Source organism: Eleutherodactylus coqui, chromosome 1 (genome assembly GCF_035609145.1).
Source record: "Eleutherodactylus coqui strain aEleCoq1 chromosome 1, aEleCoq1.hap1, whole genome shotgun sequence".
NCBI classification, from domain to species: Eukaryota; Metazoa; Chordata; class Amphibia; order Anura; family Eleutherodactylidae; genus Eleutherodactylus; species Eleutherodactylus coqui.
Window position 1 is genome coordinate 521,775,055 of NC_089837.1, and position 205,088 is coordinate 521,980,142.

General features: G+C 46.1%; 1 protein-coding gene across 1 annotated transcript; it reads right to left on the bottom strand.

Annotated features, from left to right (window-relative positions):
- Positions 1-1,104: 1,104 nt before the first annotated feature.
- Positions 1,105-164,521, bottom strand: MYO7A (myosin VIIA). Its single transcript, XM_066588272.1, has 49 exons — positions 164,477-164,521; positions 135,861-135,974; positions 133,669-133,821; positions 130,482-130,499; positions 128,862-129,046; positions 125,815-125,936; positions 125,105-125,247; positions 123,221-123,334; positions 122,666-122,819; positions 107,952-108,028; positions 106,249-106,368; positions 105,681-105,823; positions 105,357-105,567; positions 100,412-100,547; positions 99,341-99,447; positions 73,018-73,155; positions 68,342-68,500; positions 65,880-65,972; positions 60,113-60,207; positions 53,750-53,834; positions 52,457-52,675; positions 51,992-52,099; positions 49,734-49,943; positions 49,417-49,620; positions 49,124-49,300; positions 46,076-46,165; positions 44,965-45,092; positions 43,240-43,366; positions 37,700-37,819; positions 35,398-35,571; positions 33,220-33,447; positions 32,967-33,137; positions 31,567-31,684; positions 31,132-31,258; positions 25,130-25,299; positions 23,508-23,698; positions 21,767-21,891; positions 20,402-20,559; positions 19,018-19,171; positions 16,859-17,014; positions 14,402-14,507; positions 11,759-11,872; positions 10,841-10,928; positions 6,808-6,914; positions 6,456-6,641; positions 6,234-6,350; positions 4,858-4,941; positions 3,001-3,120; positions 1,105-1,757 (listed from the first exon to the last, which is right to left on the bottom strand). Exons 1-49 carry the CDS (start codon positions 164,492-164,494, stop codon positions 1,668-1,670), a joined length of 6,552 nt encoding a protein of 2,183 aa, XP_066444369.1. The 5' UTR covers positions 164,495-164,521; the 3' UTR covers positions 1,105-1,667.
- Positions 164,522-205,088: the final 40,567 nt, after the last annotated feature.

Sequence of the window (205,088 nt, forward strand, 5' to 3'; positions counted from 1 at the left end):
TGAGTGCAGCTCTGGAGTATAATACAGGATGTAACTCAGGAGCAGTACAGGATAAGTAATGTATGTACACAGTGACTCCACCAGCAGAATAGTGAGTGCAGCTCTGGAGTATAATACATGATAAGTAATGTATGTACACAGTGACTCCACCAGCAGAATAGTGAGTGCAGCTCTGGAGTATAATACAGGATGTAACTCAGGATCAGTACAGGATGAGTAATGTATGTACACAATGACTCCATCAGCAGAATAGTGAGTGCAGCTCTGGAGTATAATACAGGACGGAACTCAGGATCAGTACAGGATAAGTAATGTATGTACACAGTGACCCCACCAGCAGAATAGTGAGTGCAGCTCCGGGGTATAATACAAGATGTAACTCAGGGTCAGTACAGGATAAGTAATGTATGTACACAGTGACTCCACCAGCAGAAAACGGAGTGCAGCTCTGGAGTATAATACAGGATGTAACTCAGGATCAGTACAGGATAAGTAATGTATGTACACAGAGACTCCACCAGCAGAATAATGAGTGCAGCTCTGGAGTATAATACAAGATGTAACTCAGGATCAGTACATGATAAGTAATGTATGTACACAGTGACTCCACCAGCAGAATAGTGAGTGCAGCTCTGGAGTATAATACAGGATGTAACTCAGGATCAGTACAGGATAAGTAATGTATGTACACAGTGACTCCACCAGCAGAATAGTGAGTGCAACTCTGGGGTATAATACAGGATGTAACTCAGGATCAGTACAGGATGAGTAATGTATGTACACAGTGACTCCACCAGCAGAATAGCGAGTGCAGCTCTGGAGTATAATACAGGATGTAACTCAGGATCAGTACAGGATGAGTAATGTATGTACACAGTTACTATCATCCAAAATAATCAAATTTTCAGGTACTTATGAGCGTTCCTGTTCGAACTGGGGCTCACAAGCTAATCAATTATGGTAAGCCCTTCAATTATGGTCAGGTAGAGCAATTATGGGGAAGGAAGATTTTGATCCGATTCTTCTGTGACACCCCATGCTTCACATCTCGCAGGTATCAGCTGACCCAATTAGGTTTATGCCACCATCATTATAACAACAGAATTTGAACTTCTGAACTTTTCTGTTTTTATATATTTTTTTTTCAAATTCAAAATTTCAGAACACAAATTTGGACGTTGTCATTTTAAGTTAAATAAATAAAGCAATTAAATTTCCTCTTAAATAGGAGACGGTTTCTCTAAGACTCTGGGATCGGGAATATATTAGCTGTTTCATAGGTTTTATATAAAAAGTCCACTTTGTGTTCTCCGGGAGTATTTCAGGCCTCTCATATCTTGTGCTGCTGCTGTTGGTCGTCTTGCTCGGTGACATCAGATACACGATGGGGGTCACCGCGGAAGGTCTTTTCCTGCACAATACAAAAGGGTCCATCCAAATACAGCGCCCCCTATCGTGTTATAAACGGGACTCTGCCCTCACAGGTAGTCATCCTCGCTGGACAGTGAGTTTGAACCTTCAGTCTCCGAATCAGATGAGATTTGGGATTCAGCCCTGCTCATGTTCCAGACTTGGGGGGAGAACGTCTTGCCCCAGCTACACGGATACCCCACAGAATGCAGGCAGTGAATTAAGTTGACCACAAGATGCCAATGTTGTTTCTCAGTTCACTTGCTGCCTTTAGCTCCTCGCTGTTTGCTCATGGAGGTCAGCATCTGGCTGATGTAGGAGGTCAGCAGGTCGTCCATCTTGTAGCCCTGGCAGATAAAAGACCATGAAATTTATTATTTTTGTCATCCTGATTGGTGACCACTAGGGGCGCTCTAAAGGCCCTTATAGACGGAACGATTACTATCCATTCAATAGCCAACAAAAGAATGATGAAAGATAATTCATTCACTTATCGTTCATTTTATGCAAGCATGAAAATCATTGTACATCACGGGAAGTTGGAGGTTAAAGTGAAATGCTACACATCTACAGCATGTAGAAGGCGCAGGCTCAGAAGTAGATGACAATTGTGACTGACAGTCGGACTCCTGCTGCAACAGCAGGGATCAGTGAGCATTCCCATCCTCACTGTTAACCTCATACACGTCGCAATCAACATTGATCGTGGCATGAAAGGGTTAACCGAGGGAGGGCACTCAATCTGGGATGTCATTGCCATGAAATTGCAGACAGCAGATGGGTCTCAGTGCAACCGGACACCAGTCAATGGTCTCTGGGTCTGCCATGGCTTTTCATAGCAGAAATACTGATAATTCACTGCAGTATTTCTGTACTGCAGTGTATTATCATCTGAATAATCTTGAGATTGCAGGTTCAAGTCCCCTACAGAGACATAAAAAATATATATTTTTTTTAACAAATAAAAGGACTTTTTGTATTGCTGCATTTGTGATTACCCTATAATCAATTTAATACACTTTTATTGCGCACAAAAAGCATTTTTTTTCTTGTAAATTTTGTCTTCCAAAAAAATGCAATAAATCTGATAAAAAAAAGTTGTGTATACCCCAAAACGGTACAAATAAAAACCACATCTCATCATATGAAAGAAAAAATTATACAATTTTGGTATCATCACGATTGTACCAACTTGCAGAAAAAAAAGTTGTGTGTCGTTTATACCAGACGAAGACCGCTGTAAAAACAAAATGCCAAAATTGATGTTCCCTCAAAAAAGTAATCAGTTACACCGCCAAAATGGTAAAATGGAAAAATAAAACTATGGCTTCTGAAAAATGCTGAAAGTACCAAAACATCATATCTTTAGGACTAAACTAGGTTGAAGCCTTAAGGGATAAAGACTCTAGTAGTGTGAAACACGTCAGACCAACTAGTAAAGATTTGACATAAAGATAAGATCTGCTTAGCCTTGGTTCATTCATGAAAGGTTCCTACTTGCCCGCTGCGCCCGGCGAGTAATGGCCATGGTGAGCTGAAAGGTGTTGGGTTACTTGGAGCTCCCAAGATGTAGAGCGGTCGTTCACTTACCAGCGAGGTCTCACACAGCAGTTTGCTGCCTCTCACCAGATTCCCGATGGTTATATGGAAGTACGTGTTCCCACTGCTCCAGTTAGAGATCTTTGTGAATGGATGTGTGGCCAGAATGTCCTGCAAGAGAACCCAGAGGCTGAGATTAGAGGAGCGGTACTGCGAGATACAGTAGGGACACTATGGGTTTGGTAGGAAGCTGGAGAAGCCCATGAAATGCATGGAGAACACATACGATTGTAGATGTTAACATATGCTAAAGTGCCTGCTAGAGGCCGAAGGGTTCGAAGCCCTGATGCTAACTTTTTGCATTCTATCGCATACACTGTAGTTCTTTTGGTTTTTGCATTGGCACCTAGTAAGATTTTTATTCTCACTTTTCCAGTAGCTAAGAGTCCCTAAAATAAGGGATGTAGAAAACAAAGAATTGTGTGGGAACCACAGCTGTAAGTGTTAGGGGCGCTGCGAGTGTGTCATATGGGAACGACAAAAGGAAAAGCTACACCATGCATAAAGCCCACACCCAAATATGAAGAAGAGGGTATTTTATTATGAAGCACACAAAGACAGAGTTATGATACAATTAAAATGAGGGATGGGCTGAGTGAGGTGTTAGATAAATATCTGATGGGAGCAAATGTTTGTGTATAGAGGAAGGGCAAGCAGGGAGAAGGTGCCAACAACTGAACTGTTAGTGAACAAGAAGGTGACTGTGGGATTGGCCCAGGAGTCATAGAAAAGGCCTGAAGGGGGAATCAAACACCTGACCCTTCTGTCCCGGCTAGCAAAACCTAGAAGCATAATGGCGCTTTATACCTCAGGTTCAGGCTAGGGCACAACCTGCAGCTATCACTGTGGAGATGGGACATCATCGTGATTGCAAGGGGAGGAAGAGAAAGTGGTGCTGTGCAAAAATATTGTGCTTTATGGCCACCCATTTATATAGGACACACCCCAACATAAGATATATGAATCACAAATACATATAAACCAATAAGAATCAATAAAGACCACATACTAGACCCTCTAGACAAATACAGACCCCAAACCAGGCAGTATAAATAAATACAGACCCCAGACCAGACCCCCTAAACTAATAGACTCCAGAACCCTAAACTAATACAGACCCCAGAACCCTATATTAATACAAATACCAAACTAGACCCCCTAAACAAATACAGGCTCCGAATCAGACCTTCTAAAAAAATCAGATGCTAGACCAGACCCCCCCTAATTAAGTAGTCTCCCTAAAAAATATAGACTCCAGACCAGACTCCCTAAACTAATACAGACTCCAGACCAGACCCGCTTAATAAGTAGTCTCTCTAAAAAATAGAGACCCCAGACAAGACCCCTAAACTAACAGACTACAGACCAGACCTCCTAAACGAATACAGCTGCCAAACCAGACCCCATCAACTAACACAGACACATAAGTAAATACAAACCTCCGACCAGACTCCTAAATAAATGTCTTCCAGACCAGACCCCCTAAACAAACACATACACCCACCCATACCAGAAATACAGACCCCTAGATCAAATGCCCAACATGTAGATGTTCCGAGACTTCCTAATTAAACATGGACCCCAGACCCGCTAAAGATTACAGAGCCCAAACTAGACCCCCTGTTTACAGACCCCAGAGCAGAGATTCACATATTCACCTCTCCCCATTCCTGTGTCACTCCACAACCAGGCACTGCTCAGGAGTAAAGAGAAGTGCAGGAAAGGGGTATTTGAGGCACCCCAAAAATATGCCAGCTCTTCTGGGCAATTCCCCCTTATTTTGTGAGTTTCCTGGACCTTCAGAGCGCTGGCAGGTATAATATAAGGGTACCTGACTATATACCGTACCTTTGTTTTCGGATCTATCAAGCTGACGCCATATTTGTTGATCGCTATCAGGAGGATTTCAGGGAAGTGCGGCTCAGTGGTTTGCTGAAGAAACAGAAGGAAAAATAAAGTTATTCCTGGATGCGAACTAGAATTTCTCCTGTGAAGCCCTTTATCGGACACCCAGCCCTACAGCAAACCCAATGCTGACTTTCCTTTTAAAGAGTACCTGTCATGGCCTCATGTGCTGCAGTCTGTCCTCTGTACAGGCTCTTCTTATATTCAGCTCTCAGCACTGTGAATGTGTCAAGTGGGCGGTCCCTACCATGTACTGTCAATGGGTGACGGTCAGTGGTTGGGATCATCCTTTTGACACATTCTCAGTACCAAAAGCCAAATCTAGAGAGACCCTGTGCGGAGGAAGAGGAGTATGAAGAAAATAAAGATGCAGTTGGTGTCAGCAGGGCGACGGCTGCAGAAATATACAGCCAGCTCCGCTGACATGAGATTTTGTTTTACTGTTTTCGTTAACCCTTTGCAATCCAATTTTGGTTTCAAGGTTTCCTAGGGAGCTTTCTCTTTCTGCCATTATACAATGGTGCCATCTGCTGGCTAGACCAGTACTGCGGTATGGAACATGCTGGAGAGGCCCGTGACAACAGAGCGGCCAGTAATATACAGTAAGAATACCCTGCCGCACGTCTTCCGCATCGGAGCTGTACAGCCTTCAATCAGAATGTCTTCAGACATCAGACAGTGGATTGGAAAGGGCTAAAGGGGTTTTCTAAAACTGAACTAACTGTCCTTAGGATAGGTCATCGATAGTTGATGGACGGGGGTGTGCTGCTCAGGATCTCCACCGATCAGCTGACTGAAGAGATCGTGGTGCTCAGGTGAGTTCTTAGGCCTGTGACATCATGTCCTAGCAGCTTAGTCCCATTCAAGTGATTGGAATTGAGCTGCTATAGTAGGCAAAGCCACTATGCAATGTACAGTACTGTGCCTGGTATGGACTTAAGTGACAGGAGCACTCACCCAAACGCGACTGTCACTTCAATCAGTTGATCAGCAGGGATCTCACCCACCAATCAACTATTGATTATCTATCCTGAGGGCAGTTTTCAGTATACAGAGCAGGAAGCACACACTGCAGTGGCTGGGCACAATTACCATTGAAGTGAATGGGAGCTGTGACTGCAATACTATGCTGGGCCACTGTAAAGTGTACAGAGCTGTCTGCTTCCTGCCCTGTACACCAAAACAGGGGCCCAACAAAAGCTTATTGCCCGCTGTACCAGACAGCTCTCCCATACCAATCAACTATTGATGATCTATCCTGAGTATAGGTCATCAGCCTTTCAGAGATGGAAAATAATTTAAACTGTGTCTTAGAGTACCTTGACCTCAAAGAAAGCTGAACCAAATGTTGGCCACTTAAAGATGATCTTCAGAAAGGCAACCTTGGCTTCCTCCCGCGTCTTGCCAGCGTGTTTATTGAAATAGGCAATAATGGACTGTAGGGTGGAAACAAAGAAGGATCTTCGTATCATTGAGTAACGTGACCTCCTGTCTCTCGTTTACTTGGACGAGGTTTAGTCCAGATTAAACCTCCTACTCACTCTCTTCCAGTCATCTGGATTTAATTGCCGGATTAAGTCTTGTGGAACCAACTCCTTCAGCATCTTGGGAATGTTTGGGAAATAGGATTTGTCATCTTCGTACTTAACTCTGTAGATGAGAGCAGCGAGCTGTAGGACGTCTTCCCGGGTGCACTTGTGGTAACCACGCAGGTACTTTGGAAGCTCCTAAGGAGGACAATTGTGGAAGGCATTAAATCAAGGCCATGTTTTCTTCCTACATTGCATTAGTTTACAGGGCTACAAGTTTGGAAGAACATCGTCTTGTGTCCAGCTGCCCACTCACTACTCCATATTCCATAAGCCAGGACAAACATATAGCAAGAATCAATACCTGGTAGTAATGGAAGATGGAATCCGCCATCGAGTCCTTCCCAGGAATAGTATTAGTCCATAATTTCTTCATAAAGAACACTTGATAGGTGAGAGAAGGCACAATACCTGCAGTACACAACACAGAATGACAAGTAATAACCGGAAATGTGCTCAGACTGCTGGAGCACTCATTCCAAACCTTATATATAGGGGGCAGTATTATACCAGCTATATTCTTGTACATTAAGGCCGCCTGCACACGAGCGGAAATCCCGCCGCGGGATTTCCCGCGGGATTTCCGCCGCTGAAAGTTTGCATAGGAGTGCATTAAAATACGCACTCCTATGCAGACGGCTGCGGTTTGGCCGCGCGAAATCTCGCGCGGCAAACAAACCGCGGCATGTTCTAATTTTCTGCGGGGCACGCACTCACCCAGCCGCCGGCTCCGGTCTGCGCATGCGCCGGCTGCGCGGCAGCCGGCACATGAAAGAGCCGGGGCCGCCAGGCGCGGGTGAGTACGCGCTCGTCCCTGCAGGCGCTCGGGTCGGATCGCGCGGCGAGAATTCTCGCTGCCGGATCCGACCCGCTCGTCTGCAGGCGGCCTAAGGCAGTATTATAGTAGTTATATTCTTGTACATAGGGGGCAGTATTATAGTAGTTATATTCTTGTACATAGGGGGCAGTATTATAGTAGTTATATTCTTGTACATAGGGGGCAGTATTATAGTAGTTATATTCTTGTACATAGGGGGCAGTATTATAGTAGTTATATTCTTGTACATAGGGGGCAGTATTATAGTAGTTATATTCTTGTACATAGGGGGCAGTATTATAGTAGTTATATTCTTGTACATAGGGGGCAGTATTATAGTGGTTATATTCTTGTACATAGGAGGCAGTATTATAGTAGTTATATTCTTGTACATAGGGAGCAGTATTATAGTAGTTATATTCTTGTACATAGGGGGCAGTATTATAGTAGTTATATTCTTGTACATAGGGGGCAGTATTATAGTAGTTATATTCTTGTACATAGGGGGGCAGTATTATAGTAGTTATATTCTTGTACATAGGAGGCATTATTATAGTAGTTATATTCTTGTACATAGGGGAGCAGTATTATAGTAGTTATATTCTTGTACACAGGGAGCAGTATTATAGTAGTTATATTCATGTACATAGGGGCAGTATTATAGTAGTTATATTCTTGTACATAGTGAGCAGTATTATAGTAGTTATATTCCTGTACATAGGGGGCAACATTATAGTAGTTATATTCTTGCACATAGGAGGCAGTATTATAGTAGTTATATTCTTGTACATAGGAGCAGTATTATAGTAGTTAAATTCTTGTACATAGGGGGCAGTATTATAGTAGTTATATTCTTGTACATAGGGGGCAGTATTATAGTAGTTATATTCTTGTACATAGGGGGCAGTATTATAGTAGTTATATTCCTGTACATAGGGGGCAATATTATAGTAGTTATATTCTTGCACATAGGAGGCAGTATTATAGTAGTTATATTCTTGTACATGGGGGGCAGTATTATAGTAGTTATATTCTTGTACATAGGGGGCAATATTATAGTAGTTATATTCTTGCACATAGGAGGCAGTATTATAGTAGTTATATTCTTGTACATAGGAGGCAGTATTATAGTAGTTATATTCTTGTACATAGGGGGCAGTATTATAGTAGTTATATTCTTGTACATAGGAGCAGTATTATAGTAGTTATACTCTTGTACATAGGGGGCAGTATTATAGTAGTTATATTCTTGTACATAGGGGGCAGTATTACAGTAGTTATATTCTTGTACATAGGGGGCAGTATTATAGTAGTTATATTCCTGTACATAGGGGGCAACATTATAGTAGTTATATTCTTGCACATAGGAGGCAGTATTATAGTAGTTATATTCTTGTACATGGGGGGCAGTATTATAGTAGTTATATTCTTGTACATAGGGGGCAGTATTATAGTAGTTATATTCTTGTACATAGGGGCAGTATTATAGTAGTTATATTCTTGTACATAGGAGCAGTATTATAGTAGTTATATTCTTGTACATAGAGGGCAGTATTATAGTAGTTATATTCTTGTACATAGGGGGCAGTATTATAGTAGTTATATTCTTGTACATAGGGGGCAGTATTATAGTAGTTATATTCCTGTACATAGGGGGCAATATTATAGTAGTTATATTCTTGCACATAGGAGGCAGTATTATAGTAGTTATATTCTTGTACATGGGGGGCAGTATTATAGTAGTTATATTCTTGTACATAGGGGGCAATATTATAGTAGTTATATTCTTGCACATAGGAGGCAGTATTATAGTAGTTATATTCTTGTACATGGGGGGCAGTATTATAGTAGTTATATTCTTGCACATAGGAGCAGTATTATAGTAGTTATATTCTTGTACATACAGGGCAGTATTATAGTAGTTATATTCTTGTACATAGGGGCAGTATTATAGTAGTTATATTCTTGTACATAGGGGGGCAATATTATAGTAGTTATATTCTTGTACATAGTGGGCAGAATTATAGTAGTTATATTACTGTACATAGGGAGCAGTATTATAGTAGTTATATTCTTGTACATAGGGGGCAGTATTATAGTAGTTATATTCTTGTACATAGGGGGCAGTATTATAGTAGTTATATTCTTGTACATAGGGGCAGTATTATAGTAGTTATATTCTTGTACATAGTGGACATTATTATAGTAGTTATATTCTTGTACATAGGGGGCAGTATTATAGTAGTTATATTCTTGTACATAGGGGCAGTATTATAGTAGTTATATTCTTGTACATAGGGTCAGTATTATAGTAGTTATATTCTTGTACATAGGGGGGCAGTAATATAGTAGTTATATTCTTGTACATACAGGGCAGTATTATAGTAGTTATATTCTTGTACATAGGAGCAGTATTATAGTAGTTATATTCTTGTACATAGGGGACAGTATTATAGTAGTTATATTCTTGTACATAGGAGGCAGTATTATAGTAGTTATATTCTTGTACATAGGAGGCAGTATTATAGCAGTTATATTCTTGTACATAGGAGCAGTATTATAGTAGTTATATTCTTGTACATAGGGGACAGTATTATAGTAGTTATATTCTTGTACATAGGAGGCAGTATTATAGTAGTTATATTCTTGTACATGGGGGGCAGTATTATAGTAGTTATATTCTTGTACATAGGAGCAGTATTATAGTAGTTATATTCTTGTACATAGGGGGCAGTATTATAGTAGTTATATTCTTGCACATAGGGGCAGTATTATTGTAGTTATAGTCTTGTACATAGGGGGCAGTATTATAGTAGTTATATTCTTGTACATAGGAGCAGTATTATAGTAGTTATATTCTTGTACATGGGGACAGTATTATTGTAGTTATATTCTTGTACATAGGAGCAGTATTATAGTAGTTATATTCTTGTACATAGGGGCAGTATTATTGTAGTTATATTCTTGTACATAGGGGGCAGTATTATAGTAGTTATATTCTTGTACATAGGGGGCAGTATTATAGTAGTTATATTCTTGTAAATAGGAGGCAGTATTATAGTAGTTATATTCTTGTACATAGGAGGCAGTATTATAGCAGTTATATTCTTGCACATAGGGGGCAGTATTATAGTAGTTATATTCTTGTACATAGGGGGCAGTATTATAGTAGTTATATTCTTGTACATAGGGGGCAGTATTATAGTAGTTATATTCTTGTACATAGGGGCAGTATTATAGTAGTTATATTCTTGTACATATGGAGCAGTATTATAGTAGTTATATTCTTGTACATAGGGGGCAGTATTATAGTAGTTATATTCTTGAACATAGGGGGCAGTATTATAGTAGTTATATTCTTGTACATAGGGGGCAGTATTATAGTAGTTATATTCTTGTACATAGGTGGCAGTACTACAATATTCCTATTCATAAGACGCATAATATAGTATATATTATTAGAGTATTATTGTCACATTTTCTTTTCATTTCCAGGACATGTTTTTGGAGGTCTTCTTACCATCCTTTGATGGTCGGGCTTTCTTTATCCAGTCTGTCAAATGTCGGACAAAATCAAAGAAAAAGTCTCCTTCTGGGACACTTATTACCTGCAAAAAAATATGTAAATATAGAAAAATGTATCTGTGCTAAATACTATTTTAAAGTGTAACTAGACTTTAGAAAAACTTATGACCATAGTAACATGTCAAAATATTGATCAGTGGAAGTCCAGGTGCTACAATAAATAGGCAGAAGGACACAGATGAGTGCCATGCCTATTCAGCTGCTGTGAGTGGTGTACGGACTCTATAGATTTTCTGTACCGCTCTGAGCAGGGACACAAACTGCCACAAGGGCACTCTGGTCAGCTGAGCACTTCTGATTTCATTCTAGTGATTGTTGTGGGTCTCATCGCCTGGGACCTACCAATCAATACTTCGGGCATTTCAGAGCGACATGTCAGTCGTTTTTCTAAAGTTTACGTACTCTAAAAATTCATGCTTAAATTCATGCTACAGTGGTAGAGTATATGTGAGTACTGCCCAATGTAATATACAAATTACTCTCATTTAACGTATCTTTATTGCCTCCTGTGGCCATAACTGGTATTGGAACTTTTTTTTTATTTGGTCAATAATGCTGGCATTACTTTTATAGTAGTCAGAAGTAGAGACTCTACAGCAAACCAAAATCAATAAGTATCCAATTTTCGGGGTCATAGCCGCTTCAAAAGGACTTAACATTAATCCCAACATATGCAATTGATCTGATCACTTTCGGCTTGTTGATGTCCTTCTTTTAAGGGCTCTTCCATGATTACACGCTCTCCTAATGTTAGCTCCTCAATACCTTAAGACGACCAGCCAAAGAGTTAACACTGAGAGACCCACACAACCTCATTTCATTCGTGACCCCCTCCCGCTCGCTCAGTTCTTACCTTATCAGAGATCTTCACAAACAGACTGAAGCCTTCTGGGGATTTCAGAAGCAACCGGTTAGCAATATCTTGGCAGAAGTCCTTGGCTTTGGTGCTCGACTCCACTTCAAACGCCTGTAAGAGAAGAAGCGGTGTGAACGTCCGTGGTGATACGTTGGGATAATATTCTATCTTGCAATGTCTTGGGAGTACAAAGCCAGGAAAGAAACCAGTTGGATCCCATCACCAGCATTACAGTGAGGCTTTGTAGTCCATGCAAGATGCTGGAAATGGGTCGGGAGGGGGCGAAATATGACCGATACGAAAAAGCTAAGATCTCATGGATCGTCTTGTGGTGACGCGTTTCGCACCAATATTTTCTTGCTGTTCTTCAGACTGGGCTCATGTTCCATGCTCTGATTGGCTACATGTTGGCCTTTGCAAACTGTACTGCTACAGATCGATTGGCACGTTTACCACTCACATCGCCTCGCAAGGCATTAATAGCAAATGTACATTATGTAGCCACAATTGCAATGTGTCTCAGATACAAGAAAGTACAATATTTTTTATATTAATTGTTATGAAACAAACAAAAAAGTGACCAGTACAGAATGTGCATACAAGGCAGATGATAGAAAGGTCTTAAAGGGGTTGTAACGCAATTACAAGTTATTCCCTATCAACAGGATATCCACAGCATAGGGGATAACTTGCTGACCGTTGGGGTCTCGCCATTATGATCCCTGCCAATCTCAACAATGGAAGTCCCGTATCCAGAGGCGTAACTTGAAGCTTCTGGGCCCCAATGCAAAATCTGTAACAGGGCCCCCAACTATAATGCTTTATTCATAGTACTGGGCTCCCTATATGGAGAGGAGAGGCCTTATGGGCCCCCTAAGGCTCCTGGGCCCGGGTGCAACCACATCCCCTGCATCCTCTATAGTTACGCCAGTGCCCGTATCCCCCATCCCCCTCACTGTGGGCTTACTACACCCCCGAAGTAAGGAGGAGACTGAATGGAGTGCTGGTTGTGTAAGCGCGCCAACGCTCCATTCACTTTCAATGTGCTTGCCGAGATACCAGAGTGGCATGTGTTCGGGTATTTCCGTCGGCCACATTGAAATGAATTGAGCGCCAACCTTGCATGCTCAACCAGCCCTCCAGTCATAGTGACATCACTGTGCGGGAAAAAGTGAGCCCCACAATGACAGGCAGAGCGGGACATGGGAGACCCCCACCGATCAGAAATGTATCCCCTATCCTGTGGGCATCCTGTGGGGGGTAACTTGTGATTGTGGTACAACCCCTTCAATTCAATGCAATTGCTCAAATTTCCTGGGCAAAGTAACAAATTGGAGTCCCGTAAAGAGAGAGAAACAACAACAGCAACCAAAAAATAACAACTTAAAAAATCAGATATCCAGAAACTTCTATGAACGTCTCATATTGTGGAGGCCGTTACCAGAACAAAGAATAGGCAGACAGGTAAGGTCGCTGCAGACATCTTTTTGCTTTCACTTTCATTTCTCATTCCCATTTTCGAAAAAAGTCTTAACTTTTTTTAAAATTCTTCCGGCAACAAAGCTCCATGGGGGAAGGGGCGTAACTATAGGGGATGCTGTTGCACCCGGGCCCAGGAGCTTCACGTTACGCCTCTGCCATCAGGGCTTGTTCCTTGTGGGACGGGTTGTATATTTTGTTGGTATCATTTAGCCCACCTTATAATGTATTAGGAAATGTAAAAAAAAACACTAAAAAAGTGGAGTGAAATGAAAATACAATTTTGTCATTTTTTGTTTTTATTGTGTTAAAATGTTTACAGTTTTTTATAATGTACTACTTTAAAAAATATTATATCTTAAAAAAAATAGCTTTCTGTCGTCATCTTTTGACCCCCCGAATTTTTTTATTTTTCTAACAATGGTGCAGTGGGAAGGGAAGGGGTTAAAGTACTGCAGGACGGTGTGCATTTTGTTGTGTTTTTAACTGCAGAGTGCCTTCTGTGAAACGTTTTGCAGAATTTTTTGCATTTTTTCTGCAAACTTTAACTACAGAATTGTATCTCATGTATGATAGAAATCCGCAACAACCATTCTGCAAGATGCCCTTATTTCTGCAGCAAAAAGCTTTTTCACAGAGGAATTTAATCTTACAGTCTTGAAGTAAAGACGGACGGATTTTAACCCTTTCCACAAGGGCTTACTCTTTTTCTGCCGTTATACAATGGTGCTATCTGCTGGCTAAAGCCAGTACTGCATGAGGTGACCCGCAGGATAGGCTCTGACAGCCGAGAGGCTGGCAATATACAGTAAGAGAACCCCGACGGACGTCTTCCAACATCGGAGCTGTACAGCCTTAAATCATAATGTCTTAAGACGTCAGACAGTGGATTGGAAAGGGTTAACAGCTGCAGAATTCAAGGTCCGAAGGGTCAACATTGTAAATGTCCGCATGGACTAAATCTGCCCTGTGTGAAAACACCATGAAAGTCAATGGTTTTGTTCAAGGTTCTGTCTGAATACTGTATTCGTCCACTCAGACAGAACCCCGAGACACAAAGCCATGACGACTACATAAACGCTGCGAGCCCGCGGCCCGGGTTATGTCATGTACTGCATATGCTCCAGTAGGGCCGGCTCTTTTACTCTTCCCTCTTCTTACCTCATCCGTGTCATCGGGGAAGTACACTTTGTGGAATATTTGGGTAGTTTTATGTTGAATAGCCTCCACTTCAACCAAATGCGGAGGATATTTTCTGGAGCCGTTCCTGACATAGAAAGAAATAAACAGAACCTTGAAGGTCAGATATTAGTAGCCGCTAACGAACATATTGCAGTCTACAAACAGAAATGACTAAACCTGCCTAACCTCTTAGTGAGGGGGCCTATGGTGGCCATAAGGACGCAACCATTTTGCGGGGATTTTTATTGTGTCTTTATTGTGTCTCCAGTAGTAATAGTGACCCTCATTGTAGCCCTAGTAGTACCAAGGACTCACACAGTGGCCCCAGTAGTAATAGTGACCCTCATTGTAGCCCTAGTAGTACCAAGGACTCACACAGTGGCCCCAGTAGTAATAGTGACCCTCATTGTAGCCCTAGTAGTACCAAGGACTCACACAGTGGCCCCAGTAGTAATAGTGACCCTCATTGTAGCCCTAGTAGTACCAAGGACTCACACAGTAGCCCCAGTAGTAATAGTGACCCTCATTGTAGCCCTAGTAGTACCAAGGACTCACACAGTGGCCCCAGTAGTAATAGTGACCCTCATTGTAGCCCTAGTAGTACCAAGGACTCACACAGTGGCCCCGGTAGTAATAGTGACCCTCATTGTAGCCCCAGTTGTAACAAGGACTCGCACAGTGGCCCCAGTAGTAATAGTGACCCTTATTGTAGCCCCAGTTGTAACAAGGACTCACACAGTGGCCCCAGTAGTAATAGTGACCCTCATTGTAGCCCCAGTAGTAACAAGGACTCACACAGTGGCCCCAGTAGTAATAGTGACCCTCATTGTAGCCCCAGTAGTAACAAGGACTCACACAGTGGCCCCAGTAGTAATAGTGACCCTCATTGTAGCCCCAGTAGTAACAAGGACTCACACAGTGGCCCCAGTAGTAATAGTAACCGTCATTGTAGCCCCAGTAGTAACCAGGACTCACACAGTGGCCCCAGTAGTAATAGTGACCCTCATTGTAGCCCCAGTAGTACCAAGGACTCACACAGTGGCCCCAGTAGTAATAGTGACCCTCATTGTAGCCCCAGTAGTAACAAGGACTCACACAGTGGCCCCAGTAGTAATAGTGACCCTCATTGTAGCCCCAGTAGTAACAAGGACTCACACAGTGGCCCCAGTAGTAATAGTGACCCTCATTGTAGCCCCAGTAGTAACCAGGACTCACACAGTGGCCCCAGTAGTAATAGTGACCCTCATTGTAGCCCCAGTAGTAACAAGGACTCACACAGTGGCCCCAGTAGTAATAGTGACCCTCATTGTAGCCCCAGTAGTAACAAGGACTCACACAGTGGCCCCAGTAGTAATAGTGACCCTCATTGTAGCCCCAGTAGTAACAAGGACTCACACAGTGGCCCCAGTAGTAATAGTAACCCTCATTGTAGCCCCAGTAGTAACCAGGACTCACACAGTGGCCCCAGTAGTAATAGTGACCCTCATTGTAGCCCCAGTAGTAACAAGGACTCACACAGTGGCCCCAGTAGTAATAGTGACCCTCATTGTAGCTCCAGTAGTAACAAGGACTCACACAGTGGAACCAGTAGTAATAGTGACCCTCATTGTAGCCCCAGTAGTAACAATGACTCACACAGTGGCCCCAGTAGTAATAGTGACCTCACTAGTATCTGCACTGCATACAGACCAGTGTCCGCGTGCAGGAACGCAGATACTGGGGGGAGAGGTCAGAGACTGATGATAGCGCAGGAGCCGTCTGACCTGAGCTGCGGACTGAGTGAGCGCACTGCTTGTAGGGTTGCTACCCAGCCAGCTTGCAGCTGTGAATTACTTTTTACTGGTAATTAATATAGTCGGTAAAAAATAAATCAAATAAACCTCATGGAAGGGGCGCAGCGGCCCCAAGCCGTTTTGAGCAAGGGGCAGGGCCTAATATAAATGCCAAATTACAACTTGTGTATGCCAGAGGACTGGTATAAAGCTCATAATACATATTCTGTAATTAAGCTTTGTAAATACTTTGAATAGTCATCCTGAAATACGTCGCATTTTCTACCCCAGTTACATCCAGAGCTGCATTCAAAATTCTACCGAATGCAATCCTTAACTGCATACATTAAATCCTATAATGATCTGCACATTGGTGAACTGCATTATAGAAGTAGAGTAGTGAGGAGAATGGAGGGTAATGTACTCTAGTCTATTGCATGGTGACGGTAGACCATTCTTGGCACAGACACTGAACCAGCAGGGGGCAGCAGGGGGATGTAAGCTATAGTTATGTTTGTGTTGTGATTTTCGTTTATAATTGAAGCCACACCACTCTGCCCATCTATCCCACGAGGGACATCGGTGACTTATAATGGAGTCTGTCCGGTTCTGCTGAAGTGTCCATCGTAGGAGTAGAATGAGAAGATCTGGGAAAGGCACTTACCGGAGGGCTCTCTGCAGCCGGTGCATGCAGTCTGACGCCAAGGCGTGCTGCTTCCGGGACTGGATGAACCTCTGTACATGGGGTAGCAGCACATTACTGGGTGGAAAGAGGCCGGTAGCCAACCACAGCAGCTCCCAGCCCTTCTCTTCACTGTACCTAAAACGACATGTTCAGCATTAAAGGGGTGGTCCAATATAGAAATCCCTTTTCCATACACCCTATTAGAAAACTCTAAGCTAATAGAAAGGAATCCTTTGTTCCGGACCCTCATCTTTTGGCCAAAGTGGTTATAAAGAGCATCTCTCTTGCTCTATTCTGTCCTGCATTACACAAACAATACATTGATGTTAATGGGTACTGTGCAATGCTTCATTTCACCTGTGGAGGCACTGCAGGGAAATTGAACATTTACTATCAGATTACAGTTGATCATTGGGGTCCAAGTAGCAGGAAACGGTGCGATCAGCTTATATTTGGAGGCCTTTTCTAACAAAAAAAAGGATTGCCGTATGCTCATTTAGCCTCTCACTAACGTCATTGGCCCTTCGCCATGAAATAACGGAGGGCCAATGGATTGCCATAGCAACTGGATGCCAGTCTCTAGCTTCCAGGACAGCTACGACTAGTATTGACAAGGAAACCCGATGATACACTGCAGTACAAAAGTACTATTGTGTAGTCTATTATCTAAGTGATAAGATCACAGGTTCAAGTTCCCTACAAGGAGCATAAAAAAGTAAAAACAAACAGCAAAAAAAATCCGCCTCATTAAAAAAAATGGGTTTTTTTGTTCATTTTGCCTTTCAAAAAACACGATAAAAGTGATTTAAAAAAAATCATATGTACCCCAAAATGGCACCAATTAAAACTACAGCTCATCACACAAGAAATAAGCCCACATACAGTTCAGTCCATAGAAAAATAAAAACGTTCAGGGTCTTTGAATGCAACAATGCCAAAAATAAATTATTTTCCAAAAAAAGGGTTTATACTGTGCAAAAGTAGAAAAACAAAAATGATATAATTTTGCTATCATTGTAATTGTACCGATCTGCAGCAAAAAGTCATCATCTCATTTACATCACATAATGAACACCGTAAAAGAGAACCCAAAAAACACAATTCATTCATCCCCTCCCCCCCAGAAATGGATAGAAGCCATACCTCCAAATGTCACCAATAAACTACGGCTCGCCATGCAGCGCACAAACCCTCATATGGGAATGGAAACATAAAAAAGTTGTCACTTTTGAAAAGTTGAGATGTAAATCCCCCAAAATGTTTGCGTCCTTAAAGGGGTATTTCAGGCAATTTCAACTATCCTTTGGAGATATCATCAGTAGTTAATGGATGGGGAATAGAGATGAGCGAGTATACTCGCTAAAGGCAATTGCTCGAGCGAGCATTGCCTTTAGCGAGTACCTGCCCGCTCGAGACAAAAGATTCGGGTGACGGCAGCGGGCAGGGAGCGGCGGGGGAGAGCAGGGCGGAACGGAGGGGAGATCTCTCTCTCCCTCTCTCCCCCCGCTCCCTCCTGCTGACTGTCGCTACTCACTGCTCCCCCGCGCCGGCACCCGAACCTTTCGTCTCGAGCGGGCAGGTACTCGCTAAGGGCAATGCTCGAGCAATTGTCTTTAGCTCATCTCTAATGGGGAACTGTCAATCCGCAGATGGGTGCACCCTTATCATCAGCAGTCAGGGCAGGAAGTGAGAACACTGGCCTCACTCCCATGGAAATCAATGGCAGCGCCACACTCTTATGTAGTTCCTGCTTTTCTTTATGGTCAGGACAAGACATCCAGTTGTGCCCCTAAAAGGAGCAGGAAGACTAATAGAAGCGTAGCGCCCCCATTGATTTCAATAGGAGTAAAGCTGGCGCTCCCACTTCTTGCCCCGACCACTGATGACAACATCTGGCCCATTTCACTGACAGGGAGTTGGATGATCAGTAGATGGACAGAGATCCTGGGTGGCGAACCCCCGTCCATCAACTACTATCCTACCTATCCTATGGATAGATCACCATTTGAAAATGCCTGGATTATCCCTTTAAGTATCAAACTAGGCCCCATTTTTAATGGTCAACTAGAATGAAGGTAAAGACTGTCACCAAGACCTCCGACCTGATGAAGGAGACATCACCGGTTGTAGACACTCACTTGATGTGGTTGTCTGTCAGCTGCTTGAGAATCTGACAGTATATCTCGTCCTTCAGGGGTTCTGCTTTTAAGGCACCTTCAAAGATTTGATCTGTCAGCTCATTGACTGAGCGCATGCGCTTGGATGGATAGTCCCCCATATACTTCAATATGGGTGAACGGGACAAGTCAAGGAATATAAGGACATACATAGTAACATAGCATGTGAGGCCGAATGAAGACAATGTCCATCTAGTCCAGCCTGTTTATCCTCCTATGTTGTTGATCCAGAGGAAGGCAAAAAACCCCAAGAGGCAGGAGCCAATTAGTCCTTTTGGGGGAAAAATTCCTTCCCGACTCCCTAATGGCAATCAGACTGTTCCCTGGATCAACCCATAATAGTTCCTACCTGCCTGTATACCCGTATTAACAATTAACCTAAGATTTATATCCTGTAATATCCTTCCGCTCTAGTAAGACATCAGGTCCCCTTTTAAACTCCTCTATGGATTTTGCCATCACCACATCCTCAGGCAGAGAGTTCCACAGTCTAACTGCTCTTACAGTAAAGAACCCCTTCTGTGTTGGTGATGAAAGCTGCTTTCTTCTAGACGTAGCGGATGCCCTCTCATTACCGTCGCAGTCCTGGATATTAACAGATCATGGGAGAGATCCTTGTATTGTCCCCTCATGTACTTACATAGTTAGGACATGTTGGGATATGACGTCATCTCACTGGTTTTAGCCTTCGCAGGTCTGCATAGGATTAGCCCTCCCGGTGGAGTACAAAGAAGAGAGGGGTCTCATAGCAAAGATCAAAATGGGTCTTCCAATATGGTGCTGGGTTTTTGCCAGTAGAGACAGGGGAGTCTGGTGCTTTACTCCATTTCCTGTGGCCCTTGGGTCAATGCCCGGCGCTCTTGTTTGCTAACAATGCAGTTCCTCTGTATAGGAGAGTCCTGCACAGGTTGTCACCACCTAATAGGATGGGACCAATCTGAACCCTTATCAGATAGATAGTCTGTCCAGATGGTATATACGGTATGTCCTTGAGCCCCCTTTAACCCTTTGCAATCCAATTTTGGATTCAGGGTTTCCTAGGGAGTTTTCTCTTTCTGCCATTATACAATGGTGCCATCTGCTGGCTACAGCCAGTACTGCGGTATGGGACATGCTGGAGAAGCCCTGACAACAGAGCCACCAGTAATATACAGTAAGAATACCCTGCCGCACGTCTTCCGACATTGGGGCTGTACAGCCTTCAATCAGAATGTCATCAGACAGTGGATTGGAAAGGGTTAAAAGAAGATGTCCATTGTTAAACACACTTCATTGTTCCTCTGACTAGTACACTCATTTTTTAACTTTGGGCAAAGAGGAAGAGATGAATATTAGTAAAGGATATCAATGAAAGACATGCAGGCTTCTTGTGAGATCTCGTCACTCATCAGCACCTTCCTCAGGAGGGCTTGTTTGATGGGCTCCCGGGTGTAACACCAGAGCTTGTCCTTCCCTCGGTTCTTGGTGATCATGACCCGACTCAGGGTGTGCTTTGGTGGTGGCCTGAGGAGAAGATCAGAGAATTGATTACTGAGAGCATGGATCGCAAATGATTTGTTAGAGCATACTCTTGTTACAGTCAGTGCATCTATGTGCTCAATGGCCCCTTTATTAGAGCCCCGACCCTGTATGCTAATTCTCCCCGTCACCCCGGAGTGCAGAATAAAATCAGGTGACCAGTTTTCTGTGGATCAGTTTCAGTGTGAATCCACATGAAATGTGAAAATCCAGCGATTTGAGCGACTTCCAACGAGGCCGGTCATCTGTGCTAGACTAGCCGAGGTCTCACTGCCAACCGCAGGGGTTTTCTCTCATGCAACAGTGTGGAGAGTATACAGAGAATGGCGTGATTGAGGAAAACATCCAGGAAGAGGAGATCCTGTGCACAGAAACAAATGGTCCACAAAAGGGGTCAGAGGAGGATGTCAGGAATCATTCTAACCAACTGCACAGTCAAGAGCACCCGAATACAACACTAGAGCTCCAACTAATGTGTCCAAACGCACAATTCTCCATTCCTCAGCACGGATGAGCTATAACAGCAAATGACTAGCGCCATTGTGTCTAAAAGAAACGGAAAGATGAGACTCCAGCAGCAAAAGAGCACATAAATTGTATCACTGAGCAGCGGAGAAACATCTCCTGGTCAGATGGATCCAGATTACTGTTGCTGATGGGAGGGCAGAATTTGGCAGAAGCAGCATGAATCGCTGACCCCTTCCTGTCAGCTGGTCAGAACATGTCAGCACCGCCATCTAATCTGCAGCAACCACAAGAAGCTTCCTGTCCGCAGGGGCCGATATTCCTGCAGAACGATTTTATTACCCAGTCGAATCCACACCACAAGAAATTGTAATAGTTCCCAAGTCCAACGTGCTACTAGATGGGGGTCTGTAATAAAGGGGCCATTCAGCGTGTATATATTTTCAGTTGCACCTTCACTCCATCACAGGAGAAGATATCAGTGATAGATTGCTTCTGCCTTGCATCAGAAGAGCGCAGTGAACGTACATTTATCATGCAATTGCAGCGGGGACACAAAATCCCAGATGCAGCAGAGCTGAAGTTGTCATTTAAGTGCACGACAATAACTTTGTGAGCTGATTTACCTGCAATCCCATGTAAAACCTCATAGGAGTTGTGCCAAATACAATCTACCTCTATAAAGAGACCCATTACATGTTCCATGACTGTGCCGTGACTTCCTAACCTGAAGTAATCATAGGAGAATTCCTCCAGGGTGTACGGCTTCAGCTTCTCCTCGTGCTCCGATGTGGTCATCTGGACAGTCCGCACCACATCCTGCTTCTGGTCCGGGGTCATCGTCACCAGCGTCTGGACAAGAGAGAAATGGTTTTAACGGCCGACGACCCTTCACATTCCTGATCTATAATCTGAGATATCCATCCCTTGATTGTTATCGCATCTCCTTGAAGTCAACGAGGCGCCTTTATCAAAGGAATGCATCAAAAGTTGATGCAATTGACGTCAAACTAACACAAATGGGTGTTCCCAAAATTTGCGCCACATATATTATGGCTATATGCCAATTTTTGGCGCAAAATACTAGGGGGAGATTAGGAGTTTACTAATCCTGTCTAATAGACCGTGCAAACGTAGACTAGAGAGTCTTAAAACGCACCAGGTTTGTGGCAGTGACACGCTGGTGCATCTTCAGACTTCTTCTATTAGTTGGCTTCAATTATGGCAGTTTTTGCACCAAAATGCCTGATACTGCATTTAGGCCATGCCCCTTCTCAATAAGCCACGCCTCTTCTGCAAAGCCAGGTCCCTTTTTTTTTATAGGTAAGATGAGAATAATGCCTAAGAGTCATAATAAATGTCGTCCAAGGCATGTAAGAGAATTTTTTGGCGCAGTTTGTGAGGCAGATTTACTATTGCAAATGTGCCAGTTTTCTGTGCCAAATTGTGCCAAAAAACTGCTATTTCATGCGCTGCACCACATCCATTATATGTTTTAGACACTTTTAGGCACGGGGGTGTGGTTTTATGGAAATGGGAGGAGTTTAGATTGAAAGCAGGCGTGGCCGAATGTTGTGCGCCAAAAATGCACCAAAGTTTTGCAACAAAAAATTGCTGTAAACTAAGCTAATTAATGATGTAAAGTCTGACTGAGGAGTCTAATGACGTACCAGCTTTACCATCCAGCCGAGCCACAGTGATAAAGCTGGTACATTTTAAGACTGTCTATCATGAGACAAGATTAGTAAATCTGCCCAGTCTATTTATTAAATGTTGTAGAAGTTTATTATTTGGAACATCCTGACAAGCAGCCATATTTGAGATTGGACTTCCTTCCTGTATTGTCTGGACAATGGGAGCTAATGGACAGAAAAAGGTCATAGATGCAGTCTCTAAACTGTGACTAAGTACTGCCTCAACCCCCGAGAGTGACAAGGGACCTGGACATAGGGCCTTATCTGTGTGTATAGTGCGACTATCCTGCCTGATCTAGGCCTCCAGCAATACACCAGAGCTGTCATTAACATGATGACCCTCTAATGATAATGAGAGGACTCTGCTCATCCAGTTCCAGTCTATACAGCAAAGCTGACACATAAACCACAGAAATCTGGAAGCTTCACCTTATTGTGACCTTTTGAGGAGTCGGAATGACAAGTACAATATTTCAGGATTTGTGTATAATAACAAAAAATAAAATAGGCCCAAAATGTGAAAAAATAGGTCTGTAATACTAAACGGTCTTAAATAATGCCACTTTCTGATGATGCTCCCTACAGTCTTTCTTTTTCATAAGGAAATTATGGCATGTTAAGAGAACCATAATGGGAACCCAACATGTTCCAAGTCCCCAACGCCAACAGTATTATAAAAGTCTACTAAATTATTAGAGCTTAGTAACTTTGGGCTTCAATACGCTTCTGCACAATTTTAGCACATTTGAACACAAGCTTATGCCAAAAACCTACCACAATCTCTGAGGGCGGTTTGGTGACGCTTGGCATGACGTACACAATCTCAGTTGGAAAGTCTCCTTTTTGCTTTGACCTTTCATTATAGCCATGGGCCCATCCGGCATTCATGATGGATTCCCCGGTGTCCTGGTCCAGGATTATCAGATCTCCCTTCAGAAAACTGAGGAAACCTGAATCTTCTCCGGCTGTGAGGTCAAATAATAGGAACACATGTACTTATTGGATGAATATTGAATATTCTGTATATTTTTGGGGTTCAAGGTGCAAACTTTTGTCTCTGTTTGACCTGGTTACCCTTTGTTTCTGGAAGATGCAGTTACATACTCTTTGTACCTCTCATCTCCTTTTGCCTCATTAAATTCAATGGTTCTCTTCGGGTTCTGTGTGAAGACCGTTTTAGGCTATACCATCAGAACCCCGAGACAGAAAGGGTGGCCTAAACCAGATCTGAACCCAGCCTAGTACCTATCAGTCTGGTCTGAATATAAACGTTGTTATTGTTGTAGCCATTTTCAATGTTTGCAGTTCATTTTTACACCGATGTGCCAGAAGACCTAGGATAGCGGTATGTAAATTGATGATGAAGTGGCGTTACCTTAGGGGACAACTTGGGAACGCCTTGTATAGGTTGTAAATTTTTATCTGGTGAGTGAGGTTGAACACCGGCCATTGTGCTCATGGGAAGGCGATGCAAATTATGGGAGTTCAAACTAAGCATAATACCGGTAGTGTCAGACAGATGGGACATCTCATTTCCAAAGTTGTGTGGACATTTAACATTCCTCGGTCCACAGTGTCACGTGTCTACCGGGAATATATCATGGAAGGCATTGCCACATACAGTGGACAGCGCAGTAGCTGCCCACGCGTGCTCAATGATCCCAACCGGTGGGAACAGACTAGCGACTTCGGCAGAAATCACATCCACATTCAATGCCGGTCAGTGCAGAGCTCTTTAGCTCCCATGGGATGTGTTCTCTTAATGGGTTGTGCATCTCATTGGCTCCTTAACATTGTGAAATGCCCCCCTCCACACACATGGACACAGAGACAGACATACAGTACAATATACAGCGTACATGAAAAAACATCACGAAGATTTATTATAAAGATCCTGGATGTAACAACTTCTGATTATCTATCTAATGCTGGCCTAAATTGCTTCCCAAACTTTTCAGCCTTGGGGCACCCCTGGGGAAAAAAAATGTTACCATGGTGCAATCCTACCAAAAATGGTGAATGGTGCAGATTTTGACTCTAGATCAGCTGTGTATCCGCTGCTGATTTCTTTAGATACAGCGCTCACCTACAAAGTCTTTGGCTGTCAGCGTACTCTTTCGCCCAGTACCAGGCGGGCTGTGTGCAGTGTCTCTAGTCAGGTAATACGGAGGTGCCATCAACTGACCAAGCGACACTGCGCTCACTAGAAGCTGCCAGGTACTGGGCGAAGGAGCCTGGGAGCCACGTCACTCCAATTGGGAATCACTGCTTTATGCAGTTGCGGAAGAACCACATTTAAAAACTGCAACAAAAACGCTCTGTGTGAACGTAGCCTAACATGTAAGCTGCATCACTCTGATGGTGGAGAAACCGGAGGACTTGGGAAAAGACCTTACCAGGGTTTGAATTGTCCTGAAGAGCCACCACGAACTTGGATCTTTTTCTCAGTCCTTCCAGGAAGGTGACCACAAGATCTCGGATATCTTCTGCATTGTTGGATGTGAAGGTGTACTCATCTCCCTTAATGGTGGCCAAGGTGAAGCTCTGCCCCTGCAGCTTTCCTCCCCTTTAAGAGGCCACAACAACAAGAGGTAACCGGAGAACATATTTAGATGCAGCTTAATCTTGTGTCATTGAAAACAGTCCAACTGTCCTAACCAAGACCTTAAAGTTGTTCTGTCCAGTCTCTATTGGAGGGCAGTGGATTCTAGAGAAGGACAGGCTGAGGGATATATTGTTTTCTAAGATTTCATTCATTATTTTCATGTAAAAAACTTTTTCACTGCTGCCGGGGCTCATAGAGGAAGCCTATGAGTTTTGTTTCCTTCTCACAGGCTTTCTCTACGAGTGGGTAAGGGATGCAGGACCCACAGGCTTTCTTTACGAGTGGGAGGAGGAAGGAGGACTCACAGGCTTTCTCTATGAATGGGAGTAAGACTCACAGGCTTGCTCTACGAGTTTGGGGGAGGAAGCAGTGAGACTGTGGAACTCTTTGCCTGAGGATGTGGTGATGACAAAATCCATAGAGATGTTTAAAAGGGGACTTGATGTCTTTCTAGAGCGGAAGGATATTACAGGATATAAATCTTAGGTTAATTGTTAATCCGGGTATACAGGCAGGTAGGAACTATTAGGGGTTGATCCAGGGAACAGTCTGATTGCCATTAGGGAGTCGGGAAGGAATTTTTCCCCCAAAAGGGCTAATTAGCTCCTGCCTCTTGGGTTTTTTTTGCCTTCCTCTGGATCAACAACATAAGAGGATACTGTTACTATGTAAGCAGGGCTCACAGGCTTTCTCTATGAGTGCGTGGAGAAAGCAGGACTCACAGGCTTTCTCTATGAGTGGGAGGAGAACTTACAGGTTTTCTCCATGAGTGGGAGTAGGACTCACAGGCTTGCTCTACGAGTTTGGAGCAGGAAGCAGGGCTCACAGGCTTTCTGTATAAGTGGGAGGATGAAGGAGGACTCACAGGCTTTCTCTACGAGTGGGGAAGGAAACAAGAATCACAGGCTTTCTGTATTATTGGGAGGAGGAAGGAGGACTCACAGGCTTTCTCTACGAGTGGGAGGAAGAAGCAGGTTCATAGATTCTCTTTATGAGTGGGAGGAGGAAGGAGGACTCACAGGCTTTCTCTACGAGTGGGGAAGGAAACAAGAATCACAGGCTTTCTGTATTATTGGGAGGAGGAAGGAGGACTCACAGGCTTTCTTGATAAGTGGGAGGAGGAAGGAGGACTCACAGGCTTTCTTGATAAGTGGGAGGAGGAAGCAGGACTAACAGCTTTCTCTATGAGTAGAAGGATCCAAAAGGTATATCCGCGCTAATGCCGGCATTAGCGCGGATATACCTTTTGGATCTTTTCATTCCCCTTTTGGCAATTTTTTCCTCTTGGGGATTTATTTTCTCCTGCTGCTTACCGGATTTTAGAGGACTCCAAGTACCCGCTATAGGCAAACCAGGACGTTTGGTGCAGGCGGGCTAGCCCATTACCTACATAGGGCTCCCGCCAAGCACCAGGTGAGTCTAGACAATTTTTTTCAATCTTTTTCTTTCATGTTGGGTGGCGCGGATCATTTTGTTTCTTCCCTATGAGTAGAAGGAGGAGGGAAGACTCACAGGCTTTCTTTATGAGTGAGAGGAGAACTCACAGGCTTTCTTCACGAGTGGGGGGAAGAAGGAGGACTCACAGGCTTTCTCTATGAGTGTGTGGAGGAAGCAGGACTCACAGGCTTTCTCTATGAGTGGGAGGATGAAGCAGGACTTACAGGCTTTCTGTACGAGTGGGAGTATAAAGCAGGACTCACAGGCTTTCTCTACGAGTGGGAGGAGGACTTACAGATTTTCTCCATGAGTGGGAGTAGGACTCACAGGCTTGCTCTACGAGTTTGGAGGAGGAAGCAGGGCTCACAGGCTTTCTCTATGAGTGGGAGAATGAAGCTGGACTTACAGGCTTTCTCTCCGAGTGGGAGGAAGAAGCAGATTCATAGGCTCTCTTTATGAGTGGGAAGAGGAATGACGACTCATAGGCTTTTTCTACGAGTGGGAGGAAGCAAGACTCAAAGGCTTTCTGTATTATTGGGAGGAGGAAGGAGGGCTCACAGGCTTTCTCTATGAGTGAGAGGAGGAAGCAGGACTCACAGCTTTCTCTATGAGTAGGAGAAGGAAGGAGGACTCACAGGCTTTCTTTATGAGTGGGAGGAGGACTCACAGGTTTTCTCTACGAGTGGGAGGAGGAAGCAGGACTCACAGGCTTTCTTTACGAGTGGGAGGAGAAAGGAGGACTCACAGGCTTTCTCTATGAGTGGTTGGAGGAAGCAGGACTCACAGGTTTTCTCCATGAGTGGGAGGAGGACTTACAGGCTTTCTTTACAATTGGATGTGGGAAACAGGACTCACAGGCTTTCTCTATGAGTGGGTAGGGGAAGCAGGACTCACAGGCTTTCTCTACGAGTGGGTAGGGGAAGCAGGACTCACAGGCTTTCTCTATGAGTGGGTGGGGGAAGCAGGACTCACAGGCTTTCTCTATGAGTGGGTGGGGGAAGCAGGACTCAGAAGCTTTCTCTATGAGTGGGAGGATGAAGCAGGACTCTCAGGCTTTCTCTATGAGTGGGAGGAGGAAGCAGGACTCACAGGTTTTCTCTATGAGTGGGAGGGGAAAGCAGGACTCACAGGATTTCTCTATGAGTGTGTGGAAGAAGCAGGACTCACAGGCTTTCTCTATGAGTGTGAGGATGAAGCTGGACTCACAGGCTTTCTCTACGAGTGGGAGGAAGAAGCAGGTTCATAGGCCTTCTTTATGAGTGGGAGGAGGAAGGAGGACTCACAGGCTTTCTCTATGAGTGTGTGGAGGAAGCAGGACTCACAGGCTTTCTCTATGAGTGGGAGGATGAAGCAGGACTTACAGGCTTTCTTTACGAGTGGGAGTATAAAGCAGGACTCACAGGCTTTCTCTACGAGTGGGAGGAGGACATACAGATTTTCTTCATGAGTGGGAGTAGGACTCACAGGCTTGCTCTACGAGTTTGGAGGAGGAAGCAGGGCTCACAGGCTTTCTCTATGAGTGGGAGAATGAAGCTGGACTTACAGGCTTTCTCTCCGAGTGGGAGGAAGAAGCAGATTCATAGGCTCTCTTTATGAGTGGGAAGAGGAATGAGGACTCACAGGCTTTTTCTACGAGTGGGAGGAAGCAAGACTCAAAGGCTTTCTGTATTATTCGGAGGAGGAAGGAGGACTCACAGGCTTTCTCTGTGAGTGAGAGGAGGAAGCAGGACTCACAGCTTTCTCTATGAGTAGGAGAAGGAAGGAGGACTCACAGGCTTTCTTTATGAGTGGGAGGAGGACTCACAGGTTTTCTCTACGAGTGGGAGGAGGAAGCAGGACTCACAGGCTTTCTTTACGAGTGGGAGGAGAAAGGAGGACTCACAGGCTTTCTCTATGAGTGTTTGGGGGAAGCAGGACTCACAGGCTTTCTCTACGAGTGGGTAGGGGAAGCAGGACTCACAGGCTTTCTCTATGAGTGGGTGGAGGATGCAGGACTCACAGGCTTTCTCTATGAGTGGGAGGATGAAGCAGGACTCTCAGGCTTTCTCTATGAGTGGGAGGAGGAAGCAGGACTCACAGGTTTTCTCTATGAGTGGCAGGGGAAAGCAGGACTGACAGGCTTTCTCTATGAGTGTGTGGAGGAAGCAGGACTCACAGGCATTCTCTATGAGTGTGAGGATGAAACTGGACTCACAGGCTTTCTCTACGAGTGGGAGGAAGAAGCAGGTTCATAGGCCTTCTTTATGAGTGGGAGTAGGAAGGAGGACTCACAGACTTTCTCTATGAGTAGGAGGAGGAAGCAAGACTCACAGGCTTTCTGTATTATTGGGAGGAGGAAGGAGGACTCACAGGCTTTCTCTATGAGTGGTTGGGGGAAGCAGGACTCACAGCTTTCTCTATGAGTAGGAGAAGGAAGGAGGACTCACAGGCTTTCTTTATGAGTGGGAGGAGGACTCACAGGTTTTCTCGACGAGTGGGAGGAGAAAGCAGGACTCACAGGCTTTCTTTACGAGTGGGAGGAGAAAGGAGGACTCACAGGCTTTCTCTATGAGTGGTTGGGGGAAGCAGGACTCACAGGCTTTCTCTACGAGTGGGTAGGGGAAGCAGGACTCACAGGCTTTCTCTATGAGTGGGTGGAGGATGCAGGACTCACAGGCTTTCTCTATGAGTGTGAGGATGAAGCTGGACTCACAGGCTTTCTCTACGAGTGGGAGGAAGAAGCAGGTTCATAGGCCTTCTTTATGAGTGGGAGGAGGAAGGAGGACTCACAGGCTTTCTCTATGAGTGTGTGGAGGAAGCAGGACTCACAGGTTTTCTCTATGAGTGGCAGGGGAAAGCAGGACTCACAGGCTTTCTCTATGAGTGTGAGGATGAAACTGGACTCACAGGCTTTCTCTACGAGTGTGAGGAAGAAGCTGGTTCATAGGCCTTCTTTATGAGTGGGAGGAGGAAGGAGGACTCACAGACTTTCTCTATGAGTAGGAGGAGGAAGCAAGACTCACAGGCTTTCTGTATTATTGGGAGGAGGAAGGAGGACTCACAGGCTTTCTCGATGAGTGGGAGGAGGAAGGAGGACTCACAGGCTTTCTCTATGAGTGAGAGGAGGAAGCAGGACTCACAACTTTCTCTATGAGTAGGAGGAGGAGGAGGGAGGACTCACAGGCTTTCTTTATGAGTGGGAGGAGGACTCACAGGCTTTCTCTATGAGTGGGAGGAGGAAGGAGGACTCACAGGCTTTCTCTACGAGTGGGAGGGGAAAGCAGGACTCACAGGTTTTCTCTATGAGTGGGAGGGGAAAGCAGGACTCACAGGCTTTCTCTATGAGTGTGTGGAGGAAGCAGGACTCACAGGCTTTCTCTATGAGTGTGAGGATGAAGCTGGACTCACAGGCTTTCTCTACGAGTGGGAGGAAGAAGCAGGTTCATAGGCCTTCTTTATGAGTGGGAGGAGGAAGGAGGACTCACAGACTTTCTCTATGAGTAGGAGGAGGAAGCAAGTCTCACAGGCTTTCTGTATTATTGGGAGGAGGAAGGAGGACTCACAGGCTTTCTCTACGAGTAGGAGGAGGAAGCAAGATTCACAGGCTTTCTGTATTATTGGGAGGAGGAAGGAGGACTCACAGGCTTTCTCCATGAGTGGGAGGAGGAAGGAGGACTCACAGGCTTTCTCTATGAGTGAGAGGAGGAAGCAGGACTCACAACTTTCTCTATGAGTAGGAGGAGGGAGGACTCACAGGCTTTCTTTATGAGTGAGAGGAGGACTCACAAGCTTTCTCTATGAGTGGGAGGAGGAAGGAGGACGGAGGACTCACAGGCTTTCTCGATGAGTGGGAGGAAGAAGGACTCACAGGCTTTCTCCATGAGTGGGTGGAGGAAGCAGGACTCACAACTTTCTCTAATGGTAGGAGGAGGAGGGAGGACTCACAGGCTTTCTTTATGAGCGGGAGGAGGACTCACAGGCTTTCTCTATGAGTGGGACGGGGAAGGAGGACTCGCAGGCTTTCTCTATGAGTGGGTCGGGGAAGGAGGACTCACAGGCTTTCTTTTTGAGTGGGTCGGGGAAGGAGGACTCACAGGCTTTCTCTATGAGTGGGTGGGGGAAGCAGGACTTATTAGCAGACTCCTATCAGTAGTTAAACATCTATTTATATGAAAACACTGAGAGAAATCCTAGGAAAGTATATAATCCTGAGCTCCATTCCTCCCGATCTATCCTGATCCTCAGATTGAGACGCTACAGGTCCACTTTAATTCAAAGGTCTGCAATTACCTTTAGTACACGTTATGATTACAAATATGTCTATGGAGATTCTGTGATACAAATACTTCTGTGGAGAAGTTACAGTTTTGCATGTACCTGCTGCTGGACACAGCGGTGATCTCGGGGAAGGACAGCTCCAGGAGGACCTGCTCCTGCTCATCTACAAAGTACACCCCAGTCCAGTTCACAGCCACGATCACGTCGTTCTTTGGAAGGCTCGGCCCTGAAAATGACACGTCACATGATAAGAGTTCTGACAAAATGAGTTAAAGATAATACATAATATATGCCTGGGCCCCGACCATCGCTCTCCATTTACAGTCCATGTAGTAGAGAGGACAGTAAACCCGATCAGACACCTCTGCGCCTCGTATAAGGTAGGTCCCTGCCCCAATAATACACTGTAACAACCTATCAGGACAGTGAAGAGATTTGTGCAGCTGATGCGTTTGCCTCACAGAGGATTGTCTGCACTGGATACAATCTTTCAACCTGTGGATGGAAACATTTTTGGGCGGACATTCACTTTACCTGAGAACTTGAAGGCCTCATAAAATCTGGAAAACAGCAAAGGCCACTTAAACCGCGCAAAATCCACCACGTTCTCTTTGACCTTCTGTGCGTCCGATCTCCTCTGGGCGTATATACCCTGCAGGGGCGAAAGGCATTCAGTGGTCAGTAAGAGGTTCCTTATACTGGATGTGACACAGAGCCGCCGTATGGATACATTAGTGTAACAGCTCCATCATATCATGGTATTAGTCACATTCATGTATGAATATATAGGGAATCACTGGATCTCTCGTGCCGCAAACCAGAGCGACTCTAGTAATTACATTATATTAGGAGATTGCTTGTACAGCAAATTCCTAACACTAAATGGTCTCTTTTTAGAGCTTCCAGCCCTCTCACGATTGGCGCTTCCCTCTATGGTAATCCTCTCCGTGACCCCGGAGCATAAAATCACGTGACAAGTTTTCTGTGGATCAGTTTCAGTGTGAATCCACGTTAGATGGGAAAATCCAGCGATCTGAGCGACTTCCAACGAGGTCGGGTCGTCGATGCTAGACTAGCCGGGGCCTCACTGCTAACCGCGCGCACGCGCGGGGGGGGGGGGGGGGGGGGTCTTGTATAATGGTTTGGAGAGTATACAGAGAATGAGAAATATCCAGCAAAAGGGAAAAAAACCTATCTACGAAAGGGGTCAGAGGAGAACATACGTGTACACCATATGGATGGCACAGGCTCAAAAGCTGAGCCCATGCCATCTGCAGTGGGAGCTGGCTGTGACTTACAGCAGGACTCAGTGAGAAAACTGGTCCCCACTGTTAACCCCTTACATGGCTCGACCGATGTTGATTGCAGAATGTAAAAGGGTTCCTAGAGGGAGGGCGCCCCATCTGTGATGTCATTGCCTCCCAAAAAAGTAATAACATTGATCGAAAAGCCAAAAAACAAATGACAGATAATTTTTTTTGTCAATCCCCCTAAAACAACATAATAAAAGTGATAAAGTACATTATATGGACTAAAAAAAGATGCCATTAGACAATACAATGTCTTGCATAAATTATTTTGAAATTAAAAAAAAAAGTTTTAGCTTTTGAAAAGTGGGGATGAAAATTCCTCTAAATTTGTCATGTCCTCAGGCCCAAAATAGGCCATCACTAAGGGGTTAAATGGCTTTGCAAAGAACGTAATATTGCTGGCCTGTCCTTGGGGTGGTGGGAGTTGATCCCCCACACCCTCCACTGACCAGGTATTGATAACCTATCCTAAGATAGACCATCAATATGGCCGTCCCAGAAGCAGCCCCATGTACATTTCCCCTTTGAGTCGGGTCTTCAGAGGACCTGTGTGATGAGAGGAGCTGTTCTCTTAGTGAGGTCCATACGTCTACATAGATACATAGTCAACGGAGGCCATCATACCTTTTTGTGTGCAGCAATTATGAACTGCGCCCATTTCTCCACGTTTTTGGATGGCGTGATCTCACGGTCCGGAATGTAAGACGGTATGAGATTTAGGAGTCGTTCCATTATCAGCTCCGAGCCATAATCCACATAGTACTGCTGAGACGCCAGCTCTGCCAGGTCTTCCTCCTAGAAGCAGGACAAGAATCATGTACCCTAAAGGGCCCTAATTTGACTGACCCCATAACAGGTGTACTGGGATGGTGCTCACCTTATCACACCGGTACTCGCCAAACTTCACTCCCCTTACAATTTGTTGATAGATGAGATTGGTCGCCACGTTGTCTTCTGTAGGATTGTGCCATGGGGTGAAAATTTCCTTTCTGAAAAAGAGCCTCCAGGGGGCGTTCCTTTCCTGCGCACCCTGCTCCTTGGCATATTGCTCACATTGAGATACGGCATCCATCACATGATCATTCCCGCTGCCCAACGAGGACACCTAGCGCAAAATGCAAAGCAAGGGTGTAAAGTGATGGAAAGATATAGGCATAGTCAGCACATGATCTACTATTATAGCACTATGTAGCAGTATTATATTTGTGCTGTAAGGCACTGCTATGCGCTCATGGTGCGGCACTATTAAATAGGAACTGTATGGTAGCATTATTCAGTTATTGTATGGTACTATTATTTAGCACTGCATTGTGGCATTTTTTAGGCATTGTATGATAGTACGTATTATGTGAGCACTGTATGCTTCTATTATATAGTACTGTATAAAAGTATTATTTAATGCTACTCTTGCACTAAATGGCAGTATTATATTGGTTATTATATGGTACAGCAGAATAGCTCTGTATGGTGGCACTATTTGGCATGGTATGGTGGCATTTTCTAGGCATTGTATGATATTATATGGACATTGCACTGTTTTATATTACTGTCTAGGAGTATTATTTTAGAACAGGTTATTCTTGCATTGCATGGCCATATTATAATAATAATAGTATGGTACTGTTTAGCAGCATTATTTGGTTATTGTATGGCACTATTATTTGGCTTGGTATAGTGGCATTTTTTAGGCATTGTATAAGATGTGAGCAATGTATGGTACCGTGTTGTACTTTATAGGTGAATTATTGGAGCACTTTTAACCTTGCACTATATGGCAATATTATATTGGTCACTGTATGATGCTACTGTTTAGGACTGGATGGCGACATTTTTAGGCACAATACTTTTATATAGCATTGTGAAGAGGTATTCTGTAGCACTGTAATTATTGCACTATATGGCCTCAGTCACACGGGCGTTTTTTCACGCGATTTGCGGATGCGCATCCGCAAATCGCGTGACTGAGGCCGACGATTCACCGAAAAATCTGCACCTAGCCACGTTTATCATCGTAGCAAAACGGCAGTCTGACCTGAGGAAAATCGCCGTGCGCATCAAAATGCGCATGAATCTTGGATCGTCCGGAACTTTTTCGTCATGCATGTAATGATGCTGCAGCCCACTACCAGGTGTAATAAATAGCTGCTAATGAGGCGTGTTCTTCATTCTGCTTCTGGTTCGACCTGGATGTGCGTGGCATTACTGGAGATTGGATAAGATAACCTGTTGCCCCCATATTACGACCACCTTGTCAGCCTTTCATTTCATTCAAGTAATCACTTCCTAGAAGACTATGCACTCGCGCAGATGACGGAAGTACAGTGCGGCGTGCTCGCCAGCAAAAAAATCGCAGCTAGTTGCAGTACATGCCTTTTGTGCGCACAATTAAAAGCAGAACGCAGATAGGCGCGTTCTGCAAATCGTTGTGTCCTATAATTTATCGCACATCCACATAAAAAACGGACATGTGACCGATCCCATTGCGAAGCATTGGGTCTATATATACGCGGATCGCATACGCAAATCGCGCAAAAAAACGCCCGTGTGACTGAGGCCTATGGCAGTGTTATATTGGTCATTGTATGGTATTGTATTTTAGCATTGTATAGGCGCATTTTAGTTATTGTATGATAATATTATGCAGGCAGAGACAGCTCAAGCAGACATTAAGGGGTAATGCCCACGGACTGATTTCTGCCGATTTGTGATCCTAAGTGCCTTTAGTCGAGCATAAACTATTAATCAAATGTGCTTTTATATACTGATAATATCAAACCTCAGCGTACGGTATATATAATACTGTGTTCTACAGGAGTTGTAGGTTCAAATGTGATCAAAGCCCCATGGACAGTAGGGAAAAAAGTTCCTTCAGGACATGAGAATGCAACCTATGTCTGTCCAGATCGCCAGGACTTGATGGGAGTTATGGTTGTAAAACAATTCACCCTTACTGGTTGATAAACAGAATAACAGAACAGCAGTGCAGACTGACACGTGGACAGATGAGAGCGATAGCAAAAGGAGTACAGATCACAAGTACAATGGCAGCAGGTACCTTATCAAACAGAGCGATGTATAAGGAGAACCCAAATCTGTCCTTCAGGTTGACTTTGTCGGCCAGTGAGTTGCAGAGTTCCTTTGCTGTGGTGGCTGAATCCGTGAGAAGGGTCTTAGTTGTTCCATCCATGAACGTCACAGGAAGCATAATCGGCTTCTTGGATTTGGTGGCCTGCGAGATCAGTGGGAAATGTCAGTAAAACAGTTGCTGAAGCAAAATGTCCTCTCATCTCCAAGCAGCTGGGCCAATTCCCCAATATGACCGAAACATCACAATACCAATTATAGGATAACCTGACCCCCCCAGGCTGCCGATTCCCAACCCTTTAACCCTTTGCAATCTAATTTTGGATTCAGGGTTTCCTAGGGGTTTTTCTCTTTCTGCCATTATACAATGGCGCCATCTGCTGGCTAGAGCCAGTACTGCAGTATGGGACATGCTGGAGAGGCCCATGACAACACCGTGGCCAGTAATATACAGTAAGAATACCCTGACGGACATCTTTTGACATCGGAGCTGTACAGCCTTCAATCAGAATGTCTTGAGACATCAGACAGTGGATTGGAAAGGGTTAAGGATGAGAGGGAACCCTGAAATAAGTTTTATGACTTCCAGGATTTCAAAATAATGCATACTGCGCCAAATTTACCAAAATGACACATATACGATACATAAAGTGCAACTACGGTAGTTAGCAAAGTTAGACACTGTTGTTTTCCCTAGAGACCTTTCACACGGGACAGAATTAATGCGCACGAACATTTATGTTGCTTGAACTCCGCACCTGTTACAATCTGCGCATTCTTATTTCAAAAACACAAGATTAAATTCCGCCGTGGCAAAACTTTCTGCTGCGGAATTAAGGAAGTCTTGTGGAATTGTTGCAGATTTCTAATATACAGGGCTAATTAAAAATACAAATTAGATATTAGAAAAAGCTTTCTGACAGTGAGAGGAATCAGTGAGTGGAACAGGTTGCCACGGTAGGGAGGTGGTGAGTTCTCCCTCAATGAAATTGTTTAAACAAAGGCTGGGCAGACATCTGTCTGGGATGATTTAGTGATCCTGCACTGAGCAGGGGGTTGGACCCGATGACCCTGGAGGACCTGATGACCCTGGAGGTCCTGATGACCCCGGAGGTCCCTTCCAAATCTACCATTCTATGAATTAAAGTCTTCATAAAAAAACGCAAGAAATTCCACAAGACGTTCTATAGAACACATTCTGTAATTAAAAACACCACAAAACCTGCACTAATTGACAAAAAATGCGTCTGCGCTGCTTCCTGCAGACCATTAGGGACCTTTCGCATGGGATGGAATTACGCTGCAGGACGCAGCCAAATCTGCAGCTGCAGAGTTCCACACTAAAATCCACAAGTCCTAACTTTTTGATGCAGAATTGCAGGCAAGGCTTTAAGTCATTTTCAATTCCGCATCAAAATCCGCAGGCAGGTACAGCCCCGAAGTGCTGCAAGGGAATTCACATTGTGGGGAGCGCAATATGGGGCCGCGATTCATGGCCCCATATCATGCTCGCCCTTGTAAAGTTAGCCTAAGGATAACTTCACAAGGGGCAAGTGCGATATCGGATATTGTTTTCAATGGGGAACCTCTGTTCGCACTCACGTGCACCTAGCATGCAGTGCGATGGTGCGGCCGGCCCCATTGAAAACAATGGCAGATGTGATGCAAGGGCACGCCCAAAGATAGGATTCGAGAGAATGGGGTTCATATTCGTGCGTCTCCCAACACACAAATCTGGTGAGGTTTTCTTGCCCAAATGAAGCCGGCCCAAGGTTGGTTTCACATGAGCGCTAATCTTGCGTGATTTTTGTGCATTGCGGGACGCACAACACTTGCCTGAGTATTGGGGTGTGTTCTATTTTTTCACATTCCTTGGAACGCATCGCCCATTGATTTCCAGGAAATATTAAATACATCGCAAGGCTGTCGCATCTCACAAAACGCAAGCGAGAATCGCACTCACCAGTGTGAATAGGGCCTAAGAATGGGGCGAGATGCGGGGTCACCTACAAGACTCTGGAAAGAACTGTACATAGTCTAATAGCAGGCAGATAACATGTAACCATTCTGCTTGGCATCAAGGACAGTTACTATATACTTACAACCCATACTGGCATTATCATACATTCAACGCCAATCGTGGCACTGCCATAACTGGCACATTACATGGGGCACCAGCAGAAGGGTTTGTCTATGATAGTCCAATAAAGCGCCCATTCTGTGAATATTCAATGGAAAAAGTAACATGAAGGATGAATATCACTCTGATATACCTGAAGCTCCAACCAGCTGGGGGGTTGCGTCCTGGTGCCGTTAGCAAACGTCCTTCTCAACCGTTCCTCACAGTACGGAGCGTATCCTGGGGGCCCCCCGCTAATAAAGTTTCTCAGATACTAAAATGAAGACAGAAAAAAAATACATGCAGTGTAATTACTATACAGCAAGGTGCAGGCACTGTGGGATAAGGATGTATATACCAGAGATGGCCTCTAGAGGTGCTATGTGCCCTAGGGAGAGACAGGCAGCCGCTCTGTGCTCTCTTTCCCCATAATCCTCTATGGGGGAATCCTGCCATCTTTAATGGAGTATTTTGGCCCTGGGGACATTGTGGCATTATTAATGGAGGCACTTAGTTTATACAGATTTGTAGTGGCCCCCACCTATAGGCCCCTTCAGAATGTCTTTTTTATATTTGTCTTATGCCTTTGTATTGTCTGCAACTTCTGTGTGCGTGAAGTATGTATGGTGCATCTCTGCAGAACTGAAAGAGTTAGGCCTCCTGCACACGGGCGGAAATTTCCGCCGGTGCCCGCTGCCATAGGATTGCAGTAGACGGCCGCGATTTGACCGCGTGAAAACTCGCGTGGTAAACAAATCGCGGCACGTCCTATTTCTGTGCGAGCCTCGCAGAGGCCCACACAGAAAAGTCACCGCTGACGCGCCGTCTCTGCACCGCGCATGTGTGGCTGTGCGCCTGATGGCACATCGCAGTGCAGAGAGAGAAGACACCAAACGGGTGAGTATAAGGTCAATACTGGGGCGCGGGTCAAGAATTCTCGCAGCGGAATCCTACCCGGCCGTGTGCAGGCGGCCTTAATGTCTGCATGAGCTTTCTCTGTTTGGAAGTGTAGCCTTTTTGCGTTGCGAGTCTGTGGTCACCTGGCCATGCTTTATATTAATGTTTGCTGAGTGTGAGTGCAGAGCAGTCTGCAAGGAGTCTAGTCTGAGTCTGGTCTAGTCAGTGAGTCAGCAGAGAATGTCCATGCGAGCGAGTCAACTAGTCTAGCCAGTCCATCTGCAAGTAGTCTGGCCTGAGCTACTAAGAATGGAGGAGGCCGAAAGGTATCACCCATCTCCCTTGGACTTATCTGATCTCAGGAGACGGCAGGATAACCACAAGCCCCTGTGAGCAGGAGGAGTTTGCCATGCAGCATTGAGAAGCGTCTGATAATGTGAGTGTTGACAGGTTGAGAGTCTGGAGAGGAAAGAGTGTGTGATTTTCCAGGAGTGGAGCTGCACAGATAACTAGGACTGTGGGCCCGATATTCATCATGTGTTCTGCCTCCATGTCTCACTACTAATTCCGTCTATAGCTGTGCTGTATTGGACTTAAAGTAAAGCAACAATGCCAACTGTTCCCGGTTTTGTTTTCAACTACTCTGTGTGTGGACTATCTTTCCGTAACACCGCAGAGGAAGGAACTGTGGCGTCACCCGTGACAATCTAGCAGAAGAAGCCAGGTAGCCAAGTCCCCAATTGCCCACACTTTAATAGCCTGCCCGCAGCTCTGTTGGACGGGCTCCTGGCTATCTTCCGGGTGGGAGACAGTAGAGCCACCGTGGCAAAGGCCTACAACTAATGCCCACTGTCTCCTAGGCTAGGGCTTGATCCTCGGATGTTGCAGATTTGAATCACTTTATTATGACCACCAGCTAATACCTAGAGAGACCGCCATGTGCCGCACAGACAGTAGACGGGCTGGGAGTGACTCAGTGAGGTGCAGGTAGGTGGTCTCAGGTATATGGAGACATGCTGACTGCATCCCACAGTTGCTGGAGGATGTGGGTGGGGGGGATTCATAGAGCGAACATGACCATCGAGGTGGTCCAATAGATGCTCAATTGGATTGAAGTCTAGGAAGTTAGGGGGCAGGGAAGTACTTGGAAGTCTTGGTCGTGCTCTTCGAACCCCTATAGGACATTTCTAGCTGTGTGAAGTTGCATAGTCTTGCTCTAAGATCCCATCGGCCTCGGGGAAGATTAGCAGGTGTGGGAATACATGATCTGCAAGGATGGAATCATAACCTGATCTACTCAGTGAACGCCATGAAAAAGCTCCCCACACCATAATGTTGCTGCCCCCAGCTTATGTTCTTCCAGCAATGGTTGCCCGGTACTTGTTCTCTGATGTTGCCCACCCGGCTCGCCAACGTCCCTCCATTCGATGAAGCAGAAAACGTGACTCATCAGAGAAGGCGACTCTCTGCCAATCAGCGGTTGTCCAATTCCCATACTGCCGTGCAAACTGAAGCCTATTCTTCTGACACCCCTTTGCTTGCAGTGACCATCCGTCTGCTTCGGAACCCCATACGCAGTCAGGTTCATTGAATTGCTGTGCTAGACACATCTGGTGGCCGGCCGGTTTATGGTAATGGTGAGCTGCACCACTGTAGACCATCGGTGGTCCCTCACGCACCTTCATAGCCAACATACACCTCTTACATGAGTGGCAGGTGATGTTCCGCATCTTCCATGTCGGTTATTCCCAATGGTGCTATGTGTCCACTCATGATACACTATCACCACATCAGATCGCAAACTGCACCGTTGGAGAAATACCGCCTCCCTCGGCCCGAAAGCCAATAATCATCCCTTTTTGCCTCTATGGTTAATGGCACACGTTATATACCCACCCAGCCACCCACGACACGTCACCTGCTGATGCCAATAATAATGTGTATTACAGGAGACCTAAAGTCTACATTTTCATATTAGGGAATTTTGAATTGACCTGAGCGGTATGAAGATGGAAAAAAAATGCTGCTGCTACGGAGTTCATGGTGCAGTAAAGATGACATCTTAGGCCACGGTCACACGGGGCGGATTCCCGACGGAAATGTTGCGGTTAGGCCACTGCAAAACCGGCGGCGTAGAGAAGAGCGCGGCCGCAGTAGAAAAAAAAAAATGAACATGCTGCGGCCGGCAAATCCGCACCACAGCAGCGGCTTCTGCCGGCTTAGCCGCGGCGAAATTCTGCACTGAATTTCTGTGGCAAATCCGCCCCTTGTGAACCCAGCCTTAGAGTTATTCTGTAGGTCTATACGATTATGGAAATACTACATTTCTATGGTTTTCATTGTTTTACTACAGTTTTCAGTGGTGGGGTGACAAAATAACCGACAATTCTGGCATTGTGTTCTCTTTTCTTACATCATTCGCTGCTTGTGATAAATAATGCAGTATTTCCATATTTTCCAAATATGGTTGTCTTTTGGTATTACTGGCAGCCTATTTAGCCTTGCCACAGGTGAGTGGAGATCAGGTGTCTCTCCTCCCAGAGGAGATAAATGACATTTCTATTTGGCCAATTGGATAGTCCTTGAATTAGCACAGAGGAGTCCCGTATTCAGGATCCTCGTCTCTTGGACAAGCGGATCTTACTCTGGAGGATCCCTCCTTTCCTGCATTACACAGATAACCCATAGATATGAACTGACCCTGTGATGTGTTTCCTTTCCCCCATAGTAAGGCTGTGAGCACTTTTACACGGCTACTTTGACGCAATAACACGTGGTCTGCGGATGGCGACTACTTGAAGCATTGGATTCCAATGCATTCATTCATAGGAGCGATTTTCAGGCTCGTGAAAAAATAGCAGCGTCAAAACATCAAAAATCAGCGGCCGTTTCCTGTCGCCGATTTTTCACGTCTTGTCCTATCGTTTGACGAAAATCGACGGAAGCTCCCAGAAATTCCTATGGGAGCTGAAAAAAAGAAAGGGGTAGTGAGAGGAAAGAAGACAGCAAACTCTAAGCTATTCAAAGGATTTCTGCTGACGAAATACCGGGCTTTAGCGTACTTTTCACACGATATGTGATGGACGACAAAGCGCTAATAATCGCGGGACTCGAATGCAGCTGTTCTACCTTGCTGCGATTTAAGCCCGCGATGCGGCCGGCGTAAACTAGCAACACTTGTGTGTAAAAGGCCTAATGCTTCACATGGGCGATAAAATCATGCATTGAGAGACGCACAATTCTCGCACAAATATGGATCCTATTCTTTTGAATGGGGTCATACACACGAGCGATGGTTTTCCGGCATGGCACCGCGATGTGATGTGGGAAACAAATCGTAGCATGTTCTATCTTGTGCGTGACACCGCCCATTGTTTCCAATGGGGTCGGCGGCAGCATTGCACCACGTGCTAGGTGCACGCAATGCGAGGGCTTCCATTGAACACCATGGGAGAAACTCTGCTATCCTCCGCAGCGCTAATAGAACATGAAAAGGCCTCACATCCGCTGGGAATTCACATGGTGGGCAGCGCGATATACAGGAGGGATATACAGCCCCATACCAAGCTCACCCGTGTGAAGAAGCCTTTACGGTCAGGTTTCCCTAACGATCACAGCTAATCACGTGAGGTCCCATTATTATTGGTGTAATTTGTGCTTTTGGGGGCACTCTAGTTTTATCATTAGGGGCACTCTAACATTATTACTGTGGGCACTCTGGCACTATTTGTAGGGGCACTGGCATTATTGATGGGGGCACTCTGCCATTATTATTGTGAGCATTCTGGAAATATTGATGGGGCGCTCTGGCATTATTTATATGGGCACTCTGGCAATGTTGATGGATGTATTGTGGTGTTATTATAGGTGGCACTCTTGCAATGTTGATGGGGGCACTCTGGCATTATTAGTATGGGCACTCTGGCAATGTTGATGCTTGCAGTATGGCATTATTATAATGGGCACTCTTGCGATGCTGATGGGCACTCTGGCAATGTTGATGCTTGCAGTATGGCATTATTATAATGGGCACTCTTGCGATGCTGATGGGCACTCTGGCATTATTAGTATGGGCACTCTGGCAATGTTGATGGTTGCAGTATGGCATTATTATAATGGGCACTCTTGCGATGCTGATGGGCACTCTGGCATTATTAGTATGGGCACTCTGGCAATGTTGATGGTTGCAGTATGGCATTATTATAATGGGCACTCTTGCGATGCTGATGGGCACTCTGGCATTATTAGTATGGGCACTCTGGCAGTGTTGATGGTTGCAGTATGGCATTATTATAATGGGCACTCTTGCGATGCTGATGGGCACTCTGGCATTATTAGTATGGGCACTCTGGCAGTGTTGATGGTTGCAGTATGGCATTATTATAATGGGCACTCTTGCGATGCTGATGGGCACTCTGGCATTATTAGTATGGGCACTCTGGCAGTGTTGATGGTTGCAGTATGGCATTATTATAATGGGCACTCTTGCGATGCTGATGGGCACTCTGGCATTATTAGTATGGGCACTCTGGCAGTGTTGATGGTTGCAGTATGGCATTATTATAATGGGCACTCTTGCGATGCTGATGGGCACTCTGGCAATGTTGATGCTTGCAGTATGGCATTATTATAATGGGCACTCTTGCGATGCTGATGGGCACTCTGGCAATGTTGATGGTTGCAGTATGGCATTATTATAATGGGCACTCTTGCGATGCTGATGGGCACTCTGGCATTATTAATATGAACACTTCTAACCATTTCCTTAGATGAAACGGATGGATAGGCCACACTGACCTTGACAAACTTCTCAGAGGGGGCAAAGCATCCCACACACAGAGACATAAGGATCCAGCCGCGGGCATGGCTGCTTTTGGAGGGGTTCTGGGTAAGCTGCTTGGAGATTTGGCAGTAGATTTCATCCCTGCAGGACACAATGTAGACAGAAGATCACAACGTGGTTAGGGCAAAAGACAAATGACAGGATGAGCGGACCTTTAAATACTGTCTAACATAAGAATAAGGGCCCGGTTACACCTGACATGCCAGGCACAATCGTGCCAGCGATGATCGCTCGGTGAATGGATGTGGAGTGGACTGGGGATCGTTCCGGCCCGCCTGTCTCCATTTACAGCAAACAGGCAGTTGTTCACATATGGGGGATTATTGTGATTATCAGCCTTGTAAAAGGGGGCAAAAACACATCGTGAGATGGAATACAAAGTCCATTGGACAGTCATTAACTCATTCTACAGATTGCACACTGAAATAAGAGAGTAACATTGTATCTTATACTCCAGTCACACCCAAAGCTGTATTCACAATTCTCCTTTTGCCCACTTGGAACCCAACAGACATACCCCAAACCGCTTAACTGGTTTTCTACGGTGTATTCTGTTGCACTGCATCCTGGTAGTTGTAGTTTTCGCCTCCCATATCACCGTACTGTGAAGTGCCGGGTATAAACACATTTACTTAGACTGACGGATATAAACCGCAGATGTAAGTAAAGTTTGTGCTGGTGCCAAATGTATTAAGAGGCGCAAATTCTTAATGTATTTGTCACATTCTTCGTGCCAACCTTGCGCCAAATATGATCTGTATAGATCTCAGCTATGACATAAATTAGAGTAAATGTAATGACCACACCCTCTATTTCTAAGCCCCACCCATTGTTAGAAAATTGCCGAACCCAGCATCACCTTCAAAAAGTTTGGTACTTGCACAAAACTTATGCCACAAGCAAAATAATAAATGTGCCCCTACATGTCCCACATCTTATACAGGCACTGAACCAGCAGGGGGCAACAGTGAAAAGTGAGGTCTTGAAAACTTGCAGAAAAGCTAGAAATATATTAAATGCAGATCTGGGTGTGACTGGAGTTTAAAGACACAATCAAGGTAAGAGGTATAAAGCAAAAATAAATGCAATGTTATATTGGGACATTAATTTAATGGTGACTGAAGATGAACTGGCCCTTTAAATTATGTTCTAAAGCAAAACTAGGCGTCTGTAAGCTGCAGTTAAAGGCTTCCATTATTAATTGATGTCATTGCGCTGACAGTGATACTGCGATCACACAGGTGGTCGGTGCACACAGCAGCTGCTGCAGCAACAAACACGCATCCATTATTAATTGTCAGGGATATTGTAAATTAAAGAGCCCATTATGTGGGGGACGCGGTGAACCCAGCGCCTCTATGCAGGGGATTCATCACGACTCAAGGGAAGCATCAGAAAATCTACATATAAGCTTGGACAACTTCTGGGAGACTTTGCTTTCTTTATCTCATGCTCAACTAGAATTATTTCATGTCTTGTGCTCTAGTCACATCCAGAGCTTCTTTGGAAATTGTACTTTTCTGCTAAAGGGACCTGCATGCTGTGGCATCTGCTTGATGCTGTGCTGTTTTGCGTTATAGAATAGGTTTGTATTGCAGCTTTATGTGCGACTGGAGTAGATGAGAAGATGTAACTCAAGATAAGTAGCATCAGGGACAGAATAAGAAGAGGGATCTGACCGTAGCGTAGGCCTCAGGATGCCATTCCCGATAATGAAATGGAGCTTCTCCAGGTTGGAGGTGGGCCGATCTTCCAGCATGCTGTTCCCCTGTAGTGTGGACTCTCCATCATGGAGTCTTTTAGTGACCTGTTCAATATCAAAGATGAAGGAAAGATGAGAGAAGGGTGAAGGGTCTGGATCTCAATACCATTCAGGGACATCTCTAGAGGGCATGGCAGTGCCTATAGTAAGGGGCTCCTGTGTACTGACAGCCTACAACGCTGCCTCCTCTCTGTGCAAGTCACTGCATTAATCCCTCCACCCTGTGTCAATCACTGCACGCGATGCCTCTACCCTACACCGTTGCCTTCACCTTGTGCTGATCACTACACTGATGCCTCCACTGTGTGCCGGTCACTGTACCGATGCCTCCACCCTGTTTCGGTCCCTAATCTGATGCCTCCACCCTGTCTCGGGCACTGCACTGATGCCTCCACCCTGTCTCGGGCACTGCACTGATGCCTCTACTCTGTGCCTGTCACTATATCGGTGCCTTCACCCTGTGCCTGTCACTACATCGTTGCCTCCACCCTGTGCCTGTCACTACATCGATTCCTGCACGCTGTCCCATTCACTGCACTGGTTGCCCGTCCACTATAGAATACAATCTAAAATCATCACTCTCATCCATAAAGCTCTCCACGGCGCTACACCTCCCTATATCTTCCCATCATCACAGTCTAACACCCTACCCGTGCTCTCTGCTCTGCTAATAACCTTATACTAAATTCCTCTTTAGTGCAAACCTCTTACTTCCATATCCAAGACTTTCCTCGAGCTGCACCAGTTCTCTAGAATGTGCTACCTCAGATGATCAAGTTAATCTTCAACACCCATAATTTTAAACACGCCCTAAAAACTCATCTCTTTAGGGAGGTTTATCACATCCCCTAATCTAACTTCTCCATTTGCCCCTCTTCTACATTCTCCCTCAAAACCCGACTCCTTGTATACCCCATATCCAATACACCCTAATACACGTCATATCTGTACATACACAGATACAGCTGGCAACAGTCTCATGATTACTCATTACGGCTATGTTAGGCTATAGATATAAAAAGTGGCACCTCCTCGGTTAACTTGGACTTCTTCTTCAAGGTCAGTGACACCAGCTTGTGTCGCACACTGTTCTTCTTCAGGCCATCAATGTGAGCGCTCTACATAGAGTAGAAGAGATGTCAAGAGTTAATATTAATGTAGTCTGTAGGGTGAGGGAGTCAAGGTTTCCCAGGGACCTTCTACTTCTTGCTTGGGTGACCACCATTTGAGTACATGTAGATACTAATAGCTATACAGTGTACTGCCTCTACATATGGCACAGGAGTGTCTGATATGTCGCTCCTACAGACAAGAGGCAACATGATAAAGAATACATTTGAGCAAGACAAAGGAAAAAAAGTGCAGGAACAAGAGTATTTGTAGAATATTTACATGAGTGCGAAATGGAGTCCTAGGTGAGAAAGTATGTAGCAAATGGAGATAAACTTTAAAGGAAGTTTGTGTTTTTCCCCAAGCTCCACATGGCCCCAAAAGCACCTTTTACTAATTAGGACTAAACTGTCCAATGGACGGTTCACTGCTGGCACTGGTCCAGGATCCCTCAACATACATCTGCACTAACCTCATCCATTGCCAATTGATTGAACCTCTAGCCCCTTTGAGCTTGAGATTCCATATATTCCAGGCACTGTGCACGCACCGCAGTTTCAGGATGGGCGCATGTACAGAGGATTGCCAGACTGTGCGCTGGGCTTGCCGCGGTCATGTGCATGCGCCTATCCCTGAAATGTCCTGAGGTCCAGGGAGCTGGAGATATTAAATCGATTGACAATGGGCATCATTAGCACAGAAAGAGGGGTAGAGAGCCTGGACCAGTGCCAAGGAGTGCACTACGGTACCCTTCGAAGGTTTCGTCCTAACTCGTCACGTAATTATACAAAATGTCTATTTTTGAGGCCATGGAGGTGTGGATAAAAAAAACCCCAAAGTAATGGACAGGACTCATAGATGGGAAAAAGCTGTTACAGATTTCCTTTATAAAAATGCGCCACCTACATGTAGTTATGTAATAACATGGTTAACTAGACTACTAGAGGGTAATATAAGTAGATTATTTACGTCATTCCTTTTTCTTAATTTCCCTAAATGAGGAGAAATTCTACCTTGAGCTATAGATTTTAATAATGTGAGACAGACTGGTTACTAACGACATGCTGTCTGACAACTTCATTGACAACACTGTGGTTGTTAGTCTGCGTGACCCTAGCAATCGGTTGTCAGACAAAGACTACAATGTTCAGATCAGAGTTGGATTGGCATTGTGCTCATGGCCAGCCTTTGCTACATATAATGTGTGCAGCTGCACAGGGCACCGGCTGCCAGTTTGTAGAGGAGCATAGGTGGATGTAAATCAGGGGTGATCTGCTCCCCCATGTTCCCCTAACCAGATGATCTTCTTCCTCTGTGCTGCAGCGTCTTGTGGAGCTATGTGAATCATCCTCCTGACTCTGTCTCCTCCCCTTTGATGTTTTATGGTAACAATGTAAGCCCATCGGCACCCTCGCAACAAAATCACTTAGATTTGCTACTGCATTAATGTTACAAGCTTGGTTCTGGTGCTGTATCAATGTTCTGAGTTTGGTTCTAGTGTTATAGTTAAGTTATATTATTGGTTCTGGTGTTGTATCTACGTACTGATTTAGGTTTAGTCTGAATTTATGTTATCAGCTTTCTTTGGTGAATCATGAAATGGTAGAGTTGGAAGGGACCTCCAGGGTGATCAGGTCCAACTCCCTGCAGGATTCACTAAATCATCCCAGAAAAATGTCTGTCTAGCCTCTGGAGACTTCCATTGAGGAGAACTCTCCACTTCCCGTGGCAACCTGTTCCACTCATTGTCTAATATCTAAGCTGTGTCTTCTCCCTTTCAGTTTCATCCCATTGCTTCTAGTCTTTCCTTGTGCAGATGAGAATAGGGCTGATCCCTCTGCACTGTGACAGCCCTTCAGATATTTGTAGGCAGCTATTAAGTCTCCTCTCAGCCTTCTCTTCTGCAAGCTAAACATTCCCAGATCATTTAACTGTTCCTCTTAGGACATGGTGCTGTAGTTACATTATTATCAGCTTGGTTATGGTGCTCTATTTATGTGTTGAGCTTGGTTCTGGTGATGTATTTATGGTATGAGCTTTGTTCTGGTACTGTAGTTATGTTATGAGCTTGGTTCTGGTGATATTTTTATGTTATGGGTTTGGTTCTAGTGCTATAGTTATAGTATGAGCTTGGTTTTGGCGCTGTAGTCATGTTATGAGTTTAGTTCTGGCACTGTATTTATGTACTGAGATTGATTCTGGTGCTGTAATTGTGTTATAAGCATGGTTCTGGTACCATCTTGCTGCTTTCTGATGCACAAGCAGAATACAGGCAGACCCTTATCATTAAATATCTTTTTCTCTTATAACTGGTGGGCACCAACCGAAATTTTGCACTGGGCACCATCTAACCTAAGGTCGGCACTGATTGCACATACAGGAAAAAATACAATTTAGCACCAGTTAAAGCGACCCTCCAGGACCCTCCAACATTTGTCCTGGGACTGGAGGGTGGGGACTTCTGTCCTTTATTCCTGTTCAGCTGATGATTTCTGGGGCCCTGCTTCAGTGCTCCAAGATGACTGCGCCATTTCTTAGACGACTCAATGCGCACTGAGCATCAGTACACTGCTCTAATTGACCAGCACTGCTCATGTAAGCAGCTTCGGCTAATCATAAAGCAACATGCAGGGGCTAATTACTGCTACAGACCGCGAATCAGGCAGTCTAAGAAGCATTGTATCCATCTTGGATCACTGAAATGGGGCCCCAGGAACCAGCGGCAGTACATGAATAAAGGAGGGCACCAAGTAATGTTACCCCCTCCAGTTCCAGGAGACATTTTTCTCCTGAGACCAGAGGATTGTTTCGAGGCATGACACTAGTCATTTCAAATGGTGGTAGCAATAAAATAGAGCTACGGCCATAGCAGAAGAATAACAAATTACTTCATGCTCCTTATATGTTGTTTATGTCAGGAGTCTTCAATGCTATATCAGGCCCGTTCTTGGGTCACCAGGTCTTACCTCCCCTTCTCCTTGCAGAGCCTGAAGCTCTCTCTTATAAGTCTTTTTCCCCAGGGTTTCATAGATCTTTGTCATGACCGGGATCTTCTCACTTCCATCACTCATGGCCGTGTGGTACTTTGGTTCAGGTAGGTCACCCATAAATCGTAGAACAGTGATCCAAACAGCAAGAGCGGCCTGGGAAATAAACTCACAAATGGTCATTTTTTGGAAAAAAAAATGGTGGTGACAACTATAACCATCATCCACAGTCTGGGACTGATTATCCCAAATTATGTGTGAATATTACGTACCAGCTGGTCGCCTTCATCGTCATGGTAGAGCAGAGGCTGCTTTAAGGGTCTTCGGATGTAGGTGTTAGTGGTGGTCCCTTGGAAGTAAGTGGCTGCAAACTTTGCAAACTTGTACTCGGAGAGATCTTCTTCTTCCTCTTCGGGCATTGGCAGAGCCTCATCTAAATCCTCCTCCACCATATCTCCTCGGACTCTCTCCAGATCCTGGGAGATGGGAACACAGGGAAATCCTAATTATCCCACATCTCGCTACCTATCAAAATATATATGAGGGACCCTCATTAGCCACAATTATGGAGAAAAAAAACACACTGTACCTCAAAACCACTTGGTGCCTGTCCCTCCTGCCCTGGCATTGACGATGTGGTACCAAGGAAGCCGAACATTTTGTCCACCATCTCAGAGTCATTGACCGGTTCGTTTCTGGCCTTTTCCATCTTATCCAGCAGTTCCTTCTTCCTTCGAGCCTCTTCCTTCTCCCTCACCTCCCTCTCTGCATCTTCACGGGCCAACTGGGCCAGACGCTCCTAGTAAAAGAGAAAGGTTCAACAAGATCCAAGAACCATTCCAGCATGGCAATGTTGTATATGTATACTGAATGGCCCCTTTATTAGAGCCCCCATCTAGCAGCGTCTTGGACTTCCTTTGGCCGTCAGAACCCCAGCAATTCGTCACCACGTAGATCCCACCAGGTGATGAAATTGTTCTGCAGAAATATTGGCCCCTGCGGACAGGAAGCCTCTTTTAGTTGATGAAGATTAGATGGAGGTGCTAAGCTGTCAGGAAGGAGACATTCATTCATGCTGCCTGTGCCAAATTCTGACCTCCACCCCATCAGCACGGGGCAACAGAAATCTGGATTCATCTGACAGGGAGATGTTTTTCCACTGCTCAGTGATACAAGTTTTGCGCTCTTTTGCCCGCTGGAGTCTCATCTTTCTGTTTCTCTTAGACACAATGGCGCTGGAACTGGTCGTCTGCGGTTATATCGCATCTGTGCAGGGGAACGTCGAGTTGTGCGTTTGGACACAAATTGTTGGAACACCAGCATTGTATTCGCCTGCTCTTGACTGTATAGTGCCTGTTGACCAGAACGATTCCAGACATCCTCCTCTGACCCCTTCTGGTGACGAGTTGTTCCTTTCCACAGGATCCCTTTTCATATTTTTCATTGATCATGCCATTCTCCATATACTCTCCACACCATTACACTACACAATCACACACGGTTGGCAATAAAGTCTAGCACCGATGATCGCCCTCGTTGGAAGTTGCTCCGATCACTGGATTTTCCCATCTAATGTGGATTCACACTGAAACTGATCCACGGAAAACTTGTCACGTGATTTTCTGCTGCCCTCCGGGATAATTTCCGTAAGAAAAGCTCCAATTGTGAGAGGGACAAAAGTTCTAATAAAGGGACTGTTCAGTGTATAGCCACCATGACACCCTAAGGGCGCCCACCCACTGGCGATTTTTTTTCCCTGCGAAATTCGCAGCATTTTTTTCTCTGCAGGGGTCTATGGGACTTGTAATGTTAAAATCGTGATCGCGCAAAATCGCGATTTACCGCGATATCGTGATTTTGCGCAATCGCAATTTTAGCTTTACATGTCCCATAGCCCAAAGACCCCTGCAGAAAAAAAAAATGCTGCGAATTTCGCAGTAAAAAAAACGCTAGTGGGTAGTCACCCTTAAAGGGGTTCTGTCATAAAAAAAAAAAAATCTATACTCACCTATTCCTCCCCAGGCAGTCTACATATCTTATCCTCTCCTTGCCGATCTTCTCCTGCAGTCTCCCGCGGATCACCTCACCCCCAGTTGGCTAATTCTTCTGCTTCGCGTGACGAAGCGTGCATTCCTCGCATTCTTCTTCCTGCCCGGCAATGTACGCTACGTCACTTGTGATGCAGTGTTTACAGCCTAGCAAGGAGTGCTGAGCTATTGTAGAGAATGCGCATGTGCACTGTCTCTGCAATAGATCAGCTTTCCTTTCTAGCCAATGAATGTTATGTCACTAGTGATGTAACATACACTGACCTGCAGGACGAAAAATGCAAGGAATGCACACTTCATTACAAGAAGAGGATCCGGCTGGCTGGAGGTGAGGTGACCCGTGGGGACTGGAGAGGATCAGCGACGAGAAGATGTGATAAGGAGTCTGCCTGGGGAGGAATAGGTAAGTATAGAATTTTTTTTAATGACGAAACCCCTTTAAAGGGAACCTGCCAGGTCTTTTTGATTGACATTTGGCCAGTGGAGGCTGCTGGGGTTGAACAGGAAGATATCAATCAATTCATGAAGGACGGGGTAGAGCGACGACCACAGGACTGTTCCCGATATGGACATCTCCCAGATGACTATTCTGTGGTAATTTACATATAACGCACAGCATTTGATAAAGTGATCTCTGGGATTTGGGTACACTGGATTTAGTATTCAGGGGCATGGTAAGTCGTGTAATGAGACATGATGGCGGTTTAGGGGCAAAAAAAAGAGCAGACAGGTTCCCTTTAAGTATGACACCATCTGCTACATTCACCCTCATTCTACATGAATCCTTGTGACACTTTACTTGATGTTTCTTTTCTGCTTCCTGTTTGGCCTTTTTCGCACTCATCTCCTTCTTGAGACGTTCTTCTTCAGCAAGACGAAGCTTCTCGGCTTCCAGCCGCCGGTGATACTAATGAGTGAATGAGAACGATATTAGAATTAGTTCTGAGAGGTTCTCCTTAATGCGCACACTACTCATGGGAGGACACCATTGCTATTGTACAGAGCGAGAGCCTCTGCTCTGCAGGTACTCGCTGCGCTGGATACTAACGCCATATAACATAACGGGTTTATAGGGAGGGCTGACTAGGTAGGATAAGCCCTGTAAGTTATTACATTACTTGGTGACAGAATCATTAAGGGCCTTGTACTGATGGTAGTATGAAACCTCGGGGCCGACTAACTAAATAACTGACCACTCGATGATTTTCCTCTCACCCTCCTGCTTTCTTAAATAATCCCTCTACTCCGGCGCACAATCTCCTACCTCTCCTTTAAGGCGTTTGTAAAGTCTTCGGGCGATCATCCCCCTGGAATAAGCCTGAAGGGTATAAACTGCCCACAGTCGGTGTCGGAAAGCCTTTCGGACCAGGTATCCTCGGCATTGTGCCTGGAAATGGCTGATCCGTATGCGGACGATATGGTACTGCTGGTAAAGTCTCCTGGAGCGGTAGAGGGCCTGCAGCCTCAGGAAACCGATTTTCATCTGGTCAAGAGAAAAAGACTTAAGATTTTGAGATTTTGGCACAAGTCAACAATAAATTCTGAATGACCCTCCAATTTTGAGACAAAATTCTGTCCCAGGACCAGAGTAGAAGGAGGGCACATAACCTGCAGTTGTTCTTCTCAGCCGTCCTGCCTATGCACCAATTCCGGGTACTGTTTTTGGGCATCCAAAATGGCCAACACAATCTTCAGACTACCTAATCTATACAATGCATTGGTAATGTAAAACTGCCAATGCACTATACATGTTCTCTCATTAGCCAGAGCGGCTCATGTGATCAGCATTGGCCAATTAGAGAACAGTGCACATTAGGCAGTTAGAACATTGCTGCAACCATCTTGGAAGGGTGAAAATAAGACCAGAAACTAGTGGAATGGAGGGGTGGCAGAGAAGAATAAGTACCGGTACTATACCTCCTGTCCCAGGGCAAAATTTTGTCCCAAAACTGGTGGGTCCCTTTAAGGCAATCTCTGGTTTTGTGAAACTAAAGCTTAAAGGGTATTTAGATTAGCTGATGTGTTTTCAAGCTTTCACCCATCCACTGGGTCCCCCCCTCCCTGATTGCCATAATTGGCTTTGTTTATTCAAGGAACTTTAAAGGGGTTGTACAAGATCCAAAGGTATTTCCTATCCACAATATAGGACATAACTGTATGATCAGTGGGGGTATGACCCCCACCGATCACGAGAATGGGGGCACTGATGGTCCTTCCATGACTGGAGTGGAGGACAAACATGCGCTCCACCCCTCCATTGGCTTCAATGACAGTGCTTATACTTTTATACTTGGAAATTTTGGCACTGTTACTGAAACAATCGAGCAGCGTGTGCATGCACGACCTCCGCTCCATTCATGGAGGGACAGCCAGGACCTCCGTTCTCAGGATCGTGGGGGTCCCAGCAGTCATACCCCCACCAATCATAAAGTTATGCCCTATTCTGTGGATAGGGAATACCTTAAGATCTTGGAACAGCTGATTGGTCGGGACCCCAATCAACTATTGATGACCTATGCTTTCAGGATTCTTCTCGTCCGTGTAAGGGTAATCTTACCACAGTGTAGTTCCTTCTACAGTTGTATCCTCTCCAGTATCTCTGGATCAGTAGAACCGATTTTCTAACTTTTACGAAGTTGGACCTAGAAATGTAAACAGATGCATAAAGTCTGGGGTATTAATGGTCTAATGGGTCGTACAGGAATGTAGCAATTGGGGATGCATAGGTAGCAGTCACACCTGGATCCTGGTGGCAGATGGGACCCAAAGGAGCCTCTGCTACATAGGATGACACTGGTATTATAAATGGTACATGATAGGTAGGGGGTAGAGATGAGCGAGCACCAAAATGCTCGGGTGCTCGTTACTCGAGACGAACTTTTCGCGATGCTCGAGGGTTCGTTTCGAGTAACGAACCCCATTGAAGTCAATGGGCCACCCGAGCATTTTTGTATATCGCCGATGCTCGCTAAGGTTTTCATTTGTGAAAATCTGGGCAATTCAAGAAAGTGATGGGAACGACACAGAAACGGATAGGGCAGGCGAGGGGCTACATGTTGGGCTGCATCTCAAGTTCCCAGGTCCCACTATTAAGCCACAATAGCGGCAAGAGTGGGCCCCCCCCCCCCAAGAACTTTAACATCTGAAAAGCCCTCATTAGCAATGGATACCTTAGCTAAGCACCACACTACCTCCAACAAAGCACAATCACTGCCTGCATGACACTCCGCTGCCACTTCTCCTGGGTTACATGCTGCCCAACCCCCCCTGCACGACCCAGTGTCCACAGCGCACACCAAACTGTCCCTGCCCAGCCTTCAGCTGCCCTCATGCCACGCCACCCTCATGTCTATTTATAAGTGCATCTGCCACAGGAAAAGCAGGCACACACTGCAGAGGGTTGGCACGGCTAGGCAGCGACCCTCTTTAAAAGGGGCGGGATGATAGCCCACAATGCTGTACAGAAGCAATGAGAAATCCAATCCTGTGCCACCTCCATCTGGAGCTGCACACGTGGGCATAGCAATGGGGAACCTATGTGCCACACACTATTCATTCTGTCAAGGTGTCTGCACGCCCCAGTCAGACCGCGTTTTTTTTATAAATAGTCACAGGCAGGTACAACTCCGCAATGGGAATTCCATGTGCACCCACAGCATGGGTGGCTCCCTGGAACCCACCGGCGGTACATAAAAATATCCCATTGCATTGCCCAACACAGCTGAGGTAGTAATGTCGTGCTTAATGCAGGTGGGCTTCGGCCCACACTGCATGCCCCAGTCAGACTGGGGTTCTTTAGAAGTGGAAACAGATGCATTTACAACTCCCTGTGGACCGACAGCATGGGTGGGTGCCAGGAAGCCACCGGCGGTACATAAATATATCCCATTGCAGTGCCCATCACAGCTGAGGTAGTAATGTCATGTTTAATGCAGGTGGGCTTCGGCCCACACTGCATGCCCCAGAAGTGGAAACAGATGCATTTACAACTCCCTGTGGACCCACAGCATGGGTGGCTCCCTGGAACCCACCGGCGGTACATAAATATATCCCATTGCAGTGCCCAACACAGCTGATGTAACGTCAGCTGTAATGCAGGTGGGCTAAAAATTAATTTGATTACACTGTAGGCGAGGGCCCACAAAAATTGCTGTATCAACAGTACTAATGTACATCAGAAAAATTGGCCATGGCCAACCAAGAGGGCAGGTGAAACCCATTAATCGCTTTGGTTAATGTGGCTTAATTGGTAACTAGGCCTGGAGGCAGCCCAGTAAAATAAAAATTGTTGGAGGTGAAAGTTTCAACGCTTTAATGAGCATTGAAACGTATAAAAATTGTTTAGAAAAATTATATGAGTGAGCCTTGTGGCCCTAAGAAAAATTGCCCGTTCGGCGTGATTACGTGAGGTTTCAGGAGGAGGAGCAGGAGGAGGAGGATGAATATTATACACAGATTGATGAAGCAAAAAGGTCCCCGTTTTTGATGGTGATAGAGAACGATGCTTCCATCCGCGGGTGCAGCCTACGTATTGCTTACGTATCGCTGCTGTCCGCTGGTGGAGAAGAGAAGTCTGGGGAAATCCAGCCTTTGTTCATCTTGATGAGTGTTAGCCTGTCGGCACTGTCGGTTGACAGGCGGGTACGCTTATCTGTGATGATTCCCCCAGCCGCACTAAACACCCTCTCTGACAAGACGCTAGCCGCAGGACAAGCAAGCACCTCCAGGGCATAGAGCGTGAGTTCAGGCCACGTGTCCAGCTTCGACACCCAGTAGTTGTAGGGGGCAGAGGCGTCACGGAGGATGGTCGTGCGATCGGCTACGTACTCCCTCACCATCCTTTTACAGTGCTCCCGCCGACTCAGCCGTGACTGGGGAGCAGTGACACAGTCTTGCTGGGGAGCCATAAAGCTGTCAAGGGCCTTAAAGAGTGTTGGCCTGCCTATGCTGTACATGCTGCCTGATCTCCGCGCCTCCCCTGCTACCTGGCCCTCGGAACTGCGCCTTCTGCCACTAGCGCTGTCGGATGGGAAGTTTACCATCAGTTTGTCCACCAGCGCCCTGTGGTATAGCAACACTCTCGAACCCCTTTCCTCTTCAGGTATGAGAGTGGAAAGGTTCTCCTTATACCGTGGGTCGCGCAGTGTGTACACCCAGTAATCCGTAGTGGCCAGAATGCGTGTAATGCGAGGGTCACGAGAAAGGCATCCTAACATGAAGTCAGCCATGTGTGCCAGGGTACCTGTACGCAACACATGGCTGTCCTCACTAGGAAGATCACTTTCAGGATCCTCCTCCTCCTCCTCCTCCTCAGGCCATACACGCTGAAAGGATGACAGGCCAGCAGCATGTCTACCCTCACCAGTGGGCCAAGCTGTGTCTTCCCCCTCCTCCTCATCTTCCTCCTCCTCCTCCTCCTCCTCACCGCGCTGAGATATAGACAGGAGGGTGCTCTGACTATCCAGCGACATACTGTCTTCCCCCGGCTCTGTTTCCGAGCGCAAAGCATCTGCCTTTATGCTTTGCAGGGAATTTCTCAAGATGCATAGCAGAGGAATGGTGACGCTAATGATTGCAGCATCGCCACTCACCACCTGGGTAGACTCCTCAAAGTTTCGAAGGACCTGGCAGATGTCTGCCAACCAGGCCCACTCTTCTGAAAATAATTGAGGAGGCTGACTCCCACTGCGCCGCCCATGTTGGAGTTGGTATTCCACTATAGCTCTACGCTGCTCATAGAGCCTGGCCAACATGTGGAGCGTAGAGTTCCACCGTGTGGGCACGTCGCACAGCAGTCGGTGCACTGGCAGATTAAACCGATGTTGCAGGGTGCGCAGGGTGGCAGCGTCCTTGTGGGACTTGCGGAAATGTGCGCAGAGCCGGCGCACCTTTCCGAGCAGGTCTGACAAGCGAGGGTAGCTTTTCAGAAAGCGCTGAACCACCAAATTAAAGACGTGGGCCAGGCATGGCACGTGCGTGAGGCTGCCGAGCTGCAGAGCCGCCACCAGGTTACGGCCGTTGTCACACACGACCATGCCCGGTTGGAGGCTCAGCGGCGCAAGCCAGCGGTCGGTCTGCTCTGTCAGACCCTGCAGCAGTTCGTGGGCCGTGTGCCTCTTATCTCCTAAGCTGAGTAGTTTCAGCACGGCTTGCTGACGCTTGCCCACCGCTGTGCTGCCACGCCGCGCGACACTGACTGCTGGCGACGTGCTGCTGCTGCTGACACATCTTGATTGCGAGACAGAGGTTGCGGAGGAGGAGGAGGGTGGTTTAGTGGAGGAAGCATACACCGCCGCAGATACCAGCACCGAGCTGGGGCCCGCAATTCTGGGGGTGGGTAGGACGTGAGCGGTCCCAGGCTCTGACTCTGTCCCAGCCTCCACTAAATTCATCCAATGTGCCGTCAGGGAGATATAGTGGCCCTGCCCGCCTGTGCTTGTCCACGTATCCGTTGTTAAGTGGACCTTGGCAGTAACCGCATTGGTGAGGGCGCGTACAATGTTGCGGGAGACGTGGTCGTGCAGGGCTGGGACGGCACATCGGGAAAAGTAGTGGCGACTGGGAACTGAGTAGCGCGGGGCCGCCGCCGCCATCATACTTTTGAAGGACTCCGTTTCCACAACCCTATACGGCAGCATCTCCAGGCTGATAAATTTTGCTATGTGCACGTTTAACGCTTGAGCGTGCGGGTGCGTGGCGGAGTACTTGCGCTCAAACACTTGCGCTAGCGACGGCTGGACGGTGCGCTGAGAGACATTGGTGGATGGGGCCGAGGACAGCGGAGGTGAGGGTGTGGGTGCAGGCCAGGAGACGGTAGTGCCTGTGTCCTCAGAGCGGGGTTGGATCTCAGTGGCAGGTTGAGGCACAGGGGGAGAGGCAGCGGTGCAAACCGGAGGTGGTGAACGGCCTTCGTCCCACCTTGTGGGGTGCTTGGCCATCATATGTCTGCGCATGCTGGTGGTGGTGAGGCTGCTGGTGTTGGCTCCCGGCTGATCTTGGCGCGACAAAGGTTGCACACCACTGTTCGTCGGTCGTCTGCACTCTCAGTGAAAAACTGCCAGACCTTAGAGCACCTCGGCCTCTGCAGGGTGGCATGGCGCGAGGGGGCGCTTTGGGAAACAGTTGGTGGATTATTCGGTCTGGCCCTGCCTCTACCCCTGGCCACCGCACTGCCTCTTGCAACCTGCCCTGCTGCTGCCCTTGCCTCCCCCTCTGAAGACCTGTCCTCAGTAGGCGTAGCAAACCAGGTGGGGTCAGTCACCTCATCGTCCTGCTGCTCTTCCTCTGAATCCTCGGTGCGCTCCTCCCTCGGACTTAATGCCCTTACTACTACCTCACTGATAGACAACTGTGTCTCATCGTCATCAGCCTCCTCACCCACTGAAAGGTCTTGAGACAGTTGCCGGAAGTCCCCAGCCTCATCCCCCGGACCCCAGGAGCTTTGCAATGGTTGGGCATCAGTCACGATAAACTCCTCTGGTGGGAGAGGAACCACTGCTGCCCAATCTGAGCAGGGGCCCGAGAACAGTTCCTGGGAGTCTGCCCGCTCCTCAGAATGTCTAATTTTCATGGAGTGAAGAGGCTGGGAGGAAGGAGGAGCAGCAGCCAGAGGATTCTGAGTTGCAGCAGTGGACGGCGCAGAACTCTGGGTGGACGATAGGTTGCTCGAAGCACTTTCTGCCATCCACGACAGGACCTGCTCACACTGCTCATTTTCTAATAAGGGTCTACCGCGTGGACCCATTAAATGTGCTATGAATGTGGGGACGCCAGAAACGTGCCTCTCTTCTAATCCCGCAGCAGTCGGCTGCGATACACCTGGATCAGGAGCTCGGCCTGTGCCCACACCCTCACTTGGGCCTACGCGTCCTCGGCCGCGTCCACGTCCTCTAGGCCTACCCCTACCCCTCAGCATGCTGTATTACCAGTGATTTGATTTCCCAGCCAGGAAATAAATTGGCGCAAGCCTGCAGGCCAAATAGAATTTTTGCCCTTTTTTTTTAAAGGAAAGGCCCACTGACTATATTCAGCATGCTGTATTACCAGGAATGCAGAAACACAACACTGTAATTTAATGTGCCGCTTATTGGCCTGTGGTTGTAGGCTGAGTTCGCTTACGGAACGCCAGGAAATAATTTGGCGCACGCCTGCTGTAACACTTAGCTGGCTGCGTATTTATTTGGAGAACTACAACCCGCAGCAGACACAGACCCAGAACACTGAGCAGAGTGACAGGCAGGCCAAATATTTGTTTTTCAAAGATTTTTTTCTAAAGGACCACTGCGTATATTCAATCTATAATATATGTCTTCTGGCCCTGCCTACACAATTCTGTCCCTGGAGTATTACTGCAAGGCGCAATGCTCTGCACGGCCGATATAGCAAAAAAAAAAAATGTGCAACACTGCTAAAAGCAGCCTCCACACTACTGCACACTGTTAGATGTGACCCTAAGAAGGACCGTTGGGGTTCTTGAAGCCTACACTAACTCCTAACACTCTCCCTACAGCAGCTCCAACACTATAGCACTGTCCCTCAGCTATGTCACAACGCATCTGTGGCGAGCCGCGGGAGGGGCCGATTTTTATACTCGGGTGACACCTGATCTCCCCAGCCACTCACTGCAGGGGGGTGGTATAGGGCTTGAACGACGCAGGGGGAAGTTGTAGTGCTTTCCCTGTCTTTCAATTGGCCAGAAAAGCGCGCTAACGTCTCAGAGATGAAAGTGAAAGTAACCCGAACATCGCGTGGTACTCGTTACGAGTAACGAGCATCTCGAACACGCTAATACTCGAACGAGTATCAAGCTCGGACGAGTACGTTCGCTCATCTCTAGTAGGGGGTCCTGTTATAAACTAGACATTGTGGCCCCAGAGATACCAGCACGGTCCCTACACCTCTGGGGTTCAAGTATGCTTACCTGTCCTTGAAGCCCCGCACCACCTTCTGGATGAGAATGACCTTGTCAGTAATGGCTTTGTCTCTTTCGATTTCCAGCAGCATATCATGGTGGTCCTGTAATACAAACCAAAAATTATCTTAGACTTCACCAACACTGAATGATGTGACAATATTACCCCCCCCCCCCCCCAAAAGGATGGAAAATACTGTCTATCCCACCGATTCTCTAAGCTACCCCATCAGCATAAATATACACCTCCAGCACCAAGTTGGTGTACGAAAACGTATATGGGCCATGCAATATTCCCTGGGGAAAAATATGCAAATAGGCCCCTCGCCCGGCCAAACGTTACTAATAGCCCCCCAACATGATGGAAAATGCTGCTCACCTCACTGAGTCTCTAATCTACCCTCATCATCATAAATAAACACCCCTAGCATCACGTTGGTGTAGGGAGGCTTACATAGGCCATCCATTGTTTCCTAGGAAAAGGGTATGCAAATAGGCTTCTCAACCACCCAACTTGCACCCTGTTTTGCACTGACAAGGGGGGACAAACACCCCAAAACAGCCGGTCTGTAGATGGGTGTCTTTTCCTTTTAGAGAACACTCTCCTTTGGCTTATATCCTTAGTCATGGTGTAAGGTAAGATGATCAGACGCTCCGATTTGAGACACTATGTCCCGTCTTCCGCCGGGACCCCAGGGTGACAGCCATTTGTCCTGCTTGTGGGACGTCTGGTGACCATTAAAGTGATTATCGGCCGTGGTGCCGCAGCTCCTCGGCCGACAATCACTCTGCAAGGCTGTGGCCGGATACACACACTGATGGCAGTGTGTGCATACGGGATCTTCCTTCCCTGACCTGAGAGGAGAGGGGAGGAGGCACTGCTGCGGCCGCACACACGTCCGCCGGCAGCACCACTGAGGGAAGCAGCGACACTGTGAAGACCAGGACGAGGGTAAGTATATGGGTCTTAGGGGAGCTAAGGCTAGGTTCACACAGGGCAGATTTGCCGCGGAAATTCCGCGCGGAATTTCGCCGCGGCAAATCCGCCCACGGCCGATAATCTCGGGATTAGCCAGCCATGTGGACGAGATTTCTCAGAAATCTCGTCCACACGGGACGGCCAATCCGCTGCAGTAAGTCAGGCCGGAACCGCGGTTTCAGGATATGCAGCATGTCTATTTATCTTTTCTTTCCGCCGTGGCCGCGCTCTCCTCTATGGGAGCACCGGCCGCAGCGGGAAAGCGCGGCCGAGCCGCTTCAAACCTGCCGCGGGTTTCTCCGCGGCGGTTCTCCCGGCGGAAATCTTGCGGTTTTTGCTGCGGCCAAACCGCGGTATTTCTGCCGGGAATACGCCCAGTGTGAACCCAGCCTAATACTACTGGACCACTGGGGGGGGGGTCACTATTATTCCTGGGGCTGGTGTAGGGAAGCGCTATTACTACTGGGGCCACTGGAGGGGTCACTATTACTACTGAGGCTACTCTGCATGTGGCAGCATACCTTAAGCTGACTTACTGTATGTTTACACATGGTGGAAGTGCTGTGGAATGTCCGCAGCAGAAATCTTCGCAGTAAATTCTGCATCTAAAAAAACAGTCAAGGAGAGTAGATAAGAGCAGCACTCAGGGGTTGATTCCAGAAAAACTTTATTGCCCACAACGTTTCAACTCAGAAGAGTCTTTGTCAAGTGCACTTGACAAAGACTCTTCTGAGTTGAAACGTTGTGGGCAATAAAGTTTTTCTGGAATCAACCCCTGAGTGCTGCTCTTATCTACTCTCCTTTGCTATTTGGAATACGGTCCAGGATCCAGGACTTTTGAGAGCGAGCACCTTCTGGAGTGGAATATCTTCCCTGGAGATACACAGGATTTACGTGTGCTGTGATCCAATCATTATTTGGGATTGCTAAAAAAACAGTCAAAATATGTACCATGGTGCAGATTTAGACTGGAAATTAGCCGCGTATCTGCAGCTGATTTTATGCTATGCGGCGCTCCCCTTCACCTCCTCCAAGGGCTTCCCGCTGTCAGCGCTCCCCGACTTCTGGTTCACAGTGCCCGGTCAGGTGCTGCACCGCTGGTCAGGTGAAGCCATTACAGGCCTCTGGGGGGAGTGCTGACAGTGAAAAGCCTTAGGAAGGAGGTTAGGGGGAGCACCACATAGTATGAAATCAACTTCGGATAGGCAGCTGACTTCCAGTCAAAATCCGCAGCTATGGTACGTATTTTGACTTCTTTTTGGATGCAGAAATGCTGCACAATTTACTCCCTGCCTTATTAAACTGGCCATGTACTTTTTATAACGACGGAGGTAAAATCATACGTTGTGATAAGCCCCGCCCCTGACCACACCCATTTGCCCCGCTTTCACCCTGGTAAAATCTGGTCACCTTATGTAAGGCCTGTTGAAAGGTTGGATACTGCCTTATAGGGAAGTTACCTTCCAATAGGTGGCACCGTGGAGGTACTTTTTCAACCCCCTATTTGTATACCCTTTTTCAAGGCAGCATTGCATGGCCCATATAAGAATTCCTATGCCAACTTGGCGATTTCCAAGAAACTTTTTTCTTCCACTCTAATCCTCCTAACTTTTGACTGTCTTTGACCAATTACTATTGACTCATGCCCCCAAATACCATTTGTCTAGCCCCCCATCAACAGTTACCTGTGATGAGTGTAGAAACATAGCCCCCCACTTCTAAAATTGTAATCGATAAGCCATACAGAAGTATAAACATACTCTCCCATAGTGCATTCTACGTGCCCTCATCAAAACCAATCAGTCCACTATTTGTCTATAACATTTGCAGTATTAACACCCCTTTTTACTGCTTATCAAATCGCTTCTAAATGATCAATGCAAAACTACTGACCCCCTATCAATACTCCTCATCCACGGGCGTAACTATAGGGGATGCGGTGGCACCGAGGCCCAGGAGCCTTAGGGGGCCCATAAGGCCTCTTTTCTCCATATAGGGAGACCAGTACTATGAATAAAGCATTATAGTTAGGGGCCCTGTTACAGGTTTTGCATTGGGGCCCGGAAGCTTCAAGTTACACCACTGTGTTGGGGGGCCCCAAGAGAAACTTTTGCATCCGGCCCATGAGCCTTTACCTACACCCCTGTCCTCATCTATGGCAAAGAAACACACTGACCCCCTCCAACAGTAGTGCTCATCTATAACTAATGGACAGATACTGACGCCTCCATCCGAAACCCTTGTCTATGACCAGTGCATAAATCCTGGCACCCCTTCACTCGCTCTCCATTGTTTTTCTAAGACTAATGAGAACTCTCCCCAGCATGACTACAGAACATTCTTCCATAGAGACACGTGTGATGCTCTCAGATTGACCCAACCCTGGGCGCTTGTCATGTTTTTTTCTGCATGTTATGGATCCCAGCTGTTCTCTCCATTTCCTGCTGGGGAAACCTCCATTTCCTAAAACATTTCCTCCAGGACTGAGAGCTGCAAAGTCGGGATAACAGACATTAGAGGCGACTCTGACCTGAGTAGGATGTCATAAAACGTTTTCATTGGGGGTCGGACAGCTGGCAGATGGGAAAGTGACCAGAACTTTCTAAGAAAGAAAACTTAGAAGTTCTCTTCTTGAGATCAGGAAGGTTGAAGGAGAACTCACTTCTAAGAAAGGTCTAACAAAGTTCAGCACAATGGTGAGCCCGATGCCAATTAGTGCCACTGCTGCCCTCGTAACCTATTCATGCCCTCCAACATTTAGGAATAAAGAAGAGGCACAACCCCTTCCTCCTCTACAGATGACCTCAAAGTGCCTGATAGGGATATTCCTGAGTGTCAGAAACAGATCCTTTCCACTGTCCCATGCTGTGCCCCAAACTCAGATGCTCCTGAGGGTGATGACCATTAATGCCCCTTCTTAGCCTCAGATGTCTTACCAAAGTACCAACCATAAATCCTCAAGAGTTTCTGCCGTAAATGCCCCGGAGTGGCAAACACGGGTGTCCTCCCAAGTGTCAGACACAAATGCCCCATCGGATGTCCCCTTAGGATGCTCTTCGGCTGGACTGAGCTTCTTCATCAAGTCGGACCCCCCAACTAGCCAATGGCTTACCTGTCAGGGGGGGGGGGGCAATTCCCACCCGACTCATGTTACTTGGCACAGTATGACGACACTTAAGAGCTTTACCCCTGATACGATCATTCTTTCCTTATAATCCCTCATTGCGCAGCTCTATTACTCCACTACGCTGGTTTTAGTCTGTTATGTATATGCTGGTGATCCGCCATATTATTATTACCCCTTTGTTCTTTGTATAGGCATATAGTTACCACCCTATGACAACAGTAACTGCTTTTAGAACTCATTGATAAGTACATTTGCCGGTTTTACTTCTATTGCCTCTATGATACAAACCATGAAAGGTTCTCTTTTAACCCTTTGACGCCCAAGGGACATATTTGTCCCATAGTTTTAAACTGTTTCAGATTTGATTGCATCAACTACAGTCCTGAAAGGGTTAAACCTGGTCTCAACATCGACTTCTTATGTCTCCATTTAACCCTCAGTGCCAGACTTGGCTCAGCATGTGGTAGTTGTACCAGATACAGACCTTTATGTTACACATGGTTACAGACATGATGTACCATAAACAAAATCTGGTGCCAAATTGTTATGGTGGCTAGTCACAGCTGACAGCATTCCCTACCTTCTGCTGCCATCGGTGATGGCCAGCACTGTGTCCCTGGGTTCATCTGCAGCAGACTGCATACTGTCACCTTCTTCCCGTAGGGTGCGCATGTGTGGCCTCTTAAATAGCCAGTGCACTCACCCAGCTTTTCTATCGCCAATTAATCCCAACATGCCTCTGGCTATTTAAAGGGGTTATTCCAAAATTGACTTTTATCACCTATCCAGATAAACGATAAAAGTCTGATCGGTGGGGGTCTCACTGTCCCCGTCTCCACCTCGCTGCAGGTTCACTGTACCCACCCACAGTGAGGAGAAGATTGAATGGAGTGGTGGTCACACATGTGTAGTGCTTCTATTCCTCTTCATTGAAGAAATAGTTGAGTACAAACACTTGGCTCTCTCTGGCAGTCCCATTGGAAGTAATGGAATGGCACCTCACAGCTCAATTGCCACTCCATTCAGTCTCCTCCTCACTGTGGGAGGTGCAGCGGGGGACATGGGACCGCTGTTTTCAGAATCCTGGGGGTCTCAGTGGTATCCTTCCCAACTGGAGAGTGCCTCAGCACTTAGTTCTGTCTGGTATTGATTCTGACTGACTCCTGGTTTGACCTGAGATTTTTCCACCCAACTTTCCCATCTTCTCTATTCCTGATCTCGACTTGTTTCTGGTTCATGTTTCCTATGTCTGCTGCCTGCCGTGACCCTCAGGTAGTCTTATCATTCCGCGAAAAAATCCGCCTTTCCTGACCTTTGTACCTCTACCACATCTCTGCCCTCTCCTCCACTACTGTGCTACAGTTATCGGAACCACTTTGCATCAGTTGCCACTTTTACTGAGATTACTCCTGGGGTAACGGTCTGGGCATCTCAGCAGTGAACACTAGATTCCAATTGGTGGGTTAAAGGGTGAAAAATGGATATCCCATGTGCTGCCATGAGAAGTGGCCCTAAACCAAACCGGCTTGCAGGATAGTGGGGGGCTTTGTGGGGCTCGTTGTGCTTGAGCCTCCTGTCCCTTGACCTGCAGCCTCCTGACGGTCCCTTGGAGGACAGGTCACCTCTGTACCGACCCAACATTCATACTACCTGAACACAGCCAATAATACCTTTAAAAAAATCTTAGTTTTGCCTATCTGCCAGTCGTCATCCCTGCCCAGCACACACTCGGCTATGCGCTGACATGTTCCTCGCAGATCCCCCTAGGAGAAAAAAAAAATGATAAAAATTATCTTTTTGTTATGAAAATAGCTACCATTTTTCAGGGGAAAAAAAAATTTTGTTTTTTGAATTTTTTTTTCTAATTTTTGGATTTTGAATTAAGAGCCTTGCAGAAAGTGGAAATTCTAGGTGAAAAATGGGCCGGTCAGATGGGACAATGTTTTTTCTGCAAAAAGCAGATTCCGTCTGCTATAAAACAGGGTGCGGAATCATGGCAAAGTGGGTGGATGGTTGCCGTCACATGGCAGTTAACTCTTTAGATGCCGCAATCAAGGTTGACAGCATGTCTAAACAGCCAGCAGGAGAGGTGACCCCTTCCCAAACTCCATCAGCACCCCCGATAGCACAGCCTACTGAGGGCTCCCAGTAGTAGATGCCAGTAGGACCAGGTGTAGATGCCTATCAAGCCCTGACTGCGGGTGGCTTCAGACGAGCATGTATTTTGTGCATGCGTACGCACGCACAAAAACACACGTCTATTAGCCCTAATGCATTCCCTATGGTGTGTGCACATGTCTATGCTTTACGGGCGTGTGCCTGCAAAGATAGGACATGCGTGCACCAATGCATAGGGAATTGTTTTCAATGGAGCTTTACATATAATTTTAGTGTAAAAAAAAGTAAATAAAATAAACGTAACATCCCCCGCAGGGATGAAGAACACGTCTGACGCATCAGCTTTTTCAGCAGGCGGGGAATTTAAATCCCCGCCTGCTGATAGATCAGCACCACAGTGCAGGGGACAGCAGGAGAAGACGCAGCTGAGCCCCGCAGCTGAAGGGAGGTGAGTATCTATTTTTTTTGCTTTTTACAGCAATTTTACAGGATTTTCAGGGAAGGGCTTATATTTAAAGCCCTTCCCTGAAATCAGTTGCTGGCAGCAGAATCCTCTACCACAGTTGACATGTGTGACAGCTGCGGTAGAGAATTGAAGAATTCCTCTGCTGCATCTGTCATAGATGTGGCAGGTGTAGCAGCAGGGAATTCTTTTTACTAGCAGGGATGAAGTAATGCGGCAGATGTGTTCTTCATCCCCGCGGGGGACACGGCAGCGGCGGAGGGTAAGTTTTATGTTTATTTATTTATTTTTTACACTAAAATTTTTATTTTTCAGGGAAGAGCTTATATGTAAAGCCCTTCCCCGAAAAACAATGCAATGTAAAAACGCTCAGGTGAAGCCACCCTGTGGCAGGATTACATAGGCAACATCAAAAACCGCTATATACTAGTGTTCAAATGGTTGAATCACCTGTGGGGAGTAAATGAAAGTGTAAAAAAAATAATAAAGTTTACTTAAGTGTAAAAAAAATGTTCTCAACTATAAAAATTTCACCCCCTCCCTTTTCTACACAGTTAAAGAAAAAACAACACATATTTGGCGTTGCCGTGTACATAGTCAGAACTATTAAAATATCTCCGTAATCGTACTGACCCACAGGACAAATCTCATATTTAATTTTCACTGCACCGTGAACGCTGTAAAAACATTTTAAAAACTAATCCTTTAAAAAAAAATGTCGCAATTGCGATTTTTTTAATGTGTCCCCCACTTCAAAAATGTTTAACATTTTCCCGTACATTAAATGGTAAACTAAATGGTACCGTTAAAAAAACACAACTCGTCCTGCAAAAAACAACAGCCGCGTCGATGGAAAAATTAAATAGCTATGGCTCTTGGAAAGTGGGGACGAAAAAACGAAAATAAAATATGAAAAAAGGCTAAATTGACTGCTTCTGCTGCTGCTCTTTCCCAGGGAAACCATCGATTAGGTTCTATTCATATGGTTCTGCATACACTGTCTGGGAGCTGCCATAAAACCATTTAAAATAAACGGTGGGCCTTGGAAAAGTAGCAACCAATCACAGCGCAGCTTTTACTTCTTATACTGCTGAGGTGAAATGAAAGCTGTGGTGTGATTGGTTGCTTTGGGTACCACACTCTTATAGCAGCTGTGTGAAAGAAAATCATTGTTGCCCACAGCAACCAATCACAGCACAGCTTTCATTTTACCTCAGAAGTGAAAGCTGCGCTGTGATTGGTTGCTAGTTCTTATACTACTGAGGTAAAATGAAAGCTGCGCCGTGATTGGTTGCTATGGGCAACAAAGTCAGATTTTCTTTTAGACCGCTTTCAAAACAGTGTGGAATTAGAGGTGGGCTACTTTTGCATAGCCCACCCTATAAAAAGAGCGAAATAGAAGGGACTGAAGTTCTGTCAACTCCATTAAAAACAAAAAAATTCTAGCTGACCCCAAGTAACCCTGATAGCCCTTCTGTCACACCACGAGGCCCGGAAGCTGCGGCGTGTGGCGCTGTTTGTTGGGGGCAGAACAATGCGGGTGAGTGATACCTGTTTGTACGCAGGCTTCACCCCTGGCATCAGCACCCTGTATCGGTCCACGAACTCCACGAAGGTGTAGCGTATGGGGTATCCAGCTCTGCGGATCCGGATGGTCTCCATCATTCCCGAATACCTCAGCTGACGAATGCACAGCTCTCGGTCAAACAGCTGCCACCAGAGAACAATGACATGATTAACACAAGAAATGGAAGACGGGAACGCTGGGTGGAAAACAATATGGCTGCCATTGCAGTCCCCGAGTGTGTTGTCACCCAGCTCTCCCAGGGCCCTGAATGCACCCCAACATGGCGGTCTTACTGCGGCTGGTGCGTCGCTGGGCATGCAGGTAAATAACAAATGGACAGAAATGTAGGAAGAGTCCAGGAGATTCCTGTTGTGTTATTACTGAGGTACGCGGCGCTCCGTCATGGAGGGCGACGCCGCACCTATTATTACACCGAGAGGAAATCTAGAGGCGGTAAACAGCGGCTGATGGCGACTTCCTCAGGGAAGACTTCCAAGTACTTCCTACAGACATCAACACACACTTCTCTCAGACTGCGCTGCGTGTACCGACGGCGATGTAGCAGAGCTGAGCTTGTCACTTGTCTGATGTCACAAGGCGTTAGCTATAGCTTTACATAGGACTGCAGATAAACCAAATGTATCACCTTAAGGTCTCATTCACACACTCATGAATACCCAGCGCATTAATGGACTCAATACGCCGAATCCTGCAGAGTTCGGCAGGTCAATGTTTTTTTTTATGCAGGTACATAAGCAGCATATATAACCATGTGAATACAGCGCAAGAAACCCCGTAGAGTGTACAGGGAATATACTGGTACCTGCAAATTTTTACAAGCCCACTGATTTCAAAAGAGGACATACCCCGCTTTTTTTAGGGGAACTAAAGTCGCGTGAAAAGTACTGAGCTAAAAACAATGGGTGGTATTCACTGCATATGTACGACCGTCTGAATAAGCCCTAAAGAGGACTTGTGTCATTGTCCTGTCCCTCAAGTATCAGCCTGTCATTATCCCATCCCCGAAGTATCACTGTGTCATTATCCCATCCCCCTAGTGTCAGCGTGTCATTATCCCGTCCCCCAAGTATCAGCGTGTCATTATCCCGTCCCCCAAGTATCAGCGTGTCATTATCCCGTCCCCCAAGTATCAGCATTTCATTATCCCGTCCCCCAAGTATAAGCCTGTCATTATCCCATCCCCGAAGTATCAGTGTGTCATTATCCCATCCCCCTAGTGTCAGCGTGTCATTATCCTGTCCCCAAATATCAGCGTGTCATTATCCTGTCCCCAAGTATCAGCATGTCATTATCCCATCCCCCTAGTGTCAGCGTGTCATTATCCTGTACCTCAAATATCAGCGTGTCATTATTCTGTCCCCCAAATATCAGCGTGTCATTATCCTGTCCCCCAAGTATCAGTGTGTCATTATCCTGTCCCCCAAGTGTCAGCGTGTCATTATCCTGTCCCCCAAGTATCAGCGTGTCATTATCCTGTCCCCCAAGTGTCAGCGTGTCATTATCCCACCCCCCTAGTGTCAGCGTGTCATTATCCTGTACCCCAAATATCAGCGTGTCATTATTCTGTCCCCCAAATATCAGCGTGTCATTATCCTGTCCCCCAAGTATCAGCGTGTCATTATCCTGTCCCCCAAGTGTCAGCGTGTCATTATCCCGTCCCCCAAGTGTCAGCGTGTCATTATCCTGTCCCCCAAGTGTCAGTGTGTCATTATCCTGTCCCCCAAGTGTCAGCGTGTCATTATCCTGTCCCCCAAGTATCAGCGTGTCATTATCCTGTCCCCCACGTGTCAGCGTGTCATTATCCTGTCCCCCAAGTGTTAGTGTGTCATTATCCTGTCCCCCAAGTGTCATCGTGTCATTATCCCGTCCCCCAAGTAGCAGCGTGTCATTATCCAATCCCCCAAGTGTCAGCGTGTCATTATCCCGTCCCCCAAGTGTCAGGGTGTCATTATCCTGTACCCCAAGTATCAGCGTATCATTATCCCGTCCCCCAAGTGTCAGGGTGTCATTATCCTGCCCCCCAAGTATCAGCGTGTCATTATCCCATTCCCCAAGTGTCAACGTGTCATTATCCTGTTCCCCAAGTATCAGCATGTCATTATCCCACCTCCCCAAGTATCAGCGTGTCATTATCCCGTCCCCCAAGTGTCAGCGTGTCATTATCCCGCCCCCCAAGTATCAGCGTGTCATTATCCGTCCCCTAAATATCAGCTTGTCATTATCCCATCCCCCAAGTGTCAGCGTGTCATTATCCTGTCCCCCAAGTATCAGTGTGTCATTATCCTGTTCCCCAAGTATCAGCGTGTCATTATCCCATCCCCCAAGTGTCAGCGTGTCATTATCCCGTCCCCCAAGTGTCAGCGTGTCATTATCCCATCCCCCAAGTATCAGCATGTCATTATCCCGCCCCCCAAGTATCAGCGTGTCATTATCCGTCCCCTAAATATCAGCGTGTCATTATCCTGTCCCCCAAGTATCAGCGTGTCATTATCCTGTCCCCCAAGTTTCAGCGTGTCATTATCCTGTCCCCCAAGTATCAGCATGTCATTATCCTGTCCCCTAAGTATCAGCGTGTCATTATCCCGTCCCCCAAGTGTCAGCGTGTCATTATCCTGTTCCCCAAGTATCAGCATGTCATTATCCCGTCCCCAAGTATCAGCGCGTCATTATCCTGTCCCCCAAGTATCATTGTGTCATTATCCTGTCCCCCAAGTATCAGCATGTCATTATCCCATCCCCCAAGTGTCAGCGCGTCATTATCCTGTCCCCCAAGTATCAGCATGTCATTATCCCATCCCCCAAGTGTCAGCGTGTCATTATCCCGTCCCCCAAGTATCAGCATGTCATTATCCCATCCCCCTAGTGTCAGCGTGTCATTATCCTGTCCCCCAAGTGTCAGCGTGTCATTATCCTGTCCCCCAAGTATCAGTGTGTCATTATTCTGTCCCCCAAGTATCAGTGTGTCATTATCCTGTCCCCCAAGTATCAGCGTGTCATTATCCCGTCCCCCAAGTATCAGCGTGTCATTATCCTGTCCTCTATGTATCAGCGTGTCATTATCCTGTCCCCCAAGTGTCAGCGTGTCATTATCCTGTTCCCCAAGTATCAGCATGTCATTATCCCGTCCCCCAAGTATCAGCGTGTCATTATCCCGTCCCCCAAGTGTCAGCGTGTCATTATCCTGTCCCCCAAGTATCAGTGTGTCATTTTCCTGTCCCCCAAGTATCAGTGGGTCATTATCCCGTCCCCCAAGTATCAGCGTGTCATGATCTTGTCCCCCAAGTATCAGCGTGTCATTATCCCGTCCCCCAGGTGTCATCGTGTCATTATCCTGTCCCCCAAGTGTCAGCGTGTCATTATCCCGTCCCCCAAGTATCAGCGTGTCATTATCCCGTCCCCCAAGTATCAGCGTGTCATTATCCTATGCCCCATGTGTCAGCGTGTCATTATCCTGTCCCCCAAGTGTCAGTGTGTCATTATCCTGTCCCCCAAGTGTCAGCGTGTCGTTATCCTGTCCCCCAAGTGTCAGCGTGTCATTATCCCGTCCCCCAAGTATCAGCATGTCATTATCCTGTCCCCCAAGTGTCAGTGTGTCATTATCCCGTCCCTCAAGTGTCAGTGTGTCATTATCCTGTCCCCCAAGTGTCAGCGTGTCATTATCCTGTCCCCCAAGTATCAGCATGTCATTATCCTGTCCCCCAAGTGTCAGTGTGTCATTATCCCGTCCCTCAAGTGTCAGAGTGTCATTATCCTGTCCCCCTAGTGTCAGCGTGTCATTATCCTGTCCCCCAAGTATCAGCGTGTCATTATCCTGTCCCCCAAGTATCAGCGTGTCATTATCCTGTCCCCCAAGTATCAGCGTGTCATTATCCTGTCCCCCAAGTGTCAGCGTGTCATTATCCTGTCCCCCAAGTATCAGTGTGTCATTATCCTGTCCCCCAAGTGTCAGCGTGTCATTATCCTGTCCCCCATGTGTCAGCGTGTCATTATCCCGTCCCCCAAGTATCAACGTATCATTATCCTGTCCCCCAAGTGTCAGCGTGTTATTATCCTGTCCCCCTAGTGTCAGCGTGTCATTATCCTGTCCCCCAAGTATCAGTGTGTCATTGTCTAGAACCCTGAAGGGATTGTAAAGTGTTGGGGCTGACGGCAAAACTGACGACGATAACCATAACTTTTGATTAGAAGTCAATATGGTTGACCCAATAACACTTCATGGGTAGCGGATGTAAAGAGGTTCCAGTCTGTGACGCTATACTCTACATATATTGTGCGTCTGTTACTCACATGTCATATTTTTATAGTTCTTAGGATGAGGTGTAAAACTGAGGTGCCAGGAGGAACTACGTGAGCATAAGAAGCGAACAAACTCAAACTGGATTCCCCTTTAGATGCAATATACAACTGGGTTTGTGGGGCCTGCTGTGATCAGTAGTCCCTCAGATCATAGTAAGCCCCACCAGCCAGGTAGGGCTTGTGTTAGCGTGTACGAAGAACATGCCAACCCAGTAAAGAGTTAGGGTGTTCTTCATACACACTAACCCTTCCCATAAGCCTGCTGTATGGCTTAGGACCAATGTGGGTACATAACAGCATGTATTAATTATCTGCCCCCTGTGGTGCCCAAAGGTAGACTTACCATCGGCTTCTTGTATTCATTGGGCTTGATGCAGCGAACGAAGAACGGCTGGCACACGCTGAGAGTTCTCATGAGCAGCTCCAGCGAGCGCTTGAACTGGCTGCTCAGGGTGGGCGAGCGCTTCCTGGTCTCTGCCCCCTGCGAAAATACATCGAAATTAGCTGTGCCAGGAAATGAAAGGATGATAATAAGCTCTTCCTCCAGTGTCACCCAGAGGAAAACTCTGCGGAGGGGGCAGAGTAACCCCTGCACTGCCAGAACCATAGGGAATATTGCTGGGGGGCAGAGGTGCAAATCTACAGCGCCGCGTAACCCCTGCACCACCAGGACCATAGGCAATACTGCTGAGGGTGTGGAGGTGCAAATCAACAGCGCCAGAGTAACCCCTGCACCACCAGGACCATAGGCAATACTGCTGAGGGTGTGGAGGTGCAAATCAACAGCGTTGAGTAACCCTTACGCCGTCAGGACCATAGGGAATACTGCTGGGGGTGTAGAGGTGTAAATCGACAGCGTCTAGTAACCCTTACTTACACCGCCAGGACCATAAGGAATACTGCTGGTGGGCAGAGGTGCAAATTCACAGCGCCGAGTAACCCTTACACCGCCAGGACCAAAGGGAATACTGCTGGGGGGCAGAGGTGCAAATCAACAGTGCCGAGTAACTCTTAGACCGCCAGGACCATAGGGAATACTGCTGGGGGTGTAGAGGTGTAAATCAACAGCGCCAGAGTAACCCCTGCACCACTAGGACTATAGGAAATACTGCCGGGGGGCAGAGGTGCAAATCTTTGTCGCCGAGTAACCACTGAACCACCAGGACCAAAGGAAATGCTGCTGGGGGGCAGAGGTGCAAATCAACAGCGCCAGAGTAACCCCTGCACCACCAGGACCATAGGGAATACTGCTGGGGAAGGGGGAGGGGCAGAGGTGCAAATCAACAGTGCCAGAGTAACCCCTGCACCATCAGGACCATACGGAATACTGCTGGGGAAGGGGGGGGGGGCAGAGGTGCAAATCAACAGTGCCAGAGTAACCCCTGCACCACCAGGACCATAGGGAATATGGCTGGGGGGCAGAGGTGCCAATCAACAGCGCCAGAGTAACCCCCACACCACCAGGACCATAGGGAATACTGCTGGGGGCAGAGGTACAAATCTTTGTTGCAGAGTAACCCCTGCACCACCAGAACTATAGGAAATACTGCTGGGTGTGTAGAGGTGCAAATCTACAGTGCCGGAGTAACCACTGGACCACCAGGACCAAAGAGAATGCTGCTGGGGAGCAGAGGTGCAAATCAACAGCACCAGAGTAACCCCTGCACCACCAGAACTATAGGAAATACTGCTGGGTGTGTAGAGGTGCAAATCTACAGTGCCGGAGTAACCCCTGCATTGTCAGGATCATAGAAAACACTGAACAGAAATGAGAGGCGCAAATGTACGGTGCTGGAATAACCCCTGCACTGCCAGACTCATAGGAAACACTGAGGAGGGAGCAGATGTGCAAAACTACAGCTCTGGGGTAACCCCTGCACTGCCAGGACCACAGGGAACAAAATAGCAGCCACCATTTGCAGTGGATCAGGGATGGTCCAATCACTTCTCTTTAATCATGAAGCTCCATTTTATAAAAAAAACCCAAAAAACAGCTTGTAAGGGCAAAACGTGCTCTACTAAGTACCGCAGACGTTCGTCATAACGCGGGTGAGTAATTCTTAGGCTGGGTTCACACGGGGCGGAATACCCGCAGCAGACATCCCACTGCAGATCAGCCGCGGATTAACTGCCTCCATTGTGCGGGCTGTGCAGAATCACAGAGAGGGGGTGATTTCCGCAGCGGAGATACAATTGACACGTGGTGGATCTGAATTCCGCGCCGCAAGGCAGTTTGCGCACAGGGTTTCCGCGGGTTATTTCCACAACATGTGGGCAAGATTTTCAAAATCTCATCCACTTTACTGCGGAGGGTCCGCACTGAAATTCTACAGCAATTCCGCCCAGTGCGATCCTAGACTGGAGGAACCGCTTCTTATATTAGTGTTGTTGAACTATTTAAATTGTTTGAATGTTTTTGTTTACAAACAGATGAAGGTTTGTAAATTAGGCAAATAAACCACATTTCTAGGGGGGGGGGGGGGATAATTTTGACTGTAAGTGAGTATTTACCGTTTTAAGCTAGATGGATTTTTGGTGACGGTTGTGGATTGTGAATATTCATAGGAGGAGAAGAACTACAGGCGGCTGCCAGGTGAGGAAGATGTAATAAGTTATATCACAGCTGGGCGCTGCTCATGTACCATGGAAGCTCAATACGACAGTGGGCACCAACATACCAATCTGCCTTATTAGACACTGGATAAGGGTGGCACCCGATGCATAAACGCTATGATTCTGTATTACAACGTCTCATACGGTAACATGTACCACTAATTTATGCAAAAAAAATCATAGGTTCCCTTTAAGCCCACAAGTTGCATCCTCCGAGGAGTAAGAATAGTCATTATTGTATCACAGAGATGATATAAAGCTGAATTCCGGAGAAGGGAAACAGGAAAAAACAGCAGCAGCAGCGAGGACAGCCGGGCCTTCCAGTAACTTTCACTCTGTCAGTAATGAATGGGACGTACAGAAATAGTCGGCTTTCTCTGCAGCACACTGACTCCTCATCATATGCATGATCTATTATCTGCCGGGGTGCGGGGTCTACTCCTGCATGATGATTATAAGCTATACCCATTACATCGAGGATGAGGAAAACCTGCAATGAGCCCCCTCTCCATCCAGGGGTCCAATACATGTATATACCCTTGGGTTGGTGTAAATTTACGTACATGAGACTATATCTCCTCTTTCGCTACAAATGGCATGTATGTGAGGCTCATGGCTTCCAATGGGTTCTATCAGGCTACAAAACATCTCATGTGAAAGAACCTGTTGGAAACATAAGCTTCACATACATGTGTTTTGTAGCGAGATTTTGTAGCCCGTGTGCAAGAGGCCTATATATAATATACTGGGTCATTACAGATGCTCTTCCCCATGTGACACCCTCATAATGTCGTTAAATGGCACTCAGATACAGAAATCTGATATAAATAGAAACCCAAAAAGTTTCATTTAGTAAAACTTGTCTACTATAAGATGTTCTTGTTGCCCGTAGCAACCAATCACAGCGCAGTTTTACTTTCTCAAGCTGCTAGGCTAATCTGAAAGCTGCACTGTGATTGGTTGCTATGGGCCACAAGGACGTCTCACCCTAGACAGTTTTTTGCAAAATGAGGCAGAAAAATTTTTATTCTGCCGTCATTGTCTCTAGAGGGATATGAGAAAAAATGGCTGCCAACGGAGACAGGAGAGCGCTTTGTGTCCTTGATACTCACGTCTACCAGTCTGTTATTAGTGTACAACGTCATTTTCAAACAATTCGTAAGTGGCACTCCGATTTTAAGGAAAAAGGCCGCTTCTGTAAACATAAATCATTCATCCGTCCACCAGTAAGAATAGAAACAGCGGAGCGCGTCCATGCAAGGTTCACCGCAGTCCTCAGAAGTCCAACATCAGAGCGAGCAGAGAATGGAACGTCCTGCCACCGACTGTGTGGGAGATTCTGCGTGAATGTTTGCGATGTTATCCCTACTGTTTGCAGTTGTTACAGAACTGGAACCGGACGACAAAGCGCGGCGCCGTTCTTTCTGCGAGAGGATGCAGACGCTGATGGAAAGCGATGGTTTCATGGAGTCTAGTGTTTGAAGCCGCCTTCCACCTTTCAAGCAGTAATGGTAATGTTAATGTGTGGGGGAGGGGAAACCACTGGTCTACGTGGAGCGTACGGGTGACTTCCCTGTGATGAATGTGTTTGGCGCCATAACCTGTAGGAAAGTGTTCAGCCCCCTCTTTTTGCCGGGGATTTTGCACCTGGACGTCCTGCAGATATGGCACCTGCCGAAGCCGGAACTGGAAATCCCAACCATGCGAACCCCCCCTTCATCATCACAATGGAGTCAGAAGTGAGCGGCGACCACCACACAGATGGAACGGCCGTGCAGGTGGTGACGATAGTGAACTTCTTCCTTGCCCTCTACATTCCCCGGAACTTATGTCTTGTGATATCCTTTTCTGGGGGTGTTAGAGTCTACATGCCGCACTCACCACACGCCATGATCTGAGGCATCCCAGAAGTTATTGCATCCGTTAGTCGGGATCTGCTACCACGTGTATGGCAGGAACCTGACTGCAGGCTCCCTCTGATGGGCAAAACATTTTTGATGTTGTGCAACAAATCTTTTTGAGTTTCGGTTTCCATTTACCGGTATATCAGATTTCTGTATCTGAGTGTCCTTAAATGGGAGTTCTGAGGTGTCACATTGGGGGAATCATCTGTAAAAACCCGGTATATCTAACAGGGGATTTATTTGGCAGTGGAGGTGCTACTACTGGCTTATGTAACACTTTGTATCATGATATAAGATGTAATGTTCTGATGTATTATGTTATTGCATGATTATTGTTGTGTCATGCTATGATGGGTTATTGTGCTGTATTGTGTTATGGTGTTTTATGTTCCATGTGATTATTAGGTTACATTGTATCTTTATGTTGCCCCATATTCTCTTAGGTTCTATTATATTTTATATACACACCTAGTGCTGAACCTCTTTAACCCCTTAGTGACGGGGCCCTAATGCACAACTAATTTATCTTTTTTTCCGTCACTGTAGTCCTAGATCCATAATGGTTTAGTTTTATATCTTGTTTTCTGCAGGAAATTTTGCAATTTTATCGCTTTCTATTCTGTTTTTTGTGCAGCGAGATATACCAAATTAGCGGGCTTTGCCAGGTTTTTAATATGCAAACATTTTTCTATGGTTCATTATAAACGTGGTGATACCAGATTTTTTATGATTTTTTATTACATTTTTTACATAGTAAAGGGGGAAGGACAAGCCATCAATAGTTTACAACTGGACATCCCCTTTGAAACCCAGCCACCTCCTAGGGCCTGGATAGGGTGGCAGCAAAGAGAGAGTGGCGGGACATGGTCAGGGGCCAAAATGGAAATACACCTTTAGGGCAGCTTCACACAAGCGTGTTTTTGTGCGTACATAAGTGCGCACCCATGTACGTGCAAAAACACGTGTGAATGCAGGTCCGTGCATTGTTTTCAATTGAGCCGCGGCTGCTGCCAGTGGCTCCATTGAAAACAATGGCCTACCGGCACCCCTGCATTCTTTTTCAGGGAAGGGCTTTACATATAAGCCCTTCCCTGAAAAAGAAACATTTTAGTGTAAAAAAAATTGCTCAGCCAATCATAGGCAGCTCTCCGCGAATGAATGGCGGGCGAAAGCTGCCTGTGATTGGCTGAGCAAGTCAGCCAATCACAAACAGCTCTTTCAGCAGGCAGAGATTTGAAATCCCTGTCTGCTGATAGATCAGCACCAGAGAGCAGGGGACAGCGAGGAGAACATGCAGCTGAGCCCCGTCAGCTGAAGGGAGGTAAGTATGTATTTTTTTTTTTTTTTAAACCACTTATGTTTAAAGCCCTTCCCTGAAATCCAATGACGGGGATGCTGGTAGCAGGATTCTCTACCGCAGCTGACATGTGTGACAGCTGGGGTTGAGAATTGAAGAATTCCTCTGCTGCATCTGTCACAGATGTGGCAGATATAGCAGCAGGGAATTCTTTTAACTAGCGCAGATGAAGGAAACATCTGCCGAATGCAGCAGATGTGTTCTTCATCCCCGCGGGGGTCACGGCATTGGCGGAGAGGTAAGTATATATATATATTTTTTTTTTTTACACTTAACTTTTTCTTCTTCAGGGAAGAGCTTATATGTAAAGCTCTTCCCTGAAAAAGAATGCAGGGAGCAGGCAGACCATTGTTTTCAATGGAGCCGCCGGCAGCAGCCTCGTCTCTATTGAAAACAATTCGTGCATTCCCTATGGTGCACGCATGTCCTATCTTTGCAGGCACACTCCTGGAAAAGACAGACATGTGCACACACCATAGGGAATGCATTGGGGCTAAAAGACGCGTGTTTTTGTGCGGGCGTATGCTCGCACAAAATACACGCTCGTCTGAAGCCACCTTTAAACTTAAAAGGCGTTGACTCAATAAGCTACCTCAGTCCATTTACTCAAGACTGCCTATATAAGCCAGAGTAGAGAGCTGCAAACAAAGAACTTCTCTCACACTGGTACAACTTTTGATACCTTTCATTTTTTTTAAAATAATTAATAAAGCTTTTTTTAAAATGATTTTTACATATATTTTTAGTCCCCATAGGGAACTTGAACTTGTGATCGCTTAAATGTTCCGGAGGTAGCATGCCAGTCCATACTATTACATTATACCACGATTTGACAGGTTGTTTATCAAGCCATGTCACAGGCATGGCTTCATACGCATTTTGCAATGTCAGTCGAGGAGCATTCAGAAGGCCCCCGGCTGCCATGGCAACGGAAGGACAACCTGCAATCTTCTCGCAGAAGGCAGTTTGGCCCCTCTGAACTCCAATCGGGGCATTTAAATGCTGAGGTCAGAATTAAGAATCAAAGACAGCTGGCATGCACATTATATGGAGCAGGATTGACCCCGAACCCCCAGAACGTAACTGTGTGACATGGTACATTAAGTGGTTAATGTTATATTATGCTGTGTGGTATTTCACTATGTTGTATTGCATATTATGTGTATTGTATTATATTGTGTTTATTATATATGCTGTATTGTGTAACATTGTATTGCTTTATGTTATATTATGCTGTATTTTATTCTATTATGCTGTAGTATGCGTATTATATTGTGTTATGTAACATTGGATTGTTTTATTTTATGTTGCATTGTAATATATTGTTCTTTGTGACTGCGGTTTATAACATTGATGCTCTCACAATCTCAACCACTTGGATTCAATAACATTCATACAGAGGAAAGAAGGCTTCACAGCACAAGTGACCGAGGGATGAAGAGCAGACACCTTTCTTTACCTTTGCAGGAGGGGTGGATGGTTGGCCAAAAGCACTGCTGATATAGCCACAGAGATACTACGGGGCAGAGGCAAAGCGGAGGAGACAGAGAAACAGACAGAACAGTCAGTATAAGACGATTAGCAGCTATGAAGATATAATGTCACCCAGCGGGAGACGCGGAGACGCCGAGGACATCGCTATCTAATCACCGGATTATTCTTACGTAATGTCCCTGATGGGCACAAATGTGATACAGAGCAAAAATGTCCCCGACATGCAGAGAGAAACTGACCACTATCCCAACAATGGTGCTCCACAATATACTGTCGCCCAAGTATCAGCGTGTCATTATCCTGTCCCCCAAGTGTCAGCGTGTCATTATCCTGTCCCCCAAGAATCAGCCTGTCATTATTCTGTCCCCCAAGTATCAGCATGTCATTATCCTGTCCCCCAATATCAGCGTGTCATTATCCCGTCCCCCAAGTGTCAGCGTGTCAATATCCTGTCCCCCAAGTTTCAGCGTGTCATTATCCCGTCCCCCAAGTGTCAGCGTGTCATTATCCTGTCCCCCAAGTATCAGCGTGTCATTATCCCGTCCCCCAAGTGTCAGCGTGTCATTATCCCATCCCCCAAGTGTCAGCGTGTCATTATCCTGTCCCCCAAGTATCAGCATGTCATTCCCCTGTCCCCCAAGTATCAGCGTGTCATTATCCCCTCCCCCAGGTGTCAGCGTGTCATTATCCTGTCCCCCCAAGTATCAGCGTGTCATTACCCCGTCCCCCAAGTATCAGCGTGTCATTACCCCGTCCCCCAAGTATCAGTGTGTCATTACCCCGTCCCCCAACTATCAGCGTGTCATTATCCCGTCCCCCAAGTATCAGCGTGTCATTATCCTGTCCCCCAAGTGTCAGCGTGTCATTATCCTGTCCCCCAAGTACCACCGTGTCATTATCCTGTCCCCCAAGTATCAGTGTATCATTATCCTGTCCCCCAAGTATCAGCGTGTCATTATCCTGTCCCCTAAGTATCAACGTGTCATTATCATGTACCCCAAGTATCAGTGTCATTATCCTGTCCCCCAAGTGTCAGTGTATTATTATCCTGTCCCCCAAGTATCAGCGTGTCATTATCCTCTCCCCTAAGTATCAACGTGTCATTATCATGTACCCCAAGTATCAGTGTCATTATCCTGTCCCCCAAGTATCAGTGTGTCATTATCCTGTCCCCCAAGTACCAGTGTGTCATTATCCTATCCCCCAAGTACCAGTGTGTCATTATCCTGTCCCCCAAGTAGCAGCGTGTCATTATCCCGTCCCCCAAGTAGCAGCGTGTCATTATCCTGTCCCCCAAGTGTCAGCGTGTCATTATCCCGTCCCCCAAGTATCAGCGTGTCATTATCCTGTCCCCCAAGTGTCACCGTGTCATTATCCTGTCGCCCAAGTGTCAGCGTGTCATTATCCTGTCCCCCTAGTGTCAGCGTCTCATTATCCCGTCCCCCAAGTGTCAGCGTGTCATTATCCTGTCCCCTAAGTATCAGGGTGTCATTATCCTGTCCCCCAAGTGTCAGCGTGTCATTATCCTGTCCCCTAAGTATCAGTGTGTCATTATCCTGTCCCCCAAGTGTCAGTGTGTCATTATCCCGTTCCCCAAGTATCAGCGTGTCCTTATCCTGTCCCCCAAGTGTCAGCGTGTCATTATCCCATCCCCCAAGTATCAGTGTGTCATTATCCTGTACCCCAAGTATCAGTGTGTAATTATCCCGTCCCCCAAGTATCAGCGTGTCATTATCCTGTCCCCCAAGTATTACCGTGTCATTATCCTGTCGTCCAAGTATCACCGTGTGATTATCCTGTCCCCCAAGTATCAGCGTGTCATTATCGGGTCCCCCAAGTATCAGTGTGCCATTCTCCGGTCCCCCAAGTAGTAGTGTGTCATTATACTGTCCCCCAAGTGTCAGCGTGTCATTCTCCGGTCCCCCAAGTATCAGCGTGTCATTATCGGGTCCCCCAAGTATCAGTGTGTCATTCTCCGGTCCCCCAAGTAGTAGTGTGTCATTATACTGTCCCCCAAGTATCAGTGTGTCATTCTCCGGTCCCCCCAGTATCAGCGTGTCATTATACTGTCCCCCAAGTGTAAGCGTGTCATTATACTGTCCCCCAAGTATCAGCGTGTCATTCTGCTGTTCCCGAAGTATCACTGTGTCATTATCCTGTCTTCCAAGTGTCAGTGTGTCATTATCCTGTCCCCCAAGTGTCAGCGTGTCATTATCCTGTCCCCCAAGTGTCAGCGTGTCATTATCCCGTCCCCCAAATATCAGCGTATTATCCTGTCCCCAAAGTGTCAGCTTGCCATTATCCTGTCCCCCAAGTATCAGCGTGTCATTATCGGGTCCCCCAAGGGTCAGCGTGTCATGATCCTGTCCCCTAAGTGTCAGCGTGTCATTATCCTGTCCCCCAAGTATCAGCGTGTCATTATCCTGTCCCCCAAGTATCAGCGTGTCATTATCCCGTCCCCCAAGTATCAGCGTGTCATTATCCTGTCCCCCAAGTGTCAGCGTGTCATTATCCTGTCTTCCAAGTGTCAGTGTGTCATTATCCCGTCCCCCAAGTGTCAGCGTGTCATTATCCGGTCCCCCAAGTGTCAGCGTGTCATTATCCGGTCCCCCAAGTATCAGTGTGTCATTATCCTGTCCCCCCAGTATCAGCATGTCATTATCCTGTCCCCCCAGTATCAGCATGTCATTATCCTGTCGTCCAAGTATCACCGTGTCATTATCCTGTCCCCCAAGTATCAGCCTGTCATTATCCTGTCCCCCAAGTGTCAGGGTGTCATTATCCTGTCCCCAAAGTATCAGTGTGTCAATATCCAGTCCCCCAAGTGTCAGCGTGTCATTATCCCGTCCCCCAAGTGTCAGCGTGTCATTATCGTGTCCCCCAAGTGTCAGCGTGTCATTATCCTGTCCCCCAAGTGTCAGCGTGTCATTATCCCGTCCCCCAAGTGTCAGCGTGTCATTATCCCGTCCCCCAAGTGTCAGCGTGTCATTATCGTGTCCCCCAAGTATCAGCGTATTATCCTGTCCCCAAAGTGTCAGCCTGCCATTATCCCGTCCCCCAAGTATCAGCGTGTCAGTATCGGGTCCCCCAAGTATCAGGGTGTCATTATCCTGTCCCCCAAGGGTCAGCGTGTCCTTATTCCGTCCCCCAAGTGTCAGCGTGTCATTATCCTGTCCCCCAAGTATCAGCGTGTCATTATCCTGTCCCCTAAGTATCAGCGTGTCAATATCCTGTCCCCCAAGTATCAGCGTGTCATTATCCTTTCCCTCAAGTGTCAGCGTGTCATTATCCTGTCTTCCAAGTGTCAGGGTGTCATTATCCTGTCCCCCAAGTATCAGTGTGTCATTATACTGTCCCCCAAGTGTCAGCGAGTCATTATCCCATCCCCCAAGTATCAGCGTGTCATTATGCTGTCCCCGAAGTATCACTGTGTCATTATCATGTCCCCCAAGTGTCAGCGTGTCATTATCCTGTCCCCCAAGTGTCAGCGTGTCATTATCATGTCCCCCAAGTGTTAGTGTGTCATTATCCCGTCCCCCCCAAGTATTAGCGTGTCATTATCCTGTCCCCGAAGTATCAGCGTGTCATTATCCTGTCCCCCAAGTATCAGTGTGTCATTATCCCATCCCTCAAGTATCAGTGTGTCATTATCCCGTCCCCCCAAGTATCAGCCTGTCATTATCCTGTCCCCCAAGTATCAGTGTGTCATTATCCTGTCCCCCAAGTGTCAGCGTGTCACTATCCTGTCCCCCTAAGTATCAGCGTGTCATTATCCTGTCCCCCAAGTATCAGCGTGTTATTATCCCGTCCCCCCAAGTATCAGCCTGTCATTATCCTGTCCCCCAAGTATCAGCATGTCATTATCCTGTCGTCCAAGTATCACCGTGTCATTATCCTGTCCCCCAAGTATCAGCCTGTCATTATCCTGTCCCCCAAGTGTCAGGGTGTCATTATCCTGTCCCCAAAGTATCAGTGTGTCAATATCCAGTCCCCCAAGTGTCAGCGTGTCATTATCCCGTCCCCCAAGTGTCAGCGTGTCATTATCGTGTCCCCCAAGTGTCAGCGTGTCATTATCCTGTCCCCCAAGTGTCAGCGTGTCATTATCCCGTCCCCCAAGTGTCAGCGTGTCATTATCCCGTCCCCCAAGTGTCAGCGTGTCATTATCGTGTCCCCCAAGTATCAGCGTATTATCCTGTCCCCAAAGTGTCAGCCTGCCATTATCCCGTCCCCCAAGTATCAGCGTGTCAGTATCGGGTCCCCCAAGTATCAGGGTGTCATTATCCTGTCCCCCAAGGGTCAGCGTGTCCTTATTCCGTCCCCCAAGTGTCAGCGTGTCATTATCCTGTCCCCCAAGTATCAGCGTGTCATTATCCTGTCCCCTAAGTATCAGCGTGTCAATATCCTGTCCCCCAAGTATCAGCGTGTCATTATCCTTTCCCTCAAGTGTCAGCGTGTCATTATCCTGTCTTCCAAGTGTCAGGGTGTCATTATCCTGTCCCCCAAGTATCAGTGTGTCATTATACTGTCCCCCAAGTGTCAGCGAGTCATTATCCCATCCCCCAAGTATCAGCGTGTCATTATGCTGTCCCAGAAGTATCACTGTGTCATTATCATGTCCCCCAAGTGTCAGCGTGTCATTATCCTGTCCCCCAAGTGTCAGCGTGTCATTATCATGTCCCCCAAGTGTCAGTGTGTCATTATCCCGTCCCCCCCAAGTATTAGCGTGTCATTATCCTGTCCCCGAAGTATCAGCGTGTCATTATCCTGTCCCCCAAGTATCAGTGTGTCATTATCCCATCCCTCAAGTATCAGTGTGTCATTATCCCGTCCCCCCAAGTATCAGCCTGTCATTATCCTGTCCCCCAAGTATCAGTGTGTCATTATCCTGTCCCCCAAGTGTCAGCGTGTCACTATCCTGTCCCCCTAAGTATCAGCGTGTCATTATCCTGTCCCCCAAGTATCAGCGTGTTATTATCCCGTCCCCCCAAGTATCAGCCTGTCATTATCCTGTCCCCCAAGTATCAGCGTGTCATTATCCTGTCCCCCAAGTATCAGCGTGTCATTATGCTGTCCCCCAAGTCTCAGCCTGTCATTATCCTGTCCCCCAAGTGTCAGCGTGTCATTATACTGTCCCCCAAGTGTCAGCGTGTCATTATCCTGTCCCCCAATTATCAGCGTGTCATTATCCTGTCCCCCAAGTATCAGCGTGTCATTATCCTGTCCCCTAAGTATCAGCGTGTCATTATCCTGTCCCCCAAGTATCAGTGTGCCATTATCCTGTCGCCCAAGTATCAGCGTGTCATTATCCTGTCCCCCAAGTATCAGCATGTTATTATCCTGTCCCCTAAGTATCAGCGTGTCATTATCCCGTCCCCCAAGTATCAGCGTGTCATTATGTTGTCCCCCCAAGGGTCAGCGTGTCATTATCCCGTCCCCCAAGTGTCAGCGTGTCATTATCCTGTCGCCCAAGTATTACTGTGTCATTATCCTGTCCCCCAAGTATCAGCGTGTCATTATCCTGTCCCCCAAGTATCAGCGTGTCATTATCCCGTCCCCCAAGTATCAGCGTGTCATTATGTTGTCCCCCCAAGGGTCAGCGTGTCATTATCCCGTCCCCCAAGTGTCAGCGTGTCATTATCCTGTCGCCCAAGTATTACTGTGTCATTATCCTGTCCCCCAAGTATCAGCGTGTCATTATCCTGTCCCCCAAGTATCAGTGTGTCATTATCCTGTCCCCCAAGTATCAGCGTGTCATTATCCTGCCCCCCAAGTATCAGCGTGTCATTATCCTGTCCCCCAAGTATCAGTGTGTCATTATCCTGCCCCCCAAGTGTCAGCGTGTCATTATCCTGTCCCCCAAGTATCAGTGTGTCATTATCCTGTCCCCCAAGTATCAGTGTGTCATTATCCTGTCCCCCAAGTATCAGTGTGTCATTATCCTGTCCCCCAAGTATCAGTGTGTCATTATCCTGTCCCCCAAGTATCAGCGTGTCATTATCCTGTCCCCCAAGTGTCAGTGTGTCATTATCCTGTCTTCCAAGTGTCAGTGTGTCATTATCCTGTCCCCCAAGTGTCAGCGTGTCATTATCCCGTCCCCCAAGTATCAGCGTATTATCCTGTCCCCAAAGTGTCAGCTTGCCATTATCCTGTCCCCCAAGTATCAGCGTGTCATTATCGGGTCCCCCAAGGGTCAGCGTGTCATGATCCTGTCCCCTAAGTGTCAGCGTGTCATTATCCTGTCCCCCAAGTATCAGCGTGTCATTATCCTGTCCCCCAAGTATCAGCGTGTCATTATCCCGTCCCCCAAGTATCAGCGTGTCATTATCCTGTCCCCCAAGTGTCAGCGTGTCATTATCCTGTCTTCCAAGTGTCAGTGTGTCATTATCCCGTCCCCCAAGTGTCAGCGTGTCATTATCCGGTCCCCCAAGTGTCAGCGTGTCATTATCCGGTCCCCCAAGTATCAGTGTGTCCTTATCCTGTCCCCCCAGTATCAGCATGTCATTATCCTGTCGTCCAAGTATCACCGTGTCATTATCCTGTCCCCCAAGTATCAGCCTGTCATTATCCTGTCGTCCAAGTATCACCGTGTCATTATCCTGTCCCCCAAGTGTCAGGGTGTCATTATCCTGTCCCCAAAGTATCAGTGTGTCATTATCCAGTCCCCCAAGTGTCAGCGTGTCATTATCCCGTCCCCCAAGTGTCAGCGTGTCATTATCGTGTCCCCCAAGTGTCAGCGTGTCATTATCCTGTCCCCCAAGTGTCAGCGTGTCATTATCCCGTCCCCCAAGTGTCAGCGTGTCATTATCGTGTCCCCCAAGTATCAGCGTATTATCCTGTCCCCAAAGTGTAAGCTTGCCATTATCCCGTCCCCCAAGTATCACCGTGTCAGTATCGGGTCCCCCAAGTATCAGGGTGTCATTATCCTGTCCCCCAAGTATCAGCGTGTCATTATCCTGTCCCCTAAGTATCAGCGTGTCATTATCCTGTCCCCCAAGTATCAGCGTGTCATTATCGGGTTCCCCAAGTATCAGCGTGTCATTATCCTGTCCCCCAAGTGTCAGCGTGTCATTATCCTGTCCCCCAAGTATCAGCGTGTCATTATCCTGTCCCCTAAGTATCAGCGTGTCATTATCCTGTCCCCCAAGTATCAGCGTGTCATTATCGGGTTCCCCAAGTATCAGCGTGTCATTATCCTCTCCCTCAAGTGTCAGCGTGTCATTATCCTGTCTTCCAAGTGTCAGGGTGTCATTATCCTGTCCCCCAAGTATCAGTGTGTCATTATACTGTCCCCCAAGTATCAGCGAGTCATTATCCCATCCCCCAAGTATCAGCGTGTCATTATGCTGTCCCCGAAGTATCACTGTGTCATTATCCTGTCCACCAAGTATCAGTGTGCCATTATCCTGTCCCCCAAGTATCACCATGTCATTATCATGTCCCCCAAGTATCAGCCTGTCATTATCCTGTCCCCCAAGTATCAGTGTGTCATTATCCTGTCCCCCAAGTGTCAGCGTGTCACTATCCTGTCCCCCTAAGTATCAGCGTGTCATTATCCTGTCCCCCAAGTATCAGCGTGTTATTATCCCGTCCCCCCAAGTATCAGCCTGTCATTATCCTGTCCCCCAAGTTTCAGCGTGTCATTATCCTGTCCCCCAAGTATCAGCGTGTCATTATGCTGTCCCCCATGTCTCAGCCTGTCATTATCCTGTCCCCCAATTATCAGCGTGTCATTATCCTGTCCCCCAAGTATCAGCGTGTCATTATCCTGTCCCCCAAGTATCAGCATGTTATTATCCTGTCCCCTAAGTATCAGCGTGTCATTATCCCGTCCCCCAAGTATCAGCGTGTCATTATCTTGTCCCCCCAAGGGTCAGCGTGTCATTATCCCGTCCCCCAAGTGTCAGCGTGTCATTATCCTGTCGCCCAAGTATTACTGTGTCATTATCCTGTCCCCCAAGTATCAGCGTGTCATTATCCTGTCCCCCAAGTATCAGTGTGTCATTATCCTGTCCCCCAAGTATCAGCGTGTCATTATCCTGTCCCCCAAGTATCAGTGTGTCATTATCCTGCCCCCCAAGTGTCAGCGTGTCATTATCCTGTCCCCCAAGTATCAGTGTGTCATTATCCTGTCCCCCAAGTATCAGTGTGTCATTATCCTGTCCCCCAAGTATCAGTGTGTCATTATCCTGTCCCCCAAGTATCAGCGTGTCATTATCCTGTCCCCCAAGTGTCAGCGTGTCATTATCCTGTTCTCCAAGTGTCAGTGTGTCATTATCCTGTCTTCCAAGTGTCAGTGTGTCATTATCCTGTCCCCCAAGTGTCAGCGTGTCATTATCCCGTCCCCCAAGTATCAGCGTATTATCCTGTCCCCAAAGTGTCAGCTTGCCATTATCCTGTCCCCCAAGTATCAGCGTGTCATTATCCCGTCCCCCAAGTGTCAGCCTGTCATTATCCCATCCCCCAAGTGTCAGCGTGTCATTATCCCTTCCCCTAAGTATCAGCCTGTCATTATCCCGTCCCCCAAGTGTCAGCGTGTCATTATCCCTTCCCCTAAGTATCAGCCTGTCATTATCCCGTCCCCCAAGTGTCAGCGTGTCATAATCCCGTCCCCCAAGTGTCAGCGTGTCATTATCCCATCCCCCAAGTATCAGCCTGTCATTATCCCGTCCCCCAAGTATCAGCATGTCATTATCCTGTCCCCCAAGTGTCAGCGTGTCATTATCCTGTCCCCCAAGTGTCAGCGTGTCATTATCCCGTCCCCCAAGTGTCAGCCGGTCATTATCCTGTCCTCCAAGTATCAGCGTGTCATTATCCTGTCCCCCAAGTGTCAGCGTGTCTTTATCCTGTCCCCATGTATCAGTGTGTCATTATCCCGTCCCCCAAGTGTCAGCCGGTCATTATCCCGTCCCCTAAGTATCAGCCTGTCATTATCCCCTCCCCCAAGTGTCAGTGTGTCATTATCCCGTCCCCCAAGTGTCAACGTGTCATTATCCCGTCCCCCAAGTATCAGCGTGTCATTATCCTGCCCCCCAAGTGTCAGCGTGTCATTATCCTGTCCCCCAAGTGTCAGTGTGTCATTATCCTGTCCCCCAAGTCTCAGCGTGTCATTATCCCGTCCCCCAAGTGTCAGTGTGTCATTATCCTGTCCCCCAAGTATCAGCGTGTCATTATCGGGTCCCCCAAGTATCAGTGTGCCATTCTCCGGTCCCCCAAGTAGTAGTGTGTCATTATACTGTCCCCCAAGTGTCAGCGTGTCATTCTCCGGTCCCCCAAGTATCAGCGTGTCATTATCGGGTCCCCCAAGTATCAGTGTGTCATTCTCCGGTCCCCCAAGTAGTAGTGTGTCATTATACTGTCCCCCCAGTATCAGCGTGTCATTATACTGTCCCCCAAGTGTCAGCGTGTCATTCTCCGGTCCCCCAAGTATCAGCGTGTCATTATAGGGTCCCCCAAGTATCAGTGTGTCATTCTCCGGTCCCCCCAGTATCAGCATGTCATTATCCTGTCCCCCAAGTATCAGCGTGTCATTATACTGTCCCCCAAGTATCAGCGTGTCATTCTGCTGTTCCCGAAGTATCACTGTGTCATTATCCTGTCTTCCAAGTGTCAGTGTGTCATTATCCTGTCCCCCAAGTGTCAGCGTGTCATTATCCTGTCCCCCAAGTGTCAGCGTGTCATTATCCCGTCCCCCAAGTATCAGCGTATTATCCTGTCCCCAAAGTGTCAGCTTGCCATTATCCTGTCCCCCAAGTATCAGCGTGTCATTATCGGGTCCCCCAAGGGTCAGCGTGTCATGATCCTGTCCCCTAAGTGTCAGCGTGTCATTATCCTGTCCCCCAAGTATCAGCGTGTCATTATCCTGTCCCCCAAGTATCAGAGTGTCATTATCCCGTCCCCCAAGTATCAGCGTGTCATTATCCTGTCCCCCAAGTGTCAGCGTGTCATTATCCGGTCCCCCAAGTGTCAGCGTGTCATTATCCCGTCCCCCAAGTGTCAGCGTGTCATTATCCGGTCCCCCAAGTGTCAGCATGTCATTATCCCGTCCCCCAAGTGTCAGCGTGTCATTATCCCATCCCCCAAGTGTCAGCGTGTCATTATCCCGTCCCCCAAGTGTCAGCGTGTCATTATCCGGTCCCCCAAGTATCAGCGTGTCATTATCCTGTCCCCCCAGTATCAGCATGTCATTATCCTGTCCCCCCAGTATCAGCATGTCATTATCCTGTCGTCCAAGTATCACCGTGTCATTATCCTGTCCCCCAAGTGTCAGGGTGTCATTATCCTGTCCCCAAAGTATCAGTGTGTCATTATCCAGTCCCCCAAGTGTCAGCGTGTCATTATCCCGTCCCCCAAGTGTCAGCGTGTCATTATCCTGTCCCTCAAGTGTCAGTGTGTCATTATCGTGTCCCCCAAGTGTCAGCGTGTCATTATCCTGTCCCCCAAGTGTCAGCGTGTCATTATCCCGTCCCCCAAGTGTCAGCGTGTCATTATCGTGTCCCCCAAGTATCAGAGTATTATCCTGTCCCTAAAGTGTCAGCTTGCCATTATCGCGTCCCCCAAGTATCAGCGTGTCAGTATCGGGTCCCCCAAGTATCAGGGTGTCATTATCCTGTCCCCCAAGAGTCAGCGTGTCATTATCCTGTCGCCCAAGTGTCAGCGTGTCATTATCCTGTCCCCCAAGTATCAGCGTGTCATTATCCTGTCCCCTAAGTATCAGCGTGTCATTATCCCGTCCCCCAAGTGTCAGTGTGTCATTATCCCGTCCCCCAAGTGTCAGCGTGTCATTATCCTGTCCCCCAAGTGTCAGCGTGTCCTTATCCTGTCCCCCAAGTGTCAGCGTGTCATTATCCTGTCCCCCATGTGTCAGCGTGTCATTATCCTGTCCCCTAAGTATCAGCGTGTCATTATCCCGTCCCCCAAGTATCAGCGTGTCATTATCTTGTCCCCCCAAGGGTCAGCGTGTCATTATCCCGTCCCCCAAGTATCAGCGTGTCATTATCTTGTCCCCCCAAGGGTCAGCGTGTCATTATCCCGTCCCCAAAGTGTCAGTGTGTCATTATCCTGTCCCCCAAGTATCAGTGTGTCATTATCCTGTCCCCCAAGTGCCAGTGTGTCATTATCCTGTCCCCCAAGTATCAGTGTGTCATTATCCTTTCCCCCAAGTATCAGTGTGTCATTATCCTGTCCCCCAAGTATCAGTGTGTCATTATCCTGTCCCCCAAATGTCAGCGTAAAGGATGTGAAAAGAACTGGTATGGAGGCGCAACACTCTAAGCTACTAGAAGATGTAGATCAAAGTCCAATGTGTGATGGTGAAAGCACTTCTTTTTTATTATTTTTTCAGAAATTAAAAACCAGCAATGGAATACGCGTTTCGGGGAAGAACCCCTTCGTCAGTTCGGCTGGATAGGACAACAGGATGCCTAGGGGTGACACGATTCCAAAGATGTATAGGATGTGTCGGAGGTCCTGTGTGCAGGAGGACAGGGGAGAAAAAAGTGCTTGGTTAAAGCTATCCAGCCGAACTGACGAAGGGGTTCTTCCCCGAAACGCGTATTCCATTGCTGGTTTTTAATTTCTGAAAAAATAATAAAAAAGAAGTGCTTTCACCATCACACATTGGACTTTGATCTACATCTTCTAGTAGCTTAGAGTGTTGCGCCTCCATACCAGTTCTTTTCACATCCTTTTCGCTACACTTATGCCCACACTGGTGGAGCGTCATCTGGTTGGCAGCACCTCCACCATTCAAAATACTCAATCATTGAAAACTCTGTGTACTCCATAAATATTCCACTACCCTCACTGGGTCTTGCTCCACCCTCCTTTTTCATTTCTTTTACTCCCAAATGTCAGCGTGTCATTATCCTGTCCCCCAAGTGTCAGCGTGTCATTATCCTGTCGCCCAAGTATCACCGTGTCATTATCATGTCCCCCAAGTGTCAGCGTGTCATTATCCCGTCCCCCAAGTATCAGCGTGTCATTATCCCGTCCCCCAAGTATTAGCGTGTCATTATCCTGTCCCCCAAGTATCAGCGTGTCATTATCCCGTCCCCCAAGTATTAGCGTGTCATTATCCTGTCCCCCAAGTGTCAGTGTGTCATTATCCTGTCCCCCAAGTATCAGTGTGTCATTATCCTGTCCCCCAAGTGCCAGTGTGTCATTATCCTGTCCCCCAAGTATCAGTGTGTCATTATCCCGTCCCCCAAGTATCAGCGTGTCATTATCCTGTCCCCAAGTATCAGAGTGTCATTATCCTGTCCCCCAAGTGTCAGCGTGTCATTATCCTGTCCCCCAAGTGTCAGCGTGTCATTATCCCGTCCCCCAAGTGTCAGCGTGTCTTTATCCTGTCCCCATGTATCAGTGTGTCATTATCCCGTCCCCCAAGTGTCAGCCGGTCATTATCCCGTCCCCTAAATATCAGCCTGTCATTATCCCCTCCCCCAAGTGTCAGTGTGTCATTATCCCGTCCCCCAAGTGTCAACGTGTCATTATCCCGTCCCCCAAGTATCAGCGTGTCATTATCCTGCCCCCCAAGTGTCAGCGTGTCATTATCCTGTCCCCCAAGTGTCAGTGTGTCATTATCCTGTCCCCCAAGTCTCAGCGTGTCATTATCCCGTCCCCCAAGTGTCAGTGTGTCATTATCCTGTCCCCCAAGTATCAGCGTGTCATTATCGGGTCCCCCAAGTATCAGTGTGCCATTCTCCGGTCCCCCAAGTAGTAGTGTGTCATTATACTGTCCCCCAAGTGTCAGCGTGTCATTCTCCGGTCCCCCAAGTATCAGCGTGTCATTATCGGGTCCCCCAAGTATCAGTGTGTCATTCTCCGGTCCCCCAAGTAGTAGTGTGTCATTATACTGTCCCCCCAGTATCAGCGTGTCATTATACTGTCCCCCAAGTGTCAGCGTGTCATTCTCCGGTCCCCCAAGTATCAGCGTGTCATTATCGGGTCCCCCAAGTATCAGTGTGTCATTCTCCGGTCCCCCCAGTATCAGCATGTCATTATCCTGTCCCCCAAGTATCAGCGTGTCATTATACTGTCCCCCAAGTATCAGCATGTCATTCTGCTGTTCCCGAAGTATCACTGTGTCATTATCCTGTCTTCCAAGTGTCAGTGTGTCATTATCCTGTCCCCCAAGTGTCAGCGTGTCATTATCCTGTCCCCCAAGTGTCAGCGTGTCATTATCCTGTCCCCCAAGTGTCAGCGTGTCATTATCCCGTCCCCCAAGTATCAGCGTATTATCCTGTCCCCAAAGTGTCAGCTTGCCATTATCCTGTCCCCCAAGTATCAGCGTGTCATTATCGGGTCCCCCAAGGGTCAGCGTGTCATGATCCTGTCCCCTAAGTGTCAGCGTGTCATTATCCTGTCCCCCAAGTATCAGCGTGTCATTATCCGGTCCCCCAAGTGTCAGCGTGTCATTATCCGGTCCCCCAAGTATCAGTGTGTCATTATCCTGTCCCCCCAGTATCAGCATGTCATTATCCTGTCCCCCCAGTATCAGCATGTCATTATCCTGTCGTCCAAGTATCACCGTGTCATTATCCTGTCCCCCAAGTGTCAGGGTGTCATTATCCTGTCCCCAAAGTATCAGTGTGTCATTATCCAGTCCCCCAAGTGTCAGCGTGTCATTATCCCGTCCCCCAAGTGTCAGCGTGTCATTATCGTGTCCCCCAACTGTCAGCGTGTCATTATCCTGTCCCCCAAGTGTCAGCGTGTCATTATCCCGTCCCCCAAGTGTCAGCGTGTCATTATCGTGTCCCCCAAGTATCAGAGTATTATCCTGTCCCTAAAGTGTCAGCTTGCCATTATCGCGTCCCCCAAGTATCAGCGTGTCAGTATCGGGTCCCCCAAGTATCAGGGTGTCATTATCCTGTCCCCCAAGAGTCAGCGTGTCCTTATTTCGTCCCCCAAGTGTCAGCGTGTCATTATCCTGTCCCCCAAGTATCAGCGTGTCATTATCCTGTCCCCTAAGTATCAGCCTGTCATTATCCCGTCCCCCAAGTGTCAGTGTGTCATTATCCCGTCCCCCAAGTATCAGCGTGTCATTATCGGGTCCCCCAAGTATCAGCGTGTCATTATCATGTACCCCAAGTATCAGCGTGTCATTATCCCGTCCCCCAAGTATCAGCCTGTCATTATCCTGTCCCCCAAGTATCAGCGTGTCATTATCCTGTCCCCCAAGTATCAGCGTGTCATTATCCTGTCCCCCAAGTATCAGAGTGTCATTATCCCATCCCCCAAGTGTCATTGTGTCATTATCCCGTCCCCCAAGTCTCAGCGTGTCATTATCCTGTCCCCCAAGTATCAGCGTGTCATTATCCTGTCCCCCAAGTATCAGCGTGTCATTATCCTGTCCCCTAAGTATCAGCGTGTCATTATCCTGTCCCCCAAGTATCAGCGTGTCATTATCCTGTCCCCCAAGTATCAGCGTGTCATTATCCTGTCCCCCAAGTGTCAGCGTGTCATTATCCTGTCCCCCAAGTGTCAGCGTGTCATTATCCTGTCCCCCAAGTATCAGTGTGTCATTATCCTGTCCCCCAAGTGTCAGCGTGTCATTATCCTGTCCCCCATGTGTCAGCGTGTCATTATCCTGTCCCCTAAGTATCAGCGTGTCATTATCCCGTCCCCCAAGTATCAGCGTGTCATTATCTTGTCCCCCCAAGGGTCAGCGTGTCATTATCCCGTCCCCCAAGTATCAGCGTGTCATTATCTTGTCCCCCCAAGGGTCAGCGTGTCATTATCCCGTCCCCCAAGTGTCAGTGTGTCATTATCCTGTCCCCCAAGTATCAGTGTGTCATTATCCTGTCCCCCAAGTGCCAGTGTGTCATTATCCTGTCCCCCAAGTATCAGTGTGTCATTATCCTTTCCCCCAAGTATCAGCCTGTCATTATCCTGTCCCCCAAGTGTCAGTGTGTCATTATCCTGTCCCCCAAGTATCAGTGTGTCATTATCCTGTCTCCCAAGTATCATTGTGTCATTATCCTGTCCCCCAAATGTCAGCGTAAAGGATGTGAAAAGAACTGGTATGGAGGCGCAACACTCTAAGCTACTAGAAGATGTAGATCAAAGTCCAATGTGTGATGGTGAAAGCACTTCTTTTTTATTATTTTTTCAGAAATTAAAAACCAGCAATGGAATACGCGTTTCGGGGAAGAACCCCTTCGTCAGTTCGGCTGGATAGGACAACAGGATGCCTAGGGGTGACACGATTCCAAAGATGTATAGGATGTGTCGGAGGTCCTGTGTGCAGGAGGACAGGGGAGAAAAAAGTGCTTGGTTAAAGCTATCCAGCCGAACTGACGAAGGGGTTCTTCCCCGAAACGCGTATTCCATTGCTGGTTTTTAATTTCTGAAAAAATAATAAAAAAGAAGTGCTTTCACCATCACACATTGGACTTTGATCTACATCTTCTAGTAGCTTAGAGTGTTGCACCTCCATACCAGTTCTTTTCACATCCTTTTCGCTACACTTATGCCCACACTGGTGGAGCGTCATCTGGTTGGCAGCACCTCCACCATTCAAAATACTCAATCATTGAAAACTCTGTGTACTCCATAAATATTCCACTACCCTCACTGGGTCTTGCTCCACCCTCCTTTTTCATTTCTTTTACTCCCAAATGTCAGCGTGTCATTATCCTGTCCCCCAAGTGTCAGCGTGTCATTATCCCGTCCCCCAAGTGTCAGCGTGTCATTATCCTGTCCCCCAAGTATCAGTGTGCCATTATCCTGTCGCCCAAGTATCACCATGTCATTATCATGTCCCCCAAGTGTCAGCGTGTCATTATGCTGTCCCCGAAGTATCAGCGTGTCATTATCCTGTCCCCCAAGTGTCAGCGTGTCATTATCCTGTCGCCCAAGTATCACCGTGTCATTATCATGTCCCCCAAGTGTCAGCGTGTCATTATGCTGTCCCCGAAGTATCAGCGTGTCATTATCCTGTCCCCCAAGTGTCAGCGTGTCATTATCCCGTCCCCCAAGTATCAGCGTGTCATTATCCCGTCCCCCCAAGTATCAGTGTGCCATTATCCCGTCCCCCAAGTATCAGCATGTCATTATCCCGTCCCCCCAAGTGTCAGATTGTCATTATCCCATCCCCCAAGTATCAGCGTGTCATTATCCCGTCCCCCAAGTGTCAGCCTGTCATTATCCCATCCCCCAAGTGTCAGCGTGTCATTATCCCGTCCCCTAAGTATCAGCCTGTCATTATCCCATCCCCCAAGTATCAGCCTGTCATTATCCCGTCCCCCAAGTATCAGCATGTCATTATCCTGTCCCCAAGTATCAGAGTGTCATTATCCCGTCCCCCAAGTGTCAGCGTGTCTTTATCCTGTCCCCATGTATCAGTGTGTCATTATCCCGTCCCCTAAGTATCAGCCTGTCATTATCCCGTCCCCCAAGTGTCAGTGTGTCATTATCCCGTCCCCCAAGTATCAGCGTGTCATTATCCCGTCCCCCAAGTATCAGCGTGTCATTATCCCGTCCCCCAAGTATCAGCGTGCCATTATCCCGTCCCCCAAGTCTCAGCGTGTCATTATCCTGTCCCCCAAGTGTCAGTGTGTCATTATCCCGTCCCCCAAGTATCAGCGTGTCATTATCCCGTCCCCCAAGTGTCAGCGTGTCATTATCCCGTCCCCCAAGTATCAGCGTGTCATTATCCCGTCCCCCAAGTGTCAGCGTGACATTATCCCGTCCCCCAAGTATCAGTGTGCCATTATCCTGTCCCCCAAGTGTCATTGTGTCATTATCCTGTCGCCCAAGTATCACCGTGTCATTATCATGTCCCCCAAGTGTCAGCGTGTCATTATCCCGTCCCCCAAGTATTAGCGTGTCATTATCCTGTCCCCCAAGTATCAGTGTGCCATTATCCTGTCGCCCAAGTATCACCATGTCATTATCATGTCCCCCAAGTGTCAGCGTGTCATTATGCTGTCCCCGAAGTATCAGCGTGTCATTATCCTGTCCCCCAAGTGTCAGCGTGTCATTATCCCGTCCCCCAAGTATCAGCGTGTCATTATCCTGTCCCCCAAGTATCAGTGTGCCATTATCCCGTCCCCCAAGTATCAGCATGTCATTATCCCGTCCCCCCAAGTGTCAGATTGTCATTATCCCATCCCCCAAGTATCAGCGTGTCATTATCCCGTCCCCCAAGTGTCAGCCTGTCATTATCCCATCCCCCAAGTGTCAGCGTGTCATTATCCCGTCCCCTAAGTATCAGCCTGTCATTATCCCGTCCCCCAAGTGTCAGCGTGTCATAATCCCGTCCCCCAAGTGTCAGCGTGTCATTATCCCATCCCCCAAGTATCAGCCTGTCATTATCCCGTCCCCCAAGTATCAGCATGTCATTATCCTGTCCCCAAGTATCAGAGTGTCATTATCCCGTCCCCCAAGTGTCAGCGTGTCTTTATCCTGTCCCCATGTATCAGTGTGTCATTATCCCGTCCCCCAAGTGTCAGCCGGTCATTATCCCGTCCCCTAAGTATCAGCCTGTCATTATCCCGTCCCCCAAGTGTCAGTGTGTCATTATCCCGTCCCCCAAGTGTCAGCGTGTCATTATCCCGTCCCCCAAGTATCAGCGTGTCATTATCCTGCCCCCCAAGTGTCAGCGTGTCATTATCCTGTCCCCCAAGTGTCAGTGTGTCATTATCCTGTCCCCCAAGTCTCAGCGTGTCATTATCCTGTCCCCCAAGTGTCAGTGTGTCATTATCCCGTCCCCCAAGTATCAGCGTGTCATTATCCCGTCCCCCAAGTGTCAGTGTGTCATTATCCTGTCCCCCAAGTATCAGCGTGTCATTATCCTGCCCCCCAAGTGTCAGCGTGTCATTATCCTGTCCCCCAAGTGTCAGCGTGTCATTATCCTGTCCCCCAAGTGTCAGTGTGTTATTATCCTGTCCCCCAAGTGTCAGCGTGTCATTATCCTGTCCCCCAAGTATCAGCGTGTCATTATTCTGTCCCCCAAGTGTCAGCGTGTCATTATCCTGTCCCCCAAGTGTCAGTGTGTCATTATCCTGTTCCCCAAGTCTCAGTGTGTGTCATTATCCCGTCCCCCAAGTATCAGCGTGTCATTATCCCGTCCCCCAAGTGTCAGCGTGTCATTATCCCGTCCCCCAAGTATCAGCGTGTCATTATCCTGCCCCCCAAGTATCAGTGTGTCATTATCCCGTCCCCCAAGTGTCAGCGTGTCATTATCCTGTCCCCCAAGTATCAGCGTGTCATTATCCTGCCCCCCAAGTGTCAGCGTGTCATTATCCTGTCCCCCAAGTGTCAGCGTGTCATTATCCTGTCCCCCAAGTGTCAGCGTGTCATTATCCTGTCGCCCAAGTGTCAGTGTGTCATTATCCTGTCCCCCAAGTCTCAGCGTGTCATTATCCTGTCCCCCAAGTATCAGCGTGTCATTATCCTGTCCCCCAAGTTGTCGGCCTGTCATTATCCCGTCCCCCAAGTATCAGCGTGTCATTATCCTGTCCCCCAAGTATCAGCGTGTCATTATCCCGTCCCCCAAGTATCAGTGTGTCATTATCCCGTCCCCCAAGTATCAGCGTGTCATTATCCCGTCCCCCAAGTATCAGCGTGTCATTATCCCGTCCCCCAAGTATCAGCGTGTCATTATCCTGTCCCCCAAGTTGTCGGCCTGTCATTATCCCGTCCCCCAAGTATCAGCGTGTCATTATCCTGTCCCCCAAGTATCAGCGTGTCATTATCCCGTCCCCCAAGTATCAGCGTGTCATTATCCCGTCCCCCAAGTATCAGCGTGTCATTATCCCGTCCCCCAAGTATCAGCGTGTCATTATCCTGTCCCCCAAGTTGTCGGCCTGTCATTATCCCGTCCCCCAAGTATCAGCGTGTCATTATCCTGTCCCCCAAGTATCAGCGTGTCATTATCCCGTCCCCCAAGTATCAGTGTGTCATTATCCTGTCCCCCAAGTATCAGTGTGTCATTATCCTGTCCCCCAAGTATCAGCGTGTCATTATCCCATCCCCCAAGTGTCAGCGTGTCATTATCCCGTCCCCCAAGTGTCAGCGTGTCATTATCCTGTCCCCCAAGTTTCAGTGTGTCCTATAGACAATTATATGACCCTCAGGCTGTCCCTCTTCCCCTGGGTGTATTCTCTGATCTCTCTGTGTATACCTATAATACTTTAGTGTAACACAGTTCTTCTATGCAGTACTCGCTGTTCACTTCTTCCTTCCCATCATGCACTTGTCTTGGCAGTCATTGACTAAACAATTGCTTCTAGACCTGCAGGACGACATCTCACATTCTACGTTTCCACCTAATGTACAAGTTGATGGATATTTACCATCGCCACGTCAGCCTGAAATATCTGCTTGATGAATTTGTTCTTGGAGGAGTGAACCAGCTGTATAATATCTCCATGAAGAGTGTCCCGGTTCTTCTCCAGGAACCCTGCGGTAAGGAGAACCGGAAATGTGATCCTGACCAACACATTAACAGGGGGCAGTGGGATACATTATGTTCAACTACATACAATACATAGGGTTAACGTATGCAGCCCTACTATGTTATACTGCATTATTTTATATTCTCATGTACTATGCTATATTGTGTTATGCAAATGTAAAATGATACAATGCCTCTGCAGCGCCACCTATTGGAAGGCAGCTTCACTATAAATCAATGTCTTACCTTCTAGCACGCCTCGTAACATGACTGAGATTATAAGCCAATGGGAGATGGTGCAATGTGTGTCATGTCACCTACTGATTTGCAGAAGCTGCGTTCCAACAGGTGGCGCTACAGAGACATTATACTCTAACTATCTTACATTTGCATTCCAAATTTCCCAGAGGAGCATTGCATAGCCCTATAGGTCTCCTCACAGCTACCTAGCAGTCTCCACAAGCAGAAACTTTTCCCCCTCCTAGTATTGTGTTATATTATGCCGCTCAGCCAATCAGAGGCAGCGCTTCCTGGAGGCGAGGATTTTCAAATCCCTGGACAACTGTCGGGGAGCGGGAAGAAAACGCGGCAGAGCTGACAGTACTTCTTAGGTGATATATGTGTTTTGGCTTTTTTTATGCAGCTAGGGCTTATTTTTGGGGTAGGGCTTATATTTTTGTACGGCCAAAATTACACTCACCCATGCGAATAAGGGCTCAGTCACACGGGCGCATCGGCACCCGTACACAGGCGCCGATGCGCCCATGTGACTGAGCCATTACTGCAGAAAGAACACGGCCGTACCTGCAGACGGACGATCTCTCTGCAGCACTGATGAAAGAACACATGACCGGCAATGAAGCGCCCCCGTGTGACTGAGCCCTAAGGCCTACAGGGCCAATAATTCAGGTTATATCCATTGTACACTAAATAAACCCGCACAGTACAGGGACACAGCAGATTTGCTCACCTCTTGTTTCATAGTAGACGATCCCAGCAAAGTGATTGATCCCAAATTGCGTCTCGTAGTTGTTTTTCGGGGGGATGTAGTAGGTGTTGAGCTTGTGCTGGTTGTTGAGTTTGTTCAGCATCGTGGTGTCGGTACCCTGAGAGCCACAAACATCCATTATCATATCATTCATACCACATGATCTGTGCGACTAATCACAGCGCGGCTTCATCTTACTATAGCAGTTTAAGAAATGAAAGCTGAGCTCTGATTGGTTACTTGGGGCAACAAGGGCAAGATTCCTTTTGGAGTATTTTGATAAATGGGGTCCTAATTATGGACCATAGTGAAAAGGAAAACGTCTCTTGGGTACACAAAGTTCAATGCAATAAGCTGATTTCTTTTGCTTGCGGAGAGCCACTTCATTAACCATTTAAAGAGTAGCAATTGTTCACCATATCATGTACTGGGTAGGGTGAAATAGAAAAAAAAACATAATTGAGCCATTGTTTTTACGGTGTTCACAAAGCATCAACAATGTGTTAACTTTAATTTATGTGCTGGTCCAAATGTGGTGATACTAGATTTATACTGTTTTTTTAATGTGACCCATAAATGATTCTGATCTGCGACAATGGGACTGCGTGAGGGCTCGATTTTTGTGGGGCAACCTCTAGTTTTTATTGGTAGCATTTTGGAATATGTAAGGCTTTTTGATCATTTTTTTTAGGAGATGGGGTGCCCAAAAACCCAACTCAGCCATTATGTTTTTTTTCTCTTATGACATTCACTATGTAGATAAATAATAAGATATTTTAAGAGTTCAAACTATCTATTTTTATAATATTTTTAAAAACTTTATTAAACTTATTTTAACTTTTTTTTTTTTTAGTCCCCATAGAGGACTTGAAGTTACATCCACTTAACCACTACTACAATATAGTGCAATACTTCTGTATAGCAGTATATTGTGCATTTCAATGTTAGTCTATCCTTAGGCTCCAGGCTGTTATGTAAATCCATTCAGACCCCACAACTTAATGGGGGTGGGGCTCTGGAAGGGCATGCCCCCTTCTGCTGACTGCTTCGATGTGCTGTCAACTTTAATAGCAGCATGTAAACAGGTAACAGCCGCAATTGGAGCTAGCTCCAATCACGGACATTGAAGTTGGGTGTCAGTTATCAGAAACAGACGGCGCCCACTGGGTATGGAGTGGGCTATTCCCATTTTGGTCAAGTGAGACAGTTGACTGCCCAGATGCAGGTTCCTCTCTCCAGGGTCTCCGTAGCAGTTGTGTGGGCTGCCTCTAGAGTACATACGCCCTTGAGTTAACCATTTACGTAGCTAGGTTCAAGCAAGGAAATCAGCATCGGATTTCTACGGAAAACTGTAGCAGATGTTCACAAGTCTACATGCGGGTGTCTCCTGTGGATTTGCATATCGGTTGCTGTGGATCAGCTTCATTTGATGGAGCAAATATGCATGTGGAAAACTTGAAGCATATTCCACGTCAAGAAGGGACATGTCACTTTCCTTTGCAGTTTATAGATATTTAATTTCCCATGCAGATATAGGGGAACACTTTTAACTTTACGACTTTTCTTCCTCCTGCACTGGCTTCTCCACTTTTCTGCAAAGTAGACGGGGCTTGTAGGAAGGGAGCGTGGCTCCCCGGACCGACAGATTTATATGAGATAGATAGATAGATAGATATGAGACAGACAGATAGATAGATAGATAGATAGATAGATAGATAGGAGATAGATAGATAGATATGAGACAGATAGATATGAGATAGATATATAGACAGATAGATAGATATGAGACAGATAGATATGAGATAGATATATAGACAGATAGATAGATATGAGACAGATAGATAGATATTAGATAGATAGATAGATAGATAGATAGGAGATAGATAGATATGAGATAGATAGATAGGAGATAGATAGATAGGAGATAGATAGATATGAGATAGATATATAGATAGATAGATAGATAGATAGATAGATAGATAGATAGATAGATAGATAGATATGAGACAGATAGATAGATAGATAGATAGATATGAGACAGATAGATAGATAGATAGATAGATAGATAGATAGATAGATAGATAGAAAGGAGATAGATAGATAGGAGATAGGTAGATAGATAGATAGATAGATAGATAGATAGATAGATAGATAGATAGATATGAGACAGATAGATAGATAGATAGATAGATAGATAGATAGATATGAGATAGATAGATAGATAGATATGAGACAGATAGATAGATAGATATGAGACAGATAGATAGATAGATATGAGACAGATAGATAGATAGATAGATAGATAGATAGATATGAGACAGATAGATAGATAGATAGATATGAGACAGATAGATAGATAGATATGAGACAGATAGATAGATAGATAGATATGAGACAGATAGATAGATAGATAGATATGAGACAGATAGACAGATAGATAGATAGATAGATAGATAGATAGATAGATAGATAGATAGATATGAGACAGACAGATAGATAGATAGATAGATAGATAGATAGATAGGAGATAGATAGATAGATAGATAGATAGATAGATAGATAGATATGAGACAGATAGATATGAGATAGATATATAGACAGATAGATAGATATGAGACAGATAGATATGAGATAGATATATAGACAGATAGATAGATATGAGACAGATAGATAGATAGATAGATAGATAGGAGATAGATAGATATGAGATAGATAGATATGAGATAGATATATAGATAGATAGATAGATAGATAGATATGAGACAGATAGATAGATAGATAGATAGATAGGAGATAGATAGATAGGAGATAGGTAGATAGATAGATAGATAGATAGATAGATAGATATGAGACAGATAGATAGATAGATAGATAGATAGGAGATAGATAGATAGATAGATAGATAGATAGATAGATAGATATGAGATAGATAGATAGATATGAGACAGATAGATAGATAGATATGAGACAGATAGATAGATAGATAGATAGATATGAGACAGATAGATAGATAGATAGATAGATAGATAGATAGATATGAGACAGATAGATAGATAGATATGAGACAGATAGATAGATAGATATGAGACAGATAGATAGATAGATAGATATGAGACAGATAGATAGATAGATAGATAGATAGATAGATATGAGATAGATAGATAGGAGATAGGTAGATAGATAGATAGATAGATAGATAGATAGATAGATATGAGACAGATAGATAGATAGATAGATAGATAGATAGATATGAGACAGATAGATAGATATGAGACAGATAGATAGATAGATAGATAGATAGATAGATAGATAGATAGATATGAGACAGATAGATAGATAGATAGATAGATAGATATGAGACAGATAGACAGATAGATAGATATGAGACAGATAGATAGATATGAGACAGATAGATAGATAGATAGATAGATAGATATGAGACAGATAGATAGATAGATAGATAGATAGATAGATAGATAGATAGATAGATAGATATGAGATAGATAGATAGGAGATAGGTAGATAGATAGATAGATAGATAGATAGATAGATATGAGACAGATAGATAGATAGATAGATAGATAGATATGAGACAGATAGATAGATATGAGACAGATAGATAGATAGATAGATAGATAGATATGAGACAGATAGATAGATAGATAGATAGATAGATATGAGACAGATAGACAGATAGATAGATATGAGACAGATAGATAGATAGATATGAGACAGATAGATAGATAGATAGATAGATAGATATGAGACAGATAGATAGATAGATAGATATGAGACAGATAGACAGATAGATAGATAGATAGATAGATAGATAGATAGATAGATAGATATGAGACAGATAGATAGATAGATAGATATGAGACAGATAGATAGATATGAGACAGATAGATAGATAGATAGATAGATAGATAGATAGATAGATAGATAGATAGGAGATAGATAGATAGGAGATAGATATGAGATAGATAGATAGATAGATAGATATGAGATAGATAGATAGATAGATAGATATGAGACAGATAGATATGAGATAGATAGATAGATATGAGATAGATAGATAGATAGATATGAGACAGATAGATAGATATGAGACAGATAGATAGATAGATAGATAGATAGATAGATATGAGACAGATAGATAGATAGATAGATATGAGATAGATAATAGATATGAGATAGATAGATAGATAGATATGAGACAGATAGATAGATAGATATGAGACAGATAGATAGATATGAGATAGATAGATAGATAGATAGATAGGAGACAGATAGATAGATAGATATGAGACAGATAGATAGATATGAGACAGATAGATAGATAGGAGATAGATAGATAGATAGATAGATATGAGACAGATAGATAGATAGATAGATATGAGACAGATAGATAGATAGATATGAGACAGATAGATAGATAGATAGATAGATAGATAGATAGGAGATAGATAGATAGGAGATAGGTAGATAGATAGAGAGATATGAGATGAATAGATAGATAGATAGATATGAGATAGATAGATATGAGAGAGATAGATATGAGAGATATATGAGATAGAGATAGATAGAAATAGATAGATGAATAGATATGAAATAAATAGATAGATAGATATGAGATAGAGATAGATAGATAGATAGATATGAGATAGATAGATAGATAGATATGAGATAGATAGATAGATAGATAGATAGATATGAGATAGATAGATAGATAGATATGAGATAGATAGATAGATAGATAGATAGATAGATAGATATGAGATAGATAGATAGATAGATGATAGATAGATGAATAGATATGAGATAGATAAGATATTGCGAATGGATCCTGGAACTGGCCTTCCCATTTAGCAATGCCAACCATCTGAGAGGCAAAGGATGAATATTTTTTTGGTGTCAGACTGTGCACCTTTGGGAATTTGCTTTCTTCATCAATAAGCGAGATGATATTCATGGGTTTGATAGCGATCATGTCTAGGGCGTCCTGGTTGTCCGTAAACTCAATGTGCTGCCAATTGATGTTCTCCAAGTTGTATTCCTCCTGCTCCAGCTTAAAGACGTGGCGCACGAAGAACTGCTGCAGGTTCTCATTGGCAAAATTGATGCAGAGCTGTTCGAAACTGAAGAAAAAAACAAGCTGTAATATTATTATACACTGGAGATAAACAGATACACTGATAACATTCCAAATAAATGGGAGATGAGGTCACCTATATAGTCCCTCTATAACTACCTGTTTACAGTGAAGTTCTCAAACCCAAATATATCTAGCAGGCCGATGCATCTTCTGACCACTTTTGGTTCATGGGAAAGTGGCCTGTAAATGGCGGCGTTGATTTTCTCCACAATCCATACAAAGAGTCGTCCGTATATTCCCTGTTAGATATGAAATAACCTAATTAGTAGAAGTTCAGTATTAAATTGCACCAAATCTATGAAATTGGCACATACGGCTTAGCATAATGTAGGGCAAGTCAATAGGCATATTCCTATTTCTTAGGCCACTTCATGACTGGCTTAAATGGGTGGTCTCCGAAAGATGAGCTGATCACAGGAAGCCCTGCAAAGTATTCAGTTTCTGTATAGCAAGGAAAAAATGGAGCATTAAACAGCTCTCATTTTCAGCAGTGGGCTACCTATCTAATTTATGGACGTACTGAGATCCCCAAATAGAGATACTTGTAACCATTCAACTCTCATTAATGAGAATCTTCAACGCCTGGTTTCTCCTCTATTATCTCAAAATTCTCAAAAGAGTATTTAAAAAAAGGTTTTCAAAACTGGAAAACCACTATAAGTACCTTAACAAATGCATCCCTGACGTCCAAAGCTTGTTCCATGCTCAAGGGCGTGGACACAGTCTCTCCTCTGGTGATAATGGTACGACTGGTAAGACAATTCATCAGGTCTTGAGGTTCAACCTGTTATGTTAGGGGGAAATATTGTCAGTAAAATAATACTGCCCCCTATGTACAAGAATATAACTACCTAATACTGCTCCTATGTACAAGAATATAACTACTATAATACTGCTCACTATGTACAAGAATATAACTACTATAATACTGCCCCCTATGTACAAGAATATAACTACTATAATACTGCTCCCTATGTACAAGAATATAACTACTATAATACTGCTCCCTATGTACGAGAATATAACTACTATAATACTGCTCCCTATGTACAAGAATATAACTACTATAATACTGCCCCCTATGTACAAGAATATAACTACTATAATACTGCCTCCTATGTACAAGAATATAACTACTATAATACTGCCTCCAATGTAGAAGAATATAACTACTATAATACTGCTCCTATGTACAAGAATATAACTACTATAATACTGCCTCCTATGTACAAGTATATAACTACTATAATACAGCCCCCTATGTACAAGAATATAACAACTATAATACTGTCCTCTATGTACAAGAATATAACTACTATAATACTGCCCCCTATGTACAAGAATATAACTACTATAATACTGCCTCCTATGTACAAGAATATAACTACTATAATACTGCTCCCCTATGTACAAGAATATAACTACTATAATACTGCCTCCAATGTAGAAGAATATCACTACTATAATACAGCCCCCTATGTACAAGAATATAACAACTATAATACTGCTCCCCTATGTACAAGAATATAACTACTATAATACTGCCCCCTATGTACAAGAATATAACTACTATAATACTGCCTCCTATGTACAAGAATATAACTACTATAATACTGCCCTCTATGTACAAGAATATAACTACTATAATACTGTCCCCTATGTACAAGAATATAACTACTATAATACTGCCTCCTATGTACAAGAATATAACTACTATAATACTGCTCCTATGTACAAGAATATAACTACTATAATACTGCCTCCTATGTACAAGAATATAACTACAATAATACTGCTCCTATGTACAAGAATATAACTACCATAATACTGCCCCCTATGTACAAGAATATAACTACTATAATACTGCCCCCTATGTACAAGAATATAACTACTATAATACTGCCCCCTATGTACAAGAATATAACTACTATAATACTGCCCCCTATGTACAAGAATATAACTACTATAATACTGCCCCCTATGTACAAGACTGTAACTACTATAATAATGCCCCCTATGTACAAGAATATAACTACTATAATACGACTCCTATGTACAAGAATATAACTACTATAATACTGCTCCTATGTACAAGAATATAACTACTATAATACTGCCCCCTATGTACAAGAATATAACTACTATAATACGACTCCTATGTACAAGAATATAACTACTATAATACTGCCCCCTATGTACAAGAATATAACTACTATAATACTGCCCCAATGTACAAGACTATAACTACTATAATACTGACCCCTATGTACAAGAATATAACTACTATAATACTGCTCCTATGTACAAGACTGTAACTACTATAATAATGCCCTCTATGTACAAAATCGACAACTAAGAAAATCTCACCTCCAGTAGATTGGCTGCAGTGGTTAATGACGTGGAATAAATCACTTCGCAGGCATCCAGGTTATCATACATACGAGCTGCAGACATAACATATGGTGTGTGCTTACATGTATGAATATTGCAGTTGGTGCTTGTACAATCAAGGCAAACATTTTCTAATAGTGTATTTTTAATGAAGGAATCATATAAATTCTCCTACAGAAAATACCGCAGTGACATGTTTTGCCTACGGAGTGCAGGAGTTCGGGCCTCGGGAGGTTCAGAATCGTATGCTGTGAGCTGCTTAAGAAAACAGCAGGTGACTGGGGACAAGAGGTAGGAGAGTGGGAGGGAAAGTAGGTGAGCGAGCCAAGGGGGGGCGGAGCTTAGGACAGGATGTAGAAAGGAGGGAGCGGAAGAAGGGAAGCAGAAGAAGAAAGTCACGAGGAGAAGAGGTGATCGGTGAACGGAGAAGACGGCAGTGAAAGAAGATAAAGAAAGATTAGAAGCAGAGCAGCTGAACGAGAGCGGGGAAGAGTCCAGGTGAAGAGGCAAGCAGCACAGCAGAAGTCAAGCGGTCGCAGCATCGGACGTGCAGCGGTGAAGAAGAAAGAAAGGCGATCGGAGGGCTGTGAGTTGGCAAAAGAGCGAGAAGTCCCAAGAGAGATGGAAGATTTGCAGAGGATGATCCGGGAGGCTATCGACCGCGATGGAGCCGGGTGGCTGGAGGAACTCCTAGGCAGCTGCAGGTCGGGATCGGAATCCGGAAGGCGGGGGGAGCCAGCAGTTCAGGAGCCGGCAGCAGGAGAAAAATCAGCGCAAGAGGGGGATGCCGGGCGAGGACGCCCGAAGAGAAGGAAGAACCCTCCCGCGAGGCTCAGCCCGAGCCCCGCGGCAAAGAGGAGCGGCCGGAGGAGCAGCCGAGGCGGCGAGAAGACAGCGGGGACAGTTCGCGCCAAACAGAAAAAGGCGCCAAAGTCAAATCGCGCGGCGGGAGGAGCGCCCGTCGCCGACCAGCGGTCACTGCCGAGTGGCAGTCCGCTGGGAGCGGGATTACAAACGGCGGCATCGTCGGGGTGCCCCGGCCCGAGGGACCAGCGCGTGGCAGGGCGCACGGCAGTGGAGCATAACTCGGGACAGAGTCAGCAAGGAAGGAGAGCGGCGCGCGGCGGTGCCCCGCAGGAGCGCAGGAGAAGACAAGATGGCGGCGCGAGCGTTCAGCAGGCGCAGGTAGGACAGACAGGGACGGGTATGAGAGGTGCAAGGGAACGAGGGGGGGGAGGCAACGAGGTAGCAGGCCACAGCAGGAGCAGAGTAGAGGGGAGGGGGAGGGAGAGTTATAGCACGTCTTCTAGTGTAGTTAGCAGCTTGGATAGCAGGAGAGGCAGCAGGCAGGGTAGCGGGGGCAGGGGTTGTGAAACAGATGGTAGCGCTAGTTTGTTCTCGGACAGCCCACCACAGGGCCCTACGCCTGGGGGCTACACAGATATCCCACCCTCACAAGGCTACGGCAGACAGCTCTCGCGGCATCAAGTTGCGGCCACTGCGCTCCCACGCGGTGCCGCGGCGTGCAGTCGTGACAGTTACGTCGCCCTTAGTAACCCTCCCCCACAGCAGCAGCATGATGGCGCACGCTCAACGTCGCAAAGGTTCTGCTACGTTAACCCACGTTTCGTGGAGGCTCTCTCTTCAGGTGGAGGAGAGTCATCATATAGCTACGTTAGTCGCGCTAGCAAGAACAGGCAAGGCCAGGGCGCTAAGCGGAGGCAGAGGGAGAGAGCTAGAAGGGAGAGGTATCAGCGCAGGCGCGATAGCGAGCAGGCCAGGCTAGCTGCGGAGGCCAGCGGCATCAGGGCAAGAGCAGGTAGAGAGACTGTAGGCGAAGGGTTCCGCGGTCCTGAGCAGCGGCACCAGACGGGAACTTACCGCCAGACGGACATCTTGCCGGAGACGCAGAACACCAGGGATTGCACACGCCACAGGAGGCGGGATGTTACGCAGGAGCGGCCGGAGCTGGGCCACCTTGGTACAACACAGGAAACGAGGGCTCGCAGGGCTCCGCACGTGAATTCGCGGCAATCAGCAGCCCTCGGGGGCAGAAGCCCAGGAGGAAGCCCGGCAAGGTCCACCCCCTTGGCGACGCCGGAGGACAGGCATGCCGGTGAGTCCAACTACTTAAATGCTTGGAATAATGTGTTGGATCCCGCCAGGGTGGCGGAGAAATGTGATTTAGTCACGGTATTGAGATCGCTGTTGAGCAGAGTGGATAATAAGGATGGTGTGTCAGAGTCCTGTGGTTCCCCAGGGGGCGCGGGCCCGCCGGTGGGGCAGGAGGGTGGTAGCTCAACAGCCGGTGGTGATGTGGACCCTATGGAGGGCTTGAAATATGCGGACTCGCTGTTTTGTGGTGTCGCCCCTTTGGGGGTCGGTTTGTCCGATGATGTGGTGGAAAAAATACGGAAAGGTATATACGTGGATATATGGTCCTTGCTGTCGGCGGACCATGTGATGGTTGACAAGGAAAGGGTTACGGAGCGTGGTGCGGACAGGAAGCCGAAAGTGGCTAAAACGTTCGCCAACTGGTTACAGGCTTATACAGTGTTGGCGTACGTAGTATGCCAACAACAGCCTAAAAAAGGCCCTGAGATGTTGGTGTACCTAAACACAATTTTTAGTGCATATAAGCTACATGGCGGCGCTGCGTGGTGGCGTTACGACGAGGATTTTCGTCGGAGGATTTCGGGCGTTAACCACATAAGTTGGGCGTCAAAAGCGACGGACGTCTGGATACAACTCATCCTGGCACAGCGCCCGCAAAAAATGACATTTCAGGGAGGAGCCGTGGGGGGCGGGCAACAGCCTCCTGCGGCCTCCTCAAGACCCAATGGCACCTGTTGGCTCTACAATGAGGGCCATTGCAGGTTCTATGCCACCTGCAAGTTCAGACACGAGTGTTCTGTCTGTGGGGGTCAACACGCGGCGGTGCGATGCTTTAGGAAGCAAAGAGCAGCAGGCGCCGGAGCTGGCGCCAGCGGAGCTCCGAACGCCGGTGAAAAGCCAGTACCTCTCCCTGTGGCTAGACAAATATCACAGGAAGGAGGAAGCAAGAATCCTTAGACAGGGTTTTGCAGAAGGCTTCGGTATACCGTTTACGTTTCAGCCCGCGTCCACGTGGTGTCCGAACCTAAAATCAGCGACGGATAATTTAGAGCTAGTCAAAGAAAAAGTACTGAAAGAAGTAGCAGCGGGCCGCATGGCAGGCCCCTTTGCTGAACCGCCTTTCCCCAATTTGCGGGTCTCCCCATTGGGGCTTGTCCCCAAGAAGGAACCCGGAAATTTTCGTTTGATACATCATTTATCCTTCCCAAAAGGGGAGTCGGTAAATGATGGGATATCGAAGGAGGAAGCGTCGGTAGTTTACGCTTCTTTTGACCAAGCAGTAGCGCTGGTAAGAAAAGCGGGAAGGCGGGCGCAATTAGCAAAAGCTGATATCGAATCCGCCTTCCGCCTCCTCCCGATACATCCAGATTGTTTTCATTTACTCGGATGCAAAGTGGACAATCAATTTTTCTTTGACATGTGTTTGCCGATGGGCTGCTCAATTTCATGTTACTACTTCGAGCTGTTCAGCTCCTTCTTGGAGTGGATGCTTAAGTATGAAACGGGCATCTCATCGGTGACGCATTACCTTGATGATTTTTTATTCATAGGTACGGAAACATCCGGCGCGTGCTCCTTGTTGTTAAACACGTTCCGAAAATTGATGTCGCGCGCGGGGGTCCCATTGTCTGAAGAGAAGACAATGGGCCCAGTTAACAGATTGATTTTCCTGGGGATCGAGATCGATACCGAGGAAATGGTTTTCAGGTTACCTCTGGAAAAAATCGCGCGGCTTCGGCAGACGGTAAACGAGATTGCGAGCTGTAAGAAGGCCACGTTACGCCAAGTGCAGGTCTTATTGGGTTTATTGAACTTTGCTTGCAAAGTGATTCCCATGGGCCGCGTTTTTTCCAGGCGTCTTTCCCTTGCGACGGTAGGCATAAAAGAGCCACATCACTTCATAAGGATATCGCAAGGAATCAAAAGGGATCTCCATATTTGGAGAGTTTTCCTGGAATCCTTTAACGGGCAAGTGGTGTGCCCTAAGGAGGAGTGGTTGGGCCCCGACCTCTGCTTGTTTGCGGATGCAGCAGGATCGGTGGGTTTCGGGGTGATTTTCCGGAACCACTGGTGCAGGGAACCCTGGCCAGTATCCTGGCTGGAAAGAAGTTGGAACAGAAATATTACGCTCTTGGAGTTTTTTCCGCTGGTGGTAGCGTTGGAATTATGGGGCGAAGAGCTCCAGGATCATAAGTTGTGTTTTTGGTCCGACAATGCGGCGGTGGTGGAGATAATTAACAGGCAGTCCGCAGCTTCCCTGCCGGTACTGGTACTGTTGAGACACGTGGTTTTGAGGTGTTTGCAGCGGAACATATATCTACGCGCAAAGCATGTACCGGGTTACAAGAACATGGCAGCTGACGCACTCTCTCGTTCGCAGATGGAGCGTTTCAGGGAGCGGCATCCACAGGCGGACGCCGAGGGCGTACGCTGCCCGCCTTTCTTGTGGAAGCTGGCCGAGCAGAGTTGCTGAAGCTAGTTGAGACATCCGTAGCGGCGGGAACGTGGAAGCAGTACAATGCGGTTTGGCAGAAGTGGGTGAATTGTGCGGGGGGCCGCATGGTACAGGGCGAAAGGGCGCGCGCGGTGACGCTGGACATGTTAGCGGCATTGCGAAAAAGCAAGGCGTCAGTCGACGTGGTCAAGAAACATCTTGCTGGCGTTGCCTTTTTATTAAAACTCCACAGCTTGGTAGACGTTACAAAGGAATTCGTTTTCCGGCAGATCGTCCGGGGATGGAAAAAAGAAAAGGCCCAGGTGGACACCCGCCGTCCAATAACTTACCCAGTTTTGTGTAGGTTATTGGAGGTGTTGGAAGGCATTTGCACGGACTCGGCGGAAGCGTTGCTATTCAGATCTGCATTTTTGCTGGCGTTTTTTGCAGCCTTGAGAGTAGGCGAGCTCGTGCCCGCCAGTAGATGCAAGGCGGGAGGGCTACACGACAACGACGTGATGATAGTAGAAGGGGCGCTACGAGTACGGATAAGAAAGTCGAAAACGGACGTGTACGGCAGAGGTGAGTGGGTATCCATCAGCCCGCTGGGCGCCCGTTGGTGCCCAGTCGCGACAGTAACACGATATATGGCGTCCAGGCCTCAGGGCGATCGGTTTTTGGTCCACGCGTCGGGTTTTCCCCTCACACGTTTTCAGGTTGCGGCTGTCTTGCGCAGGTCCCTACGGGCAGCAGGTTTCGACGCGTCTGATTTCGGTACCCACTCGTTTAGAATTGGCGCAGCCACATCGGCCGATGCGGGCGGTATGAGTGAAGAAGGGTTAAAGAGACTGGGGAGGTGGAAGTCTCAGGCTTATAAGTCCTACGTTAGGCCGGATCTAATGGTAGGGAACTTCCATGGTTAGTCGTGTTAGCGTTTTTAAAAATAATTTTTGTTTGTGCTCAAGAAGAGATCGTTGCCCTTGGAACTGTTTTTTGTTTTCTCAGTTATGGAGCCATGGAAGGTGCACATCGTGGGCCACTCATATATATATTGGGCCCAGAAGAGGGCGGCGGTACGGCCAATGGGATTGGACTTGGGCCTTACCGGAACGTCCGTAACCTGGCACGGCGTCCGGGGGCTAAAATGGCCGGACATGCTAAGACTCGTAGCGGACATTGGGAGGCGTAACCCCGGGAGAGTGGTTTTGGTCGTCCACGCAGGGGGTAACGACCTCGGCAGTTTGAAGACCAGGGACCTTCTGGTCTTAATGAAGCAGGACATTTTGCGTTTCCAGGAATGTTTCCACATGGTGACTATTGTTTGGTCGGACATCGTTGCCCGCAGGCATTGGAGAGGAGCAAAGAACATGGAGGCGATAGAGAAAAGCAGGAGATTTATCAACATGAAAATGTCTCAGTTTGTGCATTCCCTTGGGGGGGTGGCCGTGCGGCATTGGGAATTGGAGGATCAGGAAAAAGGTGCATTGAGGGAGGACGGTGTACACCTCAATGAGCTAGGCTTAGACACGTTTCTATCAGGGATACAGGACGGAGTGGAAGTTGCACTGGCCAAGGTCGGTGGGGTGGGACGGAATGAGCCGAAGTAATTCGCCACATCCCGTGTGGCCCGGAAGTAGTCCATGCTGGGTTAGGGTTAGAGAGGAAGGTTCGCAAGCCCAAGGACCGGGGCTTACGAACGTCCTTGGCAGACGGTTATGGACTGTAATATACCAGCTTTGCAGCATGGATAGGGTTTTTCAGAAAAGTTATGAACATTAATGTTATTTACAAGTTATTCAATAAAGCTGTGGCCTACCCCACGTTTTACAGCAAGAAGTGGTAGATGGTTATTTTGTAATTAGGTAAGCGAGCGGTTTAAGTAAGTTATTTGTCCCCAGTCTCGTATGCTGTGAGCTGCTTAAGAAAACAGCAGGTGACTGGGGACAAGAGGTAGGAGAGTGGGAGGGAAAGTAGGTGAGCGAGCCAAGGGGGGGCGGAGCTTAGGACAGGATGTAGAAAGGAGGGAGCGGAAGAAGGGAAGCAGAAGAAGAAAGTCACGAGGAGAAGAGGTGATCGGTGAACGGAGAAGACGCCCGCCCGCCCGCCCGGTAAGTAGGGTAGAGAGGTGGAGGGTGCAGAGTAGGTGGTTAGTTAGGAAGTCGTCACAGCTAGTGGTTGGCCCGGAAGTAGTCCATGCTGGGTTAGGGTTAGAGAGGAAGGTTCGCAAGCCCAAGGACCGGGGCTTACGAACGTCCTTGGCAGACGGTTATGGACTGTAATATACCAGCTTTGCAGCATGGATAGGGTTTTTCAGAAAAGTTATGAACATTAATGTTATTTACAAGTTATTCAATAAAGCTGTGGCCTACCCCACGTTTTACAGCAAGAAGTGGTAGATGGTTATTTTGTAATTAGGTAAGCGAGCGGTTTAAGTAAGTTATTTGTCCCCAGTCTTGAATTTGGCCTAAGCAGCAGGAATGAACCTCTGCAGTCCGCAGGGGCCAATATTCCAGAACCGCCGGAGCCGGAAGCCCGCAGAGCGGTAGGCGGGAGGCGGCATGAAAGGGTAAACGGGGAGGAGTGACGTCACCGGGCGCAGTGGATTATGGGAGGGGGCGGGGCCTCCGTCGGGAGGCCCTATATAAGGGGGAGCAAGCAAGGGAGAGGTCAGAGCGGCGAAAAGAAGAAGAGGAGAACAAACAAAAGAGTGAAGTCAAGAGAGCGAAGACAGGAGAAGCACAGCGGAGTTCGGAGAGCGGAGAGCGGAGAAGCGGAGAACGAAGATAGGGAGTGCGGCAGCGGAGCGACGAGCGCTGAAGAAGAGTGCGGCAGCGGAGCGGCGAGCACAGGAGAAGTCCGAGGGGCGCTGAAGTTGGAAGTGTCGGGCGAACGGGCGGAAGAAGGCTGAGCGCTGAAGTTACAGTCAGTAGCGGCGATCAGAAGGCGGCAAGCAACAAAAGGCAAGACCGGCCAGGTGGGCATTGATCCAACAACGGAAGGAGTCCGGAGGAGGCGGAGCTACAGCGATTAACCGGAAGTCACTGAAGAAAGAAGTAAGCGTCCGAAGATATCAGCAGCTGTAGGAATGGAGGCGGTTCTGGAACGAATTCGGGCGGCAGCGGAGGAAAGAGGCCTGGAATGGCTACTACAGCTATCAAACCAAGGACTCAGCACAGGGGATGGATCAACTCCAAGGTCTGCCGACATGAGGAACGCTGCAACACAGGACATGACGGCAGGGAGCGTAGAGCCTTCAGGAGCAAGGCCGATGGAGGGAAGCAGTTTGGCAAAGGGTGCGGGGCCGGCGGCGGCAGCACCAGCGGGGCACACGAAAGAGCTAAGACCGCGGAGGGCCAGTGCACCAGAAAGGTTTAGCCCCGAGCACGGACCCTCGCGGGGAAAAAGGAGGCGGAGTGGCTCCCCGGCCCCCCCACATAGCACGCTTCCCCTGGCAACACCAACAGGCAGGGTAAGCAAGGCGGGGAGAACTCCCGCGAGGCAAAGGAGGACGGCAGGCAGCGTGGGGTCCCGTGCTGAGAGGGGGACGGGACCTACCGCTAGTCGGCAGGCAAAGAGCAGAAGGAGAGAAGGAGGCGGCGCTGCAGAGCAGGAACAAGCCTGCAGCGAGTCAGGAGCACAGCGGCCCGGGACATCTACGGGTCTGACGGCAAGAAGAAAGGAGGCGTTTGCAGGGCCAGCAGAGCGGTCGCAGCACAGCGGGGGTCAGGAAGAAGCTCGATCTGGAGGTCCGGCGGCTGGTGGGCCCACAGCTCCCACGCGGCCAGGTGAATCACACTCCATGTACAGTATGTCTTGTAATATTAGTAATACAGAAAATGTGGGTAATAGGTATACGAGCTTTAGTAATGTTAACCGTGCAGATAATGTAGGGGATATGTATACCATGCCTAGTAATGTTAACATGACTGAAAATGCAGGGGATATGTTTACCATGTCTAGTAATGTTAATCTCGCTGAAAATGTGGGGGATATGTGCGGGATGCCCAGTAATGTTAATCGGGGGGTACTGGCTGGGAGCAATTTTGGTCAACGATCGGGGAGTAGTGCAGCTACACCAAGCGTGTGCAACGATGCATCGGCACTGCTGGGTATCATGGTAGAATTTTTGAGACGTCAGGGGGGGGTTGGTAATCCATCGCCTGTCACAGCATGGAGCTCACCATGCACTGCGTCATCCAGCATAGAGGAAGGTCGGATGGGACCCCTAGCTGGGGGGACTGGGGCAGGACAGGCGATAGGAAGTACACAAACCCCCATTACAGTAGAGAGAGTAGCCACGGCGACATCATTTGTCGCCGGGGAAAACCTACAGACGGGGGCAATAATGGGGGCTTCAGAGGCAGGGGCAGCAGCAGGCGTTACGGTGGCAGTACAGACAGAAAAAGATGGGGAGGGAGTAAGGTTAGACGACAAAGCGAAGGGCGAAGTATACGTCTGCTTTGAGGGACCTCTGGGGGCGCATCTCAAAAAAGAGGTGAGGGAGAAGATTTGGAAGGACGAATATGTTGAGATATTCTCCCTCCTCCCCTTGGAAAAATTTAATTTGGACAAGGGAAAGAGAACGGACTTTAAAAAAGAGGAGGAAGAGAAGAGGAGATGGTGCTTGATTCCCCAGACGTTTGCTAATTGGCTACAAGCGTTCGCCATTTTAGCCAGCGTGATAGGAGAAAAAGCACCGGAAAATTGTTCCGGCCTTTTTTGCTACATGGACTCAATAGGGGAGGCTTATAGGGTATACGGGGGCCAGACATGGCTACGCTACGATGAGCAATTTAGGCAGCGTAAGGCGGTGCGCCCATCTATCAGATGGGAGCACAAAGATATAGGCCTATGTTTGAGGGTAATGGCCCCCGCACGATTTGGACAGCCCTTTCAGGGAAGTGCCGGGTCATTCGGCCTGGCCACTAGTTCAGCAGGGGGCCAAGGCAGCACAGCGGGGGGGAGCAGGCTCGGGTACTGTTGGCAATACAATGAGGGACAGTGTAAGTATGGGGCAACATGCAAATTTCGTCATGCCTGCTCCCATTGCAGTGCAGGTTCCCACGGAGCGGCACGGTGCTTTAAGAAAGGAAAGGGAAAAGGGCCCGGCGGTTTTACGAAAAGGGACGACCCCGGTGATTTTGGAAGAGATGGTACCTCATCTAAGTAGGTACCCTGATAGAGAGAAGGCGGAATTGCTGTTTAAGGGTTTTAGGGATGGGTTTCACATCCCTGCCCCGTTGCATGCGGTCCCCTTTTCGTTAAAAAACTTGCGATCAGCATTAGAGTACCCGGAGGTGGTGTCAGAGAAGATAAGAAAGGAGGTAAGGTTGGGGCGCATGGTAGGGCCGTTTAAAGAACCGCCGGTGCCAGATTTCGTGGTGTCTCCTTTGGGGGTGGTCCCAAAGAAGGAGCCGAAAAAATTTCGGCTTATACACCACTTATCTTATCCAAAGGGCGCATCGGTGAACGACGGAATAGACCAGGAGCTTTGTTCGGTGGTGTATACCTCGTTCGATGCGGCATTGCAATGGATACGAAGGTACGGGAAGGGAGCATTGATGGCAAAGGCGGACGTAGAATCGGCTTTTCGCCTGCTCCCGGTTTCACAAGAAAGCGTGAGGTTGTTGGGGTGCTATTGGGAAGGGGATTACTTTGCGGATCGTTGTTTACCCATGGGATGTTCCATCTCGTGTGCATACTTCGAGGCGTTCAGTTCCTTTTTAGAATGGGTGGTGAAGGATGCGGCTGCGGTGCAGTCGATCATTCATTACTTAGATGATTTTCTGTGTGTGGGGCCTGGGGGATCGCCCGTGTGTGCGAGCCTGCTGGGCACTTTACAATGTGTGACAAGGCGGTTCGGGGTGCCGTTAGCTCCCGATAAGACGGAGGGGCCCACTACGTGTTTAAGCTTTCTGGGCATCACCATCGATTCAATTGCGATGGTCTGTCGCTTACCTAAGAATAAATTGGATGACTTACGGGAGGAGGTGCGCGCGGCGCTAGGAAGTAAGAAAATTACGCTAAGAGGGCTGTAGTCACTGTTAGGCAAACTGAACTTTGCCTGCAGGATTATGCCCATGGGTCGGGTGTTTTGCAGACGGTTGGCGTCAGCAACAGCGGGCATTCGGGCACCCCACCATTTCATTCGTTTGCTGGCCAGCCACAAGGCAGACCTGACGATATGGTCTACCTTCCTGGAAAAATATAATGGCAGGTCGGTAATCATGGGCGAGGTTAGTAACAATGTGGACTGGGAGCTATATACTGACGCGGCAGGCAGCGCTGGGTTCGGGGCCTATTTCCAAGGGAAATGGTGCGCGGGGGAGTGGCCGGAGAAGTGGAAGCAGGAAGGCTTGATACGGAACTTAGTGCTACTGGAGTTATTTCCAATAGTGATGGCCATCATGCTGTGGGGGGACCACTTTCGGGATAAAAAAGTGAAATTTCACTGTGACAACTTGGGGGTGGTGCAAGTGATTAACACCCTTTCGGCATCATCCCCCCCGGTGGTAAACTTGCTGCGTCACTTAGTGCTCGAAGCATTGTCGCTAAACATGTGGATAGTGGCGGCTCATGTTCCCGGTGTTGACAATTCAATTGCGGATGCTCTCTCTCGGTTTCAGTGGGAGCGGTTCCGGACACTGGCGCCGGGTGCAGAGAGGAAAGGAAGAGAGTGCCCGGATCTAATTTGGAGCGTGGTAAGCGAGCAGTGAGGGGCCTGTTAGAGCGGTCATTAGCTCGGCGAACCAGGGTAGCGTATAGCGCAGCGTGGAACGAGTGGGAAGAATGGGTGAGAAAGGAGGGGGGCGCGGACTCAGAGGAAGACAGAGTAGGTATGCTGCTGAGTTGGTTGGGTAGAAGTGCGGAAGGGGGTAGGTCAGTGGCGCAAGTAAACCAATTTATAGCAGGGCTAGCATTTGGGTTCAAGTTAAGGGGGATGGGGGATGTGACTAAAAAGTTTTTAGTAACACAGGCGCTGAAGGGGTTCAGGAGAGGTAGGGAGAGTGTAGACACTAGGCGACCAGTTTCCTTTGACATATTAGAAAAATTGGGTAGAGCATTGGATACGGTGTGCGGAAGTGAATTTGAGAGACGGTTGTTCAGGACGGCGTTTTCTCTGGCATTCTTTGGAGCATTCAGGATAAATGAATTGGTGTCTCCAAGCAAAAAGACCGGGGGGGGGGGGGGGGGGGTTGCAGGCAGAGAACGTAAGGTTAGTTGAAGGGAGGCTGGAGTTGCGGATCCGCCGGTCTAAGACGGATCAGCAAGGTCGGGGAAAGATTATTAAATTGGGCGAGGTGCCAGGGGCCCTCATGTGCCCTAAGAGGACATGGGAGCAGTATAGGGGAGGGTTAGAGTCTAGAACAGGCCCCCTGCTGTGCCATGAGAATGGCCAATTTTTATCTCGCTTCCAATTTATAACTATATTTAAGCGGACACTGGAAACGGCAGGGTTTGATAAAGAACAATTTGGGTCACACTCATTTAGGGTGGGAGCAGCGACAGAGGCATCAGTGAGAGGTATGGGGGTGGAAGCTATAAAAAGAATAGGTCGATGGGAGTCCAGACGTTTTGGATCCTATGTACGCCCTCACCTACTTTAAGGCTAAGGATCAGGGTGAGGGGGGGGGGGGGGGGGGGAGTAAAAAAGTAGGAGCGACTGTTACTAAATTATGCCGGTAATTTTGTTTTACAGATGAGCATCCAGCGTTAGTGTGGATCTTAGGCCATTCTTATGTCTTCTGGGGGGCGGAGAGAGCGGGAGCACGACCCAACGGCAGGCAATTACGGTTCCCTAAGAACGAAGCACGGATAAAGTGGATGGGCATTAGAGGCATGTCCTGGGGCGCGGTCTTGGAGGAGGTAGAAAGGAGGGTGATATGGGATAGAGCGCCGGACGTATTAGTCATTCATGCAGGGGGGAATGACCTGGGGAAGAGGAGATTTAGGGACCTATCGAGGGACATTCGGTATGACTTCCTTAGGTTACAGGAGTCATACCCGGGAATAGTCGTGGTTTGGTCGGAGCTAGTGCCGAGAAAAGTATGGAGGGGAGCGCGGTCAGAAAAGGGGCTGAACAGGGCGAGAGTAAAGCTAAACAAAGAAGTCTCTCGTTTTGTGGGCGGAAAAGGGGGCATAGCAGTGCGGCACATAGACCTGGAAAAAGGCACGGGTAACTATTGGAGGTCAGACGGCGTTCATCTGAACGACATAGGGATGGACCTATGGATGGAAGGTTTACAAGAAGGCATCGAGCGAGCGCTGGCAGTGTGGAGGGCGGCGCAGGCTCAAGGGGGTCGAGCCTCGCTTGCGGTGGCGGGGGATGGAGAGGGACCCTTGGAGCCCGTATAGAAGGTAGTGAGAGGAATGGTGGGGGCTACCTAGCCCCCCCCCCCCGTTCCTCTCCTTTTTCGAGTTTGGGACCTGTCGCCTCCAGGGTATAGGGCGGACCCCTGATAGGCGGTAGGAGAGGCTAGCCAGGCCTGGCTAGCCGGCCTCGGGGTCGGTAAAAGATGGCGGCCGGAGGTTAATGGGGAGTGTCGTTGGGCTCCCGAGTCTGCCGACCTGCGGCGGGAGGAAATAGTTAAAAAGTTCGTGGGGATAGCGTCGCCTGAGTCGGCCAAGTTGCGGCAGGTGACCGGGACAGCTATCTCCTTGTAGGGGTGAGGCGGCAGTAGGTGGCAGACACAGGGGTGCGGCTCCAAGGTCCTTTCCATGTATCGGGATATGGTCATCATTAAGGTTGATGTTGAAATAAGTTAAAAATGTATTTTTATGTTGTTTGTGTTAATAAATGGCTGCTGTGGCCAAATTTATCCAACAGAAGGTGTCGGTGGTTTGTTCGACGAATGGTGGGGGGGGGGGGGGGGGAGGGGAGGTAAGGTCATTAGCAGCAACGACTCCGTTATACCCGGGTCATGCAAAAGGATTTAATCGCCTATTGCTATCTACACCATGACAAATTGTTGTAGTTGTAAAGGCCAAAACAGGACCAATGGGCTATTTGATGGGGCTCTCTAATAAAGTGTCCATTCAGTGTACGGTATAATGGCGTCTGGCGAGTTTTTTTGCGCTATTGTAGCATCTTGATAGAAAGAAAAGATCTGAATGCCAGAATGCCCAATAGAGGCCCTGCTTCCAGTCTTAGGCCGCCTGCAGACGAGCGGAAATCCCGCCGCGGGATTTCCCGCGGGATTTCCGCCGCTGAAAGTCTGCATAGGAGTGCATTACAATACGCACTCCTATGCAGACGGCCGCGGTTTGGCCGCGCGAAATCTCGCGCGGCAAACAAACCGCGGCATGTTCTAATTTTGTGCGGAGCACGCACTCACCTGGCCGCCGGCTCCGGTCTGCGCATGCGCCGGCTGCGCGGCAGCCGGCACATCAAAGAGCCGGGGCCGCCAGGCGCGGGTGAGTACGCGCTCGCCCCTGCAGGCTCTGGGGTCGGATCGCGCGGCGAGATTTCTCGCTGCCGGATCCGACCCGCTCGTCTGCAGGCGGCCTTAGTTGTAGATATATAATGGGCTTACGGTTGGTTAAGAGGCGACCAAATAACCATGTATAAGTACATGAGGGGACAATACAAGGATCTCTCCCAGGATCTGTTTATACCCAGGACTGCGACGGTAACAAGAGGACATCCGCTACGTCTAGAGGAAAGCAGGTTTCATCACCAACACAGAAGGGGGTTCTTTACTGTAAGAGCAGTGAGACTGTGGAACTCTCTGCCTGAGGACATGGTGATGGCAAAATCCATAGAGGAGTTTAAAAGGGGACTAGATGTCTTTCTGGAGTGGAAGGATATTACAGGATATAAATCTAAGGTTATTTGTTAATCCGGGTATATGGGGAGGTAGGAACTATTAGGGGTTGATCCAGGGAACAGTCTGATTGCCATTAGGGAGTCGGGAAGGAATTTTTTTCCCCAAAAGGGCTATTTGGCTTCTGCTCTTGGTTTTTTTTTTGCCTTCCTCTGGATCAACAAAACAGGAGGCTAGACAGGCTGGCCTAGATGGACATTGTCTTCATTCAGCCTTACGAACTATGTTACTATGTTACTATGGTTCTACCATTTATCGATGCTGTGCAGCGCAGTACCCAAGGACCCAAAGGCATAAAGCAATGTATGGGCCGTTACCTTCATAACGCAGGTTTCCCAAGTGCAATATGGCAGCCAGAAGCCGGGTGATCTCCCAGTTCTCAGTATCAGTAAACATCAGAACTTTCATGGCTGAACGAATGTTGGCATATTCCTTACTGTCATCTCTGCCGTCACACGTGATGCAATTCCCCTGCAAGAAAAGTGAAGCGACTATTATATAGGAAAAGTGACTCTGGAGAGACTTGTAGCAAGGGAGCAGGCAAGCTGGACAAACGCCGGGCCCACTGGGCTTTGTGGTCCACAGCCATCTAGGTCACCATGCTCTAAGCTTGACCAGCTCTGGGTAAAGTAAGGTGGTGGCCTACTAAGATCCTGGTTCAAGGGCCCATATATACCTAGGGCACATTCAAGGCCATAGTCACGCCTGGTAGGGGAGCCTGAAGGGCGCTAAAAACACTCTACCACATAAGGAAACACCAGTATTATGAATGGTACATTGCTGGTGGGCACTATTATAGATTTTGCACTAAAGTCCAGACCTCTGGTCATACTTTTGACCAGAGGTCACTCTCATATGGAATATCCGCTCACCATACAGAGGTAGTTGTAGTCTCTTGCTTGGCCCAAGCTCAGTTTCTTCTTCTGATCTGGAGGCATCCCTTTCAGCATACAGTAGAACACGTGGTAGTTCCGCTCATCTGAAGCCTGAGGTCAACACAAAAAAAAATTCACTTCTTTAAGAACTGCGTTCTAAGAGACATACACTTACCGTGGGATCTCCACCTCTGAACCCCTCATTAAAGTTTATGGTAACTTATGGTAGCTTTGAATCCCAATGTCACATCCTATATTATACTCCAGAGCTGCACTCACTATTCTGCTGGTGGAGTCACTGTGTATATACATTACTTATCCTGTACTGATCCTGAGTTACATCTTGTATTATACTCCAGAGCTGCACTCACTATTCTGCTGGTGGAGTCACTGTGTACATACATTACTTATCCTGTACTGATCCTCAGTTACATCCAGTATTATACCCCAGAGCTGCACTCACTATTCTGCTGGTGGGGTCACTGTGTACATACATTACTTATCCTGTACTGATCCTCAGTTACATCCAGTATTATACCCCAGAGCTGCACTCACTATTCTGCTGGTGGAGTCACTGTGTACATACATTACTTATCCTGTACTGATCCTGAGTTACATCCTGTATGATACTCCAGAGCTGCACTCACTATCCTGCTGGTGGAGTCACTGTGTATATACATTATTTATCCTGTACTGATCCTGAGTAACATCCTGTATTATACTCCAGAGCTGTGCTTACTATTCTGCTGCTGGAGTCACTGTATACATACATTACTTATCCTGTACTGATCCTGAGTTACATCTAGTATTATACCCCATAGCTGCACTCACTATTCTGCTGCTGGAGTCACTGTGTACATACATTACTTATCCTGTACTGATCCTGAGTTACATCCTGTATTATACTCCAGAGCTGCACTCACTATTCTGCTGGTGGAGTCATTGTGTACATACATTACTTATCCTGTACTGATCCTATCCTGTATTATACTCCAGAGCTGCCCTCACTATTCTGCTGGTGGAGTCATTGTGTACATACATTACTTATCCTGTACTGATCCTCAGTTACATCAAGTATTATACCCCAGAGCTGCACTCAATATTCTGCTGGTGGAGTCACTGTGTACATACATTACTTATCCTGCACTGATCCTGAGTTATATCCTGTATTATCCTCCAGAGCTGTGCTCACTATACTGCTGGTGGAGTCACTGTATACATATATCACGTATCCTGTAATAATCCTGAGTTACATCCTGTATTATACTCTAGAGCTGCACTCACTATTCTGCCTGTGGAGTCACTGTGTACATACATCACTTATCCTGTACTGCTCCAGAGTTACATCCTGTATTATACTCCAGAGCTGCACTCACTATTCTGCTGGTGGAGTCACTGTGTACATACATTACTTATCCTGTACTACTCCTGAGTTACATCCTGTATTATACTCCAGAACTGCACTCACTATTCTGCTGATGGAGTCACTGTGTACATACATTACTTATCCTGTACTGATCCTGAGTTACATCCTGTATTATACTCCAGAGCTGCACTCACTATTCTGCTGGTGGAGTCACTGTGTACATACATTACTTATCCTGTACTGATCCAGAGTTACATCCTGTATTATACTCCAGAGCTGCACTCACTATTCTGCTGGTGGAGTCACTGTGTACATACATTACTTATCCTGTACTGATCCTGAGTTACATCCTGTATTATACTCCAGAGCTGCACTCACTATTCTGCTGGTGGAGTCACTGTGTACATACATTACTTATCCTGTCCTGGTCCTGAGTTACATGCTGTATTATACTCCAGAGCTGCACTCACTATTCTGCTGGTGGATTCCCTGTGTACATACATTACTTATCTTACCTGTCTGCAGACACGGGACTTCTCCAGAAGATATTGCTCTATCTTGGCGCCCTCGATGGCTCCTTTCTTATTGAAGTGTATATCAATGTATTTCCCAAACCGGCTGGAATTGTCATTGCGAATCGTCTTGGCATTGCCGAACGCTAAAAGGGCATTAAGAACACTGGCAACGTCAAGATGTATAGAGTATCACATACAGGGTACAGTGTCAGATACTTCAAGAGATAATTGGGGTCAATTATCAATAGTGTAACTTAAGAAAATGATACATTGTAACTTATATCTCTATAACCCCGCCTCTTTTTTGACACATCCTTTTCTAAAACCATTAGAACTATTCAGTGTGCCTTTTTTTCTAAGCCTATTTAAGTATGAGTTTTTTGAAGAAACGTTCTTCACCTTCGACATATACTTTATCCTTTAGTTTAGCAATTTTCAACATCTATGCTTGTTGTCAGTGAATTGGAACATTTAAATTATCATTCACAGTTTTAAAAGCTATTGTTAGCTCAGACAAATGGCTTCTGACTGTGTGCTGGAGCTCCCTACATGCACAAGCCCTGCAGCTCTGTGAGCAGGACTGGGTTAGGGAACATTTCCATTCATTGGCAGCAAGCAGGATTGGTGAAGAACAGAATATAAGAAATCTGTATTATTCTATGACAATAGGTACAGGAGGCTTTGTGTGACACTGACTATTCCCGACTGACCCTCTAGGATGGGGTTGGCTTCCAGGACTTGTTGCTCTATCCAGGAGTGCTGACCACTGATGGCTGCCAGGAACTGCAGAATTAGTTTGGTGCTCTCAGTTTTTCCTGCACCAGATTCTCCGCTGTAATAGATCACACATCAATGAGACGAGCTCGATAATACACAGAAGCAATGAAAAGACGGATATGTTTTCAAACCACATCAATTTTTTAATGCTACGCCCCTTTTATGCTAAGCTACTCTGTGTACCCTCACAGTCATAGTGCCCCCCTATGGGCCCTTACAATGATAGTGCCTTCGTATGTCCCCTCTCAGTAATAGCATGGGTATGCCCACCTCAGTAATACTGTCCCCATGTGCCCCCCAGTAAAATTGTCTTTGCATGCCCCCCAGTAATAATGTTCCCGCATGTTGCCCTTAGTAATTTCGCTGCATGCCCCTGTAATAAATGGCCCGGCATGCCCCTTTCAGTCAGAATGCCCCCACATGTCCCTTCTCAGTAATATTGTCGCTACATTCTTCTCCCTTAGTAATAATATCCTCGCATATACGACCTTACTGATAATGTCCCTGCATTCTCTCCTCAGTAATAATGCCTCCACATGCCCCAGTAATGTGTCTGCATGCCAGTCTCAATAGTAATGCCTCCACATGCCCCAGTAATGTGCCTGCATGCCAGTCTCAGTAATAATGTCGCCGTATGATTCCTTTTAGAAATAATGCCCCAGCATGCTCTGTCCTATTAATAATGCCCCCGCAGACTTCCCCTTAGAAATAATGCCCTGCATACTTGCCCTTACTAATAATGCCCCTGCATACTCCCTTTTAGTAATGATGCCCCTGCATGCTTACCCTTAGAAATAGTGCCCCTACATGCCCTCCTTAGTAATAATTCCCCTGCATGCTCCCCGTCAGTAACAATGCCCCCCATGCCTAGCCCCCAGTGACAATGCCCCTGCTCGGTAATAATGCCCCCATTCAATAATAATTCCTACCATGCTGCCCCCAGTAATAATGCCCCTGTCCAGTGATAATGCCGTTTTAAACAGTAAAATAAAAAAAATGCCTATATTCACCTCTTTTGCTCCCTGGCTCCTCCCCACCACTCCAGACCCCTGATCACTTTTGCTGCCCCGCCCCTCCCCACCACTCCAGACCCCTGATCACTTTTTCTCCCTTGCCCCTCCCCACCACTCCAGACCCCTGATCACTTTTTCTCCCTCGCCCCTCCCCACCACTCCAGACCCCTGATCACTTTTGCTCCCCCGCCCTCCCCACCACTCCAGACCCCTGATCACTTTTGCTCCCCCGCCCCTCCCCACCACTCCAGACCCCTGATCACTTTTGCTCCCCTGCCCCTCCCCACCACTCCAGTCCCCTGATCACTTTTGCTCCCCTGCCCCTCCCTACCACTCCAGACCCCTGATCACTTTTGCTCCCCTGCCCCTCCCCACCACTCCAGACCCCTGATCACTTTTGCTCCCCTGCCCCTTCCCACCACTCCAGACCCCTGATCACTTTTGCTCCCCTGCCCCTCCCCACCACTCCAGTCCCCTGATCACTTTTGCTCCCCTGTCCCTCCCCGCCACTCCAGACCCCTGATCACTTTTGCTGCCCCGCCCCTCCCCACCACTCCAGACCCCTGATCACTTTTTCTCCCTTGCCCCTCCCCACCACTCCAGACCCCTGATCACTTTTTCTCCCTCGCCCCTCCCCACCACTCCAGACCCCTGATCACTTTTGCTCCCCCGCCCTCCCCACCACTCCAGACCCCTGATCACTTTTGCTCCCCCGCCCCTCCCCACCACTCCAGACCCCTGATCACTTTTGCTCCCCTGCCCCTCCCCACCACTCCAGTCCCCTGATCACTTTTGCTCCCCTGCCCCTCCCTACCACTCCAGACCCCTGATCACTTTTGCTCCCCTGCCCCTCCCCACCACTCCAGACCCCTGATCACTTTTGCTCCCCTGCCCCTTCCCACCACTCCAGACCCCTGATCACTTTTGCTCCCCTGCCCCTCCCCACCACTCCAGTCCCCTGATCACTTTTGCTCCCCTGTCCCTCCCCGCCACTCTAGACCCCTGATCACTTTTGCTTCCCCGCCATCCCACTAGCCCGGCCCCCTGATCATTTCATTGTATGATTGCTGTGGCCATTCCCTGGCCTGAGTGCTGGTACGGCTGAGGCCAGTGATCAGGCGCTGCAATCATGTGATAGATAACATGTGTCCGCGCTCCCCAGAGCTGAGCGGGGTTCAGAACGGCACGGACCAAAGTGGCAGAGGGAGCAAAATAAATGAGAATAGCCTGTTTGCTATTTCCCTCCATTCCTGCCTGCACATATGGCGGTGTGTCCACTTCTGCTTACCAGGAGAGCAGGACAGCACCCAAAATCTGGGACTGTCCGACTGAACCTGGGAGGGCTGGGAGACGTGATAGCAGCAACAATAAAGATAGTTACAATACAAAAAAAAAACTAAAACCAGATAGGTACAACATTTACATTTAGTTTTTAACTATTTTTCTGCTGCCCTGCTGTTTGCGATCCCATTACAAGTGTGGGGGGAAGGGGTGCCCTAGGCCAGTCATTCTGCCAGTACTGTATTGGCCATGACTTCCTCTCCCACGCTTCCCATGCTGCCTTGCACAGCCCCACTCCAATCCCATGCAAGGGCAACATCTGAATGCCCTCCCCTCTGGTGTATGCAGTAACTAGCAGTATCCCCATGTCCCTGTTACTAGAGAAGTCAAATGTCTAATGACAGGCAGTGGATTGCAAAGGTGCTGGAAGGGAGACCTCTAGTGGCAGGCATTTGCAACTTGAATTTCAGTAATAAAACGAGAAGAAAAAAAAGTAATAATAGAGCTTGTGATTTCACTGCAGTTTTTTTCTGGGAACAGTATGCAGAACCCCCTAGTGGTAACATCAGGAAGTATCTTGCTATGCTCTGGAAGGGTTATAGCATTTTAACTGTTAATGTGACCCAGCAGCCTATTACCTCGCGCAGAGAGAGCCTGGATTGGGGTCCTGGGGGTATTTCTCTCACCTAATGATACAACACTGGTCCTTACTGTTTCGCTGCATGTTGAAGTAACAGTTGTCGGCTATGGCAAAGATGTGTGGGGGCATTTCTCCGATCTTTCTGTTGGTGTACAGGCGGATTTGGTCCGGCGTGTAGATGGGGAGCAGCTGGTAGGGGTTCACTGCCACTAATATGGATCCGGTGTATGTCTGCAAGATGAAAATGAGAGTCACAAATGTCATTGAGGAAGGTTTTATGGGCTTCCCCTAGTGTTGGCTGTATAAGTCTGTATAAAGTGAGTTCCCCCAAGTTGTAGCTGTATAAATCCATATCTAGTTATGCAGTATAAAACTGTATATGGTAAGCTCCCTCTAGTGGTGGCTTTATATACTGTGTCTGTATACACTGACCTCCCTCTAGTGGGGGCTGCATAGCTCTGTATACAGTGAGTTCCCCCAAGTTGTAGCTGTATAAATCCATATGTGGCAGTATAAAGCTGTATATGGTAAGCTCCCTCTTGTGGTGGCTGTGTATATCTGTACACACTGAGCTCCCTCTAGTGGGGACTACATAGCTCTGTGCTTACCCTATTGGTGGCTGTATACATCTGTATTCAGGGAGCTCCCTCTAGTGGTGGCTGTAAGAAGTCATTATTTTATCATTAATTTCTATGACTGTATAAAGAGAAGTGGGTGATTTGAAGCTTTATGAAATGACTCAGCACAGAGCAGGACATCTGTTGGAGTTCTCCATGGAGGATTGGGTCTTGCTTTGGAACCCTATGGTTACTATGTGTGTCCCTTGGCCAGTTATAGACTCTGAATATACCCCAAATCCTTTGCATGATTAGATATCAGGAATACCATACATACAAGACACAAATAATATCCACAGCTTCTTATACCATGCCATGTAATGCAGGCTGATATAACATGCACATGAGATGTTTATATGGATTAGGATATAATGGGAAGTGAATGCGCAGCCGGTGAACAAACAACATGCCATGAGATGCAGCTGGTGAGATGTCTGCATGGCGCTTACTAATAATGACCCCTTGTTGGTTCCCATAAACCTTGCAAGCACCCCGGGCTATCATGAAGAACCCCAATATTGTGCAGGTCCAGGCTGCTGAGGGTTCCAGGCAAAAGACAGTTAGGAAGCAGAAGGGGTGATGCAATGTTCTTACCATCCTGGGGCCAGCTGAATACTTCGACCCTAAGCCAAGCCATGGGAAAGGTGAATTGTGCCATCTGGTTGGCCTTGGTGCTTCTTATTGGTCCAAGAATAGGTATGGAATCCTTAATGGTATGTCCACACGGGACGGATTTGCTGCAGATTTTCCATGTGGACTTTTACAGTAGCAGCAATGTGAATGAGGTTGTTAAAATCTTGTTCACATGGTGCAAGCAAAATCTGCCCCAAATCTGTGCGGAAACTGACATGCGGTGAGGAGTTGTGGTATAACCCCTTAAAGGTGGTAACGACTATGTCCAGTACACAGGATGGACTAATATGAATGCAATGATTGCTGGGTTACATGGCATCATATATAACACGCAGGATGGAAGATGAGGCCTTGGCCTAAGGCGTAATGCTGAAGTGAAGCCTTGATGGAGTGAGGCTCCGCTGACATATACTCACCCTCCCTCCACAGCTCGTCTTAGAAAAGAAGAATGGATTATGGAATATCAGTCATGCTATATACACATCTGATCAGATATATCATATCGTCGTTATTGCGCAGTTCATTTCTTCTGCCCCCTAGTTACCATAAACTGTCAGCAAACTGCTGTTGACGGATCCTCAATGCTTTGCATTTCTTTCATTTCAGTATAAAGGGGTTTTCTTAGGTTTGAAAGTCATCTTCTATATAGGGCTGCCTGATCGGTGGGGTGCAATACTGAGAGCAATCATGACAATGGGGTCCCGTGCGTCCCAAATGAATGGAGCAGCGGCGTGCATGCTCAACCGCCATTACATACATCTGGAGGTACATAGGAACCCCATTCTAGTGGTTGGCCCCCCACCAATCAGATACTTGTCTCCTGTCCTGCGGAGAAGGATAAAGGTCAGTTGGTCTTTGTTATCACCTGCACTGCCCACCATTCATATTAGAAGCCATACCGGTCCGCCAGATTCGTCATATAACAGAAACAAGCAGCGAAGATGAACCCCATTGGTTTATAATGGTGAAAACTGGGGGAGTCTATCAAGATTTTTTTTGCTCTGATTACAAGAGTAGAGCGGCATGCTGCGCCATTCTTGCTGTCACAAAGTGATAGGAACCTTGTCGGAATCCCTAAACAGAAGCCCATGACCTTAGGACCCATTCGGAGGGGCAAATATCTCACCTGTGTGCTGTCTGAATGGGTCCTTAGTGAAATGAATCACCCATTGTTTTTGCAATAGGACAGTCAGACACATTGCATGCCGTGTAGAGATGAGCGAGCATACTCGAGCGAGTAGTGCCTTAATCGAGTACCTGCCCGCTCGTCTCTAAAGATTCGGGGGTCGGCGCGGGTGACAGGTGAGTTGCCACGGTGAGCAGGCGGGGTGGGGGGGGGACAGGGAGAGAGAGATCTCCCCTCCGTTCCTCCCCACTCTCCCCCGCCGCTCCCCGCCCCCTGCCGGCACCTGAATCTTTAGAGACGAGCGGGCAGGTACTCGAATAAGGCACTGCTCGCTCAAGTATGCTCGCTCATCTTTAATGCTGTGTGATGTGCATGAAGGTGCGATGTGATGTTTCCCATTGAAATCACAGGGAAACACTTACCAATCCTCTGACACGGGAAACAAGCGCTAAAGAGTGAAACGCCACAATGAGGACGGATCTGTCAACAGCAGCTGCTCGGTGTTTCGGCTTTTTCCTAAACTTGGGTAACACTTATATACCGGGTGTTTCACTTTCTAGAGTAACCTTTATTTTGGCTCATTATTTATGGCAAAAAAAAGTCACACATTTTTAAGCAAAAGCATTTTGGCGTAAAAATTTGTAACTTTTCTTCTTTCTGCACTTTTTCAAAAAGTTGGCGGGGCTTGGCAGAGGACGCGTGACCTCCTGGACCGACAGATTTATGTACGATTTACGCCAAAAACTGGCATAAATTATTCTACAAACATACAATAAGTTGGACCTGGCGTCCATTCCTGTCCGGGCGCACAGAGCTGACGGGGATGCGCCGAATACAAGAGGAAGTGTTCTGCTCTTCATGTATTCAGTGCGCCTGGGGAACTTGTACTGAGCCCGGCGCTTATCAAAACTGCGTAGCAGGAAGAGCCCTTCTACAGCGGATGAGATTCCCACAATCAGAGAGAATCTGAACGATTGTCGTTCGGCCTACATGCATGACGGAATGAGGAATGATGAATGAGTTCGCTGTTCTGTTCCTGCATGCATAAAAACTGAATGAAGATTGTAAACAGGCAGTCCTACAAAAGGCGACCTGTTTACTGTGAATGCGGGCGGGTATCTGGAATGATCCCCGGCCCACTCCACCTCCATTCACTGAGCGATGAGCGTTCCTACAGAAGAGCCTGTATTTCTGGTACTGGGTGACGGGTTTGTTCACGGAATGTCATCAGGAATATTGGGAAGGAAGAATTATGGCAGCATAAGTTGGTGCAAAGCAGAACAGCAAACTTTACTCCTCCGTGGCAAGAAATACAAGCTACGTTTCGACCCAGCTTGACGAAGACCCGGAGTTCGCGAACCAGCTGGATGACCAGGGGCCGCAGAATAGTTGCTTCCAGCAAGACGGAGCGACTTCTTACAGTCCAACCAGAGCATGGCGGATATTCATTCCTTCTTCCAGGACAGGATCATCTCGAAGGGTCCGTGGCCACAGAGATCACCGGATCTTACACCGGAAGACAAGGCACATTTCACGCGCTTAATCAGATCGCAAGTGATTCCCAGTGACATCAATGGGAAACACTGCATCGCACTCGCATCGCACGGCAGGTGAGAGCCCTATGATGTCCTTCAAGGTCCCAATGGGTGAGGCAAACGCCCAAAGATAGAACATGATGCGGTTGCTTGTGTGAATGAAAGCATTCAAAATAATGGATTTCGTGCGAGTTTTGCACGCATCGCACTCCTGTGAATAAGCCCTAAAGGGGAACTCTAGCAAAAATTTCCCAGTGTCATTTTGTGAATGCACTTTTTGGTCCCGTGTGAATGGAGCCTAAGGGTCAAATTAATAATGACCCTGAGACCCGGAGCGCCAGGCCCTCTGTAACCCCCATGAGTAATACAAGGTCACACACCAGAGTCTCTTCTTCTTATCATCAATTATTCAGGGCAGTGATAGGGTTAAATCCGTTGACACAATGGCAGCGGCGACGCGCCTTAATTATTAACGCTGATCATGTAGACAGAAGACCTGCGATCGGCCATAATTATCTGTCTCATATCTCATCCTCGTATCTGAGTGACACGTTCCTGCGTGCCGCTGCCAGATCGCTCTTTAATGCATAACTCCATGTTGTAACATCATGTCAGGAGTTTAGTAACTTTGCAAATATTTGTCGCATACTGCACTCACATCCAGAGCTGCACTGCAAATTCTGCCGGCTCTCACTGGGACTCTGCAACACGCCAACAGATTACTGCAACAGGCTTCCAATAATGGACTGCTGCTACTAAATAGCGGCAATGAGCTGCCTGATACACTGACGCTACAAGGAAGTCGGGGAAAATGTCCAAATGCAGCTCTGGATGTGACTAGAGTATATGAAATTCACCATGTAGCTCCACGGCAACTTCTTTATACTCCTGCTACTCCAAACCCCTCCAGGCATATAATAAGTATGAGATGCGCAGACTCACATATATGAGATGATCTCTGTATCTAATGAGCAGATTCCGGAGGATCCCGGCCTCGTTGAGATCTCCCAGGCGGATCATGTCCTCCACTCCATGGATTGAGGTCGGGTGCATCGGTTTAATGTTTGTTGCATTTTGGGGAGATATCCAGTTTTCCTGGAAGTGAAGCACATCAATATAATAGACGCTGCTCTTAAAGGGGTACTCCGGGCACATTGTAAAATCTAATGTACATCATCACAATAAGTCGTTCTGTAAGGTCCCCATCACATGTACGTATGCGCATCTGTGTTCGCATGAGCGTAGCTTTATTTGCGGAATGGACGACACTTTTTTTGCGTGTAACCAGCGGCAGATCATAGGCTGCACGGGATGAAGAAGAGGGGCCAGAGTGGCACACAAAAGTTACTTAGCTGTAACTGCTAGATTTCAGCAATTTCCATTTTGTGCCCAGAATACCCCTTTAAGTAGCCATTTAAAGGGGTCTTCCTCCTACACACTGTAGAAGAAAAGCTGGGTGACAACTAATATGGCCGCTGTCATGGCTGAGATGCATTCAGAGCCAGAGCTCTATACTTCGAATTCCGGATTGTGGGATGAGCCCCTGCAGTAATGACCCCTAATATACTAATATAAGCCCCATCCCTTTTGTGGTCTAGACCTCAAGACGGACCCTTGGAAAGTGGGGCTTCTGGTATGTGACTCTAGAAATAAAGTTTTTTAATGGACTGTAATGTGGGGCCAGTGTCATGGAGGGTGCACCGCGGTCACTGACAAAATAGAGTTTTTTAACTACTTGAGTCTCAATTTTGTTAGTCGGGGAAGGAAAATCCTCAGTGACCTCAGTAATATCTGCCATTAGAGAGATAAACTAAGAGGGCAGAAATCCTTAGGGCGCCCCAGCCCATTCACATTAGCATGTTTTTCAACTAGATAGCTTAGGGCACTTTCACACGGCTATATGTATGGCGCGCTAAAAATCTGCAGTGAATAGAACCCATGGGTTCATTCATAGCGGAGTATCGAAAATTGCGTGAAAAAAAAACGCATGTCCTATTCTCCTATTCTGGTGCATATCACACACCGAAATAGCCCGTTGAAGTCAATGTCCTTGCATTAATCCGCAGTAAATGTGCAGGAGATCTGTGTATTTGCTGCGTATTTATGAAGAAATCAATGGGATTCCATGGATTTCTTTTACACGTGATGCGATGGATATTTACTTGCGTAAAAAACACAGATAGGCAGAAATACGCAGGGATTTAGTGGATTTCGGTCTTTGAAGCTGATGTCTGCTTTTCTTGTAGTCTAGAGTGGTGGCCGTGGGGGGGGGGGTTACTACCCATTTTCATTTGGCCTATGGGAGTGGAGAGATTAATGAATACTTTTCTGGTGGTCTAGGCTAGCGAAGAGGTTCATGTCTACTTTCCTGGCAGCCTAGAGTAAGGGAGAGGTTATTGCTCATTTTTCTCATGGTCTAGGGTTATGGAGGGGTTAATTCGTGCTTTTCTATTAATCTACACTAGTAAAGGGGTTATTGCCTACTTTTCTAGTAGTCTAGAGTATAGGAGGCATCACTGCCCACTTTCTTGGTGGTCAAGGGAAAGGAAGGGATTAATGACTGCCCACCCCAAGAGATGACTCTGGCCACAATGCTCTATTAATGTCACAATCATTGTTATAAAGACCTCTATAAAGGGTCGAACACTGATTTGCAGGAATGCTGACATCCAAAAGGTGGCGCTGCAGAGGTATTGTTCCATCTTCCTTATTTACAGGCAGCAAAAGCACAGCTAAGGCTGGTCTGCAGTGTGAAAACTTTACAAATAACTTCTATCTAAGCTCCCTGGAAATTACTGCTAATTAAAGGGAATCGCCACATTGTATTAATTTATTGGGATCCCAAATAATAAAAATTTTATGCCAGATGGTTTTGCTACGGAGTGACCAAAATAGATTAAGCAACATGGGTCACGATAGGTGGGTGACATCACTAGATCTCCACCAAACTGATGGTTGCTGCGATTTATTTACTGCTTTTAGTGGTACAAAATACAGTCCAACCCATAAAGGCATCACTTTTGTGGCATTTACTCTGTTAACGCCCTATGCCTGAGAGTCAAAAATATCAATTATTAGTTGGGTAAATATGAGCTATGGATGGCTGGATTAAGTCTTCATTAACACACACTTACATTTCCTTCATCATCCAACACTTGTATCTGACCGGAGTCACACAGCTTAACCACGGCTCCAACCGGAACATCAAACTCTCGACCCGTCTTGAGGTCCAGCCAGACATAATCACCCTGAAAGACAGCGGAACAATTAAGATAATATGTTGTTTTTCAATACGAATGAGTTCCTTTTATATTGGCCATGAGGAGGACCATGTGAGGAACCCAATATGGGCTGTTGGTGGCTCTCGGCCTCAAGTGTATTGTCTATCTTGGCTTACCATGGTCCACTTAACTTTGGGAAGACCACAGTATACTCACTTTGATCTCAAGACAGATTTTCATTACTGAACGCAGGATTAAGTAAATTAAAGGGCTTTTCTGACTTCTCAATCATCCAAGGCACTACTTACTCTGATGATCAACTGAAAAAATCAGACTGCCAAGGTAGAAAAGTTTTGGGGAGGAAAGGCAGGTGATGCAACTTGGTCAGGTTTACCATAAAGTAGTAGGGGACAGTGTAGACAGAGACATGCTCATTGAACAAAGCAGAGATCAGGATAGGAGGAATACTTTTGGAACATTAAAATCAGGTCAAGAGTCAGGGCAGGCTGCAGATAGAGTAAAAGTGGTCAAAAAACAAGCTGAGGTCAGAAATGTAGAAGCTGGGAAAGCTGAGTAGAACAGACACTAAACAAATCCAGGCGAGCAGACAAAAAAACTATAACACCTTTGCACACTAAGAGGCTCATTGCTTGGGCCCCCTCCAGTGGCAGAAGGTGCATTAAACACACAAGACCTTGTCCAGATTGTCTGGGGATGAGAAGCTGAATTCGCTTTGGCCCTTTAAGAGTTGGGCTGTTCACACACGTGTATGAGCACCCACCCCTTGGGCAGCAGTTACAGCAGTCCTAGGATGAAGAATGATGTTACATTGGTTGCAGATCACAGGACATAAGTTGGAGCCACTGGAGAGAAGAGGCGAGGCAAGTTAAAGAGTCAGTGTGGAGATAGAATGGGATAGACAGGAAGTGCGGGGGGAGGATGTTAGCAGCCAGGTGAAGCCATGTTGCTAGCTTCCCTCCCCCTGTCCTGTAACTAGAGAAGATTACGTTATGAAATGTTAAGAAACCCTGTGTACAGTTGATCAATAACCCATTGGGCTGAGAGAAGCCTGGGCTTGTCTTCAAGACCTCAAATCCTTCCAAGCCATGCCTTCCATCCCTGCTTCCACCGAACAGCCTAAACAGACACAGCATCGTGCGCTGCAAAGATTACAGAAGCTTCATACTGTCCTATAGAGGGAGTACTGGAGAAGTTTAGCTTGTGTTTCAGGAATGGCAAATTACTGTTAGTCGTATGATAGGTGTTTGTTTCAGTCTTAGTCAGTCTCTCTATAGCTTTCTTTTATCTTATGTGCTGCTTCGCCAGGGCTTGTTTTTTTCAGTGTTTCAAGGTTTAAACTGTGCATATGCAAGTTCTATTGTGTAATATTCTTGTAGATTGCCATGTTCAACAGTAAATGGTGGGCCGACAATTTACTCAAATACGTGTGTTAGTCTTATTTCTCTAGCAAGACCTTTTAAGTCAGGCACTGGCGTCACGTTCACCTAATTCCATTAGTCATCCATATCCTGTTGTCTACCTTTATCTGTACGCAAGATTACATAAAGCATGCTGCACTCGTTGCCCCATGACACGGCTCCTCAGCTACTCCTTAGAAACTGCTCAAAGAGTGCAGGCCTCTTCTCGCTTGTCGCACGTTGCAGCAACATATCTCACAAAAGTTGGGACAGGGTTAACAAAAGGCTGGAAAAGTAAGTGGTACTAAGAAAAAATAGCTGGAGGGTCAATTTTCTATTAAGTCACATGACTGTGTATAGAAAGAGCATGTTAGAGAGGCAGATTCTGTCAGGAGCAAAGATGGTTAGAAGTTCACCAATCTGTAAAAAACTGTGTCTAAATATTGTTGAACAATTTCAGAAAAATGTTCCTTAATGTAAAATTGTGAAGACTTTGAATATCCCACCATCTACAGTACCTAATATCATCAAAAGACTCAGAGAACCTGGAGAAATTTATGTGCACAAGGGACAAGGCCGATAATCAATATTGGATGCTGGAGATCTACAGACCCTCAGGCGTCACTGCATTAAAAACAGGTATGATTCCGTAATGCAAATCACTGCATGGGCTCAAGGATGCTTCTGAAAATCATTGTCTGTGAACACAGTTCACAAGTGCAATCCATACATGCAAGTTAAAACTGTATCATACAAAAGAAGAAGTCATATATTAACACAATCTAGAAACGCCAGCATGTTCTCTGGGGCAAAGCTCATTGAAAATGAAGTGAGGCAAAATGGAAAACTGTTCTGTGGTCAGATGAATCACAATTTGAAATTCCTTTTGGAAAGCACGGACATCATGTCCTGTGAAAGAGGAGAGGGACCATCCAGCTTGTATTAGCCAACAGTCCTGCATCTCTGATGGTATGGGGTTGCATTAGTGCCTATGACACGGGCAGCTTACACATCCTGAAAGGCACTATGAATGCTTAGAAATATATAGAGGTTAGAACAACATATGCTCCAACCAGACAACATCTCTTGCAGGACAGGCCTTGTATATTTTACTAAGACAATGCTAAACCGCATACTGCATCCATCACAACAGCATGGCTCCCAGAAGAAGAGTCCTAGTGGTAAACCGGCTGTGTGCAGTCCAGACTTTTCACCAATAGAAAGCATTTGGCGCATTATTGCAGAATCTGAGAAGCAGGCCCACAGCCGTGGAAATAGCGGGGTAGATTGAGGCCTTGTCATGGGGCTCTATCATCTCCTCCCCTGGGGGTAGCATGGGACCCAACCAAGTTACTGGTGAGGGAGTTTTACAGGGCAACACAGTATGCGGTTTACCTTAAGCCCTTGATTGCAATACATATCAAATTCATGCTCATAGAAGACACTGACAATACATAGGCACAAGACAAACACATTTCAAACTAATGTTAAGTCTAGGCCACTACATTATGAAATGAAAAATCCGGCAAAGATGACCAAGGACTGTGGAGCAACCAGAATCCAACATCAGACAAGAACAGGACAACGGTACTGTTGTATCTTGTCTCCACCAGTGGAGACAAGCTGTACGCCTACAACCAATGCCCACAACTTCATTGGCTGAGCCAGAGAATCCACTGGTCAGTGCTCCTGGCTCTGCTGTCATAATTCCCCCGGTGACTTTCTTCCCTTCCAGCTTTGACCCCCTCCTCCTCATTCATTGCATTTCCCTGCTGTCAATATCCACGGGTGGCAACCCCTCAAGTTGGCACCGCTGTTAGCTCGTACGTCCGCAGTGATACTTTCCCTGGCGACGGTGCTGTAATTTCCCCCCCCCCCCCCTCTGTTGCATTCCCCCGCTGTCACTGCCCCCGGCGCTCTTCCTTCTTTTTCCTGCTCTTCTTGTCCCTGCTCTGGCGAAGTCGGTAAGTCTCCTCACCGGCGTTACCGGTGCTTGCAATATGTGACAGCACCAAGGAGACCAACAGCGCATGAGCCGGGAAGAGGACAAGGAAGAGTGGCAGAGTGTCACTGGCCCCTGGCGCTCTGACTTCTTCTTATCCCATTCCTGCTCCGGCGCAGTCTAGTGCAGAAGCCGGTAAGGGAACAAGGGAGAGCGGCCGTGGAGTCAGTGGCACGACGAGGCGGGAGGGGACATAATGGAAACTGATTCTTCGTCCGAGCCAATCAAGTTGTAGGCGTTGCTTGTTGGCATGCAGCTTGTCTCCACCCATTCTTCTGGTGGAGACAAGATACAACAGTACCCGGGACAACATTCCTCTCGCAAAACTCCAGCGATTGGTCTCGTCCCTTCCCAGATGTTTACAGACTGTTGTGTAAAGAAGAGGGGATACTACATAATGGTAGACATGGCCCCGCTCAACTTTTGTGAAATGCATTGCTGCCATCAATTTCTAAATGAGTTAATTTCTTAAAATAAAATGGGAAAGTGTCTCCCTTCTCCCTCTATGTTCTATTGTGGATCAAATATGGTTAGATGAGATTTCCAAATTATTATATTCTTTTTTTCTTTACATTTCTTTTAAATTAGGGTTCTAAATTACTAGTTTGCCAGTGACAAGATTCTAATCCACTTATTTGCCAAGGAAGGATCATTAGAGGAAGGATTGTGGATCAAAAATCACTGAATCAGCAGGGAATAGACACTAAACCACTAAATCATCAGGGATAGTCATCTAAAAAACTAGATCACTAGGAAGCAGGACAATACATCACTGGATTACCAGAAACAGTAGTGCAAACAATTGGATCACATTGTAGAGAGGAGACTTGTTCCTCAGGAGTAGTACTCAAAAGAACTGGATCACCATGGACATTACTCTAAATGACTAGATCACCAGAGAAATTACTTTAAAATCACTAGGTCACCAGGGACAGTACTCTGAACAACTAGACCACTAGGAAAATGACTGCATATTACTAGTGTTAGGTTGTGCTGCTGGAGTTTGTTGTTCTACGGGGTACCAGGAGCACACCTGCACAGGTGAGAGTTAATTGAGTTGTTCAGGTCAGCCAATCCCCTGGGTCTGGGTGTGGATATATACCCCAGCCCCTCTGCAATGAGGAAGCTGTATTTCCTCAGTCTTGTCTGCTGTGTGAGTAGTGTCTGGTCAGCTTGCAGCTTGCTATGTGTGTAGTGTCTGGTCAGCTTGCAGCTTGCTGTGTGTGTTTGGTGTCCTGTGCTGCCTGTTTAGTGTCTTGCTAGAGTAGGGACTGCAAGACACGAGGAGCCTTGTCGCAGCCTTGCAGCTTACGTTCAGTGGCCAATGTACGAGCTAATCCCTTGCTTTTATATTCAGTTTTACTATCTGCTTTAGTGTGGTAGGTTGTGTGGTAAGTGAGTTTCTGCATTTAATGTGTCAGTTCCGCCTGGTTGCGACTGTCACCCTTTCAGGGAGAGCAGGGCCGAGGTTCCAGCGTGGGGCCGCCTTTATAGAGGCGATCGCTCCGCTTGTTAGGTAGGGCAAAGTCATCTTCCCTGCAGCTCAGGGTCAGTTTCCCCTAACCTGTGTTTTCGGGTCATATTTGTATGGGCCTGGTGCTTATTTGCCCACACGAACGTAACAACTAGATCACCAGGGAGAGAGCCCGGAACAACTGAATAAGTACTGGTAGATAAATTACTCTAAATGACTACATCACCAAAGAAATGACTTTAAAATCAATACATTACCACCAGGGATCGTATTCTGAACAACCGGATCACTAGAGAACTTACTCTAAATCACTAGATCATGGGGGAAAGTAATCTGAACAACTAGGTCACTAGTGAAATAACTCTAAATGAGTAGATGATGAGGGGTAGTGGTATGAACAACTGGATCACTTGAGAAATGAATGTAAATCACTAGATCACCAAAGAATTTACTTTACATCACTAGATCACCTGAAACAGTACTCTGAACAACTGGATCGCTAAAGAAATGACTAAATCACTAGATTACTAGGGGCAATACTCTGAACAACTAGATCACTAGAGAAATGATTCTATATGCCTAGATCACCAGAAGCAGTACCGTAAATTACAACTGTATCACTAGGGAAATTATCCTAAATCACTAGATCACCAGAGAAATGACTTTAAACCACTAGATCACCAGGGGCAATACTCTGAACAACTGGAGAAATTACTCCAAATGGCTAGATCACTGGGGAAAGTAATCTGAATTTTTTGGATCACTAGAGAAATGACTCTAAATCAAGAGATCACCAGGGATAGTGCTATGAACTGGATCACTCGAGAAATTAATGTAAATCATTAGATCACCAGATAATTGACTCAAAATCGCTAGATCACCAGGGACAGTATTCTAAACAACTGGATCACTAAAGAAATGACTCTATATGCCTAGATCACCAGTAACAGTACCATAAATTAGAACTACCCCGTTTCCCCAAAAATAAGACCTACCCTCAAAACATTTGCACGCCCATCAGCGCAGTTTACCGTACTGTTTGCACGCAAGTCTTGCGCATTTGCATGCACAAAAAAAATACTCGCAGCCATTATAATGGCCAATTAGTGTAATGAGTTCAATATGTACTCTTTCCACGCACAAATACGCAGGAAAATAGAGAATGCTGAATTGTGCATACTGAAATGCGCATTCAAAATACACGCATGTGAATTAACCCATTGAAGTCAGTGGGTCCTATTCTCTGCGTATTGTGAGCAAATTTTTTGTCCACAAATGCGTGCGCAAATCCGCTCTTGTGAATCCGGCCTCAATTACTAGATCCCTAGAGAAAGGACTCTAGATCACCAGATCAGCAGGTATCGCCCTGTCAATCACTGTATCACAAGGGAGGCAAAACTGTAAGCTCACCATGGGCAAGGATACTAAGCAGACTGAGGCCTGGGCATTATACCATAGAACTAGCAGGCACAGGACATCACAGCGCAGGGTCACCCGCTATCTGATCGCCGAGATCCGGGCACGATGCCAGCGAGTTACCAGGGAGTCTGTTGGCGGCGTTGCTGGGTACAGGCGGGGGGGGGGGGGGGGCAGCCGTTCTCCTGCGTTGTGTTATTTCAAAGTGACTTCTAAATATGTGTGTATGGCTTACTGCTTGCGAGTCACACATCTAGAATGTAAGCGTGCCCATGGGACAAGTTGTACAATGAAGCGTCCAACTACAACTCCCATCATGCATTGAGGCTGGGAGCTGCAGTTTCGTAACACGTGTACATCCACATATTTGCACTTTCCTCAGGAACTGAAGGCCATGGTTATTGCTATTTTTCCCCAGTTTGCACTGTTCTCTGTTATCAGCCATTCCCTATAGTTTTCCGCAATGAATCATTTACTACTTTAGAAGACTGCTTAAGCACCAGATGCTGGATTAAAGAAATTTTACTGTTAATTCCATCTAAAACCTGGAAGGAATCTAAACTTTCCTGCAAATACTGCATGTGGATCTTTAAGGCATGCAGCAGAGGAAGGTGCCGCTTGCCCTCTCCAAACCTGGTGGCAGCCATGTACCCCAGGCAGTGGCATACCCACAAGCTGCTCAAGGGATGGCAGTTCACATAGGAAGGCGCACTTCCTCCATTGGTTTGGTGGTATATTATGTCCTCCTGCAGAGGTGGCGGTTGCACCCAGGCTCTGGCCCAAAGTCCCCTCTGTCACATAGGAAGCCACCAGTATTATACATGGCACAGGGTAGATGGGGGTCTGGTACAGATTTTGCATTGGGGTTTGTGTTAAATCTATGAGTATGTGCTTATGGGTTATATGGGGATGCTAGAGTTTATATGGACCCAACCTCCTTATATATAGATATACACATAAATATACAACTGTGCCATACACTGCCAAGATAATCGTGCCATGCTTTAGATATATAACAGTGCAAAACAGTGCCATATAATAAATATACAACTGTGCCATACAGTGCCTACATAATACTGTCACACTATACATACATAACACTTCCACATAGAACATATACAACCATGCCATATAGTGCCTACATAAGTGTCACACTTTACATACATAACAGTGCCATACAGTGCCACATAATAAATATTCAACCATGCCATATAGTGCCTACATAATAGTGCCACACTTTAGATACCTAACAGTACCATACAGTGCCACATAGTGAATAGACAACCGTAGAATACAGTCCCTACATAATAGTGTCCCACTTTTGGTAGACATAACAGTGCCAGAAAAGCAATGTACAACTGTGCCCTACAAGGCATACATAATACTGTCACACTATACATACATAACACTTTCCCATAGAACATATACTACCATGCCATCTAGTGCCTACATAAGTGTCACACTTTACATACATAATAGCGCCATACAGAGCTACATAATAAAAATACAACCATACCATATAGTGCCTACATAATAGTGCCACACCTTTGATAGACATAATAGTGCCATACTGTGTCGAAAAAGCAATGTATAACCGTGCCATACAGTGCCTACATAATAGTGCCACAGTTTAGATATATAACAGTGCCATACAGTGCCACATAGTAAATATACAACCATGCCATACAGTCCCTACATAATAGATACGCAACAGTGCCACATAATAAATACACAACTGTGCCATGCGGCACCTGCATTATAGTATCTCACTTTAGATACATAACAGGTCTATACAGTGCCACATAATAAATATACAAGTGTGCCATACAGTGCCCACATAACAGTGCCACAGTTTAGATACATAATAGTACCATACAGTGCCACATAGTCAATATAAAACCATGCAATACACAATAGTGTCACACGTTACAGACATAGCAATGCCATACAGTCCCTACATAATAGGATCACCCGTTACATACATAACAGTGCCATATATTACCTACATAATAGTGTCACACATCAGATACATAAAAGAGTGCTTTTTTAATAGTGCCACATATTAAGTACAAAACAATGCTAACATATCAGTGTGTCATATGAAATACATACAGTGCCTGCTTAATAGTACCATGCATTAAGTATATACAGTATTTAATGTATGATATTATTAAGTAGGCAGGGTATGTATTTCATGTGCCTACATAATGGTGTCACACTTTAGATACATAACAGTATCCTACTGTGCCTACATAATAGTACAAGGTATGCAATACACAGAAGATCTATACAATAATGCTACACAATAAATACACAACAGTGCCTACATAAAGCACCAGATGTGTATAACATTGCCATATAATGCCAAAATACCAGTGCTATATAGTGCACAAGTTATAACACTACATAGGCTTTAATCATCTCACAGCTGGTCCCAAACATGGTGGAGCCATCTGGGAACTTGCCCTTCTTGCCCATGTTATTACCTGGACTTTCAGATACAGTAGCAAACTCAATGTAAATATTTCAGATGGTTTATTGTGCAGTACATAGGAAACTTTTTTAATCCCAAGGCCAATTATACAAGATACTACTACAGCCGCCCACTCCCACACATGGCACCCCACTGTTATGGCAACAATAGATCTCTCTCACCGGTAGTAGTGTGCTGGGTTTCAGAGCCTGGTTAATGTTACGTAGCAGAGCCCATTTGCCCTGGTCTTTTTCCAAGACGTCCTCCACTCCTCTACGTTGGTACATCCCAACTTTTGCAGTCAATAATTCAAAAACGTCAATGCAAATATACAGATGAAATTCTCGGCCTCATGCTCACCGCCACTGTATGATGCAACGTCAAAAGCAGTCCAATGATCCACAGTAATCATTCATTTTGTCTGAAAACGTCACCAAAAATCCAAAAGCATCCCTCTAAGAGTCTCCAAGAGTTGAAACCATGTATCAATCCTCTACATGGACCATCGAAAAGCAAAAAGTTTCAAGAACACTTAGAACTTGTGTGGAGCTGAGGCACCTTTGTTGGCTGAGACCTGGTGAACTCTGAGACTGATCATTCCCCTTGGAAGAGTCCGTCTAGGTACTTATTAATCTGTGGATGGTCCCGGTTGTATGTAACACATGGCTTTTCATTAACCTAATACCTGAAGAACCACAAGTAAAGGCAAAGCACTAAGGGAACCGAAAACCAAGAGCCACCTGCAGCTCCTCAGCGTCTACACAGATAACCTACTTCCATAGCAACTACTTCTTAAATAATTCATGGATTCGTCACCTTCCTTAAGCAGTCTGCGCTCCTCTGACTATTAACTTCTATGCAGGGCTCCTGTTAATCAATTCTTACACACAAGCAGTTGTACCATTCATGTCTTCTATTGATCACACTGAGTAATAATCCACAGCACAGGGAGAAAAAAAATAAGTGAATGTCTTTGTGAATGACTTTTCAAAGAGCTAATTGGCAAAGGTTTTGTAAATGAAGGAGATAAAACTTTAAATTATGGACTTCGTGAGTGCTTTGCCCATTAAACAAATGCACACAAAGCCTAGTTACTGGCAAATCTGTTCTCTCTAAAGTAGAATACTTATTGTGAACCATGCCTGGATGCAAACAACTGTAAAAAGATCCCAGAAGACGTGTTATAGAGATGGATAAAGCTCGAAAAAGCTAAAGACCTGGGTGTACATCAAACCATGGTAATTATCTACTGACAGAGAAGATTCATGGTTATTCTACTCTCCTTAGGAGTGGGCATCCTGTTATATCAGTACATCCAATAGGATCCTAAATATATCAATGCCCAATCAAGTGCGTATGATCAAAGTACATATAAATCCAACAGCAGAAGACCTAGAGAAGACTGTACAGACTGCAGAAACCTCTGCTCATGTCTCCTCCATTAGAGAAACGCCGACCAAGAATGGTGATCATGTAAGAACACCATGAAGGAAGCTGCTACTGGCCAGGAAAAAAAACCCTATGGCCCATCTCAAGTTTGCCTGAAACTACTTAGATGTTCTACAGTGCTTCTGAGAAACGTTCTATGGATGGACAAGACAAGAGTAGAACCTTTTATCACAAAAGCATAATACTGTGTTTGGAGAAAGAATTATACTGCACACCAAAACCTCATCCTATTGTAAAACTTGGTAGAGGGACCATCATAGTTTGCAGTTATGGTGGAAGGACCATCATGGTTTGCAGTTATGGTGGAGAGGGCAACATGGTTTGATCTGACTTAGATCATGGAAGCCCTGTGATCACTGAGGGAATAATGAATTCTGAGGTGCATCAGAACATCTTACAGACGACTAGCTGTTCATGACCTCAAGTTGAAGAGACGGGTAAATGCAACAAGAGAATGACCCAAAGAAGACAAGTAATCAACTAGAGAAAAAGAAGATTGTGTTTTAGAATGGCCAAGTCAGAGTGCTGACACTAACCCTATGGAGATGCTGTGGCATGCCCTAAAGAGGGCTGTGCGCACAAGGCATCCCAGAAATATTTAATGAACAAGCTTATTTGCATGGAGGAACGGTCCAAAATTCCTCCTCAATGTGCTATGGTAGATAGAAAGATCTGCAACAGGTCTGATGTATCATCTATGCCTGAATAAAGGAGATATTTCCAAACTGCACACATAGAGACATATTATGGAAATGTCTGGGGGATTATATGATGCTCTTTGAGTACAGGCATGCCATACATCTCAGTGACATATGGTGTTCTATAGGTTCTTACTGATATAGGTGTCAGCAGCCCTTCTCTCTCCTCCTTGGAGGTAACCTCATTTGTCTTCTATTCTGATGCTAATCATGAACTTTGAGGAATTATTGTCTCCTTATTCATTACTATGTAGAAGCGTCAGCTGTAAGGCCAGGACTGCATGGTCATATCCTCAGGGGAACAGCACTGAGAACACTGTCAATAATGTATGAATGAGAGCGGGTAACCTCATGTGTCACGGCTGACATTGTAATGCATTCGCATGAGTACAGGAATTGTACATCACAACTCTAGAAATATACCACAACCTTATAAAATATACAACAAACCTATAATTGTATGAGAAACCTGAAGAAAATAACATAACCCTATAAATATAAAAGAATCCAAGAGATATACCAGAACTCTAGGAATATGCCGCAACCCTAGAAAATACAACCACCCTAGAAATTAACAAAAAATACAGAAATCTATTAGAATCCTATAAATATACCATATTCCCTAGAAATGATCACAACCCTAAAAATATATCACAACTCTAGAAATAGATCACAACCTTAAAAAATACCAGAACAGTGGAATATGAAACAACCCTAGAAATTATCACAACTTTAGAAATATATCACAACTCTAGAAATACACAAAAAGCCTAGAAATATACTGCCAGATATATTTGGAATAGTCATCAACCAGAGACCACAGATCACCTCCCAGTAGAGAAATAAAGAGAACATACATCTTGTAATTTGTCCCATGAAACCTTTAATGCTGAAATTGAGATAATTTGATCAAGTGACTGCTGGGAGCTCGGAAGTTGGGTCATAAATGCCACCACACTATCAAAATAGACCGCACCGTCTTAATTGTCTCTATAAATTGTCTCGACTTCCCGTGATTGTAGAAACCATTAAAATGTCATCGCTTCCAAAAACACTGAAGCTGGTGGAGGATACTGGTGGTTTATACAGCAATCTATATGCTAATGTGATCTTCCAGCGGACGTCAAATAAACCTCCGCAGATCGGATTCAAGCCATCGACTTATTCTTGTGTCTTCAGTTCTTAAACGGCGGCATCCATTTTATCGGTCAGTAATTATGAAAACTTTGTGGGTACTTTATAAATAAACAGGAATATTTGTTTTTGTATAGTAACATGTCCTCGGGGCGTCTTGAGCCCGGTCCCAACACCTCCTAACAGTCTGGTCAGACGCTCTTCTCTACTCGTGGTCTGTAGGCAGGTCCTGAGCCAGGTCACCTTGTGTGCCCCCATCCACTGGTCCCAACACCTCCTAACAGTCTGGTCAGATGCTCCTCTCTACTGGTGGTCTGTGGAGGGCGTCCTCAGCCCGGTCACCTTGTGTGCCCCCATCCACTGGTCCCAACACCCCCTAACAGTCTGGTCAGATGCTCCTCTCTACTGGTGGTCTGTCGGGGGTCCTGAGCCCGGTCACCTTGTGTGTCCTCACACATCCACTGGTCCCAACACCTCCTAACAGACTGGTCAGATGCTCCTCTCTACTGGTGGTCTGTCGGGAGTCGTGAGCCCGGTCACCTTGTGTGTCCTCACTAGAGATGAGCGAGCACCAAAATGCTCAGGTGCTCGTTGCTTGAGTTGAACTTTTCGTAATGCTCGAGAGCTCGTTTCGAGTGATGAACCCCATTGAAGTCAATGGGGGACTCGAGCATTTTTGTATGGGACCAATGCTCCGCATAGGTGATGACTTGTGAAGCGCCAGAAAACATCAGAAAGAAATGGAAACACCACAGAAACGGATAGGGAAGGGCAAGGGCAGCATGCATGTCTGCATGTGAGGCTCCCAGGTCCCACTACTAAGCCAAAATGGGGGCAAGAGTCTGGCGTCACCCCCTCTAACAATTTACTGCGGACAAACCATCATTAGCAAGGCACACGTGCTGGCACATCTTAGCCAAGCAACACTCTACCTGCAACCAAGGACAATCACTGCCTGTGGTGACATTGCTGCCTCTTCTCCTGGGTGACATGCTGGCATTGCAGTCCAACCCCCCCCCCCCCCTCCCGCATGACCCTGCGTCCACAGCGCACACAAAAGTTTCCCTGCGCAGCGTTCAGCTGCCCTCATGCCACATGCTTGCTTTATAGCCACACCACCCTCATGTCTAATTATAAGTGTGTACTGGATGAGGAGGAACTGGAGGCACACATTGCAGAGGGTTGGCAGGGCCAGGCAGCGACCCTCTTTGAAAGTGTGGGCGATAGCCCACAATGCTGTTGAGAATTGATGATAAATTGACGTAAGATCATCATTCCAATCCCGTGCCACCTCCGTCACAAAATTGTCAGGAGCCGCAAACGTGGGCATAAAGGGGACTCAGGTGCCAGCACTTCTACACATCTCCACAATGCAGCAATACTCTGTGTGAGAAGCACGTGAGCGGGCCCAGGGTCAGGCTCAGTCCCAGCCTCCACCTTGTGTGACCCAAGGTACCGCAAGTTACATAGCAATGGGAAATCCATGTGTCCCCACACAATTCATTCTGTGTAGGTGTCAGGTAGCTCAACACCGTGATGGGAAGTCTTTGAGTTCCTTGGGCTTGCCTATGCTGTCGGTGCACAAAGATGGTATTACACAAGAAGAAATCAGAATGCCCAAACATGGCAGAGTTTCACCCCGCCAGGGACCTCAGCCCATATTTCTACCCTAGTCAGTCAGTGTATTTGTGCCAGACAGATAAAACACTGCAATGGGAAGTCTTGGTGCGCCCACAGCATAGGCAAGCCCAAGGAACTGAAACATGGTATTACACTTAAAGAAATCAGAGTGCCTAAACATGGCAGAGTTTCACACCGCCAAGGACCTCAGCCCACATTTCTACCCTAGTCAGTCAGTGTATTTGTGCCAGACAGGTAAAACAGAGCAATGGGAAGTCTTTGTGCACCCACAGCATAGACGAGTCCCTGGAACCCAAGGAAAGTATTACACAAAAAGAAATCAGAGTGCCCAAACAAGGCAGTTTCACCCTGCCAAGGACCTCAACCTCGGCTCACACCCTCAGTAATCGTGGGCACAGAGCGGACGCAGATGCTAGTGCAGCTGGGAACGTCTCATTAATGCAGTAATGCTCCTTTTGTTTGGCCCAAACTAGTGTCTCAGATAACTGTGGTAACACGAGAGAAAATACATGTTGCCCACCGCTGATCCCCAGACCCCAAGCAGGAGGAGGTGGCATAATAAGGCCGAGAAACCATGACCGAGGTAGGACCCGCAATACTCTGTGTGGGAAGTACGTGAGTGGGCCCTGGGTCAGGCTCAGTTCCAGCCTCCACCTTGTGTGACCCAAGGTGCCGTGAGTTAAATAGCTATGGGAAATCAATGGGTCCCCACACACTTCATTCTGTGTAGGTGTCAGATAGGAAGTCAGAGTTTCATGGCAGAGTTTTACCCCGCCGAGAACATTTCTGTAGCAAAAGTATAGGCGAACCCCTCAAACCATTCAGTGGAAACTGCATAGGCGGACCCCTGTAAAATTTCTGTAGCAAGAGTGCAGGCGAACCCCTGAAACATTGGTGTACCAAGAGTATAGGCGAACACCTGAAAAAATTTGGTTACCAAGAGTGTAGGCGAAGGCCGGAAAAATTAGATAACAGTATAGGCGAGAGCCAGAAAAATTGCTCAACCGCGAGGGCAGGTGAAACCCATAAACATATTTTAAAGATACAGCTTGCTGTTGCTTAATTTGTAACAAAGCCTGTTTTGAAAAGCCTACTTTTGAAACTTTGAAAAATTGTAAAAAACTTTTAAACAGAGCTTTTTGGGCCGCAGAAAAATTGGCAGTTCAGCGTGATGACATGCTGTTTTAGGAGGAGGAGTAGTAATAATATCCAAGAGAGATTGACAAAGCTAATTCCCCCTTTTTTGTGGTGATAGATGATGCATTTTTCTCCTGTTGCAGCGAAAAGAATCATTGGGTTCTGCTGCTTTCTACCGGTGGAGAAGAGAAGTCTGGGGAAATCCAGCCTTTGTTTATCTTTATGAGTGTAAGCATGTCGGCACTGGCAGTTGACAGGCGGGTACGCTTATCCGTGATGATTCCCCCCGCTGCACTAAACACCCTCTCTGACAAGACGCTAGCGGCAGGGCAGGCAAGCACCTCCAGGGCATACAGCGCAAGTTCGTGCCATGTGTCCAGCTTTGATACCCAATAGTTGTATGGAGCAGAGGCATCACGGAGGATGGTGGTACGATCGGCTACGTACTCCCTCACCATCTTGACTGGGGGGTGGTGACACAGTCTTGCTGGGGAGCCATTAAGCTGGCAAAGGCCTTGGAGAGTGTTCCCCTGCCTGCGCTGGACATGCTGCCTGATCTCCGCGCCTCTCCTGCTACTTGGCCCTCTGAACTGCGCCTTCTGCCACTAGCGCTGTCAGATGGGAACTTTAGCATCACTTTTTCCGCAGGGCCCTGTGGTATTGCATCACTCTCGTACCCCATTCCTCTTCGGGAATGAGAGTGGAAAGGTTCTCCTTATACCGTGGGTTGAAAAGGGTGTACACCCAGCAATCCGTGTTGGCCAGAATGCATCTAACGCGAGGGTCACAGGAAAGGCAGCCTAACATGAAGTCAGCCATGTCTGCCAGGGTCCCAGTACGCAACACATCGCTGTCCTCACTAGGAAGATGACTTTTTAGGATCCTCCTCCTCCTCTTCAGCACATACACGCTGAACAGATGAGAGGCAAGCAGCATGGGTACCCTCTGCAGTATGGCCAGCTGTCTCTTCCCCCTCCTCCTCCTCTCCCTCCCCCTCCTCCAAAACACACTGAGATATAGACATGATGGTAGTCCACTATTGCTCTACGCTGCTCTTACAGCCTGGCCAACATGTGCAGCGTAGAATTCCAGCGTGTGGGCACATCCCACAGCAGTCGGTGCTCTGGTAGCTGAAACCGACATTGCAGGGTCCCCAGGGTGGCAGCGTCCGTGGTGGACTTGCAGAAATGTGCGCAGACGCGGCGCACCTTGCCGAGCAGGTCAGACAAGTGGGGGTAGTTTTTCAGAAACCGCTGAACCACCAGATTGAAGATGTGGGCCAGGCATGGCACGTGTGTGAGGCTGCCGAGCTGCAGAGCCGCCACCAGGTTACGGCCATTGTCACACACGACCATGCCTGGTTGGAGGCTCAGCGGCGAAAGCTAGAGGCCGGTCTGCTCTGTCAGACCCTGCAACAGCTCGTGTGCCTCTTGTCACCTAAGGTGATTAGTTTCAGCACGGCTTGCTGAAACTTGCCCACCACCGTGCACCGTGGAACGTTGGGGTTCTTGCACGGAGGATCAGGACTGTATAACTTTCCCTATAGAAGTCGCTGTGTCCCTAAACTCTACTTATGCACTGCAGACACAGAACGGTATAACTGAAGTAGTTTGCAGTAGGCTAGGAAATGTTAGAGTGCAGTTTCACGGTGGGAGCTGGTTGAACGGCACTGCAGGCTGAGAACGCTATTACTGAAAGGCTGGGAACAGGCCTAGATGTGTAATACAAAAGTTGATGCACTACTGCTCCCAGCCGGCCACAACTATAATGCACACGGTGAGATGCAGCCCTAAGAAGGACCATTGGGGTTCTTGTACAGAGGATTAGGAGGACTGTAAAACTTTCCCTATATAAGTAGCTGTGTCCCTACACTCTGCCTTATGCACTGCACACACAGAAGAGTATAGCTGAAATGGCCTGCACAGCCCTAGATGCTTAAAAAAAAACATGCTTAAGGCCGCCTGCAGACGGGCGGGTCAGATCCGGCGGCGAGAATTCTCACCGCGGGACCTGACCCGAGCGCCTGCAGGGAGGAGCGCGTACTCACCCGCGCCCGGCGGCCCCGGCTCTTTCATGTGCCGGCTGACGGGCAGCCAGCGCATGCGCACACTGGAGCCGGCGGCCGGGTGAGTGACGTTTCTGTGCGGGGCATAGGACATGCCGCGGTTTGTTTGCCGCGCGACATTTCGCACAGCCAAACCGCGGCTGTCTGCATAGGAGTGCATATTGTAATGCACTCCTATGCAGGCTTTCAGTGGCGGAAATCCCGCGGGAAATCCCGCCGCGGAATTTCCGCCCATGTGCAGGCGGCCTAAAAAAAAAAAAATTGGTGCACTACTGCTCTCAGCCAGCCACAACAGCAATGCACACTATGAGGAGCAGCCCTAAGTAGGACCGTTGGGGTTCTCGACGACAGGATCCTACTCTAACACTGTCCCTATATCAGCAGCAGCACTATCCCTAACCTCTGCCAGCATGCGTCTGAGGCGAGCCGCAGCAGGGACCACTTTAAGTACTCGGCAGTCACCTGATCGGTCCAGCCACTCACAACTGTGGGGGGGAGAGGGCTGGCACGCCACAGCAGGAAGTGGTAATGCCTTCCCTGCATATCTATTGGCTAGAAAAAGGTGCTAAACATGCGGGGAAGGAAATGGAATTGACTCGAGTACCGCGTGGTGTTCAACTCGAGTAACGAGCATCTTGAGTACCCTAATACTCGAACGAACATCAAGCTCAGACGAGTGTGCTCGCTCATCTCTAGTCCTCACACATCCACTGGTCCCAACACCCCCTAACAGTCTGGTTAGACGCTCCTCTCTACTGGTGGTCTGTATTGGGCATCCTGAGCCCGGTCACTTTTTGCCCTCACACATCCACTGGTCCCAACACCTCCTAACAGTCTGGTCAGACGCTCCTCTCTACTGGTGGTCTGTAGGGGGCGTCCTGAGCCCGGTCACCTTGTGTGCCCTCACACATCCACTGGTCCCAACACCTCCTAACAGTCTGGTCAGAACGGCCCGGTGGGGGACAATTCATGGATACGACCATCCAGCTTCTCACATCCCAATAATGCGCCCCCTCTGGTAACGGGGTGAAATCTCTTCTCTGCGTCGTAGAGACGTCTAGTGGCCAGCAAGCTCTACAAGAAGAGGTCACTACACACAAGGGGCCTCCGAGAGCCTCTTATAGGCCAAGGGGGGAACCACTTTTAGGGCCTCCGGTGACAAGACCGTCCATCTAATCAGCACAACTCTCATCATTTACAGATCTGCCGGAGATGGAACCGCAGGAAGAGTTTTACAGCTTACTTTTTTTTTACAAATAGTGTAATTATTATTCCTAATGCCACTGAATAATTTTTCTGAGCACGGACACTTATACCTACAGATGGCAGTCACTGTCCTCGGACGGACTAATAGTTCAGCATATTATACAGTGTGATATGCATCATATAGAGAACACATTATACAATACAATACATGCAGCATATACAGAATACAAAATTCAGGATATTTAACTATATGACATCCATGATACACAGTGCTGACCAGTAGATCCAACATGTTCTGTACTGTGATAGCCATCATACACAGAGCAAGATTTACAGCACATTATACAGTATGATATCCATCATATAATACGAGAATATCCAGTATATTATACAATGTATCTATTCATATAAATTGGAATATCCAACACATTATACAAGTGATATATATCATAAACATAAGAGAATATCCAGTATGTTATATATCCATTATATCCAGTGCAAAATATTCAGTACATTATACAATGTGCTAATTAGCATATACAGAGCAGTATATCTAGGGCGTTTTACCCATCATATTCAGAGCAGTATATCTATTAATACATGAGACTCCCATTCAGGATGCCTCTGCCATAAGCGAATAGGGGTTACATCAGTGTTTCTCTTCTCTTGGAGGACCAACATGTCCATATAGCACATGGCTAACACATGAATTTCATTTAAATTGTGTAATGCTTTGAATCTCCTGCAGGGGCGCTGAAGGGAAATTGACCACATATACTTGCTATTAAGCTCCCTCTCAGGTTATAACTGATCACTGGAGGTTCCTGCAGTGACATCCTGGGATCTGCTTATTGTACTTTTTTACTTTATGGGAAAGCATTCTGCAACTTTCTAACACCACGTGGCTCACAGTAATTAATCAGGTGACGCCAGTCATTGCTGTAAACTGAACCCAAAAAAGTTGCCAATGATGGCGTGCTCCAGTTTTACACAAAAATGGCTGACTTTTGTTGGCACATGCCAGCTTTGAAAAAGTGCTGAGAAAACCGGGCGTGGTTTACAACTGTTAGGAGCTTGTAGAACTTTATAGAATGTCTGTTTGGTCAATCCCTTGTTAGAAAGGTTCCCCAAAAATAACCTCATCATATGGTCTTCACTGCTAAAAGGTCCCCATGATCAGCTGTGATCTGTAAAGGGAACCAGGCAGCAAGGGTTCAATTCCCCTGCAGCGCCACCACAGGAGAAATGAAGCACTTCATAGTGTCCCTTTAAATCAATGGGTTGTCTGTATAGTGACAGACCTGCTGGGTCCTCCAGACACAGACGCCCTTTTCTACCACTATCCGTTTTTAATAATTTTCCGAGTACGACAGTCCCTCTATTAATTCCATGATAGAGTTTTTGTAGTTGATGCAGGAACCCCCTTAAACATAACTTATATCAGCCTATATCAGCTTAGTAAGATACAGACATATTATTTGCTCAGGTGATGGCCGCTCACTCCTTCCCATCCCAGTGCTTTCTATTTCAGGCTCCCGAGATAACAATGGATGAATTACCTGTGTGAGTCGAGAATGTGGGTGATCGCCCAACCCAACATTCCAGGAGCGGTCCTCTGACAGCTCGTCCACACACCTAGGTGACTCTGTGGCCATAATGCCAGTGATCACTGCAGACGTCTCTTCACCCTGTCCTCCAGCAATCTCCTTCAGTCCAAGTCACTTCATAGAAAACCCTCAACTATCTCAAACCATCAAACTAAACTTCCAAGACAATGGAGGGACGTCCACATAACAGTCCGGTCACACAGCCAAAATGGACAGCCTCATTAGTCCTCACTGTGAGGCATCCAGGCAAGGTCCATTGTGTACCACAAATGAGGTGCCAAGACCAATCTGTCTAATCAAAAGGGGAGAAGTGTTGGCGTCGTCTAAGCGCCTCTTCTGCGTTCTCTTCAGTTGGAAGGCAGTGAGTGGACAGTTCAGCTTTGTGTAAATGTGTAGGAATGTTTACTCCTTACTGCATGAAGTGATCTGTAACTATTTATCCACCAAAACACACAACTACATGTACACAGAATACAGCCAGAGTGACCGGGCAGAACCTGAGGAAACTTCACCTACAGAGGGCAGTATTACAGTAGTTATATTCTTGTACATAGGAGGCAGTATTACAGTAGTTATATTCTTGTACATAGGAGGCAGTATTATAGTAGTTATATTCTTGTACATAGGAGGCAGTATTATAGTAGTTATATTCTTGTACATAGGGGGCAGTATTATAGTAGTTATATTCTTGTACATAGGGGGCTGTATTATAGTAGTTATATTCTTGTACATAGAGGGCAGTATTATAGTAGTTATATTCTTGTATACAGGAGGCAGTATTATAGTAGTTATATTCTTGTACATAGGAGGCAGTATTACAGTAGTTATATTCTTGTACATAGGAGGCAGTATTACAGTAGTTATATTCTTGTACATAGGAGGCAGTATTATAGTAGTTATATTCTTGTACATAGGGGGCAGTATTATAGTAGTTATATTCTTGTACATAGGGGGCTGTATTATAGTAGTTATATTCTTGTACATAGAGGGCAGTATTATAGTAGTTATATTCTTGTATACAGGAGGCAGTATTATAGTAGTTATATTCTTGTACATAGGAGCAGTATTATAGTAGTTATATTCTTGTACATAGGGGGCAGTATTATAGTAGTTATATTCTTGTACATAGGGGGCAGTATTATAGTAGTTATATTCTTGTACATAGGAGGCAGTATTATAGTAGTTATACTCTTCTACATAGGGGACAGTATTATAGTAGTTATATTCTTCTACATAGTGAGCAGTATTATAGTAGTTATATTCTTGTACATAGGGGGCAGTATTATAGTAATTATATTCTTGTACATAGGGGGCAGTATTATAGTAGTTATATTCTTGTACATAGGGGGCAGTATTATAGTAGTTATATTCTTGTACATAGGAGCAGTATTATAGTAGTTATATTCTTCTACATAGGGGGCAGTATTATAGTAATTATATTCTTGTACATAGGAGCAGTATTATAGTAGTTATATTCTTGTACATAGGGGGCAGTATTATAGTAGTTATATTCTTGTACATAGGGGGCTGTATTATAGTAGTTATATTCTTGTACATAGAGGGCAGTATTATAGTAGTTATATTCTTGTATACAGGAGGCAGTATTATAGTAGTTATATTCTTGTACATAGGAGCAGTATTATAGTAGTTATATTCTTGTACATAGGGGGCAGTATTATAGTAGTTATATTCTTGTACATAGGGGGCAGTATTATAGTAGTTATATTCTTGTACATAGGAGGCAGTATTATAGTAGTTATACTCTTCTACATAGGGGACAGTATTATAGTAGTTATATTCTTCTACATAGTGAGCAGTATTATAGTAGTTATATTCTTGTACATAGGGGGCAGTATTATAGTAATTATATTCTTGTACATAGGGGGCAGTATTATAGTAGTTATATTCTTGTACATAGGGGGCAGTATTATAGTAGTTATATTCTTGTACATAGGAGCAGTATTATAGTAGTTATATTCTTCTACATAGGGGGCAGTATTATAGTAATTATATTCTTGTACATAGGAGCAGTATTATAGTAGTTATATTCTTGTACATAGGGGGCAGTATTATAGTAGTTATATTCTTGTACATAGGAGCAGTATTATAGTAGTTATATTCTTGTACATAGGGGGCAGTATTATAGTAGTTATATTCTTGTACATAGGAGCAGTATTATAGTAGTTATATTCTTGTACATAGGGAGCAGTATTACAGTAGTTATATTCTTGTACATAGGGGGCAGTATTATAGTAGTTATATTCTTGTACATAGGGGGCAGTATTATAGTAGTTATATTCTTGTACATAGGGGGCAGTATTATAGTAGTTATATTCTTGTACATAGGGGGGCAGTATTATAGTAGTTATATTCTTGTACATAGGGGGCAGTATTATAGTAGGTATAATCTTGTACATAGGGGAGCAGAATTATAGTAGTTATAATCTTGTACATAGGGGGCAGTATTATAGTAGTTATATTCTTGTACATAGGGGGCAGTATTATAGTAGTTATATTCTTGTACATAGGAGCAGTAATATAGTAGTTATATTCTTGTACATAGGAGCAGTAATATAGTAGTTATATTCTTGTACATAGGGGGCAGTATTATAGTAGTTATATTCTTGTACATAGGGGGCAGTATTAGAGTAGTTATATTCTTGTACATCGGGGGCAGTATTATACTAGTTATATTCAGGTACATAGGGGACAGTATTATCGCAGTTATATTCTTGTACATAGGGGCAGTATTATAGTAGTTATATTCTTGTACATAGGGGGCAGTATTATAGTAGTTTTATTCTTGTAAATAGGGTGGCAGTATTATAGTAGTTATATTCTTGTACATAGGGGGCAGTATTATAGTAGTTATATTCTTGTACATAGGGGCAGTATTATAGTAGTTATATTCTTGTACATAGGAGGCAGTATTATAGTAGTTATATTCTTGTACATAGGGGGCAGTATTAGAGTAGTTATATTCTTGTACATAGGAGCAGTATTACAGTAGTTATATACTTGTACATAGGGGACAGTATTATAGTAGTTATATTCTTGTACATAGGGGGCAGTATTATAGTAGGTATATTCTTGCACATAGGAGCAGTATTACAGTAGTTATATTCTTGTACATAGGGGGCAGTATTATAGTAGTTATATGCTTGTACATAGGGGGCAGTATTATAGTAGTTATATTCTTTTACATACGGAGCAGTATTATAGTAGTTATATTCTTGTACATAGGGGGCAGTATTATAGTAGTTATATCCTTGTACAAAGAGGGCAGTATTATAGTAGTTATATGCTTGTACATAGGGGGCAGTATTATAGTAGTTATATTCTTTTACATACGGAGCAGTATTATGGTAGATATTTTCTTGTACATAGCGGGCAGCATTATAATAGTTATATTCTTGTACATAGGGGAGCAGTATTATAGTAGTTATATTCTTGTACATAGGGGGCAGTTTTATAGTAGTTATATTCTTGTACATAGGGGAGCAGTATTATAGTAGTTATATTCTTGTACATAGGGAGCAGAATTATAGTAGTTATATCCTTGTACATAGGGGAGCAGTATTATAGTAGTTATATTCTTGTACATAGGGGAGCAGTATTATAGTAGTTATATTCTGGTACATATGAGGCAGTATTATAGTAGTTATATTCTTGTACATAGGAGGCAGTATTATAGTAGTTATATTCTTGTACATAGGGGGCAGTATTATAGTAGTTATATTCTTGTCCTTAGAAAGGCAGTGTTATAGTAGTTATATTCTTGTACATAGGGGGCAGTATTAGAGTAGCTACATTCTTGTACGTAGGGAGCAGTATTATAGTAGCTACATTCTTATACATACGGAGCAGTATTATAGTAGCTACATTCTTGTAGATAGGGAGCAGTATTATAGTAGTTATATTCTTGCACATAGGGGGCAGTATTATAGCAGTTATATTCTTGTACATAGGGAGCAGTATTATAGTAGTTTTATTCTTGTACATAGGAGCAGTATTATAGTAGTTATATTCTTGTACATAGCGGGCAGCATTATAATAGTTATATTCTTGTACATAGGGGAGCAGTATTATAGTAGTTATATTCTTGTACATAGGGGGCAGTTTTATAGTAGTTATATTCTTGTACATAGGGGAGCAGTATTATAGTAGTTATATTCTTGTACATAGGGAGCAGAATTATAGTAGTTATATCCTTGTACATAGGGGAGCAGTATTATAGTAGTTATATTCTTGTACATAGGGGAGCAGTATTATAGTAGTTATATTCTGGTACATATGAGGCAGTATTATAGTAGTTATATTCTTGTACATAGGAGGCAGTATTATAGTAGTTATATTCTTGTACATAGGGGGCAGTATTATAGTAGTTATAATCTTGTTCATAGGGGGGCAGTATTATAGTAGTTATATTCTTGTCCTTAGAAAGGCAGTGTTATAGTAGTTATATTCTTGTACATAGGGGGCAGTATTAGAGTAGCTACATTCTTGTACATAGGGAGCAGTATTATAGTAGCTACATTCTTATACATAGGGAGCAGTATTATAGTAGCTACATTCTTGTAGATAGGGAGCAGTATTATAGTAGTTATATTCTTGCACATAGGGGGCAGTATTATAGCAGTTATATTCTTGTACATAGGGAGCAGTATTATAGTAGTTTTATTCTTGTACATAGGAGCAGTATTATAGTAGTTATATTCTTGTACATAGGAGAGAGTATTATAGTAGTTATATTCTTGTACATGAGGGGCAGTATTATAGTAGTTATATTTTTGTCCATAGGGGGCAGTATTACAGTAGTTATATTCTTGTACATAGGAGCAGTATTATAGTAGTTATATTCTTGTACATAAGGAGCAGTACTATAGTAGTTATAATCTTGTTCATAGGGGGGCAGTATTATAGTAGTTATATTCTTGTCCATAGGAGGGCAGTATTATAGCAGTTATATTCTTGTACATAGGAGACAGTATTATAGTAGTAATATTCTTATACATAAGGGGCAGTATTATAGTAGTTATATTCTTGTACAAAAGGGGCAGTATTATAGTAGTTATATTTTTGTCCATAGGAGGGCAATATTATAGTAGTTATATTCTTGCACATAGGGGACAGTATTATAGTAGTTATATTCTTGTACCTATGAGGCAGTATTATAGTAGTTATATTCTTGTACATAGGAGGCAGTATTATTGTAGTTATATTCTTGTACATAAGGAACAGTAGTATAGTAGTTATAATCTTGTTCATAGGGAGCAGTATTACAGTAGTTATATTCTTCTACATAGGGGGCAGTATTATAGTAGTTATATTCTTGTCCATAGGAAGGCAGTATTATAGTAGTTATATTCTTGTACATAGGGGGCAGTATTATAATAGCTACATTCTTGTACATAGGGAGCAGTATTATAGTAGCTACATTCTTGTACATAGGGAACGGTATTATAGTAGCTACAATCTTGTACATAGGGAGCAGTATTATAGTAGTTATATTCTTGTACATAGGGAGCAGTATTATAGTAGTTATATTCTTGTACATAGGGGGCAGTATTATAGTAGTTATATTCTTGTACATAAGGGGCAGTATTATAGTAGTTATATTTTTGTCCATAGGAGGGCAGTATTATAGTAGTTATATTCTTGTACATAGGGGGGCAGTATTATAGTAGTTTTATTCTTGTACATAGGAGACAGTATTATAGTAGTTATATTCTTGTACATAAGGGGCAGTATTATAGTAGTTATATTCTTGTACATAAGGGGCAGTATTATAGTAGTTATATTTTTGTCCATAGGAGGGCAGTATTATAGTAGTTATATTCTTGCACATAGGGGGCAGTATTATAGTAGTTATATTCTTCTACATAGAGAGCAGTATTTTAGTAGTTATATTCTTGTACATAGGGGGCAGTATTATAGTAGTTTTTTTCTTGAACATAGGGAGCAGTATTATAGTAGTTATATTCTTGTACATAGGGGGCTGTATTATGGTAGTTATATTCTTGTACATAGGGGGCTGTATTATGGTAGTTATATTCTTGTACATAGGGGCAGTATTATAGTAGTTATATTCTTGTGCATAGGGGCAGTATTATAGTAGTTATATTCTTGTACATAGGAGACAGTATTATAGTAGTTATATTGTTGTATATAGGGGCAGTATTATAGTAGATATATTCTTGTACATAGGGGCAGTATTATAGTAGTTATATTCTTGTACATAGGGGGCAGTATTATAGTAGATATATTCTTGTACATAGGGGTAGTATTATAGTAGTTATATTGTTGTATATAGGGGCAGTATTATAGTAGATATATTCTTGTACATAGGGGCAGTATTATAGTAGTTATATTCTTGTACATAGGGGGCAGTATTATAGTAGATATATTCTTGTACATAGGGGTAGTATTATAGTAGTTATATTCTTGTACATAGGGGGCAGTATTATAGTACTTATACTCTTGTACATAGGGGGCAGTATTATAGTAGTACCTCTTGTACATAGGGGGCTGTATTATGGTAGTTATATTCTTGTACATAGGGGCAGTATTATAGTAGTTATATACTTTTACATAGGGGCAGTATTATAGTAGTTATATTCTTGTACATAGGGAGCAGTATTTTAGTACTTATATTCTTGTACATAGGGACAGTATTATAGTAGTTATATTCTTGTACATAAGAGGCAGTATTATAGTAGTTATATTCTGGTACATAGGGGCAGTATTATAGTAGTTATATTCTGGTACATCGGGGCAGTATTATAGTAGTTATATTCTTGTACACAGGGGCCGGTATTATAGTAATTATATTCTTGCATATAGGAGGCAGTATTATAGTAGTTATATTCTTGTACATAGGGAGCTGTATTATAGTAGTTACATTTTTGTATATAGGTGGCAGTATTATAGTAGTTATATTCTTGTACATAGGAGGCAGTATTATAGTAGTTATATTCTTGTACATAGGGGGCAGTATTATAGTAGTTATATTCTTGTACATGGGGAGCTGCGTTATAGTAGTTATATTCTTGTACATAGGTGGCAGTATTATAGTAGTTATATTCTTGTACATAGGTGGCAGTATTATAGTAGTTATATTCTTGTACAGAGGGGGCAGTATTATAGTAGTTATATTCTTGTACATAGGTGGCAGTATTATAGTAGTTATATTCTTGTACATAGGTGGCAGTATTATAGTAGTTATATTCTCGTACATAGGGGGCAGTATTATAGTAGTTATATTCTTGTACATAGGGGGCAGTATTATAGTAGTTATATTCTTGTACATGGGGAGCTGCATTATAGTAGTTATATTCTTGTACATAGGTGGCAGTATTATAGTAGTTATATTCTTGTACATAGGTGGCAGTATTATAGTAGTTATATTCTTGTACAGAGGGGGCAGTATTATAGTAGTTATATTCTTGTACATAGGTGGCAGTATTATAGTAGTTATATTCTTGTACATAGGTGGCAGTATTATAGTAGTTATATTCTTGTACATAGGGGGGAATAATATAGTAGGTATATTCTTGCACATAGGGGGCAGTATTATAGTAGTTTTATTCTTGTACATAGGAGCAGTATTATAGTAGTTATATTCTTGTACATAGGGGGCAGTATTATAGTAGTTTTATTCATCTTTAGACATAGAAGGCGTTATCATAATAGTGATTGTTTCGGTGTTTGTCATTAGTGTGTTATTTTGTTCCTCATAGATGCTAATAATTCATTTTTTAGAAAAAAAAGTATTTCCCTCATACTTAAAATCTGCAATAACAGGTTTGACCATAAGATGGCAACAGAGGCAATATTTGTTTAAAATGTAAATTTGTACATCTATGGTCGTTAGAGCAGTGACAGTTTTATTATTTAACCAGCAGCATTATATTTGCAACCTTTCAGATCTCAGAAGCTCCTTCCTCAGGCAGATGACACACGAACAACTGAAAGAGGGGCACAAAAATGTACTCCTATACATCGTGCATAATGTTATGTCATTTGCCTGAGAAAGAAGTCTCTGAAATCTCAAAGCTTGCAAATATAATCCGTATCACTATATACAGAAAATGTATAAGTTATACTAGCTGTACATATATAATTATATACAAGAGATACCCAGGTTATACCAGCATGCTCCATATCACTATATACAGGATGCATAACTTATACCAGCTGTACATATATAATTATATACAGGAGATACCCAGGTTATACCAGCATGCCCCATATCACTATATGCAGGAGATGTATAACTTATATCAGCTGTACATCTATAATTATATACAAGAGATACCCAGGTTATACCAGCATGCCCCATATCACTATATACAGGGGATATATAACTTATCCAGCTGTACATATATAATTATATGCAGAAGATACTCAGGTTATACCGGCATGGTCCATATCACTATATACAGGGGATATATAACTTATCCAGCTGTACATATATAATTATATGCAGAAGATACTCAGGTTATACCGGCATGGTCCAAATCACTATATACAGAAGATACCTGGGTTATACCAGCTGTACATATACAGCACCACTGCACTATAAGAGACCTTGTCAATAAGGACAGTACCCTTCATAGCTGCATGGGTCACACATAGAGTCCAACCCTGGCTGACAACAACGGTCTATGTATTACTAAAAAAAATTATATATATATATATGTAACTGTGCCCTAAAATAGACATCCCAGCCTTCTATATATAGAGGACAGATAGTCACGACCGATGTCACTTTATTACACTATCTATAAAACGTTAACAAGGAACGTACCTGCCGCAGAATGACCATCTCGCCAATTTCTTCAGAGACATCAAGCAGCAGTTGTCTGGGGAAGAATGAACATAAATCACTGTTATTGCAGGCAATGAAGGTATAAAAGCTGCAAGGATCACACAATAACCATCAACACAGGACACATGGCGCTACTAGGACACTAATGAAATTAACAGAGCCAGCCTTCCTCAACAATGGTAAGCTGCTAAAAGATGAAGACTTAAATTCCCATTGATAAATTAGACAAGTCACCTGACCTCTGTCTCCAAAGAAACAGTAAAAATATTGTCACCGAGTTTGTTTTTTCATTAATCCTGTCACACCATAAAGAAACAGCAAGGGGAACCAAAAACTAATCGATCCAAGGAGCATTCCAAAGGGGCACAATAAAAAGTATCAAACTTCAAACACATGCTGATGTGTACAAGGATATATCTACTATAATGCGGCCCCCTATGTACAAGAACATAACTACTATAATACTGCTCCCTCTGTACAAGAATATAACTACTATAATACTGATCCTATGTACAAGAATATAACTACTATAATACTGCTCCCTATATACAAGAATATAGCTACTATACTACTGCTTCTTATGTACAAGACTATAACTAATATAATACTGCCCCCTATGTACAAGAATATAACTACTATAATACTGCCCCCTATGTACAAGAATATAACTACTATAATACTGCCCCCTATGTACAAGAATATAACAACTATAATACTGCCTCCTATGTACAAGAATATAACTACTATAATACTGCCCCCTATGTACAAGAATATAACTACTATAATACTGCCCCCTATGTACAAGAATATAACAACTATAATACTGCCTCCTATGTACAAGAATATAACTACTATAATACTGCTCCCTACGTACAAGAATATAACTACTATAATACTGCCCCCTATGTACAAGAATATAACTACTATAATACTGCTCCTATGTACAAGAATATAACTACTATAATACTGCTCTTATGTACAAGAATATAACTACTATAATACTGCCCCCTATGTACAGAAATATAACTACTATAATACTGCCTCCTATGTACAAGAATATAACTACTATAATACTGCCTCCTATGTACAAGAATATAACTACTATAATACTGCCTCCTATGTACAAGAATATAACTCCTATAATACTGTTCCCTATGAACAAGAATATAACTACTATAATACTGCCCCCTATGTACAAGAATATAACTACTATAATACTGATCCTATGTACAAGAATATAACTACTATAATACTGCTCCCTATATACAAGAATATAACTACTATACTACTGCTTCTTATGTACAAGACTATAACTAATATAATACTGCCCCCTATGTACAAGAATATAACTACTATAATACTGCCCCCTATGTACAAGAATATAACTACTATAATACTGCTCCCTACGTACAAGAATATAACTACTATAATACTGCCCCCTATGTACAAGAATATAACTACTATAATACTGCTCCTATGTACAAGAATATAACTACTATAATACTGCTCTTATGTACAAGAATATAACTACTATAATACTGCCCCCTATGTACAGAAATATAACTACTATAATACTGCCTCCTATGTACAAGAATATAACTACTATAATACTGCCTCCTATGTACAAGAATATAACTACTATAATACTGCCTCCTATGTACAAGAATATAACTCCTATAATACTGTTCCCTATGAACAAGAATATAACTACTATAATACTGCCCCCTATGTACAAGAATATAACTACTATAATACTATCCCCTATATACAAGAATATAACTACTATAATACTGCTCCTATGTACAAGAATATAACTACTATAATACTGCTCCCTACGTACAAGAATATAACTACTATAATACTGCCCCTATGTACAAGAATATAACTACTACAATACTGCTCCTATGTACAAGAATATAACTACTATAATACTATCCCCTATATACAAGAATATAACTACTATAATACTGCCTCCTATGTACAAGAATATAACTACTATAATACTGTCTTCTATGTACAAGAATATAACTACTATAATACTGCCCCCTATGTACAAGAATATACCTACTATAATACTGCCCCCTTTGTACAAGAATATAACTACTATAGTAATGCCCCCAATGTACAAGAATATAACTACTATAATACTGCCTCCTATGTACAAGAATATAACTACTATAATACTGCCCCCTATGTACAGGAATATAACTACTATAATACTGTCTTCTATGTACAAGAATATAACTACTATAATACTGCTCCCTATTTACAAGAATATAACTACTATAATACTGCTCCTATGTACAAGAATATAACTACTATAATACTGCCTCCTATGTACAAGAATATAACTACTATAATACTGCCTCCTATGTACAAGAATATAACTACTATAATACTGCTCCTATGTACAAGAATATAACTACTATAATACTGCCCCCTATGTAGAAGAATATAACTACTGTAATACTGCATCCTATGTACAGGAATATAACTACTATAATACTTAAATAATAACAACCACTTGTCTGTCTGTGAGTTACATGCTCCGCCCCTGATCAAATGACGGTGATGTCATCACAGGTACTTCACTCCTGTGCAGATACTAATGGCCAACTGTCTGTGAGTAATTAACATGCTCCGGATGCAGGTGAACAACATCCCCTACAATCCTTTGCGGCCTCAGTTGCTTTGGAATACTAACTACCACTTAGCCAGACAGCAGCTGTGTGCTTACAAGACCTCTGATGATGTCACCGTCATGTGATCAGTTACCTGTGTGGGAGGAGTCTGGAGTAACATGACTAGCGTTTGTTCATTGTGTGCAGGACTCTGCTGTGCTGCTTGTGATCCCTGTTGTATGAGATGAAGATTATATGCATCAGAGCTGTATGTGATGTATTTGTGGCAGAGCTGAGTGTGTGTGACGCGCTTGTAGCAGAGCTGTGTGTGATGTTTGTGTAGGAGAGCTGTGTGTATGTGATGTGATGTGTGTGTAGCACAGCTGTGTGTATGTGGCATGTATGTAGCAGAGCTGTGTGTGTGTGATGTGCATGTAGCAGAGCTGTGTGTGTGACATGCATGTAGCGGAGCTGTGTGTGATGTGCGTGTAGCACAGGTGTGTGTGTGATGTGTATGTAGCACAGGTGTGTGTGTGATGTGCATGTAGCACAGCTGTGTGTGTGTGATGTGCGTGTGTGTGATGTGCGTGTAGTACAGCTGTGTGTGTGTGTATGTGATATGCGTGTAGCACAGCTGTGTGTGTATGTGATATACGTGTAGCATAGTTGTGTGTGTTTGTGATGTGCATGTAGATCAGCTGTGTGTGTGTATGTGATGTGCTTGTAGCAGAGCTGTGTGGCGCATTGCACCACCAGAAGCACTGGTACTATAATTTCCTAATTACTAGTAGTATAACTGCTATCAGTGCACATGATACACTGTATACTATAATGCTGCCTAGGAAATTATGTTATTTGATAATGCAGAAACAATTTTGATTGTACAACCCCCCCCCCCCCTCGCACTCCCTGTGGCCCATAATTTAAGTGATTTCAATTTCTGTGACTCTGAAGTCCCCAAACTATAGTGTCTTCTAGCATCCACAGGGAACACTTTCCGGTGAGGCCCACTGCCTCCATGACGTGACAGTAGAGACGACACACAAGATGTTTTTGTCTCGGCACATTTCCATGTACTGATGGACAGCAGCTCCCGTGGTTCTCCGTACCTTAATAATTATCTGCTGCCGGTCCACGTGGCCGCCCTTCTCTATGGGCACCGTGCACTGACTCCATCACATGAGAGGCCATGTCGCTAGGAAAGGCATAATCTCATTTTAAGCCAGACAATTAGATTCTCCATTACAAACAAACTGTTAAATTTTGTTATTTCTCATGTATTTCTCATCATCTGTGAGATTCAATCTTGGATGGTTCATGCACCCTAAATGTGTGCCAATTTCAATGCCATCTAGTGACAATGCATGGTAGACCCTTCCCAAAGGGCTGCTGTTAGGAGAAAAATGGACGATGGATTTTCCCCTTTGTGGTCTTCCCATTTCTATATGTTGTGCTGCTAAATGCTGACAGCTCCGTACATCACGCAGTGGCTCGGCTTGGTACTGCAGTCTCATTCACTTCAGTAGGGCTCAGACTGCACTCTGGCATTAGGGTTAACTGGGACAAAACCCACCTTCCAGCACAACTCAAACAACTTATTTAGGTATAAGGAGACAGTTGAGGTCTCTCCTTTTTACAACCTTAATCTAGTCCCCCTCCTGGACTGAGGTAATGGCGGTGCGCTGGGCCTCTCTTCCTCTTACTCTAGAGGGCAGAATCAACTTGTTAAATATCAAACTATTGCCGAATTCTTGTACCTCTTGCAATATTCCCCTACCCTGATTCCAAACTAATTTTGTACCCTGCTTTGTGGGATTGTACTCCGTATTTTGTGGAGGGGCGCCCTGCCCAGGATTACATTGGAAACCTTGTGCCTCCCGGTGAGCTGGGGAGGATTAGCCTTACCCCACTTTTACTACTATTATCTGGCCGGCCAGTTGGCGCACGCTGGGTGAGGTGGTGATTGTCTTCATCAGATTATAACCCGGTGGTAGGCCTGGAGTGCAGGATGGTGGGCCCTGGCCAGAGCCTGAGGGGGCTGCTATTGTCCTCTTGCCCACTCCCATGTTGGTAACACTCATTTTGCACTGAGCCTTGCAACTGACACCTGAAGAGAGTGCCACGGGTCTCCACATACCCTCCTGATCCACACCTGCAACATTTTATAGTGCCTGCTTTTGAAAACTTCGGGGAGTTAATGTCCCTATGGACAGTCAGTGAGGGTACGTCCTGCACCTTCCTACAGCTGCAGATAACCCATGACCTGCCTGAGCAGTCCTATTTTAGATATTACCAGCTACGGGATGTAATCACGGCTCAGTTTGGGGGGCCTATCCATACCATGTCTCTGTCACGGTTGGAAGGCTTCTGTAACCTTATTAAACCTCTGTCTAGCTTCTATGCCCATTTAATGCAACATCTTGCTCCGTAGAGTGAGAAGGACACGCAGAAATGGGTTACTGATATCCCCAATCTGCTATCGGGGGAAGATGGAGACATACTAAAAGGTTCTGGTCAACCTATGATTAAAGCTAGGGACAGAGCCATGCAGGTCAAATTCCTGTGTAGTGGCTCAAAGTTAGTAGGCCCCTCCATAATTTTATGTCTGTCTTGTGCCATTGTCCTGTCAGTGTCTTAAATGTGGAATGCATCACAGTTATGTGTATTGCACCTCTGCAGCACTGAATGAGTTAATGTCTGGGTTATGTCTGGAAAATGTATCATGTTGTGTGTCATGTGACTATGTCATATATGTGTTTGCAAGGATGCTATGCTAGGCAGTCTATGCTAGGTTAGTCTTGCAAGAGTTTGTAGCCTGAATTTGCATGTGACAGAAGTCTGCCACCCACACTTCAGTGATCGGCCTGTATGTGGACAGATGATGATGTATTGTTTTCTTTTAATGCAGCCAGGGCTTATTTTAGGGACAAACAGTAGGATTTCCTACTGTAAAAGGTGCAACACACTGCACAAAAAACGTGATTTTGTGTGATGCGATACAAAGGAAGGCTCCATAGGGAAGCATGGGCTACAAAACATTGCAAATAGCAGCAAACATCACTCATCTGAAGGAACCAATTGGAAAGCATGGGCTTCACATATTTGTAGCGATGTCACAGATTTGTAGCGATGTCACATCACAAAAAATTGTGCGATTTTGTCGCCCGTGTGAAAGCAACCTTAAGTGAATGGGACAGAGCTGCAATACTAGGCATGGCCACTACACAATGTACGGTGCTGTGCCTGGTATAGACTGATATGGATCCTGAGCGGTGGACCCCTAACAATTAACTATTGATGAACTATCTTGAGGACAGGACATCAATAGTTTAGACCTGGAAAACCTCCTTAAGTCTCCATACATCTACTTCATCTCTTCAGTGAGGCATAGCACCCCCTCCTCTTACGAGCTGCGTCTAAAGCAGCTCATCTAGCCAGCCAGTACCCTGCTTTGTACTAATGAGTTATTCTTCCTTTTGGCTGGTATGTTTTTTTTCTATTAGTTTAGAGCAAATTTGCATATTTGTATCCATGATGCATTGCCTGCAAATAAGTCTCCACCAGCTGGGTCTCTTCAATGAGAAGCATTATCTGCCACCATTCACAGAGGAGGTAATAACTGATAGATTACAGGAAGCCCCTCCTCCGGTATACAGGACTCCTGACTACAACAGTGTACAAACTAACCATAACACTGGTAATGGGAGTGCTCTATAGCATCACCTAGTGGTCACTTGCGGTACTGTTGCTGTTTTATATGCAATTAGTAGGTAGAATAAAATCTATTCACTGTACTGATCCCCAATGACCAATACAGCTCCTGAAAATGCACCCCCTACAGATGTCACATGACCGGTGAGGATACAGCATTATCTATTCAGTATGTATGTCCGCTGTATTCATTCTTCAGAGACTAGTCCTACATTATTGATGCCATTCATAGGAGTGCGGAGATCACATCTCCATCCGCTGTGTACAGAAGGGAAGGCTTGTTTTTGTCGGATACAGTTTCACTCTGCTTTACTTTGTTTGGCGCCGATCTATAAGAATGTGACACCTCATAAACGTTTTATGGCATGGCTTGGTCTGTGCGCATGAATAGGCTCTGCTGCTCCAGCTCATCACAGCAGAAGACGCGGCCGTGTAGCACTAAAGCTCTGCGGAGGATGTATGCAAATGGGATTGGGGAAAAGATATGTATACAAAACCGCATTAATAGGATGCTCAGTGTTAACCCTTTAATCACATTGATATTTCGGCCCCTTAAAGGGTTGTCTGGGTAAGGAAATCAATCTCAAAAGGGAATTCTGAATTAACAGAGGGGACCTCTCAATTTTGGACCCACATCAATTAGTTGGAGGGAGCAGCTATAAAAAGCGTTTCTCCTTGAAGAACCTGAAATATCCATACATTATAAGGACTGCCCAATGGGAACTGACTCATAGTAGTCCAACCTGTGATCAACCCATTATACGGGGAAGCTTCTAAAGCTCCATGGCAGAGCTGTGTGCAGGGAGACTATATGGTACGGCACAGAAACCATACTGCACTCTAGTTTAAAGTTGTATAGGAATTTGTGTACTGCCATGCTTACAGAGGTATCCTACAGCACCTCCTTATTTCTCCGTACATGCAGCATCTGATGGACTATGCCTTGATTTTAATTTCTGTTAATGGAGTCACTGTGTACATACATTACTTATCCTGTACTGCTCCTGAGTTACATCCTGTATTATACTCCAGAGCTGCACTCACTATTCTGCTGGTGGAGTCACTGTGTACATACATTACTTATCCTGTACTGCTCCTGAGTTACATCCTGTATTATACTCCAGAGCTGTACTCCCTATTCTGCTGCTGGAGTCACTGTATACATACATTACTTATCCTGTACTGATCCTGAGTCACATCCTGTATTATACTCTAGAGCTGCACTCACTATTCTGCTGGTGGAGTCACTGTGTACATACATTACTTATCCTGTACTAACCCTGAGTTACATCCTGTATTACACTCCAGAGCTGCACTCACTATTCTGCTGGTGGAGTCACTGTGTACATACATTACTTATCCTGTACTGCTCCTGAGTTACATCCTGTATTATACCCCAGAGCTGCACTCACTATTCTGCTGGTGGAGTCACTGTGTACATACATTACTTATCCTGTACTGCTCCTGTGTTACATCCTGTATTATACTGCAGAGCTGCACTCACTATTCTGCTGGTGGAGTCACTGTGTACATACATTACTTATCCTGTACTGATCCTGAGTCACATCCTGTAGATCTTTTATTATAAAAGTATGAAACATAACAATAAAAGCAAACTGTAACAATAGTAAATAATAATAATACAACCGTATACAGAGATAAGGCCCTTCACCCAGAGTCCATGGTCCACAAACAAAAGAAACCCCATGTCTGGACTCCCCTCCCCCCTGCCGCACCCTCGCACACACACTCAAAGCAAAACACAATATACCTAAAAGAAGAGCATCCAGCTATCCAGAAGAGAAAACTAAAACTAAAACTACAGGTCCAGCCGTACCGCACTGAAACCCCATCATAAACAAAATTAGGCAATAACGTAAACATCACATATATATATATACCAATAATTAACTAAATATGAAAATAAAGACCAAGCCAACCGGCATACAAAAATAACTAAAGAAATAGTTTTTCAAAAATTTTTTTTTTTTTTTTTGGGTCCCCAGTGCAGCTCGGGGGCCATGCCTGCTCCATCAGTCCGTGCCCAGAGTTCAATGTTCGGGACGTGCCAGGCTACGGCTCAAGGCGTGAAACCACTCCCCCCCAACCCCCCACCCAACCTAACTACCACCCAGAACGTGAATATATACATATAAAACATACAATAACCAATATACATGACATACACGATATATATTAACATAACCCGAAAGCCTAAGGTCGGCTCACCTGCAGCCCTACTTCACTCCATTTTGCCCAAATCAAAACAAAAAGCTTTATGGTGCACTCACAGCCCCCCACCGGGATTGGAGGTGATAAGCCGGGCACAGATATCTTAATGTACTATCCCTTGCATTTTCTCCCTATTCTTTCCCTAATTTGCCCTAGACTGTCCTTAGTCTGCCCCTCAGTCTGACCCTTCATGGAAAACTGTCCCTGCCCTATCCCTCCTCTCTCCCTATCCTGTCCCTCCTCTCTCCCTACTCTGCCCCTAGAAAATTAAGAAAAACAAACTGTCCCTAACGAAATACAAGCCCTCTCCATAGGAGAGAAGCTTTAGATGTGCCCAGCCTCTCATACTCCAAAGAACGCACCTTCACCAGGTCACCCAGGATGTTCCTACATACCGTATCCACGGGGAGGACTTTCAGCTCCGTCGAGATTAAACACCGTGCACTCCAGATGTGGAACCTGACCACTAGGCTAACTAGAAATAAAGTGCAGCGGTCCCTGCCACCAAGGCCTCTGAACGCTCCATAAGCCCACTCCACGTAGGAGAGGTGTGCCAGCTGACGCCAGCCTATGGAGACCCCTACCCGTTGGTATACCTCTGTATTAAAGGGGCACTGAAGCAGGAAATGCTCCATGCTTTCCAGCACGTCGCTGCACTCCTGACGGGGGCAACCCCTGTCAATCAGAGGCCTGCTCTTCAAGTTACCCCCTACATACAGTCTCCCGTGAAAGCAGCGCCAAGCCAAGTCCCAAAACTTCAAGGGGACCCGGGTTGAATTCAGTAAACGTAACCCTCCCTCCAGGTCCCGACTTGGGCAGTCCTTGAGCGCCAGGGGCTTCTGGAAATGGGTCAACAGGACTCTTTCGTCGAGGAGCCTCCTCGTCAGAGTCCTGATCTCCCACATCCCCAGACCCCACCGGCGTATCACCTTCAGAACCAAGGTAGCGTAAGCCGGGAGATGTCCGTGCTGCGTGCGAAGGTCCTTCACTCACCCTCCTGTCTCCCATTCCTGGAAGAAGGGCCGAAACCATCCCCTGCAGGAGTAGACCCACGGAGGAGCCCTCTCTTGCCAGAGGTTGCCTATGTTGATCTTAAAAAAAGTGTTTACAAGAAACACCACGGGGTTGACCATAGACAACCCCCCTAGTCTCCTCGTGCGGTATGTAACATCTCTCCTGATCAGGTTCAACCTGTTCCCCCACAACATTAGGAAGAACAGGTTGTAGACCCGAGTCCAGAGAGGTTCTGGCAAAATGCATACGCTGCCCAGGTAGATGAATAACGGGAGCAGGTATGTTTTGATCAGGCTAATTCTTTCCCGAAGGGTCAAAGACCAACCCTTCCACTGATTTACCTTGTGAGTTGCACCATCCAGCCTGTCCACCCAATTTTGCATGGGGTAATCCCCCTGGCCGAATTTGATGCCAAGTACTTTTGCTGAAGTTTGGGGCACCGGAAGGGTGTCCGGGAGATCAAACATAGGATCCCCCCTCCCTAACCAGAGACTTTCACACTTATCCCAGTTGACCATAGACCCGGAAGCTTCCGAGTAGCGGTCCACCTGCGACACCATAAACTCCGCCTCCTCTCTCGAGGACACGAAGAGCGTGACATCATCGGCGTATGCCACTGCCCTCAGGGTAGCCTCCGGCACCGCCCGGTCCATCCCGACCCCTGCTATAGGTCCACGATCAACCCTCCTAAGAAAGGGATCTATCGCAAACGCATACAACAGGGGACTTAGAGGACAGCCCTGACGGACGCCGGACCCCACCTCAAAAGGGCGGCCGGGCCAACCGTTCACCAGCGGGAAAGTCTCAGCCCCTGCATACAATGTTCGCAGCCAATCAACAAACCCCACTGGCAGGCCGTATCTCAGAAGGACGGACCAGAGGTACTCGTGATTAACCTGATCAAACGCTTTGGCCTGATCCAAGGACAGCAGGTACCCCTCCCAGTGACCAGCCCTACCCTGCTCCACTGCCTCCCGGACACCGAGAACAGCGCTAAAGGTGCTACGGCCTGGAACAGAGCAATGCTGCGCCCCCGAGAGGAGCCGGGGTGCAAACTTGACCAGCCGATTAAACAGCACTTTTGCCAGAACCTTCCTGTCCGTATTGAGAAGCGCTATGGGACGCCAGTTCTCAATACGGTTTGAGTCTTTACCTTTTGACAGAATGATCAAGGCCTACCTCCTCATTGACTTTGGCAGAGTGCCCGAGGAAAGACACTCATTTAATACCTCCGTCAAGAGGGGACTCAAGAGGTCCTTGAAGGTCTTATAATACTCGGATGTTAATCCATCCGGACCTGGCGACTTTTTGGGCCGGAGCCCATCAATCGCCAGTCTAACTTCCTCTTCTCTGATCTCTTCTGTCAAAACGCCAAGAGAGGTGTCTACCCCTGGCCCAGGGACAGCTTCAGCCAGGAAAGCCTACATCACTTCCGAATCTAGATCCCTCTTTCCCAAGAGTTGCGAGTAGTAGGATCTGACGACCTCCAGAATCCCTGATCTGGATCGATTCAGGGACCCCGTACTGTCAATCAGTCCAGTGACCACTTTACTATTCACTGACATCCTACAGTTCCTGTAAGGGTCGGGCGAGCGGTACTTCCCGAAATCCCTCTCAAAAACCAAGGATGCGTGTCTGTCATACTGGCACGTCTTGAGTAAAGATTTCACTCTGGAGATCTCCTCGCGGCTACCTCCAGTCGAAACGAGATGTTCGAGTTTCCTCCTCAGGCCGTTGTACAGGCGGTACCTGTCCAGGCATCTAAGGTTGGAGAGCTCTCGGAAGAACCTTGCCGCCCTCCTCTTGAACATCTCCCACCACTCTGACTTACTGCTACAGAGATCCAGTAATGGTACCTGGCTCTGCAGAAAATCCTCAAAGGACTGTCTTATCTCTGCTTCCTCCAGGAGTGATGAATTCAGTCTCCAAAAACCTCTGCCCATCCGGGGGGTCTCTGCAACATTCAGAGAAAACAATATTAGACAGTGATCGGAGAATTCCACCTCAACAACGGACACTGGTGAAGAGATGGCTTCCTCCTTCAAATAAAACCTGTCTATTCTAGACCTGCTCTGACCTCTATAATAGGTGAACCCCTCGTGGCCTGGGGTGTGCCGGATGTGGACATCCACCAGGCGAGCCTCGCTAGCTATACTATTAAGTGCGACGCTGTCAAAAGTCAACCGCCTGTCTCCAGAGCCTCCCCTATCGCGGGCTCTTGTGACTGCATTAAAGTCACCTCCAAAGACAACTTGGCGGCTGGTAAAAAGGTAGGGCTTGATCCTCATAAAGAGACTCTTCCTGTCCTTTTTTGACTGGGGACCATAGATGTTTACAAGTCTCAATTCTTGTCCCTTCATGAGGACATCTAAGATCAGGCACCTTCCCATTTCTAATTCAATTACTCGTCGGCATTCGACCGCTGCGGTAAAAAGTACCGCCACACCGCTATACGGCTCGGCCGCAAGAGACCAGTAGGAAGGGCCTGACCTCCCCTCCCTTTTTGCCTTATGTATAGCTGCCAAATCAGACAGCCTGGTCTCCTGCAAAAATAAAATGTCGGCTTCAACACGGCCGAGAAAATCAAAGGCCGCAAATCTAGCCCTATCTGACTTAATGCTGGCAACGTTAATTGATGCCAGAGTCAGCGGAGTGGGTGCCGCCATCATGAGTGATTAAATTAGATGGCTTTCTTCCTCACACCCGCTTCTTCGGGGTCGGAGGAAAGCCCCTTGCTTCTTTTTTTGGACACAGATGTGTCCATAGCAGGGGATCCCCCGACCCCATCGTCCTTGTTTCCAGGCTCCAGAGTAGCCCCCTCCCCGGAAGGAACTAGGCCTCCACGAGGAGGAGACTCAGTGCCCCCTGTTGACCCTTTCTTTGCCCCAGGCACCTTGCCCTTCGCTTCCCCCTCAGAGGAGGAAGAGATGTCTTGAAGGGCCCGGTACCTATTGGAGAGTCCAACTGGAGGCGAGCAGGCTTCTCCTTCCAGTACTTGGCCAGGGGTGGGAGAAGATCTTGAATCCCCCCTTCGCTTTCTCCTAGTGGCACCTAGCTTACGCCGTTTCTCTAACCACCTCTTTCCTTCCTCATCCACACTCTCATAGTGGGAGGAATCTGAAGAGTTGGTCTTTCCCTCCTCCCTCTGGATCCTCCTGTCCTCTTCATCCACTTCGCTGTCCCTCAAAGCCTCAGCCGCGAGATTTGCTTCAGGAACAGGGGCCACCATTGATCCACCTGCTGTGGGCGCTCCTGTCAGCTCCCTGCTCCGTCTGCGTTTCTCCTGACGCCTCTGCTCCGCAGGCGTCTTTTGCCGGTTCTTCCCTGGCTCCTGAGCTCCTCCACCTCTGCTAGTCCCCTCACCCCCAGAGGCCGCACCATGGCCCCCATCCGTAGGTGCTGAGACCGCATTGGCAAAGGAACGTGGACAGCGACTGAATGGGTGACCAAGGTCACCACACAGGTTACACCTAATCTCTGCACAGGAGGCGGCTAGATGACCCACACCCCCACACAGAGCGCACTTCAAGGTCTTACAAGCGGCGCTCAAGTGTGAGGGGTCGCCGCACCTGTGGCAGAGCTTCGGCTGCCCCTGGTAAAAGGCCAAGATACGATCCCTGCCGAGGAAGGCTGCAGAAGGTATGTGTGCCACTGAGTTTCCTGAACGCTTCAGCTTGACCATAAACGTCCAGGCCCCGGACCAGATGCCGTGCTCATCCCGGTTCTTTCTGGGCATGTCTGTCACCTCTCCGTATCGACCGAGCCACGTCATAATATCAAAACAAGAAAGCGACTCGTTACGAGTCAAAACGGTCACCTTCTTGACTTCGTTCTGGCGAGACACCACCTGGATGGCAAAGTCTCGCCAGCCGGGCTCGCTTTTCATCAGCTCGTAATTCCCCCAGAAGAGTTCTAGCCCCTCTGGGCGAACGAAGCTGATGTCAAACTCAGACGTGCCGAAGGGATGGATCAGGGCAAGGATGTCAACCGCCCTGAAGCCCATCTTCAGTAGAAGCTCCACTACTCTCGCCCTCGGGGGGCATGTATCATTGCCCCTCCAACGAAGACGGACCACATTCCTACGACCTGCGTCCTGCCCGGGTGTTGGTAGGGACCATACGGTCTCCCCCCTTTGCTCTCGGAAGACTCCTAAGCCGTGTCTCTCTGTCCAAAGAGACAGGTTCACCTCTCTTCCTCCAACTGTGATTGAACTCTCCCCCTTCTGTAGAGCCCCCAGGAGGCGCTGTTGCAATACGCCCTCTCTAGAGCCTGGAGACAAGGAGGATCCCTCCCCTCCAGCGGCGACACTGGCATAACTCCTACCAGCTGTGGTCGCCACCGGAGGGGCGACTGGAACCTGTGATGTGCCCTGACCATCCCTAGAACCTGTGCCTATATTTACAGTAGGTGCCCCTGTGCCGGGAACAGTAGCTGCAGCCCGTGCCTCCGAGTGCGTCGGAGCATCAGACACACGGGCCGCACCAGACATATCCACACCTTTCATACCAAGACCTTTCATACCAAGACCCTCTGGACCAGACTTTGGGTTGGAAGCAGCTTTTTTATTTTGGGCCTTGGTAGACCTTGAGGGTGGCACTGCTGCCCCATCTTGCGCAGCTGCAACCACCGTAATGACCCCCCCATGGTCAGCACTCTGCATTCCAGCACTTTTAGTATTTTTATTTTTGCCAGCAGCCTCCACATCACTGGGTGCCTGGGACCTAGACTGGGACCTAGACTGAGGGACCCCTGCAGACCGACCTGTCGCACGGGGGACCCCCGATCCCGACCCCGCAGCACCCTCCGCATCACTGGCCTTACTGGTGCTGGCAGTTCCGCCACTGCCAAATTCTTTTGCCACCTTGCCTTGTCCTGTGCTGGCCCCCTGCTGGCTGTTTCTGTCACTGCACTAACTGAAACAGGGACAGAGGACCCGGCCAGTTTAACTCCTTTATCCCTGTTCCCATGTTCAAAACCCACTGCAGAGTCAGAAACCGGGGTTCTCAGGGTGGGGGTGCCCTGATCCGACTTTGCAGCCAAACCAGCGCTCCCCATCACATACACAAATTTCTCCTGCACCAAATTCTTTTTTTTCCCTTTTTTTGTCTTGATCTTGGCATCCTCCTCTGGTAAATCATCACCAAACTGAAGGCTGCTCATATTAGGGGGGGATTCCAACAGCCTTATCTGCTGCCTTATTAAAGCGCCCCCATCGCTTTTGTCTTCCTCTGGATCTGAATCCCCGGAAGTTAGAGGCAGAGCAACCTGCTCCGGCCGGAGGCTGCTGGTGGTTGTAGTGCCACTCTGGGTCTGCTCTCCTGAGCAGACAGGCTGCTCCCTCAGACTGTCCTGGTAGGTGTCCTCATCAGAACAGTCACCACTGCTGTCTCTATCGCTGGAGTGATCAGCCTTTTTGTGACCGCTGTGTCCTGACGTCATTTTAGAAAATCTGTCAGTGTTTATTAATTTTTCCCTAAAGGGACCACTTTGCTCCAGAATCCTGTCCCTCTCTTCCTTGCACCTTTGTATGCAGTTTTTACAGTCCTGTATGGACTTGCTGATTGCATCTTTCTTGCATTTAGCGGCGGTCTGGTCCTTCAGTGACCTGGCCGACCGCAGCTTCTCCTTCTGCAGGAGGATTTCTCTCCCCGCTCGCTCATAATCTGCCAAGCTGGTGGCCAGACGGGAGGCCAGCTCTACCACAGACTCCCCTTTCCGACGCTCACTCCACTGCGGCTTACCTTCTTTGCTGAGCGTTTGGCTGCGAGTTTGACTGCGGGTCATCATCTCGCTTCCGGCGCTGTCAGATGCGGCTGTACCAACCTGCTGGGCCATGTCACTGCGCCTGCGACCCGGACCCTCTCTCTTCGCAGCTTTACTAGCTGCTCCGGCTTTCCTGCTTGTTGCTGCTGAAACCACGTATGCCGCCAGCGCCGCTGATGGTGTTGTCGCTGCCTTCTCAGCACTCCCCCCCTCCGACCGAAGCCGGGGGGGGGGGGGATTGCGTGACTCCATAGAACAAGAAGCCCAGCTACGTGCTCTGATCCTGGGATCCAAACCAAACTTCCAGCTGGGACTGCAACCACACCCTGGTTCTCTGAGGAGCTCCAACAAACCACACCTTACTCCAGAGTTGCACTCACTATTCTGCTGGTGGAGTCACTGTGTACATACATTACTTATCCTGTACTGATCCTGAGTTACATCCTGTATTATACTGCAGAGCTGCACTCACTATTCTGCTGGTGGAGTCACTGTGTACATACATTACTTATCCTGTACTGATCCTGAGTTACATCCTGTATTATATTCCAGAGCTGCACTCACTATTCTACTGGTGGAGTCACTGTGTACATACATTACTTATCCTGTACTGATCCTGAGTTACATCCTGTATTATACTCCAGAGCTGCACTCAGTATTCTGCTGGTGGAGCCACTATATACGTACATTACTTATCCTGTACTGCTCCTGAGTTACATCCTGTATTATACCACAGAGCTGCACTCACTATTCTGCTGGTGGAGTCACTGTGTACATACCTTATCCTGTACTGATCCTGAGTTACATCCTGTATTATATTTCAGAGCTGCACTCACTATTCTGCTGGTGGAATCACTGTGTACATACCTTATCCTGTACTGCTCCTGAGTTATATCCTGTATTATACTCCAGAGCTGCACTCACTATACTGCTGGTGGAGTCACTGTATACATACATTACTTATCCTGTATTATACTCCAGAGCTGCACTCACTATTCTGCTGGTGGAGTCACTGTATACATACATTACTTATCCTGTACTGATCCTGAGTTACATCCTGTATTATACTCCAGAGCTGCACTCACTATTCTACTGGTGAAGTCGCTGTGTACATACATTACTTATCCTGTACTGATCCTGAGTTACATCCTGTATTATACTCCAGAGCTGCACTCACTATTCTGCTGGTGGAGTCACTGTGTACATACATTACTTATCCTGTACTGCTCCTGAGTTACATCCTGTATTATACCACAGAGCTGCACTCACTATTCTGCTGGTGGAGTCACTGTATGCACTGAACGGCTGCTATATACACAGAGCGATCAGCTCTATGCTGCATAATCGATAGATGATGAGCAAATTGTGATTGCTCAGTGTAAATAGCAGCCTTCAGTACTGAACGATCGCTATGTTAAGTGAATAGAGAGGGCAGGAGAGCGAGGAGAGAAATCTCATCTATTCGTCTCTCTGTGAGACAGCGATAGTAGCTCCTGTGCAGTAACACGAGAGCAAGTATGTACGGGGATGAGTGTCGGGCATCGTTTGCCTGACATTCTTCCTGTCTACATGGGCCTTAGTGTATTGACATGCTATTTAAGCTAGATGGAAAGTTGCCATTCACTTTGGCCAAAGGGAGGGGGGATTTAGAGCAGGTAACCCCTCTCTATGACATCCCATTAACCAGTAATAGCAATGATCATATGATAAATCTCTGCGATGCAGATTACAATACATTTTATGATCACTTGCCTCTTGATTGCATACATGTACCATTATTTTAGTAGCAATTTTGTAAAGAGATCACTATATTTCTATAAGACCATCATTCTCCTGACCCGTGCTACATCAATGTAGAAAAATAGTCATTTTTACTTGTACCTAACATTATTTTCACATGTTGGGGTGATGTTTACCCCCATCACAGTTCCTTTTTTCTGGAAATAACAGTTCTCCAAAGCTAAAGTTGGTTAGCACAGGATCTTGGATTCGAGTCTGACCACGGGTAATACCTGCATGGAGTTTGTGTGTTCTCCCCATGTGTAGTTTGTTTTCTCTCACACTCCAAAAACATACAGATAAGGTAATTGGTTTCCAAGGAAAATGGGCATTGTGTGTATGATATAAGGAAACTAAGATTGTGGGGACCATCATTTCTAGGTGCTTTAGAGTGCTTAATGTGTATGGGCTGCGGTGACTGCGGTGACAATAATGATGGTTTGGTGAGTGTTCATTTTATTTGTTAAGATTTTTGCTTTTTTTTTACTCATATTTTGTACTTGTCCACAAAGAGGCCATAAAAATAACACTACATACACCTATTTAGGCCGGGCTCACACGAACGTGTGATTAAACACCACATATAAAGCTAAGCGTTTTATCATGGTGTGGATCGGAGTATCGTTGCGTATTGCATGCGCCGGCTTCCTGGTTTTATTTTTATTTTCATCTCTGTTGCTCAGCGATGTTGCGTGTAAATGTGTACAGCATTTTGTAAGCACCCATAGAGAACAATAGGGCTCTATCGCGTAATACGCGGTACAATAGAACATGCTGCATTCTTTTTTTTCACGTGTATTATACTCAATGAATAAACAGTAGTGTGAGTGGAAAAGTGAAAGCGAATGTTTTTGAATTACCGCGATGTACCAAGTGCTATACGAGCGTACATAGTCTGTAAAACGGAATTCAAATACGCTTGTGTGAGCCCGGCCTTATACATATTAGGCAACCAATAACTTGTTTGACAAAGGGGTATGGCTTTCTGAATAGGAGGCGTGGCTTAAACTTGACGTTGTGCATCAAATTTTGGCACAATTTTTGGTGCAAACTTAGCCTAATGGGTGCTATAACATTAAACTAAACTGTCTAAAGATTCAGCAGATTCAGGGAGTTATATCTCCCACTGAGCTCTGAACTTGCAGCTCCACAAGTATCTCAGGGAAAACAGGCCCTGAGATGCTGTTTTTGGAGCTGCAGGTTCAGAGCTCAGTGGGTGTTCCCTGTGAAGCTGCACTCTCTCTCGTTCTATCTTTGCTTTAGCTTGTGTTTTCTCTTCTATCTCCCTCTCACACTGACATAACTGTGAGGAAATATATCTCAACAGTCTCCTCAGGAAGATATAACCTGCTACGTGTGAATGATACTAATCTGCTCTGGTCAAAAAAGTCTCTACTGTGCTTAGGAGGAGGTCTAAGGGGGTTATCCCAAAATAGACTTTTATCATCTATCCATAGTATAGGTGATAACAGTCTGATCTGTGGGGGTCTCTCAACACTGAGAACTGTCTAAAGATTCAGCAGATTTTTTCATCTGGTGCATTGAAAGAGTGTTAAGCCTATGTTTGCACTGTCTAACTATTACACCGTATTAGTAAATCCGCCCCAACATTCCATGTGTGATCTGACTAATGATTTGTATGGAGGCAAAACTCTTATTATGCGCACTATTGTTTCTGTTGATGCTTCCCATAATATTATTTGCCTTGGCAGCAGCTGCCTGACACTGGTTGCTAAAGTTAGTTTAGTGTCCACCGCTATCTCCAAGTCTTTCTCATTGAGCATTTTAGTATTTAATACATAATTATACATTGTATTTCCTCCATCTAAGTGCATCACCTTACATTTAACCTCTTTTACTGCTCCAAGGGTCTCAGGGTACACCGTTCTTGTGATCCCTAGGGTTCCCAACAGTCAGATCTCAAGTCAACAGACATATTAATCAGCTACCCTGTGGTGAAGTGATAAACATTTTTGGTGGGATAATGCATTTAAATATTCGATGTAAGACTCTATAACTTTACTTAAAGGTGTTGTCCAGCTGTAAACTACTGATCTGCTGATAGCCTATCCTCAGGACAGGTCATCAATAGTAGATCGGTGGAGGTCCGTCATCCAGGATCGCAGCCTATCAGTTGTTCACCAAGGCCAGCACTCTTTTGCACTGAGCTGATTTCTGCTGATATTAGACAACTCCATTATTACTGTAGTGGCCAGGCTTGGTATTGCAAGCCAAGTTTACATTGAAAAGAATAGAAATTTGGTCTGCAATACCAAGCCTGGCCACTGCAGTAAGAATGGAGCTGTCTGCTTCCTGCAGAAATCAGCTCAGTGCACCAGCATGTTGGCGTCAGCAAAGAGCTGTTCATCGGAGGTCTTTAGTGATCAACCCCTGCCAATCTACTATTGATTACTTGTCCTGATGATAGGCCATAAATAGTTTACAACTGGACAACCCTTGTAATTTCTGCAGATCTCAGGGTGTCTGCCATCCTGCCCCAATCACACAATGCTGCTGCCACTATACATTGCTTATTGAGCTAGGAGCTTGCTAAAACAGAGAAGACACAAGTGAGTAAAAAAGTTTTTATGTAGTTTTTTTAGACTTTTTTTTTGCTTTTGTGTGGCAGGAATGTATCCTGAATGTATCCTGAAGCAGCTATAATATATAAGCTGATGAGACGTTGTATGGGAGGGTGATAAAGCAATAACCTACTGGGACATATTATTGTTTTACAATAACTCTATTTTTATCCTTTGTTTCACTGTAAGGAATTGAATAACTTCTGCAAAGGCTTTACCCACAATGAGTAGAGAAAATGAGGTGTATACTGTGACGGCATAGAAATAGGAGGACACAACCCTTATGTTCCAATTTACTTCTGTTTTTTTTTCATATGTGTCTGTGTATCTGTAGAGCATTATGATGCTCTGTGTCATTGGCAGAATTCTGTTATGAGTCTTTCCATTAGACAAATATTACTTGCTTGCTTCTTATTAACCTCCTCCTGAGCATTGTAGAGGCCTCGGTGGCCAGAGTTGGTTAGTATCATTCATATACAGACAAGTTATATCTCCCACTGAGCTCTGAACCTGCAGCTCCACAAGCATCTCAGGGAAAACAGGCCCTTAGATGCTGTTTGTGGAGCTGCAGGTTCAGAGCTCAGTGGGTGTTCCCTGTGAAGCTGCACTCTCTCGTTTTATCTTTGCTTTTCTTGTGTTTTCTCTTCTATCTCCCTCTCACACTGACATAACTGTGAGGAAATACATCTCAACAGTCTCCTCAGGAAGATATAATCTGCTACATGTGAATGATACTAATCTGCTCTGGTCAACAAGGTCTCTACTGTGCTCAGGAGTAGATCTAAAGGGGTTATCCCAAAATAGACTTTTATCATCTATCCATAGTATATAGGTGATAACAGTCTGATCTGTGGTGGTCTCTCAACACTGAGACCTCCGCCAATTCCGAGAACGGGGATCCCATGTCCTCCTCTTCTCGTTACTATGGACTCCATGCACCCATGGCACTGACGTGGAGCATGAATGGAGAGGCCATTGCACACTTATGATGCCACTCCAGTCATTCCTATGGGGCTGATGGAACTGGCAGAATACAAGTGTTCAGTTATCTCTGCAGTTCCATTGAAGATGAATGGAATGACATCATGCATGCGCGAATGACGTTACATTCAACCTCCTTCTCACTGCAGGGGGTGCAGCAAGCCCACAGTGAGGAGGAGAGGGGAACATGGGACCGACATTCTCAGTATCAGTGGGGCTTTCAGCGGTGAGACCCCCACTGATCAGACTTTGATTACCTATCAACCCTTGTAATTCCTGCAGATCTCAGGGTGTATGCCATCCTGCCACAATGACACAATGCTGCTGTTTCTATACATTGCTTATTGAGCTAGGAGCTTGCTAAAACACAGAAGACAGAAGTGGGTAAAAAAGTTTCAATTTATGTAGATTTTTAGCCTTTTTTTTGCTTTTGTGTGGCAGGAATGTATCCTGAAGCAGCTACACTAGGTACTGGTATACCTTGATGCCACCGGAAGCTAGGGGTTTGACAGGAGGAACGCCCCTCTCACACCCCCAGCTCTCGATCGGCTCCAAGCTTGAAGGTGCTAGGAGCGTGTGGATGTATGTTTGGCTGCCGCGGCCGGTTAGGCTGAGGGTTAGTTCTCCTCTTAGGCTGAGCTTATTGGCTGTAAATACTGCCATGTTACACCTGCAACATGGCAGCATTTACAGCGAATACGCTAAAAAAATTTCTCCTCACTTAAAACTTTTTTTACATATAACATATATGGAATATTACATGGTAGTATCTAATATAAATAAGCCTCCCTGCTTTTTCTTGCCCCACACTTTGCCCCCTTTGCTGTAACTTTGGTGGATGATGTTGGTGTCATCACATGACACACACGCTCACCGCTGCCGGAACATCATCAAATGTGAGTTTAATACCTTCAGGGACTGTCAGGCGGGCTGACAGTCTATGGGCGGCGCTGCTGTGCTTCAGGCATGCGCTGGAATAAGTGAAGTGTTGCTAAGCAACACAGCATACACTACTAAGCTGCACCATACACTGCCTAAGCAACAGCAATATACAGACAAAGAGAGAGAGAGAGACAGTGATAGAGAGACAGAGTGAGAGAGCAATAGAGAGACAGATAGCGATACAGAGTGGGAGAGTGACAGAGAGAGAGACAGTGAGAGAAAGAGCAATAGAGACAGAGAGAGATAGCAATAGAGAGACAGAGAGAAAGACAGAGAGAGCAAAAGAAAGACAGAGAAACACAGAGAAAGCAATAGTAAGACAGAGAGAGAGCAATAGAAAGACAGAGAGCAATAGAGAGACAGACAGAGAGCGATGAAGATACAGTGAGAGAGTGATAGAGACAGAGAGAGATAGCGATGGAGAGACAGAGAAACAGAGAGAGAGCAATAGAGAGACAGACAGAGCGATAGAGACACAGAAAGAGAGCAATAGAAAGACAGACAGAAAGAGAACAATGGAAAGACAGAGAGAGAGAGTAATAGAGAGAGACAGAGAGTGATAGAGATACAGTGAGAGAGTGATAGAGACAGAGAGATAGTGATAGAGAGAGAGAAACAAACAGAGGGAGAGAGAAAGAGAGACAAACAGTGAAAGCAATAGACAGAAAGAGCGATAGAGAGATACTGACAGACAGAGAGAGCAATAGAGAGAGACAGTGAGAGAAAGAGCACTAGAGACAGAGAGCAATAGACAGAAAGAGAGAGATAGTGAGACAGACAGAGAGCAATAGAGAGACACAGAGCGATAGAGAAAGATACAGTAAGAGAGTGATAGAGACAGAGAGAGATACCGATAGAGAGACAGGGAGAAACTGAGAAAAAGGGAAAGAGAGACAAAGAAACAGAGAAACCGATAGAGAGACAGAGAAAAAGTGATAGATAGTGAGACAGACAGAGAGAGAGAGCAATAGAGAGACAGACAGAGTGACAGAGAGACAGGTAGAGAGAGTGATAGAGAGACAGAAAAAGAACAATAGAGAGACAGAAAGAGAGCAATAGAGAGACAGACAGAATGATAGAAAGAGATACAGTAAGAGAGTGATAAAGACAGAGTGAAATAGCGATAGATAGAAACAAACAGAAAGAGAGACAAAGAAACAGTGAAAGCAATAGACAGAAAGAGAGAGAGCAATAGAGAGATAGTGTCAGATAGAGAGAGCAATAGAGAGACAGAATGATAGAGAGACAGACAGAGATAGCGATAGAGAGACAGTGAGAGAAAGAGCGATAGAGACAGAGAGAGATAGTGATAGAGAGACAGGGAGAAAGATAGAGAGAGCAAAAGAGAGACAGAGAAACACAGAGAAAGCGATAGAGATGGAAAGACGGCGATAGACAGAAAGAGAGAGATAGTGAGACAGACAGAGAGCAGTAGAGAGACAAACAGAGAGCGATAGAGTGAGATACAGTGAGAGAGTGATAGAGACAGAGTGAGATAGCGATAGAGAGGCAGAGAGAAAGAGAGACAAACAAACAGAGAGAAAGCAATAGAGACACAGAGTGAGTGATATAGAGATAGCGAGACTAACAGAGAGAGCAATAGAGAGACAGAGAGCAATAGAGAGATACATTAAGAGAGTGATAGAGACAGAGAGAAATAGTGATAGAGAGACAGAGAGAAGCAAACAGAAAGAGTGACAAAGAAACAATGAAAGCAATAGACAGAAAGAGAGAGAGCGATAGAGAGACAGAGTGATAGAGAGACCGACGGAGATAGCGGTAGAGAGAGACAGTGAGAGAAAGAGCGATAGAGACAGAGAGAGCGATAGTGATAGAGAGACAGGGAGAAAGACAGAGAGAGCAAAAGAGAGACAGAGAAACACAGAGAAAGCAATAGAGATGGAGAGACAGTGATAGACTGAAAGAGAGAGATAGTGAGACAGACAGAGAGCAGTAGAGAGACAGACAGAGAGCAATAGAGAGTGATACAGTGGGAGAGTGATAGAGACAGAGAGAGATAGTGATAGAGAGACAGAGAAAGAGAGAGCGGGAAAAAGAGACAAAGAAACTGAGAAAAAGCGATAGAGAGAGAGAGCAATAATGAGACAAACAGAGACAGCAATAGAGAGACAGAGTGATAGAAAGACTGGAGAGAGCAACAGAGACAGAAAGAGGGCAATAGAGAGAGAGAGCAATAGAGAGATAGACAGATAGGGAGAGCAATAGAGAGAAAGAAAGAGAGCAATAGAGCGAGAAACAGAGAGCAATAGAGAGATAGACAGAGAGAGAGCGATAGAGAGATAGCGACACAGACAGAGAGAGCAATAGAGAGACAGAATGAGAGCAATAGAGAGACAGATAGAAATCAAGAGTTATAGAGAAACAGACAGAGGGAGAGTGATAGAGAAACAGAGAGACAGCAATAGAGAGACAGACAGAAAGAGAGAATGATAGACAGAGATAGCGATAGAGAAACAGAAACAGACAGAGAGAGCAATAGAGAGACAAATAGGGAGAGATAGCAATAGAGAGACAGAGACAGATAGCAATAGAGAGACAGAGAGAGAGAGCGATAAGACAGACAGAGAGAGCAATAGAGAGACAGAGTGATAGAGAGATAGACAGAGAGCGATAGAGACAGAGAGACATAGCGAGAGAATGACAGAGAGAGCAAAAGAGAGACAGAGAAACACAGAGAAAGTGATAAAGAGACGGAGAGAGCGATAGACAGAAAGAGAGACAGTGAGATAGAGAGCAATAGAGAGACAGCCAGAGGGCGATAGAGAGAGATACATTGAGAGAGTGATGGAGACAGAGAGAGATAGTGATAGAGAGACAGAGAGAGAGCGAAAGAGAGACAAAGAAACAGAGAGAAAGCGATAGAGAGACAGAGAGAGAGCGATAGAGAGATAGTGAGACAGACAGAGGGAGAGCAATAGAGAGACAGTGATAGAGAGACAGATAGAGAGCGATAGAGAGACAGACAGATAGAGAGCAATAGAGAAACAGAGAGAGAGCAATAGAGAGACAGACAGTAAGAGAGAACGATAGACAGAGATAGCGATAGAGAAACAGAAAGACAGTGATAGAGAGACAGAGAAACATAGTGCGAGCGATAGAGAGACAAATAGGGAGAGATAGCAATAGAAAGATAGAGAGAGAGAGCGACGGGCAGACAGAACGAGAGCGACAGACAGACAGACAGAACAAAAGCAATAAGACAGACATAGAGAGAGACAGACAACGAAAGAGACAGAGAGAGAGACAAACAGACAGACAAACCGAAAGAAAGAGACAGACAGAGTGAGAGATAGAGAGAGACAGACAGAGACAGAAAGACAGACAAACAGAGTGCGACCTCTAGGCGTTTTTATATTAGCTATCTGCTCCAAATACAAAGTGACCCTCTAAATAATCACCTAACCGAGCAGATTTAGAAGTTCACAACCACAAGTTCTGAAACATTCTATGTTCGTGTAGTGAACAGCGGGTCAATCTGGTCAAAATACAACTCATCCCGCAATAAAACAAGCCCTCATATGACTGTCAATGGAGAAAATAATAACTTATGGCTCTTGGAAGGCGGGGGCGAAAAAAGAAAAAAAAAAAAAAAGAAAAATCTCTGGTCCTGAAGGGGTTAAGCTTAATTTACATAAATCTTGATTTCCACATCAGGTCCAATACTAATGAACTTGAGCCATGTTATCTGCATGAGGGGCTGCTGACACCATTGCTGCCATCAGGAGGGCTGCGGACCGCACTGATAGCACTGCTGATAGCTTAAATGCCTTTAATGTCTGGTAATTGTATCTCTCCAGGGTCATTTAATAACTGCGCTGTAACCTGAATGTCCTCGCTGTACCGTATTACACGGCGCCCTGCTGAACCCACAAAGCATGACACCACTTCTTAAATCATTCACAGCATTCATACTGCTCGTCCGGAAATCTGGGGGTCAGGGGGCGCTGGTGTCGCGGCTTTAGGGGAATGTCACTAATTGCTCATTTTTGTGTTTTGTGCTGTATACAGATACACTGAACGGCCCCTTTATTAGCCCCCATCTAGTAGCGTTGGACTCCTTTGACCTTCAGAGCCGCGGCAATTCGTTGTGGTGTAGATTCCACTAGGTGATGAAGTAGTCCTGCAGGAATATCGGCCCCTGCGGACAGGAAGCTTCTTGTAGTTGCTGCAGATTAGATGGCGGTGCTGACATGTTCTGACCAGCTGACAGGAAGGGGTCAGCGATTCATGCTGCATGCGCCAAATTCTGCCCTCCCATCAGCACGGATCCATCTGACCAGGAGATGTTTTTCTGCTGCTCAGGGATACAATTTGGTGCTCTTTTGCCCGCTGGATTCACCTTCCTGTTTTTTTTCTGTGCACATATCAGTGTATTTTACGGTACTTTTTCCGCCCACAGGACATGTTTATTTGCGCGTGGCAAACAAAGCTGCACCGCTTGAAATGTCTAATTAGTTCCAATGAATTCCGCAGTGTATCTTCACGTATTCCGTGCCCCCATGGACGTCTATGGAGACCTTTGTTGTGCAAATACGCAGAACAGTACAGCATGCTGCGGTATTTTTTTCGTAACTGAAAATGCATGTGCAAAGTACGGAAATGTGAACGAACCCATAGAAATGAATGGGCTCTATTCTCTACATATTGCACGTCCAAATACAGCTGTGTGAAGGATTCCTTACACAGAATGGCGCTGGAACTGGTCGTCTGTTGTTGTAGCCCATCCGTGTAAGGTACGGCGAGTTGTGTGTTCAGACACGTTATTTGGAGCTCCAGCGTTGTACTTGGCTAGAATTACCTTACATGTGCAGTGCCTGTTCATTAGAACGATTCCTGACATCCTCCTCTGACGCCTTTCAGTGATGAGTTGTTCCCGTCCACAGGATCCCCTTTTGCTGGATGTTTTCCTCAATCGTGTCATTCTCAGAATACTCTCCATACCGTTACACTTGAAACCCCCCCGCGGTTGGCAGTGAGACCCCGGCTAGTCTTACACCGATGACCAGCCTCGTTGGAAGTCCCTCAGATCGCTGGATTTTCCCATCTAATGTGGATTCACACTGAAACTGATCCATGGATAAAATGTCACGTGATTTTATGTTCCGGGGTCACGGGGAGAATTACCGTACAGGGGAGCGCCAATCGTGAAAGGGGTGGGGGTTTAATAATAAGGGGCCAGTGAATGTTCTATAGCCGTTTCTTTTAGGCTTTATTCAAATGCAGCAGGTTTTATGCAGAGGAAAATCCACTGTGGACTTGCGTCAAAATCCCCATTACATGCACAGAATTTGGTGCATATTTCACTCCCCCATTTGAAGTGGAGGGATCTGCACCGCAGGTTAGTTTACACTCCAAAGTTTTTCCGCAGTGTGTGGATTTCTTAAACACTGCTGGCGCTGGAGATTGCTGTGGATTTTCTCCAGCATTTTCGCTACATCTGAACATACCCTTAGGGTGCGATCACAAGGGGTATAAATGCTACAGATTCTCCATGTGGAATTTCAGCACAGACAATCTGCAGTATTTAGGTGTGGATTTTGCCAACTGCGGATTATCTGTGGATTCGGGGTAAAGGGCGTAGCAGAAGAATTTGCTGAAGAAAATCTGCAGTGCAAGCCGTGTGGATGAGATTTAGAAAGATCTTGTCTACATGGTGCGGAAGAATTCTGCATGAAATCCACAGTGGAATGAACATACGCTGAGGGTCTGTAATCCACAGCACGTCATTGTACACTGCAGGTCTTAAAAGTATGTTTTGCACTTTCAAGATCTGTGTCAAAAACAACGTATTTCATGCGGATTTGCAGTGGATTTTCCACAGGAGAAAATCCACAATTAATTCTCAGAGGATGAAGAGACCCTCAGTGGGGATTTTCCATTGCAGGAAATTCACAGTCAATATAAACGGCTCATATGAACATAGCTTAAGGCCGCTTTCACATGCATATATGTGAAGCCCCTGCTTTCCAATGAGTTCCTTCACATTATTGATGTTTTCTCTGTGAGAGAGACAAAGTTTGCTGCAGAGTGTCCACAGCGAACATTCTGTGTCAAAAGTCATACCATTTTTGTTGTTGAACCCGGTGCGTAATGCTCCCTCTAGTGGAAGAGGTGAAATCCACATCTCTAATCCGCTGCTATAACTGACCTGCTGCGGATCGCTCTGCAGCTTCGTTTCCACCCTGACTTTTTTCTGCACCATGGAGAAACAATCTCATCCGATCTGTTGCTGCTGTAAATGCTGCGAATTCTCCATGCGGAAAGTCCGGACAAAAGAATGCAGGCAAATCCACCCCACGTGAATGTAACCTCAGGCTGCATGCATACTGGCCTATACGCATTTGGGCACGCCTCAGCGCAACTTTTTTTTCTGCCCGGAATGAGGCTTTTTTGTCCTCATTAATGTGTCTAATGAGTTCCAGTTGTGTCCTTTCTCCAGCGGAATAACGCAGCGCATCACGCATCTCCTTGCATATTGTGCACACATTTGCGCACCCCCTATTAACTTCTATGGGGACCTTTAATCTGCACTAAAGTAGAGCGTGCTGCGTTTTTTTTTTTGTTTTTTTTTTGCATGACTGAGATACAAGTGTAAAATACAGAAGTGTGACCGAACCCACTGAAATCGATGGGTTGTATTCTCTGCGTATCGCGCACGGAATTTAGGCTGTATTTATATGAGCGATTGCGATCCGTTAAAAACAATCCAATTTTTTGTGCTATTTTCTGGGATTTTCATGCACGATTTACATCCAATTTTGCATCCGTTTTTCCACTCATGTAAAAAGAAAAACACATAAGCGCACGGACTCTGCGCTTCCGAGTTGTCTGAATTTTTTTTATATGGTTACATTCGTTTATTCTAACATACGGATTGACTTGAATTTTTAAAAAATTGGACAAAAATAGAACCCGCTGCGGTTTTGTTTTTACTGTCCATTCAAGTGAAAAAAAAACATCCATGTGACGATCCCCATTAAAATCAATCTCTTCTAAAATTGTGCATGTGAACACAGCCTTGTAGTGCTGACATATTCTGCAGCGCTGTACGCAGATCGTCAACATTCGCATCAGTCTGTGTTATCAATGAGGCCAATTTCATGGAGAGCTAATTACTCCCCTCAAATCCACCCAAACACGGGTAGAACATACAAGTTCCATGCAGATGTGGCGTCCCTTGCCAGATAGGAACCCAACTCATCTGAGAGATCCAGACACCTAATCAAGGGGGGAATTGTCACGTGTCACATAAGAGGGTCCCTTTAAATGACATTAGCGGGTCATGAACTGAAGACACTTAGAATAAATCACAGTGTTCATCCAGAGCTTCCTGGTTTATGAATGCCAGAACTACGCAGGCAGAGCAGTGAGACAGTAGGTGTGCATATATACCATTCAGGGTGCTGGGAAAGCTGGGAATGACCACTATGGGCATCGGATAGAAAGGATTTTACAAGCTTCTACAGACGTGTGGGAAAGTTCCCCCAATGAAAGAATTCCTTGTGGGGGTTCTGAAGGAAAACACAAGGCAGTGCAAGAACTTGTGTGTCCGGGCTGATAAGTCTTAAGGAGATTAAGCAAATCCTTACAGAATGCAATTGTAGAAATAGACACATAGAAGAAAGCCTGTACTCACCATATACCGCCCATGGACCCTGGTGCCAAGCTGCAGGTACCCAGGTGAAGATGGGGGATCCAATACTTGTGCAACCCCCCGAATATCCTGCACCAGGCTCAGGCTGCTACCTGTGCCAGGCTGCCCGGTCTGACCTGCCTATAACAGGCTGCCCATTCATGTCCACTGATCCTTCTTAAAGAGAGGAGGAGATTCCAGGGCAGAGGTCTGACATCAGAGCCCCGGGTGGGGTGTGCCAAGTGATAGTGCCTTGGCATCAGCCGGTTATTGGAGGATGGCAGCCGGAGCGTCAATAGAAGGACAATAGAGTCCGCAGAACAATGCATTGGGACTGTTCCATTTGAATGCTGCAATATAACCACTACAGACGTAGCAGAGCTGAGTTTGTCACATGTAGCAGAGCCGATGTCACAATGCGTAACATTTCCGCACGCAATACGCAGAGAATAGAGACCATTGATTTCAATGGCTTCGTTCACATGCGTGTAATTTTCCTGCACATTTCTGTCATGCACACCCATGGGGATGCGCAAATGCGGGAATTTACGTGAGGAGATGTGTGACACACTGCGCAGGAAAAAGAAGGCTCCTGGAACTCATTAGTCCCATTTTAATCAGTGCGTCTTTGTTTGCTGCACACAAATGAACACGTCCTGCGGGCGCAAAAAGTACTGTAAAATACGTGGATTTGCACAAAAAGGCATCTTTCATAATGCGAATACGCAGCACTCAGGTGCGCAAATACACAAACGCATGTGTGAAGGGGGCCTTACTGCAGTTTTACACGGGACTGTGCTATGATGAATGGGGGGTGGTTGGTGTCCTGTGGATCCAGCAAATGTGAACCTACCCAAAGACAGAGAGACTCAGATAGATGGGACATAAAGTAACAGAGTTGAAAGAAAAAGGAAGTGAACCCTTTGGAATTCCCGATGTCTGCACTGATTACAATGTAATCTGATTGCATCTCCAGGAGCCTCTTCTCCCAGCCTCTTTTTCCAGCATGTAGAGCTCCGTGTCACAAGGCAAAACTTTTTATTATTTTTTTTTTCACATTGTTGCATTCAAAGTCCCATAACTTTTTTTACTCTTTCCATGGATGGAGCTCTGTAGTCTATCTTGATACAATTTGGGGGTAACTAGGGACTTTTTGATCACTTTTATTGAGTTTTGGGGGAGGCAAAATGAACAAAATAAGCATTTTGTCTGTTTTTATGTTTTTTTTATGGTTTTTGTTGTGCAGGATAAATAGTATGTTCAATCTGCTGTTATCCGAACTTTTCTTTTTCAATACAAACCGGAAAGTGTGCAAAAAAGGGTTTTTTTACGCTATTTTTATTTGTGTGCCTGTAGGGGACTTGAACCATAACAGCTATGATCGCTACTATCACAGCTATGCACTGCAATGCCTAATCACAATAGCAATCGTAGACCATGGCAGGCTCCACAGCAGTTGACTCGCATCCATGGGGCTTTCTCATGGTGGGGAGCGTGATAAGGGGGGTGATATTCACGGCCCCATATTGCGCTCACCAGTGTGAAGTTAGCCTTAATTCTGCCAAGCTTCACTTACTTTGTTAGTTTTTCTCTAACTTCGGTTGAGTTTTCAGTGCAGATTTCAGGTTTCACGACTGAGTCACAGACAGGCAACCTAAAACCCCGGTGAACCCGTGCCATAAGAGTTCGTAGCTTCAATTATCCTTGGATACATTTGGAAAACCAAGATTTCTATCAGTCCCAAAACCGTTGGCTACAACTACACAGAAGCACTGACCAAGAATGGTGATCATGGAAGGAGACCATGAAGGAAGCCACTGCTGTTTAATAAGCATCCCATCTCAAGTTTGCAACTTTTTAGCACAATTGCACAAGGCTATCTCTGAAGGATGAAGAACGCTGCACACCTACACCAAAGCCTCATCCAACTGTGAAGCATGATGGAGGTGACATCATGGTTTGGAGCTATTGTGGAGGAGGCATCATAGTTTGGGGCTATGGTGAAGGAGACATCATGGTTTGGAGTTATGGTGATGGTAGAGTGAACATGATGGTTTGTGGCTGTGGTGGAGGGGACATCATGGTTTGGGGTTATTGCAGAGGAGAATTATGTTTGGGTCTATGGGGGGAGGAGACATTATAGTTTGGAGCTACGATGGAGGAAGCATGATGGTTTGGGGCTGTGGTGAGCATCATGGTTTCAGGTTATGGTAGAGGAGCATTTTGTTTGGGGCTATGGGCAAAGGGACATTATGTTTTGGAGCTATGGTGGAAGGGACATCATGGTTTGGAGCTATGGTAGAGGAGGCATCATAGTTTGGAGTTATGGTAGAGGGAGCATGATGGTTTGGGGCTGTGGTGGACAGGACATCATGGTTTGGGATTATGGTAGAGGAGCATTATGTTTGGATCAATGGGGGAGGAGGCATTATGGTTTGGAGCTATGGTTGAGGAGGCACCATAGTTTGGTGCTATGGTGAAGGAGATATCATGGTTTGGAGCTATAGTGGAGGTAACATAATGGTTTGGGATTATGGTAGAGGGAGATTGATGGCTTGAGGCTGTGCTGGAGGAGAGATCTTGGTTTGGGATTATGGTAGAGGGAGCATGATGGTTTGGGGCTGTGGTGGAGAGGACATCATGGTTTGGGGTTATGGTAGAGAAGCATTATATTTGGGTCTATGGGGGAGGAGGCATCATAGTTTGGTGCTTTGGTGAAGGAGACATCATGGTTTGAAGCTGTGGTGGAGGGGGACACCATGGTTTGGGGTTATGGTAGAGGGAGCATCATGGTTTGGGGCTGTGGTGGAGAGGACATCATGGTTTGGGGTTATGGCAGAGGAGCATTATGTTTGGGTCTATGGGGAAGAGGCATTTTGGTCTGGAGCTATGGTGGAGAAAACATGATGGTTTGGGGCTGTGGTGGAGGGGACATCATGGTTTGGGATTATATTAGAGGGAGCATTATAGTTTAGAGCTATGGTGGAAGGGACATCATGGTTTGGGGCTATGGTGGAGGGGACATCATGGTTTGGAGCTATGGTGGAGGAGACATCATGGTTTGGAGATATAATGGAGGCGACTTCATAGTTTGGGGTTATGGTAGAGGGAGCATGATGGTTTGGAGCTGTGTTGGAGAGGACATCATGGTTTGGGGCTATGATGGAGGGGACATCATGGTTTGGAGCTGTGGTGGAGGGGACATCATGGTTTGGGGTTATGGTGGAGGACCATTATGCTTTGGTCTATGGGGGAGTAGGCATTATGGTTTGGAGCTATGGTAGAGGGAGGATGATAGTTTGAGACTGTGGTGGAGGGGACATCATGGTGTGAGGTTATGGTAAAAGATCATTATCTTTGGGGCTATGGGGGAGAGGACATCATAGTTTAGGGTTATGGCAGAGGAGCATTATGTTTGGGTCTATGGGGGAGGATGCATTATGGTCTGAAGCTATGGTGGAGGAAACATGATGGCTTGGGGCTATGGTGGAGGAAACATGATGGTTTGGGGCTATGGTGGAGGAAACATGATGGTTTGGGTCTATGGTGGAGGAAACATGATGGTTTTGGACTGTGGTGGAGGCAACATGATGGTTTGGGGCTATGGTGGAGGAAACATGATGGTTTGGGGCTATGGTGGAGGAAACATGATGGTTTGGGGCTGTGGTGGAGGAAACATGATGGGTTGGGACTGTGGTGGAGGAAACATGATGGTTTGGGGCTGTGGTGGAGGGGACATCATGGTTTGGGATTATGTTAGAGGGAGCATTATGGTTTGGAGCTGTGGTGGAAGGGACATCATGGTTTGGGGCTATAGTGGAGGGGACATCATGGTTTGGGGCTATGGTGGAGGGGACATCATGGTTTGGGGTTATGGTGGAGGACCATTATGTTTTGGTCTATAGGGGAGTAAGCATTATGGTTTGGAGCTATGGTAGAGGGAGGATGATAGTTTGAGGCTGTGGTGGAGGGGACATCATGGTGTGGGGTTATGGTGGAAGAGACATCATGGTTTGGGGCTATAGTGGAGGGGACATCATGGTTTGGGGCTATGGTGGAGGGGACATTATGGTTTGGAGCTGTGGTGGAGGGGACATCATGGTTTGGGGTTATGGTGGAGGACCATTATGTTTTGGTCTATAGGGGAGTAGGCATTATGGTTTGGAGCTATGGTAGAGGGAGGATGATAGTTTGAGGCTGTGGTGGAGGGGACATCATGGTGTGGGGTTATGGTAGAAGAGCATTATGTTTGGGGCTATGGGGGAGAAGACATGATGGTTTGGGGCTATGGCGGAAGGGACACCATGGTTTGTGGCTGTGGTGGAGGGGACATCATGGTTTGCAACTATGGCAGAGAAGGCATCATGGTTTGGGGCTATGGCGGAGGAGGCATCATGGTTTGGGGCTGTGGTGGAGAAGACATGATGGTTTGGGGCTATGGCGGAAGGGACACCATGGTTTGTGGCTGTGGTGGAGGGGACATCATGGTTTGCAGCTATGGCAGAGAAGGCATCATGGTTTGGGGCTATGGCGGAGGAGGCATCATGGTTTGGGGCTGTGGTGGAGGAGATATCATGGTTTGGGGTTATGGTGGAGGAAGCATTATGGCTTGGGGCTATGGTGGAGGGAACATCATGGTTCCTATCAGTAATCAATGCAGAAATCTACAGAATTCCAAAGAATTCACCTAATTTTTCTTGCAACTGCTGCTACTGGCCCAGTGTTTTAGGCCCTAGGCTTACATGGCACATGTACCCCAAGGGGTGCACGCCCTGTGTCTAGGAGGCATTTGTATTATCCTAGCACTAGGGGGCACTTCAGTAGGAGCACTTGGCTCAGAACAGTCCAGCAATCAATGAGGTCGTGGGATCGGCTGCAATCGAGAATTCCCGGTGACCGACCTAGGAGAGGAGCCTATATTATCCAGGCTTTTCCGCTGCAATGGTGGTTGGTATGAACGCAATCCAGATAACAACCGTAAGTCCGCAGTGCTGGAGATTATAGAATAACTCTCTAGAACACATGATTAGAATTATCTACACCCAACCTAATGAGAAGCGGGCCGCATGTGACAGGCAGTGTCATGGCGTGAGGAGGGGGATGGAGAGATGTGGGGATCTAAGACTGAGTTACACAGAGGACGGAGCTCAGAGCAGCACAGAGTATTTCAGAAGAGGGAACTGCTGGGTTTATAGGGGTCAGATGAAGAGGACAGGTATTTGCTTCGTGTGAATTCCTTCTTAGGCCGGCTTCACATGACTGCATGTACATTTGCGCGCAGCAAATAAACGCACCAATCAAAGCGGCTAACTAGTTCCAGATGTGTTCTTTTTTCAGTGCAGTTATGCAGAGTTTTATGCATTTCCTTGCAAGCGCATTTGCGCAACCATCGCTGACTTTTCTGGGGACCTTCGGTGCGCAAATATGCAGAAAAGTAGAACATGTTCTTTTTTCTTTGCATGACCGAAATACGCATGCAAAATACAGAAATGTGAACGAACCCACTGAAACCAATGGCTTCTATTCTTTGCGTATTTCGTGCGCAAATATGCCCCTCTGAAGCTGGCCTAAGGGGGCACTCATATGGGCAAGTGTGATATTGGCCTGAGAAACGTGGACTAATATCACACTTGGGTAAATCGCGATGTTCAATGCAACTGCGTTACGATTTGCAAGAAAATCGCATCCCATCACAACTTGCATAAGAATAGAACAGGCGGCGACTTCTATCGCTGCGAGTGAACAGTTACGCATGTAAAAAGGCCCATTGAAAACAATGGCGTCTCTCTTAGGTTTCAGGCGTCTTGCAAAGTGAGAGACTCGTGCGTGTGAATGCATTCTGGTAGGCAGTCTATGATGACCCAAGAAGCTGCATCAGGACTGCGGGTTGATCGATAACCGCCCACGGCACACATGAATCACGTGTGGGAGGTAATAAACTATTTACATCTGAGTCACAAAGATGATTGATGTAGGAATGAAATCAGAAGGGATAAAAATAGCAAAAAACTGCTTTAATCGGTGATCAATAGTAACTAATTAGCTGCCGGATGATCAGACCTTCCGGATGTCAGAACAATACTGCAATGTACTAATAAGCATAGAGCCTCCCATCATAAAATTACCATAAAACTTCTCCCGCTGTTTTTAAGGGTGACTTTATACGGGCCGATAGTCACCAAAACAAGCTCCAACGAGCGATAACGGGCGTCTGTCGCAACGTGACACTGCTTGGTACTTTAACAGCTTGCGAATGTACGTCAGCAAACAATTAAAGGCCCGTTAGTAGAGATGAGCGAACGTACTCGTTTTGAGTAATTACTTGATCGAGCACCGCGATTTTCGAGTACTTCCGTACTCGGGTGAAAAGATTCGGGGGGCGCCGGGGGGCGGGAGGAGGCGTGGCGGAGCGGGGGGTAGCAGCGGGGAACAGGGGGGAGCCCCCTCTCTGTCCCTCTCCCCCCTACTCCAACCCCCCACTCCCCCACGGCACCCCCCGAATCTTTTCGCCCGAGTACGGAAGTACTCGAAAATCGCGGTGCTCGGGCGAAAAAGGGGCGTGGCCGAGTAGGTTCGCTCATCTCTACCCGTTAACACTTTGCTCTGGCTGTAAGCAGATGGCTGATGTGCGATTCCTTGGGTACTAGATTGGGCGCGGAGGTCCGGTAGAATGGCCGCCAGGTCGCTGGACTGAACGCTTTTGGACTTTTCTCTCCGGGGCCATTTCGTTTCTTGTGTGTTCAGGAAAAATGTACAGTATGGTTCACCCGAAATGGCGAATCCTACAGCGCTATAAAGAAGTATCACGCGCAGTTCAGCAGGTTCACGGAGACTGGATCAAACGCTTAACCACGTGCATTCAGCAGAACATCGAACGCGTCGTGTGAAACATTTCCCTCTCTGAACTTCTAAACCAATAAAGATGGAGCAAAACTGACACTTCCAGCGTTTTTATCACATGCCCCCCCACCCCCACCTTCCTATTTGAAAACCTGAGCTGGATTCAACATCTCCACTAAAGGGGAAAAAAAACATCCTCCCTCCCTCCCAATTAATACTTTCACATATTTTGCTCATTGTTACAGCAGTTAAATGGGTGTGTCCAGACTTTTGCCTCACATCCTCGGGCATAATTTATTTAGCAAATCCGCAGATGATTTTTCCCATAGGGAATCATTGACCATCCGCGGTTAATTTAACAGCCACAGATGTGCTTTATTTCGATTTGTAGATTTCACGTGCAGAAAAAAAAACCCCGCAGCATGCTCCATTTTAACACAGGTCACGCGCTGATAGGGCCCCATTGATTTCTATGGTGCTGGAGATCCGTTTGAGCATTAAACTCAATTACAAAAGTGAGGTTGCATTTTTTTCACACGCGGATTATCCGCAGCGCATCCGTGTACATGCACACATTAAAAATCCACAATCCATGATCTCCCACAGTGGAAATCCACATCAAATATCCGCGCGAGCCGTATTATGTCCGTGGACATGAGGCCCTATAGTAAGCACAAGGCCCCATTCAGATGAGCCGTATTCTGGCTTTATGTAACCCCAAGACCCATATGCAGCCCCAGTGTAACACCAATTTCATACAGAAAAATACAATTTTTTCCTGTGCCATAGGGCATGAATGTTGCATTGGATGCTGTATTATAAGTGTTGCCTCTGGGAAGGGGTAGAGCACCAAACAGCGGGACATAGGGGGCCTGCAGCACTGCCGTAACTATAGAGTATGCAGGGGATGCGGTTGCACCCGGGCCCAGGCATCTCTTCTCCATATAGGGAGCCCAGTACTATGAATAAAGCATTATAGTTGGGGGCCCTGTTCCAGGTTTTGCATTGGGGCCCAGGAGCTTGGGGCCCTCCAACTTCTCTTGGGGCCCTCCAAGAGAAGTTGGAGGGCCCCAAGATAAACTTTTGCACCCTGGCCCATGAGCCTTTAGCTACGCCCCTGGCCTGCAGCATCTCGGAGCCTCTGTACTCTGCTACATGTACGGGGCGCATATATTGTATTTCAGCCGTACTTCAGTAGCGCTGAGCGATTCCAGCAACCTCATTGGTACGGGGCCTGAAAGCTGGGAACAAGTTAGTGCCTTTACTTACACAATGCTCAGGGCGCCATCTGGTGGTCAACTCTAGAATACATGAATAATTAGGAATGAATTGGATTTGGTCTTTGCCTCAGAGGAGGACGGGGTTGTTAATAGAAGATATGGACACCAGCTTATATTATACTTCCAACTCTTACAAGTTGGCTTCAGGAAGAGAGAGATAGATGCACTGCAAAAAATCCAGTAAGGCCTCATGTCCACGGGGAAAATCAGGCCCGCTACGGATTCTCCATGGAGAATCAGTAGCGGGTCCCTCCTGCCCCGCGAACATGAGGGCTGAAAATAGCAATTACTCACCTCTCCGCACGCTCCGGATCTTCCCTTCGTGGCGGCTTGATCTTCTCTGTCGCAGCCGGATCTTCTTTCTTCAGCCCGGGGGATGTGCAAGGCCCGCCGGGTTGCGTGCCGCGTGCATGCGCCAGCCCGAAGAAAAAAGATCCACCGCGACGGAGAGAAGATGAAGCCGCGAAAAAGGGAAGATCCGGAGCAGGTGAGTATATTCTGATTTTAAGTCTCCTGCGGATCCGGACGGCTTCCATAGGCTTCAATAGAAGCTTGCGGGAGACCCGCACAATAATGGAGCATGGTCCAGATTTTTTCATGCTCCATATTTTTTTAAATGCCCTTTTATTGACCATCCGCGGGTATTTATCTACCCGCGGGTGGTCAATGCATCCCTATGGGGTGCGGATCCGCATGCGGGTGATCCGCTGCGGATTTTAATTATTATTATTTTGCCCGTGGACATGAGGCCTAAGTCCCTCTTTGTGTGCTCCCCCCACAGTACTCTGTCCTCTGTATGCCCCCCACCATAATTAGCCCCCTTTTCTAGATTTAAATTTTTATTAGACAGTCTCCAAATACTGTAAATTAAAACCCTAAACTATACTTAAACTCATTTTTGACCAATTTACCATTTTCATCCTATAAACATCCTATTGCATCTTTGACTTTTCTTTTGCTTTTGACATACCCCCCAAAATCCTTTTTTATTGCCTTTGGCCTCTGTTGCAAGCCTCATTTCATTATCAGCTTTAGCTTTTCTGACACTTCCTTACAGTTTCTGCAGACCGCATTATATTCTTCTTTAGATATTCCCTCCTCTTTCCATTTGATAAACATATGTTTCTTCCTCTTTAACATGTGTACAAGTTCTGTGTTCATCCATCCTGGTCTCTTTAAGGCCTCATGTCCACGGGGAAAATCAGATCCGCTGCGGATTTGTAACGCGGATTTGGGCTGCGGATGCTCTGTAATTGTCTTTTATTTTTCATGCGGGAGATCAATTGAGTTATGTGCTCCATGAGCTCCCGCACGCGTGATCCGCACTAAAATGGACTGCGTCCATTTTTTTTTCATGCTCCAGTAATTTTTTAATTACCATCCGTGGGTATTTATCTGCCCGCGGGTGGTCAATGCATTCCTATGGGGCGCGGATCCGCGTGTGGGAAAAACGCTGCAGAGTTTAATTCTTATTTTCCCCGTGGACATAAGGCCTAAATGCTTCCCATTCTTCCTTCTTTTAGGGATTGTTAATGATTGTGCTTTGAGAATCTTATTTCGCAATACAGTGGTGCTTTCAGTTAAGAGTTTAATTTGGTTTGGGACAGAGCCCTTAACCCAAAACACTCGCAAGTCAAATCAATTTTCCCCATTATAATAAAGGAAAAAGCCATTAATCCGTTCCGGGTTGCAAGCTCTCAATGGGGATGCCGCTGTCCCATTGAAAGCAATAGGATGCCGTCACCCCCGGAGTGATTTTCGGGGAAGGGCTTTAAATAGAAGCCCTTCCCTGAAAAATCATCCTTAGCTGTAGTAAAAAAATAAATATATACTCATCTGTCCGCTGGTGCCGGGGCTCAGGCATGTCTAGCCGCTGCTTGTTCTGCCTCACTGCTCTGAAGCTCTTCAGCAGGTGGAGATTTAAAATCCCTCGCTGCTGAAAGCACTAAAAGCAATGCAGTAGCAGGCTCGTAACCCGAGTTTTAGCTCTTAAATCGAAGCAAAAATTTGGGAGAGAGCCTGCTCGCAAGTTAAGAAGCTTGTAAGCAGAGTCACTCGCACCCCAAGGAATCACTGTATTTTCCAACCTTCTTGGACATTTCTGTCCTTAAGAACATCCGGCCATTGGATTCTTCCTCTCCTTTTTCAGAGTTCATTAAAATCCTGCCTTTCTGAAATCCAACCTTGAGGTCTGAGTCTTCTCAGGTCTTCCTCCGATTTTATCCAACATCCATGGATATCATGATCACTGCCTCCTAAGGTCCCAGCCACCCTTACCTCCTCAACCATTTCCTCCCTGTTGGTAAAGCCCCATTTGCACTGAAAGATAATCGCTCAAAAATCACTCAAGCAACAGTCTGAGTGACAGTTTTGAGCGATCGTCTTTGCATAACTCTTAACTAGCTAATTAACTACTTAAAGAGTTAAATGCAGGTGGAGGGAGATACCGCTGATAGCATATACAAACAGCTGCTGTTCTCAGAGCTTTCAGCTGGTGTCCTGCTGAGAACTGCCTGCGGGATACCAGCTGAAAGAACGCTATCAGCACCGCCCGCTGAGAAAATCAGTGTGCAGCGCTGAACAGTCATCAGTGACTTCTAGCTTGCTAGAAATCAGCGATGAACGAACAGTGTGCGACGGCAGCTCGTTTAGACACAACAATATTGCTCAAAAGATGGATTTTGAGAGAACTTTAAACGATAAACTTGTGTCTAAATGGGCCTTAAGAATTAGGTCCAAGATAGAAGAGAAAACAAGGGGATCTGCTACCTTTTGGAAGATAAAGTTGTCAGCAAGAGCGGATAAGAATCTGTTGGATCCATTACTTTTACCTGAGAGATTCCCAACAAATGTCGGGATCGGTAAAATCTCCCATGATCACTATGTTGGGCTTTTTGTGAACTTAAGACATCGACTCTGCCATACTGAATTCCGCTTAGATGGTTCCAATGGGAAGGGGGTCATGTGATCTGACAGGCTTGGCTAAAATGTACTCAGAAACACCCTGGGAATGTCAGTTTTGCTCCATTTTGTACTACTTCGGGAGTTAAGCGCAGGAGGTCCCATTTGTGGGCAATGTTGTTCAGAAATCACCCAATATTTCCTTTGGGTGCCAAAAATAAATAGAAAATCGCATTCGCATTAACCTGTGCACCGTGCGATGTTTAACTTTTACTATTGGAATAACGTGAT

Coding starts and splice junctions, on each gene's coding strand:
- MYO7A (XM_066588272.1), bottom strand. Junction 21,892..23,507: donor AACCGCCCTCAGAGATTGTG/GTAGGTTTTTGG, acceptor TCTCTTGTCCAG/ACGCTGGTGACGATGACCCC. Junction 17,015..19,017: donor CTGACAGACAACCACATCAA/GTGAGTGTCTAC, acceptor ATGTCGTTTTAG/GTACAGTGAAGAGAAGGGCT.